The following is a 288,358-nucleotide window of genomic DNA, read 5'->3' on the forward strand; positions in this document are numbered from 1 at the left end:
AAACAGTCAGAAAAGAAGCTAGAGAAGTCCTTCCTTACCATCAGCACTTCAAAAACATCATCTTTGTCATAAGACTTCAAGCAACAGAGTTATCCCAAACCACAGAGAATGTAGCCCGTGGAGGAGTAGTGTAAATAGAGAAAACAAAACAGAGCACATTCGTGCATCAGTTATAAGCAGGAAAACGACTGCAAAAAAGGAGAAACTATGAGTAAGGAGAAAAGTTGTAAGAACTGAGAGGTGGGACAGGCCTGACAACGATGCTGCACGTCATTGCTTTAGCGGGAAATCCGTCTGTCCCTTTCTGACGACAGCCCCGACTTCTGAGTCATGGATGAATCCTGCCCCACCCTCAATGATATTTCTAAAATTATCTTGCACCATTGAAATATTTTATATCTCAAGCAGGAGTTACAGAATTGATACAGAATTTAACTAGTGAACCACATGGCTTGTGCTGTGCAAAAAGTCAGGTCAGATGGACCTACCAATAATCCCTTCCAGCTTTAATATCCTCAAGTCTGTACAGATCAGCTTCTCCAACAGCCTTATCTTAAAATAGGAAAGTGAAGTTGATTTTATGTTAGATGATGGCTGAGATCCAGGCCCAGTCTCCTGACATACCGATTCCACAGGACTCCAAGTTATGCAGTCTCACTCCAGTTATGCAGGATTGGGGAAAACTATCAGTTTGTTGTATGGACCACTGAATCTTAAAAGAACTTAGATGCAGTGCACCTGAAGGTTCAGATTTTACACTTGACACACTGAGTGCTTAGTTTTCTCATCTTAAATTGTCTTTACACTTCATTGGGAGTGGGGAGGAGGGGTTGGAGGGTTTTCACCTGCTAAAGCCTGTAGGTGTCAGGGCTATCCATTCTATCAACTCCCTTCTCTTGATGCTATTAACAGCTTAAAAATGGCACTTTGATCTGTTTAGGTAACGCGGAGAGCAGTGACGAGTGGCGTTCCTCAGGGGTCGGTATTACCAGTGCTGTTTAACATCTTTGTCGGCGACATGGACAGTGGGATTGAGTGCACCCTCAGAAAGTTTGCCAATGACACCAAGCTGCGCGGTGCGGTTGACACGCTGGAGGGAAGGGATGCCATCCAGAGGGACTTTGACAGGCTTGAGAGGTGGGCCTGTGCGAACCTCATGAAGTTCAACAAGGCCAAGTCCAAGGTCCTGCACATGGGTCGGGGCAATCCCAAACACAAATACAGGCTGGGCAGAGAATGGATTGAGAGCAGCCCTGAGGAGAAGGACTTGCAGGTGTTGGTTGACAAGAAGCTCAACATGACCCGGCAATGTGCGCTCGCAGCCCAGAAAGCCAACCATATCCTGGGCTGCATCAAAAGAAGCGTGACCGGCAGGTCAAGGGAGGTGATTCTCCCCCTCTACTCTGCTCTCATGAGACCCCACCTGGAGTCCTCTGTTCAGCTCTGGGGCCCCCAACATAAGAAGGACATGGACCTGTTGAAGCAAGTCCAGAGGAGAGCCACAAAGATGATCAGAGGGCTGGAGTACCTCTCCTATGAAGACAGGCTGAGAGAGTTGGGGTTGTTCAGCCTGGAGAAGAGAAGGCTCCGGGGAGACCTTACAGCAGCCTTCCAGTACCTAAAGGGGGCCTACAAGAAAGCTAGAGAGGGACTTTTTACAAGGGCATGTAGCGATAAGACAAGGGGTAATGGCTTTAAACTGAAAGAGGGTAGATTTAGATTAGATATAAGGAAGAAATTTTTTACAATGACAGTGGTGAGGCACTGGAACAGGTTGCCCAGAGAGGTTGTGGAAGCCCCCTTCCTGGAAGTGTTCAAGGCCAGGTTGGATGGGGCTTTGAGCAACCTGGTCTAGTGGAAGGTGTCCCAGCCCATGGCAGGGGGGTTGGAACTAGATGATCTTTAAGGTCCCTTCCAACCCAAACCATTCTGTGATTCTGTGATTCTATGAATTCATAAACACAGGGAAGTTCAAATGACACACATCTCTAATGGTAAATACAAATTGCCAGAGGGAAAAAGATAACTTCAAACTTCGTTTACATGGGGCAAATGATTCTGCAATACATTCCTGGTCTGAAGGGAAAGCAGCAGGAAAGGGTTTTGAAGGACAAAATTGCCTCTCCTGTTATGATCTGTTTGCATTTGACCTAGACAATATAGACCAGGCTTGTGTATTTAAAGCAAGCCAGGTTGCTCAAAAGAGGACAAGAGCATTATGAAGTGGTTGTATCAGCATCTCACATTTTCACTGAATTATAGGAAAGAAAAAAAAACAAAACAAAACACAAATAAAGACATCTGAGGTTATTAGATATTGTACTTTCCATGATCAAGCTTATATGACCACTCCTCTGTAGTATTTTCCAGTAGCCGACATGCTTTCCATTAACCTCTCCTTAATGATTTGATAGTGCAAATATACATGGTTCTGACGAAGGCATATATAGACTGGTGACTCTTTAGCTGTACTATTTCTTTTCTAGACTATATAAATTTAGCTCCTTGTGTCTCATCCTTCAATCCTTGAATCATTTTTGTGCTTTTCTTTGTATTTTTTCTATCTTACTAGTAGTTCACTTATTACCACAGCAATCTTTTGCTTCTTTCTGCGCTTCTTTCTTCCTGACAAGCCACCTAAATCTCTGGGTCTCATTATGTTATTCAGTTTGACCACTCAGACATAACTTTGTCTTTTGCTGCCCTACCAACATCCTGAGCCTAGACCCACTGCGATCATCGCAAAGGCTGAGAGTTAGTCATTCATGACCACTTAATCATCAGCTTCACTGCTGAAGCTGATGACAGGGGTGACAATTAGTGTGAATTACAGTGGACACTTGCTTGGGGAAAAAAAAAAAAGTATCCAGAAGATCTGAGAAGACATTTTCAATATCAACATGATTTGGGGACAAAAAAAGCAGCATCTGAAAAACTGCGATGTGTCTAGCCAATGAGGACAAATAGATGTGCAAGACATACATTCTCTTCCCACTCTAGAAAATATCTTCATCACTACAGCACCCAAAGGAAATACAATTTAATGAAGGACACATTTGAGTCATTGCAACAAAGTGTTCGGATTTAGAAACATTGAAGTATCATCTTGTTCCTAGAGTGAACTGAAAATTAAACACTACACTGCATCTGAATTAAAAATGCAATGAAGTTTTGGTCATGAGGAAAAAGTTCAGTATTTCACCTTTTTATAAATCCAGGAACACAAGAAGTACCAGAATTTAGTACAGGACTGAAGCCCTGATTTTTGCTCAGAGCTCTCCTGCCTTGACTAAAAGCCTCCCAGGAACTCATTTCACAGAATAACTGCACAGGCATTAGATCAGCATGCCAGCGCTCCACTGGCCTGAACTGACAATCTATGATGGAGAAGGATTCTGCGAATTTGCTCTCGTATCGGTAGTTCCTGGAAGATGCTCTGGACTTTTGATTAATACAGGGAAACATTCTTATCAAAAAATAACACACGATGCAGTAAAGGCAACAACTTCTTGTAGACAAAGGTTTTAAAACAAACTACAGTTAATCTGTGAAACCTGCTACGTCATGAAAACCCATGAAACCGAAGATTTTATCAGCACTGAAGAAAGAACTGGATATTTACATAGATAATGAGAACATCCATATGCTGATTTGATAGCCTAGACATAGAAACCTTTATGGCTTTATTACTGGTTCTGAATATGGGATAATGCTGTCCTGAAAGACAAGTTGTTTACAACTGTCCACCATCCGGACACTTACACTACTCTCTGCAGAATCCTGTTTCACAAATAACAGTGTGTATTGGTTTCAGCTGGGATAGAGTTAATTTTCTTCCTAGTAGCTGGTATAGTGCTGTGTTTTGGATTTAGTGTGAGAACAATGTTGATAACACACTGATGTTTTAGTTGTTGCTAAGTAGCGCTTATCCTAAGTTAAGGACTTTTCAGTTTCCCATGCTCTGCCAGCAAGCAGGCGGACAAGAAGCTGGGAGGGAGCATAGCCAGGACAGCTGACCCAAACTACCCAAAGGGATATTCCATACCATAGAACGTCATGCTCAATATATAAACTGGGGGGAGTTGGTCAGGAAGGGCGGATTGCTGCTCGGGCATCAGTCAGCGGGTGGTGAGCAATTACATTGTGCATCACTTTTCTTTCTTGGGTTTTATTTTTCTCTTTTTTTTGGTTATATTCCTTTTCATTACTATTATTATTATATTTTTATTATTATTAGTTAGTATTATATTTTATTTTACTTTAGTTATTAAACTGCCCTTGTCTTAACCCACGAGTTTTACTTTTTTTTTCCCAATCCTCCTCCCTATCCCACTGGGAGGGGGGAGGGGGGAGCAGCTCCGTGGTGCTTAGTTGCTGGATGGAGTTAAACCACGGTACAGTGTTAAATGGACTGCCAAAATGATCAGGCAATGGTCTTCCTCCATTCAGAGAGATCATCTGGCTGGCACGCCTCTGGATGGGTATGTGAGGACTTTCTTAACAGGCAGCTTTAGTCCCCCTGTAGATTACCTAACAGATGACTGTTAATGAAGACTGTACATCTGTACAGTTATGTAGCACAGAGTGGCTATAAAAATTGCTATGCTTTCCTGGCAATTCCTTATATCCACAGCTGCACTCTTCCTTTTCTAGTACTGACTGGGACATTAAAGAGAAGACCTTTAGAAACCATATATGAGGAAGCCAGAGAAATGGCTTCAAAGCAGGCACGCTGACTCCTGCTATGCCTTGCTGCAGTGCAGCATGGATCCACCCTGCTGCAGAGCAGTAGACTCGCAAGCTTTCTCCTGGCTGACACCTCTGGTTAATGCAGAAGTCTACTCATGTCTACTCAACAAGTGATTTAAAGCCTCCTGGAGGATCAGTGTAATTAACCCACTGGAAGCTGCTCCCTAGAACTTTACCCTACAGAGTCCTACATCTCTCTGACAGTGACTCTCTGGAAGGATTCCTGCAGCTGTGAAATACAGATACTTAATTATCACTGTCAGGAAAACTGTTGTGAGTACAGTCCTGTAAACACTACAGTGAAGTTCCCTTGTATTCGTCACTTGGGCACAGAACTCACTTTGTGAAGTTCTCAAAAAGGCAAAAAGAAAAGGAGTAGCCAATGTTTCTGCTCTTCCATTGGGGCTGATCTTGTGAGGGCTACACAGAGTTAAGACATTGAGTAGTCTGCAGTTTTAGGCCCCAAGATGTGCCAAGAGACTCTGCTGAATCCACAGTTCACCAGACAGAAGATATTTCTGGTGCTCAAACTAAATTTTCCTTATCTAGATGTTTCCTAGGTACCACCCAAACTGTGCCTTTCTCTCTTGCCTACCACATACTGCAGCCTGCAGATCTGCTTTACAGGATTATCTCAGGGAAGGTAGAGAAAGCAAGAAAGGAAAGATATAGTAAAATTAATTTAGTTTCAGGCAGGAGCAGCACATACTGCATATTGTATAGCATGCTCATTCCTCCACAGAACTGCTCGGATACCATTGTGAAGGACTAGCATAAGAAGCCAGATCATGCACATTAGGATATGTAGACAGAGAGATGAGAACATCCATTTACACCAGTTCAGACAGTTCCTTAATTCACAGTGACTGAATTCAAAAGCCCTGTATCACCTACTGACATTTTTTTTTTTAAACTAAGAACCATTGTCCTTACCAGAAGTTCTTATTAAATCCATTTAGTAAACACGCTGTACCATTTTCAGTGCCCTGTGTTGCAACAGGAACTAGGCTGTAGCAGGAGCTGCCAAGATAGATTTAGGCTGTAACAAAATGAAATTGACTGGTTTTCATGATATTTAGAGTGCATAGCAAATCATCATAAATCCTGCTCTCTGTGTATATATATTGCCAAACAGGGCACCAGCAGCCCATATTTTCAATAGCTCAGAAATTGACCTATTTGTAATGTTTTAAATTTATTGGCTGTATTGCAGATGTATTTATTTTTTGTTACCATGCAGGTGGGAAGTAATATTGCTTAGTCCACAAGGAGCCTGAGACCATATATGCTAAGAGGAGTTGTGTAGCAGAGCGGGTATATCTGAGTGGTGAGGGTCCTTAAAGCTGTAGGGTCTGGTGCAGAGGACTTATGTAAAACCAAGCCTACCTTCCACAGAGAAGCAAAAAGTGTTTAGTCAGGTGCTTTTTACCTCCAGCTCTCCTTTTGCTCTGTCACTGCAGCAAATTAAAAGGGAATTAAAAATGGCGATTCAAGAGGGACGATGGTTAAGGGATGAGAAAAGGGTAGGAAAAAATCTGACAAATTAAAAATTAATCTGCATGCTGGAAAATAGTTTTCCCTATAAAACATAATTGCAGCTTCCCCTGTTGCTCTAGTAAATGAAAATTAAATATTTAACCGGAGTACTGGCATCACAATGCCTGCAGCATGTGCCATCCCCTGCCCAGGAGAGGCAGAGCAAATCTTGCAGAACTAAAGTAGCCCTGCTACTCTCCGCTCCATGGAGCTGCTTGGCTCTGCAACCCGCCCACCTCTTCTGCTCATGGCAGCTCTACTAGCCCCAGGCAGCTGCAGATGGTGGTTCAAATGCCATATGGAAGAAGCAGGTGGTACCAGGTGCTTCTGCTGGTGCACTTTATTTTACCTCAGATATAAGCAAAAGCCAGTGGGACACCAGCCCTTCAAAGAGACTGCCATGGTCTACTACAGCCAGGGAAAGTCATGAATCTCCTGCATGTTGCATGACTAAAAAATCCAACACAACTTTCATGGCTACAAAAATGGGAATGAGGTCATTGATGATCAATAATCTGTTATTTTCTTGAAGAATTCGACACCCAGAAGTCTTGCTAAAGTCAGTGTTAGAAATAGCCACATGATACATTTAGAAAATCAGGCCATTAACCAGGTAACAGTCAGGCTCCCTGCAGAGACAGGATGGTTCCTTGGAGTATACTCAATAGCATTCTGTCTAGTCTGCTTTTTCAAATGGCCTATGTAACAGAGCCTCCATCACATCCCTTGGTAACTATCCCATAACCTAACAGCTCTCATTTCTTGCTGTTCTGCTAAAGTGTTCCCTCTTAATGTACTTATCCTCATCCTACCCTCTTGCACTCACTTTAAAATCACTTCTTTGTGAGACTATATGGGACCCCCACTTCCAGATACTCCAAGATTGCTTTTCCTACACTTGTTTAAAGATTAATTGCTTCCCTTTTGGAGTGACCAGAAAGAGAGGCAGCATTGTTCTCTCCTCTGTGCTTTTGCCATCCAGAAGGGATCAGGGCTGTGCTATGCTTGGCTAAGGAACAGGCATGAACAAGATGCTTTATGCAGCATATGTTACTGTGGACATTACAACTGCATCAGAATAGTGCCTACTCCAGGCTTTTTCCAGGTAAGGGGTCCTACTCTCTGATTCCCAACTAACATTAAAGTTTGGACTTTGTCCTCTTATTTATTGACAGTGGACTTACCAATGCATCCTAAAGGAAGCATAGATACATGTAAAAAATGCAGCTATTTGTAGCTGAGAAACACTTCTGCCTGAGCAGACCCCAATCAGGGAACACAAAATAGCACACTCTAGGATGAGTTAAATGCCAAAGGAAAAAGGCTTTTTCTGAAGCCTGAGCAAGGCCTTCGAGAAGAAAATCAGATCACAGAATGACACAGTTTACTCTGATTCTGGCATTGCCTCACATTGGAGCAGAAGCCCAAACACTCTGGGACACAAAAAAACACACAGAGTAACTATTATGGTCCATTCTGGTATTAAAACCTATGGGAATCTAAAGTTCCATCTCCTTCTCTGAAAGTAAAAATCTATAAACATTGACCACTCATTTCACAAAGAAAGAGCTATAGTAAAAAACAACCCTTTCCTTCCTAGTGGTAAAGGGTATCAAGCAAAATTTGCCTTACTTTTGCTTCTAGTATCTCCATCCTGTTGATACAGAAAGCACCCTCTAACTCTGAAAAAGCCCTCTCTTTGCTTTTGCTCTTATAAAATCAGGTGTCCATAGTCAAATGAAATCCCAAAGAGGGAACACCTGAGTTAACAGGGTCTCTGCTCATCAGAGCCATTAAATACTCTATGTGGTCCTCTACAAGCAGCAACAGATTTTACAAAGTGGTTTACATAAGGATGGTAACATGATATTCTACAGTGCCACTTAGGTGAGGGGGTCTGGAAAAAGGTGAGTCTTTATTTGCTTTTCTTAGTCAGAACTGCTGTGACTTTACTGTGGCTGTTATGAACAGAGGTAATCCTTTAGCTAAAAGGTAGCAGGTATTTGGGGCTTAAGACCCTATCTGTGGTTCTTGCTGATAGTTCCACTTACAGAGCAGTGTCTTCTGTATGGTGCTGCTATTTGAGCACAAAGTTGCCCTGCCTTATAGCTCCCTTAAGCTTCTATGGGAGGTGAGTAATTTAGGAAGAAAAAAAAAAGGGACTACACTAGTAAAGCTGGAGGAAAATGTTGTGGGGAGGAGGGGGAGGGTTGCAAACAGTTTGGTCTAAATCCCTGAGTGAGTATGAGGAAATTGGTCTGTCCAAAGAAGAGCAATGAAGCTAGGGTCTAGAGCACAAGTCTTATGAGGAGCGGCTGAGGGAACTAGGGTTGTTTAGTCTGGAGAAAAGTAGGCTCAGGGGAGACCTTATGGCTCTCTACAGCTATCTGAAAGTAGGTTGTAGAGAGGTGGGTGTTGGTCTCTTTTTCCAACTAACAAGTGATAGGACAAGAGGAAACGGCCTCAAGTGGTGCCAGGGGAGGTTTAGTTTGGATATTAGGAATAACCCCTTTGTAGAAAGGGTTACTAAGCATTGGAACAGGCTGCCCAGGGAAGTGGTTGAGTCACTGTCCTGGAGGTATTTAAAAGATGTGTAGATGTGGTTCTTGAGGACACGGTTTCATGGTGGTCTTGGCAGTGTTAGGTTTACAGTTGGACTCTATGATCTTAAGGGTCTTTTCCAACCTAAATGAGTCTATGATTCTATGAAATAGAGTTTATCCAGTCTCTGTGCGTGATAAGTATAAGGCCTCAACTTAGTAAGCTTTTCAGTGCATTCATATTCAGAACTGAAGAACTCTTTAGGAAATACACAACATCTATGCATCCAAAGCAACTTCTAAATTAGCTAATCATTCTCCGTGAAGTCCAATTTCAATATAACACTTCTCAAAGGGATAGAACATTCTGAGTCATGCTGAAAAAAAATACAGTCTTCAGGTCACTAAGCTGCTTTCACCCCTCACACTCAGAAAGGTCAGACTTCGAGAAGAATCCAGGTGGGTGGATGCATAATGTATAAACTCACAAGTGTAAGCCTGATTACAGTGATTATACAACAACATTGTGCCTGGCTGAGTTTTGTCTCTGTGTTCGCTAATTCTGAGAACCACTTGCCTAGTGATTTATTGTTGGAGTTCCCTAGAAAAGTGAGGTCTTACAAGCCCCTGAAGCTGCAGCCTAGAGCAAATGCTTTCTAATATCAGAAAAAACAAAGAGGAGTGGTGGTGCCTTAAAGCCCAGCACAGGTAAGCCTGTCTCAACATCCTTTTTTGCAATAGGAGACAAAGCTGCTTCCTATAATATGATGATTGCTTTTGTAGAAATGAGGAACAACTGTTCAGCTTTACCATTTTATCAGAAGAGTTTTCTTCTGTAGTGGGGATCCCCCAAGCTGTTTCACAGAGCTCTTCAGAGAACCCAGAGAATAAAGCGAGGTGATCTTTTGCAGGTATACTAATGTAGCAGGGTCATGTAGCACTCAAAGCAAAAAGGTAGGAGTCCAGATAGCTTTGCTATTTTTCCACCTCTAGTACTAATTTGCTGGGTAACTTTGACCAGCAGAATTGATTGCTGCAAGCCTCACTTTTTTAAAAACAGGCCTCCCAATATTTTCTTACTATGTGAAAACTGCTGAAATGCTTGGGTAGAAGCACCTATATTATGAAAGATGAATGCTCCCTCATTAAACAGTGCCCAGATCATGAGAAAGCCAAGGGAAGTCAAGGAAGTTCTGTCAGCTTACACTAGTTAGACAGAATCCTCTAACCTGAGATGAAGGTGCATATAACAAATATTTATCTACAATCTTTAAATGTCTTGAGAAATAGCTGATGTCTGATCTTTACCTCACTAAAATCTACCCCTAGGTGCCCATTGAGTAGATTGAGGATGAATTCATGCTTAAAAAAAGCAGATATATAACTCAGTTATGTCTCAGCTGCAGGACAAGCAAGCTCTATGGTAGCTACTGATCATCTAGATTTGGCAGTTTGGCAAGGCAGGGCCTGCTCGCTGAATCACAGCCCTTTCACAGTCTGTGCTGCTGTGTGCTGAAGGGCTTGGTCATGCCGGAGCAAAGCTCATGCATGCTGAAGTAGAAGGGTACTCCTGCCATAGTCAGCAAGGGCCTCCCTGCAAGGAATTAAAGGCTAGCATGTACTTAAAAGCTTTGCTGCATTGGGTAAAGGTGCACCATGCCTTCAGGGCTTGAGCTCTGATTCAGCACAAGTCTAGTACTCGAGGAGTCATATTTTGCTTTCATTTAACACTGATGTAAACTAGAATAACTCTACTGAGATTAGTGGCATTACTTTAGCTTATACCACTGTGCAATAATACTGGAATTTGACTGTATTAACTGTTTCTTATTGTGCTCTGCACTTCTGAGGATACCTTTGCCAGAAATGCTAAATTTCTGCAGAACTGTCTATTATTTGGGGCAATTGAGAGATTTCCATCTCTGTAATATTAATTTCTTGGCTTCTATCAGCATGGCCCTGAGGAACCATCCTTCAACCTCTTTCAACAGAGATATTGATAAATTCCCTAATATGTATACCGCTTTCCTTTTCAGTGCTTGAATTGAATACATTTATAAAGCAGATATTACTTTAATCTGGAAAATACTCCCCACCAGCGAACACGCTATTGTTCTCATGATTTAGCTGGGATGCTGTTCCTTTCTTCTCCCTAGTAACAGTTTTGATTGTTGAAAGAAATGTTGGACCAAAGGGATCTCAGGGCATCTAGTGGTTCACAGGGAAAACTGCATCTTCATGCCAGCAGTTTGGGGATGAAGTGACAGCATTAACAAGCGAGGAGGTGATAAGGAGTGCTAGAGGGGAGGAGTGTCACCTATTCCAACCCCAGTCAGCAACAAGCCTTTGGCCTCAGTCACAAAAGTTCAGTCTCTTAAGAGCTCTGCATATGTTGCTGCCCAACTTTCATCATCACCATCAAATGACAGTGACAGGTACCAGGCAGGTTGGAGGAATGCAGGAATGTGATCATTGCCTTCTGCATATGTTCACAGACTGCAATAGAATAGACCCATCGGGGTCTATTTTATGGGGCTGTAAAAATGGAGGACTAGACTTGTGATTAATGGGATACAAAACCAAATGTGGATTTCTGCCTCAGTTTTCCTTGCATGATTAATGGCACTTATTAAAAATTGAGTATTTACAATGTGGAAATGCTGCTTACTCCCACAAGAACTGTGTCTCTGAGTACAGAAGCACAGGAGATGGAGTGTAGCTGCCATAGTCACATACTTATCATTCAAATCCTTATTCTTGTCAACGTAAGTGCAAATAGCCTGGCTAACAGTCATCATTTTGCAGACTACTAAGCGCTTTTCTAAGGGTATTGTTTGTATGGCCTAAAGCTAGACTACAAGGGGCTTCTTTCCAAACTCTGCATCTTGTAGGCAACAGTTAAAATTTAAGTTTTGAGAGGGCCCAGCTGAGATGAGAGCTTTGCTGTGCCAAGCATTGAGTAAATATATAAAAGAGCCCCAGGTCCAAATTAAAATTCTAAAAGAAACTGAGGTAAAAGGAAAGGCAATTCATGTGTAGAAACAGACATTTTACTACAAGGAAATAACACAAGACAGAGATGAGCAGGGAGGACAAATAAATAAATGGAAACCAATTGTCACTTCTATGTCCATTACCTCCCCCAAAGGCCTCTCCAGAGCTCCCCATGCTTGAACTGTTGCCCTGTGTTTTTTGTAGTACAAGATAAAGCACAGGCTCTCTGATTTAAATACCATAGCTGGGAAAGCAACAAGCACACTTCTCTCTCGATTGTAAATTAGATCTACACACTATAAGAAGTGAAAAGCATTTTATTAACATTGTAACTTTGCAGTGCAAAGTTAGAAAATGGCAGAATGATGGCAGTACACAGAATTTTGGTTCAGTCCTCTTGTGTCTCTGTTATGGAACACTTCAGTTCCTTGATTGCATGCTGTTTTTCTCAGCAGCCCCCTGACATATATTGCAGACCTGGGCTGAACTGATCAGCAAAATTATGCATGGCAACTAGCAGGGAAGCTGTCAGCTACTGGAGAGTCCTACAATGAATTCAGTAACACCAGCAAAAATGAGATGCCTGTAGTTCACCTGACCAAGGTTAGAGTTATGATCAGTGTACATGCACAATTTTCCAAAACTGCATTTGTGTGTCAGAAGTCCTCTAAAGCTAACAGGGAAGATCTATGCCAAGTACGTGATCAATGTGCTTATCAGATGGTGGATAGTCTAATATGTAAACATGTTCAGAGCCACTCAGCAAATGCGTCATGCAGTGATGGAATATATGTTGCCATGTAAAGGAAGTCATGGCTAGTGTACATTGGATTCTAGCTACCGGATGAAATGGTGCTGGTCATTGTTTGCCCAGGAACATACAAATGCTGTGCTGCTTGGTGTTTGCCATTGCCAAAGTAAAAATATCTAAATGGTGGTTCTGGTACTAAGTCAAGTCTGTGGCAAGGAAGATCAAAGATGCATAGGCTGAAAAAGACAGGCAGAGTAAAGGTGAGTAGTGATGGCTAATTCTGCCAGACCCGCGTTATTACCAGCAATTAGTACAACTTCTCTTAAGGGCTATCTGTTCTTGGAGCAGATAGGTCAAAGATGTGTTTATTCTCTGGCATAATACACAACAAGAAGGCATTCTTGAATTCCCAAGTGATCGTAGATTTGCATTTCCAGCAAGTAATTTAACAAATGTTACTCCATTTAAATGTCACTATCATAGATTGATCTTCACCATGTTAAAAAACAGCATGAGATGTGAGAGATGGAACATATCTATCTTATTCAGACTACAGAGTCCAGGTTGATGGCAAATGATGGTACTGTTGATGGCAAATACCTCAGAGAGACAGCAGTGCTGTGCAAACCAGGGTGCTTGACTTAATTTCAAAGTGAAAGTATTCTGGGTGGTAGGAATGTTTAAAAGGACTGAGAAAGACACATGACATAGACCTAAAAGAAAAAAAATTATTGTAGCTATGCAGTGTTTAGTGATTCAATCACAGGAAAGCTACTTGAGGAAGATAAAGACATTTAAGATAATGTTAGATATAATAAAGGATAAGGTTATTCAGAATTATTACAAAGAATAACATTATCCCAAACCATTCTATGATTATCAAGAGGTGTGTTTTAATGCTGAATGTCCCTGCTAGGATGAAAACTGAGAAGAGGGTTTGTGTCCCTGCTCCAGGATACTTAGCAAAAAAAAAAAAACAAACCCAAAAAAACCAGGGCCCTGGTAAGATCACTGGACAGGAATACTCTCCTCACGTGGGTAGGAGTACTCCTACCCATCCTACCCATAACTATCCATGACTATTTGGAGGTTATCTGAGGAAGACTTGTGCATATCCATATTATTGATACGTTGCCCTCTCCTTGTAACTCCAACTTGAGTACTCTGCTAATCAGTTTCCAACTATTTCAAACAAGAAGCAGTGTCTTTTTATCCATCACACAGAGCTGAGTGAGGAGTTCAGGGAAAAAGTGTCTACGAATGTTCAAATAGGTGCTCTGCAGGGCAACGTCTTACTCCTTGGGGGAGGAGAGAAGGTTGGTTGTATACATGTGAGCGTCTACTCTTCCATAAGATTATGAAAACAAATATCAGAGAAAAGGAACCCTACAATGACTCTATTAGAAGAGGATAACCAAGACCCATTTATTCATCAAAACTGTTTTGTCTTCTTTCCTGTAAAAGCATAAACAGCATTATGTGTCACCTTCTGATACTTTTTGCCTCCTCTGGAATATATGAAACTCCTGATAATACAATGGAGCGAGTGGGATTGTAAGAGTGAGATCCTAATGTTGTTCTACAACTGCATGAAAAAATTGCTTAAGAAGGTCCCCACAGCAGAACCTAGAGAGATGCCAGTGTTTCTTGATGGCAAGCTTGATGGTGAGGCAGGCCAGGTGAATGGACTGGCTCCAAACATATGTGCTACTTGCTTCAGGTGAAGAACTGAGGCCTACTCCTACATTATCCTTTAGGGAAATCAGGTAGATACTGCTTTTTATTTTTATTTTTTCTTCTTTTTTTTTTCCACAGGCTTAACAACATTCAGGGCAGCAGTCTGACTATTGATCCATGTGGCAAAGTTTCTGTCCAGTTCTTCTATGGTGTAACCTCATGCCAAAATCTAACTAGTTCATCCTCTTAGTAAAACTCCCCTCCTTGCCCTCTTCTTTTTTTTAAGACAAAAACTATTGAAAGCACTGAAAGGGAGAGAGCTTTGCAGCAGACCTGAATGTCAAAACTCTTTGGCGCTCTCCCTGATTGTGCTCTGATCTGCTGTGTAACCTTACCAATAAGGTGGTTAGATCTCTTTGTGCCTTGCTTGCTTCTGCTCTGTAAAATGGAGGTAATTAAAAATCACCTGCCTCATGAGAATGCCTTACACTGATAGTTTTAATGGATTAACATTTGTAAAGCTCTTTGAAAGCCTTAGATGTGGGTCTGTATAGAAATTCAAAGCATTGTTATCTTGCAGGATAAACAGGCATTTCTCAAGGCTGATCCTGCTTTATTCACGATATGTGAAAGATGATAAAATGTGGGGATAGATACATCACTGTAATTCAGACAAAGCAAAGCCTGCTGGCTTGCTTGTGCTAATAATATCATCCTGTCTTCAACATCTTCTGCATATATCTTAGCCTGAGAGTGAAAGTGCCAGTGCATGTAAGGGTAACCTAGGACCTAATGACACAAATGCATGTTTTTTCAAATTCTATGATAGGTGTTGGAGAAAAGGCATATTCTGGTCAGAATCCAGAACAAATATGTGGTTTTCCTTCATGCAGTGGACAGGCTAAGAGAAAACAACTTTAGCAGACTTTCTCCCCATGGCTGTGGAATGATGTAATCTTTCTAACTACAAGTGACGTTCCCTCCTAGCCCTGGCACCAAAAACACTTAACTCTGGCCATCAAAGTAGTCTCTTAGTTCTGACAGTAAGGGCTTGTACACTTTAGAGATAAGGGATAAAAGGTTTAATCCTAGTTTTCTGTTTGTATGTAGATTATGTAGCAGGTTTGTCTGCTGTACTGAGAATAGGGAGGCCTTCACAATCTCTCAAGTACGTAACTGAGACCTCCTAACAGGTCAAATATGTAAATAGCACAGCCAAGGTCTTCAACACACATCAGATCACGCAACTGCAAAAAGAGGTAGATACCGCATCAGACCATGCATCAGTTTATGCATTCTCTGTACTTTGGTGAGGGAAGTGAAAGCCACCCAAATTAAAACCAGGTTATCCTATACGTGGGCCTTGTGGCTCTTGGCAATAGCACAATTTTCGAGTACAGCTTTTAAGTATAGGAAGCTTTTTTCATCCCTGTTCTAATTTGTTTGCTGCCTTCTTCCTTCCTTACAAAAATCAGTCCGTTCTGTTTGTAATCCTGCCTAATACAGGCAGATGAAGTGAGTCAAGTCCTTTTTTTTTGTTTATAACAAGCATGATATTCAGCTAAAATGTTACAAGCAATCACAAAACCACTGATAATCTTAAAACAAATAAGATAGTTGTGAAGAGCCTAAAGGAGGTGAAATAGAACAATCTCAGGCTGAGAAAATAACAACTATGAGGAAATCTTCAAAGATTTGAATTTGTTTTCATCCTTTTAAAAAAAAAATGTAGAGAGATGAGCTTTCTAATGAATAAAAGACTCTCTATATATACTAAGGGAAATTGAGAAAAGTTGACTTTATTTTTAGCAGAGGATTAGATTGACTATAAGGAGTTGCATACTATGAGGCAGACTAATGAAGTGCTAGACCAGGCAGTCTAGAAATGTGGAATCCACTTCATCAGTAGCTTAAAGGCGAAGCTAAACAATCCGAGGATGGTTTCCAGCTAGTTGATCTTGTATGAGAGTTGGAGGCTGGAATGTCTTTGGTTTGGTTTTTTCCCACCCATGTGATATACTAAAAAGAATCCTATAGGTTCTTTTCAACAACAATAAGCAGTACAACCTGATGTAGGAGATGTGATACTTGATAAAGCACGTGAATATCAAGATATGAGCAAAGATGCAAGACATTTCAAGACATATTTAAATTCTTATTGAAATCATTTCAACCATTTCAATAATATACAAATAAGGGGAGGCTGTCTTCGCAATTGTCTTCAGTTTTACTTTGGCATAAATGAATAATGCCAATGGTGGGTTTGGGTTGGTTTTTTGAATGATGTGCCATGAAACATCTAGCTGTGATCTTGACTTCATTATAGGAGGGAAAAAGAACATGCATTCAAGTGTTTTACTGAATACGTTGCTTTTGTTAACTTATTGTATCCACGCAGATTCAAGAGTACAATGCAAAAAGCAAATACATATTGTGGGTAAAATAGATCTGATTAGGGAATACCTAATCAACATGTCTATAGTTTTAAGTATTATGGCAAGCCCATTGGCTTCAGTGAGGAAACTTAAATCCCTAACATTCATTAAATGTCTTCCTGAATCAGTGAATCAGTGCCTATAATAGGAAGTCTAGGGGATGCTTTCTTTCCTTTTTGGAAAAGGGGTTCTGTGGATTCTCCTGATTCAAATGTATGTGCCCAGTGAAGCCTTTGCAAACTATCTTTTGAACTTTGCACAATGGTCTCTAACTCAGTTTTGCAAATTGCTGTGTATTACTCAGTAAGTGTGCATTCCTACCATTACTTGTGTTAAATCCTACTGACATCACTAGACTTACCCTGAAGAGGAATCTGGACCAAGAGGTCAGCAAATAGCAGTGCAGTGTACTCTGGGACTTTGATATGATGAGGAAATAATCACTGTTAGTACTCTGGGGTCCTGTTCTGATTGCATCCTGGTTTTGCACAGGAGTAATTCCATTGACTTCATTGAATTTGCACCAGAATCAAGCTTGTTCCCTCTCTTATTGCATATTTGGATACATTAATAAGTGTTTATTTTAGGGGGAGAATGTTGTTGAATTTCAGTCATTTCTAAACTATGGGATTCAATGACTAACACAAGCTAGATCCTGGTCACACAGAGCATTAAGCATCATGAGTTTTAACAGCACGGTGTTAAAAATGAGTCAATTAACAAAGGCAGGGAGTGATTAGTATAGAGCAGAATAAATGGTACCCAGCTAAAAATATTTTCTCTGCTTCATTCTTTCAATTTTTTTTTTTACTTTAAATTACATGGATTAGGGACACCAGGCTGATATATTTCATCATACAGTCCCAGCCTGAACATTGTGGTGACAGATAACACTGTAAGTTAAATATGCAACAAGTGACTCTACAGATACTCATTTAGAGTTGTGTTAGGTGAGAGTGTGCTTCGGCAGGGGAATTTTAAGTCAGCTGATGGTAACTCCTAGAATACTCAAAAGTGAAACATATTCTCTGCTGTGTATCTTTCTAAGTGTCAGCCATTTATCTGGAGACAAACAATATGGAAAATATCAAGCGTATTAACATAGAAATAAGAAACATTCTGAACTTACAAATTTATGTAAGAAACTATCATATATCCCATTTCTGACCATCAAAGCTGAGTATTTTCTCTTCCTTCTAATTATTAATTTACAGATTGCCTTTATATAGTCAAACTATTGTACTCTGCCTTGCACTTCTTGTTTTCTGTCTAAATCTGGATTACTCCCATCCCATTCTGTCATATCAGTTAGTCATTTCTTGTGCCATTCTTCTATTAAACCAAAAAGCCTGGCTATTAGCAGGCTTTCCCTTTCCCTTATTTGTAGTTTTCACTTCTGCCTCTTTTGCTGATAGTCTCATTACTGACAGTAGCTCACTGAAAACATTTTCTTCTAAATGTCAGCAAATTCTGTGTACTGCCTTCTTGGTGGCCCATGTTTCCATTATGAAGAAAACAGGACCACGATCAAGGCATTTGGTTACATGAATCTGCCCCCCCCCCCGGGGGTTTATAGGGACATTGCTCTGCTCTCCGCTCTGCCTCAGTTCTCCACCTCTAAAATGAAGATTATAATTGTGATCTACAGGAGGGGTAGGTTAAAACAGCTTATGGATTGTTTCAGTCAGATGACTGGAGTTATAAAAGTGCTAAATATGGAACAGAAAAATACAAATCACAACTGAGGTATGGTAGACAACCATAACAGAAATTCCTGGACTCGAATAATAGTGCTGCAAGACAAAGATGGAAGATGCAGTATAGGGTAACTTGCAAACTTCCCTACGCTGTACAAAGCTGAAGCCCCACTGACCAGTCCCCTTTTTTAAAAGTAAAGTGCCATCAGTAGATGAATGATAACAGGAACACAAACAACTGCTTCTGATAAGCTTATTATAGATTCCTATATACCCACAGGAGAATTACAGCAAAAGAGAATGTGATTAGAGGCAGCTGCCAAAATTGAAGGGTAGATGGAAACAAAACTTCAGAGTTATATAGGAAATGAGGTGAAATGAAATGAACTAGCCCAGCTGAGATAGTATAATGGTATATGCATTTGCCACACTTATAAATAAAACATTGACTTACTGCACTTCCAGGGTGTACAGATCCCAGGGAATTTAACATAACATGATACACATGTGGGGGCAGAAGGGAAGGTCATATACAAAAACATGATGCTGGAAATGGCTTTCATGTAGTCTGTAGAGGAGGGAGGAAAGAAAAAAAAGTAAGGAGCATTTAAAACCTGACTATTGTTTTTCTCTTTAAAACAAAATTCTAATCAGGACTTGGGCACAGAAAATATCTTGGACTTCTAGCAGAGTCATTCAAATGATAGGAGATAAAAGTGTCACTTTATTACTGTCTTTGAAAGGTTTCTATCTCTCTCTCAATTTTTGTCACCATCTCAATCCATTGGAGCTTGATGTTGTTTTCATTTCCAGTTAATGCAAACCTTCCTGACAAACAGGAGAAACCATCCAAATAATGTGAAGTGTCTTGTTGAAAACACACAAACATTTGGGCTTCACAAAGCATGTTCTCTTTCTTTAACTCCTGGTGTTTTGAAAGGAAGGAGAAACTCAATAGTGTATATTCCAAATGGAGTGGGCGAGTATTTGATGAATGAACAGAAGAGGAACACAATACAGAGAGGTATCCTGTGGAGTGTCTTTGATGTAAATGTAATCTCAAAGTGCTTTATGAATTTAAATTGGGTAGAAGGATGGAGAAATTAAAAGCCAGACAGGTGAGGAAATTAGGAAGTTTTTTTCAGCTGATGAGATGGAAAGATACAGACAAGTTTTCAGCTCTCACACAATGGTAGAGAAAGGTCTTGCACTGAGGTAGTAGAGAGAAAGTTGAAATTAATAAAATATATATGGAGGGAACTTCTGAATGTGTTTACGAAATGTGTGTATAAAATTCCCTGAAGGTTTTGCAGAGTTCATTGGAAACCCAGGGTTCCAGTAGGAGGGAAAATACAAAAGATTTAAGAGAAATAACTTCATAGCCCCTCAAAAGCTGTGCCAGAAAGGCAGAAGAACATTTGCTGCTGGGCCAGAAAGATTTTAGAGGAGGCAGAAAATCTGGCTGTCTGTAAAATTAGAGTTATCACTTTTCATGAATCCTACCATGCAAGCAACTTTTAGTTTTCCATGTCTGTTTCTTTGGGCTAGTTTTTTGGTTTGTTTTTGTGTGTTTGCACACCATCCTTCAAGCAGTAACTGCCTTTTGCAGAGTTTTGTTGGTCTTTAAGGACTATGGACACACAATTGATTCACCTGTGTCTACCTGCTTAGCAGTCATTCTCTGAAGTCTTTCAGTGACTCCATTATTGCTGACTTCAAATATTTGTCCTTGTAGGCAAAGGAAGACACGACAGATATGACACCATGTGCTATACCTGGATGCTGCCTATTCTTACTGTATTCCTGCAGCCTAGAAATACAGTCTGTGGGGTTTTGCCTTCAGTTAGTTTACCTTTTCGTAACAGTTCCTTGGTCATCTTGACAGCTGCCTCTGTGGCAGACAAGATGTGATACAAAGAAACTCGAGTCTGAATTCTGCTTATGCCGCACAGTGTGCGGTACTCCCAAATGCTGGATGGAGCAAGGCAAGTTACATCTGTCACACCTTGACGCTCTTACACTGGGGAAAACAAGTCTCTGGCATTTAGTTATATGGACTGCCCTTGTTTTATTTAAGGGATCTACCTTCCAATTAGTGTTTGGATTATTATCTATAGCAACAGCGTATCCATGTTAGGTATTCGCATGTTAGCTCTGAAGGCTTCCTAGTATTTACAGATATCCCAACCACTTGTACTGCAGCAGGGAAATGAGTATTGCCTACTCTTATGCTGAAATGGCTCAATGCATTTGGCTAGCTCCACTACAAATGAGTTAAAATTAATCTAATATCATACTAAGAGCAGCAAGGAAGGTCATTAACAGGGCACATTGCCAGCAGACTTCTCTGATCTTTTTCCTTTTCTTTTTTTAAAGGAAAAAAAGAACATAATAACCATCATAGTCCATTTTTATTGAGCATCTTGAACTGCCTTACTCTGTATTGACAGCTGTACATGTACAATTAACTCTTTCAAACCAGCTAGCAAAAGTCTGTGCAAAGTACTGCATTATGAAAGACCAGGCATAACCAATGACCCAGCCATCTGACCAACACCTGGCTGTATGATGACAGTGGAAAAACAGTTCTGCTGCAAACTAGAGCATCATCCTCTGATGAATAACTGCCTACACAGTGACAAAGAGTCTCCAAGAAGGGCTCAAGATGTGCTCTGTTTGACACTTCATCAGCCTGCCACCTCAAAGATGGATGCTTGCATAAGTGGGTCCGGCAGGATGCTAGCATGCCGCTGAAGTGTGTGTTCTGGCTGTGGTTGAGGCCATCCTTGCATAGCTACTACAGAAAAGAGAGGCAGGGCAGCCTGTCACAGCCCACAGATGCATACCCCATCCTACTGTGACACATGAAGGGCTGCATTCTCAGGTTTGTATGCACGAAATCTCCAGAGGTTGAGTAAAAACCACTGGATTTGGCCTTCACTGAGTAAGGAATCAAGGTACCTGATTGTCACACATTAGCTTGCAAGCGTGATTAGAAGAAGCACTAACGGAAACCTTCCTCATTCCTAGCGCTAGCCTGTCTGCCTCAGGCTCCCTGTGATAATAATAATGGAGTTTCTAATCGCATTAGTCATTCCTTTACATTCAGGGAGTTTTGACTGGTAAAGGCATAAAAATAAACAAGACACAGTACAGATAAGCAATAGGTAACAATTTTCCATACAATTCCTCTGTACACATTTTCACAGCAAATGTCACTATAAGAAAGAACTATATAATCAAGGCACAAATAAGTAAAGAGCACGGAATAAACACAACAGCCCTCTTACTGCAAGATATAGAACTTGTACTTATTGAAGTGTAAAGAGTGTACTGAACACTAAGGAACAGATCACCTGCAGTAAGATAAACTGATGATATGGTTCCACATGGTGTGGTGACTCAAGAGGAGGGAGGGAGGAAGGTAGAAGTAGAAAGAGGAGGAAAAACACAGCTCTCCATCACAAGGGGAGAATGAAATGCATAAACTAGTGGAAAGGCACCCTAGCTAAGAAATTCAGTTGTGAGACATTTCTAGTGCAGGGGGAAGTCCCAGATTTTAATCCACTCAGTGATTTCAAGGTTAGACACTAAGGGTCCTTCTTGTGGCCCGAAACAGGAGCATAATGTTTAGGTTGCGCTTGAAGACAGATGGTCTCAATAGCTCATTGAACCTTTTGGCACCTAAATTTCAGGCAAGTCTCAATTCAGATGGAGTCCCTTTCCTAGTCTGTTAATGCACAACTTCCAAAGGGACTGTGACCACATGAACTGCAGTAAGCTCCTGAGCAACAGAGAAAATGAACCTGACTTCTAGAGACATGCATGCGTTATATGGAAAGATATTCAGGAAAACCACATCGCCTAGTTCAACTGAACTCTGCCTTCTAATAATTGTGTTGCTTCTCTTCAGAATTTGCTATTGGGTTCAAGCTGGTGACCCACACAGTTCAAATGCTCTGTCAAATGCATTCATGTAGTGATGATGCATTTGTACTCAGTGTCACTTATACTGTGCTACATAGTAATGTAAAAATTAGAAGTTGACCTCAATCTAAATTGTTAGGAAGCACAGAAAAGATTCAACTAAAATAGTTCTGTGAACCTCAGGAGTGGTATGAAAGTACACCATCTGGAAAATAAACCTTATAAGTGTACTTAGCTTGCTGTTTCCCCCAGCTACATAAGATTTCTGTGGGAGTTTCTTAACAAAATCCTTGCTATTTTTGAGGAGTTTAGGGGAGTCAAGGAAAAGTAACTGAAAGAACAGGATAACTATTAAGAGTAAAGAATAAAATTTGAATATAGTATTCAGGAGAGGATCACTAGAGCATGTACTTCCATGTGCACAACTAGCTAAAGACCACAAGTGTTAAATTATCAGCGTCTGTAATTTCTCCTAGGATTTCATATTGTTCAACTCCAGTTCAAGCAAGACAATCTGCCACGTGTTTTTGGCAGATCTTATTTCATGCCTAGCACTTGTATGCATGAATTTGATGCGGAGATCATACAGAGTTTCAGTATTTGTCAGGAAACATGTCTCTTCCTCTGTCACTGAAGTTCTCCATTATTACTTCAATTCTGCTGCTCCACGGAGGGGTCTTATTGTAATTTCTATTTGATTTGGGGGGTGTCATGGGACAGGAAATAATTCTGAAGTGACTACTATTCCTGCAGTACTAGAGACAGCAAAACAGACTCTCTGAAGTAGTTTCTGACTCCTAGATCACAGTCTGCTTTCGTACAATATCATGTGTAGAATGGAAGTCCCCTTACAAACCATCGCTAATTTGGTTGAGATTGCATAAGCCTATGGCACCACCTAGCTGCAAACGCTTGGGTTTTTATTTTTTCACTTCAGAAAACACCTTTTTAATTCAGCTAGCACTGAATTAAGAAGTGGGGTAAGTATTTACTATAAATCTACTTATTGTGTGATCTATGGTTCCCCAGACCTGTTCCAAGTCTTCTGCATGGGCTGGCTTATCTCTCCGATCTGTTATAGTATGGCATATTAGTGCTTAGTTATGTGCACTGACTTGGTGGAAAGAACTCAGCTGTCTAGTGCTCACTTCTAAGTACAAGACTGCTCATCTGAGCCAAGGTCCTAACTCATATTTCTTCCTTCTGAACCAGAACACATGCTGAAGTTATTTGTCTGTTAAATCACAAAATTGTGTTATCACCCCAAACAGAAAAAAGAATTAGGAATCTAAAACCAACCACAAAAAAAGATACTTATTTTACAGTAGGAATTACAGCTGCATTTAAAAAAAATATGTTGACAAATAAGTGTATCAAACTGTGTTGTTTTGTGGAAACTAGAAGTATTTGTTTCTTTGGATCAAATTTGGCAGTTTCAACTTCCCAGAAAGGGGTAAGAAATATCAGGCTTCCCAAATGGTGTCTTCCTTTCTGCACCTTCTCAAAAACATGACAAATATACTTTTGTTTAAAAACAAACACCCATATTTTTCAAGTTTAAATGAAAATGTAAACACAGAAACAAAAGAGTTCTCTTAACAAGGGGGTCAAAAGAAATATTCTTACTCTATACAAAATGGTATTTTGTCTATTTTCTTTAAATAGATTTTCATTTCTATGTTAATCTAAATCAATGTGCCTTCCTCTTCTTTTCTGGGACATTTCTTACAGCCATTGAACAAAATCAAATACCCGGTTATTTAGCCAACTCCACAGAGCAGGCTGGAGACACATCAAGATGTATTAATATCTTCATTGCTCTTGATATGTTTCCCAGAAACCTTGGCATAAAAGAAGTAGAACTTGACATTTACAAAATGGGTCTTTTATGAACTTGGTGGCCTTGGATACACTTACATTCAGAAAAGATGCTTGAGTTGTACTGGAAAGGTCTTCATGACTGAGTGATCATTATACCATTAATAGTTACTATATTTGGTGAAGGAACAGAAAGCTGATGTTTTTCTCTTTGTCAATGTTCATCTCAGGCAGAGTTCAGAAAAATGCCTTTGAGGAAGATGCAGTATATGCTTTAGAGAACAGAGAACAGTTTGGCGGCTTTCTTTTTCTTAGAGATGGCATTTCAGACATGTCAGCTTCCTTGTCTCTTTGCAATATGGATCCAAGATTCATTTATGCCATTGCGCAAAATTACTTGGAGAGACTTACAAACTGTACAGGCTTTTCTTTCTATATCTTTATGAAAGGTACTGCAGAAAAGTTGAAATGACAGCTTCAGCACAGTTGGACCTCTGCTTTCTCAGCGTGCAGCTAGCTCCTTCACACATGTCCTCTGGTTGGTGCTTCAGAACATTTATTTTAGAAGCTGAAGGAAGAAAAAGCAGGTGAAAAAGAGATCATAGTACCAGGACCTTAAATCTCATGCTCCAGGCCTCAAAGAATGGTACCACAGACATGAGGAAAGATGCAACCTTTCTCCCCAAGCAAGTTTTCTATTAGCAATTAACTAGAGTGTTATAAGATTTTTATTAAGCACGCTGAAAGGCGGTTTTTGCAGTATGGCAAGGTGAGCTGTTTGAACCAGAGAGGTAACACTACTCTGCATTTCATCATTTCCACTGACTTGGAAACTTAGATGCTGATTTCTGAGTTCCCTTAACTGCACTATACACAAAGGCTTTTCCAAAGCTTATTGAAGTTATTGCATCCTTCTCAATGCAAGATTGCACCCTGACAGCTCTGGTCCCGCAAGCCCTGCTGTTGAAGTTTCCCAGAAATGAAGAGAGAACATTCAAAGAAGTAATGAAATCTTCCTGATCTTCAGGAAGCTTTGGGGTGAATTTCAGAGCAAACGCTTGGGACCAAATGCACTGTTCTTAATGGCTGACACTTCCAGACTAAACAAGTGAGGGTAACTGCTAATAAGCAAACAAGCTATTGCAGAACCTTCACAATTATAGAGAAATAGGAAATTATGCCCTAGGTTGTTATTTATCATTCATAGCTTTTCTGCCCTACTCTCCTTTCTGATGCATATCAAAGAATCTGCATATAGTGCTTTTGCTGCCCTTTACTACCCATTACTCTGGACAACTGAGCAGGGCACAGACACTTAGAAAGCACCAGGAATTTTTCTTGTTAGCATTGTATTCATTCATTCTGAAATGAGACTCCTGGTTGTGCCAGCAGGGTTGTTTGTGGACAACATGGTGAGATGAATTGGAGAACAGATCTATGATAAAACCAGCCTTGGTAAAAGTAAGAGAAGTCCTTGGAACCCTGGGTTTAATGGACCTTAGTGATATTTCTCACATAAGTCTGAGTAAAATTTTGGATGCATGAACAAAGAACTACAGCCATGCAAATCTGAAAGGGAAAAGCATCTCAAGGGGAATTTAAACACTTAAACATTTAGTGAAGGTGCCTGAAAAGGTATTTAAGTGTTTCTGGCATTCATACCTCCCTTTCCACACACACTCCTCCCCACTATCCAGAACATACATGGCTTCTGCTGTATGGCTGGAGGTTGCTGCACGATTCTGATATGTTTTGTCATCTCACACCAAAGAAACAGAATTAATGAAATAGTAATTTTACTTCCAGGATCTGATTCAGTAAGCCTAATACAATGATGCCTATCTTTTCCCAAATGAAAACTGGGGGACAGGGAAAACCTGGTAAATGTACACAGCTCATGTCCAACCGCATCCAGTGGACAGGTCTTCATATAATTCTACATAAAATTTTGTTACATGTGAGTTTCATGCATTGGGTATCTGCTTGGGACTCAGGTGTCATTGCCTACTGAACATAATAATTATAATTCTTAAATGTTCATCAGAGTGGCAAATGGCAGTCATGTTCCTCTTCTCACAGAAGGGAATGACTTAGCTGTAAGACTGAAGAGTCTTTTTTTTCCCTTGGCTCAAAAGCTAATTCTTCCATGCAAAGCACAGCATCTTCAACAGAGATGGACTGATGGTGCTCCACTCAGGAATATTCTGACTAGAGCATGGCTAGAGAGGTGGACTCCTGCCTCCTCAGGCAGGAGAAGCAATGTGCCAGAGCACCCTAAAAAACAGTACACTGTTGAAGAAAAGAGTAAGGGGAAATGTGTCATGTCCCTCCCTCCTTCTCCTTGCAATCTGTGTTGTCAGAAAGTACATGGCATTTCATTCCTTCCACACTGCTTTACCAGCATCTCCATTAACTAAATTAAAAAACCAACAAAACCAGACAAAAACAACCAAAAACCACAAAAGAGATACTTGGCCATGAGAGTCCAGAAGAGGTTCTGTAATTTTGAATCTTGGTTAGAGGCAGACACTACCCAGAAAGTCAGAGTAAACTCCCCAAGGAAAAGAGTAACAGGACTTAAATATTAGTTTTTTCTAGATATTTCTTGATCCAATGAACAAGAGATTTATTTTTTTTTTCCACAAGTCCCTGAACAAATAACAATTGCTACTGTTTAGACTTCATTTTGGTATGACAGAAGATATTACAAAAGAATCCAATAACTGCATATACTGATCATTAGTGGACTAATTTAAAATCAAAGTCCTTAGTTATTTAGTTCAATAGGACAAACTTTGAGAGATAAAAGAAATTTGCTGTAGCACAGGCATATAAAATACTGAAAAGGAATAGAATTTCTTCCTATTCTAAAAAAAGGAGGAAGGGATTTACTCAGGGAATTAAGATAGCTATTATCTCCTTTTTGTACCTACTCCTGCAGTACCTCACATGACACGGTTGCTTCTGGTGAGTTTGGATAGCCCTCTTCCAGACCACAGTTGCACCTGGGCTGATAAATCCTACCTGTTATTTACATCCCAGTCAAGGGGAAAAATCTGTAAGGATGGGCTTCGAAGATAAGAATCGCTTTGACAAGAATATTGGGAATGAGAATGCGGTGAGGAGGAAAGCCATGACCAGAAAAGAAAGTTATGCTTTGGAGATCCAAAAGTGGAAGTACAAAATTAGTTGGAAAGCATCAATGTGTGTCAGAGCTTGCAGCGTTTACAAAAATAAATGGTAAAATGTTGCTTATTTGTAGAAATAAAAACTAATAAATGAAAGAAATGGTGCTTCTATGTATGGAGATGGTATGGACTAGAGGTAACTGATATATGAGCAAACGGTAAATAATATCTTGTTCTCTGTTCTACATACACATTCTTATTGAAAGTGCAGTAAGGGCAAGACTATTAATATGAATGAATGCATAGATATGGAAAGTACACATTCAACAGGGAAATAACTGACCCAAGGCTGGTGGCAAGGTTATTTAAAAAGCTATCCCTTCTAGTCTTAAATGGTTCCATGAGATCTGAGGACAGGATATTATATTTTCTAATTAAGAAAGGAGTAGTGGTGTGATTCAGACAACAACTGGTCTATTACTTTGACTTCAGCCGATTAAGCACTATCTAAAAATGACAAAGAATGTTTTGCTGAAAGAGAAGGCCTAGAAAGAGATGGCTAGTGGAGCTCTTCAGGATCTGTTTTCGGACTTCTCTTGTCAAATATTTTCACTAATGATGTTGGCTCAGAAATCTGGTGCTCTGATGAAATTTGTTGCATACACTTTGCAGTGATTAGCAAATCAGAGGAGGTATTGAATATCAGACAGGAAAAACTGGATTTCCATGGGGCCCTGAGTAACAGAAAAGAGATGAAATTAAATCACACAAAACAGAAGGTCATGCATTTACATAATACATTATTGCTCGTTCCTTAGTGATGAAATGACAGAAGAATCTATGTTTACTAGTTTGTCATAGCTTGTCTATTACCACCAACATGATATGGTCTTCAAAAAGACAAATACATCCTGGGATCATATTAGGAAAGAGATTTCCAGCAGCCAATGTATTGAGAAAGGATTAATTTTAATATATAAGGCAGAGTTCGGACTTAAGCTGCTAGAAGGATGTATCTTAGAATTTATCTCTAGCCAGTCACCCAGGTGAAGAAAAGGATTTTCTTCTTTCTTAGTACAGGAAAGGTGCAAGGAGAATGTTGGGTCATGTAGAAAGATGATCGATACATGTGCCATGTCTAAGGGCATTGGGAGTTTATAGCACTGTTCTGTAGGTGAGAGCCTCCAGAAATGAATTTGCCAAAAAGTAGCAACACTTAACTGGCTCACAGCACCTAAAGAATAGTAAGAACAGATCTAATTGCCCAAGAGCAAAATTAATTACAGCAGCTCAAGTGCAGAGAAAGGCTTTCCATTTCCCTGCTCACCCTAACAACACATCTAATAAGAGAAATCTAAAAAAGGTGTGCTTCATCTGCTCTGAGAAGGGGTACACATGAATGGGAAGCCAGGAAAAGAGGTATATAAGACAGAGACCAACTTGTGCGTAAGCTACTGACAATTTTTTTTAGGTCAAAACTTAGAAGAAGGTTTATAGCCATCAGAGCTCCTTGGCTCTAAACTGGCTTCTCAGCAACAGTAAAGGTGCAAGTTTGCGATGTGGCCATCTGCAACAGCAATGGACTCATCTCGATGATCCCCCAAGTCCCTTCCTGTCCTACTAAACTTCTTAGGGAAAATTTCCAGCCAGCTTTCCCCCTCCCCACTTTGTTTTTTCCCTCTGACAAGTACCTCTGTGATTGTGGGAGGTCATAGCAATCTGAAAAGGAGACAGAGGTGCTAGCAGGAAGTGAAACACAATTATAAAACTCTAGTAATCACAATAAGTTGGAGTCACTTGGGGAGATAAGCAGAGAGAGTCTGAAATGCTGGTGGCTTTTGTTTTGGTCTTACCTCTGTTACAATACATCTGTTCTTAAAATTAACATCTGTACATTCTCATTCTCCAGACTCTCAGTCTGCCTATAAATTGAATAAAGTCTTTGTAAACTTCCTCAAGACTGAGTTAATATCCTAATCATAAATAAATTAGGAGGACTAGTGCCATATCCTTCCTATTAATCCAAGGACAAACTTTTTTCTTCATTTGAGCTGGAGCAAAATTGCATCAAAGGGCTCAGTACTCTGTAGCATTGTTCACTCATGCAGTGATTTGCCCATGCAAGATGATTGCAAATTATTGTACATGGCAGAAATCAATGATGAAACAACTGTTTGGATTATATTTTCTATTTAAAGAAGGACTCTCTGTCCCCCCTCAAACATCAATTTTATTAACAGGTAGTGTGAGTTGTTCAGTGGTTTAGTTTGTCTGAAATAGCAGATGAACTGGCTGCTGAATTGCCTTTTTCCAATGGGAGCATGTTCCATTAGAAAATTTTTCTGAAGTCTAAATTTTTACGGGAAATTTCTGATAAAAAGCTTAATGTTATTGTGATATATTTTGCATATTTTTTTAAATATGCAAGAAAAAGAAGAGGAAATATATGGCAGGAAAAATCTGGAAACACTCACAACATTTAAAGTGTCAATACGGAAATGAACAGACCAAATACTCTCTCAAGGCACTCAAGTTTACAGACTGAAGATGACAGATTAGAATGAGCCAAATCAGAATGTTTCATTCAATCCTACAGCTATGTTTTGTCCTGATAAAGAAAAATAGGCTTAACTTGGTTTTGATTTTCCTTGCATATTAATCACCTTAAGAGAGTGTTTTATTATGGCTATGTTCTAGGTTATAATTTTCTATACCAGTCAAATGTTTTGACAGCACACACAAACTACATGGAAGTTTCTAGAACGTTTCTTTGTCATGACTCACTGTTAGTTAGTGATTTACAGAAAGTGGAGCCACTCCAGTTGGGTGGAAATACAAGGATTATCTCCAGATCCTGCAGGTTTGGGGGTCATTCCTTTTTTTCATTTATGTCTCTTCCCCACCTCCCTTGCCCTTCTCCCATCACACATCTTGCCAAGTCAGAACTAAGTTCTTCAGGATGGGTACTGTCTCCTCTGACATGGCTGTAGAGTCCAGGTCTCTATGGGCATGGAGTGCTTTAGCATAAGGACTTTAGTATGACTTTCCCTGTGACAGGATTTTAGTAGGATTTGTTGTGGTCTTGCTTGTATCCTGCTCATGTGGGAGTTTTACGTGCTGCTACCACCAACCAAGGAGGTCAGTCGCTTTCTGTTTTCCCAGAATATGTCCAAATACCTACTTGATGGCAAATACAAACCCACAGTCTAAGGACGTGCAGGCTGATGTGCCATGGCAGGTCTAGACTGCCAGGTGGTTAGATCATTTTCCTAATGCAGGAAATGAAGGGTTCAGACATCTGCATTCTGTTCCCTACCCTGGACTCAAGCACATCTAGCTGTTGGCGCAGTGAAGCGTTAGGATGCACCTTGGCTCTGTGACAGTGCTGTGGCAGTTTCTCTTCAACATTACTTCTTCATCACCCCTAGGAGCTAAATAAATGAAACACTGGCACAGTTAATAAGTGGGCAGACAGTGCAGCTGCACTGTGGGCCAGGGGCTGAAGGATCCCATCTACCAGATTACAATGATGAGAGAAGGGAGAAGCAAGCATAGGCAGCAAAATTAAACAAGTATTCCTATTTCACGTCCTTAATGAGGACTATTTAGTCTATGTTACAGCTATCTTGCCAATCCTTCCAAAACTATGTCAGCAGCACACAATAAGCACAGTGCAAAGATTCCTGGGCTAGCAGTCAAGTGGTAGCTCCAGAAGCAGAACAATTTAATCAGTGTTTTGCTGCATGCACACAAATTATCTTTGTTAGGATGCAGGTGCTGTGGCACCATGTCTGTGTTTCTCTTGATCTGAGCTGATCTGCAGACACCTCTGCAGATCCAGGCAGTGTACCGTATGATTGTATCTGCTCCATTAGCTTCAGCTTAGCAGGGTCCTGGCCCTGCTGCGTTGTGCAGTATCGATAGCTGTCCAGCTTGAAAAGAGTGGAGTTACTCCTTGGAAACCTTGCTGACACCACAAGCTGCTTTTTAAGCCAGTTATCCTTCTTAAGATGTGTAAACTGAAAAAGGAGTTTCTCTGGACTGCCAAGAAATGAGGTACAGAGTTGCTTTTATATTTGTCCCAAAGTCACCTCTTGTTCAAAATTCAGTACTGGAGAAGCAAGCTGAACTACGTAGGATTCCTATTGTCCATAACTTTGCCAAAGACCAAAGAAAAAGTGTATAATGAAGCTCATACAAGTGAGTGAAGGCAAAATAAATTAGGTTACTATAATGACATGGGAGGATTTGATCAGACCAATTAAATCAATGTTCCTTAGAAAACTGAGGGGTAAGAAGGGAACCAGGAAGGAATATATTTTGTTTAGTTACCGGTCCTTGTTGCTACATAGAGTTATTAACTGTCGTTGGGACTGGTGTATATATTCTAGCCAAAGAAAGGTACAGGGAGAGTCAAATCATTTCCAGACTGGAATTAATGTTGCAAATGCAGCCTTCTGAAATTACAGGTAATGAGGTTATAAACAATCCCTTTTGCCAGAGGCAGGGTTGCACACAAGGGAAAAATCCAGTTAGAAGAGACATCACTTGTTCAGGCGACACTAGCAGGACATCTCAGGATCGCAATTAGAGGTCCTAACCAATGAAATACATGAACATCTGATCTTTCAGACAGCAAAGCTGTCCTGGGGATATTTGCAGTGGGTTTTATGTTTTTTCTGTAACTGTGAGGATCTGTTTCTGCTCACTAATAGATTCTCATGTGGAAACACGTTTCTTTCATTCCCCCATCTCAGATGCAAAGCAAGCAGATGGGAGGGAAGGAATTTGAAGGAGGGGGGATTAGAAATAAGGAGGCTAGAAAAGGAGATGGACAATAGGACAGGCAGGCCGAAATTCATAGAGGAATTTAAGACAATGGAAAAGATATGAAGGCAAATAAACATTGAGAAAGACACGTATGTGAGAGAATGAAGTAAGAGTGTGCAGAGATGGATGCCAAATCTAGGCCTATTTGTTTTGTCTCTAAGTACTTGATTTTGCAACTTTAACATAGGGATTGGCTGTGGACGGGAATACCCTGTAATTCTATTAAACTTTGGTAGGGGGGGGGGGACAAAAAGAAAATAAAGGGGAATACCTTTATCCAACAGGTTGTTGATTCCCAACAGTGGACATCCGAAATTACACAGCAGTAATTTAATCTATTTTCCTCTCTACCTTGGGACTGATGGTCTTTTGTTCACCTATTCCCTTTGTGTCTTAAATACTCTCACTGTTTTTCAGAAGGTACTATGTTGCACTGCAGAGACAGCTGCAGTTATGCGGAGAAAACAATCCCTTGTTAAAGCACACTAGAAGTTTAATGGAACAATTATACTGTTCAATTGAAAAGGTGCAAAATCATTCTAGAAATTTAAGGTCACGCAGGTTTTAAGAGTGTTTGGCTCCGGGCTTCTTGATTGTAGGTGTCATTTTCAGCTATATCTGAAATTTAAGGTAAAATTCTCTGCTATGTCCTTGCTTCATCCTTCTTTTTCTGTCCATTTTTTGCCATTCTGTGTTTAACCAAAGTGTTCAGCCTTCCTCATGGGTATCACATGAACGCCGCGTGTGGAGATGAGGGACTTGCACAACAGCAAGACACAGACTGACAGGCTGGTACTGCCAAATGTTGTTGGATGCCTTTTTGGAACAGAAAGACTTCATCAAGATAAAGTTATTTTCTTCTGTCAGAGGAAGAAACAAACTTGTAAACAGCAGCAACACAAAAACCCTTGACTCTAATTGCCAAGCTTAAAAAAAAAAATATGAAAAAAGAAAAAAAAGTAAGGCATTCCACTGGCTAAGACGGAAAGACTTTCCAGCAAACGAGCCCTTTCAGGTCAGCATCAAATCAGCCTGTTCCACTTTTGTGTTTTATTTTATAATTAATTTTCACCCACAGCATTTGAAGTTGAAATAACTGGGTCAGGAGACCAGATTTGCAAGGCTGGGATCCCAATGAATACATCACTATCCATGAGGAAATACAGGCCAATAGAGTGTCCTACATGCCTTTTTCCTGTGAAATAAGTAACCCGTTCTCATTTCCCCACAACACAGTATTTCACAGGCCCAGTGGTTAGCCAGTCACAAGGTCTGACCAATTACCACTGTAGTGAGTGAAAAGCTTCAGAAGAGCAGCTACTACAGAAAATAAAGCCTGTGACTTCTCAAATGTAGTGGGCATAGTTGTCATAACCTTTGAAACCTCCGGCCTGATGGCTTCTCCAAGGTTAGATTGAGTGCCATTGTTCAGACAGCTGCCTCTCAAGGGCTTGATTTTCTGTTACCTTACAGGCTATTTGTAATCATTGATGTGAAGGTGAGTGGCAGGAACCAGGAGAGCAGAATTCTCTTCTCTAAAGATAGCATCTCAGGCCCACATTTCCATCACTTCAGTGACTAAACAATGCACAACAACGTAATGATCCTCTGTCTGAAAACTCAAATAAAGTTCTTCCAAGGTATTGTCACATTTTCACCTTTTTGGAAACGCAGCTTAGAAATTGGCAATAAGGAAAACATTGGGAAGAGGAGATGAGAGAACAGAGTGAATCTGCAAACAGCTCCTTTCTGTCTGTCTTTTATAAGATGATAGCCAAAGACGTGAAAGAGGGAAATATTCAGTGAGATTTGGTTTGCTTAATCACAATTCTTTACTGTGATTTGCAAGAACTGAGCAGAACTGAAGTGCCTAGGGGATCTGAAATGACAGAGAAATATCTGTGGGATGCTAAATCTGGAAGTGACTTAACAGTATCTGAAAAAACATAGTCTTTGATATAAGCATCTACAAAACAAAAATGCCAACAGCCCACAAAGATGCCCCGATGTTTTTATTATTTTGTTTTGTTTTGTCTTGTTCTGTTTTCTGCCTTGTGACTTTCTAACTTGATGAAGCTCTTTGGATACAAATTAACTTTCTCAGAGTGCTGTTTGTTACATTTTCACTTACCTTGATGGGATGCTCAATAGACTGGAAGTTGGCTTATTTCAGCAAAATAAGCCCAGAAATAAGCAGAAAATAAATCCCATCCTAGGTAGACTAAGAACCTGGCTATAAACAGTACCGCCTAGTTTTGAAAGGGATAAGACAGGTCTATACTTTAGAGCCTTGACAGAACTTAATTGATTTCCAAGTCACATCAAACTCTTCCAGCACAAAAAATATCTTGGAGGTCTGTGGTCTTGCTTATTGTTTTGTTGGGATGTGGAGATTTTTTGTTGTTATTGACGAAATTTCTTGCTTCAAAGCAAATTAAGTGGGAAACAGTCATCATATTTCATAAGATCATATGTCCAGCTGTTTAATTAAATTAATTGCTGTTCCGAATACAGTGACTAACTTCAAGAGAGCAAGACAGCACCTGTATTGGAAAAGAGGCTTTGTTTGTTTGTTTGTTTTGTAATGCCTAAGGACAAAGCCTGTATAAGGCCATTTGCAGTTTATTTCTCTTCTCCCCATTCGAAGACCAATACATTTCTCTTGGAGCCAGAAAGGCATAATTCCTTCTCTTAGAGTAGATGAAGACCAAGAACTGGATCTGCACTTGGAGGAAAAAGGGAGATCATGATTTGTTTTGTCCAAAATACAGCTGAATTCTCAGGTCTGAGAATCATCCCACTGACCCAGTGCCTTATGCCCAGAGTGTCAGTGGTCCTGACATGTAAGGTACCATCACATACCATCAACACAGTTAACTTCACTCTTAAAGTTAAGCAGGATTTCTTTAACATGGAAAGGAGGAATGGGAGTTACTCATGGGAGGAGAGGGGAGGGCACTGGGAGTCCAGGTCATCTGTAGGAAGGTGTTTTCTAACACTCAGGTACCTCCTTTTACCATGTCCTTGAATTCAGTCAAATATGAAAAAATGTAGGCGTGTTAACAGATTAACCCCCAACCTACAACTGGAGCTGCCTGGGGCAGAATAAACCCACAGAGAGTTAAGCTGAGACAATGTATGACTTTGTCTAAGCTTTCGTTTGGTTATGTTTGTGTCAACCTTATTAGATGGGGTTGTTCTGCGTCACTATATTCATTCTTCTCACAGTTCTCAGGAATTAAACACGATAAGCACCCAGTTAGACCAGCAAAGTTGTCGTGGTCAGCGCATAAACAGCCTGTTTACCAGGAACGTTGTGTAAAGGGTGGAACTGTGCAATCCTGCTCCAGATAAACAAAAGCTCAGCAGCTGTCCTGCACAGAACTTCTAGATAAAAAACAGGAGGGCACAAAGTGCTACTGTTCCTCAATTGTGTAATGCTGAAGGCATGATGATGATATTTCATGTAAAGGAAGGAAGCCAAGAGAGAAGGGTATGGTCGTACATAAATGTTAAGGTCAAGCTCACAGCAAAATTCTTTTTTTTTTTTTCCCTCCCTTCCTCCCTTCCTTCCTTCCTCTCTTCCTCCCTCCTCCCTCCCCACCTCCCTTCCCCCCCACCTCCCCCCTCCCCTCCCTCCCTTCCTCCGCTTTCTTCCCTTCTTTTTCTCCTTCCTTTTTTCCCTTTTTCTACTTATATCAACCTGGTTTTTATGCATTTCTTAATTCCCTTTCTGCAGTATGGAAGAGGAAATGTAGACTTAGCTTTAATGTGTAGGATCAGTTGGATTCCTTTGTATTCTACAGCCCATTACTCGAGATGCTGCTAGATACTGCTCAGACAGAGAATGCCAAAAATTTCATCACTATCAGTTTAGTAACATTAAATAAACATTTTTTCTTTTCTCATTGTTGTGAGCAGAAAAACTGGATGACATCAAAGAAAATACAGCAAAGGAGAAGGGTAATAAGATGAGAGAGGAGAGGGTTTCTCCAGCACACAGAAGGTAAGAAGGAATAGGAGAAGACAGCATTGACACCTATTTTCTAACCAGCCTGGTTGGTACCATGCCAACGATTTTCAGACCAATTTGATTAGAAGGGCTGGTCTTGTTCTGATTTCTTCTGCATCTGTGACAGGCTGTTGTTTTTGTGGCAGCCTTGGCATGGGTATTTACAAAATCCCTATTTGTAACTCTGTGTGTTTTTTGACCCATGCCTTTTAATTCCATGGGAGCAGTATGTCCTAGAGAACTGTGGATGTTATTTTGTGCCAGCTACCAGGAAGAAATGCCAGGAAGGCTCTCATGCCTCTTTCTAGTGAGGAAAGCAAACTATAACAGAAGCCTCTGCTATATCAGCTCCCTAGGATTTCTCAAGTGTAGATAAGAATAACTATGCAGTGGTGTGCCCTGAACTGAAAAATGCTATGACACTCACAAGCAACTGTGAGATGCCCTAAGCTAGACATTCATACCTCACATATGCCCTGAAGTTTAACAGTGAATCTCTATCCTCATGGTAGTTTCTTTAAAGGAGTGCCTATGTTGCTCACTAGTAACAAATGCAAAGAGAGACGATGTTCTGCTCTTGCAAGAAATAAGCAAAACAATCAGCATGTCTTTGCAAACTCTAACAGTTATTTCATGCTCAGTTTGCAGGAAGCTGGACATGGAGGCTTTCCCTTGGTTTGCGCTAGACTAAGCACTCCCGCAGTCTTTCCTAACTGCAGTCCCAACACAAGCCCTGGCTGTGTTCCAGCCCCACATGAGGACAGGATCAGGTCTTCCACTTTGCCCTGGCTTTTGTTCAGGTATGTAGCCCAAAGTTTCAGAAAGATGTTGAGAAACTCTTAACGGATGCCTAGTTTGGACAATGAGGCAATCATGATTCAGTGTGGCAGGTCCATCCAGCTCACATGCTGTGCTCTCTCCAGAGACTTTTTAATCATTATTTCATTATTAACATATCTTTAAAACTTCGTTCAGTGCTTATCTGAAGCATGAATAGCATTGGAAGTAGCCCAGCACTTTGCATTTTCGTATTGTTCTGGGATAGGCTCACAGAGGATGCTGGTACGTGGACTGGACTCTGCCCTTCAATTTTCCATGTGGGTGTAACGCTCCTTGGCAGGCACACGGACTTTTACAAATGGCACAGTGCAGAGTCTCTTGAGGAAAGTTAGTTAATCTCTTGTCCTGGTTTCGGCTGGGACAGAGTTAACTCTCTTTTTAGTAGCTGGTACAGTGCTGTGTTTTGGATTTAGTGTGAGAATAATGTTGATAACACGCTGATGTTTTAGTTGTTGCTAAGTAGTGCTTATCTTAAGCCAAGGTCTTTTCAGTTTCCCATGCTCTGCCAGCAAGCAGGGGTGCAAGAAGCTGGGAGGGAGCACAGCCAGGGCAGCTGACCTGAACTAGCCAAAGGGGTATTCCATACCATGGAACGTCATGCCCAGTATATAAACAGGGGGGAGTTGGCCGGGAGGCATGGATCGTGGCTCTGGCATCGGTCAGCGGGTGGTGAGCAATTGCATTGTGCATCACTGGGGTTTTTTTCCCTCCCCCCGCCCGCCCCTCCTTTTTTTTGTTATATTCCTTTTCATTACTACTATTATTATTATTATTGTATTTCATTATTATTATTGTTAATATTATATTTTACTTTAGTTATTAAACTGTTCTTATCTCAACCCACGAGTTCTGCCTTCTTTCCCGCTTCTCCTCCCCATCCCACCAGGAGTGGGGCGGGGGGGGGGATGGGGAGTGAGGGAGCAGCTGTGTGGTGCTTGGCTGCTGACTGGGGTTAATCCATGACATCTCTGAATGTGCAAGAGTGCTGAATGAGACCTGTAAGGCGTTAAGTGTGAATTCAGCAAAATCTTGAAACAAATAAACAGCTAAATAAGACATGGTTGATCTAGGCTCCCTTTAAGTCAGAAAGAAAGGCAGCAGCAGGAAGGGCAGGAAATTTCTTTCTTTGGAATTTGGACTATACAGTTACTCTGTGCCAAACACAAGTGAATGTCTGCATAGTGTCTAGAAGACAACTGAAAGACCAGTGGCAAGAGTTTCTGTGGATCCTAAAATTGCCTTGAGTAACTGTCTTGAGCTTCACTAGAGTGACAGTGGTCTCTGCAGCTAGATTTAGACAGGTATTATTTTGCCATGGTGGAATATCACGCTCAACTTCGGTTACAATGCAAGGGTGTGACACTGCACAGCATCTTGGCCTAAATATACTAACCTCAAACCTTTAATTCTTTACTGAATACTAGTTCTTCAGATAGCTGCTGAGAAAAGCAAAGAAATCAAACATCCAGCTGCTGTTTCAGATATGCAAAAAACCTTACTCTTCATGACCCATGACATGACTGTATCCCAGTAAAGTTAAAATGGAATCATCTCTTATGTAGATGCTCTTATTCCATTACATTTATTTTACGGTTTCGTTTAATTCTGGGCAAGTGTTTCTGTCAACCAGCAGTAGCTACTTCTGACAGTAAGAGGTTGCCTTTGGAGGTAAAAGCTGATTTTATGCTGGTTTAATGAGATGTGCCTATATTTGTACAATCTGATAAAACTGGAAAAATACAAGGCTTCAGGTATGCAAAGACATTCCATTTCTTAACTTTCCTGATATGCTCAGTTCTGCATTATTGAATTGGATTACAGATGTAAGTCAAGCTTAACATAGTCTTTAAGTAAAATAAAATAACTATAAAACCGTAGAACCAGACCCTTCACTGTAGGTACGAACTTTTACTGGAGAAAGATATTAGAGACCCTGCGGATTTTTTTTTAATGCTGATTAAGGAAATGATAATTTTTTTTCTCTTTCTGAGGTTGTAACAAATTTTGATCTTTATTCACTTTACATCTAATTAAACTTTTTTTGCAATTGAAAGGCTCACTGAATTGAACAATTACTACATTTAAGATGAAGCTAAAATGCTTTCTGTGTTTCAGCCTTCATTATCACTTGCTGTTCAATTAAATTCAGGAAATCTTTTAATTACAGTTATTGCAGTTCTACAGGGAGAAGTGACGCTTCACAAAGCTACTGTAAATGTAAACATCAAGCTTGCTTCTGCATCCTTTGAAAACTGTAATTAAAAACAGTATTTTGCCTTCTTATTTTCTCTATTGTTTTGATCTGTGTATATGTTACCTTGACATCATACTGATGAGAATGGTTTCAGAATAGATATTTGGCCACATCACAGGTCATTCAAGTCTGTATTTCTTTTCAAATGGCTTCAGCTTCGCAGGAAAAAAAAAAAAAAAAGCAACGTTGCATTAAGTTTTCGTGTTAGTTTCTATCCAGCCTAAAGACTGAATAAAGTCTAAAGTCTAAATGCTTACAACTGAATTGGACAGAAGAAGGTGTTTTGCTACAGAGCAAAGACTTAAGTATAACCTGACTAAACATTGGAATCTGTACCAGCACATTTAACTATGTCTTGAAATAATGACTGACACAAGCAATTTTAAGGCCCAGTTACTCACATATCAACAAGTACCGCACAGGTCAAACACTAAAGGATTAAGACTGTGCAGAGAATCGTTGATGGTTTTGCAACCATTAGTTGCAAACGCAAATACCCCTGACACAGCAATTTGGTAATGGAAAACAAAATTATTTAAACTGGAAGAGTTATCATAGAAGCAGCATCGTATATAAAGGTGTGCGTTTTACTCTTAACAGCTACAGCAATGCAACAGCTGCACAGTTCTAAGGCTAAGAGCAATAGAAGTCATTTAGGGAAACACATGTCTTTTGGAAGAGTAGCTGACACGATTTGGGGAAGGGGATCCAGGGAAATTTTGGGCACCCGAGCCCTCCTTTCATGTGTGAAACAGGTTCAGAGTAAGTGCCTCAAGTTCAGCTCGGCAATGGGTGATGACGCTTTGCAGACCCATCGCCCAGAGGCGGTGGACAGGGGGCCGCCAGACGTTTCGCCATAAGGCCCCTTGTCTGTGAAACACTGGGAGTGTGGGGGAAGTATATTAGGCTGGAAAACTGAAATACTGTGTTCTCATGCCCCGTAAGACCCATTATGCCCCATTTAGTTCCTGTGCCCATCTTCTTTACAGATTTTACTCGGGACTCCGGCAGGACTGAGGTTGAAGTCATCGTTTCCCCCAGAAATGTTCCCCAGCTGAGGATAACCGTGTTGCCTGGTCCTCTGCCTGTCCCTGCTGGGACACGTACCCAGTGTGCGGATCCTTCCATGCCCGCGTTTCCCACGAAGGCAGCCGGCAGGCAGGCCTGGCCTGCAGGCCTCGGCCTCTACACCTGGCTTTTGGAGGGCTGAGGCAAGGGCGGGGCGAGGCAAACAATAAAGGCTGTCAGTGCACGTTTTGCCCTTGCTGCTGAAGGACGCGGAGCTCGCAGGAGCTGCTCGGGGCCCCTGCCCCCGGAGGGCACGTCAGTGGCGAGGGACCTGCGGGCCACCGGTGGCAGCCGCTCCCTCCGCCCACCCGCCCGGCTGAGGGGAGCGGACTACAACTCCCGGCGTGCCGCGCCGCACCTGCGGCCGCTCTGATTGGCTGCCTCCCCCCCCCGCCCTCCTCCGCGTGACGGTGCGAGGCTGGCGGCGGCGCCGGAGCCCCCCGCGTGTTGGGGGCCGGTGAGCCGCATGGCGGCGGCGGCGGCGTGGGGACGGCGCGGCGGCCCCGCGCTCCTGCGTGCGGCGCTCGGGGCAGCGCCGGGCCGCGCCTGCAGCGCCGGGGCGCCCGTGAGGGCTCCCTCCGCCGCGGCTCAGGTGAGGCGGGGCGCTAAGGGGTCCGGCGGGAGAGGGCTGTGAGGCGAGGCCGGTGCGGCGCCGCGGGGTGAATGGAGGGTGTGGGGCCGAAGGTGGTCGCCGGGGTTCGGCGGCCGGTAACGGGCGAGTGCCGCTGCTGGCGGGGCGCTTGGGAGGCGTGCGGCCGCCGGAGGTCGTGTTCGGCGTTTTGAGTCCCGGGCCGGTGCCTGGCACTTAAAATTAAGAAAACGTAGTTTGTGGAGGGGTACTTGTGATAACCCAGGCTGCGGCTGGCGGGGTTCCCGAGGGGAGCTTGGGTTTGAGGGTTCCCCTGCCATAATCGGCTGCAGCGTAGGGGTGCCGCAGCTGGAATCTGCTGGGGCTGACGGCAGCGAAACTCTGCATCGTGCTTTCTAATAGAAGTACTTAATTTTGCAACCTGTCCCAGACCGGTAGGTAAGTTGTATGGTGAACATGACTTGATTATATGGGGGGGGGGGGGCGGGGAGAGTCAACGTGACATGTAGTAATATATAAGTCTATGTCCTTGCTTTGTTGAAATGTCACCCTTGCTTTGAAAGTAAGTAGGACATTCGGTCTCTTGGACTGAACCAGTTCTGTGTTCCTTCCCAGTCAAAAAAGAGATTACACAACGTCATTTGATCTGCCTAGGTCAAAAACAAGTGGTTTGGCAGCTTTCAGTGGTTGTGCTCCGAGTGGTCACGCGAGCTTTGCAGTGAAGCTGTTTGTTCCGTTGCTGGCATGAAATCAACACAGGTGTTGTCCTGATCTAGCTCCTCCTGGTTTAACTTTTGGTCCCCTAGATGGATTCAGTCTCTTGGTGTCCAAATGCAGGAGAAACAGCTGCACAGAAGGGCAAAGGTTCTGTAACTGTCTAGCAGAAATAGGGCATGACACGCAGTGTAATCCCAGCTGGGACATGATTTATTGATTTACTTGCGATTGCATGGCTGGCTTTAACAAGCAGAAAATAAGCTAAAGCTACTAGTGACAGTCTTTGTGTTGCCAGAATTGAATGCATTCACTACCACTTACTCATTTACAGAAAGTCAAATGGATTTGTGCGTTCCTTTATTGAATGCTTACTTGGCTGGGGAATCTAGAAAGGTTATTGAGTTCCTTTTGTCTTTTTTTCTAAACCATATACTTTTTTATTAATTTTGATCAGAATTACTTTTAACTACTTTCTATAAATCGAGTAGTTCTAACATGCATTCAGGAATACTTTTGAGAAAGCTTGGTTACGACATCCATCTCTGAAAGCCCTAGTCCCTTAGGGGATGAAAGCCACGGTGGTTAGAAGAATGGGATGGGTGACTTGTGTGTGTGGCATAATAACTGTGACAGGTGTGATGGGGCACTGGCTGATACCCTGCAGGGCCTGAGAAGCAAGCTAATGCAAAAGCAAAGACAGTGGAAACTTAGCAACTATACAGTGATAATATACTCGTTGCTCCTTTCTGTTCTAGGTCTGTCCCAGGATTCATCTGTAGAGAGGAGCAATTAGTGTTACAGCCATAGAGGACAGTGAAACATACTTTCAGATGACAGGATGTTCAAACGTTCAAAACAATTGTGAATACTGCTTGACTGTCTTCTGGATTGGATCAGAAAACGTTCATGGATTCTGTTTAGTTTCATGAGATTTCAATTGGGTGCAAGGGACGCGAAGGGGAGAAGAGAGCACTAGACTCTCTGTGTTTCATCCCCTTTTAAAATGGTCCTTCCAGCTGTGGAAGGAAGAGTTCTGTAACTCCGGAGCTTCAGGAGACAACTGAAAGGCTGTGTCCAAGGCCGTCCATTGTAAGTCTTTAGGTTAGGTTACGCACAGTGGGGTCAGTACAGCTGCTTTATTGGTATTGTGTGGTGAACTTATGTTCAATTTATGGCCTTTTTAGCCCGTTCGTACATGCTGGTTTTTGAGATAGTGGGGGAATGTCTGTGTACATGCTATCCATTCTGTATCCTGCATTTGCTACCTGTAATAACACTTTCTATGAATGTTTCTAAGTGACACCCTCCAGCAGAAACACCTAATAGCTTTTATTTGTGTTTTGAATGTCCATTAAGTCCTTATAATGTTCTCTATATGAAATATGTGGTGAAAATTGATGTATTTATAGAATTGAAATGATATTGACTAGATAAATTTTCACAGCCTCCGATTTGTCCAGTCAGGTTATGTCAGTTTTGAAGGTGAAATCAGATATACCTGGGAAGCTGATCCTAAATTGTTTACAAATAAAACCCAGAACTTGATCAGCTTATTATTGGACTGGTTAGTCCACACATTTGAGACTGTATCTTGGTATTTAAGATACAGTTGTCAGTCTCCGAGATGTGTGCAGGGTGGTGTCCCTTTTTCTAAGACTAGATAAGAGCAGGTAGCAACAGGCACTCTGAAAGCAGCATTTTCATGGTTGGCTGGTTGTGTCCAAGCATTTCTTGACTAATTCACAGTTAACAAAGGAAAGTCTGATGCTATCCTGTCATCTTGTACACATGATGATACATGTCCAAATTATATTCTTGAATAAAAAAAAAAATCGTATAGGATTACATATTTCTACTACAAAACTGTGTATTTTCCAGTACAACAGAAAAAGTAATTTGTGCCCTTTTTTTTTTAATTGTAAGCTGGAATTTTACATGCAAAAACCACAGCTTTTTGAAACAAAGGAGGAAGATGAGAGGACTCTTAAGATTGTGAGGCTTGAGAGTAATAACATCAAGGAAATTTGCCTTTTTTTTTTTTTTTTTTAATCCTGGTCTAGATGTATCATTTCCAGTAAAGGTCTTCGACATCCTGATACAAAGTTTCATTTCAGCTTCCTCCATCTGTTCATGTAGATCCTGTAATTCAAACATACCCAACTGAAATTTTCTGTGGCTTCAATGACGTCTTCACCACTGGGATAAAGGGGAGAGCCCAGCTTGTCTAGAAAGACCTCATATGGTCCTTATTCTTGGCCAGTCATGTCTGAAACTCTCTGTGTCCTGGAGCTCCATTTTGTGGGTAGCTGGCCAAAGTCCCTGAGCAGTGCTCTGTGTGCCAGTAACCAGAACTGTAGCATGCTGTTTGGGGTCAACTGTTGGGCAGCAGCTGCTGAGTCCTCAGAAAAACATTTGTCTTGGACTTCTCAGCTCAGACCTCATTCTGGCACTTGGCCTACTTAGACCTATTTCAGCCTCTGTGGTTGTCTAATTTCCAGGTTGAACAAGGACACTGCCACCACGTCCCTACAGGCTAAGATATTAAGGGTGAGGCATGAAACAGAAGAGCTTTTGCTGGGTTGTGTCCATGATGCTGGCGCAGCAGTGTTAGGCACTACAGTGAGGCGGCAGCGCTGATGCACAAACCCAATAGGATCACGGGAGCTGAAAGAGCCAGCGGGTTCAGGAGCAGCACTAGCAGTGTCATAAGTACACAGGTTGTGGTGGTCCCTGAGGCCTGTGCAGAAGAAGTGTTTGGAAGCATTACTGTTTCATAGTGCACAAATATCACTGGGGATAAGGTGAAGGTGAAAGCAAGTATAGTACTCAATCTTCAGCTTGATAAATAGATAAGAGCTCTGTTCTCTTCCCCCTTGTGTTTAACTGAGCCTTTCCAGTATCTGTCAGTTTGTGGTGTTCGTGGTGGTTATTAATACCTCTGGTGACAGCTTCCAATTTTGCTGTGTTGTTAGAAGAGTCTCCTGGAAATCAGAGGTGAATTGGCAGGTCTGAAGGGTTGACAGCTTGTCAAAATAGAGCTGCTAGGTGCAGTCGTCTAAGCTCTCATTCTTTCAGTACTAGTATAGAACATGGGATTGACAGCCCGGAGAGTGAAACTGTTTTTTCATGGATCAGATGAAGCACACTGTGTGACGGGGCATACTCCTCCGATGTGCAGAAGTGTCTCCTGTCAACTATGGAGAGAGGGGAGTAGGGACTTGGGGGTTATAACCATCCCTTTTGAGTGAAAAAGTTATGTGGTTGGGCATTGATATGTTAAAATACCAACAACCACTCATCTTTTCCAACTGCAAGGAACTAAATAATGCTTTCCTTGTAGCCTGGGAACTGTAGCAGGCAGCTTTTGCTTTCTCTGTGCTCCGATAGCTCTCACACAGGCTGCAAGTGACTACGTCCAACCTCACCCTATTCTTCCCCTTCGGAAAATCCTACTTACACGACTACCTGGGAGATTGCTTCATCCTTGCCCTGAGTGACCAGGAGGGCAGCTGAGTTTCTATCTCTGATATTTGGCCTTCCCTGTGGAATTGATAAAAATATGAGTCAGTGCTGGGTGCAGTGGCAGTTTTGGTAATACAGGATCCACTCCCACTGGAGCTCAAGCTGATGCTACTGAACTCCTCATGGGTGTCTCCTAATTCCTCCTTGCTGACATCAAACTGGACAGAAGCTGAACTAACAGCTTAAAAATTCCATCTCCAGTCATTCTTCCCTCCCAGACAAACCCATCTCTGTACGCGACAAGAAGCTGATGGAAAGAAGCTCTAGTAGCTCTGGAAAACTTTTCTTTTCCCATTCCCAACACCCACTGTTTTGCAGCAAGAGAGCAAAAGTTAGTTTATTCCAACAGGAACTTGAAAGTATATTGACGGCAACTGCCTGCTGAATGCCTGTTCTTTTAATACTGCTTCTTGACAGTTCACTTCAGAGTAATTAATGAAGGGCAGTATTATTCCTCCAGTAAGTCCTCTTACTTTAGCTTCCTTGCTTGTAACAGCCACACAGGTGGCTGGCAGACCAGGAACAGAACCATTGTCTCCTGCATCCCACTCCAGTGGTGGCTCCTTTCTGAAAATAGGAAATTACTTTAAGCGTATCATTGTCCTTGAAAGTATGCAGTTTTGGCATCCATTACATACAATCATTAAAGTCTCCCTCTCTTGCCTCCGTTCTGTCAGGGAGGACAACTTTTCACTTCTTTCCCTCCCTGTAATGCATGCTGTAAAACAGGGAGGCAGGAGGTTCGTACTGTTCTGTCTTCAAGTGGAGTGGGTAAGGAAGCCTCATCCTGAAAAAGGTGCAAAAATGAGTTATTGAGAAAGAAACAGGAGAGGAGTGCTCCTACAAGAAGGGCTAATATAATTTTAAAAAGCATGGGAATGCTTTCCCTCTCAGATGTGAACACTTTTCCAAAATAATAGGAAGGAGAATGTCAAAAAATCCAACCAGGCCAGAAAGCAGTGCAGTTTTCAAGAAAAAATACTTTTGTGTTGTGTTTTTTCTGAGTTTGGCGGTATTTAAAATATCTTCAGATTTAGTCTGTTCAGGGGTGAGTTTTCTAACTGGGGAAGAAGCAGAAATGAAGTCTGGATATTTAGCTGGGCTATTCAACTTAACCCTGCTTGTATTCTGAGAAACTCCCACAATAAGTGCAACAGAGCCAGCATTTCTAACAAACCAAGCTGCCAGATCGGGATTTCTTGGGGAAACTAAAGCTGTGCGGAGCTCACAAACAACCCACAGGTGCCCAGGCTGGAGGATTTCCCTGGGGGGATTAAAAACCAGATGACTTGTTCTGCCTGTGCATGTTGAAGAAGAGGGAGATGTAAGAGTATGCATAAGTGTGAGCAGCGCACGTGGCTGCGGAGGGGTTGCCACTAACACCTTTGGTGCTGCAGGGAGGGAAGGCCAGGCCTGGAAAGGGCTGGCTTTGCCTCTCTTATCCCTCTGCTGTTGTGGCCACCACTACAAAACAGAAACTGAAAGAGATTGCTTTCTTCCGGCCGAAAAGCAATTACGTGGAAACTAGTACTGCTGTTTTATCACGGGTAAACAGATGCTTTCTGGGCTTTGACACAGCCACTTTGTGTCTCCTTTATCTTCTCTAACCCCCCCCACTGCCAGGGATGTTCTTGGAGATCTTCTTATCTAACCACAAAGCTGTTTGGATCAAGAAGTGTAGTGGATTGTTTAAAGGCTAGTGGAAAGATTGTGCTGCCAAGAAAGACGGCTCCTGCTTAGAAGTTTAGCAGCAGCCATGGTGTTAGTGCAGCTGGAATCAAAATTGCTGCAGCTGCTGATGGCTGAAGTTGGGCCTCTCCCCAGATAACCTTTGCTGTCTGGCTGATCTGGTCGCTGAGGGTGTCCTCTCTGTCTTCCACCTACCCCTAAATCTTTCTTACAAATGCTTTCAGAATAAAATGTTTTGAGGAAGCATACCTGGGTTGTTCAACATTTTAGCTGACCATTTCCAGACTTCTTGCAAGGGCTGTTGTGAAATACTGTGCTGGATTAACTCCTATGGTTACTAGTGATGACCAGAGCCAGGTAGATGATGGCCACGGCTATGTGTGTTTCTGCTCAGCCCCTTGGCATCATTCCATACGTGCTGATTTTAGTATGTCTGGAGATTTCACAGGTCTGTTTTTCACTGCATGGAAATCATGACACTTGCTCAGTTAAGCAGTTTGAATACTAGCTAATGTGTCATTTTGTCTGGTTCCTCATTCTACATCTTAAATTTATGTCAAAACTTTATTTAATCCTTTGCCTGCTGCAGCCTATCAAGACTAGCCACCATGATTTTGACTTGAGGCATAATTCTGCAGCTGATTTTCTTCCGCCCTCACTTTTTTTAACTTTGTGAACACTGCGTATCCAGCAATGGTTTTGTATGTGCGCTTTCACTGGAGATGAAGTTCACTGTACGTCCAGGAATCCTTTAGCTTTCTTCCAGTTTTCTTAGCTGGCTATTAAGTGTCTGTATGTGGTTAACTAACAAGGACACAGTGAAGGTAGTTCTTTTAATTATTTTGACCCTGTTTTCTCTGTTTTGTTTTGTGATGCTATGCAGCTGGCCTCTGTCAGAGTTACTAAATTGGCCTCCTATAAAATGTTAATTTAGCTGATATAGTAGATGAAAAGACACCAGACTTGGCATGGTTTGGATGATGTTGTTTGTGGATGTTTGTATGTAGTGCCTGAATCAAGTATCCACCAGCTGATTAAAGTATGTTGGTAAACTTTTGCTTTTCTGCAGTACTGTGATAAGGGTTGGTTCAGTTACTATGTTTCACTTCGGGTATTGAAATATTTTTGAAAAGTAGCAGAGTGGTTTCAGCTGTGCTTTACAGGTGTAGAAAAATAGAGATATAACATGGTAATTTGAAAGTCATGGGCTAAAGGCAGTGGGACTCCCTGCGTTTAGACCCTGCTATAACCAACAGTGTTCTGGTGTTGACGGTAGTGATGTTTTAAAGATGCGTGGTATAAACTTGAAATATATTTGTTTCCAGTAGCAGCTACTAATTGGGGATATTTCATTTGATACCTAAAGTGATCAGCCCTTATTCTGGAGGGCAAATACTCAGTACTTCCTGAAAACTGTGTTGCTCTAGAATATGTTACACTGTGCTTTAAAAAACCTAAAAATTGTAAATAGAAATCACTTTTAATATTCACTTCATGACAGTTAATAAAGACATTATTAAAATTCAGAATCTTTTTATGCAGGCTTGAATAGGTGGAATGTTCAGGATCATACATTTCTCTTCCAGTCCCACTGTGTCCTGTATTATTTATCATCTTTTAACTGAGACAAGTTTTGTGGAAGTATTCTGTTGTATGGATTTGGGCAAGAAGACCTTGTTGGAAATGTTCTTGAAACGGACATCATGAAACATAATTGTACACAGCAGTAATTTGGTTTTGCTATTTAGAAGAAGTTATGTCTTGCACATGAAAGTTGTTAGGGACACAAGCAGAGATGTGGTGTTTCATCAACTTTTAGTTCTCTTGTGCTGAAGTGCAGGGAGGGACCCTTCTATATGATGTCATTTATCTGAGGGCTGTAGTGAGATTGGCTGGTCCTGGATCATTGATTCTGGACAATGCAATTAAAAAAAAAAGCTGCTTCCTATTCTGCACAAAAAGCCTGAAGCACCTGTGGCAAAGAGGCTGTATCTTAAAATGCACAGGAAAAATTGTAGTACAGTTCCATGGAATTAAGTAGGGTGTGAAACTTAATCAATAAATGGCCAGTTTTGACGATAAAGACAAGTCATGTCTTTTTCTTGTGCAGCTGTCCCTGTGGGGAAAAATGGAATAATAATTATCAGTTGAGTTCAAAGTTAATATTTATACAGCAAGTTGACAGGATAACTATTCAAATATTTAGCACTTGCTTGTTTTCATTACAGGAATTGCAAAGCTCAGGAAGAGGACACTTTCTACTGGAACATGCTGCTCCCTTCTCTGCTTTTTTGACGGACAGCTTTGGGCGTCAGCACAACTACTTGCGAATTTCTTTGACCGAGAAATGCAACCTCAGGTGTAAGAGTCTGCTTGCTTTCTTGCGCTAAGCTCTTATGCACCACATTGTTCAAAGGCCAAGAATCGAGTTAGGGTACTTACTGCTGTGTTGGCCCTGTGCTGTTTCTTGTCTTCACAAAGTAATGGTAAAGGATAGATAGAGACTGATTTGGGGCTGAGCTGCTGGCGGGATGGGGAAGCAGGAGCAAGCCTAGGGATCTGCCAGAGACAGGTGGGAGTGACAGGTCTTTCATCAGACTTGGTGTGGTTTGGATGATGGTACTTGTGGATGTTTGTATGCCATACCCGAAGTGAGTGATAAGTGTGAGAGCTCGTACCCAGGCATTCCCACAATTATGTCTGCAAAGTTTGTGGCAATGTCCCAGTGCTTGCCAGTTCAGTTTCGTGTTGCTTTCTGAATGCATGTTAGGTTGAAATAAGACCAGCTTTTCCTTCAAAGTGGATCCACTGTAATTTTGAGACCCATCAAATGAGTCTTGGGTTTTCTTCTGAAGGAAAACAGGAAATCGTTAGGAGATTGGTTGTAAGATTTGGTGTATGATCTTATCTGTATTTCAGAAAAGCAGAGTCATTTGACATCCATTAAAGACAGTTGCACTTGGTGCATTTTGCCCATCAATATTAGATTAACTGCTGCTGGTTTTTTCCCCATGTATTTCTGTATTCTTTGTTTCAGGTCAGTATTGTATGCCAGAGGAAGGTGTTCAGCTGACCCCTAAATCAGAGCTACTTACTGCTCAGGAGATAATCACCCTAGCCAGACTGTTTGTGAAAGAAGGTGTAGAGAAGATCCGACTGACAGGAGGAGAGCCACTTATCCGTCCTGATGTGGTTGATATTGTGGGTGAGTTCCCAATAAATACAGTGTGTTTCAAAGTGACTTGCTATATATTGATCCAAGAACTACACTTGTAACTATTTACTAACACAGTCCAGCAACCTGAAGCATAATTATACATTAAATGATGGTGCTTTTTCCCAACATTGTGAAATGCAAAATAGTTCCTTTCAGAAAACTTCCAGTTCTGCTCTCCTGCTTGGATGGAACTTTATGTCTCTTCATATTATAACAGCTGAACTTAGCATTGTCTTCATATTCAACATCTACTAGAACAGCTTGCAATAATGCAGCTTTGGGCTGAAAAATCAAGAATTGATGTGACCAGGTCCTCACTGGGGAGGAACAGTTGATATGTGCTTACAAACGAAACAGGTTTTCTTTCAGATTTTTGGGGGGGTTTGTTTTTGTGTTTTTATTTTATTTCCTTGGTAACAGATGTCACTTGCTTCTCTGTGTTTAATAAGGGATGGTGGAAATGCCTATGTTTGTACAGTTATTGATGAAGACTATTACTCCAATGGAAGATAAATTACTGGGTAATTTTTAGAAGTCTGTCTCCTTCGATTGGTATTGTGTTGACTGACTGTGCCTGTTTTTTTCTTGAGCCAGGTGCTTTTTTCCCTGTCCAAAGTCTCGATGTTATGGACGTTACAATAGCTTTGTGTAATGGCAATGTATTAGATTAAGTGGGTGCCCTTTGGTGTATTGTAGGCAGCTGAACTTGTCTGTTTCTGCACGTATATTCTTACAAGTACTGAAGGTAAGAAAGGGTTAATATGGAAGGTGAAGGTCTTGAAACTAGAGTAACTGCCTACTGATACACTGAGCTTTGGTGCAGAAAACAGTTGGTCTCTGCTCCTGCTCTGTTTTGTACAGGATTTGGAAGACCTTTATGGTCTTTTCCAAAGGAAGCAGCAGAGCAGCGTAGTATGTAGAACTGACCTGTTTATAGCTGGAAAAGGTATGGCTAGAGTGAGCCGGCTTGGGTCTCCTTGAACCTTGATTGTGAGGAGTCCTGAAACTGCACTAACTTCATCTTTTTGGAACTCTGGAATACCATTCTCTACGGCATTTTGCCCATGCATGATAGGTTATTTTTTATTTAGGATTGAGAGAGGTATGCGCCTTTCAAGAGACCTGCTTCTTTCAAGAAGGCATTCCCCACTTCTAGTAATAATAGGTATAATTATTTTTAGCTGGCTTTCACCAGCCAAAAGGGGAGCAGATTTATAAAATAGGTTGTATTTTAAAATATAATAAAGCCTTACAGTTCAGCATATAGTATTGGCATGAAAATGAGTTGAAATCAACAACGTCATCAGTTCATTGCAGAACTTTCTTTCCTAGTGTGTGCACCTTTTTGATTTATCGGCAGTAGCTGATGGCTTTTTCTACTCAACACAGCTACTCTGATGTTGAGGGAGTAAGTTGAGTAGCCAGGTCACTGCAAAATAATTATCACATTGCTGCAATTCTGAAGTATTGATATTGGAAGGATAGAAAGCTTTTGTTTGTTCGTTTTACTGCAGTGATAGAATTCTCAAAGGTTTATTTCTGTGGCTGAAAGAGGGAGATGGATCTTTTTGAACCACTGGGCTTTCATTATTCTGCCCGTGTTCTTGTTCACAGCCGAACTTTGACAGATTCATAGTGATCATTTTAATGGATGACAAGAGAGTAGTGGTCTTGGGGTAAAGGTAATGCATGTTAAGATGATTGTCCTGTTGCATTAGTTCATTCTGTCATGAATTTGTATTAGCCTGGCTGTTTTTTTCTAAGGCATATTGAAAATTGGCAAATTAAGTCTATAAACGCTTTTTGTTTTCTCAGGCTTTGGTGTTACTCTATGGTGCACAAGTTTAGGATCAAGATAAAAGTCTCAAAACTAAATAGATCACATGTAACAACTATGGGAAAACTCACTGAAGGGAAAACAAGCCCAAAAATGTCTTCTGCAGAATTTGAGTTAGGCACCTTTATTGAAGCCATTTTAGCACAATGTACTGGTTCGGGCTGGGATAGAGTTAATCTGGATTTCTAGATGATTTATAGAAGTTGGCTACAATAGCTCAGGTGCTGAATAGGGTTGAGATTTAAGTTAGGTTTGTTTTCAGCAAACCTTTCTCTTAACCATAAATGGTCTGTGAAATACCAATAAAGCTCAAAAATATTAATGCTGGATTACTATTACCATATTTTTCTAATACTCAAGTTCAAACTTTTTTGTTGTTTCAGTGAATGAATGTGATTTGAAGCTACTCTAGGTGACTGTTATTCAGAGACCTGCTACAGTTCTTTAGATTATTTCAAATCTTCTTTTAATGCATGCGCATACATAAACTATGACTCAGCAACTAGCACTTGCTGAAAGCTAAATCATGTCCTGGGGACTGCTGAAAACATGTTTGAGACTTTTCTGAAGCAGCTGATAGTGGAATATAGAATCCATCTCCTTTGGGATACTCAAAGTTTAAATTAGCACCGGATATAAACTGTGTGATAGCCGTTTATTATTAATAGTCTGAGAAGTACACATTTTCACTGACAAAATCATTTTCCATGGGGTGGAGGACGGATGGTTGGATGACTTTTTATAGCAACATACACATTTCGAGAGTGAAGTGGTGCAGGGTAGACTTGTTAATTCATGTATTAGGAGGTACACATGCCTTTTCTGGACTCAATCAGGGGAAGTGCAATTGAGGAAACGATTGGAGGAGAATATGTAAGAAACTTGTCTATTTAAGAAGATGCTCCTGATCCTAAAGGAAAAAGTAAATGTAAAAGAGTTTACTTGATGGCTTGAGCCTGACATATAAGCTTTTAGCTTCATGCTATTAAATTATAGCATCTGTTCTGTATCCTTTTCTACTTGATAGTTTTATCAGTTGCCTTTGCTTGTACTGATTGTTGCTAAAGCAGTGACCAAAGGTCAGCAAACAGACTTAATACAGGTACAAGGTGAGTTACAAAGTTGTGAAATATCTTTAATCCCTTTTGAATTTATAGGTCAACAAGCCAATAAACCAAGCAACTGCAAACATTCCACTTCTTAGGTTGCACAAAGAAGGCAGAGTGTACTAACTGGTCCTTTTTAACTTGTTGGTGTTAGTGTTAAGTCTCCATCTCTAATTTCTCACAGTGGGCTTCTATCCAATTTGTTATTACAGATGGTTCCACATATTAGTATATTTCCAGTGCCTCATCCTGTATCTCTTCCTGTCTGATGAGGAAGAAGATGCATTGATAACAGCTGGTGCCAGCACTAACTGACCTAATCAGCTGGTGCTACTTTTTTTAATTTTTCCATTTTAGGCTGCAGCATGGCTCTGGTTTTATTCAATGCCTTTATGCATTTTATGTTTCTAGCAATGAAGCCTGTACGGCAGCAAGTCTTTTTTTCTCTGTTGTTAGGAGGCTGAGCATTTTGTGCGTTCTGAGGCTGTAAATAAAAGTAGTGGTGTTCCTACGCTGTCCTCTGGCTGCAGTGTGTATCCTATGCTCTCATGAAGACTAGGCTGCTAGTGATAGCTAGTGGTAAATAATCTTTGGCAAACTTGGGCCAATAGCACTCTTCCTCTAGGAAGAGGTTATTCCTGGTCAGTGGGGAGGATTTTGAGAGGTGAATGCCAGAAAAATCTAGTTGTTAGTAAAGATTGCTCTCTCGTTACACCTCAGGTTCCAAATGTCTTATGGGGCTCTTAATCATGTTGCAAAATGCTGCTGTAAACTTCAGCATCTTTGGTGTAACCCGGCTTGTCCCATTCCAGAGTTTTGGGCCTGGCTTAGGGTGAATATTTTGAGAATAGCTGGGAAATGAGATAAAGCAGAAGTAAAGCCCTTATCAACATGAACAAATAGAGGTAAAATAGGGAGAGCAGAAGGGACTATGAAATATTTGTGGTGTAATTAAAGCTGCCTCAAGAGTAAGGGTTCTTCAAATATTTCTCAACTAATTAGGGTGGCGGCTATGAGAGAAGGGAGGAGGGAAAATAAAAGAAAATTAATTTGCCATGGCTCTGCTTCTGCAAGTGGTTTATGAGGGTTTTTTCCTATTTGTTATCGTACTGGTAACTGGAGGTTTGAAAGCCTGCCCTCTGGAGATCTGGTATGTTGAGGATTTCTGCATTTGGCTTATGAGGAGGCAGCTATTTTCTAAATCTTAATCTCATTATATTAACTGTTTCTTATGTGGTTTTCTTTTGTTAGCCATTTTTTAGTGTCTTGCGTAAGCCCTCTTCAATTGGCTGGGCTACCACTGTGAGTAATGGAAATATTTCAGTTGTCAAGTGCAAGTGTTTTGTCCCTTGGATGCTGTTGCCTTGGATTCTCTATAATGGTCTAATATGTTGACCTTTTCCTGATTAGTTAGGAGTATATGTGGTATTTCTTTCAGCAGTGTAAAGTTACTACTGCTGGCAGCTACCTCTGGGTTAGGACTGCTTTTTGGTAAAGCATAGCAGGATGAATGTTGCTAGATAAATGCAGCTAGTTCAGGTATAAGGTGTGAAAGGGATGGCTTGCTGCTTATTATTATTGTACAACACAGAATTCAGTTTGCAAAGCTAGACTGAGGAAAAGAAGGTAAACAAAATCAGAGGCCTTCTTCCAACAATAAAGTAGCTATTTACTCTAAGAAATGGAGAACAAAATTAGTGTGCATTTTCAGTGTTCTTTATAACCAATTTTGCTTGCAATAAACTACTGTCTTTCATACCTTTTGACATGGATTTGTGCTAAAGTGGGTCTCTTAAACCAATACAGCTGGAAGAAGGCTGAAGTGCTGAAGTGTCCATGTTTTCCTCACACCCTCAGTGATATTTTGTTTGTTTGTTTCACAAATCTTCTTTTGGGTTTTCTGTGTGACTTACAGTTGAATTACTTCTTTTAAAGTGTTCATTTTACTTTTTATTTTCCTAGGTCAACTGTACAAGCTAGAAGGGCTGAAAACCATTGCTGTCACAACCAACGGGATCAACTTAACCAGATTGCTGCCCCGACTGAAGGAGGCAGGACTGAATGCCATTAACATTAGCCTGGATACTTTGGTCCCAGCTAAATTTGAGTTCATTGTCCGGAGGAAAGGTACAGGCTTGTCTTCTAAGGCAACTGTGTTAATACTTGCAGTAATGTTGTGGGTTGTTTGGTATGTCTTTCACACTCAGTTGCTTTGGGAGGGGAGTGAATTGCTATCCTTCTGAGGCTAGAAAAAGTAGTCTATACTAGCTTATTTGATAGTGACCCTTTTTCCTTCTTTCTACAATCGTTAGGCAGGTAGAGCCCCTTTAGTTGGAGCTGGTGAAGTAGAAGATGCTCAACTCACCACAGTCAGTGTGACTACAGCTGCCAGTAACTGGCTGATTACTGGTTAGTCATGGATCTCAAGAGGACTCTCCAAATCTTGTGTTGGTCTCGTGTGCTGCTCTTCTTTAATACTGTTCAAAAAACAGGTGTTCCTGCTATAGCAGCTGGGGACTAAGATGCCACAAGAACTGAACTTCATTGTGAATAGCAGCAGTTTCTGGAAGTTATATTTGGGGCATGCTAGCAGTGGTGTTACTTGTGATTAGTGATGTTCCCTACCTCCACTACTTTTTAATAGGAATAAACATAAACCGTGCCTGAGGTCATTTGAGGGGGAGTGCTAGCTTTGTAACTTCTCTCCAATTGAGCTAGTAATTCCAGACAAAGTTTCAAAAATGCTTGGATGTGCCCAGTGTTACAGATTCTTGTTTAAATGAATCCTAAAGCTCATCATGAAGTTCAGCTTCATGGTTGGGCTTCCTTCCAACCTAAAACTGATACGATCTTGTATCATTCTCTTTCAGTCCAGTAATGTAACTTTGGCAGTCTGTGAAGTTCTAATTCAGACAAAACCTCCAAGTAGCCACTAGATGGTGCAACAATGTAAGATAAATATAGGGCAAGGGGTGTAGAAATCTGGGGTGCTGTAAGAAGCAATTTCAATGTTTGAATCACTCCGCTATCAAATCGAAGTTCTGCTGGCAGGTGCAGAAAGGTGTCCTTGTCTACAGTCTCTCTGGGAGCACTTCTTCAGGTTTCTGCATCATGGTGCAGAAATCTGTTCCTGTCATAAATCTGACTAGAGCATTATCCTTCCAGCGTAGGCTATTGCATTAATCTGGTTGTGTCATGGCACAGTTGGCTTCCAGAGAAGTATCTGGGAGTATCTAACCACAAGCAGGTGTTGACTATGCTCTTTGCTTCTGCTCTCTGCATTTGAATATTACCTGGTTTGTGACATTGACTGGAAACAAGCCCTTCCTTTGCTACTGAAGGGGCAAACCTGATCCTCCAGCTTCCTGAATTATATGGCCACAGCTCTTCATGTGTGATTGGAAGCTGTTACGAATGTGCTGCTTATAAAGTAAACTAAAAGTTATTGGGGGATGAGGGTAATTTTTATTTATATAAATGTTGTCTCCCCTTCTTCCCCCTTCAAAGAAAAAAAGGTCTTTAACCACAAAGAGAGAAATTGCTCAGCTGAATAGCATAGAGAATGAACAGGGAAGTTTCTACGACTCAATATTTTTAAGGAGGAGAATAAAGTTTCCAAATCATAGATAATTTTTTTTAAAGTGGAGATCAGGTAAAAATAGTAACGCTGAGTTGGGTTTTTTCTTTTGTTAAGGGCTGAAATTATGTAAAAATACTTTTTTATTCTTTTTGAGGGTTTTTTGTTTAATAGGAGATTTCCAAGTATGGAATGAGCAGAGAATAAAGTGCCTGCCCTACTGTGCTACCCTGTCTCCTGTGGCAGTTCCAGAGGCGACAAGATATAGCTCTGTTAAGGTGAGAGGGATTCCTGGTCTTAGACTCCTACAGGCTGGTAACTTCTGTGGAAAGTAAAGGTGGCATCTGATTACAGAGCTAACCAGGAACTCAAGAAACTTGGAATCATTTTTTCTGCTCCTCTGGAAACTCATTCTAGGGTTTTAAGAAAAGGCTGGAATTTTGTATCTTTGATGCAGATGACCTGCATTACACCTGCTTTTATTCCCAAACGGTTGGGATAGAGGGAATGACTGTGAGATGATCATAGATTTCACTGATGTATGAAAGCACATTAGAAGACCATAATATTTCTACTTCTCCCCATCTACCACGTTCTAAGGGATGAACAAATGAAAAGTCCTTTCTTGCAGGTAGCCAGTCTAACCTGTTTCACAGCCTGTCCCTTCTGTTTTGTTCAGTACAAGAAAAATGAGATAATATTGTACTGTAATTGAATCATTAAACATTGGCTTGAAGCCTTTCTTCTTGTAAGGATTAAATGTTGGGAGGTGTTGTCCCACATAGGATTGTTCTGGATGTGTCTAAGGTTCTCTATACTTTAAAGTTGGCTAAAGTTATGACTTCAGAAGAAATCTGAAATGATGAAAATATTGAAATTTTTCATTGGGTGGAAGAGGAGAAGGGTTGTCATTTTGAAATGTCAAACAAAAACTTAGAAAACTTCTGAGCCTTGACAATATTTCCTGACACAATGACATCTAGTATTCATTTCTACTGTAATATTTTGAAATGTTTTGGTTTTATTCTTTTTGTTGTTCCGTTACCACACAAGGACTTTGATCTAGAAGGGATGTTTCAATGAGTATGGCAATACAAATGAACTACTAACAGCTTTCCATAAAGAAAAAACAGAAAACAGTTAACATCAAAATATGAAATGCAGTTACAGATTTTTATTTTTTTACGGTAACAAATTTTTGTTTTAAATAATCACTCTGCCCCCAAAATCTTTGAGTGGAAACAAGCTCATAGTTGTTGCTAATCAAATAGCTTGCCTTTTTTTTGTTTGTAGAGATTTTTGATAGCTGTTCTAAACCACACTCTTGTGCTAGCGTGGCAGGAGGTAAGAGGCAGAACTGGGAAGGACATTGAGTTAGATGCATTGAGAGCTGTAATCCTGTTCCATACCTCTACAGTGAGCTGAGCCCAAGCATGCGAGTATTCAAACATGCAGAGTTTTTGATCTGCTGCTCGCTAGTGATTGCTTCCTGGCCTTTTTAGTTAAGTTCAGTTTCACCTTTCTGCAATCCTGAAGTCGCACATAAGGTTTTCTGCGCTGTTGCAGAGCTTTTTGATCCCATTCGTGGCTCTGGGATGTGCTTACAGCAGTGTATCGTTATCTCTGTTGCCACATTCAGCCTGCGAACTTAATTAGAACAAAATCTACCACCAGTGCTGCAAACTTCTTGGGCACATGCAAAACAAGTAGGTGGTGAAGGAGAAGGGTGACAAGTCATAACTTTAAACAGTTGCTTGCAAGAGTTATTTCACTGTCTTCTCCTTGCTCTTCACTTCTCTTTTTGCAGCCAGGACTAGCGTTAGGACTGGCTTATAAAACGGTTAGCATCTTCTGCTTTCCTGTGTCCATGCTTTATAATGCCTTTACTAGCCAGAAAGCAGTTAAGTGAAAGTTTCATGTGTCTCCTTTTTTTTTTCTGATCTTGAACGCATCCAATATTAAGTACGCACAGAATATTGAGTTACTACTTATTTCTAGTAAAGCACCTACAGATTAATGAAGGTGTGATCTCTTCACTAGAGAATCTGAGTTTGCGGTAGATAAGAGAGAGGGAAAGGAGAGTGATGGGCCTACACAGAAAAATGTATGAGTAGGAACAGCACAGGGCTTGTCAGCACAAACTTCTGGAAGATACTGCCCTTTTGCTAGCATGTATTTGCTGTTGCAGACTACAGCTTTGGAAGGAGCTCAGTCTCATACAGTGTTTGGTCTTTCATACCCGAGTTTAGTGTGCAGAACAGGAAGGGAACTTAGTGTAGTACCTGACAGGGTAGGAGAGACATTCACAAACATGGCGCTAGCAGCTGAGCACACCCACTCACCAGAAATGCGTACCCAGAGCTCAGTAGCTTGCTGTCTCATTCTTGCTACTATCACCTTGTTTCTCTGCCGGCTGGTGAGTGTGGCAGGGAAGGAATAATATGTCAAATCTAAAATTGGTATCTTGATGAAAGGTCTTAACTTTGTTTAAAGTTGACAGAAGGTGTGGTTTGAATGAAATGATTAAGAGGCTTTCCTAAAGGCCTTTGGAATTCCAAAATTGCATTGTTGCTTTATTTTTCTTCCAAATTTAAGAGGTACATGTAGGGGTGAAGGTACTTGCCCTAAATTAACTATATCTCTGTGTCTGGGAGCAGCTGAAAAGTGTAGGCCACGCTAAATGGCAGGGTGAGGCTGGGCACTTCATTCCTTGAAGTCACAGCAGTTTTTGACATCTTTCATTTGTTTTCAAGGGTCAAAGGCCAACTGAATTGCTTTCCTAAATGCTCTAATCCCCCCCCACGTTGTGCTCACCAATTTCACATGTTTAGTCATAAAAAAGATGATCCTGTAAAATACTGCCTGTGATCTTCAGACCAATGGATAGTCAGTAGCTTTGGGAAGCAAATTACATCTGTAGCCAGGGATGAACAGGGAATCGAGAGGCTTTTGTTTGTTCCTAACCCCACTCCCCTCCACAGGCACTTTAGAAAGATGCTTTTAAAATTCACTTAGCAATATTGCTGTGTGACTCGGAACGGTGAGATTCTGCCATTTTAGCAAAGATACGTGCCATTATTATCAAATACATATTAAATTTATTATTCTTTCTTCATTGCGTCTGGAGACAGTTCACAAATGCTTTCCAGTCCCTTTGAGAAGAACGTAACACAAGGCAAAGCTGACTTATGGGAAAGTGGAGAATCATATGCTAATGATATGTGGATGTCCAAAGATGCAGAAAAGCATACCAGTATTTTTGACTACCCCTTGACCACAGTAACACTGGCAGCCTTTGGGGGGGTGTGGGGTGTGTGTGTAGAATTGAAGTGTCTTTACTTGCAGCTCTTCTTACTTGCAGCCCTGTCTACTGAGTCAGATTGGTTTTTATTTGTCATCTTTTTGTCTTGTACTTAGTAACCTCCTTTTGCATTCTGTTTTTAAACAAGGAAAATAAATTTTTATTCTTTTTATATCTTAGGCTTTCACAAGGTAATGGAAGGAATCCACAAAGCCACTGAACTTGGCTATCGTCCTGTTAAGGTAAAGCCAGTGTTTATTTACTCTGCAACTGTTGTGTTTTACCATAAATTGTAATAAAAGATACAGCTCACTTGATGAGGAATTTATTATCCCCCCCTGTGAATAATTTTTGGTAAAACTGAAGAAAAATTTTAGTAGATTGCAGATCACATCAAGAGGTAATGGGGGAAATTCATGTAATTTCCTTGTGCAGCTGAGGATACAGGTTCATCCTGCCACATAGCCTATCGATTGCCTAGCTGCAGGCTACAGGGTGGTCCTGCTCTGTACTTGACTCTTCCTACCCCCTCTATTGATTTGGCACTTGTCTGACCCAGCTGTGAACTTTGCCAAGGGAGTTAACAGGCAGAAAACTACCCTGCAGAAAGACATTAATTTTCTCCTGGTTTATCTCCTTCAGCTGCTTACAGCAGACTGTGATGAGTGCCAGTGTGAGAGAGGAGGAAAGGGAGTCCTCCTTTGGGGGTGCAGATAGACCAACTTAGCCGTAACCTGAAACGTCACCCTAACTTATCTGTTTGCAGTTCTGCAGCTGTGGTTCCCTTCAGTTTCACCAGTGTTTTGGAAGATCTATTATGTGTAAGTGGTTTAGGCTATAGAGCTATGAAAAACGCTTGAAATTAAACTAGGTTTTAGGCTTTCCTGAAAGATCTTAAGAATTGTGATGCATAATGCTTGAACATACAAGTCTGCTTGCTAACAGGGAGCGTTTTAGCAACTGCACAGCTATCTGTTGTTCAGATAAAGCACAGAGGACCTGAGGCTCCAATGTAAATATTGTTTATGAGGAATGTGTGGAAAACTCAGTTTTGACCTCTTTTTGGAGGAAGGCAGAGCTAGTCGTCCTGCAGCCTACAGTTATGGAGTGCGCTGTGAACACTTCCTGATCTGGGGAATTTGCCGGTGATCTCCAATAAAGAGTGCTATAGAAGGTACCCTGCCAGTACTTCTACAGAAGCCATACAATATAGGACTGGGGAGTGGAGTTGTCATTTTAGACAGTAAAAACTGCCATGCCTTAGATGGGTAAGATGATGCCTTTGTTACCTAGCTTTTATTAGTTTTCCATTTAGCAAGGCAACTTTAACAACTTTAGTTAGGTTGGATGCAAAAACTTACAGGCAAGTTTGGCAGAAATGATCATCTGTATCATTGCAATCCTGCCAACTTCTCTCATCATCTTTTCTTTCAAAAAAAAAATGTTCTTTCTATCTACGTTGCCTTCTGCAAGGACTATGAAACCTTGTGTAAGAGGGAAGAAAGTCGTTCTCTGCTCACTAATTCCAGGTGTCTGCTTTTCCTGCAGGTAAACTGTGTGGTGATGCGAGGCTTCAATGAGGATGAACTGCTGGGCTTTGTGGATTTCACAAAGGATCTGCCCCTTGATGTGCGGTTCATAGAATACATGCCCTTTGATGGTAAGCAGTCCTACTTTGAGGTTCTTCATGGCATGGAGTGTGCCTTGGATATGGGTGAATCTCGTTGGTGGTTACTCATCCCGTGGGCTTGTCTCTGGAAGTTTTGGAGAGGCCTTTTCGGGAATTAGGAATTGCTTTAAGTTTTATGTTGTATCTTTTGCAGCTTATCTGTCTTCCTTGGATAAGCTGGAGAAGGAATAGCAGCAGGATTAGTTGGGGCTGGGACACCTAAAGGGAAAACTGAGATTTGTGGAGAACGTAAAGGTGGTTCTCTGCTAATTAAAAAAATAAAATCCACGGTCTAAAGTTATGCTGGTTTTGTTAATTCTAGGCAATAAATGGAACTTCAAGAAGATGGTGAGCTACAAAGAAATGCTTGATACAATTAAACAGCGATGGCCTGAATTGGAGAAATTGCCCTGTGAAACTTCCAGCACAGCCAAGGTGGGGTTAGACAAAGAACATGTGAAATGTTCTCTCCTCCATTCTTTCTCTACCCTAAATCCCCAAATTCTCCCAAGTTCAGCGTTTATATTTGACAAGCAAAGTAAAAAATACTCAGTGTAGTAACCCTGGGATTTTGGTCAAGCTGCCTGCATGTGGTTTGACAGTATTAAACACTGGTCATAGTCTTTAGCTTTAGAAATACGTGTTTACTAGATGCCTCAGTCAGATATAAAGAATGTCAGGCTTGTATCCTGTATTTACAGCTTTTGAAACTTTTGTCAGTCTGTGTCTGTCTATGACTGCACATTAACAAGCCTGATGAAACAGTTGTTCAGTGAAATAACAGTATTGCTTTAGAGTGTGCAGAGTCACATGGGGGATTTCTAGCCTACGTGAATATATGGCTCGTGGCTGCCTGAGTAAGAACATGCCTACTGGCATCACCTGTCAGTTGATAACTACAAGAGCAAACATTTAACAAGTTTGTGAATTTCCAGGAACAGGGCAGAATAGACTGGAACCCCTGACAAAGCTGATTTTGCTTTTTTTCTCTTGTGTGACCTTAGAACTGAAGAAAATCTGTGTTAAAAAGTCTTCTGGTCTTTGGGCAAGTGGAGCTTTAAAAATGAGGAGTCTATGTTTGACTCTTTTTTTTTTTTTTTCTTTTTTTTTTTTTTTTTCCCTCTGCATTTCTTTAGAGTTACAAGGTGCCACATTTCCAGGGACAAATCAGCTTTATCACCTCCATGTCAGAGCACTTCTGCGGATCCTGCAATCGGCTGAGAATAACAGCAGATGGGAACCTAAAGGTTGTTAGTGAAACGGGATTCTCTTTGCTTTCATGCAGTGAAAGTAGTGTTGAAATTCTTCCCTTAAAAGTAGCTGGGATGTAAAGTAGGATGGAAAGACGCATAATTATTACCAGCTAACTCCTGTTTATCTATCCTGTATGTATTGTTGTTCAAGCTTATTGGGCTGTTAGGGAGACGTTACATCACCTCTTTTTGGTTTCTCTGTTTTGCTACCATAGTTAACTTCAGTTGTAAAACATGGTTGCAAGGCCAGTAAATATAAACATTTATTTTAATCTTTGATTCAAAATCATCTTAAACATGTGACAAGCAGATGATTTCCCATTAAAAAAGGATCCAAGCAGCTGTGAGGGCTTGGCTTTTGTGTTCCACAAGGATCCCGTCTTGTTTCACCAAACATCTTCTTGCAACTCTTCTCCTTCAAGAGCAGCCTCTACATTTGCTCAACGGCTGTAGAAGGGGGAGGGGTAACCATTTCCTGCCACGTTGAAACTGGCAGTTTCTGGGGGAAAATTAAAGTTTTCAATTAAAAATTGGCGCTTACGCGTTGTCACCTGATACTGACAACAGCTGTGCTGCTGTCTAATGTCAGATGACTGAGGCAGCCTGAAGGCCCAATATGCTTAGGTTACATAAACATCCCAGGCTGTCTCTGTGTGTACATGAAGAGAGATAAAGAAAACAATCTCCATAAACATTCTCTTTCTTCAATAAGATAGGCTTCTGCAAAACTCTTTAGTCTGAGGTTAGTATGAAATACTTGTAAAAGCTATTTATTTTATTCTTTCTCATTTCTCCTCTTTTGTTTCCTTGGGTTGGCTGCAGGTGTGCCTTTTTGGGAATTCAGAAGTGTCCTTGAGAGATCACCTACGGTCGGGTGCCTCAGAGGAAGAGTTGGTTCAAATCATTGGAGCAGCAGTGGGCAGAAAAAAGAAACAGCATGCTGGTATGTTTGTTGTATCTGAAAAATAACAGCAGTTACTAGGAAAAACAATGTCCTGGTACTGCTGTGGGACGCATTGACTTGCCAGGAGAAAGAAAGAAGGAAAAGCTTCTTCAATGAAGCTGCATTAACTAAGGAAAGAATTTTCCAATCTGATAAGAGTATTGTCTGGTAGAAAGCTGGTAACATACCAGTCCTGCAGTTACTCCAAAATCTGGATGTCAGTTTTGAGTCTTCTAACCTTCCACGTGAGCTAGAATCCAGACCATCTAAAAGTCTTTCAGACTGACTTTTGTCTTCAAAGAGATACAAATACCACTGCTCACAATAACAACAGCAAAGCATAAAGCTAAGCAAAAATTGATGGAGTTGTACTGGATCCTTTTTTTCTTAAAATTAGCTTTAGAGCTTATTTTACAGCAAACTAAATTGAGCTGTTGGTCCAGCTACTGCATTAACGTGTTTCTAGAAGTGACAAATCTCTCTTTGAGTATGCAGAAATTTATAGCCACTCATCTAGTGCTCTGCATAAGGTCATAACACAAGGTCCATGATGATGCAGTCACATCCTCAGACCATATTAGTCTTTTCTGAATTTATATTGATATAAACTATATTTCAGTCGCATCTGAATGTAACCATATTTTTGTAATCTGGCTGCAGCTGGGAATGCTGACCTCTTGTACATGAACTGGCTTCATGATCATGGAATAGTCCCCTTTACACTAAAAATATAAAAATACGCTTTGGCCCTTTTGTTCTCTTGCAGATTCTGCCAGATTACTAACAGTTGGTTTTGCCCTTTTTTCATGATGTGTAAAACAAATTTAAAGGAAGCTTTTAAATCTGAGCGTAGACTAACTTGCAAAGGACATTGGTCTGACCCAGATAAAATAGTGCCTTGTAAACATAAGGGAAGGGGTGGAGGGATTGGTTCCTTTTCTTTTAGACCATTCATTTCTGAATTTCTGATTTCGGAAAGCATCGAGGGGGCAAGGAAAGAGTGTGTTCCCCTCTAGTAAAGGCATTTTACCATCAGCAGTGTTTACCTGACACTGTCTTTCTTTTTCCAATTTGTGTTAATCCCGGTGTTGTCCCTGGGGCCTTCTGTGATTGGACTTCTTTGAACTGGAACACTGTTAACAGCTTATCTATAGAACTAGTATGGTTAAATGCTATTGTTAAGAAACAAAATAGATGATAGTCCCAAGTTGTTTGAATTCTGTAGTAGGTAGACTGTAATTCAGATTATGGAAGGCTTTCTGGGAAAGGGTTCTACAGTGTGATAGACCCATAGCAGCTGGATGCTTGGAGACTGTGGCAGCTATGGTTTTAAATAAAACCATGCTAGATTCCCCCTCCTCCAGCTCCTTCAGGTTTTATTGAGCTTTGGTTTTCCTAGCATGCAGGTTGCACTGTGAAGAGCAGAAAACTAAATATATAAACCAGATGCATGACTGACTTAAAACCTAAAAAGCCAGGATTTTTATGTGTTCCTTATTTTATTTCTAGGCATGTTTAACATTTCCCAGATGAAAAACCGGCCAATGATCCTGATTGGTGGGTGACAAATCAGTACGTAATAAACATACAATGATTTTGTTTGGTTTTTGTCTTTGGGGGAGCAGAGTGGATTGGGCTTTTAAGTCTAACTTGTGTTTGGTTCTGGCTTAGGTTTAGGCGAAGAAATGGGTTTCTTAAAAGGCAGTTGTGGTTACATGCTGAAGTGGAAGAGGAGGAAAGGTTTAGTGTCCCTACCAAGCCTTATCCAGTCTGCTGATTGACAGCACTGGTTTTGTTTTCTCTAATTTTGAAAGCTCATTACATTTTCCAAAGGGATCACTAGCTTTCCTGTCTTATTTCCTATCTATCTATCTGCTTCCTTTGTACTTAACAAGAATACTATAGTAACTTATAAGGCAGTTTGGGGTGAGTTTTATGAAATTGACCAGACTGCCATATAACCATAAAGGATGCAGGATGGACTTTTATCCCTGGATTAAGAAATTCAACTTCGCTTATAATATATAGAGCCAGTAACCTGACAGAAATGCAAGTTTTCCCACCTGTCACTACTTCTTTACTTCAGAATCTGAAACCTGGGGCTTCGTTCTTTTGAAATGTCCTCTTATTGCTGCAAAGTCTCAGAACATAACCATGAAAACTGTAGTATCTGGTATCTGACCAGCCCTATAGACTGAGAGATTTTCTTCTTCTTCTTGTGTCTATTGAAGGTGTTTGCTAACTCGCCCTTCTGCTTGAAGCTCTGTTGATGAGCAATGTGGCACTGCTGGGGTTCTCTTACTGATTTTTCACATCTCCTTCAGTGTGGTTTTACCTCCTCCTTGCCTATGTTTCCTTTTTTTGTAAGAAAGATAGCTGTCTTCCCAAATACCTTTTTTCTTCCTTAGACTTAAGAAATGCTTGCAAGAGTTAGCATTGTGAGATTAATTGGAAGTTGTTCTGTTGTTTCTTATCAACAAGGGGGAAAAAAAAATGCAGCAGAGGTGGAAGAGATGAACGTTATGTTTCAAACCCAAACTCTCATCCTCCCATTGATGCTCTGGAGCAGGTTAGCTGCTGTGCAGCTTAAAACACAGCTTGTAAAACAGGTACCCTTGGGGAGGGGCAGGGTAACATGCATTAATCTGCAGGTCTTTGCTACAGGTGATATAACAACTGCTCTTGTTTTTTTAAACCGAGACCCTAGTCCTTGTACTTCTGTTGCCTTTATTAGGAAATAGGGATCTACAGAGGTCTTAACATAGGTTTTCACTGGGAATATTTTTCGCTTGATGCCTCCCTTTAAAGGGCCATCATTTTCCATGTTGAGTTTTAAAGTGAATGGATTCAGTGGCACAAGATTGTGTCTCTCTCTTTTGGTCTTTTGTATTTGATCACTGCTGCATTGTGTTCCAGGAAAGGGGGAAGAGGACTCTTTGTTTAAAGTGTGTATTGACTTGCATGAGGAAAAATTTCCTGTTCTTTCTTTTAAGAAAGATGAAAAATACTATATTAAACTATTGACAGCTCACTGGGACCTACATAATTTTTCAGGATGCCTTTGAAAGAATCTCCACGCTCCAAAGTTAGCATTCATACCAATGTTTGGATGTCTACAGATCAGATCCATCCAATTTCCTTTTGAAAAGTACTTTAACATTGTCTGACATACAATAAAAGAGGCAGCCTGTCCAGGTCCTCCCACAGCTGTTCTATGTCCCTTCGAGACTAACTGCTGGCAGTTACTGCATCACTGGAGATGAGTAGAGAGTATCCCACTGTGACACATGGGCAATCATTAGGAGATTTCCTAATTGTGTTTTGAATTACTTACAAACTTCCAATAATGCTGGCGTGCAAGCAGTCAGTGTGTGTGTATGGAATTAATTTAGTGAAACTTAATGAATGCTGTGGAAATCACTAATTGGTTTTGTTAGTCCCAGTAAGCCAAACCTGGCTTCTTCCCTGCACTGCTGTTGTCTGATCCTTTGCTATATGGTTTGTATCCTATTTCCCTTAATCAAAATATTCCTTTTGGCAGGTTGTTCTCCTCATGGGTTCACTTCAGTTATGGGAATTTCCTTCTTAATTTAAGTGTCATCTCCTGCCTTCTTTTCCACCCCTGAGATTGTGCTAGTTGGAAGCTAGCACAATTAAACTTCAGGTGCAGTAATAGAATATAAGGAGATACAGTTTGTCAGATGGTTTCAGTTGTGTTATATATAGTGCTGTAGAAAACCATTTTTTTTTTTTTGTAGGTATATAACCATTTTGGGTGAAGATAGAGATGACTAGGTACAACTTGAAGAAAATGTAGGTTGTTAGGAAAAGCAAAGAGGCTTTGCATGCATTACTGTCTGTTGCTGTCTTTTTACTTACCACTCTACATGAGCAAACAGTACTTCTCTTCCCTGTTCCCACCCATGTGTGTTTACCCTGTGGAAGTCAGTACTTGTCTGCCTTTGCAGTCCAGCTTCTCCTGAAGACAAGACACCTTGCCAGGGGTTTTAGCTTCAGCTTTAAAGCTAATCAAGGAATCCAGAAGAACAGAGTACTTTGAGTTCCTGGATCTTAAAAAGAATATCCAAGTTAGGCCCCACTGTATAAAGGGAGAGGGAAAGAAAGGAGGAATAAGCACAATTTTCTGTGCTCTTCTAAAGCAGAGCAATGTTGCACTCAAAACATTTATGTCCATTTAATCCCATTCCTCTGAGGGTAAACACATTACCACTAAACTTGCAGGAATCTTAATTTTAGCGGATAAGCCATCAGCTGTAGATCAAAAAGGGCGTTTGCCTGAATTTAGGTTATTACAGTGATTAAAAAAAAAAAAATCATTAAATCTATGGTTGATTTAAGCTTCAGTAATGGGCACTTTCAGATCAATGTTTGGAGGGTACTCTGGATGAAAAAGGTGCTAAGTGCATCAGTCTCGTTATAGCAGAGGCTGGGACTAACAGGGAAGAGATTGGTTTGTTTGTTTTAAAAAAAATGGGGGGGGGGGCACAACCAATGGGTTGTCCACACCATGTCTGTTACTGTCATGTGGACAGTCCAAGGTGATACCTGTAGGTTGGGGCAGCAGCAGTAGCTCAGCAAGGTGCAGAGGGGCCAGGAAGCTGCTTTGATTCACCTGTGGGCAGTCTGAAAACTCACAAGTAAGGGAGCTGCCAAAGGAGGTTATTGAGCAAAACCCAATTCCAAGTTTCTCGGAGCAAAGAGAGCAGGAGCTCTAGAAAAAGAGAAACATGCTTATCAATGAGGCTATTAAACTAGGGCTTAGCCACTTACCTCTATACTGCTTTCTCTTTACTTACAAAAAGTGAGAAAGACTCCTTCTGTCTTGCCACTTGGCGTTTAGCCCCTGTGCGAATGCCAAAACCAAGGGATTAAATGGCGAAAAGGGGCAGGAGGGCTTGCTTACTACCTTTCTGCCAGCTGGGAGCCCTGCCAGCTCGACTTGGAACATACTTCTGAGTCGATTTAAAATCTATCTGTCAATGAGGGGAGTGTGGTTTTTCCAGTGCTTAAACCTCAGCTGTCATTAACATGGTAAGAGCTGGCAGTAATAAGTGAGGTTCCCATCACAGAGCCACCCTCTGAGCTCGTAGACAGTGCAGTTGCAGATGTGGTGCTTCTGGTCCCTGCTGTCCTCAAGTGCTGGCATGACCCTTCCCTGCAGAAGGAGATGAAAGCAGGAAGCACAGCCGCCTGTGCTGGGAGGAAGGTGTTTGGAAAGGCAGAGTTGAGAATCTTGAGTGCAAGAATTTCCTATTAACCCTGCCAGGCTTTTGAAAGAAGACTGGTGCTGGGACAATCTCAAATGGATGCTGAGATGCTGTGACTTACTTTTCTTCAGAACTGATGTTCCTATAAGCTTTCTTGGCTGCTGTTTCTCAATAAGTGTTGATGCTTTTTGAAAGCAAGTTGTTGTTTCTTGTCAGGGACCCTGAAATAAGTGTTTTGAGTCCTGGGGTTTGTAATAACAAGCCAGCAAATGCAGGGAACTGATGAGAGAGAAGAGAAAGAGTGAGGAGAAGAGTGGATGTTCACAGGCTTATTGAGGTTTTTGCAGTACAGAAAGTCCCAAGCAGTGCTCTGACAGTGTTCTCAGCTACCACAGACTTAGCTTAGCTTTCCAGTTAGTAAGATGTATTCTCATGTTACTTTTTTTTTTTCCCCAGAGCCTGCATTGATGTCATTCCCACTATGCCACGATGCCCTACAGAGTCCCCCAAATTCAAAACAGTGGGGCCACACATCTAGCCATTGGCTGACTTTGAGAGCAAGTTTACCCAAACAAATGGGAAAAGCATTAATGAAGAATAAGCTTACAGGACAACTTTTCCTGCCAGGATTTCACCCAGAGCAACAGTGGCACATAACAACAGGAATTCTACAAACCCAGCTCAGAGGCTGCTGTGTCTTCCAGAAGGACCCAAGCTCCACATTTGACCCAAAGTGCCTTGAGGTTTCTCCTGTTGGCCAAGTTTCTGTGGACTGGCAGTCCAAAGAGGCAAGTCCAGGATCTTGCACCGAGGTACCTCGTGCCTCTGACAACTTGACTCACACTGATGAGGAAGGACGGGCCACAATGGTTGATGTTGGAGGGAAGCCAGATTCAAGAAGAACTGCTGTTGCTGGTGCTGTGGTCCGCCTGGGTGAGAAGGCATTTGGGATGGTGAGGCAGAACCAGGTGAAGAAAGGGGATGTGCTAGCAGTAGCTCAGATTGCAGGAATTCAGGGAGCCAAGCTGACCAGCCAGTTGATCCCGTTGTGTCACAACATCCCCCTCAACCACATTGAGGTGTCTCTGAGCCTGGATGAGGCCAAATACGCAGTGGTGATTCGCAGCTCCTGTCAGACCTGGGGGAGGACGGGTGTGGAGATGGAAGCTCTGACAGCTGCCAGCCTGGCTGCCCTGACTGTGTATGACATGTGCAAAGCAGTTACTCGTGACATTGTGATCGAAGAGGTGAAGTTGCTTAGTAAGACAGGTGGGCAGAGGGGAGACTTTTCAAGGGTCTAATCATATCCAGACATCTCCAGCCCTCCAGGTGACCACTGCTCATGTTCAGCCTCTTACAGAACTACTTTTGCTCAGCCGGTAGGCTTGGAGCCCTCAGCAGGTGTACCATACAACAACCCTACAACTCCAGTTTTGCCTTACCTGCTGGGTGAACAGTGGAGCCACTTATCCCTGTTGATCACCATGTGTGTTTTTTAGAGGACAGACTTCTCCATTCTGCCAATACGTTCATTTCAGTGTCCTTAACATGAGCTTGAGCAAAGATTCCTAGTTATACCACAGAGGTGGTTTGGTTTTTTTTTCTTCTTGCTGTGAAATATTCACAGCAGCTGTCATCACACCATGCAACTGTGAGCTCTGGAAATGAAGCAAGTACTGAAAGTGCTGTTATTTGGCAACTATTTTTAAGTCAAGGATTAAGATTTCAGAATTCTGTCTGTCTGTCCCCCAGACCCCCTTAGTTGAATTTAGAAGGTGAGAGTGAGAAGAACACAGCTCAGGAACCTTACCTTACAGCAGAGATTGTAACTGTGGAACAGTGAGGGGCAGAGGGGCAGCTCCCATCCCTTTGCATTGCTACTGCTTCCTTTGACTGCAAGTGGGAAATATCCACATATCTGTTTCAAACAAAAAAAAAGGATGGCAGCTGCCCAGTTCTCTGCCTTGAGTGCTCTGTAAAACATGGTGTAGAAACAGAGGATTTCTGGGTTTGGAAGAATTATTTTGCTGATCTGAAAGATACCTTTTACAATGTTAGAAGCATGTTCCAGCATTTTGACCTCAGTACTCAAATACATTGAGGCCCTGTGTCTGTCTGCATGCTTAAGGGCTTAATTATGCCATGCATTCCCTGACTTTAGAAATAGATGTCACACCCAGCCCCAGAAGACTCCCAATTTTTTAATCATACAGTGCAGTTCCTAGCAACCTGCATAGTCCTGACAGATAGAACAAACTTTAAGACTAGTAGCCACTTGGAAGAGTAAGGTAGTTGCTGTTGCCTTGGCCAGAGTGTCTTCCTGCATGTTTCTCTAATTTGTTTTCATGAAGTCTTCTGGCCTCAGAGCACTTAAGAGTCCCCACAAATGTACCAGTGGCCACTGTCATGTAGCATTAAATAGCTTTGATAATTGACTATCCTAGATAAGAAATTACTCAACATTGTTGTTAATACTGATGGATCCTTTTCAAACGTTAATTTAAATGCTCTAAACAGGGTGTTTTCAACTTTGGTTTACTTGTTTTCTAGTGCTTATAGCTAATGTGAAGTTGCATATGATTCAGGGTGCTCCCCCTCCATACGCACAGAGTTGAAGGCAGCTCTGGTAACATCAGAGAGGCTACCGAAAAAGCGTCTTAAACTTTGCAAGTAGCTGCTTCTCATGAAATAAGGTTAAATTACTGTGAGCATCAGTAAAGCACACACCACACTGTCACGCACATTCTGCTCACTTAAAATAAGCACAGGTCTAAGATGAGGAGGCAATAGGTTTTACTACAAATCCTTTACAAATCTTATACACTAGCTACCACAGAAGGTACTTTTTCTGTTGCAGGTGAACTAATTTGATTCTTTATTCATTGTGACTGTGAGATAAGGCACATACAATGACACATATAGCAGCTACAGCTGAAAGGGGAAGGAATCTGGAAAGCTTGGTGCCCAAACTCCATAAACAGTTGTACACCTACATTCAGCGTTATAGTCCTGATTCCCCTGAGTTAATAGCAGGGGCACTCCTGCTCCTTCCCAGGAGTGTACCTAGCACTGCCGTACTGAGCACCAACAATCGCCCCTGACCCTGCAAATACAAGACCGTGTTCATCTGTGGAGCTGCTGTGCCCATAGCACAAAAGTTTCCCTAGCTCAGCATGGAAAGAAATTGCCAGGAAGAGGAAGCACATGTGTAACCTACTAAGTTAACCGATTTACACAAGCACTTAACTCCCCCCTTCATGCACAACACACCCTGCCCTCCCTCCCTTCACCCAGTCTCTAGATAATTTTGAAAACTAAAAGGAAACTAGACATGCTCTGTAGTAATAAAATGATGCTTTGGGGCATATGATTCTTTGGCTTCTGAGAAGTTTGCTGTCATGCTGTAAAGCTCACACAAGGGACTACAGAGCACATGCATGACTGCCACGCACATCTTGCTACTTACGCACATTTCACTACTGTCTTGGGTTGAGAGTGGCTGGAAGCTGTGGGCAAACAGGCTTTGGTGCCATTTTATGCTCATGTTACCCTATCAAGTCTTGAAACTATGCACATTTATAGATAATGAACCAAGCACGAGTCAACAGAACATTTTGCGAGAGAAATGAGCTGATAGCACTGTATGTTTCAGTGGTGCTGAGTGGGCAATGGTGTAATATATGTTGATGAACTGGCTACGTTTTGGAGGCTTGCTTTTTTTTTGTCCACTGCATTTTTAATAAATACTAGTTGTAATGGAGTATGTTGCGCATTACTTTGAGTACCCTTTTTATTCATTCAAAGGAACATCTGTGTTTTAATCCATGAGCTTCTATGAATAGTTAACTCAGGACAAGCAACAAGACAGACTTTATAAGTTGCAATGATTAACCAGCAATTAGCAAGGGATCACAGTGACTTATTACTGTAAGAAATCAATTATTTCTTTTTTGTGTTGAGTGAAACTCATCTCTATCTGGCTGTTCTTAAACAGAATAATCCTGTAGGCTTAGCATCATAATTTATCATCTCTTATTATCCCAGCTTCTCCCACATGCCTGTTCTGAGTCAGTGGCTGTGTATAACAGCACTGCTTTGTGTTGCAGAGTAACATAAGGAACATAAGCTCTCCCTCTTAGTCTGAGTGACCGTGCACTGAAATGGAGGTCCAGGGAAGGGCCTGCATAGAAGTCCATCCCTCCCTGAATAAGTCTAAGGGAAATTCCTCTTCTGATCCATCTGAGCTTCCAGGAAAGCTCTCACCTCTTCTACTATCGAGAAGGCCTGTTCCTGCCTGAGGAAGCGTAGTCAATTGAGCTGTTCGCTGCAACCAGCCACAGTGCAGGTGCTCTGCAAGAGGGCAGAGACAGCAGCTGTACTGCCAGAGGGTCTCTCTCTCTCAGTACAGCCTCCAAATGCTGCCGATCCTGGGACGATAGCAAAGCTTTACATCCTTTTTCCAGGAGCTGCTTCCTATACTTGGAACCAAGTTTTTGAAGATTTAACCAAAAGAAACAGTGTAAAGCACTGAGCCCACCACCTCCTTCTCCTGAAGGATGCCGTAAGCACAAGTCGCACCTCTAACACTCTGCGTGCCGAACACAACACAAATGCAAATGTTGCAGGTCGTGGCAGCACTCACAATGCATGTGCAATACAGCTTTTGCCTGCTGGAAACTCTCGCTTGTCCCAGATAATGTCCCATTTGTGTGTTACTCTCTGTTCACTGCTAATCCAGTCTGTGTCTTTTGTGGCAGCTTGGCCTGTCTTTGCTTCTTGGCCGCATCCTGAGGCTAGTTACCCCACCCTCAGACTGCCCTGGAAAAAATTGGATGTGGCACGTAAAGGAGAAGCCAGCAGAAGCTGGTCACTAAGTATTCTTAAAAAGATTAAATCTATGTCAAAGAGAGGAGTGCTTTCAGAAAGTGCTGGGGGAAGAAGAGTGGAGCATAGAGGGAAGACGCAGCTTGAAATACCTTAGGAAGGGACCTCTTCTTCTGAATGGGAACTACTCAAAAGCAGACTCTAAAAGCAACAGCAGCTGCGCACTAAAAAGGGGAATGCATGCTTTAGCTATTCTAAGTCACTGGTGACCTGCGGTAATTCTCTGTAAGTCCCTGATGTTACTCAGCTTTACATGGGATTTGACTGAACAGAATCTGGCCCCTTGTCCCACCCCTTCCTTGGCCCTTCGCTAGGTTGCAGCTCCTTCTGGCTGCCTGAGCAAGCAGTTAGTTACGCCGGCATGTAACAGCTTAAAAATGGCTGTAACATTGTGTGTGCCTTGGCCAGGACACAGGACTGCTAATTAGCTAAATGGAAACACAGTTCACTTCCCTCCACTTACTAGAGCCTTGCTCCAAGAGAAGCTTAGCATTTCAGGGAACCTAAAAACACTTGGAGGAGTTGCTGGTTGCAGTGAACTGACTAGGCTTTGATTTTTTTGAGACTTCATGTTAAAGCCTCAACTTAGGTCTCAAAAGCAGTGGATCTGAGGAGCACTGCAAAGCCATGACGATGGCAGGCAAACCCCGACACGTCTGCCACGCTCCCCAGAAAGGCGCAGGGTGGAGCGGCCGAATCCTTTTTCACAGGCTGGGCCTGAAGGGCTTTGGGTGAGCTCAATGCACCCTGTCATAAGAGCAGATTCTCATTTTGGTCACAAAAGCTTAAACAGTGGTAGCTGAGACACAAATCCAGCTCTCTCTCTCTTCCCCTGTCCCTCCACACTGCCAGTACCATGTTTAGAAAGCTTTCAGTTTAGCATCTCTATTCTTGTACTTATCCTGTTTGCTCCTTTGGGGAGCGAAGGGTACCCAAAATAACAGTTGTGAAGTGCATCTGAGTGCCAGTTCACGGGAAGGGATGGGTGCCCCGAGACACTGCTGAGCTTTGCTCTGAGCAGAGCTGCACGACAAACCAGGCATTGCTCAGCTTCACGTGCACAGCCCAACTGCAATGGCATGGCTGTGGCCATCAGGCAAGCTGCCTAGTGTCCGTGGCTCCCCAAGGTGCCGTCCACACAACGCTTGCTCCATCGAGCAAAGCTTCACACTTCATTATTGCTTAGGAGTTGCTTCCAGAACCCCAAATTACCAACAGTATTACATAGACAATTGCTTCATCAATCGCTCCATCAACATAGAGGGCATAGAGCTTATCCTCAAATTCTGGAGACCCCGCTCAAAACCAGAAACTCTCAGTACTACTAAGCTGTCCCTGCATGGATTTAGTCTTAAAAATAAATGCAACAGAAACACTCTCTTCTGTACCCATGATACTTCCAGGGTGCGCAGCTGAAAGGACACAAGGCCAGCAAAAGCAGAGTTTCTAGTTGCAATGTCAAGGGCAGCTTGGCTGTAGCGTGACAGGAGGTGGGGGAGGAAGAGGAGGAGACAGCAGGAGGGTTGGGCAGCTGTAAAGTTGTGTTAATATTATGTTTGGAAAATAACACATGCCATCAGATATACAGCTGCTTCATTAGTAGTGACCTAGGCCCGTTACCAGCTGGTGCACGCTGTGGCAAAGCTCCATCAACATCAGCAGAGCTGTGCAGCATCATGCCAGGCAGAGACCTGGCCGGTAGCATCTGCTCCTGCAGGACTGGGAGAGAGGGGTTTCAGCTGCGCAGCTCTGACCTGCCATTACTGCCACTTGCCAAGGCCTTAATGAACTCCTGTTTCATTAACGGGGTCACTTCGGCACTCAAGCCTCCCCATGTGCAGAGTTCCAGCAAGGCTGGAATTGCCGCTGTCCCGAGGCAGCGCGTGGAGCTGCACCCTCCCTCCCATCCCACCGCCTCCCCGGCTGCCACCCACAGTCTCCGTGCTTCGGAGAGCTGCGCTTCCCCACCCTGGGCCTGACGCTGAATGGAAATGTTTTAGCTCTGTGTGGCTCATTTGGCTTCTGCATATCAACTCCTGGGGCCATCCTCAGCCCAGATCCAAGAAATGAGCTGAGCTGAGGGAAGGGAATAATTTCTGCTGCCCCTGAAGCCTCATCTCTCCTATTGCAGCTGGCAGCTCAAAAGGCTCCATCCTGCCAAGACTGAATCTTAATTGGGATCAGTGGAAAAGACAAGCTGCTGCCAGGGCCGCCCTGATCCCAGGCTTATAGAGAACACGGACAGAGCTTGCCCGGCCCCACAGGAGAGGGCCTTTGCTAGGGTTTAGAAAAAATAAAATTCCCTCCAGACCTGTGGTATCAGCGGAAGCATCAGGCTGAGGCCAAGGAGGAGAGGAGACAGCTTAGCCAGGTAGTTTGCAGAGGAGGAGCAGGCAGAACCACACCACATGGAACATCCTCCCGCCCTTGCAGCCTGCAGGGAAGGGAAGCCACCAGCAAGGCTGAGGGGTAGCTGGCAATCCCCAGGCCCTGCAGCGAATCCAAATACTACAACCAGCCCCGAACAAACATGCAAAACTATCAGTCTTGCCCAGAAACGCTCCTGCCAAAGGCTATAGGAAAAAGGACAAGATAAGCTTGTCTTCTTATGAGAGAAAGACCAGAGCAAAACCTCTTCAAGCATCCGGTCTGCATGTGGCACCAGGATGCTACGTGATGCTTTTTCCAGGCCACAGACACTGATTTCAAGCCCGCTTGCTACGAAGACCATTGCCAGAGCTCACTCATACCTCCGCGATTAGGCACAATCTAGCCAGCCCTTTGGCTTTGAGGAGGCACCCAGAAGCGCTACTGCCAACTCCTAATGCACCCAAGATGGGTGCTCCTGACCCGATTTCCTTGTAAGTACAGTGTCCTGTCATCTCAGCCACTGTCTTGTCCCAGCGGCAGCAGAAATGTGCAGCAGGAGTGGAGCAAAGTGAGTAGCCAGAAGTCTGGGTGATTTTGACACCATTTGTTCCATCTTGCAGATTTAGGTGCATCTCTGAAGCCCCTACATCGGAGGAAGGCCTCCGTGGTAAGGTCTTGCTCGGACTGGGAGCTTTAGAAGAGCTCACCTTGCTGACTCAGGGGGACAGGGTTACCAGCAGCTTATGCAACAGATGCCATGCAGGCATCTCGGAGCTGCTGGACCTGAGCAGCAAAAACAGGCTCTTGCTCTGGTAAAGTGGCTTTAACAGGATTTTCCAGCCAGCAAACACGCTTTGAGGGACACACCCAGGACATTCAGCCATCAGCAACACGAGCGCATGCAGAAGGCTCTTGGCCAGCCAGACTGGGAGGGGTATTTAAACACAAGTTTCTTGCATTCGTCTTTATAGCCTGGTATTTCCCTCCCAGCTCGCTGAGGATGCCTCAGAGCGCATCCCTCTGGGATGTCCCAGATGCAGCAAAGGCATGGCCAGTAACAGCCCATTGCCCGTAAGCCATAGCTGTTGCAAACCTGTGCCAGAGAACTCTAGCTGAACTCCAGCAGCTGGAGGGGTTTTCATTTCCACTTCTCCAAGGCTGGTATTTCAAGGTGTTTTTATTTCTTTTTAATCAATGCACATGGCCAGCTCCGGAGGGGGCTGAAGGAGGGGAGGGAGGCGGTGCAGCCACTGTATCTGTACAAAGTAGTTCCACATGCAAGCGAAATGGGGCTCGACTCGCTCAGTGCGTGTTTTACAGTGTGGTTACGGGCCGTCATTCCACCTCCACAAAGCTGTTATTTATTTACTTAAAGACTTGCATTCCGTGGAAAAAGATGCCCCAAGATAGCACAGTGTTTCTAAAATTAAACCCAGCTGGCTGGAGCGGGGAGCGAGTGAGCCGTCCTGTGCTCCCACCAGCAGCAGGAACAGGGCTCCCCATGTCCCGGACTCCCCCACTCTCACTGAGCCGCAGGAGAGCCTGGCAAAATGCCTCCTGTGTCCTCAGCCATGAGAGAGGCAGGTCTCTGGGAAGCCAGGCTCAGACCAAGTGCCTTACCCAAAAGCAGGAGTGCCCCCGCTTCCTATGACAGGGGATGAGGGTTTAATAGCAGTGATTGCACTTCCTTCCCCGGCAGGCCTGGGAAAGCCCTTGCCCCACTGCAGGAGAGCAGACATCCCACCAGGTGTCTGACACAGGTTTGAATGTGGCCAGGAGAAGTCCTTTAACATAATTTGTGAGGACAGGCTGCATTCCTGAGGCTCATCTCCTATCTAACCTAGCCAAGATTTTCTTCCAGTTCATGTGTCACTGGTAGCTTCCTCCTTACAGTGAAGCTCATTTAGCCCTCGCTGTTGTAACCTAAGTTAAGAAACCTGTTTTCACAAAAACCATTTATAGAAGGGAAGGGGAAAACCCAAGTGTGGCTCCAACCTCGCATGGCACCAGCAAGAATTTCCCCCCAGACATGCTCTTGGCACCTGTTGCCCTGCCCGACACACGTGCACCGGGGCCGCCTCTACATCAGCAAGTAGCTCAGCTCAGAAACGAGTGCATCAGCTCATCGAAGCAGCTGGTGCCAGAGCTGCTGTTCAGGGATTTTACTATGGCCTAGATTTAGCCTCATCCCTCAGACAAAATGTCTCCACACACACGCAGCTGAAGCTCTCCAAAGGACTGGTCGGACACTGGTGGAGCCCCCTGCACCCGTCGGGGCTGGGAGCACCTTGGAGGCGCTTGGGAAGCAAAGCTCCCAGGAATGGCGAAGGTGGGTCCACAAGGGCCATGGGGAGGATGGTGAGGTTCAGCCCCAAGGCTGAGACTGAGCACCAGAAGGCTCATGCAGATGTGGGACAAGGAAAGACGGCAAAGAAGTCTGAACCAGACCCAGAACCAGCAGTGGAAGAAAAGGGGATGGCTGGTGGGGACGGCAGAACTGCTGGCAAGGTCAGAGGTGCCTCTGCAGCTGCTGCCCCCAGGTGCATGTGCCAGCTCCCTCGGGGCCCGAGGGCCGTGCCCTGTCCTGAGCACAGACAGGAGCTGCTGCTCCCCCAGCTATGAGCAAAGGGTCAGTCCCTGGCATCCCACGAAGCTTGTTGCAACCAAGGCAGGAAGAAGAGGACAGTCCCACCGCTACAGGCCTGGACTGTGATCCAGGAGGACCTGACCACAGGGCTATGGGCCAGACCAATGTGTCATGCTTGGTAAGTCACTCAAATTATTGTTTGCAGATGGGAACACTAACCTGGCCTTCCTGTTGTTCTGTGCACTCAGCAGTGAGTGCCTGGAGACAGATTTGCAAGCCTGAGTGATCCTCACATCTGACATGCATCTGGAGAAGGTAACGTTTGCCACCAGCTTGACAAGGTTGCTTTTAGTAGATGTGGCTTTCGTCCCTTGGTTTCTCCCAAATGTTAGATGAAGGTTACACCTCCCTGCCTCCCAAGGGAAAACCTCCACATGAGCTGGTGACAGCCCAGATCCTGTTCTAACGACTGTGAGAGGTGCAGACATTGAGGGGTGGCAAAGCTCATTGCAGAGCTGAGGGAAAGGGCAAGCAGGAGTAAGAAGGGAAGAGAGCTGGCCATCACCCCTGTCTCAGAAAAGAGCCTGCCTCTCATCAGAGCTCAGCTATTTCTGTGATTATGTCCATTTGCCCATAATTATACTGGTTCTGCTCTGTGCAGCAGAAAGTCAGGTCAACTGATCCCTGTCCAAACTCCTGCTGCCTTCCTGTTTGGATTAGGGTGCCAGCATGGGTTAAAAATTAGAGAGTAAGATTGCCTCAATATCTGATTTATCCCCTTCTTCCTCCCATCCCACTTTGGGATGTGCTGGTCAGCATCTCCCTGGGAGAGGATTAATCAGGAACAGAGAACTGGCAGCTGCCTGACAAGGACAAGATCGCGGCTATGGGACAAGTTGCAATTTGGACTCTCTTTCTTTGACCCTGGTACAAGTCCAAGACATGCTTGCTGATGCATCCCAGCACTGACACCCCAGGAGTTGGCACAAGATCAGCACCCCCGAGGCCACAGCTAGCTCTGGTCCCGATGTCATATCGCCTCAGTGCTGGAGCTGCTTCTGCGGTGAAAGGCTGCCCGTCCCTGTGACTCCAGAGGCAGCTTCAGCTCTCCAGCTGTGGAAAGGGCCTCCTCTCCACTTAGGAAGAAGCTTTCATTTCAGGGACCAGAGCAAGGGAAGATGTTACCGCCATTCTAAAAGGGCAACATGTTTAACATTCGATCCCTGCACGAACAACAGCTACACCACCAGCAGATCACACAAGAACGATGGGAAGGTAGGAAGTGCCGTCTGATCCGCCTGCCAACTCCTGCCCCATTAGAGCAGCGCCCGTGTGCGAAGCCAGGCTGAGCCCAGAGCAAGAGCGTTTGTACCAGGGACAGTCCTCTGCAAGGGGCTTCACCTGGAGCCCGAGGTGCCCAAGCTCCAGCAGCTATTAATGCCACGGAGAAAGGGCAGCAGATCCTCCCAAGGTGGGCAAGCAAAGGGTCATGGCAACAGAAAGGACTTGTGAGGCCACAAGAGGGAGGTGAACAGGGCTCAGATGTTGAAGGGAACCAGGAGCAGAAGCAAGGGGTAGTTTACAGCAGAACGGGGCATGGCTCTGAAGAGCCCAAAAGGAAGGAAAACACTGGACTGGACAGCCCTGGGAAAAAATTGCCTTTGGGGGTTAACCAGCTCCTTCTACAAAGTAAGAGCAGATCCAGACTTGCCTGGGGACACAAACATAGTCTGTGTTACCCCAGGAAACTCCTGCCCAGTTATAATACCTTACTGTGTGCCCAAGGGTGGGCAAGCACTAGGCTGATTCCTACTTCTCCCCCTGAAAACACCTCGTGACTCTGCAGGGGCTGAGATGACAGTTCCCATCACACCCAAAGGCCATTGCACACAAACAGCAGCCAGCAAGGCACAGCCTGCATCAGGCCTGCTCACAGTCACAGGAACATGCAGTAGCAAAGAGACGCTTTAGAGCACCGTTTCTTCTCTCTTGAATCCAGTGACTACCTAACCTTCTTGGGGGGGAATCCATCTTTGTTCTTTTACAGTATTGCCACAATGCCATAACCAACTGAAAAATAGCTTAAGCTTTAAGTAGATGGACATTCATTTTCCTCCTGTTTTGTTTGCTTCCTCGTGTGGGCACTGGAGCGTGCAAAAGCTTTTCATCTTTTTTCCCTTCCTCAGCCACTGTCCGCAGACCACCTTCTGATAGCTTTACAGACCACTGGCTTTCCAGGAAGCACAAATTGCAAAAGACTGGCAGAGTATGATAATCAGAGCATGAACTATGGGTTCACCGCAGGCAAGTACTCAGGTAGTCTCTCATGGGGCGTCCAAGCCAATTCTTACAGTACTCCTGATATTTGAGAGGATGATAAAACATGAGGTTTGCCCCTGCAGACCCACTGGCATGGCACATCCTTTACTTACAAACAGACAACTAGTGAGTATCCCTATTTCCCAGGTCCCCTGTTATCTCAAGAAATCTAACAATCACAGTTCTACACACACACCCCAATCTTTTAAAACCTCCTCAGGGAACACAGAGAGAAGGGAGCCCTCGTCTCCGCAGGGACAGGCAGCGACATCACGTAGTTCACAACACGCTCGCCTCCCTGTCCGCCCCATGGGGAGGGGTGCCCAGGGCTAATGTGAGCCCTGCTCCCCAGATCCCTGCAGCCTCTGCGTGACTTCTTGTGCTTTCCCTGGTCAGCAGCTGCCTCAGCCGTTGGTGGAACTGCTCTGAGTAGCCGTTTCCATTGTATCTCCATGAAGGGAGAGGACGGCAAAGGTCTTGCTATAACATGGCAGACCCGACCACTATTGGTCATAGACGCTTCAGCCAGACAAAAGCCTTTTTCCACATCTCGCACTGTGCAGTAAATTATGAAGTCCTTTTCCCTGTTCCCCTCCCCCCTCATTTTCTCCTTTTTTTTTTTTAGCTAATATAATTAGAGACATGTTCTCCTTTCATGAGCACTGCAAGGAATTGGCTGAACACCATTGTGCCCCACATCTAAAACAAGGTGGGAAAAAAACGCTTCCTGGGTTCCCACATTAACTTAATCACAGCATTTTGGACCCCTCTGGACCCCCAGGGTTCAATGCTGTCATGGGTAGGAAAGACGCAGCAGATCTCTCAAGGCAAGCCTCCAGCTCACTGCAGACCCTCCAACTCACACAAAGATTCTCCAAGACCAAGTGGGAAGAAATGTTGGCTTGGAGGGAGAGAGGCAGCAGCACAATTAATTGCTCTTTTTAAATTCCACCATTTAAAAAGAAAGAAAAAAGAAAAAAAAGAAAGGAGTCTACAGATACTAGTAGCTACCTGACATGGTATCTCTAGGATGAGACTGGTATTTGGGGCATACAAATGAGGGCACATGCCAGCAAATGATTCATATTTAGCCAAGCATCTTCGGAGCCCCAGCCCTGCAGAGACATACGGCAGCCCTGGTCAACAGAGCTGGCAACAGCTCACCTGAAGGAGGGACTGCAGAGGCTGGGGATGAGACTGGACATTGAGGTGCCCCATTCCCCTGGGCAGGCTGGCTGCTAGGGGATGTCTGGCACCCCTTTCCTCGCCCCAAGCAACCACACGCAGTGGGAAACCCCAGGAACCTTCCCATCCCACAACTGGTTTCCTTAGCCCACGCACTGGGAGCTGCCTGCAGCTCAGCTGCACTCCCACCCGCAGCCCAGAGGTCCCCGTCTCACCCTCAGCCAGCATCCAGCCCAGAGGCAGTAAATGAGCTGGAACTCCTCAATACATTCGTGTTATTTTTCATGCTTTGATCATGGCTGGAAAGGTTTTTTTAGCCAGACAACTCCTTCTCATTAATTAAGCATAGGAAGGAAGAGGGGAGCTCAGCTTTGGGAGAAGAGGACAAATACTTGTCCTTAAAAAGCAAAGGTTAACCCTTTGGAAGAATCCTAGTTGCATTTCCTTTCAAAGACACTTTAGTTTGTTTTTTTAACAAACAGCAGAAACATACCTTGCCAGGAAACAAACAAGAAGATTAAAACCAGGTACCCCAAACTGATGTCCTGCCCTGGTTTATTCCTCATATGCTTCGTTCCCTCATTAAGGCACATATGAGCAAGGCATTTTACTTTCTTAATGCATCTTTACATCACTATCTTATATGAAAATTCAGTCTGCCAGGCTGGTACTCGTACAGACCAGCAGATCTCCAAAAATGGATAAAAAGCAACATTTTAGCAGAGTTACATGGCTCCACAAGCAGCATCACCCTATCTCCCCTAAGCAATCTGCGCTGGGGGGGGGCGGGGGGGGGGGTGGGAAGGAGGGTTAGAAGAAAAAAAAAAAGGAGGGGAAAAAAAAAAAAAGGAAAAAAAGGACCCTACCTCCTGATGAGAGTCTGACCAAAGTAGAGATAAACAGCAACTATGTCTCAGAGAAAACAGCAAGCCCATTAGCTACAGAAACATCAAACAAACAAACAAAATCTAGCCCAGCAATGTTGAAAACCAACGTTTTGGGCTTCCGGGGGGGGGTGGGGGGGTGGAAGTCTTTAATTATTTTGTTTCCTAGCAGTAGAAATCTGTTCCCAAAAGGCCAAGCAGATTTCTCCCAGAAAGCTCCATGTCTGCTATGGCAAAGATAAAAGTAATCTTCGTTTAAACAGAAGCCAAAGGTTAAAGAAAGGGAAAACCAATGAATAATAGATCCTCAGCCCTTCCCAGCAAGAGCAGAGAGCTCCCCTTACACTCCTCCTCACTCCCAGTCATTCAGGGCAGCTAAACCCCAAAGCTAGTTTTGCTCAGAAAAAGCCATGAGGCACTTACCTTGCTTCTGTGCAGCGATGACAAGGATAGGGAGGTCCATGACCACGGGGAAGATGCCGAACGGGAAGATGGAAGGAGGCTTCTGTGCTGGACCCATTCTGTAGGGCAGACCACCAGCCGCTCGCTGTGTGCTCCAACCCCCATCAAAATATTAAAGAAAGAAAAATCTTCTTGCTAGAATTCAGGCAGGACACCTCTCTGGTTGTTCAAAGCAGACAGAATTCAAATACCGCTGGGTTTCACCTCTAACAAAAGGAAAAGCAATGGTTTGGCCTCCTCTACTAAAACCCAGCTGCTAGAGAGGAGAAGACAGGGAGGTCCCTGCATTTTCATCCTGCCTCTGCCACTCATGCAAAGCACGGATTTCAGAAACATCCCTTTGCCTCTGCCCTTGCATCTGTAAAGCAAGAACCTCATAGCCAGACTTTTAGCAAAGTCTGAACCAGAGAGACCAAAACAAAGAAACCAAGAGCCCTTTTAGCAAATATAAACTGAGAACCTTCCCACACAGCACTCAGACTCCCATCTGCTGCCTGATGGTCCTCAACCTGTGCAAGCAATTATCCTCTGATTACTTTTTCTCCTTTCCACGGCCCTTCCCACCTGAGAGCCAGAACCAAGAGCAGCTAGGGCTTTGTTTGGAGTCCCTGGGAACCCACGTACTGCAGGAATGCGCTGCACAGCCAGCAAGGCTCCCACTCGAAGCTAGGCATGAGCTTCTCAGGAGCTCACGGTTAAAACATTGGCCTTTGATGGGCTGAAGATAAACATGAAAAGTTGTGGCTTAGGGATGAATTTTGTCAGCAGGCTACTTCTGTTAACAGAGACAGGGAGATCTATGCGTAAATGAAACAGCTGCACACATTGTGTCTAAGATGAAAACAAGGTTCTGCCCCTGAGCTCCAAGGAATTCCTCGGCAAGTCCCTGGATTCAGCCACAAATTAGCCCTAGCCCTTGTGTGCCTCCTGCTCACCCTGCTGTTCTGTGTCTAACTTCTCTCCTGTCTCCCCTCCGGCATCCCTGAAGGCTTCACTCCTGATGTTGGCTTTCCTGGCTTCTTTTCAGCTGGCCTTATTTAACTCCTTCCTTTAAAGCAATCCTCTCCTGCCCCCTCCTCCTCTGAGTCATGCTCTTGCTGTCAGGATGTTGCTCAGTTAAGTAAGTGAGCTTATGGCCAGTGCTGCAGCCCTGCACTGCCTTCCTCTCTTGGACTAGTTATGTCCAGACATGGATTATGAACTCTTAGCTAGCAGGACTGTCTTCATTTTTTTTTTCCTTTAAGTGAACTCCTGTGTTCCGTATGTTGTTCTGAAAGAGCAATGAAAGAGTGCTTTACTCATGGTCTTTTTAAGAGGACCCTTGGATAGGGTAACCTGGTGGCTCCATGATTAGCTCTTTACCATTGCAAGGTGTGGGGAGGATGTGCTTGTGTTCCACTGTGTTGCTTGTTCCCCCAGAACAACCTGTGAAGTTCCTCACCAGCTCTGCAGTGACTGTGTCACCTAAAGAGCTGCATGCTCTTGACCAAAGAGAAAGACCCAGAGCTTAGCAAAAAAGTGCACTCAGACTCCAACTCACCTTTAAGACTTTCCAGCAAAATGCACAGAAAAAAGCAACTACAAAGAAATTGACTGAGACGCAGTGGGGGCAATATATCTTTAATTTTTTTTTGCTTTTGTTTTTTAGTATTACAGTATATTCTTATAAAAAGATACAGATAAAAAGGACACTACAGGATTTGTACATTTAATTCACTTATAGTCTTAAACTGACTACGAAATGAGGATACGCCAAGGCATTACAGCAGCACACAACCTCCCACTTCAGTAAGCAGCACTGTACTTTCTAGCTTGGTGGGCAGGGGCACCTCCCAAATTGACCTGCGACTTTCAAGCTGAGCAGGCTTGCAGGGGAGGAGAATGACTGAAGATGGTTTAGAAGGGAGGTGTTGAGCACAGAGCGGCTCAGGTACCTGACATCCCCTTACAATTCTCCTAAAAACTGCAAAGGTTTTTAAAGAGCCTGTTTAAGGGCAAGCATGAAGGAGGGAAAATGGCTGGTCGTAGAGGCTTTTCTAGATCACTTGGGTGAGAGCTCCTAGTGGTGGACAGCTGAAAGGACCAAGCGCTTCATGAGCTCTGTGGAACATCTTGTAAACAGATGAAACTGCCTAATGGAGAGTTTTGATCCAGATGCTGCTTTGAATTACACTGGTGTAATCCCAGAGCAGCTGGTACTGGTTACAGTGGATCTATTCTACATTACCACCCGTAACAGAAGACTCTGGTTTGGAAGCATCCAGACTCTCTCATGAAACAAAGTGCCAAAACACCATGCTAGACCAATGGCATCCTTCTCAGCAGGCACAGTGAGAAAATCTAGCCAACTTCAGGGGATACTGGTCATCAAAACTACTACTTAGAGTAGTAGATAGCTTTTATATATATATACACACAAATATATAAATTCTATATTTTCAGTTGGCCAAATTGTGTTTCCCAGGTTGGCCTCTTCAACCTTTGATAACAGAAGCTAAGGTGGCCAATGGAGGCTATCTGTTTGGATGGCAGGCAACCAGGAATCTCCTATGTCGAGTACAGAAGCCAAGGAGCCATGGCCAAACACCTGGTGATTGCGAGAGACTCCATGGGTAGAAAACCAACCAGTAGAAAGATTTTATTTACCCTGGATAATCTGGGGAGGTGAGGTGGAGGAGGAGAGAGGGCAAGTAGAGGAAATCCTTCTTCCTTGGCCTTGAAGATAGGAAGGAATATTTGCTCTGAGGAAGGAGAACTGTCCCAGTTTGTCTCACCAGTGTGTTAACTCTGGTGAGAAGTTACAGGGCATGAACCACTTTTGCCCATCTATCCAAGCTTCTCTGGCATTATGGACAGAATTTGTGTGGAAGGGTGAAGTTTGAGTGAGCAACTGTGCAGCTTAACTCTTCTCAATCTTCTCACCGTGATTCATGATGAGAAATAAACAGGTTTATTATATAAAGTGTTCTAAAATAACCAACCTGCATCAGTTCACCACATGCTTTAAAATGCGTGCTTTCCCAGAACCAGGATCACCAGGGGCAGAGTGATTATGACAAAAGCAAAAGGAAAGTTTTTTCTTCCCTCCCTTCCCACACCAAGACTGCTCACACGCATCCCCTTGCCTAGCTCAGCCTGCTGCACAATAGCCAAGCCAGCTGTCTAGCCGGTGTAATGCCCTGGCACGGTCTCAATAGTCTTTGCTGTAATGCAGTGTATACATACAAACATAGCAAACTAAAATAAGGCAAAATAAATAGAGGTGTCAGATTTACAGGTTCCCCTTAGAGATTCCTAAAACCTTTTTTTTAAAAATCATTTAACCCCCAAACAAACAAACAAACAAACAAAAAAACCCCAAAACAACCAACCCAGAAACAAAACTGCATATATCATGTACATCATCAACTGTACAACTGATCTCCTTTCCCCTCACAGAAACTCCTGACACAAGCTTCTCCCATGCCACCCAGCTCAGAGTGTGAGCTTTCCTAAAGAAGAGGAAAGATTCAGCCAGTGGGGCTGACCATTACGGAAACACCTGCCCCACAGTCTTCCACCAGGGCCCCTCGTGATTCCTTTCCCTTCCTCAGACATTGTGAACACATTACAGAAATGCTTCTGAAGGACGCCCAGGTCGTCTCCCTAGTGGGGAGTCTCTCACCCCTGAACACTAGTCCTACTTCTGCTCTCATAGGGAACCGGTGCCCGGACAATAGCTGTGCTGCAGGGCATGGAAGGGCCCTGCTGCCCTGAAGTCACTTTACCTTGTAGCATTTCCAGAGACTTATGACCAACTGAGAAGAGTGACCCAGACCAAAGGGAGTGGGAAAGGGAGGGAGTTCTTCAGTCTTTTCTCGGATCATCCTAATGCAACCTGCTTAAGAACAACGTAGAGACACAGAGGTGAGTGAGCACTAGACCTCTAGGGGACAGTCTGGAGAGTTAGAAAGTACCTCCTCTTCTAGGTGTGAAGAACTTCCTCATAAAGTTAGCCATGACTACATTTCTGCAGGAAGCAGAACAAGGCCTCAATTATACCCTTCTTTCTTACATCTCCTCCTCCTCCACTTACTTCCAAAGACAGAGTGATTTCACTTAAAATGCTGGTGCTAGGCACAGGTGCAAGGACAACAGCAGACCCTAGCTCTTCTCCAGCTCTCAGTGCAATAAAGAGGTTATGCCTCAATGTTATGCCTCACGACTGCTTGCTGTACCTGCTCAGGCTTTGCTAGCACTAGCGGACAAGGAATAAGATTTTCCTTTCTCCTTCAGCACTCAGCAACTCTACCACAACTGCTGATGAAGAACAGAGCATAGATGCACCCACAGTACCCAAGAGATGAGAAGCAAGGACAAACTTGGCTTCAGCAAGAATCTGATGCCAGGCCCTAGAGCAGAACCAACTTTTTTCCTTATCTTCTGTGTGGCCAGCCTCATCTCATACAGCAGACTTATTAATGGGCCTCTCCACTTGTCACCACTTACATGAAATCACTGCTTGCCTCAGTGTGTAACTGAGCTTTTTCCAAAACCCTCTTTATGAACATTCACCATGGAGTCAAGAGCCAGGGGGGATTGTCCAGCATGCTGAACGAAGCCTTCAGCCACCATCACAGATTCAAAACAGGAGTCTGGGGCACTGGAGTGCTGAGAAAGTTGAGCGGCAATGAATCAGGGGCATGACTCCGAGTTTTCTGTCCATCCCAGTAAGTATCCCACAGCTGATTTACAGGAGTTGCACAATCTCTCAATTATTTGTGTATGAGTCAAGGAGGTGGCAAAACTACAGCAGCTTTCTTTGACTCTGTCAGCGTGGCCGGAGTGCCGCGTACCATCATACAGGTTCTCTTTAAATCAGGGTTGAACTGTGTACACAAATGGACAGAGGGCTTATCACTCTCTCTGCTTTTGCTACATTTGTGGCCTGGCAAAGTGACTTCAGTTTCAAAAAGCACAGCACAAACCTGGTTTGACAAATACTGGGGCAGGGGGAATGCTGTATTTATATTCAAGGGTTTTGCCCTGAGGTGTTTCTTCTCTGACAGCACTGCCATGCTGACAGTCTACCTTATCAAACAAGTACCTGGGGAGCAAGCAAGCAGCCATAAGTTGGACAGAGCCATGAGTCACATCTTGCACCAGGGCTGACCTTGGCACTACACCTGAATTTCTGGGTGAGTCCTAAACCCAGGGAGAACAAAGAGGGGAAAAAAACTACAATGTTCTAATCCCTAAAAGCATCGTCTTTGGAATTCAGGGATTATCCGAATCTAAATTCAAGTCTATACCAATTTGGCACATATTACCACCTCTCATATGGCTTACATGGCATAGGTTATATGGCATGCTTTAAAACAAGACAAACAAAAAGGGCTGGGATATAGCATGTCTACTTCAGGGAGCAGCAAGGAGCTTGTTAATATAATTTACAAGAGACATTTCTAAAAATCCATTTTGTAATTTAAAATAAAAATGCTTAAAAAAGTGAGAGTTTTTCTTAAACTTTCAAAAACCTTTATGAAATACAGTCTTTCTTCTACAAGGTGCTTGTGTCCGCTGCAATGGGCATTGCTGTTAATAGCTAATCCCAGAAGGGGAGTGGGATAGTAAGGGAGGAGAATGCACCCAGCTCTTGTAAGATACCAGCTCTTTACGATGAGTATTATACAGAGGCGCGGCAGTCTGGAATGTTGTAAATAGGGAAATTCTGGGGTGGGAGACTCAAAATTCAGTAAACAATGAAACATTAGAGTTTAACAATTCTGACTTTTTTGCTTCTTTCCATAGTTTACATAATTATTTTACTCTCAAAGCGTTCAGAAAACCACCACAGTTTGTTTCTCCGATATCGGTAGTATGTAATACTGATCAGGCAGCGTGCATGGCAGAGGAAGTTCTGTTCTGCAGACTCAGTGCAGAGCCTGAGGTTACGTGACATTCAGAGAAAAATCAAACCAAATGATTAAAGTGACAAATAGAGCTTTTTTCACTTCCCTGGGATTCCTTGACATTTTGTGCTCTTGACTGTTGATGCATAGTTTGTAGATGGTAGGTCCCTCTTCTCAAATGTTCTCTCTTTTCTTTCTGTCTAGGAGGAAGAATCCATCACATTTCTTTCTTTTCCTCTTTTTCTTCTCCAGGGAAGATAATAAAAAAGGAAGACAAGATTCAAAAGAAAAAAAAAAGCCCATGACAGCCCACACAATCCAATCCCTTTGCTAGAGCCATGAAGACACACAGAATTCAGAATTCAGGCCTCTTCTTGGGGTTCTTTGCTTTTTTGCTGGGTGCTTCATACATGTAGCTTAAATACAAATTTATTTTTTTCTTATGAATTAACCTATCTCCAAAGCCTGTTTGGCTTACACAATTCTGTGTCCTCCTGGAAAAATTCTCAGTTTTCATTATGGGACCCTCCATTGGTTCATCCCACGTGATCCCTTCAAAATGAAAAAGGCTGTGGGCTCCAAGGCTCTCCTTTGACACCATTCATATCTTACTGAGTTACGTGATTCCCCTAGGTAGGAGTGGGGTGTGTGCAGTGAAGGTCAGCCTGTTAGACAGAAAGACCAGTTCATGCTAACAGCAATCACAGCTAGCATCAAGTGGAAAAGAAATCTCATATCTTGCAGCCAGTGACCCTGTTTGCTTTTTGCTACTTGTGACCTGTGGACGATACTAGGGAGCTCCCGATTTCCATTGGGCTGCACTAAGAAATCTTGCACAAACAGGTAAGAAATGTTCCGCTGTTTCCCTCCCACTCTCCAGCAATGACAACAGGCTCCACAGTCATCTACTTGTAATCCCAACCTGCCAGTGGGTTAGTTTTCTAAAGAAAAGCCAGAGCTTCTTTCCTAGAAGATGCATTTCATAGCTTCGAGGCTCAATCACCAATAAATTTCAGAAAACTTCTTCTAGAAAAGCAGAATCCAAAAGACTTTTGCAAAGTATTTTATGTTGATCCTGATTCTTGAATTTCAATTTGTTCCAGAACCTGATTACTTCCTTCTGAGCATCGCTTGCTTTGGACAGTGTAGGCCACACAAAAATACTATACAGAACATGAGATCAAAAGCATTTTTCAGGTGCTAATCAATGGCTTATAAAATCCAATTCTGGAAGAGAATTGGAAACCTTGAGAACCACATCTTTACAAGCCCCTGAAGGCCAGTCTAGATCTTGAAGAAGCGACAGGTGTTCACAGAGCTGCTCTGAAATTAGTCTTGCTTGTTATCAGCAAGATGGAGATCGTGACTAGTTTTTACTTTGGCACACAGAAAATTATCTTTCTCCAGCTGTGAGGCAGTCTGCAAGGCCCAAGTACTTTCTGTCATCACCATGAGGCCTTTGATGACACAATGAACTCCCAGAAGAAAATCTGTCAGCTCTGCATGGCCCAGTCACAGGCCCTGCTGGCTCCACAGAGGCACTTTTATAATGGTTCAAATTAGGAGCACAGAAGAGGGATGGGAGGAAAGCTGATCACGGAAAGGTAACGTCTCTAGCCACAGACCAAAGAAATCCTTTGGGGCAGCTGTCAGCCAGGTGCCTTCGCACACATTCATCTTCCTTGTTTTGCACTTTTTCATCACCTTCTTTTGGTTGATTATTTTTCTTCCTCTTGCAATTAATAATTTAGCTTTGTCACCACCCGCTCCCGGCTTGTCTCTAAACCTTGGTTCCCCGAACGCTTACGGTTACGCTTGAGCTTGGATAAGTCTTTGTCAAAGACTTCACCTGACCTTAATGCTGACACCAGGTCATCAAACTCCCCACTCTCTTCGGAGATGCTTCCAGCTTTTGCTTTCTTTTGTCGCCTCTCTTTTTCCCTCTGCTCTTTTAGCTGCAGAGAAAAACACAGAGCTTTAGGATTAGCTAATCGAGATGCCAGATCACTAGGTGCACTGCCAAGAAGCAGCTAAGATGCATCGGTACAGTTTAGGGAAAAAAAAAATGATCAGGAGCTTATCCACAATGCCATCACCTGTGCCAAGAGCAACAGGTGACCATGCTGGGCTTCCCTTCTTCTGCACAGGCAAGTAGAGAGCAGGAGAGATGAGGAATGAGTAGCATCGTATGTTTGCCTCACAAAGCACTACCACCCTGGAACAAAGAGGACACATGGGATCTGTCTATGCTGCTGGTGTTTTGCACTAATTTTACAGTAGGATAGTGCCAACAAAGTAGCTGTGCCAAATGACAGTCTACAAGCGATGCTGGCACAGGTAATTACCCAGCTTCTGGGACCAGGCTTGCAGCAACCTTAGTGTGGCAGCACCTACTATGCTGACAGTACCTAAGCTAGTGAGTTTAAAGTTAGTTTGGATGTGTCTATACAAACCACAGTCACTAGTATAGTCACAAACAGCTTTGCGCTTGGGGCATAGCTAGCCAAATTGACAGGCAGAAAAGCTGCAGTCCTGCAGAAGGAGGAAAAGAAGGAAAAACCCCAGAAAGCCACAAGCTAAACATACTGGAGAATGAAAATTGTGTGAGATATCAAAACATCAACAGAAACCCTATCCACCAAACAGCTCATGTTTGGATGGAGGCAGCGTGTTGCAGTGATGGGAAGAGGAAGGTACATTGCCTCGACTCTGGAAAGAGAAACTGGTCATAAACACAAAGAACAATGGAACAGAACTGCTGATTTTACAAAGCATTGGATAGGTCCACCTGTCAACGTGATGCCCTTGGTCTGCCTAGGGTAGCTCCAGGGAGCTCGATTATCCCCCTCCACTGCTCAGCTCCAAGATTAGTGGAAATGGCAAGGGATGGATGTGGCTGTCAGGAAGCAGGTCGCTTGCTCTGCTTGCTAGCCCCACATTGCAGGAAGACTCTTTCTGTAAGCAAACTGCAACCTCTCTCATGGTGTATTAGGCCTACGAAACCATCCTAGTGCTTTAACAGTGGGCTCCTGCACTTTCCAGGCTGGCTGAGAGGAAACTTGAGCCTAAGTCCTGGCATTTTGTCCCTATGTCCAACAGTAAGGCTGCTGGCATCCCCGCGTTTTACCTCTCTCCTCTTCTGAAAGGCACAAACTGGTGCTTTTGGCACAGCAAACATTTAAAGCAGCAACTCCCCACAGCGAGGCCTGGGGCCATGGCGGCAGCCAGCATTAAAATGCTGGCAGGGGGGAAGGAGGCAGGGGACTGCTGAGCTGTTCTCAGGCCTCAGGAAAGGCTGAGGTTAGAGGGGGAGGCTGGTTCACACGAACCCCTGGGGACACACACATCTGTCTCCCAGCAGCAAAATCAACGATGCACAAAAGCTCTCTTGCCACGTCAAGGCCAGACATGGCCCCACTAACCAAGGCATTAAGGCTGGCCAGAGAGAAATACTGCCAGTGTGGGCTGCAGCAGGTGCCAGGGCATTCGCTGTGTCACGATACGCTGTCAGGCAACAGGCACGCAGCAGATGATGATGGAGTCTGAGTGGAAGCTGGCCAGCTGGCAGGACCGAGGGAGATCTGGCTCCCAGAGCTTTTGCACAGAGCCTGCAGCCTGAAAGCAGGACAGTCTGGCACTGGGCAGGGGCAGCACCATCCTGCAAAGTGCTGGGGCAGAACAGGCAGTACTAGATTTGGTATCTGAATCCAAAAGAGGGTAATTTAGGAGCCAAACAGTATGCCTTTGAGAGCTGACAGGACAGCCAGCAGGAAAAATGTCATCATTTGTGAAGAGAATGATGCAAAAGAGAGGTGGCACAGAGAAGGACATAAAACAGTGACAGGACATAAGCATTTGAATTGGGTCTCTCAACCTTTCTCTCTTCAGACATGAAAAGGCAATGGAAGGAAACACCTTCCTGTGCCCAGGTCCTCACCATGGCCTCCATGCGTGCCCTGCGCTCCTCCTCTTCCTTTTTCTTCCTCATATTCTCCAGATCTTGCTTGGCCTCTGCAAATGACTGTAAGAAAGTGTCGAAGATGCCAAAAAATTCATCTGGCTGCATCTTGCCCTCGTTCTCTCCAAAATGCTTCAGTGCCTTGGCATACTGTCAAGGGGGCAGAAAACACAAGAGCAATAGTTAGGCAGGCAGTTTGGTGAAGACAGTGAGGAAAGCTTATGAGTAACCACGCATGTAATTCAATACCCTCTGAGCATTCATGCGGCGAGAGCAGAAACTGCCCCCCGGCAACAGAAATGCCTCTCCTTAAGGCAGGTGCCTCTGTCCCTGAAGAATCTGCTTTCCTGGATATCCTTTGGGCAACATGGGGCAATGGTGCTGGAGAGCACTAGCTGTCCACTTACACAAAAAAACCATGTTCAGTGCCTGAGGGTGATGGAGTAATTTCAGAGGATGACCATCTGGCCACATCTCAGCTGCAGCTATGGAATAACAGGGGCACAGAAGACAGTGAGCTAGCTGGGGAAAGAAGTAGTTTTAGTCCATCCTAACTACCAAACAAGTAGTTTTAGCCCATCCTTTCCCCTTCCACCTTCCCCTCAAATCCACTTTTACAATGGCTGGAGTTAGAGTGTTTTTTTGCAATAACGTTACAGTCTGTCCTCTCAGGAGCCTTTTGCCATGTCATCCATCACTGTGGAGTCCTCTGAGTCAGGGTGTTGCCTGGGAGAGAGGAGACTATGGACAGACATGGCATGAAAGAGGGGCAAGGAAAGCAGCCAGGGCTCCCGGGCTGACTTAAAAGAGAGTGAACACATCACAAGTGGCTTTTATTTTAAAAGGCAAATGTTGAGGCTGCAGGACGCATGTGGAGGCAGCCAGCTGGCAGGACTTCAGTCACAGGGCAGTCCTGATTGGGATATGGTAAATTCACAGCAACCCCTGGCTCTTGGACACCAGTCCTGCAGTAGTTGTACTCTCTTCTTTGCTCTCTCACACTCACAAGCATGCCTCTCTACTCACCAAAATGCACTCAAATGCATGCACATATAGTCTGTCAACAGTGTGTATGCACGTGTCCACCAAGTCCTATATAAGCGCACACATCAAAAAGCTGAATCATTGTCCAACCACCTTCACTCGCACACCTCTGTATCACAACAGGCAGCACCAGCAACACATTCCTGACAGCACTGGTGCCCTGATGCACAGCTCCCCTAGCATTCCCTGCTTGCACTTTAACACACCATCACTGAGCAGCAGAGCATCCTTACAGACCTCAACATTTACCAAACCACACCCAGACTCTCCCAGGCTATGGACTGCCTTCAAACTCTCTTGTGCGTGTATTCAGCTCAGACTAACACAGCCCAACTTCCCTTTCCTTAGGTGGGTGCTCTTGCAGAATGGAAAAGACAGTAAGAACAGTTCAGGCTCCAATCCCAAGCACAAAATGAGTTTGGAAGCAGGTCTTATAAACCCCTCTGGCCCTGTACCGGGTACAGCATAAACAATGTCTCCCAGTCAACTGCAGGGAAAAGAAATCTCCAAGGAAAGCAGCTTCCTTCTGGCACAGCCTGAGAGATTCGGCATCTCCCCTCCTCTGCTTTCCCTGCCAGGCCGAGAAAGCAGTTTGAAGCAATAGCTTCTTTTTTCTTTAAAAAGGCTGCATTCTCAGCCAGAAACAAACAAAGAAACCCAAAGTATCTGGGAAAAAAAAAAAGTGTTGGAAGAAATGCAAGTTGCTTTGAGCTACCAAACATGGCAGGAGTTGAAGGAAGCACTACAGCAGCAAGTCATGGAGGGACTCCAGAGTATGGAAACAGCAACAGATTACTTCTCTGTTTTAACTCCTTTTCTCTGAAACCTCTGAAGACACATACACACAAGTATGCACACCTACTCCCTCTCCCCACCCCTTCCTGTATATATGTATTTTCTCTGTATATAATGTGCACAGTCTGCTTGAATATTAGGAAAGTGCAGCAGTCTCACAGTAATCTACACTGACCAGCACCAGCAATTCAGCAGAGAGAATACAGGCTGTCAATACCACAGAGGGAGACAAAGCATCTCCATGTGCTATATTTTCTTGGCTTGCCTGCTCCAGCGTGCCAATCGGCCAGGAGAGCAGGAGTGCCAGAGAAAGACTTCAGCACAGGCATTGCCACCACTGCTTGAGCACACAGAGCACCTGAAGCTCATTGCTCACAGGAGATGTGCTACCTGGAATCTCTTCCCACTTAACTTGTGGTTAACTCCTGTGAAAATTGAAAATAAGGCACAAATTAAGAGCAGTGACTAGAGCTGCCAGCTAGAAGGAAAGCTTGTCCACCTCCTGTGGAGCCTGAAGTCCAGGCAGTCCAGTCCACAGGCAGCCCACAGGAGATGGCTGTTGTACGTAGCGATGCACCGCCTCGGTCCCCTGCATTCTTCCTGTGCACAGCAAAGGTGAGTGAGGGGGCACACAGGAACCGAGTTGGTTTGAGCCCACGAATGCCCATAGGGGTTTCCTATTCTCTTAGGGAGGCTGGGGGTTGAAAAAGAGGGGGTCCTTCCCTGGGGCTTTTGGCTCCTACATACATGGAAGTCTCCATTAGAGGGTGGTGTTGTCTGCAAATGTTCTGCATGTGGCCTGTCACCCAACTACCAGCACCAGATAGTTCTTGTCACACTGGCAGAGGGGCTTTTACCACTGCCTCCCCACTGCCACTCAGAGGAGGAACAATGTTGCTGTGCTGGAAAGACCCAGCAACCTAGCAGCCTTCCAGAGACACTCATGAGTATAAGGTGGTCTCCAAGCAGCAGCGAGGAGGAGGCTGAGAACAGCCTGTTTTTGGTGCCCTGTAACATGGCTTAGTAGGTCACAATCACTTATTGTAAAGCAGTGAAAGATAAGAAGCAAAACTCTGTGAGCTAGATGTACTAAAATAACTACAAAAGAGAAATCTGCAGTTCACTGAAGTAAACATTTTCCTTCTTTCTCTACTGACTAAGCAGAGGAAGGCAAGTCAGGAGATCAGCCTTTGCTGCCAACTCTGCCCATTATGTGGCTTGGGAACTCATGCTCCCTCTCTGAGCCTTCCTTTCTCCATTCGTTACAGAACAGAAAGTGTTGCCCCACTAATCTGATACAGGAAACGGCAAAAAATCAGTTGTTCACATCTGTAGGGCACTACATCAATTCAATGCACTATTGTAAAGAGAGCCATGCTGTCTTTTCACTGTTTACACTGCAACAGACCCCTCTGGTTTTATCACTTCTGTTTCCCCATAGCTCTGGTTCTGTGACCACGTGTGCTTTTTCAAAGCACTGGTACTGGGACAAGGTGCAGCAAGCTGCTGGAGGCAGCTTCCCCAACCCTGGTATGAAGCCCAGGCTCCTACCTGCCCACAGTGGCTAAAACCACACTGCCTGCCTCGCTCAGGGCGTAAGAGGCAGCACGGCACAGACTGAGGTGCTATGGACCCCAGCCCTCTCCTCTGCTCTCTGCCACAGGATTTGTGTCATCCTGTACAAATCACTCGACTGCTCCATGGACAGATTCCCGGCCAAACAGTACCCGTTCTCGTGCACAACTGTGAAATCTGTAGCTAAGTCCTCATGCACGCAAAACGCTTCCCAGAATTTTGTGACGTGCTGTAGTATTGCAGAACAAGGGCTGAAACTTGCTTATTCCTGAAGTCATTTGGGGACAGATGACATGGGCAAAAGCAAGATGGAAAACTGTGTTTCAGCAGGTTTTCCACTGTAATACAGGATGGTATCTCTTTTTTTCATTAAAAAATTCATTTCCACACCATAAGGGCCCCCAAGCTCCATGATATAACAGGTCCACAAGCTCAGTGCCAGTTCTGCTTCCTCTGCCAAACTTTCCACTGAATTCATCCTCTTGCCAAAGCAAATCGTTTAGACAGTTGTTTATTTTAAAAAGCCATTTTAGCAAGGAGGGGGAAAGTGGGACAGCAGCACACACACTCTCTGCTGTGCTTGCCAACGAAATGTTAAACAGTGGCAGAAGAGCTCTGGAAACGGCAGGAACGGAGCTCTATGAGGAGGAGGAAAAACAGCCATGATAAAAATTTCCTGCTGTCTGTGCTGTCTGCTATTGCGGGAGGAGGCAATGCATGAGTGAATTATACCATGTAGCCATGCAACATGAACTGTCTTCCCCAGAGAAGCAATCTTGAGTTTGCTGTTATGAAGACTCCAGTCCTGTACTGACGCAGTTCAAATAAATGTCTGTTGTCTTTATGGGACAGATTCAGATCAGTTAATGGAAAGAGCCTGGCCAATTTCAGGCAGGCTGGGCCCAGCTCTCCTTGCACCTAAATGCTCTTAAAGGATTCTCCTAAGAGTTCAACAGTGACTATAGCAGCCCCAAAATCAAGATACAGGTGCTATAAACATTTCTGATATGTTAGATGCCAACCTGCCCTGAAGCATCTGCAGTTCTAAGTTACCGTACAACAGCTACGTAATTTATTTACCAAATGGTTGTTTCTGGCAGTAGGTTGTTGTGCCTGCTCATGCCCTTTGTAACACACCTCATCTTGACTTCCTCAGTCCCTGTCCTGATCCATTCCTTATTCATTAGCCCCAGTGGCTGACAGAAAATACCAGTCTCCCAAAATGAATGACTGAAGTGCACAGCCTGTAACTGGCACTTGGACTGCAGTATTTCTGTGTGCTTCATAGCATTCTGCCATTAATGACTATTTTCTTAAATGGATTTTGGCTGTCACTGTCTTGCTGTTCTTCAAACAGTTACTATGTGTGCTAAGCTTATGCATGTGCAGAGTCTGAACTCCTTTCTCCATGATGACAAACACCCTGCTTGAGAGGAGCTGTCATGAGAAAGACTGGCGATGGACACTTTTCCTACCTGCCTCATCAGCCTTGCCCAGGCAGTGGCCTCCATTGTGCCTCTACAGAGAGGCTTAAGTTTGATACTGATCATAGGAATGGCAATACCTGATTAAGCAGACTTTGTTCTTCTAGGAAGATCCAAAACATTTTAAAACCAGGTTTGTTATAAACCAAGCACAAAGTAGAACAGTTATGAAGCAGTCTGGCAATCTAAGTTCATACCTGTCAAAATTTAAGTATGTTGTAAAGCTTCATGTAGGGCAAATGTCACCTTTTTCAAGGAGGAAAATAAAATTTATACCATGGGAGGTCACTGTTCCTCTGCCTGGGCATTTTCATTGCTTCCCCACAGGAAACACAGGGAAAAAATTTCACAAACAAAATTCAACCCCATTCTGTTCTTTCTGATGTAAAAAAGTCAATTTTTCATCTGTTCAAACACATAAAAACTGGTGAAGGATTCCAGGGCAGAATTTCACTTTCTCCTGCCCCCACCTTCCAGTTTATGGGAAATGGCAGAAAACAGTATCCCTTGATCTAATCTATATATTCCCTTATACAGTGGTATTGAAAGTGAGAAAAACACAAAAAGAACAAGAACCAGCTGTGCTAAGGAGCCTGTTTAAAGAGTTGGTCTAAGTTGTCAATCAGTTCTTAACCAAGCCATCTGTTTACTGCATGAATATAAGTACAGTTACAAGGCTTCCTCTGCAAACATGGATGCCTGCATCTGACAACCTGGCCCTTTAAATTTAAAATATCACTTCCTCCCCATGGCCACTAACTGTAAATGGTCCTGTTTAAGCAAAAAGACCAAAAAAAGTACTGCATGGGATTGTGAAAAATATCCTCTACAGAGAAGGTCAGCACCACACCTTGGTAATGGATTGTTTCCGTAACTAAAAGGAATAAAGAAATGACTTTTGCTAATACTAAAGACATTTAAAAAAATAAAAAACTTCCCAGGTTTGAAAAGATAATTTGTATTGTTTCAAATCCCAGCTGAGGAAACATGGCTCTGATTAACCCATGGCAATCAATTAGCCACATCTATATTTAGAAGGATATCCAACTCCAGCTGTTAAAACTAGGGTTTCGTTATTATTAATAAATCTGTGAACCAGACCAATTCTTCCTGGGCTCATTACGATCTTTTTAAAAGTCCTCCCACTACCTTTTTTTTCAATTTGCTTTGCTTTGAGAAATCAAAAAAGAACAGGATAATCAGATGTCTTGGTCCCTCTCTTCCTTTAATTGGCTAGTTATAGTAGGTTTCCATGGCAAGAAAAAAGTTTGTGATTCAACAAGCACAGAGAGCCCATTGAGGTTGGAAGATGTTATAGGCTTTGCAAAGCACATCTGGTTTGCTGAAAATTTCCAGCTTTCTTTTTCCTTTTTTTTGCTTTTTTTTTTCTTTTTTAAGAAAAAAGATGAAAAAGAGGAAGAAGAGAGGGGAAAAATAATATGAGGCAAACATGAGAAATAGCTCAGCATTGGTAAGGACAGACAGTTCCCTTTTAGGAGTCCAAAAGCAGCTTTTTGCCAGTGGAAGAACCAAAGCCATAGGTTGAGCAGAAGTTGGAATGGCATGTGTTCAAACATAGTAAGGGTGTGTGAGGAGAAGGTAGAGAAACGTTTCCTAAGCATGTTATAGTCATTAAAATAAAACATCTCTTTATGTCGAGTGCTTTATGTTGGCTATGTCTAAAAAAGCGTGCAACAACTTCCAGACATATTGATCCGTCTGTAGGGAGATTCTCTGGTTATTCTTAAAGCAAAAGAATGGCATTTTTTCCTGCAAGTGCCTGATCAAGAAAAGTTGCATTGCTGTGCTGGACATGTACCACTTGCTGGTTTTTAACCCCTGACTGACCTTGTAAAGAATCTGCATTGGGCTTTTGTCCTAGTGTGCCAAAAGAAAGGACCACCACCATCTATAACACCAAACCAAAAGCGGGCAGTCTAAGCCAAGGACAGAGCGAATTCGCTTCCAGAAATGTGCACCCAACTATAATGAAGTTGAAAAATTTACCCAGTCATAAAACAGAAGCCCCCAAACCATAGAAAATTGAGCTTTTCTCAGTAAATTTAGTGGAGGCATGGAATGTAAAATATTGGTTTTGTGATTATAAAGCCAGTATGGTGTGAACATTATTATATTGGAAGCAGTTTGAATCTTCTCAAGCAACATGACAACAATGAAAAAATTAGGCACATTATTCTCCACAAAATTTCCTTACAACATTAACAAGTGTTAGACTGCCCAGCTTCGCCTTCTGAGTGCTGTAATAACTACTGCCCCACTGGCATTTGCCAGGGCAGCTAGCTCTAGCTGACAGCCAGTAGCTCCTGGTGTTTGCAGCTGCAAGTCAGTATTACCAACATTATCTCCACAGCAAGGAAAAGCTTTTGAATTACAGAATGACAGTACTGCAGAGCAACTGGACCAGTGAGGAGTCCTACTGTTCAGATCCTCAGCCTGTATTTTGCCTATCCTTCGAAATCTAAGGCCTACCAATCCAACGGCACAGGTTTCATTAATAATGCAACAGGTCCCTTAACGCTACAAGGACTGACACCAGTGGTGGAAACAATTCAATCCAAAAGAAATAACACATTTGCTTCATAAAGCCAAGCACTGTTAACATGCCAGCCAACAAGGGCAGATTTGCCATTACATATCGTTTACTTTAGAACTTGCTCTTCTCTAAACATTTTCATATGCTTATGATCTTTTCATATAAATTCTTCCTCATTCAGCTGAGAGACAGAGGGATTAGTGCCAGACTCCAATCATCAGCAAAGAACAAGCACCTCCTTAGTTGTACAAATCCGTTAATGGAGATGCAGACAGTGAAAGGACGAAATGATCACAGCAGCACCTGAAGAGTAACACGCACATGGTGCTGGCTGTGTAAGAAGGATCCAAGAACGTTGGACAAACCACGCATGTTTGGGATTTCTATCCTTGCAATGAAATACAAGCAGTAACCAAGAAGCATAAGTGGAAAAGATCAGGTGTTCAGGGTTACCAAAGTACCCAGACGTGCATTTTTAAAGGAAAGAAATGAAGCACAAATGTCCCCAGCTGAATGAGCAGAGTGGGATGAAGTCAGAAGCAGAAGGTAAAAGATATGAGGTCACTATCACTAATCACCAAAGGACCTCTTTTTGAGAGATTGCTTAAAAGGCAGTCCCTTCAACACCATGGCATGGTGTGATATCCTGGTACAGACATTGCCATTGCAATTCTATGCCACACATGGATAATGTTAAGGAAGATTAGCAAGAAGTGGGCAAGAGCATTGAACCTTCTTTTAATCCTAAAATATATTCTAAATGGTTATAGACTAGATTAGGAAAAGTAAGAAACTTCAGCCTAAACCACTTTCAGTGTCTATTATAGTTTTCACTACAGTTCCAGCATCTGAAATTGCTGCTTCCATTCTGATTCAGGCTTTTGACTGAGCCAGTGAAATCCCAAACACTTCAAAAGGTATTCTTACCTTGTCTCTAGCTTCGTTGAGAAGGTCTTCTAACTCTGAGAAGCTGAAACTGGCCACTGTGATGAAATCGCTCATGACAGGAACGAACCTGTCCCCTGCTTCCCGCATGCGTCTCTTCTGATAATCCAGTTCCTGAAAGAGAAGAAGTAAGAGATATAGGCAGGCAAGTGTCAAAGATTCCTTGCTGACAAGGAAGGGAGCAGGGAAGCCCATCTATTTCACTCAGTGCAGAGCATGCTCTGCTCCCACTCCGCACACATTCATCCAGAGCTGTAACTCAGAAACCACTTTCTCACTAAGTCAAAGGTTTTGCCTTTTCAGCATGAGAGGGAAGGTTAAGGTGGGATGAAGAAAGGTCTTAGTTATGGTTCCCTTTATCCTCAAACAAAAAACACTCCCAAGAAAGCCATCAACACGTTGAATTTCCAAAGCAACTTTATAATTTAAGCGTTGAGTACATGAAATGCTGCTTTTTTTTTCCGTATGCAAAATGACAAATAATAGAGAACTCTGTGTAGCGAGTGAATTTGGAATTTTTAATAGTGAGTTTCCCTCCATCTTCTCTTCCCATGGTGACTCAAAAGGCTGTATACTTGGGGAAATGTGTACATGTGTGAATAATCTATATAGTTCCTAGCTCTGGATCTCCCCTTTAGTTCTCTGAAAAGCACTAGGTGGGCAGCAAAAAGACATCAAAATTGGTTCTCCCACTGAAGAACAAGCAGACAGATGTCAGGTGCAACATTTGCTAGCACCCTGCTAACCAATAAGCATTAGCTTGGATGTCATAAAAGTCACAGTTATAAACTGGGGTTATTGTGATAAGATTTGTGGGAAAAAAAAAAGACGACATACAACCATAGGAAACTAAGCTCTATTTGTCTGCTACCTACAGAAAGAAGAAAAAAAATATTGTGAGATTCTTTCTTTCTGGCTCAAGTGTTTTAGTTTTAAGCCAAGATTACCCATGCTGTCTCTTCCCTTACTCTATTCACCATGTCTGTGGCATGGAAAGAGCTACAGAGCTCCTCAAAATGAGTAAGTTATAGTAAGACCGGAAGTCTCCCATGCCTGTGTTTGGCTTGTGTGCTGTTGACAGTCTCATGGGGACAAAGAAATTGTAATCTGGGCCTCATCTTTATTCTCAGCTGAATAATCAGTGGGAATGATAAAGCCTTACTTTCTCTGTAGGGAAAGAAGCACGAAACAGCAGGTCAAGTTACAATCTGACCCTCTGTTCCCTTTGGAAAAAAGTATTTTTGTGCTGGCTGCAACTCCAGCTACATGCATGTTTGGTGCTCTCTGTCACAGAGCCAAATGGGTAGGTTTATAAGCATCTATGCTGAGAAACTCCTTGGGATTTGCTCCACAGTGCTGCTGAATGCAAAGAATGACTCTGGCCATCAACAATCTAAAATCAGATGTGATATACCTTCTGGTCTGATGTGAGTTGGAAAGAGAATGTAACCACTACAAGGAAAGACCGCAAGGCAGAAAAGGGGCAGGAAAAGCAATGAGCAGGTAGCCGGAGAAAAGTCCACATTAAAGAAGTGCTACTTCCCCTGCTTTATATTACATCCTCTTCTCCACTGGTTTTCCTAAAACATCACAAGGGACGGTCCCAGGAGCACTACTCAGTTACATCACTTCGCAATGAATTGTCTCTATGTTACAATCGCTTTGAATTGGACCTTACAAGTACAGGAAATGTCACTTCACATGCTTCTAAGAATTGTGCATATTTTTTTCAGTCACTCTTTCCCATTCTAATTTTTAAGCTAATTTTAGCTGAAAGTTGCTCTACTCCCTCCTCCCCAAGCAGGTGAATATAACAGTTCTGTCATCTTACTCACTGTTGAGAGCTATGGCATTTGGGACTGTTACTGGAGAGCAATGTTTTTCAAAGTAAAATTAAGATTAGGTGGTCTGCCCTTCAATTTCAAATTTAGTCCTTCCCTGCAGAATAATTCTCCTAAAATAAAAAAAAAAAAAAACACACAAGCAACCAGCACGACTATGTAATCAGCCCGAGAGCAATGCCAAAAAATAAGAAACTCCTCTGTATCTTCTAGAAATGGTCTATACTAGTCATAACAGCACAACAGTAGAGGCTAGCATTGCCCCTGGTGGGCTGGGCTGCTGGTTCTCTAGAGAGATTAAATAATTCAGCCACAGCAGTGGCTTCTCAAGCAGTGGTTATGATCTTCTTGCTGTGTGAGAGAAGGGCTCTGCTGACAGAATTCACTTCCTGATTTGGAAAAGACAAAGAACTACTTAGCTGCACTTCTGGGAGCATCCTACACAAATGCAATGGTTGCATGCATATCTTGAAAATGAATATGTCTTCTTTTTACAAAGAATCTGCAAGTCCAGGAATGCAAAGGGTTAGTAGTACCTTTAAGAACATCTGACTGTGAAACTATTTTTAGCCTTCTATTCTTAAGGGGCCTTGAAGAAACTTCTCAGTCACTAGAGCCAAGGCTGTGGTGAGAACACACTGGAATGGAATCAAGAATCACACTTTCCCCTCCTCCTCCTTCCACCTGACAGTGATCTTCTATTGTTGCTATAGTGCTGCTTTTTACACGCCAGAAAACCACGAATTGAGCAAGCAGACTGGGAGGTGCTGGCAGCCCCAGATGCAAAATACCATGGCAGGAAGAAGACTGAGGAGGGAAGATGGTGATTGAATGGGAAGGAGAGGTTGCCCATGGAACCCATGTATGGGAAAGAGAAGAAAAATCGGCTGTAAAGGCAAAAGGACAAATAACCCAATCACAGAAAGCAAAACAGAAGTAGGTACTCGCATTTCAATGGGGGGAATTGTCTGTCCCAGCCAAAACTGGGCCTCTCTTCATATCATGAACTCCATGTCAGCCTTCCCTTTACAGGTGCTTTTAATTCCCAAACACTGCACTCCACGTATGCAGCAGTATCTCTTCTCATTGTTGCATTCTCCCTTACCCCAACAATCCAGAAATAAGGTTTGGAAAGTTTTTTTGTTCACGGGAGGATCACTGGCTAATTATGTGAACTGCTGGAGACAGCTAGACAGCCTGGGGGCCGCTGACAGGACAAAGATCCCTTCCTCTACCCCCAGAGCCAAACCAAACTCAGGCCAGGTGAAAGGAAAATGAAGCCATCACTGTCTCATAGTGGGTGAGAAGGACTGGAGGGTCCTGTGTTAGTTCCTTGTAGACAGGTAATCCTTGCACAGAAACCACCCAATATAATTGCCAACACCTGGTCCCTCTGCCAGCAGTCCCAGTGGAGAATGCTCCCCATCTGAAATGCTCCACTAGCATTAAATGGACACGAGTTGAAAAAGACAGGTGAAACATCCTGAAGACAGAGGGTCACTGAAAAGCATGGCCAATAAAACCCTGCTTGAAAGGGCAAAGAACAGCTAAACACGGCAGGGACCTTCTTGAGTTCCAAAGACCTCTGCCTTGTCTCTCAGCACTACCCTTGCCTTAGTATATCCAACAGGCAAGAGATGCCAGCACCAACCTGAATGTAGAATTTTGTTCCTATACTTGCAGAAAGAGAGAATGATGTTCTTAGGCTCACAATATGTTTATCTGTGCAGATGATGGGAGACGTTAAGGGACAGAGACAATAGAGTGAATTCAGCCTTTAATCTTTACTTTTTCAACTGCTGTGCAAACACTAACTTGCCATTCCTCACATCAGCCCTTGGGAGAGGTCTGATGGTAGCTGCCATTTCACAGAAAGGAGGCAAATGCATGGGGTTGTACAAAGCCACACACATACATCAATGGCATAAGCAAGAGGCAAATATGAGAGTTCCTACCTCCTGCCACCAAACACATGTCCCGCTCTGTGCTCTCCTGCCTCAGGAAGGCTGGAGTCTTTCCCCAGGAACAAACTCAACACATTAACTAAAGGAGGCTTCCAGGTAGGGGAACCACAGCTGACACATGAACTTGTGACTCCAGGGAGCATTTAGGCCCATCCCTCATCTTTAACTCTTATAATTCAGCACCCACAACTGCATCAATGCACCATTTGTACTGTTCTCTGTTGAGATGGAAGGCTCTGCACTACCTAAGTACAAATTGAACACAGGCAACCTAAGTCCAGCTTAAAAGGCTTTCATTAACAGCAGGAAAAAATGCCATTGTCGCTTTGTTGCCAGCTCAGCTTCCTCATCTTTAACTAGTCTATCTTTTCCTTTGCCTTCCCAAGGAGTACTTAGGATAGGTTAGAGTTGCGTATAACGGTGCACTACCTGTTTACTACTACTCCAAAAGCCATGTGATACACTTGCTCAGCAGCCATCCATCCCTCAGTAAGAAAGAGCAAGAATTTTATTTCTTCTTTCAGTCCATGCCATTTGTCAAACTGTCCTTTTACTTTCCAGACTGAGATCAAACAAGCTTTTCAGTAAGCTTAAGTCTGCTAAGATCATCAGCAGGAGCTCCACATGAGAAGCTTTTATTTGTTTTTTCTTGGTTAATGCATTCTGGAACAGAATGGAAAGAAACGGAAAAAGAAAGCCCACTTTCTCTTATCATAAAATATATAGTACCCCTGATTCTGAGTGAGATATTTTAAGTATGGCGCTTTGGAAACCTTCAGATACTTACAGCTTCAACAGCTTTCAATCCGGTCTTTATGTTGTTGACTTCCTTCTCCAGCTCTACCAGGCTGCACAGGAGACAGACACAGAGCAGATAAAACAAAAAGAGCAGTGTTACACAGGAATACAGGAACTGTGCAGCAGAACAGACCATTGGCCCATCAAGTCTGGTATCCGGCCTCTGGCACCAGCCACGCCAGATGATTAGAAATGAGGGGAAGGGGGTCTGTTCATGCTCTCTGCTGCTTTTTGTATGAGATGTAAGATGAGGCAGACCCTGCTTGCCTGTGGTCACATTGACGATCGGGATTTTCTTGGGAAGAAGAGGGGGGTTGCCCTCAGAACATCTGCCCTGTGAGCTGAGCCTGACCCTCCAGCAAGGAGAGTATGCCACGTGGCCAGCTTGCAATAATCAGCTGACACATAAGCAAGGACCCCAGCTTTAGCACACACATTACTGGGGTCTCAGATATCTCTACATATGATTCTTGAACCATGTAACTACTAAATCCCATTAGCAGTACATTCACATGTGATTTTTGTCTTCCTGACATTGTTTTTTCCATCTGCATTTCTACAATATGGTAATCCTTGCAAGCTTACATTGTAACTGAGCATATTACCCTACTGTTAATGTTAATACATGCTTCCCTAGACACAAGTGTTGTACTGAATTTCTGCTCATCATATACAAACAAGAGTTTTTTCCTAGGACTTGTATGAAAAAAATGACTTTTCCTTTCCAGGTAACTAGTTAGTACCTATTTGTGAGTCAGCAGGCATGTCCTTCAAGTATTTGGTGAGTAGTAGTTTACATCTCAAAAACACCACTAAAGCCTTAATAAATGCCTTTAAGTGTGAACCTACATTTATTTTTTACTTGTCTTTCATTAGCTGGAGTAGTTCTCTATACAAAGAATCACGGCTGGGCAAATAATATGCAAAGGTATTTTTGAGCAGTGCTTTGGAAAGAAAAAAATGCTAGTATTTTGGAGGATGGCTTGTGTATTCATTTTCCACAAACACCTACAGAAATGGTAAAAAATATCATTGAAATTTGTGCAGAAAGTATGATGCTTTTCACATTTCTATGCAAGAATGATTTGTGCAAAAGTTTGAACGATCTTCCTGAAAAGGGCTTACTATAGCACCTGTGCCTAATTGACTCTGCCTTAGAAACAAACCTTCAAAAATAGCACGTGACTTAGATGACCAACCATAGAATATGAATTACAAACAACAATCAGTCTACTTACAATGTCTGATTTAGAAATAAAGTAGATATAGGCATATCTGAGTAAAGCTGTCAATTTAGTTATCTACAAATGTTTTCGGACCAAAATTCTCTGTTGATGTACATCTGAATAACATCAAGGATGTGAGCAAAGGCATTTCAGCTGTAAGGCTGGCCATGAGTTTAGAAGACAACAATGAAAAACCTGATTATCATTAAGTTAACAGAAATCACTGGGAACTCCAGCTCTGGGAACAAGCAATAGCACTGGACTTACTTGACTTTTGCTGCTTCTGGAAGATGCTGCAACTCAGACTGAATATCTAGGATATCTGGATAATTCTTTTCAAAGATCATAATTAAGTAGTGCAACAGTGTAATGTTCCTAAAAAAACAAAGAAGGGAGAAATGAGAAAGAAGATGGTGGTGAGAAGGAAAAGGATGGTGGGAGGATTGTGACAAATCAGTGAAAAATATTTGGGTAGGAAATGTGTTTGAATGAACAAAACAAACAATATATCAGCAGTTAGCAGCTCTGTTATTGAAAGAAAAGTATCAGAGACTGAAATGAATTAGGCCTTTATGAACCATACTTCCTAAAACCTCAAGCAATATATTGTGCCTTGATTTATTCTGGAAGCACCAGCATGCTTCCATCCATCTGTGTAGACGGTGTAACAGAAAAGAAAATTGTGTAACATGGTATACTATTTGTCCACAGATACTTCAGAGAACAAACAACTAATAGTACTAAAGTGACATTAACTCGTAAGGGAGAAGTGAGTTGTTCTCAGAGGCAATGTGGAAAAAACCTAAGAGTTAAGTAAGAAGAGGAAAAGGTTCTTGAAGATTGAAGAAGCTGCAAAGAAAACTCCTACAGTAATGAAACAGCTATACTTATGAGTAGTGGTCAGGCTCACTACTACAAAAGCAATGGCAGCTCAAGTAGGAGTAGATAGAAGTGAGATGTATGAGAGATGCAGGAGAAGGTTTAAGAAAATTTGTAAAGTAAATGATGGATTTTGCATCAGTGAATTTTGCATGTAGAGAGAACAGCCAGCCATAACAGCTACTTGAGGTGGGTGTTATGTGGTTAACTGACAGGCAAGACAGCAGATGGCCACTGCTTCACACAGGCTAGAGCCTGGGAGCTGGGAACTGGTGAGAACAGAATCTGCACAGGACATTTAATATACGGAAAATCAGGCCAAGCTACATTAAGACAAAAAAAATGTTCAACACTAGCTACACAAGTGTTAGCCTTGGAATACGGAAAGGACATCGTGGTAGTCAAAACAGAACTCTGTTAGTTCAAACTCTATTAGGTAGGGATGAATTTCCTATGGCTTCTTACTGCCATTATTCATTCTGTCACAGCCTGAAGTAATTTCACCACAACTATGGTCTCAACAGGTCTCACAAGTCAAGGAAGCTGCAAGTTAGTAAGAAGCAGTATAGGAGACCTCCAAGGAAAACCTTAGTGCTACTGGAGCCTAAAAGTGGTATTCTCTCCCCAGTCACAGCTGGATTAATTTCCAGAACCAGTATGGGGATGTGGGGCAAAACATGGGGTAGCACTATAAAGACCTGCAGCCCATGTCCATAAATAGTAAGCTCCACCTTCCCAAAACCAGCTATTTTCCTTAACTGCTCTAGGTACAACCAGGCTCAGTCTCTCTGAGCTATGCCTTGTGGTTCCGTTACTGGTGTAGGTAGAGAGCCAGTTTATGACAGTCCTGCATCAGAAACATATGCCATGTTTCACAGGAGACATAAAAGACTGTGGTCAGAATTTTGTGTGTTTTCTTTTTTGCAAAACCATGGCCATAAAACTTTGGTATAAAGGGCAAATTCCATAGAAATCCTCCTCCCTCCCAAACTTATTTCAGATATTTGTGAAATACTGCATTTTGTAATCTTTGCATAGTGTTGCAGAAACACAATCCAACAACAGATGTGCATTATCCAAAGAAACAGCAGAATTTAAGTGCTGTGTTAATAGATGGTCTTAACTGCTGCAGGATCTTTTAGAGTGAAAAGCACTACTTAAACACCAAATAAGACATTATTTTAAATGGTCTACAGAGCTAAAAAGAAACAAAACCCACTTTTATTACCATGATAAGAGATGCAGCAGCACAGTAACTAACTCATTTACAGCCTTCTAGCCTACCTGTCTATGCTGGATTTGGTGTCTGCAATTTTGTTCAGGCTGGAGACTTTGAAGCCATAAGCACTTCCCCTTTGGCCCTTGTTCATATAATTCCCAAAGGCCAGAACTACCTCCAGGAGTTGCCTCAAACGCTTGCTTCGGATGAGTTCTTTGGATGCCAGAAGAATGGCTTGAAAAGAGAAAAAAAATGAACAGGTTATTGCACAGTGGCTGTTTTTAACATGCTTGGGCCCCTAATTTGAAGTACCCTAAAATGCCCATCTGACTATTGCCCAGTAAATGCTGCAACATAGTCTGTGGGTGTACTGTCCTTCCTGCACCCACATGCCCATAACCAGGACAACTGGAAGGAAGATGCACTATATCTAGCCTGTAGGATGCTCCTCTGATCCCAGGAGCAAGGCTGTTCTCCTGGACCTCACACTCCAAAAACATAGCCAGCGAGAACAGGGGGAAGGCTTGAGCTTATCTGAAAATGCAGAGTAGAATACACTTACCTCTTCTCTGCGATAACCATGGATGTGGCACAGAAGCCATACAACCCCCCTCCTTGTAAGTTACACATTCCCAGAATACCACTGTCTTGAGGCATCGATTCTAACTGCCCCATGGAGAGGGAAGGTGCAAGGACTTGAGGGTGAGAAGGGAAGGCTGATGTGCACAGAAAGGCCATGAAAGCTTTTGGCAGCTCAGCACAGCCTGGTAGCAGGCTGTCACATCTGTCAGGTCATATTTACAGTGTCACAATCATGAAACTCACTTTATTAAGTCAATGGGTGCAAGAAGAGTGTCAGACAGAATTCATTTCTTAGCACATGACATGCCTTGGACTCACAGGCTCTACAACCATAGAACCTCCTTTGAAGACAAGCCTCTCTTGACCTTCCCTGCTCCTCTACCCAACTCTTAGCAAAAGCTTTAACCATACCTTCCACTTTTGGTTTTGCTTCTGCCAGCCTCTCTGGAAACTTCTTCTTAAAGAATAATGCTTGCAGCCGCTGCTGATAGTGGTCAATCCTGCATGGAGGGTAGAGGAAAGCCAACACTGAACTGGAACTGTATTTTGAAGCCCAGGGCCAGTATGCTGCCTACATAATCTAATGGTTGGATGTTGAGTCTCACAAGGCCTATGCATGGGATTATGGACATAGTTCAAACATCTAACACTACATAATCAACCTTGTTATGGAAATGGAGGACCTCAAGGCATGTTTTGATCACAACTGAAAAGGAGCTGGAAGAATTCCCATTACTCTCAAAATATGAGAGTCACAGGAGATGCCAGCTGCCTCTCAATTAGCAGAACAAGATGTTAATCCTGATCGCGGGTGTAGCAAAGTTAGAACAAGAAAGAAGGTCAGAGGATGAGGAGATGGGAGAGCTGAATGGAAAAAGGGATCTATATGAATTCCTGACCCCTGGCTACACTACATCTGATAGTTGGATCTGAATTCCTTTTTGTGTGAACAAGTTTAGGCAGAGGAGGCAGATTTCTGCTTGTCATCAGGGGACTGGTCCTTAAATGACAGCATGGAGAGTTCTTATCATCAATAAAAAGTTTGTGTAATGAACAGAAACATTTGTAACATTTGTGGGCTTCTGGCAAATCCAGGGTATAATGCTGGCCCACAATCTCTTGCACATTCCCCCCTCAGTGCCAGATGATCCTTTTTCAATAACAATTACAGCTGCTTCCAAGAAGCCCTCCGTGCACTTTCCCATAATGTATCAAACAGACCTGCTCATTTCAAAGAGGAAACGATCCGCCCGGGCCATGCGCTCAATTTCGTGTTTATGCTCCTCCAACAGGTCAGTATCGCTCTTTTCAGGAACGAACTTCAGCAGCTAGAGTGACAGACACAAACCAAACATCGAGATGAGCGATCCAGAGAAAAGGACAGAGAGACAGAGGCACAAACAAACCCTGATGGAGAGAGAAAGGGCCCTCAGATTTCTTTGCTACCATGGGGAAGCATTATGTAGACTCAGCCATGTGACGATAACTTCAAAAAAGTGCAGCTGTGGCTACAAAACTGACCTTTTTTAAACTCTTGCTTGCTGTTCTGTCTTTATCCCTCACTGACTCCATTAGATTAATTTTTAATTCTATGGGGAATTTCCCATTTCTAAATCCTAAAGGCCAAGTGCTACTGCAACTTACCCAAGGGGAAGTACAGAGAGAACTTTGATTCCCACAGCATTACTTGGAGTTTAGATTGGTGCAAACAAGAGCAGGATGTGTCCCACTCAGTGTGAAGTACCCATGGTGCCTATCCTAGAGTACACACAAAGCCTCATCTATCTCTCTCTTGGGTCTGCCCTATTCTGCTGAAACAATAAACAATAACCAAGCAACTGGATATGTGTCTGACACTGGCTGCTATTCATATGCTGACCTTAAAAGCTCATACTTTGACAGATTTTTGACATATCTGGTGGTAGTTGGGCTTTAGTATCATTATAAATATTGCCATGCACACAGCCTCAGCACACACCCACAAAAACCGCTCACAAGGCATATCAAGCACTTTGCTTTTTACCACTTTTTACTATTTTATCCCACTCCCCAAAAATGTCATATTCAAAGGTGTGGAGCATCAGAAGCTTGCAGTGACTTCTAGAGCAGCTGTGAGCATTCAGATAACATGACAAGTAGGCTATAAATTTCCAAAATGGAAAAGCTTTTTGTACATGATTAAATACTGTGACTGTACACAAAGAAGGAAACACATTTGTCAGGCAGTTCAGAATTATAACATTTTGCACACTCCTAAGGAACTTTATCATATGCATCTTTGGTCAAAGCATCATCTTTCACCCTCTATAAATGGGGGAAATTGGGCAATGGCAGTTTAAATGGTTTTTTTTCCCTCACAAGCTACACAATGAATCTGCAAGGGACAGAAGTCCCTGACTCCCTTTCTAACCATTCTAGTTAGAATGTGAGATCCCTTCTAGTCCCGGCTCTAACCATTGACCAGGTTAGAAAAAGAAAAGAAAAGAAAAAAGAAAAGAAGAAGAGCAACAACAACAACAAAATAATCAGCAGTATAAAGAAGAGATGGGAAAAATTATGGGAAAGCCACAGGTGAGAAGAGAGGACGTGAAAGGAAACCTCATACCAACTGTAATCATTCATATTTTGCATCAAGAAGAGAAAACTGTTATGAAATCAACCTGATACAAATAGAGTTACATGAGGAAGACATCTGACAACATTGGAAAAAATACTTTTCTCATGCTCCCATGTGCAGCTCCACTGACATGATAGGGCCAAGTTCAGATCTGCAGGCATACGAGCAGAGCCAGTACATATATCCACTTACTTTAGGTGAAAAAAAGGCAGTGAAGGACTTAAGAATAAGATATACCTGACTGTAATCTTTCTCACCTGCTCAAGCATATCTTTTGCTAGGTCTTCTTGTTCATCCATCTTCAAGACTGCTTGTCTGATTTCTTCATTAGACAGCTTCAGCCTTTCAACAGTATCAACATTGTACCATTAGTGCAAAGCTTAAGTGACTCTGACAATTCAGAAAGTAGGAAGCCTGAAAAGCTGCACTAAAAAGGCACAAAAGGACCATGGGAAGCTCTACGGTGAAGCTGCTATTCTAGAGTATTCAGTAAGATGAACGAATCTGTTCCAAAGGCAGAGATTTTATAGATCATGTATTTTTATCCTCTTCAGCTAATCAAACACACATCAAAAATTAGATGGTGATTAAGAACAATCTGGTCCTCATAGATCAAAATTGCTTCCAACTTCCCCCATATCAGATACCTCCCCCATCAAGGTCTTTTGCTACAGTAAAACCCCTCAAATCCATGTAACTTGTAAGTGACTGTGAGCCCATGTAACACCCTGGCTTGTGAATATTAAAGCATCTCCCAGAGTAACAAGTAATGGGACTGATCTTTCCCTTACAGCTCTGAGAACAGGGTTTCTTGTAAGAAGACTGGTTGTGCTAGGTAAGTTCACTCTGTCAGCAGTCACAGCTGAAGAAGGAATTGACAGCATCTACATATCCATGTTTCATATCCAATATGAAACAAGCTCTGAAAACAAGAGCTTATTAATATTATCTGAGGTATCAATATTACACTCTCCTTCCACCTACTCCTGTCCATCTGTGTGCAATGAGTAGGAGTCATCAGTTACAACAAAACACAGAATCAACAAAAAAACCTCTCAAGGTCTCCACTTGAAATTTAGAGCAGACCAGGAGGAGTCAAAATTTGTGATTATTGAGAGGTTGTTTGATAGATTACGTGAAATGAACTTGGTGGTTCTCAGTGCAGATGACAACGAAGAAATGCACAAGTGACAAATTCTACCCCACCACCACCAACCCATGACAATCTCATCAGTCATTTCAGGAGAGTAGGGGAGGACCAAGTGAACCATAAAGGCAAGGCTATCCACAAGAAAATCTCAATTTTGGGACTGAAACAGGAAAGTGTGAAAAGAAATATTTGAGGAGTGAAGTCTACAGTCTCCATGGACCTTCTACAATCAATATAATTAATTAACAGGAGAAAGAGAAAATGCAAATATGAGAGACAGGCTGAGGCATGAGGCAGAATGTTTTTGTCTTCAGTGCTAAGAAATTCCATGTTGAAATTTCACATTGCTATTGCCATTTGGATAGAATCATGTCTTTGGAACTAGGTAAAAGCAAAAGAAAGAACTTTATTTTTACAGACAGGAAATATTACTAAATGTAAGAAACTTAGAACATTTTAATATTGCCCAATATAACCAACAGCTGGAAACTAAAATATGAATCAGCAGACATTCAAAAGCTTTTAAATATTACACCTCTGCACTAATTGCTCTCACTCTGTTCCTAGCTGGTCATCGTATTTGCTTTTGACAAGGAGGGCAAACTGGTACCATTTAAGTAAGATAAAGCTACTGAATTTCCAGAAAAGCTACATAATTGGGGCATGCTTGGATGAGATATAAGGATTAGAAGTTTCACAATGAAAAGGCTGGAAACTTTTTACTTTAGGTCATCAGTTTGACTCGGGATCAAAACAACAAACCTCAGTATACGGGATTGTGCATAAAGCTCGACAGTCTCAATAAGAAAACTGAAGGGTTTCTTTTGGCTTTAATAATCATGAATTGTAAAGTCCATGGTTGTGTGACCCTGAACTGATCAAACCCTGCGACCACATGAGGGCTGAGAAGCATGTTGATGGGTGTGGGCCTGGCTCCTAGCAGACACATACACATGCCCAGACAATTTGGTGCCTGAAGTTTTTAAAGCACTACATTTTGTTGGTTATTTTTCCTTTAGAGAGCACCTTTACATTTTCCAGAATCTAGAGTCCGCACATTAGCTGTGTCTTGTAACACAGGCACACAGTCTGTCAGAGGGGACGCAATAAGCCAACCCAGGAACACCAGGGTGGGGGGTTTTTTTGTTGCTACTTTCACTGAGGATGAAAAGAATGAGGGTGAGTTTCATGTTTTTTCCATGCAAATAACTTGAGCAATTATTACACTGACCACTCCATTACACAGTGCAAGTACCTCTCTGTGTGTTTGGGGATGCAGTAAACAGGAACAAATAGACAGGTTTGAGGTACATCAACACAACAGAAGGTGTAGCATATATTATTGCTGATCTTGCTGTTCTGTCCAGGAGCCCGAGGACTTCAGACTCCAAGCTCCTCTGTTTGCTGCCATTCATCAGCACTAAATACACTTGAAAACATCTTCTGTTCAAAAATAATTGAGAGTCCCAAGGACAGACGGTTATACAAACACTTTGATTTCTTGGATGATTCTGTGCCCTGCCATCAGCAGAAAAACATCTGGCTTGAATGGTTTAGCCCACAGTAGAGAGAAGCAGAAAGCTTGCCAGCCCCCTGCTGAGAAGCAGTTTAACTTAGTCACTTATAGGCCTGTAACGGGGTCACGGTGCCTGCACGTGTGCATCCTAGATTATTACCAATCCAATTAGAAGTACAGAAGGATTTACAGCAAAACAATCTTACTCTTCCACAGTGGGCTTGTTCCTCTTCTGGGGCAGGATGCATTTCAAGAGCTGTAAGCATCAACAGTACAAAACAGGGATCTTCCCACTTAAAAACTGGCTGAATAACTGGCCAAAGAACTGTTAATCAAGTGATTCTTCTTGTATTTTCAAAACTCATACCCAGCCATGCAGTAGATCTTAAAGATGGCCAGCAGTAATGTGAAACAGATGTGCTGCTTTTAAACAGAAACAGGTGAAGTGATTAAAGAGGAACCTAAAGCAGATGCGTAAAATCTTTCCATTTAGAACTGAATAGAGGCATCCCTCAGAGCCTAAAACTCATATGGGACAGACAGCAAATTAAAGTGGAATTATGGCTCAAAAATTTACACTACAGAAATTACATTTCAGTATCTATTGGAAAGTCTGCAATGACTTTCTTACAAGCTTTGCAGATCCAGGCACTCCTCCTCCAGCTGCTGGAGACAACTCAATTCGGAACAGCATACGATTCAAGCTGTGTTCTCTCTGCCTTACACTGCACCAAATCACAGATCCTGGCATCAGAACTCAGGAAGTAAATGTGACCAGAAAAAAACACAGTGCCCCTTTCCTCAGCTGCAGCACATTCATTCATAGCGCAGATATTGACTGTTTTTGTTCAACAGCAGCCTGACACTGGTCAGATGAGGAAGGAGAAGGATCTTTACTGAGAATACTCCCTCCTTCTTCCCTCACCCGTACATCTGGTGGCAGCATATGGAAGTCCAACTGCTTGAGTCATCTTCAAGCAATGTTAAAGCTCAACAAGTACCAAATAACTTCTGATATGGTACTTAGCCTGCCTCCCTCTATCCCCTCTGGCTTCATAAATAATCTCTATTGACTCTGCAGAGTAATTCATCACTAATCTCCCCAGGACACCTCGGCTGATTTAACACCAGCTTCACTTGCAGACATCAAGTGGTTTATTGTTTCGTCTTCTTGGAGAAAGCCGGCAGCCTGACTCTGAACATGCCTGGGAGACATGTTGCAGTTTTACATCAACTTCCCTTACAGACATCCACTGCTCACTCATTTTTCCTCCTTAAATATACTCATTGATTTAACTCACAGTAACCTCCCCCCTTCATTCCTCCCTCCCATGGATCAAAGCAGAATACTTGTCGCTCATTAACCGTCTCCCCCTCAGAGGAAAAAGTGAGTTACTTCATGGGCTTGTTCCTTGGATCTTGCTTAGCTTTTGAGCAAGAAGCATGCTTGCCTACTACCAGAGAACCTGGAGTTTTGTTGCAGCCACATTAAGCTCCCATACCACAGGGATCACAATCCCACTCTTCCTTTTACCTTGGAGAAGGGGACTGATTATCATCTATCAAAGCCATTTTCTACTTCAAACTGAACTGAACCACAGTGCTTCCAGAAGATGCCAACAGTAGTAGCTGTGACAGTGAGAGGCACTGACTGATACTTAGCTGCATCCTAAGGCCAGTTTGTATAGCTCACCCAAATCTTAGCTTTTACTGACTGCAGAATTCTCCAGCTCCACAACTCATTTCACACAGGCTACTAGTCAATTCACTCCCAAACTTTGTGACTGGGACATAAGCCTTCTCTAACTCCTGAGCTCTCCTAAGGCTCTGTAGAACTGCCAACCTCCAGGCTGTTAAATATCTACGTTTTGGGAATACTCATTGTCACTACCCCATAAAGGCAGGAAAAGGAGATGTTTCCCTGCTCTCAGAAGCAGCATTCAGGAGTCAGGCTGGTCTAACTGCATGTTCACTCAGAAGACAGAAAGATGCAGCCACTCTTTTCACATGCTCTTATCTCAGTTGCCAACTCATCTCGTCAGTGAAGAAGACAGTGCCTTAACCTTTTGGGGACAACAGTTGGGACATTTTACCAGGTACATCTTACACCATTATATCAACATGTTGGGAAAAAATCCACCAGTGCCTTTTCAGCACTTCACTGTGAAAGTATTCTGCCAAGTGCATAAAGAAACAGGCTTTTCTTTTCTTTTCCTCCTTCAGCAAAAGCTCATGAGTGACCAAGCTACTTTGCATCCAAATACTCTCAATTTCCTACCAAGAAGGATCTGGGGATGGCCGTCTTTCTGAGCCAAGCAGAGCAAAGCAGGGCCAAACTTGGGAATCCCCAAATTACAGTGACGTATTGATGAGGCAGTGGTTCATCTTTTATCACAACCCTACCTACTGGTTCCTAGTTGTAATCTAAGACAGGATGGCACCGACTGACATGTTCAGTTTAACCTTGGGGTTTATCATACTTGGAATAGCAGGTAAAGCCATTTATTGTGGACCTTAACTTAAAAACAGAAAATATCTCCAGGAACCCAGGGGCACTGTTTATTGCCCAGTGTTTTTCAAGACAGCACACTGAGGAACTGAACTGCTGAGTCCAATGAGCTGTTTCTGTATCAAGATATGATCTGTACCCCAAAATATCATACTGCTTGGAATCTTGAAATAAGGGTGAACACTGTATTGTCACATGGCAGAAAGGCACACGGGAACTGGGGCACAGCAGAGGCAGTACACGGAGACTGACATTGGCTGAATAGTTTGTCCTCTCAATGTCTGAACTGAAAGGATTTAGAAGCACTGAGGAGGCACAGTTATGTGAGAGAAATACTCGGTCTCTTTAGTATTCTGGTTGGAAATGCTGCACAAGTCCCTTTTCTTCTCCCTTATTGACACATGTTTGAATCGACAATCATGAAAGCCACAAACATTTGGTAAAGCTGCCTGCTAGTATCTATCTACTGTCATATTCACATTTAAAACTGTTGTTGTGTAGTCAGATTCTGCTTTCTGCTACTACTTGGTTTATGACATTTTGCTAGCACTCCTACTGTTTCCAGACTCTTGAGAGGGTTACTGCTGACTAGCTGGGCCACAGGAATAACAAACACATCTCAGAAGAACACTGACATAATGATTTTGCTGGAATTCATGCAAAATAACTTGCACAAAAAAGTTCCATAAGTATATGTTCAGCCTTCTGAGCGACGTGTCTCATAGACCTGGACCTCTCCAGAGCATTTCACAGAACAAGACAGTAAGCGATACATGTCTTAGGCATGTTCTGCAAGGACCATCTAACGTTCTGCAAGAACATTTAAAGATACGGTACAACAAAAACACTAGAGCAGCGAAAATACTACCCATTACTTAAGTAATGGAGGCAGGGAGAAGCCATACTGCTGAGAGAGGTCAGAGAAATTTCCAGCTGCTTGGTGAAAGCAGGGAAACACAGGGATCTGGGATGACTCTTCCAGACCACACAAGTCTGACAATAAATCTCAAGCCTGGTGGAAACTGAAGACATCAGGAAATTCATGAGGGACAGCAGATTTCCACTGTGACAGAAATAACTGTATGTTGGAAACACCATTAAGAAAGCCAGATTTGAACCTGGTGGGTGCCTGGACTCACCACAGACAGATGGTTCCATGTCCTGGCTAAATTATGGCCTACTGGAAATACTGTGAGATAAACTGATCTTGTGCCTATTCAAACCTTTACAGTTGGCCTATGGGACAGAGCTTCGTTTTGGATCCATCAGACTTGATTAAACAAGGACAATTACATCCTTCCACTGCAGGAAAACTGAAAAATGCTGCTATCAAGTAGTTGAAATAGAGCTTTTTTAATGAAAATAGAGATAAGAAAGGGGAGGAAGGCTGACGAATCTGTTAACTGTCAGCAAAAATCAACTAGCAATTCAATTTTCATCTCTTTTCAGTCTACCATGCTCCAGTCTCTCTGCAAAAGAAAGCAAGAGACATCTATTTCTCACTCTACCTAGGTTTTGGCTTGTTGGACCATATGAAATATGAGCTCTGCCTGACCCCTTCTAACACAGTGTTAGTAAAACAAAAACATTTGAGTAGTGGATGGAAGAAAACCCAACCCATGCAGCTATTTTACTTTAAAGGACACGACAGTTTAGTGTAAACAAAGGGGGAATAAACTACAGGGATATATGCACAGTAAGAGTCAATTGGAAACAGCTGTTGGCAGATACTGTGTCAACCTGAAAGCTGGGGTTGCAGCTCAGGGTTGCACAAACTCTCTTTGTTTGTCACCAGTTTTAAATCCCCTCTCATTGTATGTGTGTGCACACCCACACGCACACACGTGCAAGGTGCACTGCAGGAGCAGCAAGGGCATGGCACCAGTCAGGGATGACTTAGCTGGGAGTGTCTCTGCTTCAGGGTTTAACCTAAAGGAGGAAGAAGCGGGGTAATGAAAAAAACTGCAAAGGGCTCATAAAACCCTTTCAATTATTGTCCGCAGCCAATCATCCCAATTGCTGTCTTTAATAATAGAACCATATAAGCACAAAGAGCAGAAAAAGGCATGAATGTAGAGGTGCCATGATAGTTCCCAAAGATTTTTGCTTTTCTAGTTGCATTTAAAAGGGAAGTTTTGCGAGGAATAGCAATCCTGGGCCAAGCTGTAAGACATTTCTGATATCCTGGGTGTAATACCATCTGTTACAAACATTAAATGATCTAAGCCAGTGATAGCCCTGGTGACTGGTGTTTCCCATAGCGCAGCACAGCGAAGTTAACAGGGCACAACGCAAACTGGCAGGCTTCTTAGGGACAGCAAGCTCAGTCTCCAAATCTCTATCATCCATATCTATTGTTAGGCCTGCTAACAATAAAACCAGGATATTTCCTAGTGGAGAAGTTGACAGTCACAAAACACAGCTTTTCACCTCTGGTTTGAGTCCAGACTAGCAGCTTGAGGTGGACTGGCTTCATGGCACACCTGGAGCGAACACACTCTGTGTACTCTGAAGTGCAAGGTTCATGCTTTGGTGCCACTTTGCTGGAGGCAGCAGAAGGGAAGACAAACCACAGAGACTGTCCTTTCTCACCGTTTAGAGAGGATTCCTCTCAGGTAAGAGTGGGCCAGACTTGCACAGCAGAAGAGGTGAACGGTGAAAAACATGTACTGCTGCCATCCACACTGCTTTTGTTTTGGAGATAGAAGATTTTTACAAATAAGTATCTACTGTCATACCAAGTCATGGACCACCTTCCTGGATCCTCCTCAGCCCAGCCACCTGCACACATTATGTTACCACTGCTAGGAAATGTTCCACCTGCTTACATGAGTTAATCTGAACCCCAGACACAATTTAGCAGGTCTGTCAAACAGCATGAAAATCCTGTTGCCCCTATGCCTCCCCATTCCTCTGCCCCAGCCTGCAGTCAGCTGCCAACACCAGCAAAGACATGTGTTGGCAACTGCTGCAGAGAGAGAAATGTAAGCCTTCCCTCATTGCTGGTTTGGATGGTGGGGGTCCTGCTGACATGCAGGCTAATGCCACATAAGTAGCATATTGAGAGCCTCCGTGGGTTTCACTAAGCAATGGAAAGAACTCACTCCAGTCCTGGTGGTCTGGCCGCAACTTCGCTTTTAACTGTTAGCTTGCTAGAGCAGACAAAGAGTCACATCCATATGAACCCGCATTTTCTACTGATCAATGAAACTGTTTTATTGCTCAGTACTGCCCCAGCTTTCCCAGGTTCTGTCTCCAGCCCTGCTGTCCCTCCTATGGTAGGAAAGGCAACTTTCTCAGGTGGATCAGTGTCTGCACAAATTTGATATTTAGGGACAGACATCCAGCCCAGTACTGGTGTTGGTAGAAAGACATGAAAAGCATATACAGGGCCCTGATGTCACAGCATTTGAAGGCATTAGTCGTTGCAGGAGCATGCAAATGCAACTCCTGGCTTCCAAAACCTAATTTACAAATACAAGACCTAACTCTTGAATATATCTTCTTACATTTACCACTCTTCTCACCAAGAGTCAAAAATGACAGAGATGAACATCACTCTCAGCTCTGCTGTATTCCAGGGAGATGCTCAGAGCAACATTTAGAAAGAAACATACAGAATGGAGACAAATGACATACACAGAGCATGGGGGGGACATCACTGAGAGTGAAGTGCAAGCACTGCCAAAGAGCTGCTTTCATCTGCCTATGAGTACTGATAGTTTTCTGGTGATGAGTCTTCAGATACATCCTGGTGTCTATCTGTTTAATGCACAAAATGTGTGTGTGCATATGTTTGTTAAGTGAGCTAACACTTCAGAGAGACATGTGCTTTTATGACACTGCAAGAGGTTTCTCTGAAGCTCTGCAGGTATTAGACAGCAGGTCTAGTTGGGAAAAGAAACATGTCCATTTGTTTAATTCCATCCCCTCTTGCCTCTACATTGACCATGGCATACCCTGTGAGCTAAGGCTTAGCACACTTACTTGGAAAGGAGAATGACACAATTCTGGGCCCTCCGGCCATCAATCACAGAGAGCTCTTTCACCTTTCGTGTGGAGAGGTAAAGGTCTTCTGTGGAACCCATCTCTTTCTGCATATAATTAAAAAGGGAAGGAAAACAATCAGTATTATGTTTCTCACCCAAGACTGATAGACTTAGCTGAGTGTAATGAACAAAACCCATCCCAACCTGGGAAAATCCACCCACACGGTGAGAAAAGGAGACAAGAAGGGCAGAAAACATGTAGGTAGATCCTGTATTACTAGACAAACAGAAGTCATTCATTACCACCTATGTAATCATCTTTGATTCCAAATACTGGACCTGATTCTGACCTATTGGACTCACTCTACCAACAGTTATGTTATTACGTTAATGTGCAAAACTGGCATGACAGGAAAATCGGGCACGTTATGGTAAAGCCCACTGGTGTCACAGCATATCCTTCAGCAGAGGCCTCCTGCAGGGGTTACACAGCATTCTTGAAAGGCTACAGCACAATCAGGAAAAATCCTTCTGTCATCTCTTAAGGCTGCCACTGGACCGGTCCAATCCATATTATATGACAGATGCAAACAGTAGGGCAAGATGGCATTTATCTTACTAAATATATCTTACTAAATGGTCAACATCTACATCTGAACTAGCCTCTCTTTTTCAAATTAATACCTTTAATCGTACAGAAACCACTCTTTTTCGAAGTTCTCTGTATATCCCCATTGCCAAACTCATCACCTGGAAAAAACCTGGAAAATCCCCATCCAAAATGTTTGTCACAGCACACAGAGAGAAACTATTTGCAAACCCAGTCTGACCATCCAGAAGTCTCTGTCTCCCTGTCCTGCCTACACACCAGAGTAATGGGATTTGTTTCACTACCAGAGGTTGGCTTTCTGTAGTTAGAGTATCTTTTCACACTATTCCTTAAAGGGAAGTAGAGGTAATGATAAAAGGTGTTAATCCTGGATAATAGCTCTCTAGTTATCAACAGAGAAGAGGGAACTGGAAACAGGACAGTTTTTATTTTCCCATCTAACTGCTGCTGGAACCTTTTCAAAAATGCCTTTCCATGATATCCATATTGTCATGCCTTGAGATTTTGAAATTTACCAGTATAACCTAGCTTTGAATGCACCCATCAAATTAGCAACATGACTTCTTTCTTAGGACATAACAGCAAGCACGCTGAGTCAGATCAAAAGGTCCATCTACCCCAGTATCCTGTCCCTGAGAGTGGTCAACAGCAGATACCCAGGGAACGGTGTAAGATCATGGCAAGCATACAGTGGTGCTTCCCAGAACTCACTCCCAGGACTCAAGGTTCTGCAGCTCAAGGCTTACTTACATCAGCATGACTAATCCACTCCAAGAGATTTTGACATCCAAGTATTTGGGAGTTAAATGTACATCATAGATTCATATTGCTAGTTGTCATTTGAGTCCTTGGTACAATCAGCTACAAGGAGCCTGTGTTGCTCCTGGATATACAAAGGATTCATACAACCACGTCCAAATGTGCTGCAGTGAGCCACCACCAATACTAGGTGGCATTTATAAGCAGCTACAATGCACCAGCTGAAGACATGCACACAATAGTTCTGCTGGATGTGCCCAAAGTGTCTAGCTTGGCAGAAAAAAATTGCAACATTACTCGATACATCAAATAGCATTTCCAAAAAAGGAAAAATTGGGCATTGGGCAAGTTTATTATTTCTGAGAGAATAACTAACAATATCAAAAAGCAGGGCACCCCCAGAATCATCTGGCATGTAGAGATGTCAAAGTTTTCCTGAGTTTCCCCAGTTTGTGGGGAGTAAGACAGGGGAATGGGGAGATAGGCAGCTGTTGAAGGTAAGAAAGGTACTTGTTGGTCTGTGCTCTTTGTTTAAAAGCTTCACTGTCCCTCACTAGCTAATGTTTGCAGACAAGGACACCTGGTTAGTGTTAACCAGCACCCATCCCAAGGGAAAAACCAAATTGTTTCAGGGTTTGGCTGTGTATGTGGGGTGGGGGTTTAGACAGCTTCCCCTAAAGCCATGCAGCAGGGATTGGTATAATAGTCACCATGCCATTTCCAATTCCCCAACCCACAAAGTTCTACACAGATTAATAACTTGAACTATTCAGATGTGGCCCACTCCTTGGTCATAAGGAGTGGGCTAGTCTCATCTAAAAATATATTCTCTTCAACTCATATTGAGGAGAGAGATATTTATAGATACTTGGAGTTGTGTGTAAGCAAAAGCAGATGAAGCCTCAGGTTTTACCGAAGCCAGATTGCAAGCTTAGCTGAAGGAAAACAGATTGCATGTGGACCATCTGCATTTTCTCAGAAAGAGAAAAAGAGGAGCAAGGGGGCAGTAGTGACTAGCTTTTGTGAGACAGGCCAAACACACAAAGCAAGAATAGTTGGAGCTGTTGTCAACCCAACAGACAAGATCCATAATTTTTATCCCATCATTCTTTACCAACTTTCCATCTGGGATAACATTATGTTATGTGCTTCAAAGAGTATTTCAGATTTGAGATTTTAATTGCAAATTCAAAAATCAACTAAAATTTCAGTGCTGGAATCACTAGACATGTGGAATGTGTTCATCATATTGCTGCCCTGTTTCAAATACAGTTTGATTTTGGTTAGCTGCAGAACTTGTGGTCTGGTACCATGGCAGCACCCTAGATTCTAGTAATTATCGATACTTTAGGGAATGATTTCTACCATATTGACTTGTTTCATGGTGCATGCTGCCATGATGAAAGCCAGTAAATGGCCCAGAGCCATGTATTAGCCTCACCCAGTGGCAGAGGTCCTGACTAGACTTTCCAAATACAGTTCCCTGAGCACTCATGGTGAGGACTACTTTCTTCTGAAGCCACCAGAGACACTTGTGATGACATTTGAACAACCCTCCTCTGAGAGCATTGCTCTTCCCAAAAGTGTTGCCAAGAATTTTGCTTAAGATGATGAATAAATTGAGAGGTAGCTAGTTTGAAGATGTGGGCAGTCTGATATCTCTACTTCATCTAAACACCATTTCAGTCTTTTGCTAAACTTCCTGAGGGTTTCAGCAGTCTGAAATGAAATAGGCTTTCCTCCAGTCTAACCCTTCTGCTTCTCAGCTGGCACAAATCCTTCTGCCCAACCAAAGTGCCTTCCAGTTCCACAGAAAGAAAGATTTTCTTTATCAGAAAGTCTATGGCTAGTGACTACATCTGGAGACTTCAGTACTGTCCAAAGCAGATGGACCACAGATGGAAACAGTGGGAGCGAAGGCTACCTGAAAGGTCCTTTTGTTCTCCACTAGAGAAACTATTACTTTGGTTAAGGAAGAGTTCATGTTCACATTCTACTTTGTCCCTGGTCTTTTCCTCAGGATCATCAAAAAGGGGACTACAGACACCAGCAGAAACCACAGTGAGGTTACAGCTAAGTGAAAGAACAGGAACTACTTCCTTTTGCAGAGATAATACAACTAAAGGAATTTTTTGTACCACCTTCCCCACCCAGAAAGCAGAGGTGCAAGGGCATATGAAAGAGCAGCATGAGATGAGTCATGACCCCATAACAGCATGGTGCAGGACTTCACCTTCCCGCACACTGCAAGACGATCAGGAGGCACACAATGATACTCACCTGCTTACAGGAGGAGGGGTTAGTTAGCAGGTCCTATGCAGGCAGCAGCCGCAAATAACGAAGAAGGAAACATGCCAAAAATTAGTCACAGAGAAAGATATCAAGTTTAACAAGGCAGCTGGATTTAGACACACACTGTTTTCTAAGAGAATAAAATGCTTAGCAAGTAATACTGGCCCAGATGGTTCAAAGGTATTTCAGCATTTCTTTGCATATTTTAAATCAGCAGATGTTGGGGAACTAAGAGTTCTAGGTCTCTTCTGAAAAGAATAAATTCAGTCTCCAAAGCATAAATCTCTTAGGTCTTGAAACATTAACTAGGATAATGCTTAAATACCTTTACAAATCTAGTCCGGAGCCTTACTGAAAGAACTGCCAAGGTTAAAACTTGAGGGTCAGTTCTCCTCTCGTGATGCACAGCCACAGTTTGCCATTATTAGTAACAACTTGTTTCAATGGCACGTTATACCCTTTAACAACTTATAGCCAAGTATTTTGAAAGCACTCTGTAACCACTAAAGAAGCCTTACAGCACTACTGGGTGACAGACACCAACTATTTCACAACATATTCCATACTCCAGGAAAACACCAGATATACTGGTCAATATTACACAGTAAGATTGGAGCAAGGTCAAAAGACAAGTGTAAGAATTCTTGGTCCAGCATTCTGTACACTTGACAATTCTGCTTTCCCTCATAGCCACCAAAAATGATACACTGGGCTTAAGAGAGGAGAAAAGACCCTTTGTCATTAAAAAAATGAAGAAGAAAGAAAAGCTGTTTAATGTAAATGAAACTGGAAAAATATGAAGATCATGTTAATAACAGGAAAGAAAGACATGTCTTTATCTGTACTCATTCAACATTTCAGATGCAAAAGAGCAGGGCTTTGTGTTGACATTTTTCTTTACAGACATTTGAATGAAGTTTAAAAGTCACAAACCCAGGGTAAACACATACTTGGCCAGAGTGGAGTATTTCCAAAAATAAAAGAGGAGAAAAGACTAAGTGTGAATCAACTGGAAAAGTTCTCATAAGCTTTTGATTCAAAAGCAATTTTGGTTGCGTGGTCTTTAAAAAAAAAAAAAAAAAGAAAAAGAAAATTGATGAGGACTTATTGATCGGAATCCAGTTCACACTGGAGTGAGTATGGATGAAAAAGAAAGTATCACGTAAAGTAATAACAATGGAGTATTTAAGGGGGAAAAAACCAAACCAAAACCCTCAACGAAAGCTGGAAGGGCAGCAATACACCTAACTACACAAAAATACAAGTAGCTTACATAAGTGATACTCTAGTGTCTGGAACCACTGTCATAAAGTGTGTTTAATGAGGTTGGAAGAGAACTGTTCTGAGACCCATGGAGGTCACTCTGAGATGATGGCTCCATTCCAGTGGGCTGGGGTAAGGGTCAGGTTAGTTTACGGCTGAGTAGGCCAGGCTGCTTTTCAGTGATTGGTAACACAGCCATAAATATTATAATTCTAACTGAGAGTCGGCAGACCAGGACAGCTTTGGCTTTGGATTTTGGGGCCCAAAGGAAGCAAGGCTTTGCAAGGTCATTTCTAGTGAGGAAGCTGCAATGTTTGAACCCAAAACACTGGAATGGCACCTTGATGCTGCAATGGCTACTCATGTGCACAGATGACAGTCTAGCTACTTGCAACACAACTGGGAGCTCACCACCATAGCTAAGCTGTTGGCATAGGGTCTAAATCCAATCTTGTAACAGCACTGAAGTTTCATGCGCCTTTCTTCCCCTCTATGAACTAAGTTCTTGTTTCAGGGAATAGGATTCACAGAGAGGGACCCACTGAAACAGCAACAGCTATTTGCAAGAGCAGAATGAGAAATGAAATCTCATCATGCAACAGGTAACAACATTCTTCACAGTTCAAGTTGGGATGCTTATCTATGTGGCTGTGAGCTAGTAAATCAGAAGAGTTATTCATTATGTTTATTGGATTAGATAGAAAAAAGAGAGAGAGAAGGGAACAGATGGAAAGTCCAAAGACAAGGGGTTGGTTTGGTTGTTAATTTTAAGGTACTGAATAAGTTAATGAAGTAGTCATCATCACTGTAAGGCTTAATCATAAACACTGCTTATGGCAATCATGTCTGTGTCTTCTCCTAAAACTGCAGAGCAATGATCCGGTTCTGCAGAGTACAAAAGACTGAATTTCTCCAAACATATTCCAAAAGCAAAGGAAAGCTGGGGGAGTTCAGGGAGTGCAAGTACAATCCCTCTCCTGCTAAATCTCGTTCAAAGGAGATAGACAGATTGAAGGTGACTTGCTTTCCAAGAAAAAGAGGAGGGAAAAAAGACATTCTAATAAATGGCTGCTTTTAAAGTATGCTGTTTGTGTTATAATCTGTAATTCAAATAGTTTCTGTCACCTAGCCATTGGGTCAGTTGGCTGTTTAAGAAAAAATAGACAAAGTGAAAGACAGCTAATTCAGTCACCTTGCTCAGTACTCAGGCAACGACAGACTTTTTCTCTGGATGAATGGGAGAAATAGTAAGATGGATATCAAGCATGAATGTAAATCTCAGGAGCTTTTGGAAGCCAGTCGCTGCTGAGATCAAATAGAGCGTTACCTGTTGGGAGCTGTTGTCTCTGAGAGCTGCCCATTAGTATGAAGTATGTCGATAACGGAAGGTTATACTCTGCCCTATATGTCCTCCCCACTTCTTGTGGTCTTGTGATTTTTTGAACAGTGGCAGAGCAGCAAATGATGCAGCCTGACTGCAGGTGGACAAGGGCCCAGATCTCTGTCATGTGTTCTTTCCTCCTCCAGAAATTCAAGGAAGACAAGGTGTGGAAGAGTTCACCCCTACCTGGTGTCTCTGATACGCGGAGAACATCTTTTCAAAATCTTCTAGATCCAGCACCTTGAATGCCTTTAAATCATCAATCTCATTCCAGATTGTGCCATGGATCCTTTCCTGAAAGAAAAGGTCATATTTTAATGAGATAGCAAAAGTTTTTAGCTAAGAATATCCATTCCCATTTGGACAGATCATTCTCTCTTGCTCACTGGCCATATTCCTATGTACTACTGCTGTCATTTTAGAGGGCACGCTTTGTTTCAAGAGTCAAAGGAGAAAAAAATACTGGTGTGGTTTTTTGGGGTTTTTTTGGTTTTTTTTAAACATACTTAGTATTTTGTATTTTTCGTCACAGCAAGCCTCTGATGAAAGGGCACATTCCAAGACTAGCGGACCACATCTCAAGCAATATCCATGATCCCACAGTATGTTTCCTTTCAAGATTGGCCATCTCTCTAACACAATGATTGTGGTCATGCTGAAAGAAGTGTTACCATCATGAGGAAAACACTTAGGAAGGGCACTGATACATGACAAACCCCAGACACATCTTCCCTTCTGCAAATTTGCCAGGTTCTGTTGTAAAACCCAAAGAGTGTGTGGTTTTTGTTCTGCCTGACTGTGAAAGTAGTTTAAGATTTTATTTTATTTTACTTTTAAGGCTTTAAGTCTTTGAAGTCTAAGTGTTTCCTATTACATGATCTCCCCTGTCTACATGTGTTCTTTGTTGACTCAAAGAGACACAAACTATACCCAGATCTCTGAAAGAGCATCATCCACACTAATTGGAAATGTTCACAACCCATGTGTGATCATTACCCTGAATGCCAGGGAATCCTTGCTGTCTGGCAGATGATTAGCATGGAGGGAGACAGGCACAGACGCCTCCTCCAACTTTGCTGTCCACCAACCCTGGACCAAATAAGCTTTTGTAGTACATGAGTTAGTTAAGCAGCAGTCATCCTAAGCTGGGAGAAGGCCTTGGGGTCTCCTGCTGATGTTCTCAGGACAGATGTCCTTGCTGGCAAAGAGGACACAAGGACTGAACTACCTTCTCCTTCCTACTGACTGTTAAGGTGCATGTTGTATGGGACAAGCTTTGGGCAATTACCCATTCAGAAAAAGAAAACTTGCTCTTCACACCTGACAACACTGTCTTTCAGTTCATTTAGTTAATGAAGTGTACATTTATTGTACTTTATTAACTGGAAAAATAACGAAGATGTTGATTAAAAGAAAAAGGAAATGGACAAAAGGGATTGTAAAAAGACCTAAGCAAACCCCAGGAGATGAAGAGCCAGCAGAACATTGATGCAGAGAAAGCCAGGAACAGCAAGCAATAGCAATGAAACCCTCACACAGGCTCCAGCTCTGAAGTACCTGACTTGTACCTACACAGCAAAGTGCGTTAACACTTCATTATCAGAACTAATTAGGAACAGGCTCTACTTCCCATTCACAGTCATCAAAGGAATGAGGGAAATGTGCTAAGCCACAAGGCTCAAGGAGCAAGGAAAAAACCTGATGGGAGGATGAAATGAGGGGGAAATAAAAGTGTGAAGTGTTCTGGAGGAAATTCCTGGCAGGGCAGACACTGGAGGAAAACCAACACCCTGCCTCCAGAGGCAGCCTATGAGTGCCTGAGGGCAAGGAGGGGTGTCTGCAGTGCTGCAGTGCTATTTACAGTGAGAGCATATACTAGACGGGAGCAGTACCCATCCCTGAAGAAGCTCACCGATATCATTGTATCATTCCTTGCAATCAGTGTGGCTCTTCTTTCCATAGTAGGAAAAACATCATGACCCTGTGGCTGTAACAGGACAAACGAGTTTGGGAGGCTAATCTCAGCCAAAGGAACAGGAGACAAAGTTAATTTTCATTTTATCCTAACCCTGGACTCTACTGCCAATCTTAGCAGAAGCATCCAAGCAGAGTGTTCATTCTCATTCAATTTCCAGGCTAGCTTTATAAACCTTGAATTATAAATCCTGAGGGATGTATTTGAACAGCAGAGCAGTTCTCTGAGTTCCTTACTGTTTCAGATTGTCCCATCAAACACTGAAAAGGAAGAATATTTCTTGACAGGAGCCAATGGACATGACTTCAGGAGCAGTCCTTAGAGTCATCATTGGGATAGAGCCCTGAGGATGCCAAAAAGCTATATGCTGTGTTTAGCAGAAGGCTGGATGTGACTCAGGAGACAGCTACTCATGAAAGTCTTGCCCATCTACCTGTCCAGCTGCAAAACTCTCATGGAGTGAAGTTTCCCCACAAATGGCAAGAACAGTGAAAACGTGCTACAGAACGGGCTAGTCCGAATGAATTGCAGAGGTGCCAGAACAGGCAGTTCTGAGACTCACAAAGGAATTGAAGAGAGTAGTTCTCGTCCATACTTGCCCAGAAAAACAACCCAAGGAAGTGAATATTATTCTCATTTCAATTCAGATTCATTTTAAGACCCAGATTGAATCTGGTCCTGTACAGAATGGTTTGTATGCTGCTTGTAGCAGAAAGACAAATTCCAAAGCAGCACCCATTGCAATGGTATGCACAAACAAAACTTTGACCCAAGCAACCCAATTTTAGTGCTTAAAAACCAAATGGGTTAATCCAGTCAAAGAAAAAATGAGGCAGGCAGAGGTATAAACAACATTTGTTACACAAAACACTTGCAATGGGGCTGTCCCTTGTATTTCTACCCTAAGCTCTGCCCTTGAAAACTTTCATGTTGCTGCCAGATAATTTCCTACACTGAGCTCTTGCTACTCACTTATGGATTAACTGGCTGATATTTCCTTGTCATCAGCCAGAGAGACTGAGCATTTAAGAGAAACAGACTTGCATAATGTGGTTGCTATGATAAATGATTCCCTCAGCACCATAAAAAATATTTATGGTCCCTAAATAACAATTTGAAAAGAAAGTAAATTCTTTATTTCTTCTTTCCTTTTTTCTCTCTCCTTAAAAAAAAAAAAAGAAAAAAAGAAAAAAAAAAGAGAGGTCACTTCATCTGTAACATGCTTTTCTACCCATATTTATTTCTTTATTCATTCATTCATTTATTCATTCTACAAGTCTTCCAAGATCTGTGGTTCCTCTGCTTTGCAAAGTCTTAGTCCCCTTTGAGAAGCAAATCCTATGAACTACATTTCCCAGCGTTCTCTAGCAAAACAGTGGTACTAGGAAAGGAAACATCTTATTGTCAGAACAAGTATTGACAAGGCATTTGCTCCATCAAGCTGAGTTTTTGGTATGTTGCATTTAACAATTTGCTTGCTGAAGCTGCTGTAGTTATGTCATTCCACCTTTGTAATGAAGCCCAATTTGCTGACAGACCTGCCATGATTAGAGAACGACAGTGTTTCATGGAGCTACAAATCATATTAAGCTGTCCTCTGCTACATCTACCAGATGATTTTATTTACCCTGAAAGATAAATAGTGATACTCTGCAAGCCACCAAAGTCCATCATGCCTCAATAACCTCACAGCATGAGTGAAAACTTGTAATGCTTTGGGAAAGCTTTTTGTTTGTCCTGCAGATCCAGAGAAACTGTAGAAACTATGAGTGTCCTGTGAATACTGGAGCAGGCAATCCTGCTTATTAGTAGGTTAATATTTGTAAAATATTAACCATCAAAAAGTGAAGCAACTTAAAATTTTAATTCATAATTCTATTATGAATCTGAAAAAGGGATACGAACAGAATGCGTTTTTCAAATTTTCTCTTGATATCAGATCCTTTCCTCAGTGTAAGAAAAATCTACTTTGAGCAAAAATTGTATTTCTGGCATGTTTGTTAATTGAGACAGCTGTTTTATCTCACTGTAGGACTAGGCACCACCAAGGCTATTATGAGTAGCTTCACACTGAGATTTTGTAGAAATCTTTCCATTAATTTTGAATCTCTGGCAGCAGTCCTGCATCATTGTTTGCCATGATCCTCAGGCTGCTTTTAGGAAGAAAGTTCCAGAAATCAGGATCATCAATAACATTACAGAAACATTTTTAAAAAAAATTAGTGTCAAAATGAACATTTTCTATTTACGTAATTTTGGGGGGGTTTGTTGCTGGTTTTTTTTTTAAATCCTATGTGGTATGTAGAACAAATACCTTTCTCCTGAGACAATTTCACCCGGGTCTATTTAGGGCTGGCTAAAGAAAGCCCCTTTCATTGACTAGATCATTGACTAGAGTCATTACCAGCCTGACTCTGAATGGGAAGCTGCTTCTCCAGCCATGAGATAACAAGCAGCACAGTTGAAGGCTGACTTGATTTACTCTGATAACTTCAAATCAATATCTATTTGTTTATGTGTATTAAAGAGGTATTTATATTAATCCATACTTCCAGTGTGCTTGAAACCAGTCCATCATTTGGATTAACCATAAATGTCTGGTCCTTGTTTGACCTTGGGTGTTGTGTAAAATTCATAGTGAGAGAGCAAACCCCACTTGCTGTCCAGAAACAAAGAAAGGAATCTTTCCAGGATATTCCAGTGGTTACATTGCAATATCTTTTTCTTAAAAAACAGAGATCCTTGGCACCAGCACTACTGTAGTGCTGTATGAATGGAATTCACAGACGATGCTAAAGTGCTGTATGAATGGCGCTGTGGTGTGGAAGGCTTCATCAGAACTCAGCCCATCCATGCATCTAAATGGCTTTGCCACTGGTCATCAGCTCACATCAAAGCTAGTACAAAATCTTTAATTCTCAAAGGAAATTAGCGCGTTGTTGAAGTTTCCTTGTTAAAAGCACGAATACTTTCCAGTCAAACCTTTTTTCGTGGTGCCCATGGGAACCGTGGACAATCTGTTATTGTCAACTGCTAAGAGTTTGAATATATTTGATCATTCTCCTAACACCCAACAGCTCAGTCCTTTCCTTCCAAAGACAATATCAGCATTGGGAAAAAAGGTGTCATATGAATTGCCCTGGAGAACAGCCTTGATTCCGCTACTGAGAAAGTATATCGCAGACAAACCCCTCTTGGCCAGCCCTGTCCACACTCCTCGCAGCCTCTGTTGGCTTTCTCTCACTCCCTTGAGGCAGGCTGCATGGACAGAAAGGGGTTCGCTCTCATGTGGGCTGCCTCAGTCCTGGCATCATCTTCACACTTACTTAAGAAAGCTTAGGAGAGAGACTCTGTACTGACTGCTTTGAGGAGGATGGTCTAAACAGTATGCAGAGATACCTAAGAGCTGAATAACATATTTGACCTCGCTGCAGCCCTAAGTTTGTGTACAGCTCTGTTTCCAACACTGTCACCTCACTTCGCTGTGTTGCATGGTGCAGAGATGCCTGTGCTCTTTGCTAACTAGACCAGTCTTTTAAAAAAGAAAAACATATATGTGGTGTCAGACGTATTTTTCTTCAAAATGTTTTTGTGGGGAAAACTTGTATTCATGTGCACTGGAAGTTAAACACACCGCAAACCACAATAATACTATGCACACTTCCAGCCTCAGTTTCCCATGCTCAAAAACTCAAGATACGTGGCTCCCAGCCAGTGAGTCTTCATTCATTCAAGTATGGCTTCTTTGACAATTCAGGAGAACACCGCAGAAGTGCCGTAACGGTAACAAAAGGCAAGATGAGGCCATCCGACCTACCTGTGACTTTGCATTCAGATGATTCATATCCATGTGAACAGAAAGAAAGTGACTGGTACTGAAGCAGAGAATCTAGCATAACTGATGAAGACAGACAAGATGTATCGCGTCCTCCAGCAGTCAGTGGAATTAAATAATTCCATGACAAAGGGCAACCCAAATAACAAGGCAAGTCACCTGTGTCTGCACCACAACCTCTGCAGTTTTGCAGAGACCTTACTAGGTCAAAATACTAACACTCGCAAACCTCCCAAAAACCCCCACCCTCTTATGCCCCTTTTTCCAACTATTGTGCCTTCCTCAAAATAGCATCTTTTACCCACCTCACCACCCAGGTCTTCAATTTTATTAGCACAGCTGCCTTCACCCCTAACCTGAGGGCAGGATAAGCCTACAGTTACTGTACACTAAACAGAAACACCTGTGACTCTCTCTTTTTCATATACATTCATATATATACATATATTAGTTATTATTTCTTTTCTTCAGAGCACTAAGTCCCATGTTCTGCAAAGGAAAATAAATCCCCGTCCTTACATTCTCTCCCACACCCCCCACGTGGCCTTGACAGACAAGCACAGACGGTGCAGCAAATATTTCACTTCACTTTATTTTAAAGAAAAGGAGAGAGGGGGAGAGAGAATTCTTGTGGCATTCCAGAGGTCCCTGGACACTCATTCCAAATGCCGGAGTTGGGCCCTGGGTGAGTTTCAGTCTAAAAGAGAACCTGGGTTTCTAGGCAGCCATCCAAACTCAACACAGACACTTTTTTTTCTTTCTAAATCAGTTAAAAAAAAATAAATTAAGACCTAAAGAGAAGGGGGGGCAGGGGGGAAGAGAGAAGGGAGAGAGAGAAGTGGAGGGGAAGGAGAGGCAACCAAGTTGGCAGAAAATTAGTGCAACAGGAAGAATCCAAGTCTTCTGTTTTTATTGCCAATTTGGAGTTTTATCGCCAAGAGACAGAGTTGTAACCATGCAATGAGAAGGGCAGCTTCCCTCATGGCCATGAACAAATGGTGAGGAGAATCAGGCCACCTTTGTCTCCTTGGTGACAGCTCCTGCCAGTGTAGAGGAGGCTGGGTTTGGAGCTGGTTCGCACCATGTTTTGCCCACATTGGCTCTGGCCATCCTTTTCCCTGACGCACAAGTGAGGGCAGCTCTGGCACACCAGTCCTGGAGGTGTCCAGCTCTGGCTTACGTATTCAGTCCCCCTACAGCTTTGCCTAACTGACAGCATGCCCAGATCTACTGCAGCTCAATCTAACCAGCACCTTGGTCATCACAGGAGATACGCTGCACTGCTGGAGAACTGGGGAGACTCCCTCAAGACAGTTACTGACTCCTACTGACCTCAGCCCATGGAAAGCCACAATATCAGTCGCTTCTGTCACCTTGCACTTCATGGCATTAATCAACACCGAGTTATACTTAGAAAGTAAATTAATTGCTGAGAGTACTGCAATTTCTTACCTCACTCAGCTTAGCCCAGTTGAAGGATTTCAGTGGGTGTGAAGGCTGCGGGATAGATTTTTTCTTCAGGCTGGTGCCACTGCTGCTGAAGGTGGTTGTTGAAGGGGGTGGCATTCCCATGCTGAAGAAAGGTGGTGCTCCTGGTGGGGGAGGAGGTCCTCCTGGAGGAGGTGGTGGAGCAGGAGGAGGGGGACAGCTGGAGAAAGGCAGAGGAGGTGGCAGCGGCGGCAAATTCTCAGACGTGTGAGAAGAGGACAAAGCTAATGGGCCACCTGGAGGCGGGGGTGGTGGGGGTGGGAAGGAAATGCTGCCCCCTTGCTGGAAAATAAAAAACACACAGAAAAAGAAAGCAAACAGTTTAAAAGGCACAATAACTCCATGTTGCCAGCTAATGTGATTTTATTACGAGTCTCAAAATATTTGATGTTTTCTTTAAAGCCTCCTGCACTCAAAGCCATGCAATAAAGGGAGGAATCTCAGCTTTCATTTAAGAGAAAGTTTCAAGCCCTTGAAGTTGTGGAGAAGAGCTTGAAAAAAGGAACCATAAATGGCTCAGAAAAACAGAAAGCTAGTAAAGGAAGCCAAAATGTATTATTTTCTCCTTATGTATGAAAAAAGAGAAAAGTTCTATCTTATGAACTTTTGAACTCCCGGGTTTTAAACCTTAGGGTTTGAAATACTGAATACCTGTCATTAGACCCCACTAATGCAAAGTGGGAAAGAGGAGGAGGGAATGAATCTGCTTTCTGCAGTGTCTAACATCTCAGGGCTGTGTACTGGTGAGTTGAGGCTCAGGCACACTGCTGGGGCAGAAGGAGCACCAAGCAGCAGGGAGCAGCTGCAAATGTCACTTCTGCAGAGCTCCAAGGCAGTACAGACGCTCTTGAAGCATGACAGGAATCCTGTTTCTTCACTAAATTTACCTTTGTATCCCAGAGATTTCTCTCTATTCCACTGAAATAACAACCAGGGCCACCCCACTCAGCAGTAAAAATTGTGGCTGGAGGAGGACATGTGTGCCTCAGCAGTTCCTGCAAGGAAGGTGGCTGAGGAGAAGGAATGGAGCAGCCCATGCATTATCCATTCTATACCACCAGCTCAGGGATTTCAGTCTCAGCTAAAAGCTGAGCAGCTTCTAAGTATTCATCTTTGGTAGCTGGCTAGACAGACTCTCTCTGTACTGACAATAGAAAGTTTTTCACTCATAATGTGCTTTTGTTCATCATTCACTAGTTAGCAGGCTTTAAACAAGGATGGGAAGGGTCCCAGTCTCATACCGAGAACTCATTAAGTTGAGCCACCAGGTCGTTCATCTGGTCCCGGGTCTGGCGCAGCTCCAAGGATTCCTTCTGCAGCTTGTCCTTCATTTTGTTCAGTGTCTTCATCATTTCATCTTTCTCCTGGGTCTTTGTCTCACATTCTCGCTCCTTCTTTTCCAGCCTGCTCATCAGCTCGGCATGATCTAGGGGGAACAGGCAAGTGGGGCTGATGAAATAAAGCTCATGAACGGTCCCTGAAGAGATGCAGGTTATGCTGAAATAAAGCTGACAAATCTGTCAGTTCAACTGGGGATGTATAATGAGAGCAGGAAAAAGAAAACAGTCTGACTGTCTTGACAGTGATCTTCAGGGATCAAGACAGCAATGCCCAAGTTTCACTTAGACTATAAAATCACTTCATGTGAGGACTGAGGGAAGCCCCATCCTATGAAACACATAAACTGATCACCATGAGACAAAACGTACTGGAGGGAACAAAGCAGTGTTTGTCCACAAAAGGAAAAGTTGCGCCCAGCTCTGCTGCTTGCTGCTCTGTGACTGAATCAGAATCAGTCTTGCCTACTCTTTTGCCTCCCCAAGCACAGAGGATACACTCACCTTTCCGAAACTTCTCTGCCTGGTCCCTCCACTGCTTGACTTCATTTTCGTTCACAAGCCTGAAAGATGAAATCAGATCATTTAAACTTGTTCTGAGCTACCCAGGCAAGTGGCCATTATGTGTAGTGATCAGCAAAAGGCAACCTGGTGAATTTACATGTTTGTACAGGATCATACCAGTGGTCAGTCTGGTTCCAGATCCTGATCCTTACTGTAGCCAACAGCTAATATAAATTTGATGGCTTGTTGCTTAAAGTCCTGAAAAGGGATAACGGAATGCCTGGGGAAAAAATCCTGATACGTTCCTGTCTTCAGGTAATGCCCTCAAAGTGCCAAGTCTACTTATTTTGAAAGAGAGAAGTCATCACTAAAATAATCATAGCTGCTGTGGGTTACAAATCACCCCACCCTTAATACGAGACCAGATTGCCATCTTTTTTTCTACTTTCTGTGGTTCTATTTTTTATTTCTTACAAGGTGGGAGGATGCTTATCTATTGGGTAATATATCAGTAACAAGGCAATGCTCATATCTCATACTGGCACAGCTATTTCCTATTACTGACAGAAAATATGCAGGGCATGCTGGGGATTGATTAGATATGCAGAATGAGGAGCAGCTATGAAAGTAGAAAGGGAAGATCAGGCACGAGGTCTACAATGAAGTCTGATACCCAGACAGACAGAAAGCAATCAACACCAGTGTATTTTTCCATGATGAGAAATCAGTTTTGATTTTGGCTCATGCCTGTAACAGGAGGGACCGTAAGATTTTTAGTACAGGAGAATTTGGTTTCATATAAGGCTTATGTTCTATAAAATGCTCTTTTCAGTGGATAATTCAGAAGGGTAATGGGCCATGAATTACCTGCAGAGGCAGATGGATGGAATGAAGAATCCAAAAGTTTGGCTAAAAAAGGACTGAGAACAGGGAAGTTGAGATGAGAGCCAGCTCATGTAGCTAGACTTCTCAAATGATGTGTCCTATGGGAAAAAATAATGGTAGTGCCCTCAGCCAAGTCTGTGGGTGAGAGCATGCAGACATTTTATGAAGAGGTAAAAGGTTTTGTGTGCTAGGTGGGGGCTGCTTTCCAGTATTTGAAATCTTTCTAAACTATGTGCTCAATAGTGAGGAATGAGATCTAAGTAGAGATGACCACTTTTTTTTTTTTTTTTTTAATATCAATGAAAGCTTTCATCAACATTCTTAATGAAAAAAGGCACATGAGGAAGCCTTTTTACAATGTCATGGGTATTTTTTCTGCTCTTCTAACCAGCTTAATATTTAATAGAAATTAGAAGTCAAAGGCAAGGATTTTGCTAGAAAATACTGTCTGGTTAAGATGTCATTAGAAGGAAACTATTTAGAAGGCTAACAAGACAACGAGAAGCTCTAAGTTAAAATAAGAAAGGCCTCAGATATGATATTTTATTTCCTAAGCACCTGCATACTTATCATATACCTGCATAACAGAAATAAACAATAATAATGCTGCTTACATTTTAATGATATTTTTGACATTGAAGTTTTCCAGTGGAGCTATATCCGGATCATCTCCTCGTTCATCCTGAAGAACAATTTGTTGGAGTATTCTGTCCAACAGCTGCCACTGCTGAAAGTTTCCTCCATTCCTCTTATCTGTATAGAAAAAGACCCACCCATGAGAACTTCCATTTCCATGCCAAAGTGCACAGACCTGCCAACAGACTGTCATTCCTTCCTTTCCACCTTCCATCTCAATCCTGTATGTAGTAAATTATAGAACACAAAGCCTAACCCCAAAGTGTTGCTAGCAGATTATTTACAAACACCTGGCGTATTGGAACAGCACATAACAGGCATGGGCAACTCTGTGCCTGGTATGCACATTCAGGCTGTGCAACCCTTTTGACAGATTAGCTCTAACTTGCACTTTAAACGCCTACAGAAGTGATTCCTTTGTGATAGCTGTTAGTATTTTCTGGGGCTTGATGTTGGGATTTTTTTTGGTACCTAGGCAACATTATGACCAGGCACTTTAAAAACAATCAGATGTTCTGTCTGCATGCTCACTTATCTGCAGGTCAGTGAAACTCAACTGGCGTGAAAATTTCATACAAACATGACCAAAAAGCGTGGAGAGAAAGAACAGAAATTGAACCAAAGGGACTGATCCCATGGATCTCAAACAGAAGAGCCAAAGTAACATAAAGTTCATCTCAGCTCCCTGAGTTACATAACCTAGACCTTTAGATTCTTTGAAACTGCTCCAGTACAATCCTGTCCTGGCCTAGCAGGATTTAGCCCTTCTGCCACCAAAAATCCAGGTCAATACCTAAAGCTCAAGTACTGTCTTAAAGAGTAATATCAAGGAGACCACTGGTACAAACAACTGCTTGAATTTGTGCATGGCAGTACTTGAATCTAATGAGTGCCTGAAAACATACCACATTACTTTCGGAAAAAGCATACCACAGTACCTCTCCCTCATGTTCCCTTCTCAGTTTGACTGCTCAAGTGTGGCTGAAAGTAATGAAGACCAGCACCTGATACCTAACAGGATCAATGCAGGCAGTTCTTTAGGGATCTTGCTATGCCTTTGCTCAGCCGCCACACTCTGGAAGCATAAGTGAATTATTTTGTTACAGTTAACAAGAAGATTCCTATCACTTCTCTTGAAAACAAATGCCAATATTATTTGTCAGTTTGAGTTCAGGAGCTCTCCATCGATGCATTGCCATGAGATAGCAGCCTGAGGACTTACTGTGGAATTTCCCAGTGACAGAACAGCTTTCAGTACTGTATTGTTTCACCAGAAAAATTCCTCAGTGAATTTTGTTAATATTCAAAATGGTATCTATTTCTGGGAATTCCTTGATCTAGAGCACAAGGGCTCTTTCTTTTTTAAAACTTCTAATTTAAAATCATTAAAAGCTCTGTCAGTGACTAACTGGAATGTCTCAGCTACTTAATTTTATTTGCAAGTGCAGAGAGGTCAAGCTGCTGCTTTAAGTATTGCAACAAAAATCTGCTGGATGGAGTCGGTCATACCAACTCCCTTGGCCACTGCCAAGTTCTGAATGGAAGCCAAGGGCAGTGTGTGTCCTGGTATCTGTGACCCTGTACGTACACCAAAGCTTCACCTAGTTCTTCAATACCCCTTACTCTGGAAAACTGTGATGTACTTACATGGCATCTGCAAGCAGTGCTGGAGGATGGATAACAAATAGGGATAGGCATCTGAGTGCTTCAATCTCTTCTTGATCAACTCAAACATCTGAGAGGCACTTTTTGTATCAATGTGGATCTGAAGTGAGAGAAGGTAAGGAAAGAACAAGTAAGAGAAAAAATATGCACAGTGAAAGCCTGACTAACTGTGAAAGATCTGATGAACACAGTGACAGGCAACTTTCCAGCAACTGGACCTCTGCAGAGTCTCCTGCAATGTCCAGCTGCAAGTTCCAGTGAGGAGCAGGCACATGGGTCTTTGAGACCAGCATTGCCAACCCCACTCCAGTACGGAAAAGATCCCCAAAGTAAAGGGCTAGAAAGGTGGAAGGCATGCAAAGCCACCAAGAGCTGTTCTGGAGCAAGCAAAACATTTGGGTCCTAAAAAGTGGTGGCACAAATAGTAGAAGCTAAGCAGGAAAGAGCTAGTTGTTCTGTATCAGTGTGCAGCAAGAGCTGGTCACAAAGAAAGAGGAAACTATAACTATTCTGGACCCTACAGACTCTTATTGTTGCTAGAGGTTGTGGAAACTGTCCTTGTTTTATGCTCATCTTTAAAATCCACCCAATCTAAAATACTGATCCTCTCCACAGGCTCTGAGGTGACAGTCTTCAGGAGAGTTTCTTGTAATCCTGGGAAAAGTATCAGAGGAGAGCCCAAGCTTCACCCATAGTTCTGTAAAGGGGATGTCTGAAACTGGAATGCAACTGGATCATCAGGATTGAGAACATGAGAGCAGGGTTGAGAACCTCCTCTACTCCTGAACCTTCAGCCAAACAAAAGAAAGAAGTCTTTGTCAAAGATACTTGGCAGAAGACCTATGTGTGATCATTGTTTTCATTGTTCACACATCACAGACCCCCTGCTTGCTAAATGAGAAACAGTGAAAACAAGAGCACCAGCCACTCTCAGCACCAAAGTCAATCATTGTTTTCAGGGAACACAAAGGGAAGTTGCACCAAGCATCCAAAGTGAATGTTCAGCTTTGGCAAGTTCAGGTACTCCAGAGAAAAACTTACCAGGTCAAACCGCTTGGCAAGTTCCAGGTCATCTTCATTTCTGACCATCTCAAAGAAATCTAAGTGCCTAAGAGAAAACAGAAAAACAAAACAAACAAAACCTGCCAATGTTGATGGCATAATTCAGACTTAAACTAAGCATGTCACTACAGAAGCAGCAACACCTCATTTCCAGCTAGAACACTTGGAAATTGGCAAGCCTTTCTTACATGAAGTGCTGGGACAGGTATGCAAGGCAACTCATGGGAGTCAGTGACAGGCCAAAAGGAACGGCTGGCTGAGGTATACACACTCTTTAGTCTTTGTGCTAAGTCACTGTGTTGAGGTAAGGCTGCTAAAAATAAACATAAAATAGGAGAGGGATATTCTATTTGTGATGAATGCAATGCCTACAGTGATAATAAGTTTCTAAAAAGTCCATGCCATACTTGTTAACCAGATATTAGACCATTAACAAGTTGTTTCTTTTACATGGTGGAGCAGAGATGCATTCAGTGGATTAGTAGAAAGCAGAGCTCACAGCTGTCTTTACATTTGCCTATTGATGAGCACAGCAGCATGCCTCTGTTGGGATCTGGGGGACCTGGTGAGCGACACATTTGACCATGGCATCTGGACTTCTCTTGCCTGGCGACCAGAGCACAGCAGATGATGTGGAGAAAGGCTGTGGCACATCCCCCTGTATAGACCTGGCATATAGTCTATGTAGTCCAGGCATCTGAGATCCTCTCAAATCTGTTATCATTCTCAGCACTGTAACTTGTAAGATCCAAAAGTGCCCCTAAGCCCCTCCTAAATACTCCTGGTTACTGACCAAAGGAACAGGGATTGCCTACAGGACAGATTCTCTTCTTGGTTATAATGTTGTAGATCAAAAGTAATGTTACTGGTTCCAGCTCAACAGCAAACTGTAGACACGTACAACTGCACGCAATGTTTCCCTGTGACATTAATACACAGGTATACGCCTCCACCTGCTCAAAGATGTGAGGCCACTCTTTATGACAGACAGCTGGTGCTAACCTGGTGCTTATGCAGAATCTCAGGCACATTACATTTGCCCTCAGGGATAACTCCATTACCCTATAGCAGCTCCTGACAGTGGATGTTTGAGAAAATGGTGCCTTGAAAGCTGCAGGCATAGGCCTGATCCATAGGTTTTTCACCAAGTGCTTTGGTAAACTTGACACTTCTATCTAGGAAATCCCAGATATCAGATACCTACAAATCAGCCCTGCTCTGTAGGAAGGGGCTTGGAGTAGCAGACAATAAGGGATAGCAGCACATCAGCAGGTCAATGCCTCTCCACAAAGCTTAATGTGGTCACAGGAGAAGGTAGACTCCCACGGCTGCCTGCTCTTACACCTTAAAATGCTTAATTTTGTTAAGCAAATGGATTTTACCAGGCTCCTCATTGGTTCATCAGTCTTTTAACTTCTTGAAGTGTCTCAGTCAAATTGTTTAGATTGTTTACTCCAAGTTTATTTCAGCATGTGGCTTTGTGAAGGGTTTAATTTAAGGTCATTAGCAGCTTCAATTACTGTGGCAAAATATAGATTTGCTAGTGGAGAAAGCATTTATTATCTGTATAACTTTTAACACATTAATTTGAAGGTGCCATTCAGTGTTACATTTTGTGCAGTAGCAGGGCTGTTTGAAGATGCTCCTCATTCTTCTCTCTTGCCCCCTTGGCATCTCTACTCCTTCGACCACCACAGGTCCCTCTTCTCTCATAGTTGTGCCAGTGCTACTGTTTGGGAGGGTGTGGTACAAGCTAGATCACAAAAAAGACTGAGCTTAAAGAAAAACCTTGGGAACTCAGAACCTGCGCTTTGACCAAACATACTCAGTCTCAAAGAAGTCAATGAACTACTGGCTTCCCTCCCTCCTACCAGGACAGACTTTTGTTCCAGTTTTGCTACAAGAGAAAAGAATTAGAACTTTTTTTTTTTTCATTTGGATTGACATCCCCAGCTTAGAAGAAAAGCAATTCAGGAACTCCTTGCCACAGCCACTGCCAATTTAGTATGTATGTATCCTACTTCATCTGCTGATTTTAATTTTAAGGACAAATCGCCTTTTTGTCTTTAAAGGCAGTCAGTTTTAGGAAGAGACAGAGACAGCTTTGTGCTTAAATCTGAAACCCAAATGGAGAAGAGTTTCTAAGAACTCTTTCTGTTGATCAATAACTGTTCTCAGAAAACATGTCTTACCTGTCCAGTGTGGCATTCTCATGTCCTCTTAGCTTGTCAATGACAGGTTGAATTCCCAGCATTAGAAACTCATATCGTAGATGTAATCGGAACTCCAAATTGTCCTTAAAAAGTGGGGGAAAACCAAGTTATTAGGCTCCAAAAGGTTTTAATCATATTAAAAAAAAATACTTAAAACCTCAGTTCTTCCCTTTTTAATATCATTTATCCTGACACCAAATTCACAGGATGATTAATTCCAGTAAAGTAAGTAAAAAAAAATTAATGCCTTTACATTGCCAGACAGAGCTCTTTATGAGCTTGTTGTCTGTTGTGGTTTAACCAAAAAAAGAAAAGCCAATGCAACAAAAGTAACACTTTTAATGAAATAAAATCAGTTTAAACTATCCTCCAGACTCAAAAGAAAGTCTTGTTAATGAAAGAAAAACAACAAACTGTCTTTTCTGAAATGTATCCCTTTGACATTTTTAAATTAAAACATTTTGAGTTTGGCTTTGAGTCAAAACAACTTAACATTTCAAAACATTTCTGAAGGTAAACCAAAATGTTTTCTAAAAGGCTGAAATCAAGAGGTAAGTGCTTTGCAGTTCTTTAAAAACCAAAAAAACCCTGAAGGAATCATTTCAGTGCAAGTAGTCTATGTTTCAGTAGAAGAGGCTGGGAGTGAAATAATATGGAAGACATTATAAGACTGATATTAACAAGCGTCATTTTCCACAAACTATATCCACTCAATAACACAAGATTTGTGACTTAATCTACTAGCCATTTCCAAGGTAAATTCATTCAAGCATAACATTTTAGGAGGAATTTCCAGGGCAGTGACTCACCTCACCAGCACCAGCATTCAGAACAGCATTGATAAAGGACATGATGGCTGTTTTGAGATTTACTTCATCTCGGTATCGCCCCATGCTTCGGTCTAGCTCATTCAACAATGTCTGAAACAGAACAGCAGGCCAGGTTAGAGGATATAATCTAATTTCTTGCACCATTTTGCATACTGTTCATGGGATACTTATACAGTCTTCTTTTGATTTGCTATATTTGCTTAAAGAAATAATTTTTTTCAGACAAGGTTGTTAGCAATTTTGGGCATGCCACAATAAACAAATGAAGAATAGTGATAGAAATAAAATGCCCACCTGATCCTAATGAAAAAAAAAAAAGTTTTTTTTTAAACAAGCTATTATTTGAGAAAAAGCAGATGCCCTTTATAGTTCCTGCCAACATGATCTAAGAAAGCAGCAGAATGATGTCCTTCCTAGTCAGTTAACTCTGTATGGTGAATATGACAGGGAGTTTATACACACAGAAAAATAGCATCAGATTCATACATCCTTTCTACTCACATCACTCAAGTAATTTTCATTATTTTCTTGGATCTCAGTAGGACAGGTTGCAGTTATGTATACAGGGGGAGAGAATTCTAAAGAGAAGCTGTCTTTTGAGGAATAAAACCTGTAAGTGGACCTTGGAAGATTTCTCCTTGTTCCTTCACTTTTACAACCATTTCACATGAAGCAGACAATTACCTATCTCTTGGTAAGCTCCTTTCAGGGATTTGCAAATAACAGGAATATCCCCTGTGCATACAGCTCCAAAGCTCAAAGGTGAACTACACAGCTCCACTGGAAGTGCAGTTAAGCTCCAGTTTCCTTGTTACAGAATTATGGAATGGTTTGAGTTGGTGACCTTTAAAGATAATCTAGTCCAACCCTCCTGCAATGGAATGGGCAGGGACATCTTTCAACTAGATCAGGTTGCTCAAAGCCCTATCCAGCCTGACCTTGAACACTTCCAGTGATGGGGCATCTACAACTTCTCTGGGCAACCGGTTCCAGTGTCCCACCAACCTCATCGTAAAACAATCTCTTCCTTTTAACCAATCTAAGTCTAGCCTCTTTTAGTTTAAAACCATTACCCCTTGTCCTGTCACTACAGGCCCTGGTAAAAAGTCTTTCTCCGTCTTTCTTATAAGCTCCTTTTATATATTGAAAGACTGCTGTAAGGTCTCCCCAGAGACTGTATGTCTCCCTATTAACCAAATAGCAGGGATATTTAGCATTCAGGGGTATTTAGCACAGAAATGCTTTTGATCTAATCTCTACATACTTACAGATATTTCACCATAATCTTGTGAACATCAGGAGACAAAGGAGAAAGAAGACCAGACAAATAATGTTGGTAGGCTGTGCCTTATACGGTCTATTTAGGATTAATTCCACTTGAATATTTACCAAAGAGGTTATATGTAGAAACTGATTAGCCATGAAAGCAACTCTACTTTAGCTTTGTGCTGATGACCATGAATCTTCTCTTCAGGATCTTCTCTGATCAGTTCATAATTCCAAGGATGATTTTCCTTACTGGAAGAGTAACAAATTCTACTTGAGATCTTCCAGTTCAATTGTATGCGTCTCACTCCAGTGCTAATAATAAATGCCCCACACTCATATATTTGTTTTGCTGATGTACTAGAAAAGACAGAATTCTTTTTACTCTTCCCAAGAAGTTTTGGCCATAAAGGGAGAATGAAGACAAAAATAACTTTTTAGCGTGCAGCTCAGCAGATCTGTCTAAATAATATTTTGAAGCTATGATGCTGAGTAAGGAAGTTCATTTTCCTTTAGTCAGTCTTCTGTCCCTGGCTACTGAAAGTGTTCATTCATAGCAAAATTTTTCCTGTGCTAGTCATCAGTTTCATAGGTCTATCTTGTTTCCTGTAGAAAATGGACATCACCACAGAGATATGCCTCAAGAAACAGGGGGAACATCCTCCTGTGCATTCCCCAGGGGAAAGAATACCCTCCTGGCTTCATGCAAGCCCTTTGCTTGTTTTTGTGTAAAAATCTTTTGATCTATCATACACTGCTACTGACAGCTGTTCTTATATCTGAGCATAGTATGTTCACTATCAAGCAAGCTTGATTTCATAAACTCCTTTTTCTTGCATCTTCTAAATTGCCCAGCTAGCACTTGCAAATGTCCCTACTCCTGGCATTTGAACTTTCATCACATCCATGATTTCCCAGTGCTTATATTATGGCCAAATACCAACCCTTCCCCCATTTTGTTAGAAATGGGAATGAGTCTTACATAAAAATACATGAAATACCCTACTGAGTCAGACTGCTAGTGAGTCTAGTCCAGCATCCTACCTCTGACAATGACAATAGGAGACTATTTAAGAGGTCTTTAAATTCACCAACAAACCCAACTCTTCAACTTGACAAACAAGAAGAAGTGAAATAAATGAGATAATTTAGTTCTGTTACTGTCAGATTTGACACTGAAATCCAAAGCACGTGTCTTCTTGGAATAATTTAAGTAGCCATTACTACAGAAACGTCAAAACCAAGGATGGTTTTGCTGGTTTTCTTCAGAGGCCTCATTCCTACCATATATTCTCACAGACTTTTACGAACATGCTAGACTCTATCAGACACAGCATCCAGGCAGGCTGAAGGATGTTAACAAAAGTTTTCTATCCTCCATTTCAGAAGGCTGGACTAGGAGCAGAATGCAGTGGGGGCCAAGCCAAATTCAGGGCAAGAAAAAAAACCTCTGGGTTGTGCTAAGCTAATTGAACAGCAGCACATCTTCATGTGATTGTTCAGCTCTAGAAGGAAACACTATAAGTTCATGCAATTCCTAAAGATCAGAGTCTACACCCACACACCGTGGCCGAACTCCAATATCTCTAACCCTTTGCAAATGGCTGTGGTTCAAGTCTTCACTTGAACATTTCCTGTGAAAAAGATTTCACCACACCTCTTGGCAGCCAGCTCTGTGGCCCAATTGATCTTATGGTTGCAAAGGTTTTTCCTACTATTTAAGCAAAACTTGCCTCACTTAATCCCATTATTCCTCATCACTGACATCCAGTAGGGTTTCATTCAATCTGCAGCAAACCTCAAAAGGCTTTGGATGAGCCCTGAGGGGAAGAAGCAAATCAAGTGGGAATACAGGATTTTAATTTGTTCCTTGTTAGCTCCTCTACTACAATTCCAAATTGATCAGATTTCTTCCTACAGATTATGGTCAGTGTTTAACACAAACCAGGCAAGGGGGCTCTGGAAGGCATGCTCCTAATCTCCACCTTTTCAACTGACAATATCAAGCTTCCTTTATCCCTTCACCTCAAGCTTCAAAATTTCTAGCAGCATTAAGGAGGAAAACAAGAGTGTTCTGCCCAAAGCAGCCCAGTTAATACTTTCATCGGCAAGTGAAATCAGCTCCTTTCAGACAGTATCTAACACCTAGGTTCTCTCAAGACTAAAAGGAAAATTCTTTCTCCCCACAGGGGTCCTCAGCTGGGTGGATATTTCAGATAGCAAACTAGGCTGGAAGGGCACTGAAACATCCTGATACACTTTTTTGGGCCAGTACAGCATTATGACTTTGCAACATTAGTTTGACTCAAAATATGGCATGTTAAAAAGTACAGCGTGTTACAATGTCATAACACAATGCATTCAGTCCACAGGAGAAACGAGGGGAAGCAGCAAGCATAGCAATAATCAGAAAGGCAACAACTTAGGGAAGAGTAAGATTGTGCCCCTTTCACAAAGGAAACCAGTCATAAATAGGATAATGCAGACATGAATGACACTGAAATCAGAGACTCTTCTTTCTCAGTTTTCATAGCATTTTAGAAACCTCCATCTTCACAAGAAAAGCACCAAAGAAATTCAAGATTAAGCAATGTTTTCATGGTCACACAGTGAGCCAGTGACAGAATTACACTAGTACCAATTTTGAATACATCAGATGGAAAAGAATCCCAGCAAGGACACCAAGGGCTCATCTTCCTAATTCCACATTTCTGCTTTGAGGGTTTATTGTCTGGCTTTCCAATGTTTTCTTTCATCTCTCTTCTTTAAGAGGCAGAGTAGAATTTGTAGGCAAAGAAGCATATTTCAAACAAAAATTGGATGAGGAAAAGACAGAGCTTTTCCAGATTGCCTCAGGAAGGAGATTGAAGGCATGCTTTTAAATTATTGTGGTATTTGAGTAAAGATAGAATACTACTCTGAAGAGGACAGTTTTCAAGGAGTATCTTAAAAGAGGAACTGCAGACTGCCTGTTGGACATTAAAGGGAGAGTTATTCCAGGCAGAAGGGCAGCTTGAAAGAAGGGTCAAAAATTAAAGCAGGCAAAGGGATCAGCTCAGGCAAGAAGCTGCAGCAAATGTGAGAAAGCAGGAATAGCCACAATATAAATTCAGACACAAACTTAAAGTATAGAATCTTGTTGCAAGTGCCAAGACAAAGATGATCCTGATAGACCCATGAACACACTGAACAGCAGAGATACAGGGTGAAGTTGTAGTACTAAAAGGCATTCGAGTGAAGACTGAAGCCTCAACAAAGAAGAGTATGTTCTGAAGAATCTCCTATAGCTTTAAAGTGACTCCTCTCTGAACTTAAGGATTAGATTGATAATTGCAGTCAGTAGATGAAATGCTGGCAATTTAGAAAGAAGCAGTATTTCACATCAGAGTTTCCACTCAGAGCAAAATATGAAATTTTGTTAAGTTAAGGAGGTAGTCCTTCATATTCATGAAAGTTCTATCTATATTTTCCATTAACTTCAACTAAAAAAAAAAAAAGAACACATCAAAAAGCAAAGACATCCTTTCCAAAATATTTCAGCACAGTTTGATTAGTGGTCTTCAGTTGGTATGATCTGGTGCAATTTAGTTAAATTAATTCAGATTACAAGTGTTTATATCACTCAGGAATCTCACTGTAATTTGGATTTTGACTTTAGATACACTGGTATAAAACTGTAAGTTTCCTGTTCAAATAGGAGGAGTTACAGCAGGACAGAGCCAATGCAAGTTTAGTAAGAACCGTATCTTAAGTCGCAGCTTTCCTTCTCTACTAATTCACCAGTTGCTGGGTCCTCTGACTATTTTTGGCAAGGTGTGCCAGGTAGCAAGAGTTGTGCTTAGAACACTGACCAGCAATAATCAACTTCTGACATTCAACGAAACATGCCATATTTTATGTTACCGTGTTAAATACATGATCTCTGCATCACTCCACCACACTTGAGCACGTGCAAATTGGAAATAATCAGTGTTCCAGTCTAAAGTTGTCAGCAGCAAGTTATGCATGAGCTCAAGTTTTAGATGGTTGCCAGTAAATAATTCTGAACCTCTCTCCCTCCTTCTTACAAAGAAGAGTGGAAGCAGACCCATGCACTCCAAATTTTTATTCATCACCACGATATTCCTCTGCAAGAAGGCAAAAACAAGAAAACAATTTGTGTGGGGAAAAGTAGATCTGGAACAGTGTTTCTTACATTTACTTTCTGATTCCTCAAAGTACATAGTGCTGGTCACCACAGATGATATGGGGAGAGTGGGACACTTAGATTTACTGCAATCTGCAAGAGGGGAAAATAAATCCAAACACATAGTATATAAAATGCCAGCTTTCATAGATGAGGAGGGATAAATTGACAGTGAGGTGGCTGAAAGGGATGAAGAATATTATCAGCCACTGCTGTCAGGAAGGCAACTGAAGGAAAAGCAACAATTGCAGTGATGTTGTCAGAGGTCAGTGTTACCTGTAAGTTATTTATTGGCCTTTCCAATAAAAGTGGGCTCAGTACAGTTTCCAGAAAGCCCTACACTTTTTACTTCACAAGAACTGAATGTGATTTCCAAAACTGAGAATCTGAAATTATTCTCCTCTTAGGTATTGTGTCTCTAATTTGGCCATTGTCTTAGGGAGCTAGATCTAGAGAAAGTCTGAGCAGTGCCTTTGCAGTTCCCCGCTGTCCTTTTTTGCCCCCATTAGAATCAGTCTGCAATAATGAACCGTAGAGCCAAAGGAATAAATTCCTACTCTGCACATTCAAAGTATGTTTCTCCTGTTCCTACAGTTTAGTTCATTTTTTATCACTTTTCACAGAAAGAATTCTCATTTCTTGGTTCTGCCATATCCCTAGCTGTGGGCGATCATTTTCAACAGAACAGTGAATAGGTGTGGACAGTCAAAGTCAACCTAAAGCTGCAAGCTCTAAACTGTTCAGACACTTCAATACACTGAGTGATGCTGCTAGTTGCTCAAGCTACATGAAACACATCCCCAAAAGAGTTCACTTTGAAAGGTAAAGGATCTCTTCAGATACTTGCAAAGTCTGGGTTACAAAGATTACACTCAGGACTAGGATAAAGAAAAAAAGGCTTTCACTGGCTTTCATTGTACACCACATCTTTGAAGTTTACAGTAAAGGTATAGGATAAGTGTTGTCAGTTCATCCTTTTCTTAAAATGGCCTCCCATTATCAAGTTACAGTGGATGCTTCTCTTGATAATGAGCTGCAAGACCGTTCTGAGACACAGGTGTGGGAGGGCAAGAGGCAAGGAGATACAACGCTTTCTTAACTGACAAGTCCTAGAGTATCAGAGAATCTTCCACTAAAACATAAGGAAGACCATGACCACATTTGTTTCATCAGCATTTAAAAAATCCCCAGTCTCTCTGTTAGAAGAAAATGACTGAAGATGGATGAAGAATGTCTTTGGATGAACCCTTACCTCCTCAAAATTAAACTCAAGCTATTGCTGAGTGTAGAGGTGAGGTTTTTTTGTTTTAAGAAAGAAAAAAGAGAGAGTATCCATTTATCTTTCATTTTTTCCCCAATGGAAAAGCATTTTGACAAAAGCAAGCATTTACGCAAAGTACTCTTTCATGAATGTGAGAGTTGGTAAGCATCTGCAAATGATTACATCAGATTCCTCAAAAGCTCAGCTGTACAAGACCTGTGCTACCACACTTTGCCCAGCAATGACTTGTCTCAGTTATTCAGTAAATTTTAAACCAATATAAAAAGAGGGAGAGAGAGGACCCAAATAAGAGGCATTGAGTAAACTCAGCATCTATCTCCCATATGGGCTTATTAAGCAGAGTCACTTGGTTAAGTAAGGATAAGTTAACACAAGACCACAAGTGTTGTCAGGGCCATGAGTTACCACTGCTTTTTGCTGAGCATCTAAGCTTATCCCCACCTGTCTCCCAGGTATACAAGAATGTTAAATTAATTCAGGAAGGATTCTTTATTTCAGCTAATTACTAGAGAATAAGCTGGTTTTAAAGTTTTTCCTTCTCTCTTCCATAGGCAGTCCACATTAACCTGCTTACTTTTCTGTACATGGCTTACTTTTCTGCTTCTGCATCGGTCATTCCTATCCTACTCCTGTACTAAAGAATGGTGACATATTCTTATGACTGCAGCTGTAATCTTTTCACCTTCCAACTTTTACTGTAATTACTATTTTCTCTATTGAAATAGCCTCAGGACCTTTAAAATGAGATCTAAAGGCCCTCCCATTCTGGAGTCATACATCAGACATCTCATACCTGTATATTGAAGACATGCACGAAGTTTGAATAGACAAGCAATGCAAATGGGACAGTGTACACAGAGGGGTGGACCTGTCAATGTCACATATACTTGAGTACCAAGCCAAGATCTCCTGCATCCCAGTCTCAGGTCTGAGTCACAGTCAGTGAATCCCATAGTGCATTCAGTTCTAACAACAAACATTGGCAGCTACTGTTCACAAGCACAGACTGTTTCCGCATTTACTTTTACAGTCGTAAGCTCATTGTAGCCCAAAATCCGCTGATGCATTAGCTGAGGAGGCAGGAGATAACAGCTGACAGAAACCAGGATCCAGGACCTGTTGGCCCAACACCACCCTTATCATTTCACCTAAGAAAGAACAGTAAATGGGTGAGGTTACCCTGAAGTTTAGGAGCTACAGCTTCATACACAGCAACAGATTCTGTTACGTCTTTTTGTAAAGGCACTGAGTTGGAAGAGGAACGTTATAATACCAGCCACCAGTATCCACAATAAAAGCCTGTCAATGATCTACTGACCTACCTCAGGGTCTCTGAGATTGAGTTTCCCTTCTGTGTTCTGAATGGGAGTTATCTGAGCCAACAATTGCTAAGTGGTGATGATTCATAAGTTGATTGCTAAGTGGCAATTGAAGTGCCTCCACTGTACTTTATTTAATCCATTGTCTCCATTATTTAATCCACAACTCTTTTATTCCTAAGTTAAGGGCTTTAAAATCAGGACAGAGGGTCCTGCCATTCTGTGGCTTCAGCTTCGAGGGCAGAACAAATCATTACCACCCCAGAAATGCCATCAGGTTAGAGTACGAACAGACTAGCAGCTTTCATTTAACATCGCAAACACCCATTTTCAGGTAAAATATACGGGATTTTAAGTTAGCATTAATGACAAGCAATCAGGTCTTAAAAATATATATATATGCTGATAATCTATTTGAGGAAGTGCCCTTCCTAAAACAAAATGAGAAATATCGTGTTTTTACTACCTAGCAAGTTTGCAATTCATGCACTGTAAAAATCACTCCCTGCAGAGATTTGTCATACTGGGTATTTCTGGCAAGGTATCCTCCTTGTACCTGGAATCTTGTCCTTTCTGCAGCATAGACTTGGTAGTGAAGCATGGCTTGCAAGACTTTCTTGTGACCATCTGGTACCAAGCAGACAGCCCCTAGGATCTCCAGCACAGCAATCTTGGTCTTAATGTTCTCAGTCCGTAAGCTCTGGGAGATGATGTTGATACTCTCTGGATGAGCCAGGACGTGAGCCCGTCCTTGGGAGTTGTTCATCAGTGCCTTGATACACCCTATAACGGATGTGTGTATACGGCTCTCTGAGGTCTCATAGTCCATGCTCTTCAGGAAGTTCAGCAAACAGCTCAGGCCATCCAGCTCAATAAACCTGGTCACAAACCTGAAAAAAAAACAGGTAGGAAAAATAAGGAAAGCAGACCAAAGGCAATTTATTCAAAAGATACCATATTATTCAACTCTGCATCTGTAAAAGCTGGCTAGTTTTTAGCCTAAAGTTCACAGAATAATTCCCAGGTATTTAAAACCAAACCAAAACAAACAAAACAAAAAAAGAGAGAAAACAGACTAGCTAATAATGGTGTGCCACATAGTTTCAAGGTAATTATATTCTGTCACCTTATGACCCTACTGTTCAGTCACTGTGTTTGTTGCTGTTATCACCAAACATCTACTGTGGTCCACCCCAAGAGCTGCCACACTTTCAAGGCTGAACGGATTCTTTCAAATTGCTACATCTTTCATACATGCTAATACACACATGATACATTTTCATACAGATTCATCACCACACTTTTAATTATGAGTTCAGATTATCTTGACCATTTTTAGACTTAGGTCAAACTTTTAGCCAATACTACTTATAGGCTTCCACCTCCAGGAGCTGGGTACACTGACAGAGGCAAACTCATTACCACCATGTCTGTCAGCTGTACTAACTTCACACTCTGATCCCATGATATACGTATAGGAACATATTATATTTAAAAGGGACATGTTCTTCAGTAAAAGGCAAAGCTCCTAGAATGGCCTTGTCTGATTTTTTTTGGTTTGATTGTTTGTTTTTAGTTTGAGGAGGTATATTAAGGATGGAACAGGTCCACTGTCAACCTGCAGTAGCAAAATGTACAGTAAAAACATCATAAATAGAGGAAATACAGAATTAATCAGTTACCAAATGACACATCAAAGATTGAACCTATAGTAGGACAGGTTTATTTTGACTATTGACATCACTAGAGTTCTGTTTCTACTGTATTCTACCATAAAATCTGCCTTTCTTCAGGTTAAGATTATGGAAACTGAGGATGAAAACAATCTAGGAGAAAGTTCTTGGAAAAGTTTAAGGTTTTGTTGAAAACCATGGTTAAAAAATCCAGATGGGTCAAATTAGGCCATGCAGACAGCCTCCTAGACAAATCAATAGAAAAGGATGGAATTATATAAGTCAGTTCAAACTAATCATTCTAGCAATGTTTCATTTAGAGTTCCCAGGCTTAAAAATGGGGATTCAAAGATATGAAAAGGGCTGCAAATAATTTCTCTAGATCACTTTGTTTACTTCCTGCCTCCTCTAACAGGTCGTTCAGGTAGGTGCACTTTTTTAGAATGTCTGAATGCAAAACCATGTGAATTACATTTGAATTTTCAGTCTACCAAAATGTACACCAACAATAATATGTCCATGACCACGCTTTAAACAGCATAATGTAGAAAGACACCTCAAACAAATGAAGAGGTTGTTAACAATTGCCACCTCTGTAACAAAAATACCAAAAGTCTGTGTTACTGTGCTTTTACCCAGCCCCTCTTCCTCCCTGTTGGATACTTCCTAATGTGCTGTCTTTCTCTTTTCTGTCCTTAAGTGAGATGCTGTTCCTAATATGCATCAGTAATGGAAGCACCATACTGAAAGACTGGTCTCTGTTCATGTGTCTGCACCAGCCGGACAAACCTAAGCCATACTTATATATCTCCTGGATAATATGGACTTGACATATGTATGGTCTTCTGGTGGTTACACCCCACACCACACAGGAATTTTCAGGGCCTACCTGAAAGTTATGCTCACCATGCTGATAGATTTGCCAACTTTCAGCTTATTTGGGCCAGAAGTTTGAAAAGAAACATGGCAAAGCCTGGTGCTTTCAACAAAGTTTCGGTCTGAGGTTTGGGCTTTGTTCAAAATTGAATTTCAAAGTGAATACCAGAGTAAGGGCAAGCACACACAGGAACACGTGTGCACCAAAAATGAAAACAAGGTTTAGTTGAACCCTGCTAAGACAATCTGCCGAGTTTCACGCAGGTCTGATTGCACATTCTTTGGATGCATCATCTTGTCTACCCTAACAAATCATAGGAGCAAAAGCCCCTCTGCCTCCAGGCCAGAGAGTGGGATCAGCATTGTGCACCAGGAATTTGGTAAGTCACTCAAAGCAGTTTGTAATTTAAACTGATTATAGAAAGATTAAACTTAGTTCAGTTTCTGTAATGCATTTAGCTGCTAGCATGCCAAAGATGACTGAAATAAGTGCATTCATGGCTAAAAGAGTTGCTGCTGAGGATGTATTTGGAACCAAAATAAGCACAAACTCAATGTGTTACCAAACAATGTGATGCCAATGACTTCTGAGCATTTCTCTAACCCTGGGCCTAAAGAGCAGAGTTGGTCTTTGCCTCTACTATGGAGGGACTAGTTTAAATTCTCCTCCTCCTCACCTCCAAAGTTCAGTTCTATGAAACCATCCTGTACCTTAGCTATCCCCTCCATCTTTTAGGGGAGAAAAAAAAAAGGCAAAAAAAAGCAGATGTTTTGCTGTTCTTTTCAGTTCCAGGGCTGAGGGAAGACTTAAGATGGATACCTTTCTGAAGATACAGAGCTCTACTGACAAAAGAAAACATCCTGAAGAAGCAGCTGAACAAAGGGTCCCTTAAACATACTTTCAGATGGAACACCTGGTCTTATGACAAGACATCCAAGGCACTACAACCATCGTGTATTTTAGCCTGCTCTGATGACCATGTGAAAAAAAAAAATGGTAAATGCACAAAAGTCACATTGTCCCAATTAAGTACAATCCCTTACTAAATTCACTGGCAGAGCAATTTTTCTAGAACTGTTTGGATGAGGTCATTCCAAAAAGGAGGCATGTGCAGGAAAGTGGTGTGTGTCACAGACCTTGATTAATGACACAATTTAAAACAATGTTGGGATTTTCCTGTACTCTTCCTAGTCCAGAGAGAACACAGTAAGCTGCATTACTCAATAGGAAGCAAAACCAAGTACCTTCCCATTTCAGCTGACATAAGAAGCAAGAATCAAATGATGATTTTCACCTTCCTTTTCCAAAACACTTAATTCCCTATTCTCCAGAAAAGCCAGAAATCACGCAAGAGGGACATAAAGAAACGGCAATAGCAGTTTCTGGGCCAACAGACACTCTCAATATGAGGATTTTCTCGGTGTGGGGACATCTGTACAGAAGAGAAAAACAAGTGGGATTTAGCTGACAGGGTGAGAGCCATAATCCTCACACTGTTTGGTGTTTGTGCATCTGTATGTCTGTAAACAGGGATGTGCATGTATGTGTGTGAGTGTACATGCAAAAGCAAACCCAACTCATACAAATAAAGTACCTTCTTCCTCACAATATACACATGTGTAACTAACTGCCATTCTATACATCCTGTATGCTGCAAAGTAAGGTCTTGTTCTAGACTGGAAGGTGTAAAGTTAAGCATATTTGCCAACGCGTTCTGGCTAACACATTCAAAAACTCAAGTGTAAATAAAGCAGGGTGTGTTTTAATAGGTGCTAAACAAGCAAATTAAAGCCTAACCTCACCTCAGACTCTCACTTGACCAGTTTAGCACACTTTAAAAGGCAGGGCGCCTCTTAGCCTTTCAAGTTTTAGAGAGTGCTGATCAGAATGAGTTAGCTAGCTCTAATAACAAACCTTTCATCCAAATACAGATGCGGCGGCCTAAGAGGTAATGACGCACTGATGGATTCCAAGTGTAGGGGGAGACAGCCTCCCTGGGAGACTTGATCCAGCTCAGGAAAGACAGATAGATCATATGCTGTGGGTGTGCAGAGAGCAGGATGTTCCCACCCTGTTAAAAGCCAAGGCTACACTTCCCTGCAGCATCAGTTTTTGAATCAGGGGGCAAGCATAATCCAGACAACTACTGAATGGCTGAAAAATTCAGCATCGTGGATTTTGCTTGCTGGATGTATAAATGATCATCTCCAGTATGTATTTGAATGAAACATGGCTAAATCAAACAGAAATAACAGGAGGTATATCTGAATTAAACAAAAGGAGAAAAGCAGACAGCAAAGGGAGTTAGTGATGATTCAGACTAAAGGAAGTATTTTCCTGGGGTTCCAAAAAGTGATACTTTTGCTGCACTTCTGAACCTCCATTTTTGGGCACTAAAATACCAAAAGAAAAGCTCTTATCTCACTGCTTCTGTCCAACAGTTTGTCATCACACTTGTTTATAGTCGTAAGTTCTTACAAACCTAAAAGAAAATGTGTTTCCTTACAAGATGCAGATGTGGCTTTTTTGTTCTCTAAGGCTGGGGTTGTTCCTGCGTGCTGGGACATAACCTGGCTTTACTATTTCAGTGCAGCTTCTAAATATCAGCACAAAAATCACTTGCTCAAATGGGGCCAACTAGCTGCCCAGGGATGCTTCTATCACCTTTTCTCCAAAGAGGAGAGGAACTTGAGTTTGGGTAGGTCTGCTTCAGTTTTTGTTGCTGTTAGAACTGATGGGTTGGAATAGAGGCACAGATTAGTACCATTACTCTGCATTTTCTACTAGAAGAGACACAGTTCTACAGTAAAATAAAACACAGAGTCAAACACATGCATTTTTCTTCTTTTGATTCCTCTAGATCAGAGAATTCAAGCAGAGGAGCCTACTGGTAAGCTGTCAGAGCCCCTGTGTACCCTACCATCACAAATGGATACCAGACAGTTCATCCTGTATGAATTTAGGTCTCTATTTTCTTCAGAGGCCTGAAGAACAGAAGTGGCAAGCAAAATACGATTTGATGTCCAAATTCAACTAGAAAGACTAGTATTTTGAAGGTTGGGTATCGTACTGCTTATGAGAGGGATTTGATGGAGCTGAGGGCCTCTCTACTGCAACCTTTCCATCAAGAAGAAATTGGCTTGTTGATCAGGCATTGGCATGCAGCCCATTTGGCAGCTAACGAATTGAGTCGCTGGAAATTAGTTGAGACATAGGACTTAACTCAAAATTTGGCTTAGCTTAACTATTTAAAAAAAAAAAGCCCCATAACCATCGCCAGCGATTTAGAAGAGAACACTTTATAGGGCAGCTCATAGATGCTTGTACTGAAGCTTGTTAGGGTTATTATAAACAGATGAAGCAACAGGCTGTTGTCAAGGGGATCCAGCAGAAGCAATATAGGTCTGAGAAGGAAAACCTTGCAAGGCTTTGAGCAAAAGACATTTCTCTTTCTTCTCTATTGCCTTGCTCTCAACAAGGAGGCCGGGCTGTCCTATTCAAAATGACAGAGCAGAACAACCAATGGTGGCTACCAAAGTGTTTCAGCTGGACATAGCAGAGAGGCCTTGCTGCTGTGGCTATACTCAATGAAAGCTATCACTTTCACAGAGTAAGCATCAAACTAGCTTCACATTAATGTAACAGAGTTGCTACATCAAGTCTCAACAGCACAGGACTTCGGTTTAAAGTCCTTGTAAGAGCTGGGAGTTTGGCAGTTGTCTTAGCTTCCATTTTAACATAAAGTCCAGCTGCATTTTACTGTGTTCTCTGCTTTAGGACAGTCATAGACAGGATCAGTCAGTCACTTATCCCCTTGGGCTAGGTCTCAATATAGGCCACTGTTTTTCCACTTCAGCGTTAAAAGCACTCACCCTACCCACATGCTAAAGTTACCAAAGCCTGATGAATCTTTATGCCTCAGAGGAGCATCAGAATCTGGCTTTGTGCTCTCTTACAGCCCGTCACAACAGGAGGTAAAAACCTCAGGTTTAAGCTGGTGTGTTCTACCTCACACTTGCCGTGATATGAGAAGCTGCATGCAGTCAACTTTTTAAACATCATGAAGGGGAGAAGCACAAGCAGCACTTAGCTCTGCAAGAAGTCCCAGAAATATCTTCACTTCAAGTCAACGTAACTGCAATGCAAATTCTTTGAGATAATTTTTTGGGTTGTCTTTATTTATTTAAGTAATTAATTTGTTTGGTTTGGTTAGGTTCCCCTCCCCCAAAAAACCCTGTTCCCTTAGGCATTACTGAAGCTCTCTGAAACTATGACTTCAGCATAGTGTGGATGCAAACACATTTGGCCTATTTTGGGCCCAATACAAAGACACTCAGAAACTTTTTGACCGAGTGTTTCCTGAGATCATATCAACTATAGTTATTGCTTCTGCACAATGCTTTTCTAAGTGTTAAATGGAAAAGGTTTCTATGCTAGTTAGTTTGCTATTATTCAGAGCTTTGTTCCCAGAAAAACAAAGATGACCATACCTTCAAAGACACAGTACACAATAAAGTCTCTTAACATTTCTCTACACCACAGTTACACACAGAACAGGAAGAATGCCAAATCAGGTGATGTCAGATGGATTAGCTGCTTTGTACCAAACAGTTCACATTACTAAAGATAAGGGGAAGCTTGAATTCAAAGTTCAGAGTAGAGGCTGAGATTTCGACTAACGTAATGTGAATCAAATTACATGAGACGTTCAGGGGGCTATGAAGTCTAAAATCTGATCTTCATTGTCATTACCTGTGTTTGCACATATCTGCCACAGGTTTTTCACAGCAGACTTTGTCTTTTATTTTCCTGAAGCTACATGCTTCAGCATTAGTGTGCCCTCCCAACTAGGCAGGTTCAGACCAGGGACTGCAGGGCGCTCTGTGGATTGTCTGAAATATCAGAGAGGCTTGTGTGAGGTAAGACAATGAGGTTTCTGTCCTTGCCACTCTTTCCCGTGTCACATCTGACCATAGGGAGGCAGTGAATTGTGATGAAAGATGAACAACATTACCTCATGGGCTGAGTCCGCAGAGCTGTCTTCAAGTCTTCAACTATTTTATTTTTCATTTCTGTTTCTTCTTCATCGAAAGCATACAGAGTCTGCATCTGTTCAGAAAAGAAGATGACAATCAGGAAAGCTCAGGCTGCCTGGAAGCTAAGAGACAGGACGGGAATTATGAAAAACAGCTATCCCATCAACCCATGCAGAGGTGCCTGCTGACCTCTCACCAGGAAAGCAGCGCCTCAGCTACAAAACTGAATCCAGATGAGGCTGCTCATGTGGACTGGCAGCAGCATACTGCTTTGCCACATTGGCTAAACTACGGTTCTCAGATTACCCCCCAAAAATCATACTTGCCAGTATGCCCTCAGAAAACTGTACTTAATTTGGAACAGTGATCTGCTGTGGTGATCTATGGATATGTGAGGCAAAGTTTGTCGGGAGAGGTAATATCTTTTATTAGACTGACATGGCTGGAGGGATTTAGGGGGAAAAAAAAGAAGAAAAAAACCCAGACTTGTGTGTCAGGTTTCAAAGCATAAAAGCTTTTTCTTCAAGTGACTAAACAGCCTGCAAGTCCCCTGAATTACAGTTTGTGTACATACAAGTTTGACTTTTCTTCCCCACGCCAAGTATATCACCTGTTTTAAGATACTGATTTTCCCTATACACTGTGCCTTTGCTTATTAGGAACATTTACTGCAAAAAGCTGGAGCATCATAAAATCCCTGACTCTGTCTTTTAACAAGTAAACTGAAGCACACGGAGACTAGATTTTCCCCCAGTATGCAGCTTGAGGTAACTAGAGCTTGCAGTCAACTAGAACTGAAGATGCTGTGGGTCACTGTAAATTATGGTGAGAGACGATGAGTGGAATACATGCAAAAAATAAGGTTCTTGAAGTCAGACAATGCCATTAAAAAAAGTGGTATATGAGGAGATCAGGGTTCCAGATCTACACTCAGCACCACTGCAACCTTGTGATGTGAAGCAAGACTCTTCAGTGCCCATCACATATACCATTCAGGCTCACAGCTTCACTGTGTGACTTTTTAAAAAGTCAAGACTCAATGCTGAAAATCCTTAGCCTATAGCTATGTCTTCTTAGTCGCTTTAATTGTAATACAGAGAGGATAAATGACTCCCTTATTGGCAGGACTTCTTGGGGATATCACTCAGTGGTATCTGGAAAGCAGCTCTGAATCCCTTCTCAAATGAATAACCCAATTAAACTAGTATCATCTATCAGGGATCTGATATTATACCTCTCTGTGGTGGAATCTGAGTAGCTACAATTATGGCCCATTACAGCAAAATATTTAAGTCTTTATTTTACCGTTCAGCAAGCACCAAGGAAAACCTTCCTCTCACCGGAACTTCCTTTAACCCTCCCCCCCACCCCCCAACACCTCACTTCCCTTGGAAGTGCTCCCATGTTGCTTGCTTTTGCAAACCATGTGGTGCCAACACACGTCGGATCCTGAGGGTGGTCATTTGGCTACATGCCGTTGCTGTCTTATGCTGAACAGCTGGCATAGGGAGATGTGTTTCACTCTAGGGGTCCTCTCTCTGATCCACGCTGAAGTCAAATTCACTCAGGAACAGAGCAAGCTATTTCCTGCCCTAATGGAATGACAGAGCGCTACTGATGGAAAATGAGCTGATGATGTTTTATCTTTTGCCAGCATCCCCCGACAGCCAGAAACATAAATTGAAATGCTTAAGCCAAGCCATATATGATCCCTCTCTTCGAAAAATAAACAGAAATCCTGAACAGGCATTATGGAATCTCAATGGCAGAGTCCTGGGGTGTGATTTGGGGCTTGATTTGTATTTTCTTGGGTAACAGCCCATCTGGTCATCTTTCCTTTGGCCCATAAATGCTCCTTTGAAAGGCTCCCTTTCCTCCAACAGCTTAATTTCTCCTCTGAGCCATTGTGGGGGGAAAGCAAATGGATGGTAGGAAGGTGCTCAACAGTATTCCGTTCAGAGTGAAAAAGGCCCATTTCCAAATGAAACAAATACAAATAATCCTGCCTTTACAACAGAGGGTGATTATAGAAAACCCCTTTTCTAAAGCTGCAGGCAGCCAAGAGCCCTTCATTTCTCACTCCTGTGCATGGCCAGGAACTCAAATCCTCATGCCCTCTCTAAAGACAGACTGGTCACGCGTTTGCATTATGAAATAGCTTTCTCGGCAAGAGTTATAGAAAACATAACTGTCCCTGGGAGACAGAGGGGAGGGAACTGTCATTATTTGCGGCTGGATTTCATTAATGTGCCTGACTGATGAATTGCTTTCCTGAACTACAAACTGCACTCGAGGACTAATGTCTGCTGTGCTCAGGATGCAGCTAGTTACTATCAGTCAACCAAACATACTAGGAAGAAGAAGTAAAATAGTGCCAGGTCCTTATCTGGTCCCTAGAAAGTGGTATACATAAGGCTCTTTTTTACAAGCACATTTTGCATATTTGAAGTTTTCCAGATTAAGTGCATCACCGAGGAAAGTATAGCATCTAGTTACCTGATTTGCCAATTCAAAAAAATTCACGGGTTTGTGAAAACAGTCATTCACATGGAATTTTATGTGTAAAACTTCAGGTAGCCCAAGAAATTACTTTCAAAAATTTGGCTCCATTTAAAATGGAATATTTTAGTTTTATTAAAAGCACAGATTAATTCCCACACCTTATCCTAATGGCTAATCATTCCCCTAAACTGCTGGGAAGGAAAATACAGGACCACAATGACAGTATATGTGAGAAAGAGAGAGGGGAAAAAAAAAAGAAAAAAAAGGACATAAACTAGCATCAGCAATACACTGTATGATGGACCTAGTTTTACTTAACAGTCTCATACAAATGAAATGAAAAAAGAAAGAAGCAAATAGAATAAATAGTGAAAAAGCAACTTGGATGTTCTGATTTCTCATTATAGTCCAAGCTCTTTCTTTAGATCTTGTCTAAAATCATAACTAACAAAGTGTTATCATTATAGAAATCACTTCCAGTTCATAAACAAATACAAGTAAAATTAAAATCAAAATTTGATAAAAAAATGTTGTATTGCATGCCTCCTATGACATAGCTGGACAATACTACATTAAAACATTTCTTCAAAGAAAACAAGTCAGTTGAAATTCAAGGTGCACCACATCTCTAACTACATTAAGGCTGAACTAGGAGAATAAACTATGAATCATAAACTATGAATAGATGTAATTTAAAAAACCTGAACTTTTAAGCAAATAGTTTAAAGTGACGTAAATGTCACCTAATCCAGATGGAGGAGTCATCATCCACCTGCTAAATTCTGCTGAAAGATACATATTTTTAACATGCTGTGAAGCTACTCTGCCCTGAACAAATGCTTTCTGAGTCAAGGAAAAGCAGCCTGGTTACAGCTGTATTTATTAATCTTGACCTCTGCCTCATACTCTCGACCTAGCCATCTCTCCAGAAAAGCTGGATCTGCAACTACTGTTCACCTGAAAGTCTCTCTGTGGAAATGCATACACAGCCAAGCTCATAAAAGCAATACAGTGCTGTCAGAAGTTTTCCTCCCCAGTAAAGTGAGGGCTGTGCTTATTTGTGCTGCCAAGCAGACAGTATCATGGGGTGAGGAGGGCAGGAGGAGCACATGGAGGTTTCTCTACATGTGATATTAACAGGGCAGCTGCTCCATTTTCAAGAAAAGAAGTTTTGTGTGTTGATGAATCAGCAGAAGATGACAATGACCTTGATAATGGAAATGGTCTCTAGTTGTGGGTGTGCAACCTGTCCACAATCACCAGTATTACTTATAGCATGTAGACATTAGAGGACTGGGCAAATTTGGAGGCTCCTTTTTCTGAATTAGACATCATTAGCAGCTGTCCCTTTCTCTTAAGGACTGGTCTAGAAGACAATCTACCAATGATCTACTTGACCCCTTCCTTTCAGTCAGGCTACCTGAAGGATGGGACAGTCCCTCCACAGGAATTGCACACTACAGACTAGTGAAGAGATCCAGTTTTACTGTCATACACTCTTGTAAGAATTGGGTTTAAAAACTATTAAAATCTAAAAAGTCACAGCAACTGAAACAATTGTGGGAACAGAACTGGACCTAAAATGCATGGCTTTTTGAACTGGATCAGGAATCTGTGACCTAAAGTGCTTCCTAACATAGTGGTCTAAGGTTACAAGTAGGGAATGTCAAACATGTCAGGAATCACCACATTGCTCTCAAGCATAATTTATGTGGGGCAGATACGATGGGTAACACTGCAGCAGGTCTTCTGAGAAAATGATCCTTGAGCACACAGGCCTTGGCCTGCTGAAATCCACAGAAAGATTCTTAATGATATCAGCAGGATAAAGGTGCCATTTCCATTTTATCAGTGGGTAGGAAGAACTTTTTTGCCAAGCTAATATATAAAAAAGAACTTCATAATTAAACAAAAGGATATAGAAGAAGATGTGAAAGCTGCCTGTAGAAAGATTCTTATGCAGTTAATTCACAGGTGATGCAAAGATTAAATTTTATTAAAAAACAGGACTTAAGGCATTTTAAACTAACACTACTGTGCTTATTGCTACCATTTCCACTCTAATACTTCTTGCAGTATTTCTAATTAAAATATTGCAATACCTGAGAGTGCCCAAGAGACACAAACTGAAATAGAGTAGACAGTGTCAGGAAGCAACATGAAACATGTTTTTCTTTCACCACTTCTGAGCCAACTCCACTTGGATGAAGTTTAAAAAAAAAAAAATTTAAAAAACCCCACCACTAAATTTAGGACTGAAATTATAAGGCACCCAAAATAACCGTTTGGAAGTAAAGAATCTCAGAGGCCTAAATAATAATGAATAGAACATGTCTTTTAAAGTGTGTTGGAACTGGTTCTCAGCTGTATTACTCTAGTTTTCCGCTGATACAATTCCTGTGAAATCAAGTCAACTAAGTTTCACCTGCCTAAAAATGAAGCAACTAAGTGCTAAATCAGAAGCAGGGGTTTTAACCCCAGTGTGTCTTCTCAACACTTCAAGTATAAGAGTAAATCATAAGGCTTGAAGCCGAATAAAAGGTTGTCAATCATTCAGTGCTGAGGCATGCAAACAACATTACCAGGGCTGGTGTTTATTGGTGCTCTTAAAACATGTTTAAAATTAGAAACATAGGCCAAAATGTAGTCTCATTCCATGGAACTGCTCCAGATTTACAATAGTGGCGTGTACATATTCACTCCAGGTTTACATCAAGATCATTTAAAGACTAATCCAAAAGTCACTGAAATCAATGGAAAAACTTTCAGTAGATTCAAGAGGCCTTGGATCAAATCCTACCAGAAGTATTTGGCTCACTGACATTGCAAGGTTTCATACTTATTTTTTTCCTTAATGGCCCTTGTAGAGCAAATCTGTTCAGTCAGAAAATCAAAGCACAGTGTCATGCCAGTCACAAAAGCTCAATCTCTTTTCTCAAAACAAGTCCATATTCTTTCTGTTCCATTACTCTGCCCCAAGAAAATCTGGCATGAAGGAAGGTGATCATTTTGTTTGTTCATGACTCACAGTAGAAAGCAGCTTTTCGTTTATCCTTTTACAGTGAGTTGTAATAACTTGTAAATCTTGATTTCTTTTTACTGAGCAAGACATATTTCACCATGAGAAATGCATCAGTATTGACACATTTAGCATCCATTAAGGCATTATTTTTATAAAATTATTTTATAGCTCATATCCACAATACAAAAGTTGCAGAGAAGCCTTTAGAAATCAAACATAAAAGCATAAGTAAACAAACAAGGTGTGCTACCTAAGACGCTAGGAACAGAATTCTATCATCACTTCTGCACAACTGCCAAAAAAAGCTGAGTAGACATTGCACATGAATAACTGGAGGCAAAATTTTGACTATAAAATCAGTAAAAGGATCAAATTTCAAAATATAAGATCTACTATATCAAAGGAGATCAGTGGACACTATATGCAGGTGTTCTGCTTCTGCTAGTGACCAGCTCTACTGGATGCTTCAGAGGAAGAGAGATATTATACAGCTATTGAACAAGGACAATTAAAAAAAGTTTTCCTCAAATATCTTGTTGGCTTGTATATGATGTCTAAGGTGTTACAGCCTTATGTTTCTCTATTTATCTGCTCTTATATAAGTAGATATTATCTTACATAAACAACTACCTTTTCTTTAATTCTTCTACTAAACTAATAACCCCAGTGTTATTTTGTAGATTAGTTAGAAATCAATTTGAAACCACACAACAAAACAACTTTACCTAGTTTTCAAATAGTTGCTTTTCTGATTGATCAAATATTCTTTTGAATTTTCATTCCAGAATCTAATTTGATTGCCTTCAGTGCTCAGTATTGCAGAAATAAAAACTGGAAATGCTTATGGTGCTTTCTCATCTATTCTTCTGCTAGAGCAGGGCTCTTTCTTAATACACATACTTGTCTTCTTTCAGAAGTCCTATTTTAAATCAGTCATGCATTTGGGCTAACATTCTTCTTTGGAGACTTCTTCCTAAAGAAACACATCTCTAGGGAAGGAAATCTTCCCTGCTTTGCAGGAGAGGTAACTTACTGCTGCCATGGAATTGATGCGGTCAATGTAGTAATCCGGCCAACTGGTAGCAAGCTTATTAGGATCTTCTTGTTCCTGAAACAGAAAGTTAAACAAGGTTATACAAGGAGCCTTTACAGGATGAAATGCCACTGTAGAACCACCTGGGATTCTTCACTGCACTGCTCTTTATTGTGGTATCTCCCCCCATATTCTTGTACAATGCACATAGATGTGTGGCATTTATTACAAACATTTCTGAAAGTGTAATGTTAGCACTGTCACCATGGTGTGTCAGATAAAAAGAATCCCCTTCAGCTAAGGTTATTAAACACAGAATAATAAAGTTTGATGGAGACTCAGTTATCTTTAGCATCTAAGCAGCAAACCTCAGTCCCTTAAACATACTATGTTTCCAAGTAGAAGGATAGCCCATTTACAGATAACAGGTTTACATTTTGTAGCTTTATATGGACAGATCTTATAAATTATTTTGCCTCTCTATTGCTACAGCAATGGTGGGATTCACCAACAAAGGGCTTTAACATCTGCTATGGAGGGAAAAAAAAAATCAAGTCAAGGAACCTGAAAAGAAGCCAAAAGACTGCCTCATTTTGATGTGATAAACCAAAAAGAGGTTTAGACTGGACATTAGGAAGCATTTCTTTACCGAGAGGGTGGTCATACCCTGGAATAGGCTTCCTAGAGAGGTGGTCAATGCCCCAAGCCTGTCAGTGTTTAAGAGGCATTTGGACAATGCCCTTAATAACATGCTTCAACTTTTGGTCAGCCCTGAAGTGGTCAGGCAGTTGGACTACATGATCATTGTAGGTCCCTTCCAACTGAAATATTCTATTTATTCTATTCGATAAGTTAAGCACAACCTCAGAACATCCAAAGGAACAGAACAGCATCCCCTCAATTACAGTAGGAGCAGTATTAATCCTTCTATCCCTACCTCCCAAATAATGCACCTGAAATAATCTTCACTAGACTAAGCTCAACCAAGCTCATCTTCTAAAAGAAGACCTGCCCCTACTCAGGAACCAATTCTTTCTTGTTCCTTGGCTGCTCAATAGAAATGAGATTTCATTCTAATGGGTCTATTTATTTCTAGATAGGTGTAACAGTCACTGGCAAAATGAAGATTGATTTCTAGGAACCTAATCTCCCATTACAAACTACAAATAACTCATATTAATACACCTAGCATATGATAAGAGATTGAACGACTTGACTCATCCTAAGGACGTCCAAAGATGTACGAAGACTACATGGATCTCACCAATGTTGTCTGTGTATGAATGCTTACTCGTACTAGAAAAGTTACTCTGGAAGATATACAGAACACTATTAAATGTGTAGGTCTATCAGAGTACCTCAGCTATTCCAGAACTGTTTGGTTTAGAGATGAGAAATAGCTCTACATGCTCCCTGCTGAGCCACATTCAGAAAACACCTTGCTACCTGACAAGTTTCTGCCAGGCTACATACCAATACATGGCAACGATTCTGCACAAATCAAAATCTTCATATTTAGAATTAAAAACAAAATCACGACTGAGACTTAGATCTTTCCTTCCCCTCTCTTCATTCCACTGGTCTTTCAACATGTAAACTAAAGCAGTATCTCCATTCACAATACTGACAAAACAGCTTTGTCCCCATCTAGCAAAGGACTGCAGTACAGACACATCCTAGACAGATCACAAGTCTTTACTCAGCCCTTGCATCCAACTGAACAATTAAAAAGAGCAGAAGATTTAAAAAAAGCATCAGATAGTAGACTACCGCTGTATGAAAAGTATGAGAGGCTGGCAAAGTGGCAAGAGATACCAATCACATCCACAGTTGCTATGCACCCACCACCTCACGATAATAAACGGTGCAATTAAGAACAAGATGACATTTCTCAAATTAAGTGAGAAGTTCTGCTGCTTTTCCTTACTTCCCTTTCCTGGGCACAATCAGTAGGAATCTGACGGACCCAAATCCATGTCAAATGGCACATTACAGAAATATGCAACTCCCTACCAATAGCCACTTAGAATTGCCACACCATGTTATTGGTAGACTGCCTTTTGCTGTCCCTTTTCTGTGTAGGATATCTAGTGGCAATCATAACCCTAACAACGGTTTCACACTCGGCAGACCTTAACCTCCCGTGCAAAAGTCAGTATATGACCTTGCTGATGGAAAAATAAATTAAAACATACAATAGATAAATACAGCATTATTTTTATAAGATAATCTTATCATCCCCAAAGAGAACAATAGAGATGGGGAGCTGATCCAGAGGTAGTGAAGTAAGGTCATTCTGCAGGGAACGAGGTTGAGCCACAATCTGAAGTGCAAGGTGTGCTCATATGCCCTTCTGAAATTTTTCTCTGCATAGAATTATAAAAGTCCAAGTGACAGCTATAATTGTTTGCAGAGTACAGGTGACAAGAACATTGTCAGAACAGGGAATACATATGTTCCCTATACTTCTCCTGCTTCCATTCTGAACTCCAAGTAAAGAAACAAACACATGTAAATTAAGGACTGCCTGGATCCATCCTTTATATCCCAAAATAAGCTACAATACCTTTTCTCCTTAAAATTCTTTGGGGAAAAAAAAGTAGAAATGTTGGAATGCCACAACTAACCTTTCTATATGTCTAGTTTAGACATGCAGGCTGAAGAGCATCAGGATAGATACACTAAAAAAATCAAAATTCTGAATAATTTCCTACCTGAACCCAAAGCGCTAGAAATTTCACAATCAGAACCAAGGATAAGAAGACTCTGTATATGTGGTTAGCTTGGCAAATGAGATAAGGTCCTTGGTATGTCCTGCTTTTGACCATTCTACGTCCACTACAGATTGGTCTGAACTCTGAGTCTGTAAGTCTTATGTTTTGGTTTTGTTTTTAATTAGAATTGGGAGAAAATTGGTTTCAGTGGAACACAGCAAGTGTAAGCATTTTTCCTGAACTAAAGCCCAGACTGAAGCTGTACATTGCTGAGGTTAAAAAAGTTTTAGCAGATACTCCACTATGCAATCCTCACTTTCTGAAGTTGTTTCAGCCCAGAAGCATATTAAGCAGAAAAGCCCACCTAATTTCAGTGGTCCTCCACACTCCCTGCTCAGACCAGAATTTTATGGCTGTCAATGTGTGTTTTACTTCACTAGAATAAATGTGATTATGTACTTAAAACCTGGCACTCTATTTCCATTATGAATCCCCAGAAAGCTACTTATACTCAGGATGAACATACAGATTTTTATCCAGCCCCATGAAATCATTAGGTTGCACAGTGTTATTTATAGCAATCACCTGGGCAACATTTTCAAAAGAGAGACAAGTTCACACATGTAGCATCAGAGCCATTGGAAGAAAAAACATTTCATTGCTTAGATTATGTGAGTTCTGCCCATGGTAAGAAATTGCTGTACCATGTTTCCTCTCAGAGAGGGGAAGATAAGTTGAAAATAGAAAGCAATTCGGGGGGGGGGGGGGCAACAACAAGGTGCTGGGGTTTTTTGTTTGTTTTGGTTTTAATGTCTTCAGGGTTTTGACCCTCAAATAAAACCTCAGAGAAAACTGCGAGGCAACTTGATGATAATGGCAAAACCCTTCTCTTGCTCCAGGGGACACAGAGAAGGAAAAAAATAAAAAGCCAAACCAAAAAACGAGGCCCTAATACACAAAGCTACATAGGTATCAAAAGCTGGAAACAATAACCCATCTGTATAAGGGAAAACATTAGCTGAAGGAATCTATTAAAGTGAAGCCTTCTTTTAGCTCCTTGAATAGTATAAATATTACATTAAAAAACAGACGTCAGCTTGTGGACTTTATAAGGGGCCATATCATTCTTCACTGGAGTAACAACTATGTAACTGCTGTGAAAACAGGATCTTGATACTATACAAGCCTGCAATATAGCCAAGGTATTATATAGGCTTTGACACTAATTTGGACAGGCTCCATGCCTTGGTGGAAAGTGGAACTTGTGACTTCATCCCAAATAGGACTTAATAGAGTTCTGCAAATATTTGGACCATCTGAACCAATCAAAATGAAACAAAATAAAACAAAGTATTGTGTGCACAGCTCAGCTGACCCTGACAGCCTTTTTGTGAATCCTGGGAGACCTGGTCCATTGGACAAGCTGTTCTCTAGAGAGCAGAGACCTTTAGTGGATGCCATGTCAGTGGGACAAGCATTTGCAATACAAAGACTGCCATACCAGACATAATCAAGAATTATAGACCACTTCCTTTGTTGCAAAACTTTCTACAAAGAAGTACCAAACACTAGTGTTACAGAAATCATGTGGAAATGCCGGATATTCATGGCTGAGTGGATCATGAAAATGAAAGACACTGTTTATATGGTGGGTGCTTCTTTCAAGATGGTTTCAGTCTTGAAAGAAACAGCACAGGGAAAGCCTGAACAGTAACTGCCTGCATTGAAGCTCTTTTGTGGCAAGCACTGGGTTTCAGTTTCCAGTGGTGACACATCGGTATTTGACCCTGCACCAAACGGACCCCAAACAATGTTGAGCAGTTCTCTAGAGCGTGTCTTGAAAATCTGAGCATGTCAAAGCATTAACAAATACATCCACAAAATCAGCAACTTTACAAGGCTTCTTTCCTGCAGATGGAGACAGGGAGACATATGCAGTGACATGACAATTAAAACTCATCCAGGAAATCACTGGCAGGGTTAGGATCAGACACTGATCCGACACTGAATCCAGTGCTCTCTTATTTCAACCATCATTTATATCAGGTTGGTTTTATGCAATGTAGACAAATCCCAACTCCCTGGGACCAGCAGATGCTTGGCATCCCCGAGTGTCTAACCATTACATGGACTTTGTCACTACCTGCACACATGCCCCTGTGATAAATTGCCAGGGCTGATGTCCCATGAAGCCTTCTAACATGCAAACTAAAATAACACTTCCTCCTTGAACAGATGCATCCAGAAATACACCATATGTTATGGATGTCATATGACAAGCATGGGTACTATTGGGACGACATCTATTCACTGGCGACATGACTTCCTTCTCAAACCTGTCTCTTCAGAACTGCAGACAGCTGACCTTACTGCTTTGCACTGTTCAGAATAGAATGGGAACAAGCCACATACCTGATGCTGCAAAATGTGGGTTTGAAATCTTTCGTGGGCAAGCAACCATGATATCATTCATTGAGCTCCTCTCTATATCAATACAAACAGCGTGCAAACACAGATGAATATGAAATGAGGCTACTGTAATACAAATTCCTGTTCCAGCTTGTTCACTATATCTTGTCCGGACACTGCATGCTCAGGTTTATACTTGGGTCACAAAGAATTGCGTTTCCTTGCAAAGGCCACATTAAGGTTAGTGTGGTTCCTCCTCTCAACAGCCTGCATGCATCATTCTAGTACTTCACAGAGCTGAAAGACAGGTTATTTTACCTGGTGTGAAGGGTCAGCACCATCACATACAGTTCAGAAAATATAAATCATGGAGTTCAAGTCATTACAAGAAACTAATACCTTTTAAGAAAAAGTGAAATATGTTATTTGTCATACTGAGTAAGTCCCTGTAGCTATTGTTTTCATATTCCCCATTAAAAGGCAATGGGAATTGGGATCCTGATTACAAATAACTGGGGATTCTTCAGTGAATTTTATTTTTTTTTAATGCCAGTTCACTGAAACTTTAACTTTTAACATGACTTACATCAATTGAGATGAAAACTTTGCTGGATAAAGATTCTCTGCTTCTGGACAAAGCCCTCCCACACTCTTCAGAGCAAGAGCTTAGCTGGTAAAATGTTCGTCTGAGATGTGCAGGATTCAGACTTGTGTCCAAGTTCCGCTTCAAAGCGAGGTGCATGACTCTTGCTCTCCACATTAATATTCTGGCCACTATAAACAAGGTGGCGTTTTTGTTTGCTTGGAGGGTGGAAGATGGCTATCACTTGTGCTTCATTTCCCACAAGTGCTACTCTTCTCCCTTCAGATACTTTAAAAAAACCCTCAACTTATCACAACATCTGCTATTAATGCTGAATACAATACAATCTTGTAACACCTTGCACTCTACACTGTCAAAGGTCCTTAAAGAAATTCACATATTAGGTTTTTCAGTCTCTCTTTCAGTGAGATCAGCAGAAACAGGGAAAATGGGATGCAGACAACTACACAGTTCCCAGTTACACAGGAAATCTGTAGCACAGCCAGGAATCAATCCACACTGAAGTTGTACTGCACTCTCATCCAAATCACCGTTCTCCCTTTTTTCCATGACTGACTTACTGACTTTTCTTCACTTTAAGGAGAAGTTCAGCTTTCAAAGAAACATTTACCTGTTCATTAACACCCTGTCCATCCTATTGGCTATGTGTCAGTTCAGAGCAGCCAAAGTTGCATAAATAAAAAGCCCTTTCATTAAAAGACACAAAATGTGTTTGATCTGCTGTGGGATGAATTACTAATTCAGAAGGGGAGCTAAAATACATCTAAGTTTTTCAGACAGCTTATGCCTCCAAAAAGACAACCATGTCCCAAGAGATACTAATTTTGAAACAGGACAGACCATAGGACTGAGCCATTCACTAGACAGATGTGGTCACTGCTCCATTTCTCAGACTCCATGACTAGCATTTACACAAATATTCTCAGGGTTTGGGGGAGGGAGCTATATCCAAGTCTTTTAAGCACAATTTATCCAGAGTGAGAAAAAGAAACATTCCTTCTCTCCCTGGAATTAAGCTATTGATGTGCAGATAATAATCCTTCTGCCACAACAGCAGTCTACCATATAACTTATTAAAATGGAATACTCATTAATTACCAGCTGGAGCATGCAACTGAGGAGTTCTGATTGCCTCTCATAAAGGTCAGGTATAGCCATACATGCTTCCAGTTCACTGGATTATGACACAGGAGTATTCTACCTAACAGACCACAGGGAGATTTTTTGGTTTTTTTATGTTTTTGCTTCATTTAACCTGATCTCTGTCCTGCTGCCAGCAACTTCACAGACCTAATAATGACCTCTGATGCTGGTTACTAACCAGAATTTCAAAGGAAGAATCAAACGCTTCATATTATTATTTATATCACAAAATGCCTTATACTGCCAAACTGTGGAACTCACTGCCACAAAACATAATAAAGTCTAAAAGCATAAAAGTGAAAAAGGGATATATTTATGAAGGATGAGGATTCATTCTTAGAAATCTTTTCATAACACTGAGAGAAGCTTCAATACTGCTGAAATTCACCAGCCTTTAGAAATTAAAATGGACTATCAGTCATTTTTGAAAGATGGTTTGCCCTACCACAGGCTGAAAAACTTTCCAGTGAAGTTAAATATATGCTTTGTTTTGAACTGCTTATTCCATCCATCACTTTTTTTGCTTCCCAAGCACCCATAGATACAGCAACTCTAGAAGTTGTACATTGTATACACACGATGTGTCATTTCCAACCTCATCTAACACTCAAACCACTTCAAATTAATTACTTCTAATTGGTATCAGTCTAATGGAGATGAAGGCCATGCTTTTGTTTCTTATCTTCCAGAAAACATGCCAGATCCATTGTATACACACACAGAGATACATAGTTTCTCACTGAAAATGGACTGGAATGCCATACCTGGCAGGCAGAAAGGTTGTTGGTGCAGTGTTATGAGCTGAAGATAAGAATTATTTTTTTCTGAAACCTCAGAAGTCTCAACCACTGATTTTAATGAACAGTATAATTGTAGTGTTCAAACCAAGATTGAATTTTACAATAACCATGTCTGGCACAAGACTTACTATAGATTACTGATGCAGAGAATCCCATTTTAAGGAACTTTAAATTATAGCAGGGTTGCATAGTACACTTTTAGTTTTAAGAACCTTTCTTCTCTTCTCTTTCCTCTTCTGTTGGCTTTTTATCATTCTTAATACACACAGATGTAAACTTGCTGCCAGCACTGACTGCATGTCTCCTCTTATCATTTACAGATCATACAAGTGTGCTTGTCCCTCTTCAAACACATTTAGCCCTGCTGTAGGATGGGGATCCCACTATCACCAGGCATTAATTTATGGGTATAGTGCAGTGACCAAGAGGACAACTTGTCCCTATATTTACAGAACTACTTAAATGTACAGCTGAGGCCACACTGAATTATCCAGCACCTTCAGCCCTCAGGACAAAGCTTACTTGACAAATTGAAGTCTACCAGTATTATGCATTGTTCCTCCACTGAATGTTTTACTAAACATGGAAGTTGTCATGGAAGTTGGTCTCTAGTTGGATATGTTCTCCTGACTCTGTTGCTGCCTAAAGATCATTCTGTCCTATTAGCTGAAGTCCATACTCATGTTTAAAATCTCTTATATGCTCTACTTTTCACAAGCCCCAAATCAATCAACTGATATTTTGCAGTTGATAAGTAGAATCTAAATAATGAGCTGCTAAATAAGGCAATTCATGAATTCCCTGCACTTCCAATGAAGAAGTTCTCAGGAGCCTACCTTCCCTCAGTCCATTCTGTATGCTTCTTTTGGAGGTGAAGGGAAATGTCCGCTATGGAGGATCCTACTAGTCAGGAGGTCAGTTCATGATCATTCTACTCAGGGGGTCTTCAGAAGACAAAACATTTCTCATGGACACAGCCTGCTCTCCAGGTGCGTGGCTGTGGACTTAGATTGTACTCCTGAACCACAGCTCTGTCCCCACAAACCTGTGGCAAGCTTGAGGTCAGGGTCAAGGTTCTGCAGTAATTCCTGTGGCAGGTGAAGCCAACAATCTGTCACTATCCCAACAAATCCTACGCAGCAGCAGCAGTGGGACATACTCTGTTGTTTCATTAACATCCAAGCTCTGCATTGTCCCTACTACTTTTTATTCTGTGTTATGTAAAAGTATTGTGTGTACATTTCCATCCTAGCATTAACTGTGTTCAGCTTACAGTCAACATGCTGTGTATACAGAAAGGGACTTTTTCCTCACCCATCCAGCTTACTTTGTTCCCTTTCCAACAGCACTGTTTTCAACTGTATCCCTACCCCACTAGTATTTATGTCATTTGGACAGTCTCCTTCCTCACTTCCTTTCCTCCTACTCCTGCCATTCTTTAGGCAATGTGAAAAGCCACAGAAGAGCCCAGCCTGCGTAACTGAGCCTCCTGTCTGCCACATGCCTGCACTGAAAGTTTATCTTTTTGTCCTACTCTGTTTATCTCCAGCAAGCAACCACTTACAATCTTTTCTAAATAAAATGAAGTCACCTACCATTCATGGCAATCACCCTGTATGTTGCTTGATGATGGGAATGAAATGTCACTAACCATGCTCAAGGACACACGGAACTACCCAGGACATACCTACCTAGAGCCAGCACAGCTACCTAGGACAAGTTCTTCTGGGAGCACACACAGAATTTGTTAATGCCAAACTCTAAAGGTTTCTCTTCACTGTCCACATGTCCACTGTCTGTTTTTCCAGTGACACTGCTGCTTGCTCCAGTTCACTTCTGCTCTGGGCCCTTTACTAAGAGTGATGACAGTTGGATGGTCAGAGCAGCCATGTATTTTCTATTTGTCTCCCTCATTTAACCCCAGTCACTATTGAAAAAACAGTAGAGTTAGGAGCTGTTGGACAGGTGAACGAAGGGAATAAATACAGACTGAGAGGCTCATGGCTTTTAAGTTGCTAACCCAATATTTAAGTGTATCATTCAGTTGCTTTGTCTATATCTCTACCCTTTCCATAAACTCAGGTAAAACTCTTTCCTTTCTCCCAGCCTTCATTTCTCTCACCTATTACATCTGCAGAATGTTTTGGGTGCCAGGTGCCTTTCAACAGACGACTGAATATCATGGAAGACAATGTGATTTTCACCTCGATTCAGGTGTGTAGCTGAAGCTGTCACATCTGACTGTAATGAAAACGAAACAATTCTCCAGAACAGTAGAAGGAAATTTCTTTCTTTCTCTTCATGGCTGTCACTAGATCCTGGCAACAATTCTTTACTATGCCTGTTTCTAAACTTTTCACTGAAAAGATAGGGAATTCAGCAACTCTTTCTGCTCAGTATTCACTGGCTTTTGAAAGGCCGGTGAGCATTCAGTGAAATTCAGAATACAGAGAAGAGTGAGCCCTGGTCTGTGCCAAATCTGCTTCTCACGTACCAGAGAAATATGCTAGTTATTTACATATTCTTTGCTCTTGCTTATCCACCTAAGAGTAATCTGAACAGTGAGAACTGCATTGTACACAGTATATATTACTATTATTGCATACCATCAGCAGGACTGACTCATACTTGGATTGTGGAGACCCAGAACTTTTGCAAGAGGACAGACAAGGACAGAACATAATCCAGTGGCAGCAACTAAATCACACAATCAGCATTTACACGTACTTCCCATACAGCAGAATTGGATTGCTCACCATTATTTTTGTTCTTAAGCACAGCAAATTACACCATTTTAGTAGGATGACAGCTGGATAAATGTTTTCCTTTTTTTTTTCTCTTCATTTATTTTCTTTTTTTTCCATGGTAGGGTCAAATCTGCTCCCACTGAGCTCTCCCAAACTCCCACAGAATGTAAGCCAAATGTGAAACACAGCATTAGGCATGATGATGACAATTTTCCAACTATCACTGTATAAACTCAGGACTATTTTGGGCCTGATTTTTGAGAAGTGTTGAGTGCTAACTTCAGCTGGAACCCTAGTAGCACACCTGAAAAATGTACAACTGCAAGATGGACACCCAAATTCTACATGCTCAAAATATCTATAGCAATTACCATGGCAAGTTTATGGCGTTTATGTCTTCAGCAGTCTGAACAAAAGAGCTGGAAAGGCATTTTCTAAGCAATAGCTAACCTTTCTTGTTGGAGAGAGAGAGGGAGGAAGAAACTAAAAATATTCCATGCTGTTCCCATGCGGGGGTGGGGAAGAGAAGACTTTTTGATTATGCATAAATAAATATATAATTTCAAGGCCCTGACCCAAAATAACCTCTTATACCAGGATAAATAAATGAGTCCATAACTGTTAGCATTGCAGCATGGAAAACATAAACCAAGTAAAATGAACGATTTGGAAAAATTCCTTATCTCCTCTTATGTCTGCTACAATGTGGTCTTTCAGCTATCACGATTCCGAGCTGTAATAATGGTATATCAGCTGAATTGTGCAAGCATTTTTGCCTCCTTGGGACCAAATTTATCCTTCAAACCACTACAAGAGTGACTCCAAGAAAAAAAATACTTTCTTAAGAGGAGTCTCTCACATCATTAAGCCTACAGTATTGTTTCTCAAAGTAACCACTTTGAGGTACTTGCTATAGAAGGGAAAATATCAAGGAAAAAAACCATGAAGACACAATTACGGGAACTTAATGATAAACCATACAAAATGGCCAGTATTTCTTCTCAGGTATGCTGACCTACACAAGGAATAATGGGGTCAACGTCAACAAATGTATACTTATGTGAGATGAGAAGAAAGCCTGAATTCATTATATGGAACTATCAAAGAATGAGATGTGTCTTATATGAATTTCAAGTTTTATTCTTCCAGCGAGAATACATTCTCTGCATTAAATGATGTAGAAGGAAATGTGTATCGGTTTAGGCTTTATTTTACACTGTATTAACAATGTTGCCCAAATTTGGGAGCTACTATTTAAGCCTACTACACACGTTAATCGGTGCCATTAATCAAACAGCTCTTTCATGCTGAAAAGACCCAAGTAAACCACTGATCAGGAAATGTGTGCATTTGCTGCATTAGTGACACTCTTGCTCCATTTTGTTGTTTCCCATTATGTCCTGTGCTTGTCATAGGCCAGAGTTTCTGAAGCTGCTCTAAAGCCTACTTGCATTTATAACAGAGTAATTTTTGAAGCCATGTGCCTGTCTTCCATATCTAGACTAAAGATACTGGAATGACCCAGTGTCAGCATCAAGCTAACAAATCATCCCAAACATCTGAGCATGAAGTCATTCTGTTAACAGAAAAAGGAACAGATGCTGGTGGGAAAAAAGCAAGTTAACTCCACAATTGCTGGCATTTTCCAAACATCCAACTGAAAGAATGCCGCGGTTTGCAAAGGGCAACATCCTCCCACTGTGACTTACCAGTGTTATGAGATTTCCACTGAGCCATAGGCTAACTGAAAGCAAGTTTATTTTCAGAGAATTCATTTGAGAAATTCCACATTTCAGACTGTTTCACCAGCAGTTTCCTGAGCTAAGGAAGTCATGCAGTCACTCAGACCAAAAGCAACCATGGATCCCAGGCACTGGGAGGGAACCAAATAACATCTTCTGCTACAGGCTGTTTCAAGGAGTTGGTCTCATAGCAATAATACAGGAGATAGTAGGTTGCACAGAGCCTTACTATTGCCCCCTTTCTTTATAGGGCCATACAGCTGCTTTCCTAGTTTGATTTATGGTCAGTTCAGAGAATCGCAAAACAATTTAGGATGGAAGGGGCCTCAGGCAGAAGGGACCTGCTCAAAGCAGAGCTAATTTCAAAGTTAGATCAGGTTGTTCAGGTCATTGTAAAGGTTTGTATACTGAGTTAAATTAAAATGTTGACTGAAGAGCTGAACTCCTGCCACAAACTTCTAAAGCATTGGTGGGAAGAGAAACAACTTTCTGATGCACCAAAGACTTCAGATAAAGTCTAATTCTCAAGCTCCAATGCGGCTTTGGGTGGGCTTTGCCCTGGGTCATCAGATATCCTCATCATTTAGCAAGCAATACACTTGCACTAAGCACTCCAAGTCCCGCACAGCTTCTTCAGCCTCCTACTGTCTACCAAATGCTTTTGCTTTTAGGCTATCACATGTGCTGTGAGGGTTACTGTGTGTTTTTCAGACTTCCCAGGGGAAGAGAGAGCAGAAGCACCCACCCACACACCCACCCACGCTCCCCCTAAACACTTCATGCAAAGCCAGGAGAAAAACCCTCATGAAGTCACATCCAAGCCTCATCAAACTGGAACTCCTTACAAATGGCTTCTCAAATACTGCAGCAAATCACCTTGTGTGTTCATGTCTGCTGCTCCCAGATAGAGCGTGTGGCATACAAACTCTAAAGAAGGGAACTTACAAGGGACACATTAAATGCTCCTTATAGCTATAAATCCATAACCAAAACAGTTTAATATTCCAAATCAATAACAGACTCTAAGAGTGTTTCAAAGAGGAAAAAATACTGCAAGAAGATAGAATTGAAAACAATACAACTTCAAACCACCCACTTCATTTATTATGAGACAACCACGTGCTTGGCACTCTTCATACAGAAAGGATGAACCCCAAAGGGCTTTCATAGCTCGGATCAGACAATGCAAAACCAAAAACCCACACTCAGACAACACAATGGTGTGATCTTCATCTGGTATATTATATCACTAAATGAGACCAGATGAAGATCAGTTTTCTCAGTTCTTTAGCGAATATCTATCGTCCTCTGAATATGTCCATGTATATCTCCTACTTGAAAGTAGGAGCCCGAAGGGATGAACACTTTCCTACAGCAGGAATTGCAGAACTCCTACCTAAATACAACAGCTGTAATGCAGCCTTCTGCTCTCAGAGCCTTCATATGAAGCCTTAAATGCAAAGAAAAAACCTCAAGGTTTTGGAAGAAAAGCCCTGCCAGTTCACTTTAGCTGAGAAATAACTGCCTCTCCATCTTAACCAAGCTGAAACTACACTTCACAGTGCAAAAACACAGAACAGAGCAACCAAAGAACAAACAGTAGGTGCAGGAACTTTCACTCACTTCAGAAAGTTTTCCCCAAAGGCAAGGAGGACTCCAGGTTTTATATTTGCATCCATCTTCTGCTTCATCCCTGGTAGGCTAAGGTAATTGTATCAAAAGCTACAAAAGCAGCTTAGATTTCTCCAGCAGATTTCTTTTTTTTTTTTTTTTAACATACACACACATATATATATTAATTTATATTACACATATGAATTAATTCTTATATTTATAGTTTTAACAGATGGATCAATCCAAGGTATAGGGTGAATTGCACTCTCTAGAAGCTGAAACGGTAGCTGGGTTTCAAGCAGGATTTATAGCAGTAATACAGCCTGGGTTTGGATTGGAAATTTTGCTTAGAGCTCTGCAAGAGTCTGAAAGGCAGGCATGGGCATGGGGGTGGAGGACAGAAGTATCTTACTCTATATCCGGCTGCACAATATCAAACTGTACTTTTTATGGTGACGTTTTGCTGACAATGCAAACCTCAAGAGCAAAGCTCAGAGAAACTCTCAAAGAAAGAAAAAAACCAAAACCTGACATGTAGACATTATCTTCATTAATGTTAGACAGCCAGCATGGGACCAAAGTCAGAGTTTGTGAAATTAAGCTGCAAATGGTACAAAAAGACTGCAGTAAAACTACTAAAAGTTAAAGTCTGACTAAGGCTAGGATTCCCCAGGGCATTCTGAAGCTCACTGTAGGGCTGGCTGCAGCCCTCACATTAGGAAAAGTGAACTGAACACAAGGTGCTGCAGCAGTATCTGCTGCTTTTTTGTGGGAGAGGTGTAAACCTTCTCAAGAAGGGCACCTGGGGCGCTCTGCACCTGCACTGCAGCTTCACTGGTTTCAGCATTGACTTGTGACCTCAGTCCAAAGTGGACTTCTTAGTGATTGTGTAATGCACAAAAGTACCTTCCACTCCATCCTTCCTGCTCCTAGCAGTGAGGTCCCCCAAGTCTGGAGACTTCACCACAAAATCCATTCCTACAAGAATACCTTAGAAGACAGATAGGTGCAGCAAGGAAAAAGAATGAACAGTGCTTAAACTGAAAACATATTCAGATTTTTAAGATTGTATCAAGGAAAAGGAGAAGGAGAAGGAGAAGGAGAAGGAGAAGGAGAAGGAGAAGGAGAAGGAGAAGGAGAAGGAGAAGGAGAAGGAATGTTGTATGCAGCCAAGGCATGTGTATATAGTGCAGGGAAAAGGTGTGAGAGGATGGCATGGCCAGAACATTGCCACAAAGTTTCCTAACTTTGCTACTCTTTCTTTCAGGTAGAGAGAAATGCATTTATATATAAACATAATAATGACAAGTTCTCTGAAATTATACAACAATTTAGATCAAAGACTTTTAGAACCAAGGAGTTTCCTGACTCCTATTCTCATATTCAATTTACCAGTTTTTTTATTCATCAGGTAGATGAAAAATATAATTGACAGATATTAAAAAAAAATTGCAGGGGATGGAATCATAAGGAAATACTCTTTTCTGCATATTGGCTGTGACAGCGTATGGTTCAGATAAATTTTCCTCAGAATTTTTAAAGCCTATTTTGCTATTGTGGAGAAGCCTTTCTCTAGATCTGTTTCCCGTAATAGAAAAAGTATAATCATTTTAAGGATTATAAGCATGTACCCTTTTTTCAGATGCCATAATTGCCTCTTTCTAGAAAGTTGCATTGTGCTGATTATTGCTTCACTACTTGAGTTTGAATAATAATCTCACTTGAGTAGGTAAAGCACAATCAACTCAAAGCAGCTATTCTAGGGTACAACTAAAATCAGAAGAGTACAAAATAACCTCAAAATATCTAGGAGAGCTCAACATAGTTATTAGGATTGAGATTTTTTGTTGGTTTTGTTTGTTTGTTTGGAGAGAAGCTGTATGATACAGCTAGTCCAGTTTGACTGTACTTTGGAAAGAGATTTGCTACCAATTTTTCCCTCAAAGAAACAGAAGTAAAAAAAAACCTAACTTGTTTAACTCTGCAAAATGTGTGTGCTTCCTACTAAAATCTGCTCAACTGAAGGCTTACAAATTAGTCTCTGGAGCCAGGAAAGGCCATAAAAAGAAAACAACTTGACTTGCTTTCCAATAGTAATAAGTCTAAGAGCTTGTAGGATTGTACAGAAGGCCATAAGCTATTGCTTGCACAATGAGGCCTCATTCTTAGAAACACAGACTGCATCCAAAGCAATGTGTGCCAAAGCAGTGCAATACCTGCATTTTCTACCCTTTTTGGGATCCCAATATGAGCTCATTTACAGGTGAAATAATTGAGCTGACAACTTTTTCTTTCCATATCATTATTTGATCAGTATTTAATGAGATTATGTACTTCAGTACCAGCTCCTGGTGAAACAGCACTGAATAACAGCAGTTTTCTAAACCTTGACATCAGAAATTTACAAATAAATACATCTGAAAGCATGGTCTAGTGCTTGATCTAATTCCTGCAAAACATATAACTAGTAGGAAATCTAGAGATAATTTTACAGGAAGGAATTACAGAAATGGATTATATGTTTTATGTAAGTCTAAATTTCAGCTGATGGTGAGACATGAAGATTATCCTAAACAAAACCAGAATAAAGTACCTGAACTGGGGGAGGATGTCATCATTTGCATTCTGTCTACATATGGCTTTACTTATAACTCAATATGGTATCAGGGGAAGTTCATACTACAGAGAAAGAGGCAATCTAAAACATGTAGTACTGGTTTTTTGGGTAGAGGGTCAGGGTGCCATCAGTGGTGACTGATTAATGATTCTTCTGATGCAAATTAAGACAACTACACCTTTCATTGTCCGCTCTGTACTGATTAATGGCAAGGTAGAGGACAGCTGAGACTGAGAACACATCAGCTTTTTCCAACAGAGCAGCCTTTATTCCTTGCAAATAGCTACTCCACAAAAGAGAGTGAAGCATTCACTATAGCTGCTAGCTGAAGCTACTCCTTTAGATTAAATCATTGGTGATTTGTTTTTAGTACTAATGGTTTCAGATACGAACCTAGAATGGCCAAAAGTGACCAAAGCAAGCATGCCTGTATAATACTGTGCGAACGCTCCTCTGCAGGTATCACCCACAATCATGAAATTTCAATCCAGAACTGAATCTTCTTTGAGTACTGCGGAATGTTAACTGGCAAGCTGTGCCCCTGGCATGTAACTTTAAATGCACAGACATACATGTCTTCCCCATTTCTTCAGAAAGGCTTGGTATCAGAAACAGGTGGAATGAGTTTTTTGATACAATAGTGACTTTCTGCTACCACATTGGGAACAAGTACCATAGAAGATTATATCCAAAGTCTAACTGCCAAGATAAATGGACAGTGTGTTTACAACAATGACCGATCTTCATTTTTATAAGTGATGTTTGTTTACTTAAGACAGTCCACTAATCTCACCACCTTTGGAGCAAATTAGGAAGCTCTGACCTTCCATTACTTTTAGACTAGAAAAGACATCTGAGATTAATGATTGTGAACAGTTGCCTCAATGCGCACCTCTTGACCTTCTAGTTCATAGTGTTTTCACTTGCCACATTACAAAACTTAGAGCCCTGGCTTCCCAGGAAACTCAAAGAACCCAACATCAGCAAGACAGAGCTCTGTGGGGGCTTGTCCTGGATGGCTGACAGCGTTCTGCCAGGTGAGGAACTGGGCCCTTTGTGACTAAAATTAGGTTACAAATTCTTCACAGAAAAGACAGCTTTCCTCTAAAGGGAAGCCTGCAACAAGCTTCTCTGTCACTGTAAAACAATGATGATAGGTGGATTAAGTAGTAGGCTAGAGAGAGAGAGATGTCATCACTGATCATCTGACTGCCTGTGAGGGAAACAATGAATAACATTGGACAGTTAAGGTTTCAAGTAATTGAAAGTATCTACAATGTAATGAATAGACATCTGGCAACAGTATCCTATTCCAGTTAGCACATCATTTTGGATAGCTGGAGTTCAGCTAGCTGAGGTTGCACTATAAATGCATTATAAAGATTTTCCAGTATGCAGCTTCTTTAACTCTGGAGGTCTTCAAGATTCTTATATCAAATCCACCGCTTAAAAAAAAAAAAAAAAAAAAAAAAAAAAAAAAAAAGAGTAATGTAGTGAATCCAACCAACATATTAAATACATTAAAGCCTGAATCTTCCTGCCAAGGCTGACTGGGCCAGGAGGTGGAATGTGTGGTTCTCTAAGACGGCTACAAATAGATCCTCTCCCACCAGAGCCGAAAAAGCCAGCTGAGCTGGCCAGCAAAAATGTAAAGCAGACATTAATCACAGCAGCCTGCACCTTCCCTCCACTTGCAAGCTCTGTTTACCAGCAGGAAGAAGAATGGAGAGAGCACCAAAGACAACTGAGCATAGACTGCTCTTACGCACTTCCTGAATTATTGCTAGCTCAGAGGCACTGCAACTAATTTGTTGCTATTAACTTCCCTGTGTGATGCATTTCAACCAAAAGCAACACACATGCAAAGCACCCATCTGATTGGTTTGACTGAGGTTTTCTTTAATTACACGGTAAGAAAGCTAATGCCCCCACCCCGAGGAAAGAAAGGCAGCAAACACAACCTCAGAAGGACCATCATCAGGGTTTCAATCTGCCATCTTCAGTATTGAAATCTAAACCTCCTCTTTCAGCTTCTGTTATGTGGACTTACATATAAAGACTGATGCTCTTATAGCACAACTTGCACATTTAGGAAATATAACTAACCAAAAAACTCACCACACCTTTTTTCCCTAACATTTATTGTTAATGAATACATGCTATTAGGGCTATCTTTGTTTCTGACTGTTTCCTTCCTAGAGCAGCAAAACTTCTCCACCACACCACTCCTGCAGGAATTCCTCTTTTACAAGTTTCACAACAGTGATACAACTTGTCAATTCACTTGGCCATCATTCTGCCAGTGACAAAATATCCAGTGTGATACATCAGCCTCTGATCTACTGCCCCTCTCACCGGTTTGTCAGAAATTTGAAGACCTTGAATGGAGAAGTGTTACATAGAAATTAATAGGAGCAGGTCTTCTTCACTTTCCACTGCAATATGAATATTTCCTACAAGCTCTCACTATTAATATCTACTTTACAGATATTTGAAGACATCCCAAAAGATTTCAGTAATACATTGTCTATTCTAAGCAACCTACAAAAGTTTTAAAAAATTCCTTAAAACATTTCCATGATAGCTTTTCTTCCAGCTCGAAGAAAAAAAAAAAAAACAAAAAAAACCCCCAAACATGTAAAAGATTCAAAATGGGACAACGTATGATTTTAACTTGTTAACATTCTCTTCAGAAATCACACATGCATACACTACTTATAAGAAAGTTGTGCCATATTCATGCTGATAAAAATCCTTACATCACTTTATCATGCTCTTAAGTAAACAGTAGATAAACACGTAGTTCAAATCTAGATGTATATGAGTAATTATGTACATGCACACAGAATTCATTGGTGAGCGACTTCAATCAGGAGAACAGTAGTACCTTCTTTTTGCTGCAGTAAATTTGCCATTTCTTCTCTGGAGGGAGTGCAAACATAGCCTCTCTGTTCTTGTCTGTGAGATCCAATTCATCCTGGAGATTGTGAAAAAGAAAAACAGAAAAAAAACAGTCAACAGGTGCATTGGTAACTTCTAATAGGTTGAGAGGAATCTGGACCAGGTATGTTGACTAGCCTTCAACCAAAAGGCAGAGGACTTAGTGGCTCCCAAAGACTCCAAAGATTATCGGTTTCATAATTTTTACCTTGCTACTGTGAGTCCTCCCTGTCAGAGCAGAACCTATGAAGAGAGGCAGCCTGAACAACTCCCATGTCAAACTCCCGTTACTAATGATTTGTCAAGGATAGGAAAGATCACATGAAAGGCATGAAGTGAAAAACTCAAAGCACTGGCTTATGTGACACAGACATTCCTTATGACTCTTAGAGAAAGGCTAAAAATTCAATACACCTTTCTCCTAGCCTGCAGTACCATCTTGGTCTTCCATAGAAGGAGAACAGTGAAATCACTGTATCTTTTAAACAAAGGTCATGAGACAGTTGTCTAGTGGCAGTAATGTCAACAGCAACCTACAGGTTGAAATGTTTGTCCAGATGTTTGTCCTCTGAACCACACAGTCCCCAGCAAAAGACAACCAGTGTCTCAGGCACAAAGGATGTATCTCCACACAGCGTTACATCAGGTTGAACAGACCAGCAAATTCAGTCTCTGTCAAGAAAAGTGAGTTCAGTGAAACACACCCTTTTAAAGCCTAGCCAATCTTACATTTGTAAAATGAAGGATAATGCTGTGATCTAGAACTGACTCCCAACTCTGTCACAAGATCCCTCTGGATACACCACCAAATTCCCCAACTTCATTTTCTCTTCTGTAAAAGGTGGATAACAATAGACTCTCTTCACATACAACTTGTCTCTAAAATCATCAAAGCAGAGACTGCTACTTGCTCTGCGTTTATTCAGCACCGACCAGAACAGGGCTCCAATCACAGCTGGCAGTTTCAGGTGCTAATGGGAATCAAACAAATAAGAACGGTCTTCATAGCAAGCTGCCTGCATGAGCAGGGGCAGACAAAGATGTCTAAATGAGAGTTTCAGCAATATAAAGACAAGCTTCCAATAACTTTTCAATGAATCAGTTTTGGCATGGTTTTCTTTTTCCTATATATTTGAAAGTGTTTGGAGAAGGAAGTGTCCAGTGGTCCAATATCAAGATGACATTGCAGCACTAAGAACGCTGCACATGCAGATTCTGGCACCCACACTAACCTAGCCCAAGCAGAGACAATACCTCTTTAACTCAGCCCAACAATGGCTCATTTGGAAAGCGTTCAGGGCTGGGAAACTTGTGAAAACAGTGAGCTAAATTGCACACTGAGCCTGGTAGCGGCTGCTGACAGATTTAAAAGCCCATAGAGATTTCAGCTGCAAAAAGGTACAAAAGAAATGCAAACAGTAACAAGGCGAGGTCAGTGCCAGCAGCCCAAGGTAGAAGAAGCTGGAGGGTTTTTTAAACAAGAAAAAGTTTAAGGCAAAAAAAAAAACCAAACCCAAAAATTTTAGCTGTGCAAAAAGAGCGCAAACCATGTGGAAATGTTTAGGGTGAGTTTCCAAATGAGGGGGCAGCCAAGCGAGGCAAGGAGTTTTATCCTTGCTACACACAATTAGAAAGCTCAGGCCAGGATCACATTCTTGGGGGGAGAGGGACAGTGAAAAGACATGTAAGGTCTTAAGACAAGTGAAGGAATGCTGCTGGAGGTCAAGCATGTGGGAGGGAAAGGAGGGGCAGACAGGGAATCAGAAATGCCAGGTTCAGAAGAACCACCAAAGAGGTCAGAATACACATCTGAAATGAGCTGGCTGGGCTCAGCTAAATTCTTAGAAAAATTATGATTGTTTTATTGACTGCTTAATGATGCTAGCCTTTTTCTTTTTTTTTTTTTTTTTTTTTTTTTAATAAAGAGCAGCTAACTTAGTTTTCTAATCCATATTGCTCTTTCTGGGAGTCTGGTGGCAGATCAGCCAAGCAGCAAAAGCTCTTCCCAGAAGCTGTGCACAAAACTGAATGATGATCTCAACCAATATAGTTCAAGACAACCATTTCATCAAAAGAACACTCCTTTTGACTAAAACCACCCAGAGGGCAAGATGCTGACGCTTATCAGCTTCTAGACACTGCCCTGGACACTGGCAGTATCAGGGACATAAAGAGCACTCTGCCTTCAATGGGGCAACAAGAATATGCAACTTCCAGTCATGTAATTTTGCATCCTGATAGCATGATGATCTTTTCAAGATAGAAGCCTAGAAAGGTAGTTTGAAAGGATGGAAGATCCAGTGGGAACAAAATGCATCCACACCCTACTTTATTGTGACTCAGGAGGGTAGATTAAGCCAGCAGAACATGAGAAGTCATCACGTTAGCTCAGGTAACATACTAACAAGGAAATTACTCAGGGTTCCAGGCATAACATGATCACTAGAGGCAGACCCAAATACACCTGACCGGAAAACAGCACATGGAGGATGGATTACCCTTCCTTTTGAAATGTGTTTGTCTTCTTTAGAAGGCAAAATGCTGGGTTCTAACCCCCAGGTCAGATGGGCAGGTAGCAAGCATGAATATTCAGCAGGGAAAGAGACACCTTCTCCAGAATGCAAAGCAGCAGTCAAGCTCTTCAATGCCCTTTCCTGAAGTTAGTCTTCAGCAAGTGTGCTCCTTCACTGAGAGGAAAAAAGGAGTGGGAGGAACTGAGAGAGGCCTACGTGCCCCTTTCTACCTATGCCATTAATCAAATCCCACCCTATAAAGAACCAAGAAATCCCTGCAAAATACAAGAGACATGAACCCTTCTTCTGGAACCCTCCAAATCATCTTATCTCTCCCATCCCCATCCCCTTTCTACAGAAGATCAGAACACCACCATGACTGCACAGGAAGCCCCTGGATCTAGCTAAGAAAGAAGATCCTGGATCAGGCAGACCATTTTCCTATTCTGACTCAGGATCCTAACAGACGGCACATAAGGAAACTTGCTGCCTTGGAGGGAAGCAGGAAGAACAACAGAAAGAATAAATTTCAGAAGGGTAATTTGGTCCATGAATAGGTCACTCTGACCCAATGACAGAGGCAGATCTGTCAGTATGTAGAACTTCAGACCCTAGAGTTAGCTCAGTGACAGCAAGCAGCTATTGAAGGAGAAAGGAATTGCAAAGGTTGGCAGGAAAGGGGAAGAACTACAAACTCTGAATGCAGTCATTAGACTGGGGTTGGAGCCAGGCTAAGGAAGCCGACGTGACCGAATGCCCAGGGAGCAAATGTAAAGGGCAAGAAAAAAGGGTCGGTCAGAACAAAGCGGGGAAAATGCCCTCCTCCATTCACCTGTGCCAGTTTCCCAACAGAAATGTAGTAATGCCTCTTCTATGCCTTGGATGGGTTGCTCGGTTCCAGCAATTCATGCCAGCATGACCCTGCACAATGGAGCTCAGCCTCCTGGCTCTTAAAAATACTTGAAGTTGCAAGTGTTCTCATGAAACACAGATTAAAAAGACATTTGCCAGGCTGGCCTGAGGGAGATGTAAAGTACCTCCAGTTAATATTCCTTGTATTTCTCTCCTTCATCTATTTCCTATTTTATTTTATTTACTGAGAGAGGGATACATTCAGTTAATTTCACTTTCATGTGGGCATTTATTTTACTTACACAGATTGAATTTCAATGATAAAACATTTAAAATGCACTGGAGCTGGATTTGAGGTTCAAATATTTCCAGTCCAGTTCTCAGGCCAAAAGGGAAGATGGCCTCCATTCAAAATGGCTACAACCCAAGGAAATAAGAGACAGAGAGAAAGAAAGGGAACAAGTAGGAGGAATGGGTAGGAAACATAAAACCAGTATTTTGTGGGATTTAAAACCACATTATGTCCCTTGTTTTTGGGAACATTCATCAAAGTGTGAAAGCTGGATTTGACGCTGGGTAGCCATCAGCGCAATAATGATATCACTCAAAGCCCCGGAAGAGTTGAAGGGAAAAGCATTTCTCACCTAGACTGGGCAGTACTTTTCTTAGTGACGTGAAATGAAATTAATATAGAGAAAAAGTAATATTTTGGGAATGTAGGAGAGTGGTTTACTTGGAGAGAGAACCACTAAAGGAGAGCCTTTAGTGCCTACCAACATGCCTGCCTCTCTAAAGGAGAACCTTTAATGTGTACCAACATCTCTGTACTGAAATGTGTATTGCATCTCCACCATTCAGCCATCTGTGGAAAGGTGGGACAGTCACAGGATAGCTGCTCCTTCACCAGTCTACTTCACCTGGCCTTGCAATAAGACTTATACAGTCCATAGGAATTTTGGAATTTAAATGGAGAAAACTTGAAATAGTTTGAAAGGCAAACTTAGTAAGATACTCAAAGACACAATGAGACTTCCCATTTTCAACATATCGATGCCAAAGCCACAGCAGGGTTAGGATGGAAACCTCAAGACTGTAAGTACACAAAGTATCAGGGCTTCAGGGCTCCAGCACCTCTTGGCTTCAAGTCAGAATGCTGGAGACCAAGAGCCCCAAACTTTGTTCTCCAGGGATATGTGGACACTTCTGGGAGATTTCCTCAGTTCCAGTTTCTCATTCTACTTGTCCCAGTTCCACCAGCTGCCAGAATCCCTGGTCACCAGGGAGCTTCCCACTGACTTAAGGTCAGACAGCTGCTTCATTTTGTAAAAGACAAAAAAAAAAAACCAACTCAAAACAACCAACCAACCAACCTTCAGAGGCTGGTGGGGTCGGTTTTGGGGTTTTTTTTTGGTTGTTGTTTTTTTGGTTTTGTTTTGTCTTCATAAAAGTATAATGAATCGTGCATAGCATTTCCAGCATAATGAAGCACAGAATTCTGACATGGTATGTTTTGTTTACTGCAGGCAATAACTCCATTAATATGGACATAACACATATTTTGCCAGGAGGGAGAGGAGATTTTGCTTATTTTTTTGTTTAGTTGGATATCTGCCTTGTTGCATAAATTTCTTACAATTTCAGCTACAGATAGTTGAGTTACACTTTTAATTTTTGTCTGTAGGTCGCAGTCTCTCTTACTTACAGTGCTCTTGAAAGCACATCCTTTCTATGAGCATCCATCCCAGGCCTGTGTTTCACATTTAACAGCTTTTTTTTATGACTGAGAGAAGTTAATGACATCTAAAAGCATATTCTCATTTTTTAAATGTTTATTTCTGCCTACAAACATATTCAGGCAACTATTAAAGAATTATTAAAGAATGAAATCCTTTTACCATCCCCAAAGGGAAGAGCTTTGGCACGAAATCAATCTTTATTTTACACCACAGAATCCAACACTAAGATGTAATACATTGGCAAATAGGCTTCATCACTTCTGCTGTTCAGAGATGCCTATTTTGACTGTCTGATTACAGCTCTATTGCACTGTTTGGTTCTTTAAAAGTGGATGGGTACTCAAGCAAAAGGACAGACAGGTCTCGGCATCAACAGGCACCATGGAAACCAAATCTTCAGATGGCACAAAGTGGCAAAGCTCCCCAGAAAGGTTAAACTTTACTCTCCCTTGTTAAACTCAAAATGGAAACTTAAGAACTTCCAGAACAGATGAGACCAGCAGTTATCTGACCTGTGACCAGCACCAAAAGCTTCAGAGGGCTGTGCAAAAGCCCTGCAAGTACAAAGCCGTAGAGCAAACTCTGTAGATGGTCAAACACTTCCCAGCCCCCTGCCTCAAAAAACTGGCTGATTCTGTGATGCAGGTGAGTTAATATCCCTTTCAAGATGAGGATAGCACTGGTATTTGCAAATATTTTTTTGCACAGCTCCAAAGTTTTCGTTTTGCTCAGTCACACCAGCATTATCCTTAATGGTTCTTTGCGAGTCATCCAAAAGGGAAAAAATCTGAGAAAGTAGGAATTATATGAGGATGCCTTCACACATTCTAGAAAACATCCATGATTTGAAGACTTTTTATTTTAATAACTTGCTTGCATACTCACCTCAAAAATTTAGTTTCCAAGGGTACATTCATTTTTACATTATGACCTTGCACTGTATGAATTTTAGTTAAATGCACCACTCTTATCTTGCTTCTTGTTCACAACCCCATTCCTTCTTTTTTCCTTTCTCCTGCACACACCTACCTTTTCTTTTCCCCCCCTTATCTTTTTCTCATTCCCCTTGACCCTTTTTTCCTGTCATGCACAAATGCACTCTCCCTTATTCACCTCATCAATCATTCTCTCTCAGTCTCTTAACAGCATCAAACCCACCCAAGTTACAAAATGAAGTATAATACACTGTTGTCAGTATAACAAATCCCCTGTACAGTATGATACCTGTTGCTTCAGGTTCCCCAAGGTCATTTATATAGATGTCTGTCACCATGTCCCCCAAAAGACCATATTCCAGTTCCAGTGATGCTCCCAAGTGGCATAGCGCAGCTGACGGCCTATGCCCTGGATGAATTTATTTAAATCTTGTACAAAGTAAACAGTGATTATGACACACCATGGGATCCCATCCAGCATCCACTGGCAGGCCCCAGACAAGGTTCATGTTCATGTGCAATCACTTTGAGGGAATAGTTGATGGTGGGTTAATCAATGCTGAAGTACAACCCAAGCTGACATGAGATAAATGGCACTGACATGTCTGGGACTGCAGAGGAAGGGGAAGCAGTGGAAAGAGATCAGGGAGGAGGTTGTCAGCAGCACACTACAAGCCTTTGCAATAGAGAATCCAATCCAGCATGACTATTACATCTTTAACAAGTGAACTGAGTAGGATCACGTTGCTAACACATGACTTACACTGCCTGAAAGCTACACTTTTACATTAACAAGTCCCAGGAACCTTTATTTTTCAGTTCATGCTGCTTATGCCAGGTTCTGTTGGCAAATAACAAACAGGTTAGTCTGGTGGCTCACATTCGAGCTGTGCCTCTGCCCACCAGGGAGGGAGGTCGGGGAGGAGCGGAGACACTCTCATCACAGGTCCAGAGGCAGCTGTCCAAAAAGCTGCTTCAGAGATAACTGCAGTGAGTGGATTTAAATAAATAAATAAATAAATAAATAAATAAATAAAAAATAAATCAATCTTCTTCAGATCTCAGTTTCTTTGCAAAGAGCTTATGAATCCTTCAAGTAGAAGAGATAAACCTTCCCTGTTTAATCACTGTGTCCACCTCCAGGGGACAGTATACGATTGTTCCCCTACAGTTTTCCTTCCATTGCTTTGTTCAATCCAGCTCACCAGGCTGACACATAAGAGGCAGCCTGCTGGAAGAGTGCGCATTTCCAATACTGAGGAGGTCGATAGGGCGTTCTGAAAGACTGCCTGTCCGAACTGTCAGTGAATGAGGTTCATTTGACTGCACAAACTGCCTACACATGTACAAACTGGAGCAATGAGCAGTGCAAAAAAAAGTACCGCTCAGCAAAGCTCCCTAAAAAAGAGAAACATTTCACAGGCTTTACCTAATATGCAACTGCAAACGCTGGAGTGTGATTGAGGCAGGCATTGAGAGGAGTGAAATAGAGCCTCCTTCTCTAGACAACAACCTGTTCCCATCCCTACCTTCTCAGGGCTGTGCCTGGCACAACTGCATTGTTGTACCCACAGCAGAACTTGATGGCAGATGCTCTTTCAACAGGCAGCAGCACTACCACCCACACAGCTAGCACATCTCCAGATGCAGCACATTGGTTAAAAGATCCCGCTTGGGCACCTGATATATGTCCCAAGTCCACTGATAACCCACGAAGAAAAAGCAATACAACCCCCAAAGCAAACCCTTCCCTCCCCTCAAGCTCTTCCATCTCATCCTAACCCTTGGAATTAAAAGCAGCCTTTGTAAAGCACACAGAAACAACACACCATATTAGGCTGGGGAGTAACATTTTGATCAGTTTCCCGATTGATAAGAATTGGGTGGATCACTGCAAAACATCATTGGGTTTCCATGCATTTGCTACACATAGTATGTGTGTGTGCAGACATGTATGCCACTTGCACCTTACATACACAAGAACTATATACATAAGACTTATCACATAATATCTGCCCATACCTACAATGTTTTATCGTTACATTTGTGCATGATGTAACCACTGTGCACACATGAGTTGCTCACACAGCCTGCTGGCATAGAAAGCAATGTTTACATTTCAGCTACTGCCACAGATCTGACTGCAAAGCAGAAAAGCAGACAAACAAAAGGCTGTGATTCCCATTATACTCTTTTTCCTTCTTGCTTTTTCAAAAAGTTGTGGCTTTAAAACCCCTTCAGTACTAGGGGCCCAAATCTCTTGATTCTTAGTCATAACAATACAAGACAGAAAGCACCTGATGTTTATGTACTGGAAGATGTGTTTCTCTTCTACCCTGCCAACACAGAAGTTACTCATTCTTAAGGCTCAGCAGCAGAGTAAGACTTTCTTCCATCAAGGGCACTGCATTTTGGCAGAGAAATTTATCTCACAAAAAATCAATTAACATCCCCCACTATACTGCTTCCTTTTTTCCTCCTTAATCATTGGTTAATTGCTTCTTTGCTTCCTGGAGAAGAACTAAATGCTGTCTGTCTCCTACTCCTCAAAGCTCTCTGTGACTTGACAGCATACAAGTACGTATAACCAGCAAGGCCGATTGTGGCAGTCCCCTTTCACAGGCCACTAGAAGCAGCATCTGCTGTTCATTTTTCTGCCGTTCACAGGCAAACCCCATGCATGAGACAACAATCTGCTGGGCCAAATAGAAAGAGAAAGAATGAGGAAAACCAGTACCTGTTTATGCAACAATACACACAGATGTTTAGAGAGAGAGAGAGATCATGACTTAGATATGCATTCTCAAATGCAGGGTTACAATATGGGCAGAGCAAGAAGGACGCTCCATGGATATAGGTGGGCATATGAGGACAATAATGCAAACAGTTGACTATCATCACTGCTTTTTCTGTTAAGGTGGGCTGCATGTCTATGTCGGTGAATTGGAATGAGCCCAATGAGAGGGATGGGGATGAAAACTGAATAGTCAGGCTCATGTCTAATCTAAGTCCCTGCTGCTGCAATTTAAGCTTATTACTTCCGGCCCTATCAACCACAGACATGGTGAGCAGATTTTTTCCTTCCTCTTGATAACAGTTTTCAAGCCTATTAAAGGCTGTTGTAATGTCCCTCCTCAATCATCTTTCTTGAGGCTAAACAAGCCCAGCTCTTTCAGTCTTTCTTAGAGGTCGTGTCCTCTGGACCTCTCATTCCTCTTCTAATTGACTTCCGGGCTCTCCTCGGTCAAAGTACATCTTTCTTGAAGTGCACTGTTCAAAAGTGGGGACAGTGTTCCAGCTGAGACCTTACCAATGCTGAGTGCAAAGATTACTTCATGCATCTTCCAGACTGCATTCCTGGTTACATATTCCATGAAGACAATGACTTTTTTTTTTTTTTTAAAATAAAAAAACCTCAAAACCTGCATGACTTACATTCACTCATGATCCACTATAATCCCAAGTTTCTTCTTTGAAGAAGTGTACCCACCTGCCTGCTTCCCATCCTGAATTACCAGACTTGCTCCTAAAAAGAGCATGTTTTAACTGTCCCCATTGAATCCCATCCTTCTTCACACAATTTCTCCATCTTCTTTTAAGCTTATCTTTTAACATATCCACAGTGTTTACAGCCTAGTGATATCTGGAAAGTTAATAGGTATGCTCTGTATTCCACTATCCAGTCAACTAAATAAAAACACCAAACAGAACTGAAGCTGTTAAACTTCTGCTGGATACATCTTTTCACTGTGACAGGTTGCAGGTCCTCTAGGGCAAGTCCCACATTTACCTCCACATTCTGATTATACACAGTATATCAAATACCTCTCTCAAACAGAGCTTCTAGTATCACCATATATAACACTAAATAACAATAAAATCTGCTGTTTCAGCACAGTGCCCATTCCCCTCCCCTCATTTCCTTTCCTTCTCCTCCCTTCATTTCCCCCTCCCTTCCCCCTCCCTGCGCCAGCGTTTGTTTTTCATGCCAAGGTCCTTTAGATGAGACCCGGTATGGGAAGGTAGGTGTGGGAAAGGTTATTAGGAAACTGCCGTCTAAACTGCTACCTTTCCGGCTTCCCCACCCTCTCCCTCCCTACAAAGTCTCCTCTGTTCTGTTTTAATACTAATGAGTTCAGAGGAGGTTCCTAGGCTGGAGCAATTCACAGCTTGGACTGTGCCAAAGCACACAGGCACACACCTCTCTGATCGCTTCCTGCCCAAACACAGTCCTGCTGGCTCAGTCCTCAAAATGTGGGCTGGGAATTGCTGCTGCAGCCCTGCGCCAAAGGCAGGCTGAATTTCCAGGGGCGTCGGTGCCACCTACTCCTCTCCTCCCAGCTTTATCCTCTTGTGTGCATCCTATTTGCCATATGCCTCTATGGAGGAAAACAAGGGTAAGTGAGAGCTTGGCTGACCTTTAAATCTCTGATAAAATATTACGTAAAAGGGCAGGAGGAACTGAGAGGTCGGTTAAGAATTTAATGAGCAAAATCAACTTCTTATCAAGCGTTGGTTGTGCAGGTCAGACACACATGCTCAAACTTAAATGCAGGGTAGACTCAAAGGAACTCCAATAAATCAACAACATTTCTGGCATGAGTTCAGGTTTACACAGATAGAACTGAAACCAGAAGCTGGCTTTAGTTCTTCTCTTGCTCTCTGAATTTTTACTCCAGATTTAGTAGTGCAACCCACAGATCAGAATGTCCCTAACTCCATTAAACTGAGTGGACTTACTCTGGATTTACACCAGTGCAAAATATTAATCAAATTGCCTGCTTTAAATTGTAACAGAGACTAAACCTCTCAGCTAGACAGCCTATAACACAGGCTTGTTCTACAGTCTACAGCACAGATTTCAGACATAGAATAGACTGAGCAGTCTATCAGTCCCCTTTTCGCTAATTGTTGACTTCTATTTCAATAAAAGGAGATGAGCTGTATTTACTACTAATCAGTCCAGACCAGCTAGAAGAACATGACGCTTCTGTTATCTCCTCTGGGGTGAGGTGGAGGGCAATTCTACAATGCTCTTCACTCACATAAACCAAGTATTTCCATAGTCAAACACTGAACTGAAGGCATGACAGTATATTTGGTTATTCACTCACGCCCTGTCCTGTCTCATTGCTCAAGTATTCTGATAATCAGAACAGCAACTACTGCACTGACATCACTGGGCTTAAGAAAACACCAGCGAAGATGTTTTTCTCTAAATATTTTTAAGAAAGAAATTATCAGAAACTTCCACAAAATACAGCAAAAGGAATAAGAGAAGCATGAGCTTTTGCCTTGCAGAATGAACTCATCTCCTAACAACAAATTGTAATTGCATTTACTATCTGGTTAAGCATTTGTAATCCAAAAGTTCTCTCGCATTATTAATGTAGAAGCCAACAACTTTACACTGACCGTCAAACTCATCCAGCTGTTGCTCTCTATACAAGATGTAATGCTGAAACACAGCCACTAAAGCAATCCCAATGGATTTTCCATGACTCAGGGATCTCCCTGGACACCTTCCAAACTGGGAAACTGCAATCTGCTTTCCCCTTGTAATTTCCTTTGGAGAAGTTATTCTTCAAACCTCCACCTAGTAAACCATTGCATAACATTATTGTGCATGCTGATAAATTCTTTTCAAAAGGTGTCTGTGTTATTAGTCTGGGCAGCCTTTCCCTTTACGTGGTCAACAAATGAAGGGAAACTGCAAAATGAAAAGATGCCCTTAAGTGTTTTTAATATAGAAGTGCATAGAATATACAGACGTTGACTAGGGCCCTTTTGCATACAGCACTGGGTCCACATGTGAAAGAAAGAAGAGTCTGCCCAGGAAGGCTGTAGATTCTTGTATCAGATTCTCCCTAAAAAAAGAGCAAGGAGATAAGAGCAGGGCGATGTCTATGACAGGAGGCAGTAGCAGAGATTTGCTCCCATGATCTTCAAATACAATACATTTTGCCACTGGAAGACTCCTGTACTGCCTATAACCTACACGTGCTGCATCTTTCCAGCACCTTTTCAATCTGGCTACAATTCTGGACTAAAACTGGTTTAAGAAGCATTACTATTCCCCGTTTCACACCAGGGAAACAAACTCACAAATGCATGAAATGACTTGTATAAGCTTGCAGAGGTAGCCAGGAAAAAGATGTAATGTTCTTGAAATGTCTTCCTCCCAGCAAGCTTACAGACTTTTTCATTTACAGAAAACGAGGTACCTAGCATTAAAAGCTCTGGGTCAGTGATGTTCTAGTGCCAGGTGGAAGGCATCTGTCTGTACTTCCTCTGGACAAAACACGCCAAAGACAGAGCAGCTGTGGAGGCAGCCTGGTGCAATGAGTGACAGAAAAAGCACCTTCTGACACTCGCCTTCCATGTGCTGCTCCCACCCAGTGCTGAAGGGATGAGCAGAAGGGCCACTCCTGTATTTAGTGACACCAAAAGCTGCCCCTTCCTTACCCAGTGCAGAGGAAGGTGCCAGGAAACTGCTGACCTGAAAACCTTGTACCCTAAAAAGGTGCTACTCCATCCACCCAGCCTCACCTTTGGCACCTTGTGCTCCCCACTTTGGAGTCTTGCAGACCAGGCAAATGACAAGAAAAGGCCATTTCCCTCCAACACTGGAAGAGCCATCCCAGATTACCTTAACAGGTGTCCTGAATGATAAACAACCTTGAGCACTGTTTGAAGACACAGAGGCACGACATAATTATAAACCCTTTTCCCCCAGCTCTCCTTCAGGCTGTATGATACACTATCTGAGCAATGATTATATCTGATATAAATTGCTACTACATGAGCAAATACAGAAACAAATTTGAGTCAACACATTAAACAGATGATCCTTCATGATTGTTATCTACTTCTCCATTCAATTATCTTATTTTGTTAACAGTTCCTCCTAAACGCCAGCTACACTCTACCTCCGTAGGGATAACTCCTATCCTGCAAAACACTTGCAACCCATCCTCTTTCACAAACTTTCCTCCTTACTGGTAAATTTCACTGCTTCCCCAGCTGCAGGTGGTGACTTTTACATTGCTATTTTTTTATAAGTTTTATAAGGTCTTCATCATCACAGGGACCTGGCTCCCTCTTTCTTGCTGAAATCAGGCTAAATGACAAATCATACCTCCTACAACATCTCAGATCTGGCCCTTCTTCTGTGAGCTGCAGAAGAAACAGCATCTGTCATTCAACCTCCCTTCATCAACGTGCAAGCTCTTTCTCTCCAAAAGCACAGCCAAAAGACCATCTTGGCCTAGCATTTGTCCCATGTCACCTCCATCTTCGCAACCTGTCTTTGCTCTCCCTTCAGCACCACAGCTACTTCATTTGTTGTGTCTTTTTCTTCAACACTTTGGGAAACTTTGTCCCTCCTTATTGCAACCTCCTGTCCAGTTACAATCTGGTCATCATGCTCTTTGCATGATGTAGTACTTTCCTCTGCCATTTCTCCCAGATGCACCTCCAGGTGGCACCTTCTCATCCCAAATTACCTTTCTGACCTGATTTGTAAGTCTCCCACCTCTCCTCAGCAGACCAAATGTAGATTTAAATATCCTCTCTAGAAGGTGAGGAATAAAGTCTTAATAGATTTGTAAGTCATCTAATACAGCTCTGAACAACATAAGACACTAATAAAGAGAAGTAAAGAAAGGACAGAAACTGCAAAAGGGCAGGAATCATACTCAGAGAAGCCATTTCAAAGCGGTGGAGCAATAGGACATCCCTGTACTGCTGCTGGCTTTATTTCTACTGGAGAGGGCAGAGCCTGTTACTCTAAGTCAGCAGGCATCAAAGTGGCAGGAACTATATGAGAATGCTGGTTCCATTCTAGGAGGAAGGTAGGAAATTGTCTACTCTATATCCATCCAAGTGGAGCTGGAAAAGCCCCAGGAAGTTGAAATAAAGATAAATTAATTTGATCCTTCCAGCTAGCAAGTATGACTCCTACTATCAATATCACCTCAGTGTTTTATCACTTCAGCAGCCTTCAGACTCAATCCAGAAAATTCCTGACTCTTTGTTATAGCCATAATGGAACACGAAAACCATTCAAATATTAATGATGTCTTACTAAGGAAAAAGGCCACAGTAGAGCTTTATGTTATTTTTTCTTTTTATGTAATGCTGCCTAACACTTGCAGCTATGCCAAAACAAGATAGTGTTATCATATCAGCTGATAAGGTATTAGAAACACATGGACACAAGATTTCTGAACAGTAAGCATATCTACCCTATCCATGGCTTAGGGGATAGGATATCATGACAGCTTCCAAGCATCCAGTAGAGGGAAGACACAAGATCTTAGCACATCCATTCTCTAGTGGCAGGATCTGTTCTTTCCCCTCTTTTTGCATCCCAAGCTACATATCTGCTGTGCTTCCAAAATCCAGTACTTCTCCTCTTATGCCCTAGATGGACTACATGCATTTCCTCATTCAGGGAACATCAGGATTACCCCGTTAAAAACATGTAGTCCAGTAAGTAGGTCTTTCGCAGGTGTTTCACGTCTACTGTAAGTAAATCATACCCAGAACACACTCAAACATTCTCTTCAGGTATTCCAACCATGACCACAACCTTCTCCGTCTTCCAGAAAGGCAGCCAGTATGCTCTGCTTGGGATATTCAGAAGCCAACAATCACCACACAGAAAATATCACACAGGCCAAATTTCAGGCAACATAAAATGACGTAACTCCACTACTGTCTTCAGTGGAACTGAACCGCTTTACATCAGGTAACTATCTGTTCATAAGTTTTATAGTAAAACAAGATCTACAAAACAGTGTATCCCTGCACAAAAGGCTTATAACTACACAGGTACTGTGGTAACACCCCCAGCTTCTTCACACCCAAAATCTAGCACGTAAGCCCGGGTCGGGATTTACATTTGTTTACACAGCCTTATTGATTCTCAGACACAGAGTGAGACCTGGCTCCCATCTCATGCTCCTCTCACAGCATCTGGGTCTCACACATTTGCAGCATAGTGACTGCTGCTTCTTACACAGCTGGTCAGGGAGCTGGGAGCTGCCAGCCAGCTGCACCTACTGGAAGGAGCCAAGAGAGAGAAAGTGCTGGTACTGCACTCAGTGCCACAAGCCTGTCCCTATCACAGGACTCCATATCTAGGTGAGTGTCTGAAGGGTGGAGCTGTCTCTGCCACAAAGCCTAAAATGTAATACTTCTTATGTACTGGGACTTGAGTAAATACAGAAAGCTGTTTCCAGTGATACGTGCATTAAAATCAGGGACTTGTACACATGTATTGCACATGGGACACCTGTAAAGCAGACCCGACGTTATGAAAAAATCTCTCTTTGAAGAGCAGCAAGAAAAAGAAAAAAAGGTATCCTGATATGGACAATTAAAAAGAAAAAAGGTATCCTGGATATGTACAATCTTGGACTGAAGAATTGTGCTGGACATAAAGGAACATCTGTGCATAACTAGACAGACTATGATACCATGAAGAGCTTTTGCCTTCCAAGCCTCAGTCCCCAATTGCTTCAGAAATCCTAAACCACCCAGTACTTTTGCCATTATTATAATAGAAGACAAGTGCATCTGAGTGTATGAAAAATGTTAATCTGACAACTATAAACTAACCCATGAGAAAGGAAAGTTTTTGTGGCCTGGCCCCCATCAGTGAGGAAAGCAATCTGCTGCCTCAAAGCTTTGCTTTTTTCTGTCTTCAGAGACAGTGTCTTCTACTCAGATGGCGATGCTAAGCCTTCTTCCTAGATGTGAGTCTCTGGTCATGAAAAATCGAGCTTAGTCTCATCATCAGTATTTTCTTACAGCCTCCACTGGCAAATTCTTATTAAGTGCAAGAATAGAAGCAGTAAGTGGGGTGGGGAGTCTCCACTGAGCCAAGGCCAGCAAAGCCTCCTAGTTTGCTGGAGTCAGAGCTCATCATATGCAAATAAAAATGAAGGACTTCTCCAGATCTTGATTGCATTTGGCACTACACAACCTTCCTGACTGATTAGATACAATCATTCATTGCAGAAAAGCACAGAGGGGACGGGCACAGGGAATAAAAGAACTCCCTCTTATGGGCAAAACAGCATAGAGGCACTTTTAAATTATGGTTGCAGAGACATTTGCATTGATCAACAACTCAAAGCCACAGGCCTGTCAGAGGTGTAGTCTGAAACTATGATTTACACGCAGGGCAAGTGACACAGAAATTAAATCCCTGTATTCAAAAGAATCCAGTAAGAGGATAAAATGACTCAAAAGACTGATAATTTGAAACTGAAATACTCAAATCTTGGTAACATGCCTGAATTTAAATGTGATTAAATACTGTTTTCAATACCCATGACACGTGTTTGGGGTTTGAAGTGAGGACCTAAAATGCACGTCTTTCTAAGCCACAAACTTTCAGTGAGAAACTAGGGACTAAATAAGCTTCAGACATGGAGGATACTTTTCTGGGAAAGTGGTGCTCCACACTGGGAGCCAAGAGACAGAACAGGCAACTCTGCATATCTGTTCCCCAGAAGTATTACAAGGGAGATGGGGGAGCAAGAGAGAACTTTGTTCTCCAGGCCTGTCAACAAACAGAGAAACAGCTGATGCCCTCTTGTGCCTACATACATTGACATATATTCACATGAAAGCCCACAATGGAGGCATTTCTTGTACTTTTTACCCCATAAATACTCTTGCAGGTTGCAGAGCCAAAGAGGGGCCTCACGAACACTGCCACAACTAGGACTTGGCAAGCTTGAGTGGGACTGGTGATATATGGGAGTACTTATTCAATGTGGTGAAGCCTAGTTTTCATCTGAGGTTTATGTTGTATCCATTACATTAAATGGCCTGCAAGGGAGAACTAAGCATGAAGGGAACTTGCTACTTCCAAGTCAGCTGTTTGCAGTGGGAGCCGCTACTAGTTATTTAGGTTTGGATCTCATCTCCCTGTAGCTCTTGATGAAGGTGTGTTATCCAGTGTGTGCCAAATTGATGCCTTGCTCAGAAATTGTTTTACTTCCTCTGACGAAATAAATAAATGAATTCTCAGATACTTCCATGCTGTACCTTCATCTCTTTCAACATAAAACTCCTTTCTTTTCTCCTCCACTTTCTCTCCTCTGGGAAGAGAGACTATAATCACTGAATTTTATTCTCTGTGAAGGCAGAGAAGGAACAGATGTGGAGAGATGTCACAGAGCAAGGAACGAGCAGTTTTTCCAAACTTTCTGTTATTGACCACTTCATCCAATCCTACTAGAAATATGTCCCTGGTGACCTCACCATTCCTTTGTCCCTGTCCTGAGAGGACTAGCAAAGATACCAGTCATGTAGATGGCTCACGTGCTCCAAGTACACTCACCAACTCCCTTCACACTCTTCAGCATTCTCGCACTGAAGTGCTGGCAACTACTAGCCTGGAGGGTTGAGATATCAAGAGAGCACAGCAAAATATGTGAGAGCAGCAAGTATCACACTAATTCCATAGCTCTGTTTCAGGACAAGATGAAGATACTGATTTACTTAGGAAGGGATTAGCTAAATGGACAGAAAAACTACGTGAGACCCATGTGGTGGGAGAGGACAGAGAAAAAAGGCAAGAGCAAAAGGTACAGTAAAGCAACAGGCATCTTGCTCTAGATATCCTCCTTCCTCAGGTGGCACAATGCATTAAAAGTTCTAGTGACAGTTACAGAAATTATCAGAGTATTCAGAGATTACCAAATTGCTGCCTCTGCTACTTGGATTCTAATGTCACATGTCCTCCTCATATCTTTCTACCTTCATGGGAGTTCCTCTGTACAGCTTTTATTCCAAAGAGACTGAAGGAGAAGGAATTAACATGATCCTCCTTTTCTCTCTTCTCTTTACTGTCGTAGTCACTGCCATTCCTTCCAGCTAGATTCCTGGGCTAGCTCATTTTTAATTCAGAAATTGAGCCAACTGTGATGCCGTGGAAGCCATTACTAAATATTATGGGATCAGAGGTGACAAGGTGAGAGACTAAGAGTTGAATTTAGGGTTGTGTCAGGAAGGGACATAGTTCCATGTTCTTGTGGTTGGTGTTACAGAGCACTGCAGACAGAAATCAAGGTTAAGGTTTCAATCATGGTTCCCAACATGGGCTGAACACACTGAAGGCGCTTGATCCTGAGGGAAGGACAGAGCCCTTGATTCAGCACTTGGTTTCATATTCATTTCATTGCACTCAGGCAATACTACAAGGGAAAATACCTTTCTGATTTCCAGTGGCCTCATTGTTCAGGAACACATAGCAGTTCCACGTGTATCTTCTCTACAACAAAAGCTGGGGTTTCACAGTAGGGTCAGAAAACTAGATCTCTTCAGAGAGAGAGGGAGAGAGAAAAGAGTGTACATTGCCTCACCCAAGCAGCAACCTACCTCTTTCAGCAAATAAAGTGTGATAGGACCTCATATGGAGCTGTCATTTCGTATTGGGTTTGCGTGGCAAGGTTTTGGTAGCGGGGGGGCTACAGGGGTGGCTTCTGTGAGATGACATCAGAAGCTTCCCCTATGTCTGATAGAGCCAATGCCAGCTGGCTCCAAGATGGACCTGCCGCTGGCCAAGGACAAGCCCATCAGCAACGGTGGTAGCGCCTCTGGGATAACATATTTAAGAAGGGAAAAAAACTGCACAACAAATTGCAGCTGGAGAGAGGAGGGAGAATATGTGAGAGAAACAACTCTGCAGACAGCAAGGTCAGTGAAGAAGGAGGGGGAGGAGGTGCTTCAGGCACCAGAGCAGAGATTCCCCTGCAGCCTGTGGTGAAGACCATGGTGAGGCAGGCTGTCCCCCTGCAGCCCATGGAGGTCCACAGTGGAGCAGATATCCACCTGCAGCCCATGGAGGACCCCATGCTAGAGCAGGTGGATGCCCAAAGGAGGCTGTGACCCTGTGGGAAGCCGGTGCTGCTGCAGGCTCCTGGCAAGACCTGTGGCCCCGTGGAGAGAGGAGCCCACGCTGAGGCAGGTTTTCTGGCAGGACTTGTGACCCCACGGGGGACCCACGCTGGAGCAGTCTGTTCCTGAAGGACTGCACCCTGTGGAAGGGACCCACGCTGGAGCAGTTCATGAAGAACTGCAGCCCATGGGAAGAACTCAGGTTGGAGAAGTTCGTGGAGGACTGTCTCCCATGGGAGGGACCCCACACTGGAGCAGGGGAAGAGCGTGAGGAGTCCTCCCCCTGAGGAAGAAGGAGCGGCAGAAATAATGTGTGATGAACTGACCCAAACCCCCATTCCCTGTCCCCCTGTGCCGCTGGTGGGGAGAAGGTAGAGAAAATCAGGAGTAAAGTTAAGCCTGGGAAGAAGGGAGGGGTGGGGGGAAGGTGTTTTTAAGATTAGATTTTATTTCTCATTATCCTACTCTGATTTGACTGGTAATAAATTAATCCCCCCCCCCCCCCACGTTGAGTATGTTTTGCCCGTGACGGTAATGGCTGAGTGATCTCCCCATCCTTATCTTGACCCACGAGCCTTTTGTTACATTTTCTCTCCCCTGTCCAGCTTAAGAGGGGAGTGATAGAGTGGCTTTGGTGGGCACCTGGCATCCAGCCAGGGTCAACCCACCACACATTTCAATGGACGAGAAGAAGCATAAAGGCAGGCCAAAAGAGATGCTCGATAATTCTGAAGTTTTCAAATACAGAGAGTTCATAAGTATTTATGCTGCTCGTCTACTGCAAATAATGTAACTTAATAGGTACTTTTGGTGGCACAAGGTCTAAAGTTTTGTTCTGGAAAACGCTGTGATGATGGTAAATATTAATATGGATAAAAATCCTTTGTGAATCTATAAAGTCAACAAACCCCCTTATTTAGAGACTCTGAGGAAAAAGAAAAAAAAACAAAAAACAAACCAAAACTAAGAAAGAAACAGGTTCAAATGTAATGTAAGAGAAAGAAACCATGACAGAAGAATCCAGTCAATGTCCCACCTGAGCTAAACAGCAGAATGCTTCAAAGGCAGCCAAGACTAAGAGGGGATAACAGTAAGCATTTCTCAAATCTTTCCCAGTGTAAGAATCTAACGTGGTGCAGGTAACTTAGACAAGGATATTATCATTCTAGATTGGAGGCTGTAATAACATGATCATCTTTGAAAATGGCAACTCAAAAGACAACTCCACTTCTTCCCCATGGACCTTCCATCCTAAAATAGACAACCTTGAACTCCACCTTCTCAAATACCATGACCATCTCAACAGAGCCACTAACAAAAGAAACAAAAAGAGAAACAACAAAAGCACAAGCTCTTTACACTGCTCTTTGCTCTGTGCTAGCATGCTTTACATTTTTCTGCTTTTCCTGAATTGCCAGCTTTTAAGTCACCCTTCTTGGCATGGTCTGAGTTTACATCTGGGATCAGGCTGCTGGTGTAAGAGAGATCTAGATGGCAAAATCCTTAGTGTGAAGCAGCACACCACCCTTAACCAACAAGAAGAGTCCAGGACTCTAATACTGAGCAAAAGGAATCAGAATCCACTGTGACAAAAACACACTGCTGCTAACAAATATGAACAAGGACGTGGAGAAGCTGTTTCATGAAAAAAAATTATTTCCCCTTGCCTTGCAATAGTTCTTCCAGATTCTTCTGCAGTTACTGTTCAGTCAATAAATCTGTACAAGGAAAAACACGTGTGCTTAGCACAGCCATTTTTGCCAGCAGGCACAAAACCAGCTTGGAGCCCGCGAATAGACCACCAACTGCAGCAGCACTTTACTACATGGTCGTATACACAGTGCCAGCTGAGAAGAGAGACTGAAGAAAAAAGCTGAAGTGATGCTGGCTAGAACAGCCTTGACGGTCAGGTAGGGCCAGTTTTACAATTTATGAGGTACAGGGCCACTCCACATACCCTGCTCTCTAGACTTTGTCTTCCTTGCCTGTTCATTGAAGGAGAGACTCTAAAGCCAGCTGTTCTGCCCTCTTTCAGTTGGGTGCACGAAAGTGGCCCTTTGAGGGGCAAAGATTCTGGTCACAAGTATTTTTGTTTGCTTTGTGTCTTGTGCATCTAGACTTCTGATAAGGACTTACCTGTACTGGTATCACTGCATCAGTCCCAAGGCAATCACTGCCAGCAGACAGCCTGAGAGCTAGTACATCTTCTCCTGTCTTAGCCCCAACAAAATCAGACCAAATCACCCTGAGTCACAGTCTTCATTCAGACCTACTCTCTGCACATGTTCCCAATGAAATAAATCAAGATCGAATTTGGCCCATATCAGGAGTAACCCTTTCTGTTTTAATTTTCTAATCAAGGAGGCAAGGCCTAAACACAGCATCCAGCTTCAAGTAACACAAAAGCCTAGGATCCATCCTAGAACTGTTTTTCTGGTTGAGCGGCATCGAGAGCAGACATTTCAGCTGAAATCAGCATCAACTTGTCATTTAACAACCACTGCCTTGGTCAGAGTCCAGTTAGGCAGCTGCCGTTACTCAGTTGGTTGGTCTGGGTGCATCCCCCAAACAGAGCAGCCCATACATGTATATTTGCCTCAGCCTGGAGTCTACACGGGTAAGTTGCAAGCTCTGGAGGGGTCTTGTGACTCTGTCACAAATAAAGGATCCCAACACATTCCTAATTCCTCCTCTTGCAAAATGGACATCTCCAAATTCACTTTTCATGATATTAATTTAAGGACCACAAGAACAAGAGAAGACATGCTTCTGGCCCTCAAAATGTCCATTTTCCTCAGAAAGGCAGGTAGAAACATACTGAATATTTACTGGACCAGAAAATTCATCACAAGGGAGGCTTTTCCCGCACAGCTAGGCTTAGCTCTTCTTGTCATTAACTCTTATGTGGGAAAATGCCCCAGATTTTAACTGCAACAAGGGGAAAAATAAGGCTTTTAAAAATTTGCTCAAGCACACCAATGTTTCATTATGCCCTCTGTAGAGCAGATGGCAAGATGAGACTATACCCCCTGGGCCTGCTTCAGGGAGCTAACACAAATGCTCTTCTCACTACAGATCTCAGATGATGTTGGTGTCATCATTTCACTTGGGGATTTGGGTCAAAAGGCTTTACACTCAAATCTGTTTTTTATATAGTACAAGTGCACCCAGACTAGACCCTAACGGATAAGCAGCAGGGAGGCTAGTACACAGCACAGAGCCCTCTCAGGCACTTCCAGGTCGCTGATTTACACTGGTGCATTTACAGACCGAATCTTTCTAATCCAATTAAAATCTCATCTGAGCTGTCAATACAGATATAGCCTGTTTTATTTTAGTGTCTTGTAGAACATGCATTAATCCGGACCTGTGGACAAACTAGCCCTTCTAGGCAAATTCTGTATTCTGCCAGCCTGGTTTCTAGCCCAGGTTCTCTCGTTCATAAAGCCCTTACTGCTCTCATGTTACCTGCTTATCCAGGAACTCCTATGGACGTGCATTACCATCCCATCTGAATGCTTTATAAAAATGTGCATATACACCATTAACCTTCTGAAAAATAGCACTTTTCTCTCCCATCTCACTTCTCATGTAATGATGGCTAGGGCACTATCATTACATATAAGAACATGAATATGATCTATTTTCATTTCAATGGCTTCATTTGTTTGAAACGTATATGCCAGTTACAGGCTGTCAGCACATTTAATAAGTTACAGCATAGACCAACAACTCTCAAACTTCTGGGGCCAAAAAATTTTTACAGATCATCATGTATACTTGTCATTAAACTTTGCACTGAAAACATTATAAATTATACTGTTTAATAGACTTCCATAAGGCAGCTGTGAGCTGTTTTGCCACAAACACATGGAACACTGATATTTGCCAGACATAAAACAAAATGCTAAAAGCACCCTTAATACCACCACAAACTCTCAAACTCCTCATAGAAACTGATACCCTTCTCAGTAAGCAAAAGCCCAGCAGCAACTAAAACAGGTCTTTCACTATGACCGAAGGTAAACAAGTTCAAGTTTTAGCAAGCCAAGTTCAGGAGCAAAGCAGCTCTGTTGGTGACATCTTCAGGAAGGCTGGATTGAACGCTTCAACGGATCTTGGTGTTGGAGAGAGGTGAACTTTGATACAGCAATTAAAGCTTTGCATGTGAAAAGCAATACTTAAGCAGCATCCAGAAATAAATTGACAGCAGAGCAGATTACACTCTTACTCAGAGATACCCGTCACCAAGCAGAATTCTCCTCAGTCAGTCAGCTGCACTTTCCAAGAGGAATTTAAGTAGTCTTACATAAAAGGCAAACTGACTTAAATATAGACCAAGATTTTGTGAGATATCTCCCTAAGAGGAGATTCCTCATCTGCTACTTAGTCAGAAGCAAGTAGAATCTCTTCTGCTGCACACCCTGCTCTTCCTGAAACAGCTGCAAATCCTATTGACTCGTTTCCCACACTCCTGCTATAGAATACTGCAAATGCTAAAAAATTGTCATGGGTGCTAGGGAAGGTGGGAACAGTTAATGGAAAAGAAATTCATAGCAATTTACTATGTACACAGAAAGTAACTTTGGCTGAGGAAGTCCTTGAGCTGAAAATTGTTAGAGGGTTGGACAGTAGCCTGGAAAAGACCACCCTATGGCTACATCTTATATTTGTCCCTAGGCATGAGCTTTGGACCCCATCTTGAAATAGAAGCCTGGACTAGTTTGTCAGACCACTGATCTGATAAACTATAGCTGTCCCTATGTTTGGTATGACATACTATAGTTGCCCATATGTTAACCTCCACTTGCATACCCAAATTATATGGTTATTTTTATTGCTATGGCACTTTGAAGCCATGGTAATGGACAAGAACTTACTGGGCTAATGTTATAAGTGTAATATAGAAAGACTACTGGCAAATTCCTCTAATTCTGAGATCCAATATTTTCTGTTTTATTCCTCATCTCAGTAGCACCACTCAGGCATATATACACTTACAGATACCTCACTTTACATAACCTCTGATCTCAGAGTGGTAACGAGATAGCTAATCAACTGCATCAAATGGGCATCACCTTTACGAAGCAGACTGCAAAACAGCACAGCCCTATGACCTCTGCCTGTGTCTTGCATGCGGGCTGAACAAGAGGGCAAAGACAGTGAAGTCATTTGATGCCAGACACGAATAGCAAGTGCCTGCTACTGGAATCCGCAACATTTACCACAAAAGCAAGCGACAAAGTTCATCTGAAATAACTGCTTCCCTTCCTGTTTATGTCTGTTGCTACAACAGCACCATTTCATGGTTCAAAGGCAGCTGGATGATGAAACATAATTAGCATGGTCACCTGATTTGTATACCTCTCCAGCAGTATGTTACTGATCAACAGAACAGTATAGTCCTTATTTTATAGACCCAGAAACCCTAAGATTTTCCACTGCACTATATTATACAGCAGATTTTATCCCAAAGTTGTTAACAAGAAATTGACTGTCAGGGATTTGTTCTCTAGAAAGCTTATGAGGTTCCTTCTAATATGCCCAATCCTACACCTGGAGAATTGCATAGCGCTGTGAGAATAAGTAAGTATATTTAAGCATTTTGTTGTACTTATACCCAGTGCCACTGTCATCCATCCTGTCGTTCGCTGCCTTTCTCCGACTACAGAATTGGTCATAAAAGAATGGGGGGGGGAAGCTTCACCAGAAGTTTTTTTCCTATCCTTAATAAGTCCCTTAAGTCCCTTTACTCCTCCTTTGAAGGGAGGAGTTCATCCACCCCCTAAAATACATCAATCTGCCAGCAGAAACTTACCACAAGTTCGGAGAATCTGGCATTGAGCTCTTCTGCTGGTGGAATTGGGACAGAAAACTCAAGGAATTGGAGGGGGTTATTATCCTTGAGGTTGATTTCAGGGAGGTCACTACCCCCAAAACAACAAAGAAACCCCAACGCATGACGATTCCTCTTCCGGGGGGCCATGATCATAGTGTATGATGCTATCTTCTGATCATGTTCTGCAGGAAGAAAAAAAAAAAAAAAAACACAACAGACATTAAATGATAAACAAGACTCTGTTGGATCTGTGCAGTTCTCTGCAGTTACAATGGTTATCACTGGTGTAACAGCTGGAAGAAGACAGAAAAATCCGAGACACAAAAGAGAAAAAAAACCCACTCAAGCTAGACAAGATAGCTAAGCTTTAATATGGTATTAACATGTTCTTGTATGGCAGTGTAGAATCACTTCTCCCAAAGTTTCTAAAAAGGTTTTGCAAACTTAGTGTGGGATTTCCCAGCAGGTAGATTTATCAGTAATGCTCAGTAGCCAAGGTTGAATGCTACCATTGAATGCCAGCATTGGCCTTTCTCTCACTGCTACAGTAAAGGAACCAAAGTATCGGAAGCAAAAAGCATATACTGGAGAATTTACCCAGAATAAATAGAAGAATCCTCCAAAGGTATCCCATTTGGTCAAAATAAAACGAACAATCAAACAGTGAAGCAGAAATCAATTTTCCACCACTGTGAAGCCAGACCACCAAACACTCACTTATCCCTTTATGGCCAGGACTATCGCAGTACGACCATTTTGTCTATCCCATTTTCAAACACACGTAACTAGTTTGGGCTGCTTTATGTATCCAGGGGAGAAACTGCACAGTGCTAATGCACGCTTTCAGATTTACATTTGAGCTGCCAGATCCCATCTTGATAGGACCCAGGCTTGAGGGGCTTTGGTATCAGGAGCGTAAAGGGAGGCAAAAGGAGGCCTGAAGGAGGAGCTGGGAAGTGACTGATTTCACCACACAACACCGTTTGTGAGCGGCCCATCCAAACAGGAAGTATCCTGCCAGCAGTTTGAAAGGAGGGATCTGTGCAGTCCACAGAGAGCTGCATATTTTGCCCTTTTAAGGGACTTGTTGTTTGACAGCTCAGGGGCTTATTTGTGTTATATTTTTTTTTAAGGACTTCACTTTTTCACTTAATCTGCAGAATAAGCCATATCCTTAGAGAGTAAATAATTAAAGCCTGTTGTGAAGCCCAGCTCCCTGGGCATGGGGCAGGGGAGCAGGGAGGGAGGCGGCAGGTGAACCAAACTGCAGGATGCTGTATCAGCAGCAACACAGCTGAGCTTTGTCATCAGAGCAACTGCTGCCCTAACCTGCCCCACAATGCTTTGGTCTGTTTGCTTGCCAGAACAAGGCTGCTTTGAGCTCTCATAGAGACTAAGTAGCTGTGCCAGGAAAAGCACCTTTAGGACAGCAGTTACATAGTGGGACTTAACATACTGCACACAGCCAGAAGCTCTCCAGGGACTTTTTGTGTAGAAATCGGCACGCTCGCTTAAGAAAAAACTAAGAGACAAACAACAAAAAAAAAAACCCCAAACCACCCAAACCTCCACCCTTGTGGCACTATGTGCTTGGCAGAAATCACCTGCCCTACTTTGTGCTGGGATTAATTTATCTAGCACCTTCTCTTATGCACTGGAGGGGCATCAGCTGCAGCTCTCATGCAGCTGAAAGGAAAGTGAGCTGGTACCAAGCACTGTCTTCTGGCGTGCCCACTTTGCTCTCCATGCCTACTCTGCAAGGGGTGGTATGTCTCAGCAGGACTCATTAAGGCAGGGTGATGCCGGCTTCAAAAGCACATTCATAAGAACACTGGGTTCTCACTAGGAGATGCCAAAGGTCAAGTTAACTCTAGAACCGGTCTCTGACACTGGTTCAGTCAGCAAACCCAAAATGGCCTCAAATCTAGCACAATGATGTGCACAGCAACCTCTGTTTCCTCCCAGTGGTGGAGACTTAAGAGATTCAGTTCTTAAAAGATTTCACAAGAGAGCCTCAGAAGTTGAACTTATCCACCACAGACCGTCTTCTCAGGGACTACTCTCAGTGCAATGCCCTTTATGGTAATCTGGTCATGAACGAGGTTAGAACCCATTAGTTTGACAAAACTTTGTTTTGGAGGGAACTCAAATCAATGAGACAAACCTGATTTACATACAGTATAACTACATTTGCATCAATTCAGTTGTAACCACATTCTGGCCCACTGTCTAGAGTTGGTGAGGCCATTCCTCACCAACTGTCAAAGGACCAGCATTCTCTGGGGCATGGACAATGAATCCTCCCGAGAAAAATTGGCTGAGATATTGAAGTGATAGAACCATAACACCTTCCTTTATGAGCTCAGGTCAAGACTTTGGTACGCACTCCTCCAAAAGAGGTACCTTACCAGGAAATGAGTACTACGTGAATGGATGTGAAGGCCAACATTTTGTACAGGGTAAGTACTGCCCTGGTCAGGGCACCACAGGTTGTCCTGTACTGACAGTTCATCACTCAGCTTTCATCTAAAGCAGGTTCACCTAAGAGGTGAACAGTCAGTCTCCAGGCCTTCTTCATCCATAATGCTGAAAAATACATATGCTAGTGCTTGTTCCTGTGGTGTTTTTACAAAATCAGCATTCATTCCTTGGGATCCATACTTGAGAAACTCAGCAAAGCTACTAAGCTCTTACTACTCTGCAAAAGCATGCAGAGCTCACATGAACAGTAACCTTATACTGCCTCACTTTCACAAAGCATCATTCCATTGCACAACTCATACTCTTAACACTGGCATTTTCCAGGTCCGTCTATATAACCATCTGTGTCCATGTAGGACACAGAGGGGTAAAATGGCACTTTTGTATTGCTACAACACTGTAAATGTAGATAGGTGAGGTGTCTAGATGCTTTTAAAATAAGAACAATTGAGGACGGCTAAAGAGGAATCCAGCACAGGTATTTTAGAATTGAATCAATGAATGAATGAATTATATTTCTAAGTGGGAGCACTATCTTTTTAAAGATTAAGCCTGCCAGTCACCGGATGCTAAGGGGCATTTACTTAAGTTGCACTGTTTATGCTATTTAAGAACTAATTGCAACTCCGTGATTTTTGCTGGCGGACATAGTTTTAAACAAAATAAACATTTTCTAATAGCCTCCAAATTAATAATCTTTTCCTTTTCTTTCTCTCTCTTTTGCCTTTTCTTTGTCAAGAGCCAAATCTAAGGAAAATGTGCTTCCAAAGGATGGGGTGGGGGAGAGGGGGAGGCAACAAAGGAGATGAAGAAAAGAACACCTTTAATTTTTCTGAGTGGTAATTGATAACAAAGCTGTCATAAAAATTTATGAAAATAACAGAAGGCGGGGTTTTTATTCTAATAAAAGCTCTATTGCCTTTCAACTTCTTGCAAGTAAAGTGACTGTAAAAATGAAACATGTCCAATTACCTGTTTCTATATATACCTCCAGTGAGAATCAATGGGAAATCTCTCTCTGGAGGGAATCCCACTATTACACATAACTCCCTCCCACAGCTCTTCTCGGTTGTACTGTTTTACCCTTTTTGCACAACACAAACAAGTTGCCATCATTTCAACAGCTAACCGCACACCCGCTCCTCATAGTGATCCCCCTCCTGCTTCCCAGCCCCCTCTGTGGTTCGGCTCAGGTCAGGAGTCACAGTCTGGAACTTTGCCCAAAGTCTAATTATAACAACGTCCTCTTCCTCTGACAGGGTGTACGTGTTCATTTCTAAACCATTTGGCCCAGTGACCAAACATAATTAAGCTAATGCAATTTTTCCAAGTCTTATCAGAAGGTTTAGCCACATGGAATGGGATCCATGCTAACTGCACATGAGGATCCTCTTTCAATTGCAGGTTCTAAATTGTTTCTTCAGTCTCACTCTTTTCTTCATTCTCATCTCAGAAATTATAATTTTCATGCAAACATATCCTAAATAAGCAACGTTCCACAAACAGTAAGACACCTGAAAACTGCTATGCCAGCAGCTCTGCTGTGCAAGAGAGCTGATTATCATAGTTTTTAGCTCACTGTCCTGTCCTTCACCACAGTGAACAGCCAGAGCACAACTGTAACTAAGATAGAGAAAATTACTTTTGTATCGTCACCTTTGGAAAAACAGAAGAAAGAGAGAGAACTCTGTGTGTTAACTAAACACACACAGTCCTGCAAAACCAGTTTGCGACATAAGAAAGCATTAATGGAAACCACTGATGAACTCGCTTCCAGAGCTGAATCTCCACTGATCATCAACAGACACAATGTCGGTGGATATAGCCACAGCTCTCACCTGAGTGGGAAGCATGGGACTAAACGTATGATGCAGAATCACTGTCCACACTGGTTTATGCTAACAGCAGAGGAAACAAAGTAAATCACTTTCATTTTCCCGTAAGTCTGTATCTTTCTCTATGGCAGGATAAAACATATAAATGTGATGTAATATCACAGAAGTAGAAAGAAATCTGAATTTGGACTGGTTTGGAACATAACCCAACTCACCCTCCACCCCCAAATCCAAGTTAAATCTCTATGTTATTCAACTATTAAATAATAAACCACCAGAACTTCATGGTATTATAATAGCTGCCTTCATTGTCACTTACTGATGATGAAATGGAGAAAACAAGCACCATGCTCAAAATTGTCATTATATATACATTGGGTAAAGCTAAAGAGCTCCACACTGATCCTATGCTCAGTTCCCTGGACCACGTTGCTTCTCCAGTACACAGATGGTGAAACTATTAGCTTCACGGCATGTTCCAATTACCACGGGAATTTTCCATGCATGTCACATGTAACGTGACAGATGTCAGATGCATTATAAGGCAATTGCAGCATAGGGGATGGGGAAAGGGAGCAGGCAAGCAATCCATTTGTTGCATCTGCAGTAGTAACCCAACTCTTTTGGTTTGGATTTGTCACCATACTAAGGAGTTTCTTGGTCTCCAGGGCACAAAACAGCAACAAAATAACCAACTAGTTAAAATCCACAAAGTTAAAACCTTTCTTTCAGGAAGGAGGGTAGTCCTTCCTGAAGAGCGCACCTGCCTACTATGTTGGACAGGAAGGCATCAGACCCAAGACGGATCAAGAGATCACAGGAAAGAAAATCCTGGAAAACAAGCAGGGTCTTGTGCAGCAATGGCCACTCAGTCCCGGTGAGCCATGGCCCACACTTAACAGTTCCACCAGAGGAGAGAGCTCAGCTCAAAACACACTGTGCGTTTTGAAGCCAGTTCGTGGATTTTCCCTCCCACAACACATCAAAACAAGGGTGCAGATCTCAAGGTGGTATAAGGACTTCACAAGCCAGCCCAGGCACTCAGCTCCAGTCTGTTTTACACACCATACCATCAAAACTGAGATGGTTGAGAATCTCAAAGCATTTCACAGACCTAGAGATTGTCTCCTGCTATATACATAGTATGATATATTATTAATACTTCATGTAATTTTTAATTTTTTAAAATTTATTTGCCTAGGAAATATGTCCTGAGATAAGAGAAAAGGCAAGGGCTATTTGAAGACTGTCAGGTGTAACTACATCCATGAACCTACTTAATGCAACGTGTCTGTCAAAAATCTGTTTATTTTTAATACTTTAAGGATGCCCAGGATGTGCTGGATGACTAATGACCACTAATGTTAGTCTGTTAATGCCCACAAATCCAATATCTCTCACCTGATACCAGCTTATCAACACAAAAAAAGCTAAAGAACTGTAAGAGGCCTTTCCTTTCTGAAAGATTAATTTACAAAACTTTCTCTGTCTTCACCTGGGAATGAGGGGAAAAACTCTACTAAAAACCAAATAAAACCAAAAACCAAAACAACAAAAGAAAACAGAAAAAAAAAAAAGATACCAGCAGGTTCCTCATGTTCCTCCCAATCCATTTATCTATCCAAACTGTATTCATAGAAAAACAATTTAAAAAGAACAGTCAAATCAAGATTCAAAATACAAAGTGGACAAAGCAGCAAAGCAGTTAGAGTTAGTATCATAAATCCGGCTAGTAATCATCTGTTATTTCTTTACACCTTTTTTTCCACCTTTTAATCAAGTACAGATTATTCATCTTCTATACCTGACTGAGCTGACCAAACAATCCAGTCATTCTTTTACATGCTAAGAAGTTATTTTATTTTCACAAATGTATTAGTTTACTATAACTCTGACTCCACACAAAAATTTGCAGGGTCAAAACTGATCTGTCCTCCTGGACACCAAAAGCTGAGTCTTTATTCTAATCTTGCAGCTCATTTAGATGCAAGTAAATCTGCACATCTTTAACATTTCTGAATGGCGATGTGACCACCGCAGCTTAAACTGCAAACAAAACAAGTAAAATTCACAACTTAAGTGTTTATCCAGAATACATACACCCTTCATCTTCTCAGTATCTAAGCATACAAGATATTTGGCTAAGAGGGGAGGCAGAGATGTCCTACTAAACAGCAACTTTGGAGGCAGGAATACATTTTGCTTAGTGCTTATTTTACCACAGGTTCCCATCCTAATTTATCAATTCCACACTTAGGCAAGCTTGCCAACAATTCAAACCACCATGGTGGTGGATCCAATGGGATTGCATACCCCCTAAATATAAGCATCCTTTCTAGTTTGAGTGCAGTAGTCTGGAGTCCTGTCTTTCTTTCCTTGTCCCCTCCCTGTTATTACTTCCAAGTTTTCTAGTGTTGCAGCACTGCAGTTTCCGTAACATCTACAGATACCCTCCACTTCCTTCTCAATCAGAAAGTCTGGACTGTTAACAAGATCAATTTTCCTGTCTTCCTCACCATGTACCACATTTGTTCCATTCACATACCTCACTAAAGATTACCCCTTTCCCTTCTATTAAGGAAAAAAAAAAAAAGTTTCTCCTTCAGGCAGGGAAGAACAACACTTTCCAGTTCCAGCCTTAGTTCTCTCTTTCCTTCTTTTCTATCAGCTTTGGTTTTATTCTTTACTTTTTTTTCCACTGTTCCATTGCAATATCCTCACTTTCTTTCATGACATCTCTTAGACTTGGAATGGCTTCTAGTAGCCACTTCCTATGCCTCAAACTGCAAAACTCCTCTCTTTTTTTAAGCAGATATTAAAGAGAAAAAAAAAATTCCAAAGAGACAGCTACTGCACGACACAAGCTGTAAAGACTGCACCACACTTTGTGTATGTTTTATTTTTGTTGTATTATATTCCACCAGTATATTTTATTTTTGTGCTATTGTACTCCATTGTCCTAGCTGTGGCACTGAGATTGTAGGTTCTCAAGCGTAGGGTCTTAGTCACCTGCTTAAATTAGTTTTTGTACAGTGCCGAGTAGACTTATGGTACTATACAAATAGTAATAAAAACAGTAGGTCAGCAAAAAGTAATCACCTGGCTAGAATCTGGCCAGGCCATGACGGTTCACACCCTAGCAATGATGCTGCTGCTGCTGCAGAGGCAGCATTTAGCAGTGTCCACAAATCCAGTGTGGATAAATTTACGCTTTATGAAATAATGAAATTTATGCAATGATTTTCCTTACCACAGCATTAGCTTCACTAGATGGGTCGGTTTGTTATGTCATTGTTCTTCGAATTGCTGTTATTCTAGGAGCCTGTGGGAAATGCACTACATAAAAGCAAACATGGCGAAAAAATTCCACAAACCCCACAGATGCCACCCCAGGACCCAATCATAACTGAGGATAAGACCATCCAGCAGTAAGTCTTTTCAAACGCTCTCTACAATCCCCAGATTTTACTCTTGAAAGAATCCGGGTGATAAAAATGTTATTTTTAGGACTTGGCAAGAATATACTGTAATCTCCGGGCCATGAATTCAGGACAAGACTACAATCCAAGTTGTGTCCGTGCTACACAATAGAGCGGGTCTGAACTGCCTTTTCTGCAAGCTACAGATCTAGACAGCAGAGTCTGGGTTAGACTCTTAACTTTCTTTACTTTCTTTTGGTGGTGGGTACAACACTGTGATGCAATTTCACAGGAGAGTGCGCCTTGGAAGCTGGAGTGTGAGATGAAGCCTTTATTCAATATAAGAATCCATAGACTGAAGATGAAATAGATCATGATGACATTAGTCAAGCAGACATACACATTGACAGCCAAAAACCAGCACGTTGCTCCTTTAGTTCCAATGCAGAAGACTATTTTCCTCTACAGGAGCATGAAGTCCCGTGCCTTTTACAGGTCTTATGGTATGAAATGCCTTTAATGTCATTGGTTTGAAACTGGCCCTAATCAGTAATGTCTGTCAGTTCTATCCATAAGACCAGCTCCCAAGGATAAGACATCCAAACCCCAGAGCCAAGTCTTTGATCACCTCAAGAAAGAAGCCAAGGATAGAGTGATCTGGAGAACAAGCTGTCCCACTCAACCCTCTATGCCAAAAGACCAGGAATACTGGTAGGGCAGATTAGTACTAAAGCTTGGTCTAGGGACTTGAAATCTCTCCAATATTACTGTTGGGAAGAGTGGGGTTTAGTTACAAGGGATGTCAATCCAGTTTCCCAGTAGCACTAAGAACTGCCACGTTCAGAAGAATGAACACACAAAACCCCATTACTAAGAGCGTCCCTGTCTTGTTTGAGTCATTGTAATTTTTCCATTCTGTCATTGCCCAATTATTTCCAGACATGATGTAACTATTTTGCCAGGGGATTTGGGAGTCAAAATGTTGCTCTTGTTGTCATCATTATCCCGGGTGCCTGAATTTTCCAGACAAAATTAGCAGCTGATGGCATTAGAGTGCCTCTGTTGAGAGAGAAATGATCTGTAAGAACTACCAGTGTGCTCTAAGAAAAACAAACAAATGGTAAAGGTCCAATTACATCTTCCCAAACTCCAGCTCATTTCCATGTGAAATGCTGTTTTCTTATTCAGACAATTAGTAAAGGAATGTTTCATCTGTTGTTCGATGTCATCACCGCATATAAAAATTGATTTCCATTCTAACACTGCATTCAGGGCCACTACAGGACATTAAAGCTCAACTTGACTGGAAATATGCCTTGGTTATAACCACTGGAAACTAGCCGCAGATGTAGGTGTACAAGTGCTGTCTTCACTATTGACAGGCAAATCAATGACCTGCACTGGTAAAATTTTCCTGAAGCTCTCTCATTGGAAAAAGCAACTCAGCCTTTATAGCAAATGGGTATAACTGGGGAAAACCCCAACACAGACAATATTTGGACTTTTACATGTTTTTCATGGATGGCATTGAATCTGTTCAAAACTAATGTTCATCAATGCCATCTGGGAAAGCCAGGTTCCAGGCTGCAGATCTGCCACTTTCCTACTTAGAGCCCCAGCCAAAGTACAGTATAATTCTACATGTTATTGCAAACCTGTAAATAATAAAGACGGTGGTTCTCAGTTCAGTTCCATATACTGAAAAGCCACTGATGGGGATGATAGTTAAAAGGCTTCTTTAGTGATTCACTAAATGGAAGAAACAGTCAGTAGATGCATCACAAAGGGAACAGGTCTTGAGATTTTGATGCTCTCTCCATCTTCGAGATGGTTTCCATAGGCCAAGGCACAGACAAGGTCTAAGTGTCATTGATTTTATATACCTATTTTTTAAGCTACTCAGATTCCAGAGTTGTCAATTTGGCACCAAAAATAAATTCAATCTAGAAAATGAAGTTAAGAAAAGGTCATATACAGCATTTTAGTCCAGCATTTTTATTTTTGTTCAACATTCTGACAAGGGATACTCTGGGTTCAATGCCCTGAAACCTCAACATTACGCAAGTAGGTTTGAACTCCAAGCCAGCAGCTTGGTGAAACTGTTGAACTTTTAACCTAACATGTCTTCATGAAGAATGGATATTTGGAAAGAGTTCTGCTCAAGGATTTTGGGTTGTTTTCTGTGTGTATTTTTAAGTAGCATCCAGATAAAATATATTTTCTGGCTGCTGTAATATTTACAGAGGGAGACTTTACACCAACACTGAAAGCTGGTTTCAGAGCCGTGACTTACTGCTTTAGGTTTTGGGGCTGTTAAGTGTTTCATGGCATTAGGGTGAATAAGGCCTCATCTATATTTAGGTCAAATTCCGCAGAGCTGATGGTCTGAGTGACACAGGTAGTGATCAATTATGACGGTCTGAAAAGAAAGCGCTACCGAAAACCAGCCACCTTCCTTGCATGGTCAGTGGGTGCTTTTGGCCAACAGCAGTATGTTGCAAAGAGTGCAGTAAAAGGAGGGACAGGGAGAAACCCCCTAAAATACCCGAATGTGAGCATCTTCTCTACAATGTGATGCATATCCATATGGTCTAGTGCATATGGTACATGAGGGTGTGGTGCCTGTGCCAATTGCTACCCTCTCTATTCCACTGCCTTCTCCGGGCTGCCGATAGCTAGTTCTAGTCTTCTGGATTCTCATGGCAAGAGGTCATGTCCACGTCAAGGCCCTTTACTGTTCATGATTAAAAAAAGTTTAAGTACTGAAGTATATCTAGGGAAGATTTCCTAGAACGGTAACTGACCAACAAACTGTTCTTCCCCAAGGACAGGTAATTTGCTTAAATGTATGCTCAGATACCCAAAGAAAACTGCAGAGAAGCTGCATAGAGCGGATGTTTGGGTAGTCATCTCTGGACTTCTAAGTATCTACAGCCAGTCAATAGCCTGCCTGAAAACACAGCAAGTTATTTCAGCTTCTGAGCCCAAGCTGCTTGCATCTTGTTGACAAAGATTTGAGCACACTCCACAGAAAACCAGACTGCAGTATAAAATTCCCTCAGCTCCCCACCACAGCTGCACACGACAGGAAAAAAAAACCCAACAAAAAACCCAACCCTGCTTCTAAACAGCCACTTGATCTGGGTATACAGTCCTTAGACATGATTCAAAAAGAAGGCCCATTGTATACAGATAGAACAGAAGTCTACCCTCCATTAGAGAAGGAACATCTTCTTTATCCCCTTAGGGCTGCAAACATTATTATTATATCCAGTAATGTATGTCTTTGCAGAACATGTGCCAATATCACTGCTTGTTGTCTCTAGTTCCATACAGCACTGACTTATTTGACAGATTGTACAGGGTTTTATCCAAATCATCACCTGCTGCAGTTTGTTTTGTCTCACCCTTTGGAAGCATATTTAAAACTTACTTAAATCATTAATTTTTCTTGCATCTTACATCTTAAATTTATGGATGGAATACATACAAATAAAGACAGTAAGCAGTCGTACATTGGCTCCTACAACAAATTCAGGTCTTGGCTCTGCTGCCCTGGTCAGGCAAGGACATTTATAAGAGAAATACCTATTATGCAATAATATCTCCCACTGCAAGAAAGACTGAAATTGCTGTTATCCCCATTTTCTACTTGCTGTAAAGAAGAAACAGCCAACCAGTACCAAAATCTTTCCAGTAACAAGAAGCAGCAGCAGCATTTGACCCTCTCCCTGCCCAGAAACCCATTTGAATAAGGAAGCACTCTCAATTTTCACACAACACTTTCACCTACCTCCCAGCAAAATATGTGGGAACTGCAAAATGTCAGAAGCTCTGAAACATCAAGACCAACTATGTATTTGGACTGGATGGCAAATCCAAGCAGAAATACATTATATGTAACCCAACAATTTGCATGCAAGCTGCCAGCCTATCATTAATTTTTTAACTATTGGCTGGTGGACCAGTAAATATGAGATGAAAATGGCACTAACACTACTGAATCCACATGTTTTACTTTTTTTTCCCCCCATAGTTGTTCATATTACAAGCAAAGGGTCCACATGCTACAGTCGTGCCTGGCAATGCCTAAAACAGAAAATTGTACAGAGAAGTGGCTCCATCTCCAAATCTCTGAAAAGAAGATAAACTAGCAGATGTATAATGCAAACACTGAGCCCACACCACTGAGACACTCTTCAGGGTGACCTCTTCCCTAGTGCTTGTTCTGTCCGTACCCTAACATCAGTCAAACGCAGCCTGTAAGAAGCATGGCTACTGCCCAGGAAATGTTCTTAGCGCTGGGTTTGCAGTGTTATCAGCTATTAATCACAAAAAGCTCCACTGGGATAACCCCAGAATTAAACATATTAAGCAACGCAAGCCTAGAGAGGGGAGTCGGTGTGGGAAGTAGCTTTAAGGAACGTTATTTTGTTTCCAAGAAAAAAATGGTTCTTTAGACAGGAGCGAGTCCACAAGGTCTTAGAATATCCTGTTCATGCTGAGATTTCAAACACAGGCAAAAATTTTCTACATTTTTAAGAGGTCATGCATGATAAGGAAACAATTCATCTCCTACAGGGCCTACTAATAGCAGCACTAACTCTCCTTAATTCCCAGAGCACATTTCATATCCATATCAATATTGCAGGACACATTTCCAGCATCTACTGGAATACTCCTACAGTATGAGTTTCTCTCCATTTAAATTGCAACAGTACGACTACATGGCAAACAGTTCTCAATCATCAAATCCCAGCATGATGACCACCAAGTCACCTATTTCCCAGAAAGCTGCTCATAGTAGAAATGCCCTCCAAGGAAGTGATTTTCACAGCACCTCAGAAACCTCCGTGCGAAAGAGGGTGAAACATAACATTGCCCAAATGAAAAAAACAAACAAAACAACAACAACAACCCAAACTTTATGTCGTGGTTTAACCCCAGTCAGCAACTAAGCGCCACGCAGCCGTTTCCCCCTCCCCCTCCCAGTGGGGTGAGGAGGAGGAAAGGAAAAAAAAAAAAAAAAGTAAAACTTGTGGGTTGAGATAAGAACAGTTTAATAACTAAAGTAAAATATAATACTAACAAGAGTAATAATGAAATATAATAATAATTGTAATGAAAAGGAATATAACAAAAAAAGGAAGGGGGGGGAGGGGGGCACCAGTGATGCACAACGCAGTTGCTCACCACCCGCTGACCGATGCCCAGTTAGTTCCTGAGCCGTGATCCGCGCCTCCCGGCCAACTCCCCCCTGTTTATATACTGGGCATGACGTTCCATGGTATGGAATACCCCTTTGGCTAGTTCAGGTCAGCTGCCCTGGCTATGCTCCCTCCCAGCTTCTTGCACACCTGCTTGCTGGCAGAGCATGGGAAACTGAAAAGTCCTTGTCTTAAGATAAGCACTACTTAGCAACAACTAAAACATCAGAGTGTTATCAACATCATTCTCACACTAAATCCAAAACACAGCACTGTACCAGCTACTAAAAAGAAAGTTAACTCTGTCCCAGCCGAAACCAGGACACTTTAGTACTGGGACTGGATCCACCTTGAGAAGCAGTTTTGTCTCGTTCATTTAATAGAGAGAAACCAACACTGACAATATCTTGGAAATGAGATCTCTCTGCCCCTTCTAACCAACCACTCAGGACCAAAGAAAGCATTTCTCTAAGTTGGAAGCAGTGTCTCTAAGGACCAAAATTTGAGCTTGAGTTACTAAATAACTGAATAGAGGGAAATCACTTATCACGGGAAATGGAGCAAAGGGCAAAAGGAAAGATCAGTTTTCTAGCTGGAAGGATGCTGTGCTCTGTGGGAGTACTATAGCTAGTCTCATGCTGTGGAAGGACCTTGGTGTGGAAGTAATGTCAGTGGGTCAACCAGCCAATAGTTTAGTCAAGAAAATAAATTTATGCCTTTGTATTCAGTTCTTCAAATATTTAGGCTGTGGTCACTCCAGAGGAAATCTCTTTCTTATCAGATACTAAGGGTCTTATATTCTGTAAAGCGAATTATTTCAGACCTTTGCCAGGGAATCCTCCAAAAATCATATTTATGTAGGCAAAGTCAGCAGAAAAAGGGGAAAAAAAAAAAAAGAAAAAAAAAGCTTTTTATCCTTCTCTTCAGAAAGATATTGGAAGATATACTCAAAATTCTGTTCATCTTATCAAGGTAGTAATTTCAGGGTGAACATACTATTGGAATTAGGTTACAGAGACTTTATAAGAGCCTTTCATTCCTCAGATGAGTGAACAACCTACATTCCCTATATAATTTCCTCTTCATGGGTATAACAGACTCCTATTAATTCCAATGGAAACGTATAACCTCGTAGAACAAGAGACCGACTCTTCCAAACAGAACTCAGACTCTGTTCATTTCTGGTGAAATGTCCCTCACTGGAATTGTGACAGGTGGGCACCTGAGATTTTTTTTTTTCTTCTAGTCCCCCAAATATTTCATTTTCTCCAAAGGCCTTTTGAGCTAATTTTAGCAAAGTCAAAGTAGAGCATCCAAATCATCCTTTCCTGACTCCTGGAGAATGCATTCCACGTCATATACAAACTTCAGTAGGGGCCAGTATGAACACCTCTTTTTAACTGCATTCACTCATGCAATTTCTATCATTAAAAAAGAGAAAGAAAATCCGATGGTGCTATAAGCAGAGTTGACAGAGAAACTTTCTTGTTTTAATAATTGAGATTTAAAATGAATGGTTAGATTGAAGATAAAACACCTTTTCATTTGGGCTGTAAAACTGTTTTCTTCACTCCAAGAAGTGAGCAATGCAGTGAGGCAGAAAGCTAAATCTAAATTGGAGGTAATACCTCACACTGGAACAAGAAAGCGTACATGTACTTGGTTAGTGTTGCACAGACTCTGGCCAGGCTAGATGTACTCAAAAAAGGTTTAGTTTTCAACCTTAATCCTAGCTCTGTGAAAGTGTCTGATTACAAATTCAGAAAAGCAACATATGCTGTATGTCAGTAGTAGTTTTATGCTTCAGCTACACTTCCACGCTTCCCCTTAAACCTTCCTTGCCCAGGAATACTCTTCCATGCTGCTTGTAACAGCTCAACCAGCTTGCCTCAAATTAGAAAGAAAGCGAGGGCAGAGTCATCATTGCTTCTGACACCACTAAGCAGAAGCTGCTCTCAAGCTGTGCAGAAAGTCAAAGCTTCCCTTTCTCTCTGGGCCCTGAGCAGAGCCTCTGCACCTTCACCAGCCAGTGCTAGAGTGCAGAGTTGTGCATCATGGACTGCACTGCAACAGCCTTCAGCTTTCTCCTTCCTGCGCCCCGAAGACCACCGCCAGCCAAAACCTAGATGTAGTTTTGCTCACTGTTCCTCCTCACCTGCAGATTTTTCATTGCGTCACAGAGCAGCAGTAGATAAGCATCACTCACTCTGGAGAGGATAACTTAACACAAGACATACAGGGGAAAGTGACTTTAGATGCAGACCTTTTACCCCACTGACTGAAGAACTTGTTGGGATATGCTAGTGTTCTGCATGTCTCTTAGTTGGTTTCAAAGGAACATTTTATGTTCTTTTCTTACTTCTATTTGCAGATTCTCTTCACCAGCTATAGCTTTGGAGCCCATCAAACAAAATGTTTCTCACCTGCCTACCACTTCTGAGACAACCCCATGGAAGTAAGCTAATGCCAGCACACTGACTTTCCGGAGCTGCTCAACAACCACATAAGCTGTTCAGCATCAGCCATCCACAAATAACATACGTGCATTAACCCAAGGCACTGTCAGACAGTTGGTGAATAGTAAAAAAAGTCCTCCTGTTCTGCTGGTCAGTTAAGCTCCCACAAGTAATTCGTGAATAAACATATTAAAAATGGATAACAGGTTTGGCTGGTAGAACATATACTTTAAGCTCAACTATTGAAATACGAGTTAAAATTCTAAGCTTCTTTCACTGCTTTGGTCATATATCCCTGGTTTTCAGTGTGAGGTGTTTCTACAGAGTAAATGTTTCCAGGCTCACAAAACCAAACACACAGACCCCAATGCAGTTCTAAAAGAGAAAACCAGACAACTTTCATGCAAGTCTTCCTTCCTTTCCTATTTGAAAATAATGAAACAGCCTCAGTCCAGACTTCTGCCCCCTCTTTCAAACGCCACTGAGTGCCATTGTAGCAAATACTCCACCTTATTTCAAGCTCTCCGTCCCTTCTAAATAAAGCAAAAGTAAAAAGATTTGCAACCCGTCTCAGAAATAATCTGCTAGAAGGAATTCCTTCCACCGGCTTTATTAGAACATTGAGAGCACAGGTTTTTGCAACATCTCTTTCCTATCTTCTTCCAGCCAAGGAAGTACTTCAGTAAGGAGATTTAAAGATAGAGGGCCTAAAACAAAGCTTTACTATGGTCCACATAGATATATCTATCTCATTTCCTTGTTCTTATTCCCACCACCAGACAGACCCAAAAGCCCACAATGTTTTGATAAACACACCAAAAGTAGCTGGGGACGTAAGTTTGAAAACATGTACAGCAAGTTTATTTTATGCCGGTTTGTTTTATGGCTCTCCTCCAACATTTTGGATGCACAGCGCCACTAGGGTCACAGTGCTAAAATTTTCCTTAAACAAGTCCCACTCGAAGGTCCAGGCCTCTTTTTCTCTCTCCATACCACCTGCATCCAATACTCCTGAAAGAAAATGGAATCTATCCAGTGCAGAAAAGAATAATGATGTGTATGTACATCCCTCTGTACTGAGTCCTCTCCTAGCTTGGCCGTGCTATGCCACACCTTTCTTCATCAACCCAGTTTCCCAAGCACTATGTGGGGATGGCATCTGTACAAAGCTGCAAAGGTGACTAACCGCTTTGGCTCATCAGATCCAAAAGTTGGTGGGGATGCAACTTCAGAGTTTTGAAGCTAGCTCAGCAGAATAGCTGGAGCATCTTGGTCCCCTCAAAGCCCGAGTGAGACGAGACAAAGGTCAGGGTTCTCTCAAGTATTACATCCCACAATGGCTTTACACACACAGAGTCCCATCTCACAAGGCTCCAGTGCCCCATTTTATGCTTCAATCCATATTTTTCCATTAAGAGGACATCAGAATCCCAAACCACACATTTTATTCTGTCCATCTCTGAAAGGTAGAAAAAGTTACAAGTCCACATTATTTTACCAGGCAGTAGAGGCTAATCTATATGAAATACATGGAAGAAAAGAAAAAAAAAAAAAAAAATGGTTGAAGGGAATACAAAAAATGAAGACATTGCCTTCAGCCTCACTGAAGAAAATTTATATGTCTTTCTCAAGGAACGATGCTTCTTTTAGGCACTTATAAGGAGAGTTTTCTTTCTTTGCAAGAGAGTTTTCTGTCTTTGCAAACACTGCAGTGTAAAACAAACAATTCCCAGATTAACAAGAAAGATCTGACAGGTTTTCTTTAACAGGCAGACTGAACAACTCTTGGAGCAGGTAGCGGTGGGGTGAGCCATGACGCACCTTTCATTCAGAAGTTGATAAACTAGTTCTGAGCAACTGGTAGAGGGAGAGAAAAAGAGAGAAAGAAAAGGAAAGCGTGAAATGACGAGTCAAAACATCCCCTTTAAGAAAAAGGTCTAGTTTTGGTCTGCAAGGGGGACTAAAGAGGACATTTAGAAGCAACATGTACTACCAAGAATCTTTTCCAGGGAAGGCCCAACTTCCTGGCCCCAGAAGCCACATGCCGAAAACTTTCACATGGTCAAAAGCCAAAAGACACACACCACACACCTTGTGGAGCTGAGGAAAGGGAAAGCGCTAGGAAGTGGTTCACAGGCTGGATATAACAATAAATCCTCATGACTCCTGCTGCTGCTTTTGAGATAAGGCTGGGCCAGGCAGGTAGCCAGCTCTTCAGAAAATGCTGCAATATTGATCTCAGCAGTTGAGGTTGGAAGGGGCCTCTTGAGACTGTCTAGTCCAACCCCCTTGCTCAAGCAGGGTCAGCTAGGACAAGTTGCCCAGGACCGTGTCAATTTGGGTTTTGACTACTTCCAAGGATGGAGTCACAACTTCTCTGGGCAACCTGTACCAGCGTTCAGCCACCCTCATAGTGAAAAAGTTTCTTGTGTTCAGATGGAATTCCCTGTGCTTCAATTTATGCTCATTGCCTCTTGTCCTGTCACTGTGCACCACTGAAAAGAGTGCACCTTTCTTAAACAAAGAGTCAAATTTCTCAAAAGTCCTCTTACCAGCAAAGTCCCTGCTCTATGTAAGCATTTAGGGGACTTACTTCTGCGTACAGATCTAGATTGGTTGCATGGCTAGAGAATATTGCAGAAATTCTCTCTTGAGCCAACATCTGCTAATGGCAGACAAGAACAAGCTGCAGAAAAAAGATCCATGCATTGAAGAGGTATGGTAGAAATAAAAACACTAGTACGTTTTCCTATAAATCAAACTCATTATAGGTTCTCACACCATGAAAATTCACAGACAGGGTGTCAATCAGCCAAAAAAAGACTCCTCATATTTGTAGAAGGTGAGTCTTCACAGATTGTTACTCCACTGCATTAGGCATCTACTCCATCCTCTCAAAACCAAATTTTGTCATTAACATTAAAAGTTGTGATTCCTCAAACAATTTAATAGCAATAGAAACAGTCTTCAAGCTCTTGACTGGTAATGCTTATCAAACTTTGATAATGACAAAACTGTCATTAACATTAAAAGCTGTGATTCCCCAGAGGATTTAACAAATGGAGGCAGGCTTAAAGAAAAGCTCTTGACTGGTAACGCTTATCAAACTACTGTTTCCCAGTTCTAGTACCATCCACAGCATAGACACTGTCCCTGCATTAACACAGGCAGCCACAGTGACAAACACAATGGATTTGTACCTCTACTGGTTCCCATACCAGGTAAGGTAAGACCATTGCTATTACACTGGCTTGCTCCAAGACATTCCCTAGACATGCTAGTCTACAGTCTCATGACTTCATTGCTTGGGAATAAGTCTTTGTAACTGGAGATGATCCAAACTAAAAAAACCCCTTGGGTTTGGATTTGAATTCTCCAGAAGTTTAGGGCTTTGCAGAATTGTTCCCTTTGTATGCCTCAGCTGCTTGCACTGAAGTCAGTGGATGTTTGACCACTGATTTCTGTGGGAACAGGATGGGATTTTAGCCACAGCAGGACTGCTAACCACTACCATCTAGTATTTGCCCTTCAGGAGCTTTTCAGGTCAAATGCTTAGAAAGTAGTTGAATTCAGTTTTTGTAAGCAAAACCCCAGAAAAACCCTTTCCCAGAGGTCAAGCCCTGTTCCCTGAGGCTTGGGTGCAAGCTTTCTGGCAGGACTTCTCCTGAGCCTGTTGTGTGGAAGATAAGGAATCTGAATGATTTCCTGCTCAGCAGCATGTAGCTCCCCAAACATCTGACAGTTTATGTACTAGGGATTGTCTCCACAGAAACCTGGCTAGAGACACCATGATGCTGAAAATGACAGCGTTCCAGCAGCAAGCAGCTCATCTTCACTCCCTCACACTCTCCATCCTGTATTACTTTCTAACTTTATTCTCTTGCCTGTGGTTCTCCCAAAGCACACCAGGTACTGCAAACCTCCTCCCAACCAGGTCTGAAGGAAAGGGTATTAATTCCCACACCAATGCTGTAGATAAAGCCGCTCCCCATGGGATCCTGAAATCAAACACACTCTCCCATTCACCAAAACATCACGTGCCAAGTGAGCGTACACTTGGCCCTGACTTGCCACCTTCCTGCACTGCATACATTATCTATCAGATAAGCCTCCGATAGAGCCCTTGGGTGACGTCTTTTTCATAACCTTTTCAAAATCAGAAGGGCTCCCCCTCAAGACAGCTCGATTTTTATCTCTGAAGACATAAAAGACAGGTAAAAAACAAAAGCAACCCTCACATTTCAGGTTATCCTAAAATAGGGCTGCATGCACCCCTATGCCAGAAAAACAGTGTAGCTCCCAAGGACTACAAGCCAGGTGTTCTCTCTCTTCAGGCAATCCTCTACCATGCAGCTGCTTGGTCTCTTCAGGACACTCGCCTGCTAGACTACACCCAGGAGATGCTGTAAGATCCCTTCCAACAAAATTGCCCAGGCTCCCTTGGGGCCAGGCGTATCACATGCAGTAGCTGAGTTTATCCAGCCATGTCCAAGTTGTAGCCTCATGGAATTAGTCCCTGAAGAGTAAGAAGGATTTGGTACAACACAGTTCTAAAGGCTTACCTGAAATGATGCCTGCAAAGACAGCTAACCTGACCTCTCCAAGTTATATGTGGCTCTTCAGGGCATTCATTCAAAACAGGGATTAATTGAAGAGAACATCTCAATTAGTTGATGCTTTTTCCATTCAACTGCATGCCATAAAAGGAACATTTTACTATTTAGAGGAAATGCAGGAAATCCTTTCTCTAAATGCATTGATCTTATCAGTCTGCCCTGCAGCCTAGCCTTCTTCACCACTGTCGTTTACAAGAAGAGAATTATACACATAATCTGCAAACTTCACTTGCCATGCGTGTACAAGACACACCTGAATTTCAATAATTAGAATTTAATTTTAAAGAGAGTTTGGCCCTTGCCATCAAGAGCAGATTTTCACAAAACTATCCAGCTTCCATTTCAGTGCAAAACAGGAGGCAAATTTCCAAAAAGAGTGCAGCTTATTGAACAGAACTGGTCAAAAGGAGAAAGAACTGTCTTGAAAAAGAAAAAAATCATTTGGAAGAGAAGCAAGCTATTTTAGTGTTGGGAATTCTATAGACGCCTTTCGAGATTTTTTTTTTTTTTAAAGGAAAAAGAAAAAACAAAGACATTTCCCCTTTCACCAATATCTCTTCCCCTTCTACTGAACATGAAGGAAATAAATAGAATAAAGAAAAGAATTTAGAAAATTCTATCACCATTGATTGCATAGCATTCAGCAGCATAAAAAAAAGGGAAGAAGGAAATAGTTACAAATAAATACATGTTTCTGGTGTGATTTATCACAAATTTTGAAATATCCAACTCTCTTAAGAATGTGGAAACATTTGGGAAACTCTATGTTTTCTTCAAAATTTGGCAATTCTGAGAACAGACCTTTTCATGGGAAAATCTTAATGGAAAAATTTGCATGAGACATACTGAGCTCTTTCGAAAGTCTGACCACCAGTGTCAGTAAGGGAGATGAACGCTTACCAAGATCTAGTCCGTCTTCTCAGAATAGTCACTCAAACAGCCAAGTGATTATCCTCTCCAACTTCAACACCTGTAGGCTATTACCAGCTGCGCTCCTTCAGCAACAGCAATCATTTAGCTGCTAGTTTGGTCAGGAATATGGAGTTCTACTTTACCCCTGAGCTGCCTCATCCACTCTGAGCAGTATAGTACAACAGTAGGAGACAGAATAAACAAGAGCCACTAGGCTAGTTGCCTTATGCCATAATGCGCAGGGGGAAAAGTAACAGAAGATCTCCATCTGACTTGCTGGACAAGTGTGTGAAGCACAGATAGCAACTCAGCAGTCAAGGATCCCTTCTTTTGCTGAGCAATTTTGAATGGTACAATGCTTGGGGGAAAAAAAAAAAGTTAAAAAAAATCATAAATACAAATACATATGAATGCCCTATTTCAATCATTGCCAAAGGGACAGCAGAGCAGGAATGTCCAGCTGTGTCCACAACCTGATAGGCTGCCTTTTAGATCTGCTCAAACCTTCTCACTTTTCAATTCCCATTTTAAAAAAACAAGCAAAACAAAAAAGAAACATCCCACAATTTTAAGGCACATGCGGAAGGTACTGCAGATTGGACCATAGCAAACTAAGTGGCACCGTGCAGTGATAAGAAGATAAAAGCAATGCAGGAGGGTATTTCCACGTGTTAGCTGGGTAACAAGTGAATACAGGCTGGAAGCATAAAGGATGTGAAAGAAGGTAATGTAAAACTCTGGCCTCAGGTTTATTTGGCTTCCACTGGCCTCAGTGAGACTTACACTCACAAATCTGATAGACAATCTTATGAACTATAAAGCTGAAAGGGTTGTACCAATCAGCTAGTCTGACCTCATGCATAGCAAAAGCCACAGGATTGCCATAAATTAATTCCTGCCTGAAGTAGAATATAACTTTTCAATAGGCATCTCATTTGATTTAAAGATTTCCAGCAGTAGAAAATCTACCACAACACTCAGTAAACTGTCTCTCACTTTAGAAATTTGTGCTTCACCTGCCAAGTTTCAATTCCCAGAGCCTGGGTCCTGACTTACTTTTCCTAGATTGAAGAACGCTATTGCCAAATGTTCTCTGTATAGCTAATTATATAAATGGTGATCAACAAGTCACCTTTTAAGCACCTCTATAAATAATTACAGGATAAGCTTTTGAGTCTCATCCATCAATACCCAGGATTAATCAATGTTAAATTCTGTAACCTTCCATTTACTACCTCTGCAGCAGTCTGTCACATGTACAACAGTCGTTTGAAAAACAGCTAGCTCTTGGATCGAAAGAGTTATTCAAGCTTAAAACAGAAGAAGTTATGTCTCATGGCAACCTGGCAAGACACAAGGATATCACAATACAGGTATGAAGAGAATGATGGTCTGCTTAAGATCATACAGCAAGTAAGTGGCAGAGCCCAGAGTAATGCCAGTTAATTCTGATTTTAAATCCTGGTCCTTGTTCACAATGCCATCTTCCCGCACGACACAAGACAGAAGCTACTCTAAAAACAAAACAAAAAACCACATCCTGGAATCTCTCCAGATTTAGAGCAAGGTTTTTGAGCTATTTGCATGCAACTGAAAGTAATATAGAAAAAAATCTTGGGATCTGCATAATAGTATCCTTCCTGATTATTTTGAGGCATAGAAAACATACCAAGCAAATGAAACTCTGAGGCCTGCACCCACAGCAGGCCCACTCACAGATTCTTGTTCTTTTGCAACTTCAGAGGTGCTTGGCAAGACCAGTTTCAGCAGCCTACTGAGGCTTTACTATCGATTTGATTTCTAAGAACTAAGTAGTCAACAAATTCTCTTAGTTCCAACTGTAAGTCTGTCCCACAAATTCCAGTTTGCTAATATAAACATAATTAAAAAAAAACAACTTTAAAAACAAAATATTTGAAAGTCAGTTTCCCTTCTTTACTAGCTGCCAAGAGCAGAGTTCAGGGCTCTGTGCTTCTCGAGTTGATGAAATCATTAACACCTACAGCAGCGTCAGGAATGTAACTCTGCCCTCAGGACTTGGTAAGTAATAAGAAACCGGTGTCAGTTTCACCTTTAAAAGCCAGTTCCAAGTAATAAATTTCCAATTTCAGATCTGGATGGAAACCCAGCCCAAGCAGCATAGCAGAGGCACAATTCAGAGCACTTTGTTCAAAAGGTATCAAACTGGCAACGATGCCAGCAGGATGCTTGCGAAAACAGTCAGAAGATGCCTACCATAAAATTATGCCTTGCTGCAGAATGCATCCAGCAGAGCGTGTGGAGAGTTACTACAAAAAACAGTGCACAACACTCACAGCACAGAAAACTTGATTCATTTTCTCTTTAGCCAGTCCTTTTCTTGGTACAGACGCCAGACCAAGACTTAGGGAGACCTTGTGTAGCAACATCAGGCAGCAGTCAGCCAGTCTGGAAGCTAGAGAGCCAGTGTGAATTACAGGGTCTGTATGCATTTAGCAACTTCAATAAAGGACCCCCTTTATATTCATTACAACACAGTTCTGTCTTTGCTACTACAAGGGGTACTACAAAGGAGGCATTAGCAGCTGCTCCTTGGAAGAGTCAAGGTCTTCTAGTAGGATAAAAGTGGGGTGCAACCCTCTTTCCAGCAATGTGAGTCTCAAGTGCCCCACAGCACGTGGTGATAGCTTTGTTGTGGTTCATCTCCCTGTTCTCCAAAGACAGCACAGCAGGCACCATCCTATGCAAGTTGTATATGCCCCTTTCCATTTCATGGGGGAGGGAGACATGACTGGAATTTCAACAGTATTCTCATGCCATTAATTTATTTAGGTCTGCCTAAGAGAAGCACAGCTGGCTTTCTAGTACATCAAACCACTTAAACCATACTTCCTTGACTGTGCTACCTCCCATCCATGCCCTCTGGGCTTTACGGCTGGAGCAAGAGATGATACGTGGCCCCCTCTCTGCTATTTTCGTGTTCCTCAGCTGAATTCACTCTTGCGTTATAAGGCACCGGGGAAAATAAATACCACAGTGATAAGCTGCCATTTATTCTGTACACATTTCAAGCTCAAGGCAAACTCTCTCTATATCTTTCATCCCATCAGGATGGGATGCACAGAGCATCCTAACACGCCAAATGTCCTGCAAGTTGCTGTGTACACCAATGCACTTCCTTTGACACTAGTGCTATGTTTTGTTCCTCCCTGTAAACATATGTCAGATACCCTTCCTGAAAACACTCCCTCTGACACGTGGTCCAGTGCACTGCTGGTACCATATGCCAATCCTCCTGTAAAATTCACTTCCTTGTGTCCTACCAATAGCCCAAGAGTCCAGGATTCTCAGTCATTTCCTGTCCCTTGGATTAGCATCCAACGATGTCCTGTTTACATTTCAGGGCTGTGGTGGAAATAAACACCATAATGTCAGGACATTCCATCAGCAGGATTCCAGCGCAACCACGCTGGGCTGCGAGCAGGACACTGAACCAAGTATGGTCTGACTTTTTATTTTATCTTCTTTCCTCCTCCTTATACTTCCATTACCTAACCGAAATACCAGAGGACGCCTTCTAGTGAGTCAGTCCATGCAAGTAGTGAACACACTGGAAGGGTCTTTACAATTGCGAAGTTACTAAATCAAGTGAATTAGCAAGTAAGCAAATAAAGACAAGAAGCAAGGAAGGGGTACTGGATCACAAAAAGGATTTTATTTCTTTAGTAAACAGAATTTCAAAGCAACATAATCATCCCTCCATCCAGCAGATAACAAAACTGAGGCATGGACAAGGCAAAGCCATTTCCTGGTTAGATGGTTGTAAGGACTAAATTCTGCTGTCAACTACGGTAGCAGTAAAACTAAAGATAAGTCAAAATTAATTAATTTCAATTATTCTTAATTATATTTCACCTACTTAAATAGCAATACTTGAATAATCAGAGGAGACATCACAAATGCATCTGCTATTAAATCTCAGCCAAGAGAGATTTCTTTTTATTTAAGTAGGTTATAAAATTTCCAGACTAGAAAACAGCCTGTTAGCAAATAGGCTGTCCTGTGGTATGATTAAAAACTCTCTATTTCTCACCCCAGCAATGTACAAACAAATGCTGTCTTCTCTATTCCAATCAGAATATTAAATGTAAATATTATGAAGAAGGATCTCTCGAGACACACAAACTGGATGGCTACCAAGGACAGGCTGAATGCTCTGAAAGCGACATTTTCTATGATGCACTGGATCTCTCAGAATCAGAGAAAACAAAGAAGGGAAAGATATACCAAGATTGTATATTCTATTTGTCCCAGTGCAAAAACATTGTGCTGGACAATATTTTGTTGAGTGGTCAGTTCAATCTAGATTTCAAGTGGCCATTTTATGCACAGTAGAGCTACTGTACAGGTATTGATCCTTGAGGGAATAAACCGGAAACCAGAAGATTGTGCCATTGGAACGAATGCTTGCTGTTTGGGATTGAATTGGCATGGAAATGGCTCCCTAGCGCTTGTGTAAGATTCTCATCTCCAAGTTGCAACCCAGACTAGAGCTGTCTTTAAGAGAGTTTTGTACAATGCTTTAGTCCCACAGGTATCTCATTTACTAAAAGTGATAACCCTGAAGACTATCTGGAAACTCCAGCAAGTGTGATGAGAGCTGCAGTCTGCCCCCTAAATAAAGCAAGGGAGAGAAGACCTGTGCCCCAGGCTTGCAGTGGTCTCCTTCCCCAATTCTAGGTGTCAGTTATTAGCCACTGTTCATCAAGTGGACTAGACCTGCCAGATGCCTCGATATGACAAGGACAGCTTTGAGAATCTGCCTCAGGTGCCACAATGCCACGCAGAACATTTTCTGTTCTGTGAAATTTGTTCCAGAAGAAACGTATGGAAGCCTAAGCCTCACCACATTTAGACCATGATGCAAGACTCACCTCTTTGTCCAAAGCATAGTGTGAACTGTAGACTCAGAACCCCCTGGTGCTTTTCCATGAGCTGTATTTTTCTTTCTCCCTGTCCCTGAAGTTTACAAGCACATTGTTGGAGGCAGGTAGGGAGTACTGGTGCTTTTGCTCCCCCTATTTGGGAAGCCGTTGATTTAAACCATGTGCACACAGTGAAGTCTCAACAAGGACATTATAAATGCATGTAACGATGTGACGGCTGCTGGCAATCAATGGAAAAAAAAAAGGGGGAGGAGGAGTTTACAGGGTCTTGGGCCAGCTCCTAATGGACAAGCTTCCACATCACAAAACCAAACACTGCAGCTGCCACTAATCACATCAATCAGCCGTCTCCCCAGAACAGCCAAGCAGCAAATGGACAGACACTGACTGAGCTGTTCTCTCCCAATGTGCTTCCGCAGGACTCTGGAGTGCACTGGCAAGACAGGGTGTGAGCAAATTTGATGTATATTGCCCACGCTTTGCCTGCCACTTTAGCATCTTTAACAAATACTACACTAACTTTAAAAATAATCAGTGGGCCCAAGTTAAAAATAAAGTGCAAGCTGGCTTCCATGAGAAAGCGACCGAGCCAATGCCATTTATAGTAATTCGACATGTCACTGAATAGCATCATTTTTATAAATACACTGAAAGCCGGACATGAAATAACTGGTTAACAGCTCCCTAATCACAAGGGCTTCCTCTGCTACACATTTTTCCTATTTATCCAATGGCTTCTGTTTTATATCTAGTTTGCTAATGGAAAGAGGGGAAGGGGGAGGGGGGGAAATTGGCCTAAACTGATCCAGCAGATGCACAGAGCTGGGGCCTCAAACACTGGCTTCTTTTCTGCAGCCACCAAAGGGCGGTGGGAGAGAGACATTTCAGCAAAATTCTTTCTCTGCAGCAACTACCGCAGAAACACATTTCCCTCTGTTTGGAGCCACTCAAAATAACTGCAGCTCAAATGCCAGAAGAATATTTTGTGCTTCCTGCATTCACAAGGAGAAAGAGACGGGAAAATACTGAAGAAAGTTCCTAGTATGGCGGTCTCAAAACAGCAGTAGAAGGCTTCAAAAAAAAGTGCACTCTCATAAAGAAAGCAAAACAAAACTAGCCCCAAAATATTTGTTCTTTAATGGTCCCAAAGTGTTTTACAACCATGCAGAGGAAATACGTTATTTTATAAGACTGCTCATCTTCTAGGCCAATACAGACCATTCAGATTTTTAGAACACCTCTCTATACCCAATTCCTCACAACTGCCAGGAATCCCTTTGCAAGCGTGACTGCATGCAGCACAAGCAGCTATTGTCATTTCTGCACGTACCAAAATAAGTAAACAAAACTTCCTCAAGTATGTTGACTTCTGTGTCTGCACTGCTTAGAAGGTAGGATGCCGAAGCACATTGGAGCCTGTGCACTTCCATGGTGGACACCCTGCCTTGTGTCACTGAATGGAAGCGGGCAGAGGATGGGAGGAGGCTTCACACTGTCATGAGACCAGGAAAAAGGCAAGGGATTCACCATCTACTCAAAAGTGCATCCATCTTTGCTCTGTTCACTTTGATTTTAAGCTGCTCGATAAGAACTCAATGTTTTTAATCTACAAAGGTGGAGGAGTGGGTCACTGTACATGCAAGCAGAATGTGATTGCGAGAGTTGTCCAAACTCAAGTTGGTACCTGAGGCAAGAAGCGAACACCTACCTTGTGTTCTTTGCCCACAAGGCCCTTAGCTCCAGTAAATAAAGTTTCACTGTCTCCCCTGTATCTCTACTGCAGTATTAGCCCCAGAAATAGGCATGTAAACCTCCTATGCTAACCAAGCTGTAAGCATATTCACATCAAAACTATGCCTATGTTACTGAGTCCTCATAGTCCACTGTCAGCATCTAAAGAGACACAGTTTTCTGTGTTGTGATGACTTATACTCATTTCCCAGTCAATTGTCAAAAATGTGTCTGTCCAGAGGGGAAGGAAAGAGACTGGTGACAAACATGGGAGGGCTAGTGGCACTGAAATAATCTTACCTCTGTACTCACTGCAGTGTGGGCAGGTTCTAGCCTTTAACTTATCCTTCTAACTGCTTAGGGTAGCCTGCGCTTAAAGCACCTCCAGGTCTGGGTCAGAGGTATTTCTCTTTGCGAATAGTATGAACGAATTTGGGAAAAACTTAGGAATGTATCAGAAGGAACTGGGCTCTGAAGATCACTTCAGACTTAAACAACAACCAACCAACCAAACAAACAAACAAAACCCAAAAAAGTTTCTTCACCTGGTAGCTTTGATCAACTTTATGAAGCAGGTCATTTATGGCTAAGTTTTATATTTCCCCCATAAGGCATCCTGACATAATAGGAGACAACCAAACTAGCCATAGATTCAGGAATGACTGACTGCAATGCAGGGCCTTTGCCCCCAGTAGAGTAGACAAAGGAGAAAGAAAAGCAAGAAGCAATTTTCACTGGAACCACGGACACATGTGAGCCAGGGACAGCATGAGATCTGTTCCTTCCTTTCTTCCCCTTGGGTCTCTATCTCCTTTCACCACTTGCAGTCAGGGCATAGTGTTCACAGAAACAAGCCAGCAGTTTCTCTATAATAAATAATGCAGTACTTCAAAGAGTAGTTCCGCTCCTCTTGCTAAAGAGAGGGAAAAATGCTACCCAAAGTGATTAGTATTGCTGGTCCAAACACAGATGCCTTGCCTTGTGCTACATGAAGTCAGAGAAGATGATGGCCCAGCAGCAAATGCCTTGACGTGCTGAGTGGGATTACAAACCAAGGCCTGCGCTTTGTATGAAAAAGCAGCAAGCAGACTGCCAAGACCCCTCTCTAAATACATTTTAAAGTGGGTTATTGTGAGGAGTGTGAGCACTATGATCTCAGCTGCCAACAAGTACTTCTGTGGGAAGCAGTTTGCAAGCGGGAACTCATTCTTCCAACAATCCAGGCTTTGACCCATATTTGTGCTGTGCAGTTAATCTAAGTGGAATTAGTGCTGGTGAAAGGGGCCATATGGACAGCCCTTGAGACAGAAATCTTATTTACCCACAGAAATTCCCGTGGCCAGCAGCATTGTAAGATACATCTTACATGCATGTGCCAAAGCCACGTGCACTTCTCTCCAGCTCCCTAAACAACTAATCCAACTATCCAACCCCAACTTCCTGTAAGATTGCAGGGAAAGATTTGCGATTCGTAGACTCATGCAAAGTAAATAGAAGAGTGACTCAAAAGCATTTTTATATAGCACACAGAACACCTAGCAGTGTTTTCTGATTAGTGCCATGTTTGTCTGGGTCTGAACAGAGGACATCCAAGAACACATCTATTGGTATTCTGGTCCAATTACAAAATAAACACGTTGTGTCATAACCAAAGTGTGTTTTGCTATGCTTGCTGGATACTATTTTCCTCCCTCTCTTCTCAGGGAGGAAAGGAGCTTCTCCGGGAGCTACAGCTCCTTTAGCTCTACCCTGGAATTGCTTAATAATGACAGACCAAAACTTCTAGTTAAGATCTCCTTTAGCTATTATGAGGATGAAAGCCATGAGAGGAACATAAAGCCAGCAAGGCAGAAGTTAAGCCTGGACTTAGATCCTACTTTTCCTGGAAAGTGAGGCTTATAACATGATTCCCCTGTGTCTTCACAAGGCACATGGATTGTGTCTACACAAACCTTGGAGGACTCCATGCATATTCCTCACACGCAAGATAGCAGCATATCACACAGCTGTCAGAGAAGCATCCCTTGTTAACATTCTTCAGCTTGTTTTATGAACTGAGATTTTGCAGAGGAGAAAAGCAAATAGAATAAGCTGTCCAAAACCAGCACTATATGATGGTACATGAGTAGAGACACAGGCAAAGATAGGTGCACCAGGGGTCCATGCAATGACTGAGTAAACCAAAACATTTTTTCCTCTCAGTTAGATTATATGTGCTGGAACAACTATAGTAGCCCAGGACCCTTTCATTTCTGAAAATGCAATGGCAGATGGTGTTAAGAAAACTGCAGTTGGATTCACTGTGTTCAGCAAGTGTTAGCAGAAACAATATCTGGCTCCCTTATTTGTATTCCTCTAAGTTTTCAAATGGAAATATTCCTTGTTTAACTACTTTCTAGCCACCCTACACAAGGCATCCCACACTCCTCTGGTGGATTCTTCTACAGGAGTGCAGGTTGACGTATTACAGCAGTTCATTGCCTTTTGGTATCATATGCTTTCATGCTAACCACTGAAAATCTGGATTGACCACCACTGATAGGTACTGAGACAATTCAAAAGCTCATTGCTGCAGACATCCTAAAACTACCAGGCCAGAACAGAGCAAGTACATAATGTCACCAGCAGAACAGGTACAGCTTCAAAGACAAGCAGAAAGCCTCACTGCTTTCCTGTATCCTATCATCCCTGACCACCACCTCTGCCTGATGAGAGGACGTTAGCCTTTCAAAAGAGCATGCAGAGAGAGCAGAGGCAACATTATATCTTGAGTCTATCCCTGGATGAAGATATGCTTATGTTTGCATGCCATTGCCCTGTTGCTCATTCCAGAGAGAGACTACTCAGGCTTCATTTGTCCCTGGCTTCTACAGTCAGACAGCTGTATGTTTGAGGAGATAGGGTAGCGATTCATTTGTGGCATGTCTTTCTTCAGCCCTGGGAAAGAAGACTGGCACAATATTCACTTCCACTTTCCTACTGAACTTAGGGGTAAATTGCAATTCAGTACTGAATGAAAAACATTTTCCCCAGGAAACTGGAAGCCAGCAAGTGTTTACTTTGGAGCTAAACCCTCTGTTCCACCAAAGCAGTGTGTTGGAACAGTTATGTACCAGGACAGTCTTCTTAGATAGAAAGTGTTTGGGGAACTCACAATAATGCCTTGTCCAGCCTGAAATCCCACTTGGATAAGGCTCATGAAACACTAGACCTTTCCCCCTCCAAGTAGTAAAACAGTGTTAACATCTCTTGCATAAAAGACAACCCCAGTCCTGCTTCTGCTTCTTAAACTAGTACTGTTCCCACAAATTCTCCTGTATCAGATCCTCAGCTTGTTTATATGAAACTTCCTTGGAGCAGTGGCAGCTTCTCCTTTTGCTCCTTGCTGGAGCTTAGCTACGAAGAGTAATAGTCAAATCTGCACTGGCAACATCATCTATGACCAGGCGTCAAGCCCAGAGAAAGTGTCAGAGATTCTCTGACCTTAAATATATTCTCCTATGCTTGCTCTGTGTTCTCAGTTACAGCCATCGTTCACCTCAGAGGGATGAGTTTGCCTTTGAACCCATTGCTTATGGGCACATAGTCATAGCAACGCCTTCCCAAAACACTGGTAATACTGGACCACCTAGAATGGTATCACAGTGAACAAGTGGATAACGGAATGAATAAATACAATTCATACAAAGTACTAGGCACCAAGTTCACCAAACTAGACTAGCACTGCTACTTATTGGTTACAATATCTACACACACAAGGGTTTATGCTACGAGGTCCTCCATTCCAAGAATCTAAACACTGTAATGCAGATGGCAGAGAAAAGCTAGGCACAGGAAAATGGCTGTACTTCCTCCTTCTCCCCTTGCAAAAGCCCATTGTCCCTCCTCAAGTCTAGTCTAAAGGCCCCCTGCAAGTGTTGTTCTCATTAATGTTCAGGAGATTATCTGATTCATACACTAACTCAGCTCTAAGCTTCATGCTTTATGGATAAATGCACAGCCCACATTCCCCAGCACCCAATGGAAAGATATTCCTGTAAGACGAAGGTCAGAATGGACCATTATGATCATCAAAACTGAGCTCTTGCAGAGCACAAACTGCAGAATTTCACCTAATAACTTCTGATTCACTATCTCTCATTGAGGTAGAAACAGAGCTGTCACTGCATGTTATAATTTTTTTTTTTTCCTGACTCCCATCTACAAAAGGCCAGGAGATGTCTCTTAACAGCCAAGGACACTTCATCAAATCGTGTTTGATAACCACTCAAATTCTGGATCAAGCTTTCCATTTGACCCTCCTTACCCAAGGATCAATAAACACTTTACTAGCATCAGTGAATTTAGTCTCAGGTCATGGTTTAAAGGAGTTCTCTTTCCCCTATTTCACAGATAAAGAAACGGAATTAGAAATCAGAAAACTACAGCTATACAGAACAGGATTTGTAGAGCTACAAACAGAACCCAAGTGTCCTACTTTCAAGATCAGCTCCATTTTTGGAACAGCGGTTTCCTTTAAATTAACCAGGTAATGCAGAAAACTAATCTTTTTTTTCATGGTCTCATTGTTTTTCATAGGAGGGTCCAGAAGGGACAATAATAATCACATCCTGTGACCTCCACTATACCGAACAGCAGCAAAGAAAGTTTGCTCCCCCCCCCCCAGTGCCTTCTCATGCCCTTCCCCAAAACCCAGAATTTGTCCATCACTGAAACAGGTTACAGAATTTCACCCAGTAATACGTATAATGGTGTGGTAGGACTGCTCAGTTATAGAGAAAATACCAAGTCTTTTAGCATGAGGCACTACAGCTTCTAAATGTGAAAGGAGAGACAAGATCCAAGCAGTTAAGTCAGGGTTGGTTTTTTGGGTTTGGTTTTTTTTTTTTTTTCCCTTTTCTTTCAGAGGCAGGGGATTGGGGTGAAGCAGCGAGATGAAAGAAAAAAAAAAAAAAAGAAAAAACCACCAAACAAACAAAAAACCCCACCAGACTACAACAAATTTCATTGTACTTGAGTGCTTCTAAAATGTCTCCTGCCTTTGTGTAAATGTAACACAACCTTGAAACTGCAGGATACAGGCTTCACCACAGGATTTCTTTCTACAGCTTAGCAAACATCCACTGGCAGATCCAGTTCACTGACAGATTACCAAATCGCAGTTGATCAGGTCTAGATAGCTGTGACTCTCAAATGTTGCAGGGAAAACATTTAGGAATCCTGCTCAAATATGATTTTCCTCCCAGTCTAGTAAGTATTTGTGACTGAGGCAACCAGAAAACATCTACACTACCACAAAGCTAAGAACTAGCTAAAAGTTTGATGCCTCTGGCCAAATTCTTTGCTCAGTCATAGAAGAACAAAGATGTCTGCCTTCAGCAGGATTTTCTTAGTATTTCAAAGGTGCCTTTGGCCTCCAACAGGATGCAAGATGTAAACAAGCCAAGAACTTGACTCAAAATTGCCTACAGTCATTAAGACCCAACCTACCAGGTACAATTCCCACTAATTTTTATGATGCCATTATTTTGTTTCCATCAACACCACTTGAACCCAGTGGCTTTCCTTTTGACCTGTTCAGGTGATTCTTCTCATTTTCCAGTCTGATCATAATCCCTGTTCAACGTTCTGAGAAAGATACAGTCTCTTCCTCTAATTTGCTTTTGAACAAATCTAAGCACTCTGGTACTAGTCTTCTGAATACCACTAAGTTTCACTTAGTAATGATGTAGTTTCTTCTCTCAGAAACAGCAAGTAGGCTCCTCCACTGTACCTGGTGCAAACTGTTTGTGATCTCCACCACAGACAAGTATTTCCAGGGCCAAGAAATCCTGTATGCGCTACAGGTATACAGTGGAAAAGAATATGTAAAGATGTGAGATAGACACTGTAACTAGCATAAAAGCCTATGAAAAACTGTATTTGTAACCTTCAGGATGTAAGCTAACCTCTGACAGGAGTTAGAAAGAATATGTCCTCTCCACCACCTTCTTAACTTGGGAGGGAAAAAAAAAAAAAAAGGCAAAAAAGGGAGATGTTTTCCTTAGACTGGAACTATGTTGAATGCCTCCAGGACACAGGACAAGAAACACTATCTCTACCAATAAGTATGAAATATGGGAATCTTCAACTGTGTGATTTGTACAGGATGAAGAGGATGTAGCACCGTGAAGTTTAGCTCATCCTTTCCTCAGCATCATGCTTTTCTATGTTCCTTGCCAAAGTCATTATTCTTCAAGATGAAAGTTGATCAGATGTTGAGAGCAGGGACGGTTACCCTTGTAACTGGCAAGTTACTTGTGCAAGGAATGCAGGGGAGTATGCGTTGGCTTCCATTAGAGAAAAGATTCCAGCTGAAATGATTATTTGGTCCCTCTTGGCACAACAGTTGTTAAACTGCTACATTTTGCTACTGTAACAGGACTTTCTAACCTTGCTGTTTCTATACCAATTTAAAATTGATTTCTGTTCAAGTTGCTGCCAATGCAAGGTCCTGAAATACGGGGTCCCACTGCAGTCAGAAGGAAAAGAAGGTACAATAGAACCAGGGAGGGGTTAAAGAAAACACAGAGAGGAACATTGTGCTTGGCTGTACAAGTAACTTGTGAATATGTCTCGAGAAATGTCCTGGATTATCAACTGTAATAAAATCTCTCAATGAGGAAAACAGGGATGTCCTAGAGAACTATGAGTTCTGGTTTTCTGTGTTCACTACATGCACAGTTTGAAAAGATTCCCTTTATAAAATTGAAGGGGGGGGGGGGGGGGGGGGAGAAAGAAAATGCAGCCACAGAAAGCTCGTTTTTCCAGGTAGCTAGAGATAGATTTAAGCACTGCTCCTGTAAGGAGAAAGACAGCAAAATACCATTTGGGACATGGATGGGAGAGCAAGGATACAGAAATAAAGAAAGTTGTTATTTAGTTCTATTCACAGTCAACTTTAAGTGGGAGACTGAGAGCCCGACTATTAGTTTGGGGGCAGCAGTTCCCCTGTGGAGAATGTATTTGAAGAAAGGAGGATGAAGTGGGGCCGAAATAATGATCAAAGAACAAAATGATCTCCAAATTACACAGGTGTATGCCTAAGGTGGGCAGCTGGTTGTCAGGCAAGAAGATTTTAGAAGCAGCAGTAAAGATCTCAGATTTTTTCCTCTCAAAGTCGGTATAGCATGATTCTCTCTATATCATCTGCTATGGAGTAGTCCTTTTGCCTATCTTTAAGCAACAGTTGGTAATACCTGTAAGATACAGGCCAGAAACAGCCTTCTGCACTATTACAGTACTAATTACTTCCCCTGAGTTTGAGGAAGACTGTCCAAGTTTCCACATAAGCTCCCCATTTCCTATTGAAACATAATGGCTTAGCACATGAACATTTCTCTCCCTCCAGCACCTGGATTCGTTTGAGTAAGAAGAAGTAACTAGCCAAGTTACTCCTTTATCTAAAGCAATAGAAGCCTATAATTTTCATGTTGATATCCTAAGATCTCTGCATGCCAGAAACACAGGACGAGTGCCTGCATGCACTTGGATAGAAGACTACTTGGGGTTTTTTTTATATTTGCTTTAGCCCCATCTTGATACGGTTGAAAACTACTTCAGTCTCCAACTCCCTACCTGTTGAGGTTAGGCTGGTATGTTTGCTATTAATTTTTTTAACAATAGCCAAGACTGAAAAACTAGTCTTTCTAAACAGGGGAGCCACCTCAAAAAAATCTAGCAGTCTGTTGCAAATGCTGGTTAAGGGGCTAAGCTCTGCTTTATCTCAGGCATGCTTTTAGGATGCCTCAACTATGTGCAGGGACAAAACGCAATAAAAAAGTTTTAAGAAAGGAAAAAGAGCAAGCAACAAACCTTATCTTCCCATCTTCATCATAAAAATGCAAAGCTACCCATATGGCCCACTGCAAAAGAATGCATTTCCTGGAGGCACTGTGCTGTCTCACTAACGCATGCATACAAGATGTACTGTACAGATATCAACTGGAGGTCACAAAATCCCACTGCTGACCAGCAAAAAAAAAAAACAAAACAAAATCCAAAAACTCATATTTCACAGTCAGGAGATTCTCACAGAGCCACATTTCACAACACAGCAGCTGAGTAAGGTTTTTTAAAAACAGCAAAAACATCAAAGTATGTTTAAGGTCCCAGATACATGATTTCTGCTCAAAATAAAAAGTGTCTGTTCCCACTGCTTAGAAGAGGAGAGAGTTGGATGTGGTTGTGGGTTTGTACAATGACGCTCATGCACAGCATCATGCTAGGAAACTTGCAGATCCGTGATGAAGAGCATGAGCATGTGTTCATGTACCCCAGGACAAAAGCATGTGATTGCATGCCTATTCGCATACTCAGGCGTACACATGTTGATCAGGCAGGATGGAGGCAGAAACACAAGTTCGCACACATGCAGTTTTTACCTCTTCTGTGTATGCAAAGCACAGCTTTAGAGCCTGAGAGCAATAACTTGGCAGTCAGAAGAGAGTGATGTTTCTCATGTAGAAAATACCACCCAAGCTGCAAAAGCCATTTTTCTTGCTGCTCTTCCATTCCATGTGCATGTTGGCATCTCATGCCGACATGAAGTCATAGTATATTCCAGGAACAGCTCTAGCCTTTTTTCTGCTTTTTTTTTTTTTTTCAAAGAAGGAAAAGTGGCAAGTTTACCAAAATTGGCTTAAACCATGAAGACTGAGACCCTGAAAGATATGCAGATGCTTTAATCGCAGGACAACCATCCTCCAAGAGAAATCTTGGGAATCTGTGTTCCTGTGAACACCAGCAGAGTCAAAACCACAGTGAGGTCATTTGATGACTGTGGAAGAAGACAGAGGCTTCTGCAGACTCTTATCCAGTTTGCCTGCTCTGTATTAATAACCTGGGACTTCTGACATTCATAATGCAATCCAGTCATTTCTGATAAAACAGGGGAGGATTATGTACATTTCACTGTATATGACAGCATCAGCTGAGGCTTTGAAGCGACACTGTGGGTCTTGGATGGCTTCTCCATGCTTTTAAGCCACTGGCTGCTTCAACTGGAACCCAAACAGTGCTTTTCTGTGATTTATCTTCCTTCACAGCTATTAATTATTTTCTAGAGCATTCTAGACCATGTAGTGAAACAAAGGATTGGAAATGTGAACAGCTACTCTGCCTGCTCAATGCTGCTACCAATCTAAGATTTTCAATGACCCTAAAACCACAGAACCTATCTTCTCCAGTTTCCCAAAGCTGTGCCACAGGATCCATATCCTGTCCCTCCAACTTCTAACCCACCAACAGAATGACAGGAGCCTCTGGCATTAAAGCAGTGTTCAGCAGGCACCACCGGAATTCCAGGCAGAGAATTAAAGGCTGGTTTTGCTTTGTAGTGACAAATTATTCCAGCTAACAAATGTTCTGCAGCAGGAAGAGACAATGACTTTGTCATCTCTATCAATTTTGAACAGGCAAGAAACTCCCAGCAGAAATCAAATGTTATGGAACCCTACCACTGACAAATACTGATACATCTTAAGCTCTGGGCTGGCAACCCTAACATTAGACTGGCATACCCTGAGGAAGCTGGGAAGAAAGGGTTCTCTGAAGCTACGACTCCTCATTGTCAAACCAGCTAAAGGATGATAGTTATTCATCAATCAACACTGTTTCCAGCCACACAGTTTTGGTGGGTTGTTTTTTTGGTGGGTTTTTTGGGCTTAGACTGAAAGCAAAAAGAAACACTATGCATTGCTGCAAACACTGAGAAACAAAATGCACCAAATAATACCTATGCCAATCTTGCAGGTCTGCTATTGCAAACTCCTGCTTCATTATCAGGGTTAAAGTGCCACCAAAATATTCAGATAAAAGTGCAAAATGATGACAGATATTCTTTCCTAAATACATTTAGCCACATGTACAGAGAGGAAAAGAACACATTATCAAGGGATTGAGAGCAACTCCAAATACAAGAACAGTTCTGTCAGATTTTCCAACTTGCTGCATTGATCTCAATTACCCAAGCAGTACTTTCATTTGCTTTGTCCTCTAAGCAAAGCTCAGTTAAAAAGCACAACTCCCTTTTATTCTGAAGCCTGTGGACTGCAAGTAATCCAGACAGTTTTTCAAGCTCAGATGCCACAGGAGAAGGGGAATGATCCCTGGGTCATGCTATTTTTAATGCCTGTCTCCCTGCCATGTCATCACTTCCACACCACTTCTACAGAGGATGGCAGCTTTGGAACAGCTTCAGTGGAGAAGATATGAAAGCCATATTAAAAAAAAAAAAAAAACAAAAACCAAAACCAAAATGTAATTAGTGTGTTCTTACTGTGAAAAGTGTAAAGTTGCAGCCTTTTCTTAAGACTTTTGCGTTTAGAGGCACAATGTGAAGGTGATGGTCAAAGTTTTCACTGTTACTGGTGAGTGCTGCAAGAATCATGGACAAACAACATAACAAAACATCCAAGAATTTAAAGCCCTGTCTGCAAACCTTCCCCTGATCCTGAAACCTGTTTGCAGACCAGCCAGTTCCAAAAGTACCCTTCGCTGTTTAGGGAAGAGAGATGTGCACTGCTGAAACTGTTCCACTTTCACTCAGTTCAGTTATATGCTGTTCATGATCTTTGCTATCTCAGGGGAGAAAGGGAAGAAGGAGGAAGAGGGAGAAGGGGGGTGGGAAATGCAGCTTCTGACTGTCCAGGAGTTTGGTAACAGTTTAAGGAATTTTTTTGTCTTTTGAAGGATTTCGTAGTACTGGAGATGAAAAGAAAAAAAAAAAAAAAGAGAAAAAAAAATCTGCTCAGGAATAAAGATATTCAGAAGAAGAAAAGAACATATCTAGAGAACTATTTGTAATCCTTGAAGTTTACCAGAATCAGACATTAAATACAAACAAAAGACCTGTTCATCCTGTTATAAGAAAGAAATTTTTTACAGTGAGAACAATCAATCACTGGAACAACCTTCCTAGGGATGTGGTAGAGTCCCCATCACTAGAGGTTTCCAAGATGCAATTGGACAGGGTGCTAGATAATCTCATCTAGGCTCCCTTTCCCATAAAAGGTTGGATCAGATGATTTTTCAAGGTCCGTTCCAACCTGGGCTGTTTCATGAGTCTATGACCACTCAACTGAGGATTTGGTTAAACCAATTGAGGTTTAACATCCAGCTGAGTGCATCCTAGATTCTACTTCCTGAAGAACCACTTATATGGACCAAGATTGCCAAAAAGATATGCAGTTGATTTTTTTGCCATTGTTAGGATTTCAATGTGATATTTGTCCAGTAGTAACACCAAAGTTATTTCACAGTGACCATAGGACTGGTTGGGCATTTACGTCTGTGCTCATGTCCATGCTCTTTCAGTTTTATCACTACTGGTTTTGGATTCCCTACTTGCAGGACAATGGTATCTGTATTACTATGATTTTTAATTGTACAGCTGAAGCCAAACAAGGAGACTGGTTATTTCATCTTTTGCTTTCCAATTGCCCGTCTTTAAGTCTAGACCACTGAAGTTTACGCGGAACACCTCTTTGTTCTGCTGACCTCTAGTGACTTACTTCTAACCCTCCTCCATGCATTTCCTGCTACGTCAACATAGAAGCTGAGACAGCTGGAGTCATTAGATGAAAGGATAAGTGTTGGTGAACGCTAACTAGGCTAATGCAAAGGAGTTATGTCACAGTTGACCATAGCCCTTCATGTCTCTGAAGCTTCAAGGTACAAAGAGGTGCACAGATACGGGTACAAAGAGGAACTGACGTACAGGAAGAACAAGAGACTCTTTGTGCAGAGTAAAAGCAAGGAAATATGAAGACAGACATATGAAATATGTCCCCCAAATAGGACAGTGATGTATTTTTAAACTCACTTGCTATATAAGAAGTTATGGTTATTTCTAGCTTTAATGAAAGGTCTGATTGTGGCACATGAAGCCATGGCCTTCTAACTTTAATTTAGGTCTCTTGGGTAAAACAGCACTGAGGGATCACAGCAGAGCCTTTTGCAGAAGCTATCTAAGCTTGCTTAGAAGTCAGGTTACCTACACAGGTGGCTAACATGTTCTCAAGTTCAAGACACCGCAGCTTTACTGCCACTGATTTCTAAACTCCCCAGACTGAAGTTAGCTTAGGTCTGTCCGTGTGCATCATGCATTCCCTGTTGTAAACAGTGGTGCAAAAATACTACACTGGTAAGTTGCTGTTGCTTTCCATAACTTCCATTTCACCATCAGCTAACATGCATACTAATGGTTAGAGATGGAAGAAAAGGAGACTGTAAGGTATTCAGTACTGTCCCCGTCATGGCACAGAATCGACTTGTGTTGCCTCTGTACAGTGGCAGTAATATCATTTCACAGAAAAGTGCCATGTCACCAAATTAATTGGTTGTTTGTAAAGTACTTCAGGATTAAAAGTTAATGGCCAAGAGTAAGATTACTGTTTATGTTATAGTGATGTTCACTACAGCAAGTGCCTGTTTAAATCATCAAGCTTTGTAAATTCATCCACTCAAGTGATGCTCTCAGAAGCTCTTTGTTATTCAAACTCACTCTCAGTGGGACATCAAAGCAGTGATATTTCTCACCTATTGTATCACAGACTGCCTTAGACTGTCTCAAAACGTGACACGTGAAGGGATATTTTCTTCCTGTGGAAGAATGAACTTCTGGAAAATCTATACTATTCCTCTACATGGAAGGTTGAGATAGGTGGCCTGAATGCACAAACAGATAAGCATAAGCTCGGAAAAATGTCAAATGGGGAAGAAAAGGAGGAAAGGTGATAATGGAAGACTAACCAGAGCCAAAAATTCTGAGAGGACAAATATTTCAAGAGGCCCAAATCAGAAGGTTAGATATGGAAAAGCAATAATCAATAGCTACTCAAGTTCAGATGAAAGACAACCCCTGGAAAAGAACAGACAACTGAAAGTAGAGAATGAGACCAAAGACAAACCATAAGGTAATGACAGGCAGAGTCAGTCAGGACCAGACAAATATGGAACTGAAGAGATAACAGTCCAGGGAAAAAAATGCATGAGATTAATATGATTTTTAAGACTGTAAAATTCAGACAAGCACAGTTATCTGAGAAGGCTGTGGTACTGCTCAGAGGTAGAGCTCTCAAAGACCCTTCTCCACTACTTGGCAGGGAACCTGACGCCTGTGAAACTTCAGCAGAGGGTAGCTCAAGATAAAAATGCCACAGAGGCAAGACAATGTCTGTGACATGACAAGGGAAAAATCTAGTTCAAGATTTTTGGAAGCAACAGAGAAGGTGAGGACACTTTAAATGAAACTTAAGTCCATGGAAATGGGAATATATGAAGCCAATGGAGAAGTGAAAGGTCTGCCCAGGTCACTTCTACGTACTCCGTGCACCAATTCCATCAACCTGACAGATGAAAAATAAAAAACTGAAGGAGGAAAAAGTAACACTGAGACACTGGGGTTTACAGAAGCTTTTCTGAGTTTTTCCGGTAAAAGATATCAAAACCCAAGGGGTATATTTTAAGTACCCTAAAAGTTTCATTTTGGACTACTCAGCCACTTAAGTTCTAGCGAAGGTGGGCAGGGAAAGGTAGGAGAAACACCTACCTGTACAGCATGATTTGAAGAGGTTAGGTAATAGTACATGAACTGTAAGGAAGGAGAGCTTGTGTATCTCTCTGTGTGTGTATATATGTGCATGTGCACATATGTATCCATCCAAGATAAGTAAAGATGAGCAAAAGTTTTCCATGTAACAATTTGAATCTCCTAACCTAAACACACAAACTTACCATCACATAAAAGAATGTGAGAGATGGATTTCATCCCTTTTAATTAGGAAGGGAGCTTTCAAACTCATTCACTGTTTCTATTGCTGTATTATATTCCTTTCATCCTAGGGACTCTGCCTAATTCAATGGATTGAGTCCACCAGTTTAAGCCTACCCACTCTTGCAGGGAGAAAAAGATGAGACAGAGAAACAAATGTTAACAGACTGTCAAATTTTGGAAAATACCACATGCATCCGTGACACGAAGGGCCCAGATGACTGACTGATAAAATCTAGCCCCAAAAAAGATGATTACATAGAAATCAATCTCACTGACTGAGAAAGAATAGACTTTCAGAGAAGCCAAAATAAGGGTGCTGGCACCAACTCTGATGAGGTCTGGATCCCACCCAGAATAGTTAGGTGATTCACCAAAGGTAGGCAGCAAGTCAGTCTTCAGAATCACACACTGCTCTTCCATACCACACAGACAAGCACGGAGGATATACTTAATGAACCAGAAATCCAAATCACCTGTCCTCTGCTCTAACTAGTAAACTATATTCCCTCCTACCTTATCCCAAAGCCAAAAATACAGTCAGCAAGTCAGGATCCCAAGTCCCTCTGCTATTCTCTTGAAGAATGACTAGAGAGTGCAGTAATACGTAGTTTCTTCTGCAAGTTGCATTGGAAAGGTAAGACTGGAGTACCATCTGTTACTCATCACTATCTCTGTCTGCATAAGAGAACGTGTTCATAATTAAATTATAATTATGTTTTAAGTTAAAACAAGAGGGAAGGAAGAAGTGCTGCTTTTGGGCTGTTCAAAGGAACTGGGATAAGACGGATCTTTTTTTTTTTTTCAGGTTGGGCCCAGAGATGCCACTAAGAGATATTTACTCATTTGTAAGAAAGGGTAAAGTACCATCAGTTTTCACTTCTCTGGTTACAGAACACACCCAGAACCGGACTATGTTCAGACAGGTTGGGCAGGGTATAGTTCATGTTGATAAAGAAAAGACCCAGTAAACATTGCCCAGAAAGTGGCACTGCAGCCTGCCTCAGGAAAGCTGAACTCCATTTAAAACCACTTAAAAAGGAAACTCTCTACAAATTAAGACTTGGTAATGAGTAAAAAAAAAAAAAGATCAGAGGCAGAACTACATGCTGATTATGAGAGAACTTAATTAAGGAAATTGTACCCATCTGCACAATTTTGAAATGGCAACATGTTCATTTCCAGAATTACCAATATTCCTACTTCACAAGAAAAATCAGAATAGTGCCCAGGCTAAAGCCAGTTTCATAACCTAACAGTGCTGCCTATGTATATTCCAGATATTTCTCTTATGTAATAAGCACATACAGTAAGCTCAAGGTTCCTTGTAGAAATATTTTCAAGCAAAAGCAAGGTCTGAATGTCAGACTCACATAATTGATCAAGAAGATAATCCTCTTGAAACAGCTAAACTTCAGTCTTGCATAACAAATAGTCAGAGCAAAGTCAGTACCAAAGCTCTAAAGCATATCAGTAGAACCAGATTTTGGCCAGCTTTGTTTGATGGCCAACTCTTTCCTTAGCCACCATGAATAGATCCAGTCCATTTCCCATCTAACTGTGAAATTCAATCATGTTTCAGAGGAATAATCTTTATCTAGCACACATTAAATAAAGTCCTGCATAAGATCCACCAAGAGATTTTTCCTACCTCCACACCTGATAACAGCTGTGGCCATTCTGACTCCAGACTTGGCATTGACTGCTGTCAATAAGTCAAGGGCAATCCTGCCTTTTACATTACGAACATTAAATGCCTTTGGTGTTGTTACCAGGAAGCATGTCAGAAGTGACCAAGCAGTCAGCTGTGCACAAAGCTACCACGAACAGATCTCAAACACACAATGGGGAAAGATAACAAGAAGGGCATGGACAAAAACATTTTAGCAAAAGGTCCTTATTCAGAATGGAAAGATATCCCATTGAACAGAACGACAAAAATCACCTGGAAACTAAATCTCAGGTTGCCAATATCAGAGAGCCAAAAAAAACCCCAAAACCCCAACCCAGTCTAAAAACAGTGCTACTAAAAACACCGAAAGCCTCTTTAACAATGAAACTTTCATAATACTTTCTTTTGACTATTTAACTAGCCCTTCAATTTAAAGCACTATGTCTTGATTTGGTGAATGCAGATGCTGTTCTTTTAAAACAAACCACCAGGTTCTTCTTCAGGCTACGTCAAGGCTATGTATCAAGAGTTAGATGGTCAAAAAAACCAACCCAAAAAAACCCAACAAAAAAAAAACCCACAACAAAAATCTTTCATTATATGGGGACCTCTTTAATTAAAAAGTATTTGGTTTTGGCTCAGACCAGACTACGTTTCTTCCTCATATCATTTCTTAAACCACCTACTGCATTACTTTTGAAAAGAGACTCCCCTTTCCCCAGCATTAGTGCTGCCGTATGCCTAGGAGTTTTCAGGTATGTCTTTTCTTCCTGGAAGTGTTGCCCCTTTGGAAAAGGATAATTTCGGCCATTTGCCTTGGCCTTCTGAATGAATGGCAACTGTGGGCTGCAGACAAACAACTGAGCTGCATTTGTAAGCGAGCCTTACAATACCACGCACCGTATGCTCAGTGTATCACAAATGTATGTATTTACTAGGAAATTAAAGAAAACACAGGAGCTCAGCATCAGGCCCTCAGAATTTGAACCTGTTAAATGTATTCAACATCACATTTGCCGGGGGGGGGGTGCGGGCAGAAGGTAATAGCAAAGAATTTTGTCGTTCCTGCAAGCTGAATCCAGTCATCTGTTTCCTTCTATGGACATTATATTGCCTTTTAAAAGCACATTTATTTCTGGCTCTGCCTGTCTTGTATGAACCCTCTCCACAGGATTCTGGAGGGAGAAAGTACAACTAATCCTGACCAAGGAACTCTAACAAGAGTCACCAGCAGGGCTCAGAGAGCAACCTTTGCTTGTCATGACCCTCTTCTTCAGATTCTGTGCAATAAGTGAGGAGCCAAAAAGAGAGAACAGTGAGGGACTGTTTATTGATGTTTGGTTAGAGTCCCCAGGAAGCCACATTTGGGTGGGCAGCTTAACTTCAGCCTCCTAAGTCCTTGCAAGTACTGAGCAAGCACTAACAGCATAGGGACCCTCCTCTTTTTTAGTGTCCTGAGAAGTCCTTCAGCACCTATTGCCTGCACACAGGGCTCAGAAAGTCCTCAATGAGCCTTCTGGACTGAATCATGGGAGCTGCATGAAACTTGCATTACCTCCATCAGAGAAGGAGTGCCTGGGTTACACAGGGAGCCCCCTCAGTCATCCTCTCCCAATTCTGTCACATATTTCCAATGAGAGAACACAAGTATAGGTATAGCACAATTAATGTCACTTCTCCTTCATCTTGGGAGACCATCACAAAATGCAATCAGAGCATAAGGACATACTCCGAGTCAAAAAATGGAAAGATTTTCAACCAGCCTATTTTCTTACGTAAGTAGGGCCGATCATTACCATTCATATTTTATAAACAAACAAAGAACCTATGAGTAACTACAAGGGCTTGTCATAAAACAGAAGAGTATGCTGGGTTCTGAAACATCTACTAGGTGCAGGGCACCTCCAGCTAGCTCTACTCAGTCTATGCTGGCACTGACTAGAGACATACTTCACCTGTAAGCTTAGACTCTTCCTGCTGGAGATCATTAGGATGTAAGAGAAAAGAAAGAGACTGGTTCTGCTTCTTTGCATACAGTCAAACAAAGGTAATTTAAAAGGTATTTATTTATGGTCATAAGAGCATCAGCACCTCATGCAATGACTGATTAAGACTGTTTAAACAGATCTGTTGGAGGAGAGAAACATCAATTACTTTGAATTACTGATCAGTGAACAAGTCCCAAGTATTCTTTTGCACCAGTTCTGGGCACCTTCATTCCAGGAGGATTCCAGAGCTATCTTACTTGGTAAACTCCTGGCAGAGAGGGAATACAAGCAGTGCACAATGCAGCAAGCTGCCATATCTGTGTGTGCATACCTCTTAACCGCAGGACCAGCGGAGACAATAAAACAGGGTATAGTGGAAAAACTGCTTGGGTAGAGCTATCCTAGCTACAGTCCTGCTGAATTTAAAAAATATATTGCAACACCTTTTTCCTGGAATGTAGCTGCTCTGCTTAGAACTGGGTGAGAAATATTTTTCCCCTGCCCTTGCATCATGGGGAAAAAAAAATAAAAAAAGAAAAAAAGTGTTTTAATTTCTTTTTTAATCAAAAATAACTCAACATACACAGAAAAATATAGACACCAACTTCAGAAGAGCTCAGAACCACCGTATTCACCTTAAGGTGATGGATCCGAACAGAAGTCCCACTATTCTCACACCATTCGCTCTACCTACCTACTACCTACCATCTGCTCTAATCCAGGAACCAGATCTTTTGTGTTGGCTCTCCCTCCTCTCCACCCTTTGTCCTTCTGCCCCAAAATTCCACCCTAAACCTCAGACAGTTTGACTGAGACTGGTACTTCCCTGCAGAAAGTCCTGGTTTTGATACACTCTGTTAAATAAAAAGCTGTCTTATAAGAGACATCCAACCTTAATCATATCATTTTAAGATCAGTAGCATCCTGATAAGTATAGTATAAAGTACAGTAGCATGCTGAATGGACTATACATTTTTTTCTACTGAGTCTAAGGGCGTTGGAGGAATCTTGTAAATGATGCCATTGAGCACTGCCCATAGAGGGAAGCTGCACAGGAACATATCAAGGTCACAGCAAACCTTACTCAGCTCTCTCTCCCCTCCATGCCCGCCCTCAACTGCAGCTTAGCGTGGGATCCTTACAGCAGGAGGTTCCCACTACAGACCTTTGGCTTCATCTCTCTGTCAGGCCCCGGAATCTCAGCTCTTCTCAGGGACTCTCCATGCACTCCGAAGAAGAAAGATCCCAGGCATTTGTCTGGGGCTCTGGGAGCCGCTTGCCTCATTCCTTCTGAGGAAACAGCTGGAAAGTTGCCCTCAAAAACTCATTTGCGAGCTGCATTCCCTCCAAAAGTTTTATCAGCTGGCTCATTTCAAGCAGGTTTTTACAGAGGGATGAGAGAGCTGGACTAGATGGAAGAATTGGACCAATGCCTTTGCCTATCCCAGGCACCAGATCCTCAGACCCAAGTCATTTTTCACAAAGTCCCCAGTGAAAGCTTTTTACAGATGCAAAAACATGCAGGCCACTTTCTCCTTCTCCCCATCTCACCTTCCTGGTCCCAGAGTTACCAGAAAGTTACACATATTCTCTGCCTATCTAGGAAAATGCAAACACCCACCTTTTTCTGCTTCTGTCTGTCTGAGAACTGACTGGAAAGACTAAAAAGCTCTCAAGACTAAAGAATTTATCAAACCAAGGCACGATGACACAGATAATGAAGAACATGGCGAAGAGAAGCACAATTGTAATTATGTTCCCTTCTTAGGGAAAAACAGAAGGAGAGAAAGTCAAGAATCCTCTCAGATTACAGGAGGATTGTAAGAAAGGGGAAGAACTATTAGAGACCAGTGTTGGCACAAAACCAAATGGGCATGAACTGGCTACGAACAAATTTAGTTTGGAAATTAGAAGCAGATTTCTAAACATCAGAGGAGCGAGGTTCTTGAATGGCTTCCCAATAGGAAGCAACAGGAGCAAAAGCCATTTAATTTTGAGACAGAGACTGATAAATTTACAAAGGGAATACTGCAACATAATTTCCTTCAGTTACAGAAATGCTGTACTCCATGACTCAGGTCTCTTTCAGTCTTGCACACCTCATGCTCTGCTGAGCCAAGACAGGATAAATAAATAAATACATAGAATCCAGAGACAAGGTGCAATAGAACTAGAATATCAGCAAGGCAGCTAGTATAAGGGTGAGTCTGCTTTCTTTATTAAGCAAATTTATGGTGGTTTTTTTGAGCGGAATTTATCCACCTGTAGGGACTTCAGTATTTTCAGGTAAAAATTTGGATCATAAGGGAAGACTGAATCAGGAATAAAGTTCTATATATCTATGACCACCTGCAAAGAACAGCATGGAGGCGAACTCTCCCACCTATCATGCCATCATTAGACTAGACTGTGAGAAGTTATCTTCACAGACCTGCATCCAGGGGTTAAAGCTGTCAAAGGAACTGTAAAAAGGGGTAGATAAGTGAGAAAATTAAAACAGCAAATCATTCAGGAAGAATCTGAGCTAAACAAAGAAGTTTTATAGCTGTGAAATGTGTGGATGGGTATAGAAAAAAATCACCTGTCTTCTTCAGACTTGACTGAAACGATACTGGAAAGAAGTCCCTGAAACCATTAAAAAGAGTCAGCAGGGAGAAATCTTTTCACATTCTATTTCTATATTGAAAAGCCCAGGATAATACCACCCTATTTTACACACAGAAAAAAAAGCAAAACACATGAAGCTGAAAAAGCATGAAAAATATAGTACTGTAACATAAGAAGTCATCTGTGAACTCTCCTATAGCACATCAAACATGAGGTATTCATTCATTCCCACAAATGGAGTCAGTGTTGATCTATAAGCTGCAGCTCTGCATTACACATTTCAGTTTCATGCATTTAAGCCAGACAAACATTCCCAGGGGATTGAAAGAACCCGCTACAATGAGTTGTGGTTCTATTTCGGATCATATCACAGCATAACAAATCACAGTTTCAGACACTGGGATAAGGGGCTCAATAAACCAAGTAGCATGATAACTTCATGTATATCCCTTCCACACATGCAGCCATGTGTAGAATCAAATCCATCTAAGGCCCCTTGTACAGCTACAAAACAATGACCACTCTGATACCTACATGTATCCACATACCATTATTCATCCAAATAGACATTCTTAAATACACATCATTTACTACATACTGTTGTACAGCAGTAGCTATCTAACCCTGTCCACACACACCAAGACTGTTTACCCAATCTGATCTCTCGCATTTGAGGAAGCAGAAGAGAACATAAATTTTTAAAGCAGAAAGTTTTTTTGGTGCTGCTGGTTATTTCCGGTGATTTTTCAGCTGTGCTCCATACAAAGTGGTCCTCAGAAGCAGAGTCACTAGACCTATTTTGTAACCCACCAGTTCCCTGTGACTGCTGTCCTGCAAGAAATTCTCAGTGCTGAGAATGATGCACTGGTCCCCTGTTGATCTAGCACATTTTTAGAGTCAAAGTGGTTTGTAAATTAAGTAAATTTTTAGAAGGAAAAAAATAAAACCACAACTTAAATGTTGGATTGGAAAACCAGACATATTGCAAGTACCCTGTACTGGAACTTCAGTCCTGCTGATCTTTGCTCTGGTTGCCAAAAAAATAACATTAAAACATGCAAGGGCATTAAAAACCAGTTTCTCTTAATAAAGCATCTTACAGCACTCTGTGCAGATTAGCAAATCTTTCTGAAATATGGAAAGACTCCTGTTAACCACAGAGTAAAGACTTTCAAGAGATTTCAAATATTGCTGAGGTACAAGATGCTATATTTTCCTAAAGAATTTTGCACATTAGATGCCTGACTATTAATGTCATGTGGTTCTCAGGCTGAGAAACTGAAAATGTAACTCTGAGCTATTTTGACTGTCTGGGCCTCGGGACATGAAGGAAGTCAAAGTAGCAAGCATGAGCGTAAGTCTCCAAACCCTGACAGTCATACTTTCTTGTTCTTTCTCTATTGTGCTCAAAGTCAAAGCTCTGCAGTAGTTGCCTTCTTTCCAGCTAATTAAGGTGTCTTGATAAATGAAACAGGGAAAAATAACTTGGCTGGAGTACATTTTCATTTTCTCATTTTAATTTCACCTACAAGTCAGCCACCTTAAGTATGACATGGGGTGTTTGGCAAAAGCACAACATTATTGACTAAAACCTAACATCACTAGAACTCATTATTTGTTCTCGAGTATTTTCTTATGTGAAAAAAAAAAAAAAAAAAGGTCATTCAATATAAATAAATCCCTGAAAGGCTTCCAACCCAAACGCTGTGCAGTACTAGATGATGAAAGAACTGTTAGCAAAGTGAACAAGAAACAGGAAGCTGGAACTACCTGGCCAAGTTTTACTCTATAACCTGAGTAATGTGTAATTAAAAAATAACCAGCACAAAGAGTGAAAAACAGTTTCCAGTACAAATATATACTTTTATGACCAAGTGCTCTATAGACAGAAAGAAAAGATCTTTTTTTCTAGAGAATATGATTAAAAGACAGTTATTGCTTAAATCTCAGGAAAAAGGGAAGACGTATATACAAACATGAAAATATGAAGTCTGCATAATGTTTAAAAACAGTATCTCTTTTTTAAAATACAACATCCTGCCAAGAAGTTTAGTCTGTGCTAAAGTTATTACACATCCTTGCAGGTACTACCACAACCTCTGTGCCACTGTCATACAGAGTCCCTCTGTCCCACCTTCCAGTCTGAAAGGAAGTGTCTGCAGTTCACAATCTTTGACTCCTAGATGAGCTTAATGCAAAAGCTCACATGCAACTTTCCAAAGGGTCTCTGAATCAGGCAAAGAATGCAGAGCCTAAAAACACAGAACTTGTGTAATGCAAGTGGAGTACTGAAAAACCGCATCAGGCAATTGAATGATTCACAGGGCTGGTAATGGCATACAGTATGTCCTTCTACCAGGTCACTAGGCTGAATCCATTCTGGATAACGAACAAAAACCATTCCCATTTGATGGCTGCTCATGTGAAATGAGTCAATCAAGGCTGTCCTGATAAGTGAGAGAGTTTGCCACAGTATTATTTGTTACTTGAAACAAAAAGATCACAAGGACTTCTGTTGGCATAACCTAAACAGATTACAGAAGAAGCCATCCCAAATCTAACTTGTCAGCACCTTGTTGACAATCTGACAGTGCTGGCCAAAAAAATGAAGTTGAACAGAAAGATGCTGAACTTCTTTTTTGATCCTCTGACTGGACCAAAACGCACAGCTAGAGAGCAGCACTGGGGAAGCTGACTCAGCCATGGTCCAAGGCATCACTTGTTTTGTGGCTGAAAAAAGGGACTGCAGTCTTCCAGGGCTCTCAGTTTAACAGCTTTCACCCAAACTAAATTAATTTTGCCTTCTTAAAATGGAAACAAAAGAAATCCAACTCACCGGTGAAGCTGTCCAAGATTTTTGAAAGATAATAATCCTTCAGCTTACTGGGATCTGCGCTTAATAGATAGATGTGGGTGCCAAGAGGCAGTTCAGCCCCAGCTGCCAGTGCACCTTTCTATTCAAGCAAACCCTGCTTCCAGCACACACAAATTTGGCACATTTAATCAAGTTACTGTTCATTTTACTAAAGTATCAAATTGCCAGAAAAATGTTTTGTTTGCCTACCAGAAGACAAAACTGAGCCTTTAGCATGTTGTCTTCAAAAAAAAAACAACAAAAAATTATTTTGATGCAAACACTGAAGCTTTTACTTTGTTTTGGGTCTGTTTCAGCTGCAGTAAGACGTATTAAAAAACAAACCAAAACAAAACAAAATCCTCCATCCATCCCCTGTATCCCTGCATCATTAAGTCCTGTACCTGAAAGTGTATGATAATGCCCAGCCTGCTGTCAAAGGCACAAGCTGTCAACTCGAGAGTGAAGCACTAGTGTAGGCATGCACACACATGCGCATGCACACACATAGTATTTATAAAACTGCTGCTGTAAGGGATTTGGGGTTTATTTTTCTAATTAACTGAAAATGATAACACAAGAGCTTTTCATCTGGCATGAGCTTGGGTTTCATCAGCTGCTGGAAAAGATTCTCTTGGAGAAATGAAATTACAGTGTTTCTCCATGTACTTTCTGTGGATTTCAAAATAAACACAGCTATATGATCATGCCAGTTAATAGACAGATGTAGGTAAAGTTACAGGTCTTGATACATCTAGAAAGAGGCTGCAGAGCTAGACACACAATCTGGCTAACACATCATATTGACTAAATGACAGAACGCCCAGTGGAAAAAAAACCGTGAAGCACACATGAAAAGAACTGGGAAGGGCAGTTGCAAAGGGTGCCCTTAGCCTACCTGCTGCACCTGGATATTGCGTTATACACCACATTGCATCAAAGACAGTTCATTATTTGATGCTCATTCTGCTCATCCACACTTCTCACCATGTCAAGTTTCTCATACAGAACAATCCATGAGAGCAGGAAACTAAAAATTATGCAGATGAAGACTTCAGAACCGCTTTTGCTCTATGCTCCACTTTAAAAGTCAGCAGTTGCACTGTGAATCAGTTACTCCCCCCCCAAAAAGGACAACTTGACAAGATGGTATGCAACAGCCCTGAGTATAAAACATCCTTTCCAATGAAGGCACTGAGAAGTGCAGCCCACACTAAACAACACCACTGCCAGCTGCCACTTTGTCTTTTCTTCTCATACCGAACCCTTACAATCCATGGTCTCTTGAACTTATCCGATTATAAAAAAGGAAGTGGGGATCTCAGCAGGGCCTTTTTTGGTCCCTAGGAACCTAGAAATTCCTACCTCTTTTCCCCATTTCATGCTCCAAAACACATCAACTTGATACATACTTTTGCTAAGTGCTCAGAAGATTATTTCACAGGTTTCAGGGAGTAGCAAAGAGAACAAAAGGGATTTCACCATTGCTTTGATTTACTGGCTGGCAAGGTCAACGCAGTATTTAAATGTGATTATTTAATGATATATTAGGTCACTACCATGTTTTTGTAAGTATAATTAAACTCGTAGAGTGCCTAAAAGTTTTTTAAAGACTTCTTGTTCATTATTTTTTACATTTAAGAAATAATACTCTCAATAATGGATTGAGATTAAAGAGAGATTGAAGTTTTCCAAGGATTCTGATGAATCTGGTTAAGAAGAAAAGAACTTTGGAACTATAGATAAGAAAAAGGAACAGCTCAGTCATCAACTGTCTCAGACACAAGATGACAGCTGTACCTATGTGAAGATGGAAATAAATTAATTCCTTGGAGGATGCTCATGCACATGAGCATTGGCAGATCTGATGTAGCCTGTCTGGAAGAGTTGGGACTAGCTGCATACACGTATCTACTCCACTGAAATTATTCTTTAGGGAACGCATTCCTGCAATAATTCCTTTCCATCTCCACCTTCAGAGGTATTAAATCTTATTTACTTTCATCCACCTTCTCTGCAAGTCAACATTTTTTGATGTTGCACAGGACAACGACTTGAGAGTCTCCACTTATACTGATAAACATATCCCTTGTGTAATGGAAAATGTGGCATTCCAAATGATTGCAAAAGTAGAGACAGGCATATAAATCAGACATAAACCCACATCTATCACTGTTCAGTGTAAAAATTGGCTATCAAATCTGTTATCAAAGAACAAGGCAGGTTACTACGCTATCAGCACAGTGAGTCTTTGATTTGAAACTGAGGTTTTAAGCTGGGATCCTGCTTCTGTTATATAAAGCAAAAAGAGGCTTTACCTACAACAGAGAATAAGGCCAGATTCACCTCAGCCACATGAGCATCACAAGCCTTCATAAGCTATGGTAACATCCTGCACTACATGAACCTAGAAACATTCTTAGAGAAAGGATTTTGCTGTAGGCTTCGTTAAGCAGACCATGATAAGATGCTCAAAGATGAATTAAAAACAAGAACCTGAAGCTCTGCAAAACAATGACCAAAACTAATAACATTAGAAACGAAACTGTCAGTAATTTGTTGAGCAACCATGAGTTGGCTCTGGCTAGACTCACTCAGCGGAGTTACTGTCAGTGTAAGTAGTAGACAAGCACTCCAATGGCAGGCACAGAATTTATAGCACCGTCAACATCGTAAGTATCTACTAGCAGGTAAAAGAGCGGCCTCTAATGAAAAAAACTATTCAAGGAAGCTCTGTTTCTTTAATTTGGCATAAATATAGGTGGAGGATTTCTTCGCATTTTAAATATCACACACATGTCATATTAAGCTAATGTTTGGAGACTCTGCAGGAGTTAACTGTATGACCTCAGCATCAGCCACAGACAGACTTACAGTGTGGACTCTCAGGTACAAAGTAACTCAAAGAAAAACACTCAGGAGCAAAATAAAACACATACTAAAGTGAATTTCCAAACAACAAGTAAAAATAGGATCAGGCACATCAAACTGTCTCTTCCATTTGTGAAGCAAAGGTTTTGATCTGAAATATAGGCAAGTAGGAGAACTGAACTGAAATCACTTCAACTATCATATTAAACATGTCATGCAGACAAATGAAATAGATGGGGAGATGCAACTGATAAGAGCTTAGCTGAACGTCAGTGATGGCGGAGGAGACACACTTTCGGTGAATAAATTAGCCTGCTACCAAGACAAGCATCTGCTAGGGTCAAATGTGTCTCAGGAAGTCTGATAGCTCTATCATTCTCAATGAACTTTCTCCACTGCCCAGGGGTCCAGCATGTCCTGCACAACACATGGGGGACAGCTGAGTAATCCCATCACATCATCTGCTTGAAGGAAAGTGAAAGAGATTCCTCAATAAGTTACTGAAGCAGCAGTCAGACATCTGACTAGTGCCTGCTAGTTCAGAGATAAACTGAAGAGGGAAATCTTTCCTCTGATCCAGTAAATCATTTCAAAGGGCCATTCATATCTGGATGTCTAATGAACCATAAAGAGTATAAAGAAATGGCTATTTTTTTCCTGAAAAACTACTAAAATCCCAAGGATGCACTGCCTCACAATAACTATTTAACTGTCTCTTGCAGGTAAGAAAGTTGACTTTTGCTCACATACTCCACTGATTCAGCAGAGGTAGTAGCACTCTAAACTTTTCAATGAGGTGTAATAATGGGGAGTCTGAATGACTGCGTTCCATATGGTCATTCAGTTTTTTAATCTACTTTGCCCAGCATGTCTCACATTAAAGACTCAAAACCTGCAAATCTTTCCACTCCACTGCAAGTGATTTGTAAGTAACAGGAATAAAGCCAGACAGAAACATCTTGTTGTTCAAGGCACAACCAAAGCCCCAGGTCACAACAGAAACATCAAGTTCTAATAGAGGTTGTATCGGATGGGAACTTGACAGCTCTGATCCTTCTCTACTCACAATAGAGCTGCACTAGCTAAAATAATACCTTCATTCCTTTTAAAGCCTTTGATTCAAGGAAACCCAAATTCCTACTCCACAAAGCAGCAGAATATTATTATACACACCAGGGTATCCATAAGCAAGCATACACACACAGAGGTAAGGACAGTCTATTACTGTATTCTCTAACTCTTTGTTATATATGGGTAGAATATGGCACAATTATCAGCCTCTTCTACCAGTAGCGGTATTGGGATTTCTATGAAGAAAGCTGTACGCCTCCCTGAACATGTTCCTCCCCCTTTCCCCAAACTACTTGACAATACAATACGTGATTCAGTCATTAGGGTTTACAGGTCTTATTATTCAGCTTATAGATCTCTAACCTCTGCTACACATCCGTGCTGGAATCAAAGGATACATTCCCATATCAGATGTCTAACTCCAGCCTGCAACTTGATCAACACTCAGTGAGAGCTCTTCCTCATCTCCCACACCACTGCTGAAGTGACGTTTCTGTCAAGAGATTCCACACTTTCCCTCCCCTTCTTTATCCAGGCTGACCCCACAACACATTCCAGAAAAGATAACAGGATCATAACCAGGCTTTAATTTCTAGGGCTGATCAACAGAATTTGTATTTTTCTTTATAATTCAGATCATCCCTTAAAAAACAAACAAACAAAAAAACTACTTCCACAACTTAAGGGAATAAAAATTAAAAACATTGACTGCTCTGACTGGATGCTGTATACTGTAGCTTTCTGCATGTGTGAACAATTTCTGTTTTAATTGTTTAAAATATCTTATCTCTACTCGATTTTTCACTTGAATTTTTACCAGCTCCCCTCTTCAGGGAGGATTATGCCAGATGCAGCAACAGCACCCTCTGTCCGCTGCAGCGAAAATGGCATTTAATGCCTCTGCTCTTCCAGAACTGCCAATGTATTTGGTTAAATTTAAACAAACATGATCAACATTTGCTCGGCAATACTTTGGCATCCAGATTTCCACTGACAACACAGTTTTAAAAAGATTCTTATTCCTGCTGCACACATCCCAGTGCGTTTTAAAACTGTTTAACACGAGATTTGTTTTTACTCTGGAAAAGTAAATGATAAGTCACTTCAAGCTTCTTGAAAGTTTTTTTTTTCAAATCTCCCTCTTTAATCATCTCCGCGAGAAAAGCCAATTACAACTCTTACCAGCTTTCTTTCCCCCCACATACAAAAGCACTTGCTGGTTTCCCCTTCCCCACTCCTGCAGTAAAGCGTCAGTGTGGAAAGAGGATTTCAAAATAGGAGCACAAACACTGACAAATCCTCAAAGTTTTTTTACACTGTTATTTTGCCTCCATGTTTTCCCAGCTGCACTGCTTAGACGACAATATAAAAACGGCCTGCAAAAAAACATTACAAATTGAGACACTGGAAAACTGCAGCCCAAGGAGGATGTGACTTTAGTTTGACTTACCAATTTTATCCAGCTGTGTATTTTCCTACTTGCTTTTTACAGCAGCTGAGCTCAGTGCTCAGGAACGTCCACCCCGTGTCGGGGAGCCAGGCAGAGCGCTGATCCCCACGCTGGATGCCGCTGAGCGAGTGGAGCTGGGGTGGCTGCCGCTGCTGCCGCTGCTGTGCGCACTCGCTCGGACCCAGATCAGGAACTGCTTCCCATTCCCCAGCCCCGCTCCAGCGCTGCAGGCTTCGGGAGGCAGGGCCGGCCCCTGCTACTGTGCTGCACTTTCTTAAAGGGACAAGCCGCGGCCTGGCAGGAGCTCATGCGAACCGGGAGCTACCGGAGCTGCCCGGAGTGGCGTCTGGAGCCGGAGCAGCGGGAGGGGTGGGCTCACCGCCTCCAACCCGGGCGATAACCATCGCAATACGAGACGGTTTCCTACGTGCCTTGGGAACATAGAACAACCCTCTTCTACACAGCTTTTCATTCAAGGCTTTCAGGTGTTGCGGTTTTTTATTTTTGCTTCCCTCACACCCTCTGCAACGTAGGTGGGAATTATTACACAGTGAAGGAGGAGGCAACAGCAGCAGAGGCCGCACGTTTCCTTGAACCGTGGGCACAGGGTCCCATCCGCAACAGGGACCCCAGTGGGGTGCAGTGCGTCCACTCCAGCCCCGTCCTCTGTGCTGTACACTGTGGCATGCTGTCCCCAGCCCACGGTCTGCAGCAGCATTAGGATTAGGGATATCCCCTGGCAACTCGGATCATTTTGACCTTAAGAGATTTTATTCCCTGTAATGGAGAGGATATGACTTAAGTAAATAAAAAGCTCTCATTTCCCAGTTTTTCCTCCTCAGTCATTCTCCAGATGATAGCTTTAATCCTGTGTAAACCACTGTTTCTAGCATGTTTTCTGTTTTCTGACTTCACTTTCAACTATATCTGATATTAATAGCTAGATTAATATGGGGGAGTTGTCTGCCTCGTGTGTGTTGCTGTCTGCAGTGGAAGAAACCGCATTCACTGTTAAACAGTAACACTGAAATTCAGAGATAGTAACACCATCTGCAAAATCTCTCTCTCTCTCTCTCTCTCTTTAAACTCATGGAAATATATGGTTTGCTCTCTGTACATGGAAGTCATTTGTTTTCAGTACAATAACTGAACTCTCATGATGACAACACCAATCAACACATATCACAAGGCAAAGTCATATATATACAAATATGTATATATTTAATGGCACAACCAGAGAAAGCAAGTTACAGGGGAAAAATATCACCTTCAAACTGGCAGGCCAAACCAAACAAGATGAGACCAAGTCACCACTGTCCTGTCCTCTCTGCCTTCAGATACACCAATGCACAATAAGCACAGAACGGGTATAAACTGCTAGCAAGCCATGACGTCTTTCTGTTTCTTTGGTCCTATGGTAAAAGGACACGGGTACAAACCAAAAGGTGAATCCAGCCCTTTTAATGCTAATGGTCCTTCACAAACAGGCTCAATAGGTATCCGCTAACTACTGGCATGTATACCTTCCACCCTGTAAGCAAAGTAGCCATTTAGCCACGTTACTAAATTATAATCTTCAGCATTATTAGCCTTGTATTAAACCATGAGGACCCATCAGCTAGTGTTCCTCTAGTATGAGCTGTACTATGCTCCTGCTTTTCTCAGCATAAAGCCTGGGAAAGTTTTATATGATTTACACATGCAAACTACATGTGATGCACAGTAGAAGAGATCTTACAATTCCATCAATCCTCCCCGCTGTTCACATGTTTCCATTGGTCCATTAATCCTCACTTTCCACTCACATCTCTGCCTACTACTTTTTTCATCTCATCCTTCAAGTCTCTACCCCTTTACTCCCTGTTTCCCCCTTCTGCATGCCAGGCACTTCTGCAGCTGATCTCCAACTTCCCAGCTCCACCTAACCGTCTTGGTCCCCCCTTCTCCCCTCTATCCTCTCAGTTTCTCATTGGAAGAGGAAAGAAGAGCTGAAAGGAGAGGTGGGAATGATTAATTGATTCCTTCTCTTGCTTCCCTCTCCTTCCTCCAGCCAAGGTTCTGGAGCCAGAGACCTGTATCCAGACCTAGAAACTAACATGCAGCAGCAGGCCAAGGGACAAGGGTTAGGTAGGCTCGCATTACCAACACTATCATCTCCCTTCTCACCTTAGCACACTGTACCATTTATTATGATACAGTGTAACCAAGATAAACAGCCCTTGTCTTGCTCGTTAGTTAAAAGTTAACAAAACACTCATCTTTAAGACAAAGTTGGTCATCCATTTGATGCCTCAGCTAAGGTTATTCTGGTATGTTCAAAACAGGCAGAGTCTGTCTACAAGACAACAGGGTAAAGTGCTGCAGTGGATGGGGATTTGAATGGCAAAGACACCAATGACGGAGAGAAATCAGTGCTTGGGGGGAGCTAAAGCGATGCTCCATTGCTCCGCACACACAAAACAAGAACATGCAAAACACCAGAAAGTGCCCAGCAGGAAACAGGCTCGTGCCACTGGACCAGAATGATCTAACCATCATAAATGTTAAGATAAAAAAAGAGTATCTGCTGTTCCTTACATATGTTGCTTCTTACTCTCCTCATAATCCCATGTGAAAGCTGCCCTCTCTCTCACCGCAGCATCTGGATGTTCCATTGACAGAGCGTTGTCTAATGGTTACAGCACAACTCCTGGTTTCTATTACTGGCTGTAGGAGAAATGTGTGGTATATTACATAAAATACAGGACACAGAATTTGAATTCTGCTGCATGCTTCAATATTCAGTCAGCAGTAAAAGAAACTAGATAAATCACTAATTCTTTCTGTGACTCTGTTTCCCCAATAACAAAAAAATACATTAAACTCTGGTGTGATATAATTCAATACTTGTATTAGTAACAGCTTGGGATGAAAGATGACAGAGAAGCCAGCTTTTTATTATTAAATACTGAACTGCAGATACCTCAGTGAAAACTGAAAAGTGTTGCAGTTTGCAAAAACATTGATTCTGCAGAGCAATCCCCTTGCACAAGAGGTGACATTTAATAGGAGCTATTTTGGTGTCTCAGCTTATAGGGGACAGCAAAACCAGAAGTCATCCCAAAGTTACCAAGAAAGAAAAAAGGGATGTTTCTCTTTCTGAAGGGTGTATTACATAAGGTCTACATCCCAAGACAGCACAAACATACCTACAAAGGCAGCTCCTTCTGAATTTAGGAATATGACCATTAAAGAAATCACCTGACTATTTCTATGAGCATTTTTAGGCTCTGATGACCAAGGTCAAACCCAAAAAGCTATAATATTATCTGTGTATAAGGGCCCTTAATAGTAAGGAGTGAAAAGACAAGAGGAAAGGGACATACAAAACCAAATAGATTATTTGCTGCTCAAAAACAGATTCTTTGTAGAATCCAGAAGCAAAAGCTTCTGTGAGATGTTGCTCCACCTCTGGAGATATAAACTATTTGTTAGATCCCTTGTCAAAACAAAAGGACACGGGTATATTAATCTAACAACAAAAGTGCCCATTGTGAGAGGACACCCAGTGCCAGGCTGCCTGCTCCATCTGACAATGAGATTAAACACCATGGCTCTGTGAGCTCGGCTGCTTGCCTTGCCTGACACCACCACCCAGTGCAGCTATAGGGTTTGCAGCACAGTCACCACAGGCTACAGAACTAGCAAGACTTTCATACCCTCCCTACAGAGATTGTTTCTGCATGTGTCCCAGTCTCTGAAATACCACACGATGTTTTGAGCATCTCTTGAGTGTGACATGCAGAGCAGTATTAGTACTATACGCTGACATTTAATGTAACTTGGTGATGGAACCACCACTATCCTTACTTATCAAAGAGTCACAAGAAATTCTGTCCCCTGTCGCTGAGGGGCTGAAATGAGGTATATATAGTCAATACAATACAGACATGCATATACGTTCTTGTAGTTAATATAATTCTTCTAAAATTATTTTTATCTTGGGGCTCAAACCACACCATCAGATCTAAGGGCTGGATTCCATTCCCACTGACTTCCTGATGAATAAGGATGGAACTATGCTCCAATTCAGGGATATACAAATTTCAGATTAAAGCTTTTCAATCCTAATCCACATCTTCAATGTGTTAACAAAGCAGCTTGAGAACTTGCTTTGAACTTTAAAAAAGTAGGGATCTGGACAATGTTCATCTGAAATACCGTTCTTTATTAATTAAAAATTAAAACTATTAATGCCACAGGATTGTTTTCCACTTGATGAATCATAATGCGTGTACATACCTGTGTGTGCATGTATGCATTTACACATGTGCATGCATGCAGATGTTTGAGTGAAACTGCAACAGAACTTATTGCTGTTAAGGTTAGTTTGCATCTGATGTATTGCTGGTGTACTTCTTTTTCTGCAGCATTCCTGACACCATGGAAAAATATGTTTTAATTAGTTGCCACTACAAACCCAGGACAAACATGTACTTCTAGTGGGTTTATTTTCTCAGTGAAAAAAAAAAAACAACGTTAAAAGTAAATAAATTTTTTCCTAGAACCTAAGCCTTATCAGATCTGTAAGATTTGTGCAGTTAATGAAACTTATGGCCTTCAACATGAAGATAACTTTCATTGACAATGCCTTAAATCAATGTACTAGTTATCAAACTACTTCTACCAATTGTTCTTAAATAAAAAGATTTGTTTTCCATATTATAGTATGGCCCACACCACAGAATTTAGGTCACCTACAACTACATTCAAATCTGTATCCATCATAATAAGATGTAAGATGTTGGTTTGGACCTTCCTGGAGATGGCACATTTCAATTTCACCCTTTTCCCTGTGTTTTTCCTGTTCACAGCTCCTTCTCTTTCATTGGCTTCTCAAGGCCATTATAACCTCTCTCCCGTATTGGTTAAGATTTAGTGAGTGGTCTGTACAAGTTGTTTGCTGACAACGCAACATGCAAGCCCGAAAGAAAAGCCATCAGTATTTGCTGCAACTCAGATAACAGCTATGGAAAAAAGAAAAAGACATTTGCTCTGCAGAAAGGAGAAAAGGTTTACAAGCTCTTAGAAAGAAGGAAAGAAGAAAAAAATGTGGAAATTTTACAGGAATTGTCTCATTTCTCTCTTTAGTTTTGCTTGGTATTTCTCAAACATTTTGAAAGTGCAACTCTGTTTTCAGATAACAGCCCAACTCAAACCCAGATCCCTGAAGGCAAGGGAGACAGAATCAGCCAGAATTAGATTAAATTTCCTGCCACCAAAACATTGATCTGCCAGCAATTAAAGGTAGTTAGCAGTCCCTGACTACTGTAAACATATGTAGCCAGCAACTTCACCATGGCTTCATTTGCCTGCCTTGAAGAAACTTGTGTTATGTTCACACCTAACACCTTATGACCATTTTGAACCTGTTCGTGATACTTTCTCAGGGATAACAGACCAGAGTTTTAGAAAAAAACCAATTCAGCTGAACTTCAGATCGTTTCAGTTTCTTTCTGCTTTTCAGTTAGCAAAATAGAGGGCACTGATTTGTAAAATGGAGTCTTCCTCTGCTTTCCCCATCATTTTTGAATGCTTCCTTCTATTCTGTATATATCTTCTCATCTTCCAGAGAAATAATTTAAAAAAAAAAAAAAAAAATCTATGTTCTAGCAAATGGTCATCTTACAGAAAGGTGCAGTATGCAGACAGGTGATCTGTATCACAAACATTAGTAACCACATGTTGTTGGCTAGATCTACTAAATATCTGAACTAAGGAGGGTTGGAGTGAGCTTGTCCCTAGGCAGCTGTTCCACCAAAAGTCTGTATAATGACATTCCTCAACATTTTTCATTTGAAGGATTTTTTTGCCTTTTTGAAAAAAATCCAAAGACCACCTTGGGCTGCACTGCAACAGAGGCTTTCACTAATCATAATTTTAAAATTAGTTTTGGCTCTGAATGGTCTAGGTTTTTTTTCCTTTTATTCCCCTGATTTATGTGCATGCATTTGTTTAGCTGCATGGTGGGGAGGGGCGGTGGGCTTTTTTAAGTTTTGGAAGTTTTTAGGGAATGCCTGATGTTGTATTGACCATCATTTAATTAGCAATGATCCAGATGAACATGTCTTGTTCCAACCAAGAATAGGGCATTAATACAGTCAGAAATAAAGTCGGTCTCTAGCTATGAACACACAGACCTCAATGACTCCAGGAAAATCAAAGCAATGTCTATACAAAGGAACAGGGAAAGGCAAAGGCAAAGGGAAAGGCTGTTTCCACTTCCTATTCTGATACAGGGTCTAGGCCAGACCTTTTACTCTGACTGACTTCTCGTTAGCATGAAACCAGAGTGAAGAAGTAATGGTAGTTTTTAAACTGCCCTTGTGACTCTGTGGTCTATAAGCTGATCAAGGTATGTTAAGACTCTGATGCCAACTTAGAACAGCCTTGGGGTTTTGGAAATGATATGTGGCTACTCATGGATCCTGAAACAGCTGCTTAGCAGGCAGGGAGCTCCAGCTAAATATCCTCTTCTTTCTAGTACCGGTGACAGAGCTATCATGCTACTCCTATTCTACCTAGGAAACTCACTTCCTTCAAAAGTGACTTCACGGTTGCCAGTTCTGCATGCTTCTGAGTGCTTTGTAGCATCTCAGTGGAAAAAAGTAGCTGAAGCAACAAGTCCTGGCTCCATCTGTGGTGCTGGGCAGGGCATTTGCTTACTGTGTATTCTTTGCAGAAGAGCTAGAAAGATTAGTTACAGTTGGTGTGGCTTGCTAAACTCTGATTATTCATGTCTTCTGAAGTTTACATGCAAACTAATTAGTAGCACTGATCCCTTAGTAAGAAGCTGAAATCAATTAGGAAGGCAGCTGACCTTATTATAGCAATTAGTTGCAAATGACATTTAGTTTCAGTACTTGATAGCCATGCTCTTTATTCTGATTTTTGGGGGTTTGGTGTTTCGTTGTTGGGGTTTTTGCCCCCTCCATTACACCACTGTTAATCCACCCTGATTTTTCTTAGACATAACTTCCATCACATAAAATCTGTCCTATTTTGTGACACACACTTTCCTGGAGAATACTTGGCTTTCGTTGCAGGAATTCCTGTATGCTTAGGAGTCCTGGAAATGGGACAAAGTTCCTACGGAAAGGTGGCTCCTTACTTCTAGGCAAAGGATGCTGAATTGCTCTTTTGGAAATCTGCTTGACTGTGAGGGTGAGGACAGGGGAGAAAAAAGATCTAAGCCATCTTTGTTGTACTTGGCAAGATGGTTCAGTTCACTGGGAATGCAGATCACCCATGCTCCAGTGGGGTGCTAAGTAGTATATGTGTGATTACCAGAAAGATTGAATTGCTCTGGAGACAAAAAATACATTGCTCTCTCTGTGAAGCAGTTGACTGGGATATGAAGAGGGGCACACCCAGATTCTGCAAGGTTTAATTCCATCATGGTAGTCTGAGCCAGAAGGAGACTTGGCGTATGCCAAGAGAGCAGCACATATTTAACTAGGCAGTGGCCCTGATTCTACGCAAGATGTTCATGCATGGAGACTGGGCTCCTAAAATCATTGTTTGCTCCTGAACCACTGCACATGCCAGAGAAGAAACTGGTCACCTTGAGGGATGTAGCTAACCAAGAATTAATTAGTCAGTTTTCCAGAAGACTTCAAAGATGTAAAAAGGTAATGTTTTAATATTATGGAGAGCAAATGTGTTCCTCTTGAATACATATTCGTACACAGCTAGAGAACTGGAGCTGTGAGCAAAACATCATACTTTGTTTCACATAACAGAATCTGAAGTTTAGCATTTGTATTTTTTTTATTGGCTGTCTGTGAGGTTCTAACAGCTGTGGGACTATTTAGGATACTGACAGAGAGGCAGGATCATGCCTATGGAGACAACTACAGGAAACTTACTGCTCCATTCAGCACATGTATGACTGAGCTTGAGCCCTGAAAACTGATTCACCAGTGCTCTGCTGCTGGATGTACTCATTTACATCAGTGTGAAGCATGCAACATCTCAACTCAGCCGCACTTTACACTCACATTGCACTCACGCAACTACTGCTGCAGAGTGCGTGGCAGTAGGGAACTGGGCCACATGACTTCACAGCATTTCAGATCCCGTAAAGTGGAAATACCATGGGAAGAAAAGGTTTTACATTATTTTGTCTCTGTAAGTGATTGCTGCAAGCACTACTAGAGAAATAGAAAGGACACTGAAAATGATGAGACATAAGATGTAATTAGGCTTCATGCACAAATTGAATGCACAAGCTCTTCTTAATAGACTAAAACCCTGAAGGATTCTAAATTGCACCAAGGAGGAAGACGCTGACACTAAGTTTTCTTCTAATTGGTGGCCGCTCTGGAAGAATGAAGGACAGAATAAAGAAAGAAAGAAGAAAAATAGAGCATAAAATCAAGAACATTACTAAACTATCATTTCCAATAAGCGTATTTACTAACTTACAAGAAATGCCTCCAGTTTAGACTATAATTATAATCAAAACCAAGTTAATATGCTGGCCCTCAAACTGAGTAACAGCATGACTAACACTTGTAGCACAGCCTGACTACAAGTTCTGTTCTGTTGAAATGGTGATGGGGTAAAGAGAACAGATGGGGTAGGAGGTTACAATTTTTATACGATTAGGATGTAGGTTGCTTCTAAACACACCTGGTTTGTCTGTGATTGGGGATAGTGAGGTCCTGTTTGCTGTAACCTTGCTCTAAAGTTGAAAACCACCTTGCAATAGGTGGAAGATTCCTCTTGCATGGTGAATGTAGGTAACATCACACAAGTTTAAGAGAACAAAACTGATAGCTAAAATCCTGTTCCCTGGTATTCCGTTCCTCTCCCATTCCCCACATGCAAATCAGAACTAACCTGGATGATCTGTGTAGTTTCTGATTTGCTCTTCTCTCTCTCTGCGTAGGTCTCTGTGTTCAGTTCAGGTCCTCACCATGTAGGAGGAGCCCACCTTCAGATCAGGTAGTACAGCTGTTTTGACTGTAGAGATGTCTTCTGGAGAAACAATTGCAAATAAATAGTTCCTTTTAGCTTTCTATCAATATAAAAGGCATGTCCAATGTTTTTTCACTTTCAAAAAAATTACAGAAGAAATATGTACAGAGGTTCCTGTATGGCCTCTGTTAACTTCAGTACAGGGCTGGTCTTCCAGTGTTCTGATGAAATTACTTTGTCTTAAACCAGAATGATTTGAAGCACATGCTTGACACTAAGCAAGAGAAGATGCAGGTAGTAGGTACCATGTGGGCATGTAAAGGCAAGAAAACACTTAAAGGCTTCTTTGCTGAAGCACTCAACGGTGCTTTTAATACACTCTAGAATCAAACCCAATATGAGTATCATCTCACATGTACCATTATATCTTCAACACTGATTGCATCTGCATTAGAGACGAATTGTTGATTGGTTACTCTACACATTAAATTTGAGTATAGGGATCATAAGTGATCACTGATAGAGAAAAAGAAACAAATTTGTCTGCACAGAGTGTGATTAACATATACAAAGATGGCTTTCAGCTGATACAGAACTATTGGCTTTGGCTTCTTTCTATCAGCTGCTCTAGACAGATGACTTCCAGGATTTAGGAGGAAATCTGTTATGAATTATTTACTTTTATCATTCAGCTAATTTTCTTGTTGTTGGGTTTTTTTCATTATTTTTTATTAAAGCCAAATGATTGTGCTCCAGGACATTCCACAAATGCTGCTGTACTGTCGTTTTAGGAAATACCATTAAAGCAACCTTTTCCTTGTTTGCTTCCCATGGCATTTAACTAAGCTGTTTTAAGAGAAACATCATTAAAATTGTCAATTCCTCCATGAGCGCTTTAAGATTATTCATAGAAACTGTAGTCTTTTGGGGATAACAGAAACACAGGGCCTTGTTTTCCCTTCATTAACCCCATTTTCCACTGAAGTAACAATATCAACTTTAACAGAGGTCTATCAACACTGGGCAAATTCAGGCCTCTTTTTTTTTTTTTTCTTTTTTCTTCTCTGTAAGAATTTGATACTAGTGAAAGATACCACATTAGAAACATTAGAGAGTGAAGTCCTCTACCCAACCGCAAATTATATATAGCACAGGAAGCAAGTCTACTGCTCCCCCCCAAACCTTTCACTACAATTCCTGATTTTTGTCCTGGCATAACTTATTTTAAGAGGATGTGGAACAGCACATCCCAAATAGTACTTGGCCCAAAATAGTAAGTGCCAGCTGTGATCACAGTTCTTGAGCTGTTTTGACTCAGTCATAAGAAAAAAAAAAATTAAGGTATCACAGAGCACAGAACAGTTGAGGTTGGAAGACACTTCTGGCAATCACCTGCTCCAAACCCACTGCTCAAAGGAGGGTCAACTAGAGAAGGTTGCCTGGGGCCCCATCCGGTCTGGTTTTGAGTAACTCTACGCACGGAGCCTCCACAATGTCTCTGACCAACCTGTTCCACTATTTGATCACACCCACATTAAAAAAGTTTTTTCTTATGTTTAAATGGAATTTCCTTTATTTCAGTTTGTGCCCATAAATTCTTGTCCTGCCACTGGGTACCACTGAGAAGCATCTGGCTCCATCTTCTTTACTCCCCTCACCATCAGGTATTTATACATATTGATAAGATCCCCTCAAGCCTTCTCTTCTCCAGAATAAACAGTCCCAGCTCTCTGTATCTCCTCATTTGTCAGATGTACCAGCCCTTTAATCATCTTTGTGGCCCTTTGTTGCACTCTCTCCAATATGTCCATCTCTCTCTTGCACTGCGGAACCCCAGAAATGGACGCAGCACTCCGGATGTGTCCCACCAATGCTGAGCAAAGAGGAAGAACCACCTCTCTTGACTTGCTAGCAATGCTTTTCCTAATACAGTCCAGAGGCTGTTGGCCACCTTTGCCACAAGGGTACCTTTCAGACTCACGTTCAATTTGTGTTCAAGGACTCCTGGTCCTTTTTCACAAAGCTGCTTTCCAGCTGGTTAGCCCCAGCCTGTATTGGTGCATGAGGTTATTCCTCCCCAGGAACAGGACTTGGCATTTCCTTTTGTTGAATTTTATGAGATTCCTATAGATGTGCCTCCAAACCGCAGTATGACCATCTGGTCTATCAATCTTTCTTCCCAGTTTTATGTTGCCTGCAAACTTGCGGAGGGTGCACTTGGTCCCATCATCCAGGCCATTAATGAAGATGGTAAACAGTTTTGGATCCCAGTACTGACCCTGGGATGCACCATTTGTGTGGCCCGCAGCTGATCTGTTTGCTGCTGACCACAACCTTTTGAGCCCAGCAGCTCAGCCAGCTACTAAGCCATGTCACTGTTCACTTATCTAGCCCACAATTCATCAGTTTGTCAATGAGAACGTTGCATGAAAGTGTCAAAAGCCTTACTAAAGTCAAGATAAACAGCGTCTACTGCTCTCCCCGTATCTACCAAGCCAATCATCTCATCATAGAAGGCTATTAGGATGGTCAGGCATGATTTCTCCTTATAGATCCACGCTGACTACTCCCAGTCACCTTCTTGTCCTTCATACGTTTGGAAATGGTTTCTAGGGTTGTTTGCTCCATCACCTTCCCAGGGACTGAGATGAAGCTGTCCACCCTGTAGTGCTCCAGATCCTCTTTCTTGTCCCTCTTGAAGATAAAAGTGACAGTTGCTTTCTTCCAGTCCTCAGGAATCTCCCCCAGTGGCCATGACCTTTCAAAGCTAATCAAGAGTGGCTTCACAATGACATTAGACAGTTCCCTCAGCATTCGTGGGTGTATCCCATCAGGTTCCAGGGACTTACTTGTTTATTTGTCCAGTTTATTTAAATATTCCCTAACTCAATCCTCATCCATCAAGGGTAAGTCTTCCTTGCTCCATACTTTGCCGCTGGTCTCAGAGGCCTGGGATTTCTGAAGGCAAGTACTTCCAGTAAAGACCACAGTGAAGAAGACTTGAGTATCTCATCCTTTTCTGTGTCCTTTGTCACTGGATCCCCTAGACCATTCAGGAGTGGGTCTACTTTTCCCCTCGTCTTTCTTTTGCAGATGATCTCCCTTTAGACACCCTTTTTGTTGCCCTTCATGTCCCTTAGCAGATTCAGCTCCAGGTAGGCCTTGGTTTTCCTTGTCCCATCCCCACACATTCAGATAGTGTCCCTATATTCCTCCCAGGTCACCTGACCCTACTCCCACCTCTTGTAAACTTCCTTTTTATGGCTGAGTTTAGTCAGGAGCTCCTTGCTTATCTACACAGGTCTCCTGATACCTTTGTTTCATTTCCTGCTCATCAGGATGAACTGTTCTTGAGCTTGGAGGAGGTGATCCTTGAAAATAATTGGCTCTCCCAGACCTCTCTTCTCTCCAGGGCTGTGTATTGTGGGATTCTTTCAAGCAGGTCCCTGAACAGGCCACAGTCTGCTCTCCTGAAGTCCAAGGTTGTGATGCTGTTTTTTGTCTTGCTCCCTCCTCTCAGGATCCTGAACTCTACCATCCCACCGTCACTGCAGTCAAAGCTACCCTTGACTTTCACATCCCCAACCCATTCTTCTTTGTTTGTAAATACCAGGTCAAGGCTCTCCGCTAAAGGTTATCTCCATTCATTCTCTACGTTACCACTTCATGATTCAGTCTGTCCTTATATTCCCTAAAGAGCTATCCTTAGTCATGCAATTCACATGACATCATTACATCTTCTCATCTCTGAGTCTAAACTAAGGTAGCTTAGCCTATGACACTTGCAATTGTAACAATTTTTCATTCTGATCAACTGAAATTGGATTTGAACAGGTGACCAAATCTTTGTTTAGCCACATGTAATAACTATAAGCTTACTTATCAAGCAGGCCTGCTTATTTCTATAGCACTACTTTTGGTATGGAGCACTGGCTGTTTGATTCTGCATTCACGTCTGCATCTGTCAGTGCCACAGCATGCCACTATGCAATGAAGTGATCCTCATCCCCATCTTCTTAACACAACATGTAACAGAACTAGGATGTAACATCTGACACGAAGCAACAGGCATGCTTCTGTGTAGTCCTCATTCATCTCAAAGAAAGTTCCTGCCTCAGCTGACACTAGGGCACTGAACCCCTGGGGCTTTAAGAAGCATTGCCTGGCACATTATCCATATGCAGTCCTAAGTGGTTTTCTCAAAAGAGCTGGCAGAGATGGAGCAGAGAAAGAGAGGTTTAACGCCAAATTTATTCACTTAATGCAAATATCAACCCCCTTGAGTAATAATTCGACATTCCTCAGCAAAGACACACTCTGCTTTTGAAATATTTACCTTTCCTTTATTTTTTATAACCTTAAGAAAATTTGGGAGGAATGTGAACTGTTTTGTTTTTTGTCTTCCTATGACGGCAGAGATTTATTTATAGCCAGGAACTGCAGGACAGTTCTCACGTGGCTGCTGAAAATTAAAACAGCATGTAGGGTTTGGTTTTGTTTTGCTTTTATGCCTTTGCCGCTACAATCTCTCCCTGCGTTCCCTAAACCCTTGTTATTGTAACCAGAGCCACATTTTGCATTGCTACAATTGCAGGGTTATGTAAATTCCAAAGGCTTTAAAGGAAAGGGCCTGCAGATTCTGCTCCGGGCCGTAGCGAAGTTGACACAAACAGTTATGCCCAACATCTAGGGAGAGGCAAAGGCATTCATAAATTGTCAACAGACAGGAAACCTAAGTCTCAACCTCAGCATCAACCTGAAGTTTTCTAAACCTTTTAGAACTTACTGGTTTCATTTAAATTGATTGTCCTCTCATTTTCAGTCTTGTGCTTTGCTATGGCCAGGAAAATTTCCTTTAGCCACTTCTGGAAATCTTTGTGTGTCCTCTCTCAGCTTCCACCAGTGTGTACTGGTTTACCCAGGAGAACCAACAACAGAAAGCTCTACAGGTACAAACTTTTTCAGACTCAAGTAGCTGTATTTTTACAGTGATCATGAAACTGTACACGTTGAAAAGCATTACTTTACTCATGAAGACTTTTATATTAAAAAGAAAATTACACCAAAAGAGAACAACCATACTCAGGAAAGACAGCAAGAGAACAAAGAGTATGCATCTGATCCCTTCCAAGAAGTCTTTACAGCAAGTAGGGGTGGGAAGAAGCGCGATATGTGTTGCACATCTGTGTGCTTCTGAGTAACCAAGTTGTAATGCTGACACTAGCTGTGCATTTCTGTGTGGGCATGGGCAAGTCAATTCCTGTTTCTGACTCTTGCACTCTCTAAAAGAGGGATAATAATGCCTGACTCAGAGTCAATGTTAGAAGGCTCTGCATAAGCTCATCTTAGTCCCCAGTGTTTAGACAACTCAGCTAAATGAGAAAAATGTTTAGCCCACTTCTCCAGTCTTGCTTCTATTTCAGCTCTCAATCACCATTAGTCAAATCATGCTTAGACCTCAGACAAAAACCTAGATTACATTATTCCTGAAGTATGTGGAGGTTTTGCACAGCATGGTGCACCCTGATCACTGGAGTGTGCTTAATGAGAGCTCAGGGAAATTACTGTTTTTGTGAAAAGGTGCAGCCAGAACTCCCTAGCCAATTCAGCTGACACTATAAGGAAGGATGAGGCTGTGGCACCACTCCAACATGCTGCTTTCTATAGCTGTTGAGTTTTCCAGGCAACCTTAAACTTACTGCAGTGGATATGAAAAAGCAGGGCTTGCTGCATTGTTCACCCACCTCTTTGGCACAAAGCCAGTTGTGGTAAGTCCTCAGGAAAGAAAACCAAGAAGCACTGCCTCGGCCTCTGCAACCAGGTAGGTCAGTGCCAAGCCAACATAGAAGGGACATTCCAAGCAATTCCCAAACAGTGATATTTTAAAAACAATCACTACAATGGAAGAGATTACTTCAGTAGTGGACAATAGTTCCTACTCAGCTGGTAGTTACTGTCACTGCACAGGTGGCAATAGCTATTATTGTTATGAAAGTATAGCTGTTTAAATCTTATTAAGAAAGACAAGACCCATTTCTGGAGGTGCAGCTACACAGGATCCCTGCACAGCTCAGAAGTTTCTACCAGTTTGTCATGTGTGTTTATTTACTTGGAGCCAGGAACTGCTCTGTGGAGCTCTGATCCTGACCGTCACTGTGACCTTGGGCAAGTGACTGAATGCCTTTGCACCCACAACTCCTTTTGAAGTCAACTGGTGATGTGGATGCTCAACCATTCTGAAAAAACAAGCCCTACAGGTCAAAGCCAAAGTCTGCTACAGCTGAGATGTTTTGGGTCACATCATAAATTATACAAATTTTGAACACAAAAACTGAAGCATTCACAGCTAACAAATATTTTTGTAAATGTGGTCCTCTAATTGGCCCAGTGTAACACAACTCTCAGACACAGAGGGGTGGAGTCCAAGGGACCATCTATATCAACATTTTTTGGAAGAGGACAGTTTATTAAAGGTCTGTGTGGAGTCAGATACAAGCAGCTAGAAGACAAAGGGAAACCAGAAATTAAAGACAGCTATATTAGACTGTGTGCCATTCTTAGTACACCTAATGATAAGTATCTGAGAACTATACATTTTACTGAACCAGGTAAAGTACTGACCAAAATTGTTACTTTATTCTGTAAGTTATGTTTCCTAATAGTCTAAACTCTTGAATCCTTTCCTCAAAGATGACTAGTTCAGCGCTCAAAAGTGCTCTGGAACACAGGCAAGAAACTCTGATCTCCTATAATATCAAATTCCTCAGATTTCGGTCTTGAACCCGAATCAAAATTGATACATGCCTCTAAATGACCAGCACTGCTTCATATAGACTTTGGTGTCTTATCCAAGTATTAAGCAAGGTGGAGGTTGCTTAGCTTTTGGAACCTGTGAAGTCTGCAGCCTGTAATTATTGGCCAAACCAGCAGCACAGCTCCCATCTACAACTCATTTTTTTCCCTGAGTTAACAAAACCCTTCCTTACCTTCCATGTTTGCATATCCAACAGATACTACTTGGCTCAGCACAATTAGCAAAGCAAGCAGGACAAGGGGCCACTTAGTCAGCTCTGACACTTTTTACAGCAGAGGACCTCCAAGAGCTGACACAGTTCAAGCAAGGCAAAAAGATCATAAAATACTAATAAACATCACTGCACAGATTTTTTATACGTCAGACAGGCCCGATGAAACAGAAGTATAACAAAATCCTCCTACTGATACCAAATGGCAATAAGAAAATGAAAGGCCTGTGTTAGCCCAGTAGTTCAATGTGGTGAGGTCTAGTTAGGCCAATATTAGATTCTCAGGACTATCATATTCCTCTGCTGGGTAAAGAAAGGAGGGCAAAAAGAAAGAACAACGGTAACCTTATGGTTACATAGCAAAAAAAAAAAAAAGGCAAAGCAAAGCAAACCAAACCAAAAAATACCCATAAACAGAAACAGGAATAGAATAGAATAGAATAGAATAGAATAGAATAGAATAGTTCAGTTGGAAGAAACCTACAATGATCACCTAGTCCAACTGCCTGAATGTTTTAATGCTCTCTAATGATGCAACTCAGGTGAGCTGCAAAAGGCAGACTTGGGTTGTCCTCTCTCCCTGCTGCAATCAGCTACACCCAAAAATATCTGGAGGGAAAATGACATCTGACACAGCCATGGTAAAAATGACCCAAACTAAGAAGTGGCAACTCTGAGGGTGTGGGTAAGTCTGCAAACAAATCACTGGGTGTGTCAGATATACAGACGCTAATATAATGCAGTGATTACTATGTCTCTGCTCAGTGAATATGTAAAAGTGAGCTTGGTGTTTTAAGAACCATGCACAATGACCGCTGAACAAACCCAAGTCTGCATGCATTTGCCTAGGAGCAGTACAACATTCGTTGTGACCCTAAAGCTTCATGGGACACTCAGAACACAACTGAAGTCCAGAGATACTAAACAAATCCAGCATAGCATCTTATTCTACATGGAGACTTTTTAGACTGCTTCTAAGTATCACAGAACTGGGAAAACTGTTTTTGTGACACCCATGAGTGAACTCAGGGAGCTTCGCTGTGGGTACAGGGCGCATTATTCCCCATCCTATTAGCATCACAAGATACAGTGTGTATGATCCACATCAAATGGCAAAATCTGGCCCTAGAAACAAGCCTCCAAAATGTTGGTGCTTTAAATGTCCAAATGCAACAAATATAGGAACCTAGAGAGCTCATGGACTTAGGGTCACACAGTCTAAACAGGAAACCTAGAAAATAAAGCTTATACATCCATGCAGCCTGGGCTGTTCCATTACAAGGAAACAAACAAACAAACAGGTAGGTAGGTAGGTAGGTACGTAGATAGATAGACAGATAGATAGACAGACAGATAGCATGCTGGATAGCACATACCCCAAGTCACGCAAACAGTTAATAGCAGTTCATGGCAGTGGCCAGCCAGCAGAAGCAAGCCCAAGATTAACAATAGGAGAATTTCTAATGGAAGTCAAAGAGTATTTCCCATTTCTCTGGAGGTGTTGCCCCCTACTCTGGCACCGAACTGCCCAGCTCCCTCTAGCTTCTTTGTGAATTAAGTTTATTCCTGAAAGAGCGAAAGAATCACAAGAGACCATGACTAATGAGCGCTCAAAGGAAAAATGAAGGTTGCCTATCTCTCCCCATCACTGTGTAACCACTTAGTATCGAGTACCCAGAATTGAACACAGTGTTCCTAGTGTTGTTTCATCATAGCTCAGAGACATATTTCCTCAGCAGGCTATTTGGATCAAAGACTTAAGGCAACATCCCTGAAAGAAAAGGCAAAACACAGAGTGGACTTTTTCGCCATCTGCTTCCATTTTAATTTGCTGACTCCCACATGTCACCAGAGCCTGTAGGGTGGTCAATTGGATTCTGTGTTATGTGCATTCATGGGAGTATAGGACTACAAGGTCATCACGTCCTGTTTCCTACAATCACAGACAACTGCATAATAGACACATAGTCCAGCAGACTCCACAGCACATTTATTCCAATACTGTCACACATTAACATAAGACTTTTCAAGTGACCAGTGGGAAGCAGAATCAGATAAGTTTTCCAGTCTGAAGTGAGGCAGCCGTTTTCACTCTTAGTTTAAAGCAGCTGACAATGACAAATTAGGTATTTCATTGTACAGAGGTATAATATCATCTCCCTGACCTCTGATATTTGATTCTAGAGATCATAATTTAGTCCACTTTTATTTGTATATTCATGCTCTGTGGATAAAAATACATACAGCTACAGATAATATTTTTTATGTCAAAGTGAGAAAAAACAAAATATTGATATGTATGTAATCTGAATTGTATGTTGATATATCTTGCAAAAATCGAGGCCAGTAATTGAAAAATTGACTCTCAAGACTGATGAAGCAGCATTCTTAAACTGCTTTTCATTAAAAGTACAGCGATACCATAAGAAAATGTTAATATATTATGTTAGGTCAACTCTAGCTTGTATTTACAGTAAGTATTTTCTTAGATAAGGCTCCCATTTCACAGTAGCTTAGCTACACTAACAGATGTGTAAATCAGAAAGAGTATGGGCCTCTGGAGATGTCCCGATAGATGTGAACATACTAAACATCACCACCGTAAGTAAGCAGGGGATGAGGCAGTGAGGAGTTGCTTGCTAAATTTTGCCTCTGTTTAAACATAAAATGTGTCATGAAGGGCACAGTAGGACATTTATAGCTTAACACATGTCCTCCAGCAGGTACATGAAGCTATTCTAGATAAGCCCAGACACAGCTGGAAAACAATTCACGGGTCCCCCAAGGAAAATTTCACCTAGTCAGAAAATGCATCTGTTTTTCTCCCTATAACTTAGTAATGGTGAGTGCCAAAGACTTCGTAACATTCACACAGACTGCCTGAATCCTGCTGACGATGAAAGGCTAAGGTCAAGCTTTGTACTTCTGTCATTGGCAACACATTTCAGGGCCTTTACAACAGAGCCAGAGAGATTCGCTCATTGGGATGCCTGACCCACAGGGCAGTAAAAGTATGAGACAAGCAACGAGGGCAAGTTCATATCTCAGTAGGGCACAGTTGGAAGACAGTTCATATTGGCAGGGCCCTAGCATGGTTATTACTCTATCCCTGCATAACAGTGCAGGAGGATGCTGACAGATCAGAGCATAGGCGAGAACAAAACCAACTGTCTCTCTGTGCATTCAGCTGTTAGAAACATAGTTTAATTGGTTCCCACTGTATACACGGCTGCAAAAGTAGCACAGGACTGAAGTACCCTCGTGTTTGGTCAAGATCTTGCTTTCTTTCATCTGTTGTGCAGATGCTGATGGGGTCACCTGCCTGGAGGGGGTCAGGATTCTGCCAAATGGATTTAAGCAGGGTACTCACAGTCCAGGCATCCCAGCTTTTAATGGTCAGTGACTCAGTGAGAAAACCAAGACTGTCTGCACTAGTGGATGGCCCCATTCCTGACAAGGTTTGTAAGCAAGAATGATATCCTGGCAAACCTTCTCTACAGATGTATGCTGTTTAATCTAACAAATAAACCCACTCCACCTAGTTAGGGCAGATCTTTTACAATCATTATCAGCAGTACCTAAGTTTCAAACTCTCAGTGTAGGTAAAAACCTAAATGAAGGGTGGAGAGTAGGAAGAACAACTGGGGATTATAACTAGAGGCTCTGGGAAGCCAGAACACAGATATAGGGGAGGGAGAAAGAAAGGGGAGGAGTACCCACTCTGCAGTAGTGTAATATACTTGCATTCTGTGAAAAATATGCTTTCGGTGAATATATGGCTTGTCTACCAGGCAGGAGGCTAAATGCAACATAACGATAAAGATGTTGTTATAATATTTTAGTTTAGTTGTTACGGCTTTGTTAAACTAACTCTTCAGAGGACATAAAGATAGCTAAAAAAAATGGGTCTCTAACCTACCTGTAGTGAGAGTATTTATATGATAGTACAGACTCCCATCAGGTTGCAGGCATCTGAGAAATCTGTGCCTCAGTTTCCCAAAATGTTAAATCCATTAATATTTGTAAAGTGCTTGGAAATTTTCCAAAGGAAAGTGCTGAATGCAAAGAATAAATTGCTAACTTTATCTAACTATATATATGTGACTTATCCTCACATATTTGTGTAGTGTATGATTGCAGACAAGAAAATATTCTCATCATTTAACTCCTACTGGTTAAATAGGAACAGTCCATTGAGATTGCCCCAGCTCCATCAGAAACAATCATCTGGCTAATGAGCATACAATACCCACAGCATTCAGGGTTTGATCTTAAACCAGTGGAAAGTACAGAACTTACTGTATTGTAGGCTGATGATTTATTGACTACATGTTTTCAGAGGGACTGGACTGTTGTAACATTCTTGGGGAAAAAAATAGCTTCATGTTAGAGGGAAATCATGTTACACCTCTACAAGAGTCCAGGAAACTTCTACGCACAGTTCAGCAGAGGCAAGGATGCTTATACAGCTCCACAGTTGTTTCATTCCTTCTTGAAAAGGTTGCTCCCTTCGACCTGACAAGGAAAGGAGCAGAATTGGCAGGCTGATGCAGAGCAACATGGAATTCCCACGTATTTCTGTCACAGCCTTCTGGAGATTTGAAAGAAAACAGATAACAGTGCAGGACCAAGAGTGTGCAAAGAGATTAATGATTTTTCAAGACCAGCCTGAAACACCTAAAAATAGCCTTTTTTTTTTTTTAAAGCACTGAGCTTTCCTGGAAAATGGAAGCACCCAAAATATTTGTTATTTATGAAAATATCAGCAACAATCATACTATTGATGAGTAAGCTTGTTCAAAATGTTCAGATTTAAAGAAATATTTAAATGCAAAAGAAAATGCAAAACATTTCTAAAAATAACTAGAGGGGGGTAGCAAATGAAAACCTTTCTGCAAAAAATTGTCACTGTTTGTAATCCATTTTTGAACTAGGGAACAAGGAGAGATGCTGGTTACTTTTTTCACTGACAAGAAGACACAGTGCTAAAAATGAAGGTATAGTTTCTCCACGTGCATTCTTGACACTTCAAGGACTCTAAAATGTGAATAAGTTTCTGGAGGTTTGTGATGTACCTTGTCAGGTTCTCAGCCCACGTCTTACAGATATGACTCTTTCTCCCTTGTAGAATGGCTGAAACATCAGAGGATCTTCACAGTGTTTTCTCTCTCGAAGACCACAGGAATATAAAAATGATTACATAGAGTCAGATCAGAAGTCCATCTAAACCAGTACCCCATCTCCAAGTAATGGTCAGCTGCAGATGGTTAGGGAAAGCA

General features: G+C 41.9%; 2 protein-coding genes across 7 annotated transcripts; one reads left to right on the forward strand and one right to left on the reverse strand.

Moving 5' to 3' along the window:
* The first annotated feature begins 40,789 nt into the window (after nucleotides 1-40,789).
* Nucleotides 40,790-72,664, forward strand: MOCS1 (molybdenum cofactor synthesis 1). 6 transcript variants are annotated; one of them, XR_007766172.1, is made up of 12 exons: nucleotides 42,572-42,651; nucleotides 49,002-49,134; nucleotides 49,811-49,978; nucleotides 54,896-55,060; nucleotides 59,992-60,053; nucleotides 61,360-61,471; nucleotides 61,803-61,915; nucleotides 62,617-62,727; nucleotides 63,556-63,676; nucleotides 65,186-65,248; nucleotides 66,158-66,285; nucleotides 69,361-69,379. XR_007766172.1 is itself a non-coding variant. In XM_050893586.1 (11 exons), the coding sequence occupies exons 3-11, from the start codon at nucleotides 49,822-49,824 to the stop codon at nucleotides 70,203-70,205; spliced, it is 1,734 nt and encodes a 577-aa protein (XP_050749543.1). In that variant the 5' UTR covers nucleotides 40,790-40,848; nucleotides 49,002-49,134; nucleotides 49,811-49,821; the 3' UTR covers nucleotides 70,206-72,664. The 6 variants fall into 6 exon arrangements, 5 of the variants coding, with proteins under 5 accessions (XP_050749543.1, XP_050749542.1, XP_050749545.1 ...); XM_050893586.1 differs by lacking the exons at nucleotides 42,572-42,651; nucleotides 66,158-66,285 and adding an exon at nucleotides 40,790-40,848 and having other exon boundaries at nucleotides 65,186-65,233; nucleotides 69,361-72,664; XM_050893585.1 differs by lacking the exon at nucleotides 66,158-66,285 and having other exon boundaries at nucleotides 65,186-65,233; nucleotides 69,361-72,664.
* A 16,464-nt stretch (nucleotides 72,665-89,128) lies between these two features.
* DAAM2 (dishevelled associated activator of morphogenesis 2) lies at nucleotides 89,129-237,071 on the reverse strand. Its single transcript, XM_050894758.1, has 26 exons — nucleotides 237,025-237,071; nucleotides 211,165-211,367; nucleotides 186,340-186,429; nucleotides 167,063-167,137; nucleotides 160,484-160,578; nucleotides 153,476-153,809; nucleotides 144,846-144,956; nucleotides 144,016-144,119; nucleotides 141,803-141,869; nucleotides 140,744-140,861; nucleotides 139,075-139,213; nucleotides 137,576-137,634; nucleotides 136,976-137,160; nucleotides 135,699-136,016; nucleotides 128,623-128,730; nucleotides 125,781-125,813; nucleotides 122,130-122,236; nucleotides 113,225-113,309; nucleotides 111,572-111,678; nucleotides 110,762-110,850; nucleotides 109,834-110,002; nucleotides 107,938-108,045; nucleotides 106,434-106,494; nucleotides 101,824-101,955; nucleotides 93,424-93,594; nucleotides 89,129-91,441 (listed from the first exon to the last, which is right to left on the reverse strand). The coding sequence occupies exons 2-26, from the start codon at nucleotides 211,336-211,338 to the stop codon at nucleotides 91,226-91,228; spliced, it is 3,255 nt and encodes a 1,084-aa protein (XP_050750715.1). The 5' UTR covers nucleotides 211,339-211,367; nucleotides 237,025-237,071; the 3' UTR covers nucleotides 89,129-91,225.
* Between the last annotated feature and the right edge of the window lie 51,287 nt (nucleotides 237,072-288,358).

Source organism: Gymnogyps californianus, chromosome 3 (genome assembly GCF_018139145.2).
Source record: "Gymnogyps californianus isolate 813 chromosome 3, ASM1813914v2, whole genome shotgun sequence".
NCBI lineage: Eukaryota > Metazoa > Chordata > Aves > Accipitriformes > Cathartidae > Gymnogyps > Gymnogyps californianus.

Coding starts and splice junctions, on each gene's coding strand:
- DAAM2 (XM_050894758.1), bottom strand. CDS start 211,338: ATGATCATGGCCCCCCGGAAGAGGAATCGTCATGCGTTGGGGTTTCTT. Junction 153,810..160,483: donor CTGCGGACTCAGCCCATGAG/GTAATGTTGTTC, acceptor TTTTTTTTTCAG/GTTTGTGACCAGGTTTATTG. Junction 137,161..137,575: donor GGCAGAGAAGTTTCGGAAAG/GTGAGTGTATCC, acceptor TGTTCCCCCTAG/ATCATGCCGAGCTGATGAGC.
- MOCS1 (XM_050893586.1), top strand. CDS start 49,822: ATGCCAGAGGAAGGTGTTCAGCTGACCCCTAAATCAGAGCTACTTACT. Junction 55,061..59,991: donor GTTCATTGTCCGGAGGAAAG/GTACAGGCTTGT, acceptor TTTATATCTTAG/GCTTTCACAAGGTAATGGAA. Junction 63,677..65,185: donor AAAAAAGAAACAGCATGCTG/GTATGTTTGTTG, acceptor TTTTATTTCTAG/GCATGTTTAACATTTCCCAG.